General features: G+C 42.7%; 2 protein-coding genes across 6 annotated transcripts; one reads left to right on the forward strand and one right to left on the reverse strand.

The window, feature by feature from the left end:
* The first annotated feature begins 27,339 nt into the window (after positions 1-27,339).
* Positions 27,340-90,170, forward strand: ELK3 (ETS transcription factor ELK3). Of its 5 annotated transcripts, XM_038756896.1 has the most exons (6): positions 52,207-52,248; positions 53,543-53,851; positions 59,311-59,519; positions 73,681-74,475; positions 84,705-84,827; positions 89,318-90,170. In XM_038756896.1, the coding sequence occupies exons 2-6, from the start codon at positions 53,677-53,679 to the stop codon at positions 89,414-89,416; spliced, it is 1,401 nt and encodes a 466-aa protein (XP_038612824.1). In that variant the 5' UTR covers positions 52,207-52,248; positions 53,543-53,676; the 3' UTR covers positions 89,417-90,170. The 5 variants fall into 5 exon arrangements, with proteins under 5 accessions (XP_038612826.1, XP_038612827.1, XP_038612824.1 ...); XM_038756898.1 differs by lacking the exons at positions 52,207-52,248; positions 53,543-53,851 and adding an exon at positions 27,340-27,805; XM_038756899.1 differs by lacking the exons at positions 52,207-52,248; positions 53,543-53,851 and adding an exon at positions 49,659-49,738.
* Positions 90,171-95,386: 5,216 nt separating this feature from the next.
* On the reverse strand, positions 95,387-228,249 carry CDK17 (cyclin dependent kinase 17). The gene is made up of 17 exons (XM_038756188.1): positions 228,140-228,249; positions 179,001-179,148; positions 154,409-154,573; positions 140,519-140,652; positions 125,747-125,872; positions 112,877-112,933; positions 111,558-111,672; positions 110,361-110,455; positions 109,301-109,363; positions 107,599-107,722; positions 106,376-106,496; positions 104,795-104,892; positions 104,048-104,153; positions 100,974-101,016; positions 98,461-98,551; positions 97,855-97,932; positions 95,387-97,374 (listed from the first exon to the last, which is right to left on the reverse strand). Exons 2-17 carry the CDS (start codon positions 179,116-179,118, stop codon positions 97,337-97,339), a joined length of 1,572 nt encoding a protein of 523 aa, XP_038612116.1. The 5' UTR covers positions 179,119-179,148; positions 228,140-228,249; the 3' UTR covers positions 95,387-97,336.
* Positions 228,250-242,863: the final 14,614 nt, after the last annotated feature.

The following is a 242,863-nucleotide window of genomic DNA, read 5'->3' on the forward strand; positions in this document are numbered from 1 at the left end:
GGTGGCATTTATTAAGCGCTTACTATGTGCCAAGCACTGTTCTAAGCATTGGAGTAGATACAAGGTGATGAGGTTGTCCCATGTGAGGCTCACAGTCATCATCCCCATTTTACAGATGAGGTAACTGAGGCACAGAGAAGTTAAGTGACTTGCCCAAAGTCACACAGCTGACAATTGGTGGTCGACATTTGAACCCATGACCTCTGACTCCAAAGCCAATGCTCTTTCTACTGAGCCACGCTGCTTCTCAATGCAAGTATTGAATCAAAACAATAATTTTTTCACTGAATCAGTCCTTGTCCCAATCCCAAATCCTTTTTATTAGATGGAATAAAAATTCAACAGATTATCGCCTCTCTGGAATGACAAAGGTGTGAACCTGCTTGAAGTCAGGAGGATGGTCTAATTAACTCCTTGAGGTTTCTTTCAAATGCACGCCCTGGAAGGCCATCAGAGGATCTGGGTTCTAATCCCAGCCCCATCACTTGCCTGCTGCATGACCTTGGACAAGTCACTTAACTTCTCTGTGCCTTGGTTTCCTTGACTGTAAAATGGGAATCCAGTACCTGTTCTCCATCCTATGTAGACTGTGAGTCCCAGGTGGGACAGGGATTGTGTCCAATCCTGATTGATTTGTCTCTATTCCACTGCTTAGAACAGTGCCTGACACATTGTAAGACGCTTAATAAATACCATAAAAACACAAACAAACCCTATGAGTAAGCTATTGGGTGGGGCCTCACCACTTGGGACAGTGCCATACCTGACAAGCATTGTGGTTAATTTGTGCAAACCTGCAACAACTTGATTCCAAAAAGACCTTTTGTCATCAGGTACAGTTTTCTGCTCAACACCTAGAAACTAATGAAGTTGAATACTGGCACAGAAATAGTGTTCCATGCCTCATTGTATCTGAGGGAATTAACACTGAATTTTCAGTCCCCAGAATTATTAACAAATCCTAAGTATTATCTTTAGCAATATTAACAAATAATACATTTGCTAGTATAAATTGAATATATGCTACTAATAAAAGAATCCACAGAGAGCAGTTGCACCCCATACTGTGTGTAAGAAAGAATTGGAAAGTAACGGTTTCTCATTGGAAAACCACTTTCCTTAGGCAATATATCCTCTGAAAAGTGGAATTTTACGCTGAAAGTACTTTCTCTTTCCAATTTTTTCAAACACTTAGGGAGAAGAAGGAATCCACTTCATTCAGTTGATAATGTTAAGAGTTTCATATTCACCCCATCTTGCAAGGCCGCACTTCCTTAAACAATGGCCAGCTTGGAGGCCCATCATTCCACCATACTGTTTCCAAACCAACACAGGATTCCCCAGCCAAAACGAGCCTTAGATATGGAAAATTTGATCTACGTTAAAGCTCCCTCTTTCCTTTCTCTCCAAGTTCTGGGGCCATCCAAGATTCCACACCGGGAGTCAGTCACATGCCAACTACTGCTAAAGCACCACACTCTCCATTAGGACTTTTGCTAGGCTTTGCTGCTGCACTCAACATGTACCTCTGTGGGTTTCCTTCTTCTTACGCCCATCACCTCCCCGCTGCAATTTCAATGGCCATTTCACATCCTGGAAAATGGGCCTCTCTGAAGCTTTGTGCTTCATTTCAAGTGAATGACCCAAGTTCTTTGGAAGAGTAGGGTTTGCTTCATCTTCCCACAGATACAACAGATGTCTGAATCCCCATTCACGCCATCCATATATTTCATCACTTCAAATACCCACACAGAGTATTCGGGTCCGCAGAGCTATTGCATTTCCTCATTCATGCACATTTACAAATAGCACAGAATGTTTTATTTTCAATTAAAGATGCTTTGGATCAGCCTTTGAAGGAATTCAGCCACAGAATTTGCCCCTCCTCTTTCTGTGGGTCCTTAGTAGGTCAGTGACCATCAATGTCGCTGGCCTGAAGAAGAAAGGCATATAGGACTTCAACATAAAATACATTAATCCACCTAGAAAAATCTTTGCAGATGAATTTTTTTCAGTGATGTCTTTCAGAGAAGGGAGGAATTTTTTATACTACGTAGAACTCTTGAGGAATTTAAGAATTCACTGTGGATACAGCACTTCCACTAAGGTGACATTAGAATTAAGTCCTAATACAAATGCAGCATCAGAGAAAGTGTGAATCAGTGGACACAATACAAAACTGGGCTTCAGGACATTTGAGTCTCACTTTGAGCTCTGCTTCTGATTTGCAGTGCTGTGATGAATCATTTGTGCTGGAAAATAATCTACAAAATAGTCTCTTTATCTCTGATTTATTCTAGTGTTCATCTCTTCTACTTGGTTGTAAGTTCTTTGAGGATAGGTACCTGGTCTTCTAACTCTTTTGTACTCTCCCAGGATTTTAGTGTAGTGCTCTGCACATGTTAGATGCTCAATAAATACTATTGACTGTTTGCTTGCTTGCTGGATTGATAATAACGCTTCACTACTTATTTCCCCAGGTACAGGAGGATGAAGGTGAAAACTGTGAAAATAACCGCAGAGTGTAAAGTATTCCAGATGTAAAGTACTATAAACCCCCATTTGAGACAGGGATTGTGCCCAACCTTACTAACTCACACCTATCCCAGAACTATGCTTGACACATAGTAAACACTTAACAAATATAATGATAATAATAGGAATAATAAGAAGAATGAGAATATTATGTCTGAGTGTGATCACATATCACTGAATTCTGAAGATGCAAAACTCAATCAAGAATTCTTTGGGCATTTCCATTGTATTGTGCATCTGCTATTTATGATGCTGAGCCCTTATACCCATGTCAAGCATTTTCAACTCATATGAGGAATATGCCATTACATATTATAAAACTATCCACTAGTCTGACCTGCCATATGCATGCTTTCGACACTTGCACTAAACTTTTTTTTTTTTTTAGTGGTCACGCAAAATCCCACTCTAACCCTTCTACAGTTTCACAGAGTAAAACTTTTCAGCATGCATTTGTTTCCAAGTAGAAACTCTTGAAATGTTCTCATACATTAAAAAGAGTTAATATTTTACTTGTACATATCTATTCTATTTGTTTTATTTTGTTAGTATGTTTGGTTTTGTTCTCTGTCTCCCCCTTTTAGACTGTGAGCCCACTGTTGGTAGGGACTGTCTCTATATGTTGCCAACTTGTACTTCCCAAGCGCTTAGTACAGTGCTCTGCACACAGTAAGCGCTCAATATATACGACTGATTGATTGATTGATTGATACTTCATCCCAAGTCTGCGCACCAGCCCCAGCCTGGGGCCTGAGCTGAGTCCTCCCTGATCCTGGTATGTGAATTAAGCAGAGACTGATGCTGCAGTTTTTGAAATGATGAATTTCCAGCCTTTCAAAGGCAAAACCAATCTTTTTGACCTTTGCCAAATAAAGATCTTAATTTTGGACACAATTCAATATTCTAAGGAGTCTGGCAAATGATAGATTTATCGGAGGGATTACTTCTTTACTTCTTAATGATCTCCTCCTGTTTGTCATTTTCTGCTTTTTGTTTCTCATTTCATCCACTCCCTTTCTCTGGTCCATTCACTGAGCCATGCAGTCTTCCATTTGCCCACCTGATTTCTCTTGCCCTAACTATCCATGCCCAGTTTCTTCCACCCCATGCTTCCTTCCCTGTGGTCAACCTCTCCGTCCCTCATGGTAAACTATTAATCGAGAATGATAATGGTATTTGTTAAGTGAGCCAGGCACTGTTCTAAGTGCTGGAATAGATACAAGACAATCAGGTTGAGCACAGTCCCTGTCCCACATAGGGTTCACATTCTTATCCCCATTTTACAGATGAGGGGAACTGAGGCCCAGAGAAGTGAAGTGAGTTGCCCATGGTCACACAGCAGACAAGTGGCAGAGCCCCGATTAGAACCCAGGTCCTTCTGAGTTCCAGGCCTGTGCCCTAGCCACCAGGCCATTCTGCTTCTCTGATGGCGAGGCTCACCCTGGCTTTCTCTCAGTGAACCTGTGGCCACTGGGCTGCTCTTTGATGACGATGATGATGGCATTTATTATGTGTTTACTATGTGCAAAAAGCTCTGGGGAGGTTACAAGGCGATCAGGTTGTCCCACAGGGCACAGTCTTAATCCCCATTTTACAGATGAGGTCACTGAGGCACAGAGAAGTTAAGTGACTTGCCCAAAGTCACACAGCTGACAGTTGGCCAAGCCGGGATTTGAACCCCTGACCTTTGACTCCAAAGCCCGGGCTCTTTCCACTGAGCCACACTGCTTCTTTGCCCCCTCCACCCCACCCCTTCTGGTCTGAGAGGTGCGTGCGGGCTGAATCGCATGGCATTCGGGGTATTCATTCATTCATTCATTCAGTTGTATTTTTTGAGCACTTACTGTGTGCAGAGCACTGTACTAAGAGCTTGGGAAGTACAAGTTGGCAACATAAGGTAGGGCGGGGACAGGAAGGAGTATTTCTGCTTCCTTCAGGCTTGCTGAGGGGGGACGGGGGAGGAGGCTGGGTGCTTCCCTCCTGGAGCTGCAAGTGGAACTCCACTGATATCTCTGAAGTAGGCAGGAGTGGCTCGCCATTAGGAAGGGTCGAGGAGCAAGACAGGCATTTAAGAAATTTGTGAATCCACCAGCTCCAGACTTCTCCCTACCAGTAGAGAAACCTCAGCTAGTAACCTTTCCTGTTTGTAGAGCCCGCCCTCCCCCAGGCTTTCCTGACGGTAGAGCAGCTGGCCAAGAAGCTAGACTCTTCCTCAGAAGGGAGACAGAGCTGTTGGCTAAGAAACATGGCCGAAGGAACTTCTTGCTTGCAAGGTCAATGTTCCTAATAAAGGAAATCCCCAGTAGGCAGAACTCAGGAGTGATTTGACCCGGAGAGAGAGCTTCCCCTGTTTTGCAGTGTGGCAATCTGTCCTGACCATATTGTGAACCCCACTGAGTAAGGTGGTTGTCTGTCCAGTTTTCAACTGGACAGTCCAGTTTTCAGCTGAATGGGAAATGTGTCTGGTCCTGAGGGGGAGGCGGAGGGAGTGGGCTCAGTAGACAGGTGACAGGCATTCTTGAGGGCAGTCGGTGGACACCTTTGCCGCTGACATCACCCTTTCTTTGGGTGTGACTCCATAGGCACCTAGCTGCGGTGTGATCTAGACACTGCCTTCTGATCTAGTACAGTGCTCTGCACACAGTAAGCACTCAATAAATACGATTGAATGAATGAATCTTGTCGATTGAATATCATGCAGGACAGAATCAAAGGTCTCACTGAAGTTCAGAATCCTTCTCTTCTAGTTATACTGCTTCTCTCTCTCTCTCTCTCTCTCTCTCTCTCTCTCTCTTTCTCTCTGGAATTAAATTGTTCTGGCACAAGTTCCTCTTCTCAAAGCCAGGTTCGTTGTTACCTAGTACTTTAATCTAATTGCTTGGCGATTTGTTCTAACTTCAGAAATTAACTGGATGAAACAGGTTTTTAATTAAAGACAGATACTTTTAAAGGTAAAGCAACAGATTCTATGAGCCATAAAATTATTTCTTTTGCCTTAGTGGTGCAAATGTTGCCAAAGCCTTAGAGAACTCTGGATTCTGTCTCTGGCTTTCTATCAAACCTTTGGAAAATCACTGCATTATCTCTCTGTGTAGTTTGCTCTCCGGGCAAGTAAAATTCCCCATTTAACGTAGCAGGATTTGTGAAGAGCAGTTAATAATGATTTTCAGGAGAGGGTAGCCAGCATTAAGGAAGCAAGACAATTGGTTCTCTATAAATACAAACTGAATTGCTTTCTGCAATTTGCTTTTGTTTATCTTTCTACAATTCTCACATATGTTGTTTTCATTAACTGTGGAAAGAATGACAGATAATTATGACAGTTGATGAAAGCAAAACCTCTTGTTTTTGCCTGAGTGTTGGTATAACAGCACACTGGCATTACTGCAAACAAATGTTCTTCAGCAAAAATTATTTACATCTCATCCCACCAGAGGTAATCCTGCCAAATGGTCTCATGAGGAACACAAAAGACCTCTAAAGTCCAAGAAGAAGAGCATGAAAATGTTTATGTCATTCGGAACCTAAATACTGATTATTAAATGGCTCTAGAGTTTGTGCCTGCTTCTATCCACATGCAGGGACCTTCTGCATTGACTCTTCAAGCACTGTACCGAGGGCTTCAACTGTCAAACCGATTCTTCCTCTCCTCATAATAATAACAATAGTTGTGGTATTTGTTAAATGCTTACTATGTGCCAGACACAGCTCTAAGTGCTGGGGTGGATACAAACAAATCAGGTCGGACACAGTTTCTGTCCCACATGGGGCTCACAATCTTAACACCCTGCCAGCTGGAGCTGCCAAGATACCCTAATGCCCACACTCTTCTGAAAAACACTTTTTCAAAGGAGCAGTGTGGCCTAGTGGGTACAGCACGGTCATGGGAGTCAGAAGGACCTGAGTTCTAATTCCGGCCCCATCAGTTGTCTGCTGTGTGACCTTGGGCAAGTCACCTCACTACTCTGGGCCTCAGTTAACTCTCTGTAAAAAGGGGATTAAGGTTGCAAACCCCACGTGGGACATGGACTGTATCCAACCTGATGAGTTTGTATCTACCTCTGCTTACAACAGTGCTTGGCACAAAGTAAGCACTTAAGAAATACTACGTTTTTTTTAAAAGGTTCCAAACCTGAAGCCCTTTAAGATCTCACTGGATTTAAGCCTTAACTCTGAACTAAAAGTTTCTGACATTTATTCACGCCTGAACTTGAGAGATATTTTCTTATGAGAATGTAAAGCGGGTTTGTGTGGCAACCACCTTTGAGTGAGAGGAAGAGTCACCAAACCTTTGGATGTGACGGACATAAGTGAGAAATGGAAGCTAATCAATTTTGCTCCAGAGAGAGACAGGTAAAGGACTCCCATTTCCTGTCAGTTTTGTTGGAAACAATGAGGGGAGAAAAAAAAATGGAGCCCACCCTTCTCTTTCTGGCCTTAGACCTGAACTCTTGATAAGATCCTGAAAAACAAGAAGCTTTTTAATGACGTTTACCCTCTTTGGCTGAGAAAATAGCCTGCATCAAACCAAAAAAGCAAACTAGCCTTTCAATCGGCCTCTGAGTGTAAGTTTATTGTAGCCTGGTGTATTGTAGCAAAATGGCAAATTACCCAATGACTGAGATAAGAAATATAATAACATTTTCACATGAACATTACATTCTTCGCTCTTCTACATGGAAAGGATATCCCTACAGGAAGGAGAAAGGTGGAGTACTGCCCGTGTACTGTAGCATTTCTGGTGCTGCATTGTGCAGACCTTTGTAGGGACACAGGAAGAGGATACGGAAGTTTCTACAGGAAAACAGAGAAAAGTTCGAACATAAACAGCATCCAAAAAATTTACCAACAATTTACTAAGTTTCCTCTTTGGCTTTATGCATTTGAATATATCACTGGGGTCACGGACTTTAACCTAGGACTCTACCTCAGTAACTTAAAGCGGGGGTGCTGACCTCGCCATCTTTTCCATTTGTAATGACATCAGTGCTTTCCTTAGTTTTCCTTAGTTTTCAGTGGGCCACAGTGGGTCCCTTCTAACCACCCAGGTCCAGATTTATAGTAGCTGAAATTGGCAAATCTGTAAGCATTTCAGAGTACGGCACTGCTGCTGAATACCAATCCTAAATGCCTATTTTATTGCTCGCTCCCAAGCACTTAGTATAGTGCTCTGCCCATAGAAATCCCTCAGGAAATACCATTGATTGATTGATCTGAAAGGCCTTAAAACTTCACCTGATTAAAGCAAACTATGTAGAGGAAAGGTTAATTGCCAGGTCTCTGTCTACTCATGCCTGAATCAGTAACAATAATAATAATAATAGGATTTGTTAAGTACTTACTAGGTGCCAAGCACTGTACTAAGCTCTGGAGTAGGTACAAGATAATCAGGTTGGACACAGCCCCTATCTCACACGGGGCTCACAGTCTAAGGTGGAGAGAGAACAGGTATTGCATCCCCATTTTACAGGTAAGGAAACTGAAGCACAGTGAAGTTAAGTGACTTGCCCCAGGTCACACAGCAGGCAAGTGGAAGAGCCAGGATTACAACCTAGGTCCTCTAACTAGTTTGTGCTGTTCCCACTAGGCCACACTGCTTCTTACAGAACTTGCAGAATGAGCCAAAGCTTCTTTCTTGAAAAGAAAAAAGAAACCTGGTTCTGCCTACGTGTACACTCTGCTATTTTGTGTTCAAGTCTGAGAAGGAAAGGAGGACTAAGGAAAGAGGGAGGCAAATGCTCCGAGCAAAATTCCAGAAAAAGGTGAGGAGAAACATGAGTCTCTAGAGGGGATTATTATCTTTGTTTCCAATGAAGTCTTCATATGTTGGACCCAGTGCTCTGCCATTTCCCTGAAGGTGAAGAGCTGAGTGAACAGGAGAACAAGGTGAGGTGCAGCAATACTACAAGTTTCCCTCCTGGAGGTCAACTAAAACTGTCCCGAGAAAGCATCGTTAAGCAATAAACCGTGTCTTTCCACTTTGTTCTCTCTCCGAAAAGTCCTACAGCTGTCTGAAATTGTTTCAGTTGCTGCTAAACTGGGCAGAATGGTTGCCAAGGCAGACCAAGGAAAGACACCACACTCTCCTTCTGAAGTGGGTGAGTTCTACTTGTAGTACTGTACTGTGGACAGTCGGCTCAGGGAGCAGAGTGCTGACATCTTGGTCAGAGTGGGCCCAAAGATGCTGTGATTTTGCTTGGAGGTGAGAGGTGATGAAAACTCATTCATCCTGCCTTTACTGCCTTTTAAATGAATGTATTTCAACCCCCAGGAATCAGTGTAGGGCTCAGGACTTCAGGAGTAACCTTCAGTTTCTATTAAATTGGCCAAGCTACGATCGAGGAGGAGGTTGGTATATGTTGCCAACTTGTACTTCCCAAGCACTTAGTACAGTGCTCTGCACACAGTAAGCGCTCAATAAATATGATTGATTGATTTAAGGACAGTAATCTGGTACAAAGTGAAACAGATTGAAGCTTTCATTTTGGTGCAACTTCATTTAACAGAGCAACTTGTGTTCTCTATGTCTAATTGATATCATGTTTTAGTAACACTTGCTTCTATGCATTCGAGTGGATTTGACTCTAGTTAAAAAAAAAAAAAAACTTGGGGAAGAAATGCTGGAGGATGAAGCTGGAAGTCAGCCCTGAGGTAGTTAGTCAAGGCTGAGGCCACAGCTCACACACCATCCCAACTGCCAAGCGCTGCAGACAGCTTTTCTTTCAGGCATTCCTGTGTACCAGCCAGTCGTTTTGATCCACAGAAGGACCAACAAAGAGACACATTCTCCTCTCCCTAGGGATGAAACTAGAGAGAAAGGCATAGATGAGATACTTATATCACGTGTGTAGTGGATAAACTGTACAGAACATAATATCAATCAATCAATGGTTTTTATTGAGCACGTACTGTGCTGAGCACTGTACTAAGCACTTAGGAGAGGACACTACAACAGAATTAGCAGACATGTTCCCTGCCCATAACAACCTTACAGTCTAGGGGGGGCAGACAGGTGTTAACATCAATGAATAAGTAACTCTGTGTATCAGTGGAAAGAGCACGGGTTTTGGAGTCAGAGGTCATGGGTTCGAATCCCAGCTCTGCCACATGTCTGCTGTGTGACCTTGGGCAAGTCACTTAGCTTCTCTGAGCCTCAGTTACCTCATCTGTAAAAATAGGGATTAAGACTATGAGCCCCATTTGGGACAACTTGATCACATTGTATCCCCCCAGTGCTTAGGACAATGCTTTGCACACAGTAAGCGTTTAACAAATGCCATCATTACTATTATAATTTTAAGATATGTACATAAGGGGTGTGGGACTATGGGTGGGGTAAGTATCAAATGTTCAAAGGTCACAATAATAGTATTAATGAATGCTATTAATTAATAATTCTGAATAATTATTGATAATAATTGTGTTAGTTCTTAAGTGCTTCTTGTGTGCCAAGCACTGTACTAAGTTCTGGGTTGAATTCAGGTCAGACACAGTCACTGTTCCAACCAGGGTTCACATTCTGTGTAGGAGGGAGAATGGATATTAAATTCCCATTTTGCAGATGAAGAAACTGAGACTCAGAGAAGTTAAATGACTTCCTGGGGTCATACAGGAAGCAAATGGCAGAGCTGGGACTAGAACCCAGGTCCTCTGACTCCCAGGCGAATGCTCTTTCTACTAGGCCCCGCTGCTTCTCTAAAGAAATAGATTCAAACAGGAGTCCACACAGTTTAGCAGTCCAAGCACTGACAGTTGCCTCTTCAGACCAGTGCTCTAGGGATAGATAACCATAATATTTTCAGCAGTAAAGTCTGGTTTGTCTTAAGAGAGCTTGTCTGGGTTCAAAGAGATGAGGCAGATTTAACCTCTTTGTTCCAGGCTTTTTGATTGGTTTTGGAGGATACATGATTGGCAACTGATGCCCACACATGCTGGTGTCCAGCCACATTGTTCCTTCCCTCTACACTCTGCCATCTGCCTTTTTGGATTACGGGAACTCCCTGGAGCCCACCCTTCCTTGTCTTTCGTTGTGGGCAGGCAATGTGTTTACCAACTCTGTTATATTGTACTCTCCCAAGCGCTTAGTACTGTACTCTGCACATGGTAAGTGCTCAGTGAACACAATTGATTGATCGTAGGGTTGAATCCCAGGGATGGGGGAGGAAAGGCAGAGCCAGAGATGCTCTCGGTCAAGTGTTTGGTTAATTAATCAAGCTTTATTTACATATTTATTTATTTAGATGAGCAATTTCAGGGACACTTTTTCTAGCCGCCTTCCCTGTTTGGAGTCAGTGTGAAAGAAGTCAGTCTTCTGGCATCGATGCTATGTTAACCCCAACACCACTACTCTTGGTGCAATATGGGAGGAAAATGAGTAACAGTAGGATATCCAAACAACTGCTGTCTGGAAGCTGAGATTGGGAAACTAAACATAAGAAAGACAGAGGAAATGTTTTCAGGACACAGGCAAACAATGCTGCATCCAGGTGAAAACTGGAAGTCAATCTCCAAGGGTAGATCGCCTGGAGTAATGCGATCACAGAAAGAGCAGGGTGTCTTTTTTTGAGCAAAGTCTTTTGAGGAATCAATCAATAATATTTATTGATCACTTATTACGTGCAGAGCATTGTACTAAGTACGTGTGAGAGTACAATACAATGGATTTGACAGGCACAATTCCTGCCCTCAAGGATCCTACAGTTTTGTTAGGAAACAGACATTAAAATATATTACAGATAATGGTAGAGTATAAGAATATGAACCTAAGTGATGTGGGGCTGGAGTGGTGAGAGAATCAAAGTGCTTTACGGGTACAGACCTGAATGAACAGGCGGTGCAGAAGGGAGAGTATATGTGGGGAAATGAGGGGTTAGTCAGGGAAGGCCTCTTGGGGGAGATGTGATTTTAGTGCAGTTTTGAAAATGGGGAGAGTAGTGGTCTACCAATTATGAAAGGATAAGGGGGTCCAGGCCAGAAGAAGGATATGGGTTGGCAGCGAGATAGATGAGATCGAGGTATAATGAGTACGTTGACATTAGAGGAGCAGAGTGGGTGGGCTGAGTTGTAGTAGAAGATCAGCGAGGTAAAGTAGGAGGAGGAGAACTGACTGAGTGCCTTAAAGTCAGTGGTGAGGAGTTTCTGTTAGATGGAGAGATTATTGGGCAACCAACCACTGGTGGTTTATGAGGAGTGGGGAAACGTGGAATGACAGACAAGGAGGGAAGAGAGAAACCAGCACTAAGTGCTGCAAACATCAAACATAACAACACAAACAAGGGGCAACGTTTCTGTGTGTGCAACGAGGCCAGGACTGTGGGTCCCACGTTGACCTTTTCAGTCACACGGGCACTCATAATCCACCATTAGTTATGTCTTCTTTGAGTACAAAGGATACCTATGTACGCTTATTTGTTTATTACGGTATTTACTGAGCACTTATAATTCTACACGCAAAGCACTGTTAAGCACTGAGATAGATCAAGATAACCAGATTCAAGACAGTGCCCATCCCTTACAGTAAGGCGTGTCTCTTCCGCACTGAAAGTCTCTGGTAGGTACCAGGTGTGAGGACTGTCCCATAGGGAATTGTGACAGAAACAGGGGACAGAATTGAAAAAATTCATATAGGAAAAGAATCCCGGTGCCAACTATATTAGACTTAAGATCCTATATCTCTACTCTGTACAGTAGATCTTAAATAATGCCACATAATAAGGTGCAACCTGTACTCTCATCCTGCCAAGTTTGTTGTACTGTATACTCCCAAATGCTTAATACAATGCTCTGCACATAGTAAATGCCCAATAAATACAATTGAATGAATAAATGAATGGGGTCCAGGTGATGTGGTACTGCATTCTGGTTACTTAAGTCTGGTTCTCCTGGAAATGAGAGTGCATTAACAGACCTACTATATTATTGAGTAGGTGATTACAAGCCCTTAAGATCCCCTTCTTTCCCTATGATTCTGTGATTGGATCAATCAGTCAATCAATCAATCATATATATCGAGTGCTTAAGGTGTGCAGGGCACTGTACTAAGAGCTTGGGAAAGAACAATATGGCAGACACATTCCCTGCCCACATTCAATGGGCTTAGGGGCCTGTTTCCAGAACAGTGAGAAGCAACATGGCCTAGTGGAAAGAGAACGGGCCTGGGAATCAGAGGACTAGGGTTCTAATCCCAGCTCTGCCACTTGTCTGCTGTGTGACCTTCGGCAGGTCACTTCACTTCTCTGTGCCTCAGTTCTCTCATTTGCAAAATGGGGATTAAGACTGTGGGCCCCATGCGGGACACTGACTGCATCCAACCTGATTATCCTTTACCTACCCCAGTGCTTAGCACAATGCCTGGAACATAGTAAGGGCTTAAAAAGTACCATTAAAAAAAATTCAGTGGTGATTTCCCAGTAAACCCTGTCGGCTCTGATCTAGGGTGGCAAAACTTGGTGAGAAAAGGGGTACTGTAACAATTAAAAAAAATACAAATTCAAAGGTGGTGAGCTGGCCCAAAGCTGAGTTTGTAGCCCCTGGACCTCCAGAGTCCATAGGGGCAGTGTCAGTGTGGGTAGAAACCAGCATGGCATCGTGGATAGACCATGGGCCTGCGGGTCAGAAGGTCACGGGTTCTAATACCAACTCTGCCACTTGTCTGCTGTGGGACCCTGGGTGAGTCACTTCACTTCTCTGTGCCTCAGTAACCTTATCTGTAAAATGGGGATTGAGACTGTGAGCCCCACATGGGACAGGGACCGTGACCAACATGATTTGCTTGCATCCACCCCACAGCTTAGTATAGGGCCTGGCACATAGTAAGGGCTTAATAAATACCATCATCATCATCATCATCATCATCATCATCATCATCATCATCATCATCATCATCATCATCATCATCATCATCTCAGGAGTGGGGTGGGTTGTTCCAGTGGTGAGAGCATCATGGCTGTTAGAACCCTTGAGGTCTCACTGGGGGCAGTGGGAAGGCCAAGGCACGGCAAATGGCATTTCAAAGGCAGTTCATGGTATAAAACACACATTTTAATAACAAACAACAAACCATTTTATCATTATCTAAAATGGGTGCCAAAATGATAACTCCGTCCCTGAGAACAGCTGTTGCTGATAAAATGGCACAGGACATAAATAAAATGGGACTTTGTCAAAGTGCTTAAATATTGTGGCGTTAGACACTTCTGAAAGATAGATAAATGGATCTCTGATGACCGAAGGAAGACCTCTACTAGGTCAGACCAGTATCTACCCAATCTAGTATTCTGTCGCCTACAAGCCTTGGCAAGATTCTCTCCCCGACAAAGAGGGTCTGCGGCACAGAAGTGCTCCCAGTTGCCATTCAGCAGGGCTGGGCCGCACTAAGGAGAGAAATAGATGACAGTACCTGCTCAAAGGTGACCTGAACTAGGAGTATTGATATCCAAAGAGGGCAGAAGAAATATTTTAAAGATACAGAGAAACATGACTTTCCACTAACATAGCAGAGCCAAAGACGGAATAACCTGGAGGCAGCAATCACCATTACTAATTGTGACATCTATTAAGTACTTACTACGAGTAAGATACTAGAAAGATACCAGTAAGGCTGGTATCTCACTGTTCTGGGAAAGATATTCATTCATTCATTCAATCGTATTTATTGAGCGCTTACTGTGTGCAGAGCACTGTACTAAGCACTTGGGAAGTACAAGTTGGCAACATACAGAGACGGTCCCTACCCAACAACGGGTTCACAGTCTAGAAGGGGGAGACAAACAACAAAACAAAACATGTAGACAGGTGTCAAAACAGTCTGAACAAATAGAATTAAAGCTATATGCATATCATTAACAATATAAATAGAACAGTGGATATGTACAGGTAAAATAAATAGAGTAATAAATCTGTACAAATATATATACAAGTGCTTTGGGGAGGGGAAGGACGTAGGGCGGAGGGGATGGGGAGGAGAGGAATACGGGGGCTCAGTCTGGGAAGGCCTCCTGGAGGAGGTGAGCTCTCAGTAGGGCTTTGAAGGGAGGAAGAGAGTTAGCTTGGTGGATGTGTGGAGGGAGGGCATTCCATGCCAGGGGAAGGACGTGGGACGGGGGTCTACGGCGGGACAGGCGAGAACGAGGTACATTGAGGAGGTTAGCGGCAGAGGAGCGGAGGGTGCGGGCTGGGCGGAAGAACACACATATGTGAGAGGTGCCACGGACAGAACTTGGAAACCACGTAAACCACTCAAGAAGCCTCGTCTTCTTGGCCTTTTTGGAGCCTCAGAACTCCCTCTCTGTTCTGTACTGCCTTCTGGGAGGACTCATTCTTTTAGCTTAGAGCCTGCTCCTCTTCTCCCACACCACACCCTGATAGCCGGGCATCTGTTCTGCATGCTTGGGCCTGAAGCCAATGTTGGAATATAAGCTATCCACTGACTCTAGACTTAAACTCTGGAACAGGTAATCCGACAGAATGGACTGAATCACCAAATCTTACCAGGATCTCTCTCCTACCTCCTCCGATATTTGTCTTTCTCCATCTCTACCAGGCTGCAAAGGGCCATGGGAGCACCCATCGCTGTAACACGCTAATCTCAGTAGGATGCAACAGAAACAAGTAGTAATAAGAATAATTATTTAAAAATGGTACTGTTTGTTAAGTGCTTACTCTGTGCTAAAAACTGGTGTAGATACAACACAGTCAGATCAGACACTCTGTCCCTAACGGGGTCTCACAGTCTATGGGGGAGGGAGAGCAGTAATTTAAAATTCATTTTCTACGAGGAAGCTGAGGCCCAGAGAAGTTAAGTGGCTTGCCCAAAGCAATTTCAAGCTGGATTTCCTCCATTGAAACTCCACATTTGGCCATCGTTCCAGAAAGGGACGGCTTCACCCAGGGCATTAGAATAATCAGTGTAATTTTTGTCTCTGGGTTTTTCATTTTGTTTTGTTTTTTGGTATTTGTTAAGTGCTTACTATATGCCAGATAGATATAAGCTGATCAAGTTGGACACAGTCCACATCCTACGTGGGGCTCACAGTTTTAACCCCCATTTTACAGATGAGGTAACTGAGGCACAGAGAAATGAGGTGACTTGACTAAGGTCACACAGCAGACATGTGGCAGAGCCGGGATTAGAACCCAGGTCCTTCTGACTCCTAGGCCTGGGCTCTATCCACTAGGCCACACTGCTTCTCAAAAGAACATGGAATTCAGAGACAGGTGGGATGCCAGGATGGAACCAATGGAATGACTTGATGGGCCCAGGGTTGGGGAAGAGCAAAGTGCCTGATAAAAGGGAGGGAAATGGCTCTTGTGAGGAATCAGGCAAAGATGTGGGTTGCTTAGCCTGGTAAAGACAAGGCTAAGGAGTGATTGCATTTGTATTTTCAAGTCGACGAAATGTTATTCAAGACGGATCAGTTGTACCTCACCTGGTCAGAGGACTACACAACTCATGATAATTGCAACAAGAAAAAATTGTCCTTGGTTATAATGAGAAATTTCTTGATTTAGGGGGCTGAAAACTTGAAGCTGACTGCTGAGCGAAGGTGAACAAGTGGGCCTGATTATCTCCAGGATTCACCCAGAAATTTTATGGGGTGTCCTGAGCTGCAAGTGAGAAACTTGAACCAAAATTTTGTATGGTGACACAGGCTACTTCCATGGCCTCAAATTTGGAAATCCCAAGATTTCCAATACCCTTGATGCCTGAGCTGAACTGGTATCCGCCCCCCACAACCAATTTTCCCAGTCTGTTCTGAAGAGACCGTCTCATCCTCTCTTCAACTCAGGATCTCTGGTTGGTGCCCAAGAGCATGGGCGTAGAGAGTTCAGGAGCCTCGTTTGGGCATGTGCTGACTTGGTCATAGTAGCCGCATCCTCCGGCAACACATCCCTGTGAGACAAGCCCTTTGGATAGGACTGACAAAAAAAATGTCCTGTTGCAGCATCAAGAAGATTTTAGTTGTGCAAGAATCCAGGACAGGGTTTGCCCGTAAGGTTTCTGGGCAAGAGACTTTCTGGATGGTGACGGCCAAACGATCTTTATTTTTTGGTCCAGAAATTTTGCTCCTGAAATACCACCTGGGGGCCCTCCAAGAACCTGCCCAAACCTTAGCCCTTAACCAGCATGGTCCAGTCCTGGCCTGGACTTTGCTCAGAGAGTTTTATGGAAAGTCAAAGTCCAACAGGAAGTGCTCTCGGTGACTCAGTGGCACTCCTTCATCTGAGTCACAGACAAACCAGTTTCCCTCTTCTGAGTTAGCAATAGGGTTCAGTTTTCTGGGAGGAGGTTCCAACTTCTGAATCAAGGGGATGACTAAGGTCCTGAAAATCTAGGATCAGCATGGTGTCTTCCATAAGAGGAGGAACATCGTCCCTGGTAGACATTCAAAACTTTAGAAAAACCCAGTTTGAGTTAAATGACTTCCTGGGCTGATAGGAAAAATCACAGATTAGAGGAGAGAAGTTTCCCTACAGCAACAGGAGTGAAGGTGCCACCCTCTCCAGGGGTGATTTTGCTGATTTCCAAGCTCCTATTTCAATGCCCCTTTCTAAAACATCATTCAAAATCTCTCCACTCCTCAAAACCTTTGAGTGCTACTCATTTCATTCTGCATCGGGCCAAAACTCCTGATGAGTGACTTTAAAAGTCTCCATCTTATGTTCAGCTCTGTTTACCTGCCACAGCGCTCTTTGCTTCTCAAAAGCCAGCCTTCTAACTGAAATTTGACTCCCCTACTTCTGACTGGGCACTCTTCCCTGTCTGCAACTCCCTCCCCCTCCAAATGCACCAGACCATAGCTGTCAGTCAATCAATCTATCAATCACTGGCATTTACTGAACACTTCCTGTGTGCAGATCACTGTACTAAACACTTGGGAGAGTACAAGAAGGCGTTTCTGAGCCCATAGGGAAAACCAACCCGAGCCAAGGCAACTCCCAGACCAGGGCTCGGGAAAAGGCCTTGTGGGCCAACTCCCGCTTGCCAACAGGAAGTGCCGACGGTGACCACTCTGAAACCTTCTTGTTGAAAGCAGGTTTATCCTGATGGCATACTGTTTTTTAGTCTAGCTTGGGGCAGGCGATGACCGCGTCCTGCAGACACCTAGAAGAGACAGGACCAAATCAGGATAAGTGACTGAGATCCTACCCCCAGCCTTCTGGCTGAGCATCTTTCCATAGCTCCTGGGCAGAGGAACCTCTCTGATTTTCTTCAGATCCCAAGACTCCGACCGCTTCCCCCTGCCATGCACCTCCCTTCCCTGATCAATTTGAACTTCTCCATGCCAACCCCATGGCCACCATTTCCATTTAAGAAGTAATCTTGAGAATTTGGGAATTAAGTCACTTAATACTACTCGTATGTCATTTATTACTGATCTTTCTATGCTTCTGCTACAGCTACATCTAGTTTTGTTCTCTCCTCTTCTCTCATGATTTGTAAATATTTTGTGTCTGCTTGTTTCCTCCTTAAATTATAAACTCTTGGAGGGCAGGATCTCAAAGAGTTGGATTGAAGGTCTTTAATAAAGATGATTATGTTGATCTCTCTTCCCTCCCTCCTCCCACCCCTCCGGGTCCTTGATTGCTGCCCTACTGACTATAAAACTAGTATGTTCAAAAGAGGAAAGGTGAGGACATTTTTCTTCTTGCCCACCAATCAACAGAGTGTAGTGCCGAATGGATAGGTAAGATTTCCTTGCAGTATCTGCCTGCCTGTTCTTTCTATGGTTTCTAAATCTTCAAAACCATGTAACTAAGACAAATTATGTTAATTCAGTGAAAAATAAAATAGTGATGTCCAAAAGCATTTTGGAAACATTGCTCACTGCTAAAATGTATACCTGGATGTCCCTCTGGACTGTAAATTCATTCTGGGCAAGGAATGTCTGCCAATTCCATTGTACTGTACTCTTCCAAATGCTTAGTACAGTGCTCTGCATATAGTAAGTGCTCAATAAATACCATTGATTGATTAAGGTTACTTGTCAGTAAATAATAAGAGACTTTTGAAAATGCAGATTTTTTTACCTTCAATTGAAATCAGAGTTTGTATTTATCTTTGGCTTCCCTGTTGCACCTAATCATAAAAGCATCTCAAGGCTCCAAATGAAAATGCCCAGTAGAGTGCTGTGTACCTAGAAGGACATCTGTAAATATTATTTGATTCTGTAAAATGTAAAACAGAGGAGTGTTGGGGCTTATTCTGCCTTACTCTATAACTGGTCCTCTTAGCTCTCCTTGGTAGTTACATTAGCAGTGGCTTTCTTACCTTAAAACTTTCTCAGCTTATGCCCCAGAGTTACATCTGGAACAACTAAGTCTCTCCTAAAAGCGGCAGAAAACATCCCATTTACTTGACTTTACCCTGTAATATGTCTTTTAGTTCTACTTGGCTCAGAGTTGCTCACTCCAAGGGGGCAAGGGAGGCAAGGCTAGACCCCAAGCCTTGCTCATCCCAGGACTCTAACAAGACCTGAGAGTTTTTAATCGAGGTTGAGAAGACCCCAGATAGCAGATTTCTGGCTTATCAGAAACATCCCAGAAACAAACAGAAACTCCTTACCATTGGCTTCAAAGCACTCAATCACTTCGACCCCACTATCTTACCCCACTGATTTCCTACTATAATGCGGCACGTTCACTTCGCTCCTTTAAAGTCAACCTAGGCACTGTACCTTGATCTCGTCCATCTCTCCACTGACTCCTTGTCGATATCCTGACTCTGGCCTGGAACACCTTCCCCCTTCAAATCCAACAGACCGATACTCTCTCCACCTTCAAAGCCTTATTAAAATCACAGCTCCTCCAAGAGACCTTCCCCAACTAAATCTTCATTTCCCCTAACTGCCTCTCCTTTCTTCATCACCCTTGCACTTGGATTTGGATTGATTCACCCCACCCTCAGCCCCACAGCACTTAAGTACATATCTATAAATTATTTATATATATATTATATATATATATATTTGTCTCCCTTTTAGACTGAAAGCTCACTGTGGGCGGGGAACTTGTCTACCAACTCTCTTGTGCTGCCAAGTGTGTAATACAGTGCCCTGCACACAGTAAGCACTCAATGAATAAAACTGACTGATGGATTATCAGGCTCTTTGAAGTCCGTCCCCTCCCTGTACTCATTACCTCCTAACATCCCTGCCGCCTTGATCAAAAGGAAAAGTTGGCCCTTAGCCTTATGTGTTAAGTGAAGAGTGGCTCTCACACCCATACCCCATTTTCAAACTGGACACCTTCTTTTTCTTCTCTGAAGCTTAGCAGGTACAATGACTTCCATTGTCCAATATTTCCTCCTGTATCTAACAACACCTGGCTCTGCCGGGTGATCCCGGGGCCTATATTTGTTTAGGTACCTGATTCCCACTCAATTTCCACCCAGGGGTGAAAGCCTGAGACCCTAGAGATGTCACTGGAATTCTCATTTGGGAGCGAGAATGCATTGCAGAAAGGCTTCCTCCTACCTATCTTCCATCTTATGTTCCACTCATCTGTATCATGGCATGCTCAGCTCTGGGACTTTCTCCATGATCTCAAAATCTGCTCAAAATGCTCTGCTGAAATGAACAACAACAAATTTTCATCTATAACCTCCAACTTTCAAACTGTTTTTCCGAATCCTCAACACATTTACTCTCTTCTCTGTTTCCTCTCCTCCCTTCTCTGCTTAGCTCCCTTCCTCCCTCATCTCTTTCCATGCGCGCTCCTCCCATCTCTCATATTCTTTCCCCCCACCCCTCATTCTCTCCTCTTCCTCCCCTCTCTTTCCCTCTTTCCCCTCCCCCACACCGTATCCTGCACTGTCAGGGCTCTCTCTTAGTTTCCTGTAACTGTTCTGTGGATGATAAAACGACTTCAGTTTCCAGTGCCTTTTTGTCTGGCACCTTTCATAAGCACTAAGATGGGACAACAAAATGAAACACACAACCCCAAGTTATTTTAACGCTCCCTATTTCAAACTAAAAATGAATACGATAAACAAAATCCCAGAAAATTATTTAGAAAGAGGATAGTAGTTCACTTGCTGGTTAGAAAACACTCATTTGTCACCCACAACCCCCGCCCCGCTTCCATCCCCTTCCCACACCCCCTCCCCCTTCCCACCTCCCCATATCACCCAGTCAGACTGAATTTGGTCCACAACAGGAAATGGTTTAGGACAGGAAACTGTTCAGGATCACTCCTTTAGCATTTTCATCCCATGAATTACCTGTCCAGATAATTGTTTCAGTAGGATATTCACAAACATTTTTCTGCCTGAGATTTAAGTGAGTATTGCTTCCAACTCTTGGAGAACAAAGGAAGAAGGGACAAATTGCAGCATAGGAATTTAGTTTGGGTATAGGGAAGAATTTCCTGAGAGCAGAGAGTTGTTTAACATAGGAATGGAGGCCTTATTTGGGTTGTGGAATCCCCTTTTCTGTAAAAATAAAATGTTTCTTTTGCTTGAGATGGTTTAGGTGTGTCCTCGTTGTGGGCAGGGAATGTTTCCGTTATATTGTTATATTGCACTCTCCCAAGAGCTTTGTACAGTGCTCTACACACAGTGAGCGTTCAATAAATATGATTGACTGACATATTGACTGACTGACTGTCTAGAAACAAGGGAGACCAGATGATTTCTCAAGGTCTCTTTCAATTGATTATTCGAAGGACTCATCTGCCTGGGGCCACACACATGTTTTGAAAGAGATTTTCAAGTGAAAAACTCCTATTTTGACCCTCTTTTGCCTGAGGAAACTAGTACATCATGGGTAAGGATCGTGCCATGGGTAGACAAGGAGTAGTGTTTCTGGAGCCACATACCTCTAGGCCTCATTCAGAACCTCTCCAGGAATGCCAACACACAGTCCTGATGACCAGCACTCTCTCAGGTCCATTTCATCCCCTGACTGCCATATCCCTGTGTGGCTCAGAGTCCACGGCCCAAGCATCCCAGGGGCTTGACTTCATGAGTACGTCTCAAGGCACTCCTGGGCCACCCTCTCTCAAAACACATTCCTCAAACTTTGTTTAGAAATAACTTGTCTCTTGTTTTCAGGAGGAGGCGGTGGCTAGGTGGCCATGTGTCCAGTTTCACATTGGACAGCGTGATTTTCAGTTACTGTGTGGAGTGTGGAGTGGCAAAGTTATGGCCAGTTCACCTTGAGTATTTTTTCTGGCCATCTTTGTGATGGTATTTTACTGACTGACACAGATAAGCAGAACATTCGTCCCTATTTACCGGTCCTGACTTTCCTGGAAAATTTTTGAAAAATATATAAGCATCCTGGAATTGGGACTACCTTGTCTAAACTGGTCAGTTTACCTGAATGATCCTTATCTGTTCTGGTTCACTTGATATGCTTAGACTTCAAATATAGGTGTGAGCATGGTCATTACATGCTAGGTTTAAGATGTACAAGCTTTTTGAGACATATTATGATTCTTTATGTCCTCAGACTAAGCCCCACTTTTCCTCATCTTCCACTCCCTTCTGCATTGCCCTGACTTGCTCTTTTTGCTCCGCCCAGCACCCATGCCTCCCAGCCCCACAGCACTTATGCATATATCTGTAATTTTATTTATTTTTATTGTCATCTGTCTCCCCCCGTCTAGACTGTGAGCTCGTTGTGGGCAGGGATTGTCACTATTTATTGTTGCAGTGTACTTTCCCAAGCACTTAATACAGTACTGTGCGCACACCGAACACTTAATAAATATGACTGAATGAATGAATATGATTGAATGAATGGATGAATGAATGAATGAATAGGCCCAGATCCCAAAAGCAGTATTAGGAAGGAAATCAGGCTTCCATGTTAGGTCAAGCGATGCTGATTTAGTTGGATCATTCTGCACAGCTCTGAGCCGATGAATCTTTGCGCACTGTAAGTTCTCAATAAATAAGATTGAATTGAATTGAATCGAATCAATGCTATTTTTTTGAGTACCTGCATTGTACGGAGTACTAAGCTAAGCATTCGGGAGAATGCACCCACCAGACGCAAAATGCACGATTTCTAACCTTGTGGAGATTACAATCTAATGGTGGGGCGGGGAGCAGGCCGATATCCATTAATTACAACTACAGGGAGCAGGAGAAAGAACAAGGGCACAGCAGAGAGTACTATGAGTATGTCAGGGTGAAAGTGCGAAACAACGAATTAATTGTACAATTAGTTATACACCTATTCCTAAGTGGTGAGGATGGGAGGAAGCAATGGTGATGCTGATGGAGTTACCCTTCAAGCATGATGGATGAGCATTTGGCCCTGAGGCTTCAGGGCCGAGAGCCAGTTTAGAGTTAAAGGGTGGTTTGCGTGGTGCCATTCATACCCTCTCATCCCTGCCAGTCTTGTTCTCACTGGGGCAAAACGTAAGTGCCAAGGGAACCCGTTGGGTTTGCAGGCCCAAGAGAGTTCAGGGGTGAGGGTTTCAATGGGTCGGGTACCAAAGGATGGTGGGAAGTGGAGGTATGCTGGCTCGGTACGGCATATATCTGTAGTAGGCAATTATGACTCCCTGTCCTGGTTGATGGGCTGGCCTTGGAGAATCCTGGTCCAAAAGTTCAGCAAGAGGAAATAATGTTTTTTTTAAAGTTTCAAACCCAACAATCTAATTTGAGATTGCTTTGTCATATCATGCGGCTGGTGCAAGGGTAGAGTAGCTCCCCTAGTGCCCACCATTGGCAAATAAGAATACTTTCAGAAAGTTTGTGCCATTTTAGGCTCGTAATTGGAAAGAGTAGGTTCAGCATTTTGAAGTTTGTGGGTTTGACAGTGCATTACTAACCAGCCCAGAGCGCTTGCCACCGAGGGCTGGCAGGATGAGCAGACCGCAGTGAGGAGGTCAAAAGGCCCATGGGTGGGGCTGGAGAGAGAGGGGCTCAAGGGGTTCACCCCAGGGCTTCGGTTTCCCCAGTTGGGGACTAGTCTGACCTAGGGAGTTGTACGGGAGTATCGAGTCCCCACGTTCTTTCCAGGCCACATTGACCCTCGTGTTTTGAGCCCTGGTCTCTGGACTTGTTGTCCTTCCTGACAATCTGCACTACAATCTCTCCGACAAGTCTGTCATGGCGCTTTTAAAGGCTGGAGAAATGTAGGACCCTACTCTCAGTCAGGTGACAACTCGACCAACTGACAGCAGGTCCCTCCTCAACATGGTCAAAGGCTAATCAGGAGACTCATAGGAGCACACAAACTCGTGGCCTAAAGCCAGGTCTTTGTGAGTTCAACCTAAGGCTTCAGGGCTGAATTGTGACTGATACCCCTATAATTAGAGGGCTAATGGGGCAAATCTAGGGACAAATTTTCTTGAGGTCATTAAGAAAAGTGCTGATATTTGTTCTATCCCAAGCCCCTCTCCTGGTTCTACGGCTTACTGCCCATAACACAGGCATTGGTATCTGTTTTCCTGATGCAGCACCTCAGAAAGGAGTCCTTCTCTTCTACCATGAAGGGCAAAGGGCACCGATATCTATATGTACCGAGAATGTTTCTGGGTGCTTTCTGCATTTGTTTCTCCCGCCCCCACCCCTAAACCACTCCCAAGTTTCCACTAAAAATCCCCTAGCAGATGGCCGTCTAACATATTGCCCTGCTACTATTTATAAAATGCTTTCATCTTCTCTCTTTTCCACTCCTTTTCTTCCCCTTTCTGTTTTTGCTCTATCCTGCTCCCTCTCCACTTCCCAACTCTCTTTCCATTTCTTTTTCCCTTCCCTCTGCCTCCCTTTTTCCTTTGCTCCTCCCTCATCTTTCAGTTGTTTTTTCATTTCTTACCTAAACCTTACAATTATTTTGCTACATATTCACGAATAAGCTCCAAGCTACCAAGTCCGGAGTAAAACCCCACCAGGTAGGCAGTAGGAGCAGTTTATTCATCCAAACATCCAACGAAAGTGAGCGAAGTTGCAATCTGCTGATCTATAGAACACACAAAAATCTCAGTAGTCAAAAGACTGAACTCTGTTAGTCATTTTTGCATGTGCTGGGCTGCAGAGTCACAGGAAAGGGAGTGTCAATAGTGCAATTCAAGCGGACACCAAAACTGCAAATAATTTCATGTGAATTTATCAGTGGTTGTTCTTCCTATTCAAAGAAGATGCCACTGACAGTGAAATTCACCAATGTGTGCATGTGTGACTGAAAAGGCTAGTGTGGGACATATAGTCAATCAATCAATAGTATTTATGGAGCATTCAAATACAGAGCTGTTAGACATGTTCCCTGTCCACAATGAGTTTACAGTCTCGAGTCTCACCCGATCTGTGAACACGCAAGGCTATCCTTTGTTTTGCTGTCACGCTTGATGTTTTCAGGGTCTGCTGCTGTTTTTTTTTTTTTGCTTTTGCTCCCTTGTCTCTCCTTACTTATGAAGTTTCTTCTCAAAAAGACCCGCTCTATTCTTGATTGAAGTAGGTCATGTTGCCTGTCAGGCCCCTCCAGGCTAAGCTCCCTTTATATGATAAGCTCCTTGTGGGCAGGGAAAGTATCTACCAAGCGCTTAGTACAGTGCTCTGCACACATTAAGCACTCCATAAATATCATTGATTGATTGATTGATCGAATGTACTTTTCCAAGGTACCACTGACAAATCCCCAGTTTTCAGCTAGGACGCAGCACTGCCTGAGGCTTTGTTTGTCTGCATCCTCAAAACATTTCCCTGCTTTCCATTTTCCAGTTTCAGCTCAGCATCCAGTAGCTGTTTGGGTGTCCAGTTGTCAAATATTTTCCTCACATGTCTTACCCAGCACAGTGGTGTTGAGGTGAGCACAGTTTCAGTGCAAAATGGGGAAGGGGACTAGAAAACATGTCCTTAAAATTTGACTGCCTAACCCAAACTCAGCTCACCAGTAGACTACGACTGGTGAGCTGTTTATCTGCTGTGCAAAAACACATTCAAGCGTATGTCCTTCTGACTGGAATTTTGCATGAAAAGTAATACTAACTACAGACTTACCTTCACATATGAAGGATGAAACTGCCAATGGCTCAATGCAGAATCGTGTCCCCATTTGCTCTCTTGGCTTCATCAAAATACATTCTTTTCTATAATCCAGGACACATTTTATTCTATCCCCATATCTCCATTCTCCATGCCATTCCAAATGCCTAAATAACTTCCCAATAGCCTATACAGGCTCCCTCTCCTCCAAAACTCTCCTCTAGGCAGGGAATGCTCTCCTAAACCACTGAAAGATCCTGAAGATGCCTGGAAGATTCTTGGTTGCTAAATTGTAAGCTCCTTGAGGGCGGGGATAGTGTCCAGAAGCAGCGTGGCTCAGTGGAAAGAGCCCGGGTTTTGGAGTCAGAGGTCGTGGGTTCAAATCCCGGCTCTGCCAATTGTCACTGTGTGACTTTGGGCAAGTCACTTAACTTCTCTGTGTCTCAGTTCCCTCATCTGTAAAATGGGGATTGAGACTGTGAGCCCATGTGGGACAACCTGATCACTCTGTATCCCCCAGCACTTAGAACAGTGCTTTGCACATAGTAAGTGCTTAACAAATACCATTATTATTATTACCTACACTTTGGAACTCTCCCAAGAGATTAATACAACTCACTGCATATGGTAAGCGCTCAATAAAAAACACACTGATTGACTGGCTGCCACTTTCTGTTTTACTGGCTTTCTCAGGGCCAGGGTGGGTAAGGCTGGGTACCGCTACGCCTAGGCAAGTAGCTCTGTGGAGGACAGGATCGATGTCTTTTTTTAACAGCCTCAAAACACCAGACTGGGGAAAATCTTTTTTTTTTTTTTCCTCCAGGGCCTCGCTGTACAGCTAGCCAGAGCTGCTGCTGTTCCACTATCAAGTCACCCGAGCTTACTTGTAGCTCCATCCCTGGGTGGTAGAACAGGAAGAGATGGAGGGTAGAAAGGAGCTGTGGGAGTTCCCTTTATCGCCGATGGCAGTGATGATGGCAACGAGGATTTAGGGGGTGGCTGTCATTACAGTGCCACCACTGGCTTGTGGCCTGTAGCGACTCCTTCAGCCACCACAACCTTGGCACATCGCTTTTTGCCTGTCTTCTCCAAGTTGTAAACCTCTTTGCCTATCTTTTTCAAGTCGTAAACCTCCTGGGCAGGGAAGGTGCCTAACGCTAGGATCCAGCTAAGGCTCTAAGACGCTGCCGGCCCATCGGAAGCATTAACTAAAATGACAATAACAGTAACAATAAAAATAATGATGAGAATAAGAATAAAAGCGTACTTTACTATTAGATGAGACATCTAGGTGTGGTTCCTCGCGGCTGGGACAGGTCTCTGAGTGTTCTGGGACGAAAAAAAATCCCTTCCTCCAGAAGCAGCTTCCTTCGGAGGAACACTTTAATCGGGGCCACATGGTAGAAAAGAGCAAGCAAAAGTGACCGTTACTAATGCACTCCTTTTGGACAAAAGGTATCACACCTTAGAACAGTGCTTGGCGTAGTAAGCGCTTAACAAATAGCATCCTTATTACCCTCTCACCACCCTCCTGGTCCTGTCCCATCTTCTGCTGACTGATTGTACTTTCCCAGTGCTTAGTACAGTGCTCTGCACAAGGTAAGCACTCAGTAAATACGATTGAATGACTGATCTTGCTCTTGAAGAAGAAATGATGATGAGAATAATAACCACACACACTCTGGGCAGTCTCAGAGCACCAGCCTGGGCAAAGTTGATTTTTTTTTTCCTTTTTTTTCCCCCTCAAAAAGCCAGCCACCTTCTGCAGTTCGCAACAGGGGGGGGGCCGTGGCACTCCAAATTGGTGGAGCCTGTTGGATGCTCCTCCCCTGGGTGGTAGAACAGGAAGAGGTGGAGGGTCAGAGGGAACGGCCGGAGCTGCCTGGGTGTCTCTGTCTGTATGTGTCTCTGGGTGTCTCTGTGTGTAGTTACCGTTACCATTTTATTACGTGTGTGTCTTATGTTACAGCCATGCTGCACATCAGCGGCCAGGGAGAGAGGAGCGGGGAGGAAAAGCCTGTTTACACAGACTGCAAACCGCCTGGGGAATAATGCAGTAAAGGAAGTGAGCCGGCTCTCTGTCTGACTGCTCCAACTTCCTGCTCTCACACACACCAAAAAAAAAAGAGAGAGAGAAAAAAAAGAGAGCGAGCTAGAGAGAAAGAGAGAGAGCGAGAGAGAGAAAGAAAAAAGAGGAAAAATATCAGGATCTCATTACAAGAGAAACAGACCGCTTGCAGACGCCTGTCAGCATGGAAAACCAGGGGATTTTACCCAGTTCCTCTTAAAAATCACCCAGAAGAAGACTTTAAAAGCTCAGCAGACATCTGGGTACGTAAAAGCGTTTTGTTCCTGCGGCTGCGAGAATCGACAAGTTTAGTTGGGGGAATTTTTGGGGGGGGCGGAGGGGGTTGTTGTTGGGTTTTGGGGGTTTTTTTTCTTTCTTTCTTTCTGGGTTGTCTTACGTGGTTGCGAGGGGGGTGGACGGGTGAGCCGGGGTCTTGGGGGATGAGCATCGGTGACCGGGGTTGGGAGGCCCGGGACTTCGCTCTCCCAACGCTTAGGACAAAGTTCCGCACCTCGTCGAAGCTCAGTCGGTCGCCCGGGGGTGGGGAAGGGCGGGAGCAGGCCGCTCGGGGCTCAGAAAGGGCTGAAAGGTGAAAGGTCACGGTGGGGAGGCCTCTCTGGGTGTTTGGAAGGCGGGTTTTTATCTTTTCGGGGGGCTGGGCGCCCCCTCCCCCAGCAGCCAGGCCTGCCCCCAGGTCCAAAAAGTTGGGGGGCCCCTGGAGAAGGAGCAGATCGGGGTGGGGGGACCAAAGGGGGTCTCCAGGCCCGCCCCCCGGGACCCCCAAACCGGCCCCCAATTGGGGGGCTGGAAGGGGGTGGGGGGCGGCCGCAGGACTGTGCCTTCGCAAACTGCCAAGGCGGGGGGCTTGAAAGAAAAAAAAGAAGAAGGAGGAAAAAAAAAAAAGGGTGTCGGGAGAGTTTCTGGCTTGTCTGGAAACAGCAAGACTAATTGCCATGCGCTTCCGCTTTGAAACTGGCAGCAGACAACATCTTGAAAATGAGTCACTGGAGCAGCTCACAAAGAAACTCTGTGGTTTGCTCCCTCTCAGGTTTATGTATTTGCGCTTTTTTTTACAGTTTCCTTTGTAGTCTTCAAGAGCCCCCTCCCCTCTCCCGCCGACACCCCCTGACTCCCAGCCTGCCGTCTTTTTTTTCTTTTTTTTTTTTTTTAAAGCCCCTGGCCCGTTTTTCGACTTTCCACCCTCAGCCGAAGGGGAGAAAGTAGAGAGTTGTTTTTGGATCTGGCTTTGCAGAAGGTTAGAGGGACTCTGATGCTGCAGGGGGAAAAAGTTCCCTGAATTTTCCACTGGCTGCTGCAGGAAGAGAGCCCCTTTAGTCATTGCTAAGTAATGTCTGCATACACACCAACTAATCTCATTAGGAGTTTCCGTTCCCTAACACAGGAGGGTTTTGTGAAACCCCTGTCAGCCTTTCTAGACCAGCAATTGAAAAGGAGACAAGTTACATCTTTATTTACTTAGGGGTGGAGGAATCAAACAGTCCTTTGGAAGGAAGCATCATTTGAAGAAAGTGGCACCCAACTTTTTTTTTGGGTGGGGGGAGTGTTTTTCCTTCGCCTTTCTAACATAAAGGCCCTCCTCAGCTAATATTCTGTATGTGCTAAAACTCTGTGGGTTCTTTCAAATACTTTTCAGTGCTCGATGTAGTCTTTTGAGGGAAGGAGCTTTTATTTTCTATTTTTTTCCAGTGGGCTGGGGTGGGAAGGCCAAAAGGAGGAGGCCAAAGACTCCACAGAATCTTTTAATGACATAAATATATTGGTTTGAAATCAAAATGCGTTCTGATTTGGCCTCCTTCCGTCGCATACATTTCTTTCTTTAGGGTCCTCTCAATTTGAGGAAAATAGAATTAGAAATTGTACCAGAAAAAACAAAAGTCAGACAGACTTTTGGTAAATATGGTACATAAACCATATTTAGACTTTCAAGTAGTAAACCTGCAAGTGCAAATTGTGTTCAAAACAATGGTGGCATTTATGTAGAATGATGACTTCTTCTTACCTGGTACTTTCTGACCTAGAAATGCTTGACCGAAATGTGGTAATTCACTGAAAAGGTATTAAACGACAGTTATAGGTGCGGTGTGGGGAAGGACCTTTTTGTAATATGGCAGGTTCCAGTTTTGATGGTGATTAATAGTAGTCTTTACTCTCGATGTATGCCCTTTTCCAAAGCTTTCAGCAAAACCCTGTAGCCAGGCGGTTTCATCACTGCGGCGGTGGTCTTTTCAGCGACGCGTAGACATGTATATACTTTCATGAAGTTATAGTATCAGGATGGTCTCGGTGGTACCTAAGTATTGAGAAATCTTGCAAATTGAACTGATGTACTGTGTCTAATGTAAGGATGAAACATGGCCACATTTCCATTTTCGGGGAAGATCCTCCTGAAATTAAAATACGAGACCGTCAAAATGCAAAAGGTTTATCCAACATGCCTAATTTTCGCATTAATTCCATCAATGGGAATTTTGATGTTGAGGGATTTCTCAGAAGATCAAGTAGTTGTTGATCAGGGAACTACTAACATCGACTAAAAAGTATCTTTATTTAACTTACATAAAGGTGACATTGTAACGTCTCACATTTGTCAGTCCTTGCATCTGCAGTGTGCATTGTATGAACTTCATTTTTCTCAGTATAATGACTGGCCTTCGGGGCAATCCTGTTGAACAGAAATAGACATTATACGTGTTCCGTAATTTCAGTAACGTCAACAAAGTTATTGTTCCTTTACTTCATAGTGTTTACCAAAGAAAAGAAAAAGAAAGTCAAAAGCTTTGAACGGAAATCCTTGCCTTCTACATAATTTGTATTCCTCAGCTGATGAATGTTTGCCATGCTTTCTTGGAGCGGGTAGAAATTATTTACATCTTTTCCTGAACTCATTTGAAAGCACTGAACAGAAATCCTTGCTCCCTATGTAATTTGTATTCCTGAACTGAAGAATATTTGCCATATTTTCTGGAGTGGGTAAAAATTATTTATGTCTTTTCCTGAACTCATTTGAAAAATAGAATGACTTCTAGATAGGTATAAAATGAGGTATTTACTTAGATTTCACGTATTCTGTTTCAAACCCACTTAGGTGTATTCCGTTGAGGTAGCAGTCAAATTAGAAATGTGCAAAATGTGGATTTTGTTTCAAAATCCACCTTTAATGCCTTTTTTTTCTTCAGGTGAAAGATTTATTTTCACAGTGTATTATTGCTTGCTAACTTGTGGCTCTGTTTTCCTCCAGTCTCTTGAAGGGACTCCATCATCATGACGAAAAGCTCCCTAAGACCTGGTGTTTCCCTTTCATCTGTTTGTTTACACTGCACCCTTCTTATAATTCTATCTAGGCTATTCTGGGTGTGAAGCAAAGGAAGGTTGCAATGTGTTTATTTAATATATCTGAATCTCAAGGTGACAAAAGATTTTACTAGGGTATACGAAAATAAAAATGCAGAGAATGTTTCATTGTTGCCTAACAGATAGACAGAATCCCATTTCCATGTGAATCGTCTAGCTGTTTATTGCTCTGTGGCTTTTTTAGTGCATCAGCTAACATTCCAAGAATGTTGAGGACTCTTGAAAGATAGACTATATCTGCTGTGATATTCAAGTATTTTGTTGAGTTCTCAGTGATTTACAAATGAGTCATGTTTTGCAGTCAAATATCAAGATGTAGTAACAGGAAGTCCAGCTTACTCCACATCAAAATAAAGTGCTAAATGGATGGTGACAGGAAAGCAACCAGATGAAATCTGAAACACACCTTGTATCTTATGTATATAGTTCTCTCAAAAATGAAAATAACGTCATTGCATTCACAATTATTCAGTCATTGCCTTCCCCCAAATGATTATCTTTTCAAACCCTCTGCCATGATTACCACCTTGGGCGTTTTGATGCGCCAAGATTTGAAACTTGATTTTACGTTTTTAACTCCAAATTACTATTGATTGAATGTTCCTTAAAAGAAGCCCTGGAAGATTGAAAAATTATCGGTCAACTCAATCTTTTAACAACTGCCCAGGATTTGAATTCTGACTACCTCCACCAACAATCAAAAGAAACATATTAGCAAGCTTCCATCCTTTGTATACCCACCCAAATCATCAGTTTTATAAATCTCATAAATTTGAGTCCATGGTAGTTCTTTTGATGCTATTGCACTGTTGCTAATGACCTAGCTATTGCCACCTTTAGAAGTGCATGCTAATGGAATTTAGTTGTGTATTTTTACAGTGAGTTATATATGATTACAGATATTCTGTGAGGAAATAATAATAATAACAATAATGTTGGTATTTGTTAAGCACTTACTATTTGCCAAGCACTGAAGACACTTGGTAAATGTGAAAAAAAATGGAAGAAGGGGGGAGAAGCTACTGCTGTTAATGTAGAGAAAGAAAAGCTGCAAAGCAAAGAAATTTTCATAGCGTATATTTGTACGAGCAATCGTATTGCTATTTAGGATGACTTGAGCAAACCTTGAGGTCGAAATGGTTGGAAATCTCTGTTCTGACTGATTGTAAATTTATGGTTCAGAGTAGTGATAAGGATCAGAGTATCAATTCAGGCCATGCAGACATGGCCAGTGTGCTATTTTGATGAGTGCTCACTTGAATTAGACATTAGGCAAAATATAATTAATTTTAACAGGGTTCTAGAACACAGGGTAGCATTTCTGATCCAAGGAAAGTCCTATGTTGGGTAAATACACTAATGGATATCAGAGTGTAAGCTCGTAATGGGCAGGGTCTGCTAATTTTGTTGTCTTGTGTTCTTCCAAGCGCTTAGTACAGTGTTCTGCACACAGTAAGCGCTCAATAAATATCATCGATTGATGTGTCCTATAATATTTGCAATATTTCGTGCAATACTGCTAGGAAAAAGAGAATCAAAATAGCATCTTCTCATTACTGACACAGTTAACTATTGAAAAGTAGCACCAAGTAAATCCAAATTCTGTATGTAAACAGAGGTGTATAAAATAGAAAACATCCATAATTTTCACTAATGTTTACAGTTTCTTCCTCAGGTAACTTCAAGATCTAATTCTTCCTTACAACACTTTCCAAGGTCTATTAGATAGAAGAATGAATTTTTGCCACTTCCCTGAAACTGATAAAGGAGTGCTGCATAATTCTAAAATGTGTGCCAATCTTTATGTAGCTTTCTAAACAAATAGAATGATATTACCAAATATATAGAAGCAGTTGGTAATACAAATTTTTTTCTCCAAGTACCTACCAATAAATAGTTAGTTCCTTAGAATGCCCCCTCCTCCCCTGATTTTTCTTCTGTGGGAAAAAAAATAATCCATTTGGTATATTTCATCTGTTTTCATTTACGTATATGATTTTGTTCTGCTGCACTGAAACCCTGGGTTATGGTAATATACTTATAGTTGAGATTCTCCTCAGAAAATGCATAAAAATGACAACTTTCCAAATGTATATGTCTGGATTTGTTCTGAGCAAACCTGGATAGTAAACAGACTTAAATCACGGGCATTTAAGTCTGGCTTTTCCAAGAAAGGCTCTGATAAGCATCTCCATCATCAACTTAATTAAATCTACATCTGATGCTCTGAGAACTGGAAAAAAAATGTAGACGCCAAATGGCTTCAGTAAATATGCTTAAACCAAACACATAACAACCCATTCTGGACAAAGTAGCATCCATAATGCAAGCACAAATCAAACTCTTTTCTAAGACATAGTTCGTGTCGAAAGACACGTGGCTTAATTCATTTGTGATCTTTAGTTAAGTTGGAATCGTTGCCATCCTTCTCTAAGTATAGTTATGTCTGAAAGATAAGTAAGCACCATTAGTGTCTATAGGAAACACACAAACCAGACTTTCTTGTTTGCACCTAAAGGGCTGAGCTTAAATTGGTTTAGAAAAATTCCTACCGGATGACAATTATTGACTCTCAGGGTTAGAATGTTGGAACAGTGTAAACTAGATGATAGGCCCACAATCGATAAGAAATTAATCCGAATAAAAGAGTTCAAGGGGACATCGCTACATTCATTCATTCATTCATTCAGTTGTATTTATTGAGCACTTACTGTGTGCAGAGCACTGTACTAAGTGCTTGGGAAAATACAATACAATAAATAGTGATAGTCCGAGCCCACAACGAGCTACGATTAAATCATCTTGGGTTGAAGAGAATTTAGACATCAGAGAAGGAGAGTAGTAGTGATATTAACAAGGATTAAGTGCGTACTAAGCACCGTAGTAAACGCTGGATCAGATAGAGAAGCAGCGTGGCCCAGTGGGAAGACCACGGGGCTTGGGAGTCAGAGGTCGTGGGTTCCAATCTCGGCTCTGCCACTCTCAGCTGTGTGACGTTGGGCAAGTCACTTAACTTCTCTGTGCCTCAGTTACCTCATCTGTCAAATGGGGATTAAGACTGTGAGCCCCACGTGGGACAACCTGATTACCTTGTATCTTCCCCAGCACACTTAGATCAGTGCTTGGCACATAGAGAAGCAGCGTGGCTCAGTGGAAAGAGCAAGGTCTTTGGAGTCAGAGGTCATGGGTTCAAATCCCGGCTCCGTCAATTGTCAGCTGTGTGACTTTGGGCAAGTCACCTAACTTCTCTGTGCCTCAATTCCCTCATTTGTAAAATGGAGATTAAGACTGTGAGCACCACGTGGGACAACCTGATCACCCTGTATCCCCCAGCGCTTAGAACAGTGCTTTGTACATAGTGAGCACTTAACAAATACCATTATTATTATTATTATTATATATATGGATGAAGTATAGGCACCGTCCCTAGTCCCCGAGGAGCCCCCAAGAAAGTACATGGCCTTTCTTGGTATAATACATGGTAGGCCACAATCCCCACCTTACCAAAGCCCCCTTCTCTACAGATGAAATTCTTTGGTTATTTGGCCATTGCTAGCACCCTGGCGGCTGATGGAGCTGAACCACTGGCATTTTGGGAAGGAGGAGCATGGATTTTTTTGTGTCTCCATCCCCCAAATAGCAACAACAGCCAGGGGCTGTCTCTAAGCCAGTCCAGGGGCAGCCAATCCAGCAGCTGGCTTTAGGGGAATAGAAGGAGTGGCCCCTCCTTCCCCAAATGACAAGCAATTGCACAGCCTGGTGGAGCACATCTCTATGGGACATGGGGTAGGTATCTCAGAGCCAAGTCTGGTAGCAGAGCTGTGGGTCAATCACTACTTTGGCCACCGTGCAGAGGCTGCTCAGGGGTGAGGAGAACTCAGTCTCTTCTGAAGTGCCACGCAATATGGTCGCAACAGTATTTGGCACAAGCCCCTGCTTCCACCTCTCCCCTTCCCCCCACTACCCCCCGCCCCCTGCCATAGCCCTACTGGCTTAGCTGGCCCTCTGTTCAACTGTGGCTCCAGGCCTTGTCAAGACTCCCTTCTCCCTGCAGAACTGGATATTTCTCTGCTCTGAGAGGTCTGGAGCAAAATCAGCTCCCCGTGCCTCTGCTGTCCTTGGGGGCCTGAACCCTCTGGACTGTCGACTCTGTGCTAGGCAGTCTCTGGGAAGTTGTGGGGAGGAGTGGAATAGGTGTGTGCGGAGCTGAAACGGAGTTTGCAGGAGAGGGAAGATTCCCCTTTCTCTGGGTGATTGGAAGGCACAAATCCACACTCATTCCTCTCTCCAGCTTTTCTCATCCCCTGCCCACCCATCCATACCTTCTTACCATCCTCAAATATATATATATATATATATATATATATATATATTTGAGGATGGTAAGAAGGTATGGATGGGTGGATATGGATATATATATAGACCCACATCTCAAAAAATATACCTCCCTCTCTGTCCCACACTTACCTCAACTGTATGTAAATTAAGTCATACGTACATAGATCCACTCTAGACAATGTGTATATACACACATATTCACAAACCTTGACGCATACAGCCCTTCTCCATGCTCATCATACATGAGATTACTCACAAACACATACTAATACCCTCCCACAATCACCACATCCATACCTATATAGCTACATACGCAGACATATACGGACCCACATAAACCTAAGCAGATACCCCTTCCCACCATTCATGCATGCATGCACACACATACACGTATACATATGAACAACATATTCATAAATAAGGAGTCACTGAAACATTTACTTACACTAGGTCTCAAGTTGGGGTACGTAGAGGTGGGGACACACAGAAACATAGCAATAAACATAGAGACAGATGCAAACATTTGCACAATCCAAGAGACGGGAGTGTAAGGCAGTAGGTAGCAGCAAATAACGAATTTTAGGAGAGAAATGAAGAAGGTAGTATGATAAAGAAGAAAGAAGGGGCTGCATCCTCTAACCTGGCTCAAGACTGGTTATTTCTGGTAGTTATAGTTAAGCTAAATCCCACATGCTGAATTTGAAGTCCATTTTTGTCAGTGTTAAAATGAGGTTAGTGTAAATTGCTTGAAAATAAAAGGCTTTACCTTGATAGGTTATTTCCTGGATGGTTATGAAAAGGAAATGAAAACATACTTAAATGATGGTACCAAAGTGGGTTGATGAGTGGGTATTACGTGATAAACACGAGAAAATGGAAGTGCAGACTCAAAGCTCACACCTCATGCCATTTTCACTCATGCAGGTTTGTTACTTTGTCATGGGGTGGATGTTGAGCATATGGAATTCGTTACCACAAGAGTTGTGTGGGTCAAATGGCACTATATTCAAGAAGAGTTCGGGTAAGTTCATAGGCAAGAGGTTCATAATGGACAACAAGAGATGAAGGATGGAAAGTTTTGGATGTAGAGGAGAAAGTTTGGGATATTGGTGACCATGATAGATTTCTAGACTGTGAGCCCATTGTTGGGTAGGGACCGTCTCTATATGTTGCCGACTTGTACTTCCGAAGCGCTTAGTACAGTGCTCTGCACACAGTAAGCGCTCAATAAATACGATTGAGTGAATGAATGAATGTCAGAAGCCAACCATCACATAGCTAATAGTAATAAAAATAATTGTGGTAATTCATAAATGCTTACTATGTGCCAGGCACTGTACTAAGCGCTGGGATAGGTACACAGTCATCAGGTCGCACATGGAGCTCATGGCCTAAGTAGAAGGGAGAACAGATATTGAATGGCCATTTTGCAGATAAGGGAACGGAGGCACATAGAAGTGAAGTGACTTACCCAAGGTCATGCAGCTGACAAGTGGCAGATCTGGGATTAGAATCCGGGTCCACTGACCCCCAGGTTCTGGCTCTTTCCACTAGTTCGAGCTGAGTTCCTCTAGGTCCAGGCAGTTCGGTGTTCGGAAACAATTGAAACAGTGCCCAGCTTTTGTCACACCTGGTGAAATTCGAGGTTATTGAAAGCAAAAATAGCTCCTTTCAAGAAGCCTCCTCCATTGCCTGACACTTTCTCTGCACTTCATTAGCATGACACTGGGAACTCAGACAATAGTCCATGTTTTTCTGTGCTGGGTGGCTAAAATGTTAGGGAATTGGGGAATGTTCATCCAGCAGTGCAGCCTATTAGGATCCAGCATGTTGCATTGTTGAGAGAAATGCCTTGTGCACATTTGTGCGAATTCATTGGGTCAGACAGGATGAGCACTAAAATGTGAGTTTTCCTTATCCTTAGGTTTTATAGTGCCAGTGAGCCGATTACAACAGAAGAGACTGGAGAAGCAGCGTGGCTCAGTGGAAAGAGCACGGGCTTGGAAGCCAGAGGTCATGTGTTCTAATCCCGGCTCCGCCACTTATCAGCTGTGTGACTTTGGACAAGGCACTTAACTTCTCTGTGCCTCAGTAACCTCATCTGTAGAATGGGGATTAAGACTGTGAGCTCCAGGTGGGACAACCTGATCACCTTGTATACCCCCAGTGCTTAGAACAGTGCTTCACACACAGTAAGCACTTAACAAATGCCATTATTATTGTTATTACAACATTGCCAAGTGACCCTTTGATGTGCTTTAAACAAGCACTCTTAACTAGTCATCCCATGTTATGTACAACCTTAAGGCACTGAATTCTCCTATGGTTTGATTGTGCTCTATCCAAATAGAGCTTCAGAATGTGATGTTCTGACAGGACTGTGAGCCCACTGTTGGGTAGGGACTGTCTGTATATGTTGCCAACTTGTACTTCCCAAGCGCTTAAGTACAGTGCTCTGCACACAGTAAGCGCTCAATAAATACGATTGATTGATTGATTGATTGATTGACTGTCTGGATCCTGTTACTGTTGTTGGAGGTGGAATCTTAGGCTGGTAATGGTGTTTCTTATACTGTTATCATAGATGGAGAAAGAGATACCTTCAGTATCCCAAAGTGCTTGCAAGATGCTTGATCCCTGACTAAGATAATAATTAATAATAATAATAATAATAACAATGGCATTTGTTAAGCGCTTACTATGTGCAAAGTACTGTTCTAAGTGCTGGGGGAGGATACAAGGTGATCAGGTTGGCTGGGGAGGATACAAGGTGATCAGGTTGTCCCACGTGGGGTTCACAGTCTTAATCCCCATTTTACAGATGAGGTAACTGAGGCACAGAGAAGTTAAGTGACCTGCCCAAAGTCACACAGCTGACAGTGGCGGAGCTGGGATTTGAACCCATGACTTCTGACTCCCAAACCCGGGCTCTTTCCACTGAGCCACGCTGCTGAATTTCAAGCAACCAACTCTGGTTGGGAATAGACTCTGTTCTGACTACACTCCAAGGGGGGCACACCTCCAAGTGCAGAGAGATAAACACCCCTCTCCCCCAGTCCTGTCTTGAATTTGCACGGTTGGTTGGGTTGTTTTGGTAAATCAATGGCTAATATTTTTTCAGTTTAATTATATGAGCTAAAATCGCCTGTGATTCAGAATGCATGAGAGTTCACAGGGAGCCTGCCTGAGTTATTGTTCATTTTTTCCTCACACCCAGAAAATACATATTTTGATTGGATATGTGTGAAATAGTTTTTTTTTTTAAATTTCCCTTTCTGTTCAGAAAAGAATGCCCTAAAGTGTCTTGACTCTGCAGTGGGTGATGTTAGAACAGATTTAGACCCCAAGTAGAGTGTGAGTAGAGGGGGGAGACTTGGAGAAGAGAACACTGCTTGGGATATAACATTATACCTCTTTCCTTACTCCTGTTACAATACTGAATTTTTAAGGGGCTGTTGTCCCACTTTGTTTTAATCCAAACCGAACCACAGAAGCAACATCTCCTTTCCTTTTTGCCACATCCTTTTTCCCAGTAATTTGGTCAAGTTTCCATTTCAGAGGGAAATAACCCTGTAAGGTAGAAGGAAAAAAATACATAATACTTTTTAAGGCTAAATGATTCTTTGGCTATGGAAAGGAAGATGTGTTCTGCAGCCCATGGACATCACAAAATACATGCTTATTGGCTGGCTGGCTGAATTGAATTCCAACCAACAATTCCCCTATTCATGGAGTAAGAGGTTAGGTATCAGAACTTTTGGGATAGAGGATCTTGTTGGTCTGGAAAATGATTTCATTTGGTTTGTTCAAGCAATTTCATTTTAAGACCCATGACAGAGCACTAAGGGCAAAGCTTTGACCTGGAGAGAATTAGTGAATATGATTAAAATAAGTGTAAAACAATTATACTCATAAACAAACACCCGAATGCATGCTTCTCTCATTTTAAATGGTATAGGAAGAGGAACTTATTTTACAGTTGGCCCTACTTTCCCCTCTCCTCTGTGGAGTGGACAAAAATAGTTTAAATGCTATTTTCATTCATTTCTTAATTTTAAACTTGAAGTTTTAGAAAAAAGTATTCCATTCAGTTTGGGTAGGATCGTAGGTGAGCTCAAAATCCATCAATCAGTCAATCATTTATTGAGTGCTTTTTGTGGGAGGGCACTGTACTAAGCGCTTGAAAAAGTACGATATAATAGAGTTAGGAGACCTGGTCCCTGCCCTCAAAGACCTTGCAGTCAGGGACCGTGTCTACTAACTCTATTATTACTGTAGACCTTGAAGTCTAGAGCACCAAAAATGTGAAAAACCCAAGTAATTATATCTTGGTTCATTCGTTCATTCAACCAATCGTATTTATTGAGCACTTATTGTCTGCAGAGCATTGTACTAAGCACTTGGGAAGTGCAAATTGGCAACATGTAGAGACGGTCCCTACTCAACAACGATGAAAGGCCCAAGTGGGCTAGTCCAGAGTACCCTAAGTATAAACCACCTCAGTGGATGAAGACATTTTCAAAACTGACAGCATTTTTTACGCACCCCTTCCAAAATGCAACATTATCAACCCGGATTTGTATACTTAGGCTTCAGCTGGAAATTTCCAAGTAATAAAACGTCTTCCAGGGAACAAGGGATGCCGGAAATTTGGGGACTACTGTGTGGGAGCGAACTTCCAGGCAGTCAGAGCCTCGCCGGCACACCTTAAGAATAATAATAATAATAATAATAATGACATTTATTAAGCACTTACTATGTGCAAAGCACTGTTCTAAGCACTGGGGAGGTTACAAGGTGATCAGGTTGTCCCACAGGGGGCTCACAGTATTAATCCCCATTTTACAGTTGAGGTAACTGAGGCACAGAGAAGTTAAGTGACTTGCCCAAAGTCACACAGCTGAAAATTGGCAGACCCAGGATTTGAACCCATGACCTCTGACTCCAGAGCCCAGGCTCTTTCCACTGAGCCACGCTGCTTCTCAAATCAGCAAAGGGGAGCAGCCTGGCCTAGTGGAGAAAGCGCAAGCAGAGGACCTGTGTTCTAATTTTGGTCATGCCACTTATCTGCTGTGTGACTTCGGGCAAATCACTTAACCTCTCTGTTACCCTTTCTGTACAGTGGATTAAATCCTCCCTGATTGCGAGCCCCTTTGGAACAGGGATTGTAGCCAACCTGATTATCTTGTATAAGCGCTCAGTACAGTGTCTGGCACAGGGTAAATACTTTAACAAATACTATTAAAAAAAGGGTCCTCTTTTGTATAGATTGTGAGCCCCCCTAGGGACAGGGACTGTGTCTAATTCCCACCAGGGTATTCTCTCTCAGGTCTCAGTTCAGTACTCTGCACACAGTAAGTGCTTAGTAAATGGTGCTTGACACATAGTAAGTGCCTAAAAATTCCATAAAAATATTAGAGATAATAATATTATACTTATTATACACACACACACACACACACACATATATATATATATATTATAGAAGTAATCTTGAGCATCTCCTTCCTATTGACCAGGCTCTACCTGATCCTTCCCACAAGAGTCTCCTTCTAGAGAGTGATATTCTCCAATCTCCCTTCGTAACATTTCACCTGCATAGTTTGGAACTTTCAGTATAAAAGTGCACACATGTCCTTTAAAAACAACAGAAAATGAATTCTTGAATGAGTCTCTTCTTGTCACCAATCACATTAACAAAATGTCTTTTTAGAAATGTAATAAAAATATTGTTTCCCGAAGTGAGACATGATTTTGGTGTCAAAGGAAAGCAGAAAAGGGCTGCAATGATTTGTCCAAAAATATGCATTTTTGGCGCAATGAGGAGGAGGACTGGGTGAAAGTATGGGTGTGCATGTGGATGTGTGTGTGTGTGTGTGTTGGGGAGGAGAGAAAAGAAATAATTGAAGTCCCCTGGGGGAAGAAAGCCTGCTTTTCCAACCTAAATAAATCAGTAGCTGCCATTATTTGCAAACAACAACAACAACAAAACCAGGAAATTAAAAATGTGAGATAGGGGGAATAGCAGCTTTTTTTCCTTTTCCTTAGAAAAACACACTAAAAGACAAAAAAAACCTTAAAACACAAAAGACACAACTTTTTCTGATGTTTCCACTGGGTGGTGCTGCAGGAATTCCTACCTTTTGCCTTGAAACTGCACTTCCCAGAAAGACGCCACTAAAATATAATAGGAGGAAGTCCTGATTTAGAAAGTTTTTACAGTTTCAACACAATAGAAAAACTTAGAGGATGCTCTGGCAGGAAATGTTTCTGTTTCTGGTTGTGGAAAAATCACCATCATTTTGTACCCTGCAAAATGTGCTCTCGACGGTAAATGCACTGGGTATGGAACTCTTGCTATTGTTATTTAACAGAAAAAAAGTTTAGGTTTGCTTGAAAAACTGTTTTCAATTTCACCTAGTGTTTTCTTGGTTTACTTAGTAAATGAAACGAGGGCTTCCAGGGTTAAAACACTACCTACTACAGATATTGTGTATCAGTCCTTGTAACATTTTTGGTGAGGAATAAACCTGAGATAGTAAGATTCTTCTTCCTGTAGTCTCAATTTAAAGAAAAATCCCACTTTTTGGAGGTGATAAATGTTGGGTTGTTATTTTACGACGCAGGGGTTCTGCAGTGCTTCGCTGAAGGACCACGATAACCCTGCTCTCTGTCACCAGCAGTCTTGCATCACTGCAGTCTTGGTTCATTCATTTATTCAATCATATTTATTGAGCGGTTACTGGGTGCAGAGCACTGTACTAAGCACTTGGGAAGTACAAATGGGCAGGTTTTGTCCCTTCCCTTTCGGTAGATACTACCACCCATTTGTTGGAGCAAGAACGGGCCGGAATTTACTGCCTTGAATCGGAATCATACTGGACCAACTCAGTCACAGATGAAGTAGGCTAAATTCCAGTGAGAAAAGGTTTATTTTTAAACAAATTACAACGAGAGATTTCTCAAATAGCGACTCTACACAAGTCAGCAAGTATTTTGAAAAGTTATTAACTGGTGCGTAGATGCTAATTACTTAACATGGGAGCCTGTTTATTTTGTAAAACACATTCCATCGAATTGTGCTTAGGGGGAAGTATCCCATCAAAAGCTTCCTGTCTGCCTAATAGTGGGGCTCAACCCTCAAGCGTATACAGATAGAAATTTTAGGGCCCAATTCTGTCCCTCTCAGGGTCTGACCTCTTTGCCAGGCCCGACTTCAATCACCTCCCCCACCTTTCTTTCTCTTTCTCTTAAAAGTATTGGTTAAGCACTTACTATGTACCAGGCACTGTATAAAGCACTGGGGTGGATACAAGAAAATTAGGTTGGACACAGTCCATGTCTCTCTTGGGACTAACAGTCTTAATCCCCATTTTGCAGATGAAGTCACTGAGGCACAGGGAAGTGAAGTGACTTGCCCAAGGTCACACAACAGATAAGTGGCAGAGCTGGCATTAGAACCTCTGACTCCCAGGCGTATACTCTTTCCACTAGACCATGGTGGTTCTCAATTGGCCTTCTGGCCACATTTGCGAGAAGCTAATCTGTCAACGGGTTGAAACTATGCCAACTTGTACTTCCCAAGCGCTCAGTACAGTGCTCTGCACACAGCAAGCGCTCAATAAATACGATTGAATGAATGAATGAATGAATGTTATAGTGGCGCAGTGGAAAGAGCCCGGGCTTTGGAGTTCAAATCCCGGCTCCGCCACTTGTCAGCCGGGTGACTTGGGGCAAGTCACTTCACTTCTCTGTGCCTCAGTTGCCTCATCTGGAAAATGGGGATTAAAACCGTGAGCCCCCCGTGGGACAATCTGCTCACCTTTAACCTCTCCGGCGCTTAGAACAGTGCTTGGCACATAGTAAGCGCTTAATAAATGCCATCATTATTATTATTATTGTTCTACTGATGTTCCAAGAATGGTGCACTTGCCATGTAAGTCAGCCTGGCCGGGAGTCAGTTGGCCTTCTGGCCACATTCATGAGAATAATAATAATGGCATTTATTAAGCGCTTACTGTGTGCAGAGCACTGTTCTAAGCACTGGGGAGGTTACAAGGTGATCAGGTTGTCCCTCGTGGGGCTCACAGATTTAATCCCCATTTTCCAGATGAGGTAACTGAGGCACAGAGAAGTTAAGTGACTTGCCCAAAGTCACACAGCTGACAATTGGCGGAGCTGGGATTTGAACCCATGACCTCTGACTCCAAAGTGCATGCTCTTTCCTACTGAGCCACGCTGCTTCTCTAAGCACTGTTCTAAGCGCTGGGCATGATACAAGGTGATCAGGTTGTCCCACGTGGGGCTCACAGTCTTAATCCCCATTTTACAGATGAGGTCGCAGAGGCACAGAGAAGTTAAGTGACTTGCCCAAGGTCACACAGCTGACAAGTGGCGGAGTCGGGATTTGAACCCATGGCCTCTGACTCCCAAGCCCCTGCTCTTTCCAGTGTGCCACGCTAGTGAGAAGCTAATCTGTCAACGGGGTTGAAACTATTCCACGTATAGTGGCGCAGTGGAAAGAGCCCGGGCTTTGGAGTTCAAATCCCGGCTCCGCCACTTGTCAGCCGGGTGACTTGGGGCAAGTCACTTCACTTCTCTAGGCCTCAGTTCCTTCATCAGGAAAATGGGGATGAAGACTGTGAGCCCCCCATGGGACAACCTGATCACCTTGTAATCTCCCCAGCGCTTAGAACAGTGCTTTGCACATAGTAAGCGCTTAATAAATGCCATCATTACTATTACTATTACTCCCCCAGCCCTTCCTCTGACAGTCCCTCTTCCACCATTAGGTAGGACACAAGGCATAAGAGGAGATTCCTTCATTCACTGAGAGTCTGGAAGGGAGACTAGGAAAAGGGATGTGGGGGCCTTATCCTTCCTGTTGTCGCTTCCGTCACCAGTGAGCCCCAGCAAGCTCACATTTCTCTTTCCTGTCCTCTTCCTGCAGGTGTGTGCAGATGACCTGAGGGGTTTTAGGACCTTCTGAAATAAGTCAAACGCGTTCAGTTGTTTATTTCTCAGGGAAGAGCCCAGGTCCCTAAAAGATCTCCATTCCACTGTGCCTTATCTTTTAACATCTCTTGCTTGGAGGAAGGAAGAGAAATACACTTTTGGGGTCCAACGATATAACGTTGTTAGAAAATACTTGGCTAATTCAAACTCGAGAAGCGACAGATTTCCCAATTAAATAACGAAGCTTCCATTTAAAAAAGAAAAGTCTTTGAGCTGGTAAAAGCGGGATCCTTAAAAAGTGTAGTCTACTACTGCAGAAAAGCTATAAAATTAAACTGAAAGGATTGAAGACCTGTCAGTTGTTAATTTGTCTTGACCCAAAATAATCTTTGCCATAAAACTTACTGTTGGTTTTTTTTTATCATGCTTAATGAATTAATATTTCATTGTCATTTCAGCTTTCACAGAATGAGAATCTTTGGCTGAATCTATTCATCATTCTCTCTCTATATCTCTCTTGTTGATGATAGTAAATGTAGAGTTGTTAGGACAAAAGATTCCAAACCATCCTGCCTAAAGGGGATTCATTTATTCATTCAATTTTATTTATTGAGCGCTTACTGTGTGCAGAGCACTGTCATAAGCGCTTGGGAAGCACAAGTTGGCAACATATGGTAGTGTTCGTTTGTGTGCTACTGTCCGTGTCATGTTGGGAGTTTAAACAAACCTGAGATATGAGGCAAAATAGAACCAGATCTGTTAAGTACAAACTGGGACAGATGGAGGAGGCCAGGTTTCCTGTGGCCCATTTTCCAGTTTCCTGCCTGCAACCTGCAGAAATAGAGGAAGCCAAATGTTAACGAGAAGGAGAACTTAACAATGTACAGGATCTTTCTGCTCAGAGCAACATGATTTTTAGCCACAGTTAGAGCCCAAAAGCAGAAAATGGACAACATCAACAATAACAATAATAAAGAAAGTACACATGGTGTTTCCAGACTGCGTCGTCTGGAAAGGAGAAAGACATCTGTTAAAGGAGAAAAGTCTCTGGCCTGTGGAGCAAGTACTTTACTGTAACTGAGTCTTTGGGGAGACTGAAGGAAATCAGGCTGGTTTCATAGTGTGAAACTTTTATAGCTGTCTTGTTCACAAAAGAACTTATGCTTTATTTTGAATTGAAAAATCTGCCCTCTTTGGCCAGGATTTTCTGTGCTTGGTGACAATTTATTTGCTTTTGATCAATCCTGCCCGTTTTCTTGTAGCCTTCCAATAACAGTTTTGCCCAAGAATTTTCAAAATCCAGATGGAGTGATTGAAGAGCTGGGTATTTTGTGATGACTCCAGCCAGGATACAGTGCTCTCCTGGTCCTAATCTCTCCCTCTTCTACTCTGTTTGGGAACCGAGCTGGAGGATTAGTCACATAGGCTCAGTTTGGTGGACCTGGGGCCTTCCTGTCTGTGCTTAGAGTGATCCTGAAGTAAAAGGAGACAAATAAATCCTTAATGAGGTCATATTGAAGGCACATCTCCTCCAAGAGGACTTCCCTGACTGAGCCCCCCTTTTCTCTTCTCCCACTCCCTTCTGCACCACCCTGACTTGCTCCTTTTGTATTTTCCCTCTCCCAGCCCCACAGCATTTACATGCATATGTGTAATTCATTTATTTATATTAATGTCTGTCTCCCCCTGCTCTAGACTTTAAGCTCGTTGTGGGCAGAGAATATTCATTCAATATGTCTGCCATTATATTGTACCCTCCCAAGCATGTAGTACAGTGCTCTGTACCCAGTAAGCGCTCAATAAATATGACTAAATGAATGAATGAATGAATGAATCCTGCCCCCATGTCCTCAGTAACCTGCTGCTGCTGCCTTAAATTTGGGCAGTTAGCTTAATTGTCATTTAGAACGGATGGTGCGCTTTGAATTCCTAGTTTTCCTCATGGTCATCCATTCCTTATCTCTCCCCATGGCATTGAAGTCAAGCAGTCTCTTTTCCAGTTTGCAGATGGGGAAACTGAGTTCTAGGAATATCTTGATTTGTTTGCAGGCACCCTGTGACTGAGCTGTAGAGCAAGATCAAGGTTCAGAGACTTTGTCATTGCAATAATTCTAACTTGTCACTTTGGGTAAGAGTCTGCTGAGCAAAGCCAATCATTTCCAAATGTGTTTTTCTTTAAAGCAGGGTGACACGAGTTTATAATAATAATAACAATAATGGCATTTATTAAGCACTTACTTTGTACAAAGCACTGTCCTAAGTGCCAGGGAGGTTACAAGGTGATCAGGTTGTCCCACATGGGGCTCACAGTCTTCATCCCCATTTTACAGATGAGGGAACTGAGGCCCAGAGAAGTGAAGTGACTTGCCCCAAGTCAGCTGAAAAGTGGCAGAGCTGGGATTTGAACCCATGACCTCTGACTCCAAAGCCTGTGCTCTTTCCACTCAGCCACGCTGCTGGAATATGCTGGACTACAGAACCATTAGCGTTCTGTGGAGGAGCCCCTCGCAGTCTTTGTCATGGCATAAACCACTCACCTGCCACCTTCAGAGCGGGTCTTCACTCCCAGTGGGGGCAGGGAAAATATTCCTTTCAGGAAAGTGGTCAATTCCCTGACTCTAGTTCCCAGAATCTAGGAGCCATGAGAGGAATGAATAGTGGGAGAGACAAAAGGAGCCTTCTCTGCCAGAGTTGCTATTGGGATCGGGGTCCTGGATTATTGCTGTCTCTTCCCAATCCCCATGGCTCTTAAGGGCAAGATGTTGATCCATGACTTAATTACAGGTGAAATCTGGGCTTTCTGAGGGCCTATGTTTTAGAACAGTGAACTAGGAAGTGGGAGAAGAAACAGAATAAATCCAAGACATAGTCTCTGGCTTTAAGAAGCTCACAGTTTAATTCTGGTAATTAGTCAAATCAGTCCTCATAGCCTGTTCCTCTAGGCTTAGCCAAAGTAAATCTTTCTCCTATCGCTTCCATCGATGTTGATTCCACCACTATTGTCCATCCCCATCTCTCAACTTTGGCGTAATCCCTTGTCTTCTCTCTCTCTGTCTCTGTCTCTCCCACTCTCTCTTTCTCTCTGTGTCTCAATCCCCATATTCAGTCACCAAATCATGTCAGTTCTATCTTCACAATACCTCTTCCTCTTCATCCAAACTGTCACTACACTGGCCCACAAACCTGTAATATCCTGTCTTGTCTGCTGCATCAGCCTCCTCACAGACCTCTGTGCTTCCAGTCTCTCCTCTCTCCAGTCTGAACTTCACGCTCCTGCTCAGATCATTTGCACATAGCTTCCCACTCCTCAAAAACCTTCAGTGATTGTCTATTCCTCTCCACATCAAGCAGAAACTCCAGACCGTTGGCTCCAACTAGTCAGTCAGTGGCTGTGTATTGAGCACTTACTGTGTACTAAGTGTTTGGGAAGATAGTAATATTAAAATAATAATGGTATTTGTTAAGTGCTTACTATGTGCCAAGCACTGTTCCAAGCGCCACCGTATAATAGAGTTGGTAAAAGCGATTCCTGCCCACGAGGAGCTTGAAGTCTACAATTCAAAATAAATTTCAGAAAGGGGAAATAGTATAGGGATATTTACATAAATGCTGTGGGCATGGATATCAAAGTACTTGAGGGGTACATAGCCAAGTGCATAGTCAACAGCGAGAGAACGGTGGATAGGGAAAATGATGGCTTAGTCAGGGGTGGCCTCATGGTGGAGATGTGATTTTAGGAGGGTTTTGAAAGTGAGGAGAATGGTGGACTGTCAGTTATAGAGGAGGGAGTGCCAGGCCTGAGGAAGGATGTGGGTAAAGGGTCGTTAGTGGCATAGATGAGATCGAGGTACAGAGAGTAGGTTGGCGTTAGAGGAGCAGAGTGAAGTATACAATCGGTTCTCTCCCCGCCACTTATCCGCCCTTTTCTTTCTACACCCCAGCTTGTGCCCTTTACTTTCTTGGTCCACACTACTCAGTCTGCTTTGTTCTTGTCTCTCTCCCTGCTTGCCTCTTGCTCATGACTTCCCCTCTGCCTGGAACTCTCTCACTCTTCATGCCTAGCAGTCTTCTGCTCTTCCCATCTTCAAAACCCTCATGACATGACCTCTCCAGGCGGCTTTCTCTAATTAATCTCATATCCTCACCCTATTCAATCAATCAATCAATCAATCGTATTTATTGAATGCTTACTGTGTGCAGAGCACTGTACTAAGCGCTTGGTAAGTACAAGTTGGCAACATATAGAGACAGTCCCTACCCAACAGTGGGCTCGCAGTCTAAAAAGGGGGAGACAGAGAACAAAATCAATCAATCAATCAATCAATCAATCAGTCATATTTATTGAGCGCTTACTATGTGCAGAGCACTGTACTAAGCGCTTGGGAAGTACAAATTGGCATCACATAGAGACAGTCCCTACCCAACAGTGGGCTCACAGTCTAAAAGGGGGAGACAGAGAACAGAACCAAACATACCAACAAAATAAAATAAGTAGGATAGAAATGTACAAGTAAAATAAATAAATGAATAAATAAATAGAGTAATAAATATGTACAACCATATATACATATATACAGGTGCTGTGGGGAAGGGAAGGAGGTAAGACGGGGGGATGGAGAGGGGGACGAGGGGGAGAGGAAAGAAGGGGCTCAGTCTGGGAAGGCCTCCTGGAGGAGGTGAGCTCTCAGCAGGGCCTTGAAGGGAGGAAGAGAGCTAGCTTGGCGGATGGGCAGAGGGAGGGCATTCCAGGCCCGGGGGATGACGTGGGCCGGGGGTCGATGGCGGGACAGGCGAGAGCGAGGTACAGTGAGGAGATTAGTGGTGGAGGAGCGGAGGGTGCGGGCTGGGCAGTAGAAGGAGAGAAGGGACCAAACCAAACATACTAACAAAATAAAATAAATAGAATAGATATGTACAAGTAAAACAAATAAATAAATAGAGTAATAAATATGTACAAACATATATACATATATACAGGTGCTGTGGGGAAGGGAAGGAGGTAAGATGGTGGGGGGATGGAGAGGAGAGGAAGGAAGGGGCTCAGTCTGGGAAGGCTCCAGACTGAGGCCATTCCCCACCGGCCCCTCCATTACTGCCTGTTCAGCACTTCTGCATCACCTCAGGACTTGGGTACTCACTCCTCTTCCCACGGTAGTGTATATGGCTTTAAACTCTGTTGCTTTCCTCCACCTGTATTCTATTTTAGCGTTTGTCTTCCTTGCTAGATTTTAAGCTCCTTGAGGGCAGGCATAATGTGTACTGGCTCTATTGTTTTCAAACAAGTGCTTAATATTGTGGTCTGTACAGAGTAAGCGTTAAATAAATACTGTTGGTTGACTGACCGAAGTGGATTCTCCTCATCTGTGACGCGTACCTACGCAATAGCATTATGAGGCGAAGGGGAGAGAGGTGGCAGGAGGGGCCAGCATCCATGGTTGATGTTCTAAGGGGGAAAGCATTTTGGCTCATTCCAACAGCTGCCCACAGCTGAAACTAGCCCATCCCTAGCCTGCTTCATCCAGCTAGTTGTGGTAAGTTGTGGTAGCAGTTTCTGGGGTAACACTGACCGCTCATAAGAAAGATTTGATAGATAATTTTGGTGACGGTTAATTGGCCAGCCATGTACGCTTCCAAAATCAAACCACCAACACAGACGTTGATGACGATCCCAGGAAACTTCCTGTTTCAAACTGTTAATGAATCGGAGAAAATGTATACTCGAAAAAGATGTATCTGTGCTTTTGGTAAAAACAGATTCATTGCTAGAAGCATAGGCGTTGTCATTGCAGAAGCTGTCAGTATTGTATAAAAAGCAGTTCAGTTTTTCCTCCAGTGGAACTTGCTTTCAAGCATTAGCTCTAGAAAATTTTGGAGCCGAATTTCTAAAAACAAAAGGTTTAAGAGTTCTGAAGTGTTTTTGCGCTTTTAATGTTTCCACTCCAAAGAGACTTTCTTTTCTGAAGTGTACTACTGTGTCTAAAATATCCATCAGTGTATTGGCCTGAGCCAATAAAATGCTAATGATTATTTTGTTTAAAAAATGTAAAAGATAATTTGGGGTTAGAAACGTGGATGATTAGGCAGTGGTTAGCCACACAAATCAGTGACTGGGATTCAGATTAATTTTCATTTATGAATGGCCATACAGCTATTCCCAGTCGACTCTACCTGAACAAGCCCCCTTCTCAATTGTCTGACCTTAAATTTTCATATATTCAAATATGAATTTGTTTTATAGTTTAGGATGGCTTCTTTTCTCTAGGATGATAGTACCACTGGAGTGAAGAAACTCAGGGTAGATGAATTCAAATTTCAAAGTATAAAGTAAGAATGAATACCAGCATGTCCTCCCAAAATTGCTTAGTACAGTGCACTGCACACAATAAGCGCTCAATAAATACAATTGAATGAACGATTGACTGTGTCTTCTAGACTGATTGTCTAGATTGATTGTCTTCTAGACTGTGAGCCCACTGTTGGGTAGGGATTGTCTCTATATGTTGCCAACTTGTACTTCCCAAGTGCTTAGTACAGTGCTCTGCACACAGTAAGCGCTCAATAAATACGATCGATTGATTGAATGAATGAATTCTCAGGAATCAAATGAGGAACATATCCATGCAGCCCACTGTTGGGTAGGGACTGTCTCTATATGTTGCCAACTTGTACTTCCCAAGCGATTAGTACAGTGCTTTGCACACAGTAAGCACTCAATAAGTAAGATTGATTGATTGATTGATTGCAGGTTTCTAGGCCAATCAGTTATTTTCATGGAGCACTTACTGTGTGGGGAGAGTTGGTAGACATAATTCCTGCCCTCAAGGAGTTAATGGTCGATTAGGGGAGGCTCTAGGTATGTGGGAAGAGCGAAATGAAAGTGTGGTCCTTTTTCCATAAACACCATTCATTGCTAACTACACACTGAATTAAGGCAGTTTCTTTTGTAGCCACAAATCGCCTTTAGAAAAGGTTATGCAACGTCACATAGTAAAATCACAGGGAGGAATATTTTACTTCCTCAGAAGAGGAACCCCCCCCCCCACCCCCCAAAATTGATACAGGTCCTTAAAATCCTGAGAAATGGGAATTAGAGAAGCAGCGTGGCTCAATGGAAAGAGCCTGGGCTTTGGAGTCAGAGGTCATGGGTTCAAATCCCGACTCCGCCAATGGTCAGCTGTGTGACTTGGACACGTCACTTAACTTCTCTGTGCCTCAGTTACCTCATCTGTAAAATGGGGGTTAAGACTGTGAGCCCCATGTGGGACAACCTGATCACCTTGTAACCTCCCCAGTGCTTAGAAGCGTGCTTTGCACATAGTAAGCGCTTAATAAATGCCATTATTATTATTATTATTATTATTAATAAAAGAAATGCTGAAACCTAATTATGTGGCAGTATTGAGGCACAACTTTGTTGATAAGAAGCTTTGTGCCATCTTGTGGTAGACGCCAAACAAGACACCCTGACAGTCCCCATGGAAGTAATTCCATGATGCAAGTGGCATTCCTCCCGCCTTAACCAGCCCTCTTTTAGGATTTCCCAAGGATTATGACCAAGTACCATCAGCTAAAACTTATAATCTGAGTGGAGGAATGCATAAGGGAGTGGGAGACTGAAGACTGGACTTTAGTCCTGGCTCTGCCACGGATCTGTTATGTGATCTGGGGCAAATCACCTAGCTGATTCTGTGCTTCGGTTTTCTCAGCTGAAAAAGGAGGATAATAATACCCGCCCCTCCCAACTCACAGGGATTTTGCGAGGATAAAGTAAAACAATGTGACAGTGCTTGGGTAAAAAAAAAAAATGAAAGTGCTGTACGAATAAAAAGTATTATTTATTGGAAGAAAAGGAGTGTGGGTTAATCTAGAGAAAATTATTTAATGACCAAACAGGGAGCTACACGTTTTTGGTAGATTCCCCCTTAAGATTTTTTGTCATGTCAAGTGGAGAGGTTTTTTTTATCGCCCTAACTCACCTGTTTTGTCCTTTTAATTCCAGGTAAAAACCTGGTTTTGTGACTCAAATGGGATGAAGCAAGAGGTGAACAACTCACATCTAGTGCTCTCTCCTCTCTCCTTTGGCAAACTTTCCCTCCCTAGGGGCTTCTCCCATTCACCTGAGTGCAGAACAGGGAGTGATTGGATGGAGGAGGAGCTGTGCGTGGGAATGTTCACAGCTTTCCTCCTTGATAATGTGCAGCTCCTAATGCAGGGCAACAGTGTGTGGTTGTTTTATTTTAAAAGTTTGAGACGAGAGGTGTCAGTGGATCAAAGGTGACCAGTTGTAGAGAAGCAGCATAGTACAGTGGATATAGCACAGGCTTGGGAGTCAGAAGGCCATGGATTCTAATCGCGGCTCTGCCACATATCTACTGTGTGACCTTAGCAAGTCACTTCACTTCTCTGGGCCTCAGTTACCTCATCTGTAAAATGGGGATTGAAACTGTGAGCTCCACGTGGGACAGGGACTCTCTTCAACCCGATTTGCTTGTATCCATTTCAGCACTTTAATAAAGTGCTTGGCACGTAGTAAGCACTTAACAAATACCATTATTATTATTGTTAGTTGTTATCTTGGTGCCACTCCAGCAATGACTTGGGTTATCTGGGGAATAGACTGGCCATGGCTATGTATCGTGAATGGATATTTGTCCATGACCCCAACAGCGAGGCGATGAGTAGAATGAATTTCATGTCTTACAAGCAATTTGGCAGAGTTAGTGGGTAATAATGATAATACTAATAATAATGGTATTTGTAAAGCACTTACTATGTTTAAAACACTGTTCTAAGCGCTGGGGGGGTTACAAGGTGATCAGGTTGTCCCACGTGGGGCTCACAGTCTTCTTCCCCATTTTACAGATGAGGTAACTGAGGCACAAGGAAGGCAAGTGGCTTGCCCAAGGTCACACAGCTGACAAGTGGCAGAGCAGGGATTCGAACCCATGACCTCTGACTCCCAAGCCCTTGCTTTTTCCACTGAGCCACGCTGTTTAGTGAACAGAGGAAGCAGGATCTAGGGGAGTTGTGGTTGTGGGGGGATCTGATCATATGTGGGTACTCCAAGGCCCGGTGGAATCCGTATGTACTTTCCCAAGCGCTTAGTACAGTGCTCTGCACACAGTAAGCACTCAATAAATACGACTGACTGACTGAATGAATGAATCAACCAAAATGGGAGCAGCACACTAATCCTGGGCTACTATGGGCGGGTGGTCCCACATTTCCTTGTGGTAGCTCCATCTCCATTCACTCTTGGTCCTCAGGCTTGCTTGTTAGCCTGTCATTAGGTTTAATCCTCATTAGGTCTAATCCACACCTCCCTGCCTTTTCAGGGAATGAAACAGCCAGCAGTAGGAGAATGCCTGCCGGACTAGGCCATCAGTGGTGATGGTTTCTGATTAGAGAGCGACCTAGAGTTTTTTGCGCAGTGGATGGGCTCAGCAAGGATCCTGCAAATATCTGGCTAATGTGGGCAGCCAAGACCAAAGCGGCTACCTTGGCAACTTTCTGCTGGAATATGATGCTACGGCACTGCATTGGCACTGTGTTGTGCTCACTTGGTCCGGAAATGGATACTGCTCACTTGTTTCTTTCACGGTCCCAGCGGGAACACCACTGGCAGAGACAAGAGAGAGCAAGAGGTGCTACATGAATCACTTTTACTGTTCCAGGAGCCGTTTTGTCCTGCACATTCCCAGACCTGAAATCTTTGGTCTGGACTGAGGTCTCATCCATCATCATCATCACTGTCATCATTTTTTTAATGGCATAATCATCATTAGGCTGATTATTACTGCCAATTGGGGTGATGGTTAGGTCACTCCCCTTGTCTCCCTCATTTCCTCCCCAGACTCAGAACCCGTTTCACTTCAGTCCTCCAACCCACTTATCTAAACAGGGACTACCTCATTCTCTGAGCCATTTGCTCTTGAACTCTGCGGATGGCATTGTTCAATAGCATTTGAAAGCTCATGGACAATCTTGTTCGTAGCAACGAAATAACGAGCGACTGTTAGCATGCTCGGTGACAATCTAGGGAAAGACACATTTGCAATGCATTTTCTGTGTAATGGAAACAGCTAGTTTTAGGGGAGGGCAAGGTGGGTGGTCTCCTGGAGCCTCCAGATGGAAGGGGCTGCTGTTTCCATGTCCCGCCCCTGTTGGCGAGGGGCACAGCCCCCCAGAGCAGAGCTCCCTGGTGGATCTTCCTGCCTCCCTTCCTTCTCTCCTGTTTCCAACAATGAGGGAGTGGGGCAGCTTTGAGCAAGCTGGCTTCTTGTGGCCTGAAGGACTCAGGGGTTCAAGAGTGGATCTGCCTTTCTTCTTTGGTAGATTCCCTGTCTCCCATAGTAGATCATAACCTCCTCAAGGACAGGGTTGGCAGCGATAGGGTCTATTCTGTTGCTTTTTCCTCAAGGTTTTAGTGCACACAGTAAGTGCTCGATAAAGCTACTGATGATGATGATGGCGAGGATGATACTCCTTAAGGACTCCGTTACTCACCCCACCCCCAGCCCCATAACACTTCTGTACATATATATCCGTATTCTCTGCTGCTTCCCTTACCTCTATTTCAGTGTCTGTCTCCCCCATTAGATTGTAAGCTCCCTGAGGGCAGGGATGATGTCCATCAACTCAAATGTACTCTCCCAAGTGCTTAGTAGAGTGCTCTGCACACAGGAAATTCCATTGATTGAATCTAGTTCTGCTCATTAACCTGTTCGACTTCCTTAAACTCTCAGGTTAGAGGGGGCGGTTTAAGGAGCGGAACTGTTCAAGGAGTGGAACTGTTCATTTAACTTCTCTGTGCTTCAGTTGCCTCATCTATAAAATGGGGATTGAGACTGTGGGCCCCCCGTGGGACAGGGACTGTGTCCTACCCAATTTGCTCGTGTCCACCCCAGAGCTTAGTACAGTGCCTGCCACCTAGTAAGTGCTTAACAAACACCATAATTATCATTATTATAAACTACTAAAGCAGCAGGTAATTCTGGTCTTTTAACCTTCTCTCTGCCCCCATGAATGAACTGCCAACTGCCCCCTGGAGCTCCCACAATACCTACTCCAGCGTGGCTTTTGTTGATACTGGGCAGTCCTAGCTTTATATTTACACCACCAGTGGAATGGCAGGCATTTTGGGCCCTGTCCTGAAAAGCTTTTCTTGTAACTGGGTGAGCATTTGTGAGTGAGTGATTACTGTACACAAGTTCCAGAGAGTACAGCCCACTCAGGAGACACAAATAAAATACTCTACAGATGATAAACAGCACTTTCCCATTAGCTTGTGAAACTCCCGTCATTCAAGAAGAGAACACCGGACCCATTTTCTTTAGGTATCACCAAAATCTCGCACACTTTAAGATGAAGATCAAGCCAGGTACTTTAAGACCAACTTTCCAGAAGACAACGGGTTCTTGGTGGGAAGCAATTTTGGTTAAGATGAATGTCATGTACAAATGTTCAGCTTTACAGGACATTGGTTTTAACTTTCCAGTATTAGCCTCCTTTATGGCCCAGGCTTCAGTGTTTGGGCAGGGGAGCATAGGAGTTTCAGGGAGATGGGGAGACAAGTTGAAAAGCCATGATGGGAAAAAAGGAAGGAAGTTTGAAAAGGGCATAGGGGGTATGAGTGGGAAAAACCAAGGGTTTCGGAGGTTGGGGTTGGGGGGGTTATCCGATCGCCCGATGGGGATACCGGTGAGAGCTGGCATATCCATTTTATTTCTGCTGAAGTAAAAGTTGGCTACCCTATCATACACACTCACTCACTCAACACAGATACATCACTCTAGTGGTATTAGCAGACGTAAGAGAGCAAGCGAGGAAGCTGTTGCTTTAGTCAGCTCGAGGGTGCCCTGTCACATTCAAGGTGGTCACCGTTGGGGACATCCTTAAGATGGCACCCCAGACTAGGCTGTATTGTAGATGGCCCCACACATGCACAGCTTTCCCTTTGATATTCAGCACATTTGGCGGGTGTCTTTGTTCCCTTTCTTAGTTGTTCTCCATCCCCCTCATCTCTCTTGCTGCCTCCCAAAATAAAAAACATCCATCCCTGAGATCTGGGCTGGGATGTGTATATGGGGGTGTAATGGCACAGGCCAGATGGGTGGGCAGTGGTGGTGGGGGCATTGTTTGGCTTGGGAGGAAACTATAGAGTCAGTGCACTTCTGTCCTCAGGCTAGGGATGAGAGGAGCCAGAAGTGAGATGACCCAGCTATGCTGAGGGGAGAAAGTGGCACAGCCCCCTCAATCAGTGGTATTTATTGAGTGCTTACTGTGTGCAGAGCACTGTACGAAGCACTTGGGAGAGTATAGAGTACAATAGAGGTGGTAGACACAGTACCTGCTTCTATCCACTCCAGTGCTTAGAACAGTGCCTGGCACATAGCAAGCGCATAACAAGTACCACAGTTATTATCATTAAGGCCCTTAGAATCTATCAAAGGAGGCCAAATCAGCCTGATGGCTGAGCAGAATTTTCTGCCACCCGTGGGGGTTTTCAAAGTGTGAGTTGTCTGGCGTCCCCCTCCACTGAGCTTGGTGGGCACAGCAGGGGTTGGGCTGGGAAGTTGGGTTGCCCTGCCATCTCCATCGCCACGCCTGGGGGGTATCTGCATCCACTCTGGATGCCCTCAGAGTCCAAGCCCCCTAAGCCCACTCTCCCAGGGCCACCAGAGGCTACCCAGGCCCAGGGTGAGTGGCCCTGAGTGGCTGGGTGAACTATCAGGGGGCCCTTAGATGCCCCTTGCTGTGGCTCTTGGCTGGCACTGTGCGGTGACGTGAGCCACCTCATCCCACACACTGCTGTCTGGTCATGTGAGAAGTGGGGGTACCTCAGCTCTTGCCTCCCAGCATATGGCCCCCTGAAATTTCCACTGAGCACACCATTCTGGGTAATTTTGGTAATATAGGGTTGTCAATCCCCATTTGTAACTTTGCTCCTCATGGAAAAATTGGTTCCGAAATGGAACATTTTGATTTAAGACGGTTTACAGGAACCTATTGTGTTTTCTATCCAGGGACTGCTAAATCCAGCTTTTTTTTTTTAAACCACTAAAATTCAAAGTTAAAACACTCAATCTAATACCTCTTTTCTAATTTAGCATCCTGCATGGATTGGGGGCTGAGTGACAGGAAGCAGTGATTTCCTTGGGTAAACTGCTGGAAAAACCATCAGACGCCTGACATTGGGAAGGGTCTTGCCTGGCCTTTTAAGTGTGGCATTTCTGTTTGAGAATACGCCTCAGATTTATTGCAGCTAGGGAAACTATTGTTCCAGTCTGGAGTTTCTCAAAGTGGGGTTCCCGAGGGACTTGTGAGAGGATTGCATTCCCCTCTCCTATAACGCCTGGTGGCCTCCCAAGCCACTCCTTCCATCGCTGCCCCCTGCCCAGAGTGGGGTGGGGGGCCGTCACTCAGACTGGGTCTCCTCTGGCATAAGGGATCTGAGATCGGCCCCTCATCCTCCAAACTGCTCCGTGCCACAAGCCCCCTCTCTTCCTCCCTAGGGTTCCCTCTTTTTCTCACTTCTGCCCCCTCCTTTCCTCCCTCACCACTCTCCGCTGATGCTGCCCCCTCCCTCTCTTCCTCACTCCTGCCCCGTCTCTACCACCCCCTCCCTTTCTCACTACTACTACTACTACTAGTACTACTACTACTAATTATGGTATTTGTTAAGCACTTAACTATGTGACAGGCATTGTACTAAGCACCGGGGAGGATACAAGCAGAGCGGGTTGGACACAGTCCCTGTCCCAAATGGGGCTCACAGTCTCAAGCCCCATTTTACAGAGAGGTAATCGAGGCCCAGAGAAGTGAGTTGACCTGCCCAAGATCACACAGCAGACAAGTGGCAGAGCCGGAATAAGAACCCATGACCTTCTGATTCCCAGGCTTGTGCTCTATTCACTACGCCATGCTGCTTCTCACTTCTGCTCCCTCCCTTCCTCCTGTCTCTTCACCTCCTTTCTCACTACTGTTCCCTCCATCCCTGTCACCAGCTCTGGGGAGGAGCCTCACCCCACCTCAGGACTGGAGTGCATCCCGAGCCCCGGGATCTGAGCCCCGGGATCTGCAGCCTGCTTTCCAGATCTCAGAACATGAACAGCTTGGGTTAGTTTTCCACACAGATCTGTGTGTCCGGAACTCTGAGTTGCCTGAGGACCATATAGCAAGGCACCGTTACAGTTTTTGTTGCTATAACAGTTTGATGATTCCTCTTTATCCATTATAATTCACTATTCTGATTCATTTTCACTGTGAACATTTTCCAGTGTGCCTGTCACCCCCAAACCCCTACACCCCCACACCCTCTCCAGCGTCAGGAATGCCTCTTTCAGAGACACTGTCTGTGTACTTTCTAGTTCCTTGCAGTAGAACATTGTAAGCATTTGAGTGTGATTACAATTTTTATTTTTATTTTGGTAAAGGAGTGATAATCAGCATTGAAAGTCAGGTTAATCCTTTAGATGGTCAAGGGCTTGGAAGCATTTGAGATCTCAGGACAATAATCTAATTAAAACTTCAATTTTGGATGTCCTAATAGCTTAGAATGGAAACTAATGAAAGTAAACATTTTCTCAGCAATTACTAGGTTGCCTTTGTGTAAGTCTTACCTTTGTTGTATTTATTCGTAATAGTTAACTTTTGCCAGGTGATGCTTGCACATTCTTCCAGGTTCCCAGGGAAGGCCTGCATGACCTAGTGAAAAGAACATACAACTGGGAGTCAGACCAGGATTCTAGTCCTAGCTCTGCCACTCGCTTACAGTGTGTGACCTTGGGCAAGTCACTTAACTTCTCTGAGCCAGTTTCCTCATCTGTAAAATAGGGTTAAAATACCTGATCTCCCCTCTCCCTTAAGCTGTGTGTGGGACAGGGGCTGTGTCCGATGTTATGATCTTGCATTCACCCCAGTAGTACATCAATCGTATTTATTGAGCGCTTACTATGTACGGTGCTTGGCACATAGTACCTTGCTCAATAAATACCGCTACCACCATCATCAACATCAAGGCTGTATCCGAGAGCGTTGTTGGAGCCTGAGGGTGCTGGGGTTTGGCTGCTGTCGCTCACCTGAGCTTTCTCGTCCCTTGCAGGTATGGAGAGTGCAATCACACTGTGGCAGTTCCTGTTGCAGTTACTGCTCGATCAGAAACATGAGCACTTGATCTGTTGGACATCAAATGATGGCGAGTTCAAGCTACTCAAAGCGGAAGAGGTGGCCAAGCTGTGGGGACTACGAAAAAATAAAACAAATATGAATTACGACAAACTGAGCAGAGCCCTCAGATACTATTATGACAAGGTAAACCTTTTGCCGTGACTGAGACGGGCCGGGAAGATACAGTGCTGTCTTCTGAGTTAGCTGCTGGTTGTGTGTTTTGAGCCAAGTTGGGAAAATAAAATGAAGAAAAATGTTTCTAATGATGGGAGTTTTCTGGGGATAGCTGGGCCCCAAATCCATCAATCAGTGGTTATTTGTTGAGTGCTTAATGTGTGGAGATTACTAAACGCTTGGGAGAGTACAGTACAACTGTTGGTAGACCCATTCTTTCCTGTTCACAACAAGTTAACAGCCTAGAGGGGGAGAAAGACATTAGATCATTAACGTCATCATCGGTGGTATTTATTGGCATTTATTTATAATTCACTGCAAAGTGATACTGAAGCAGTAATAATAACGGTATTTGTTAAGCGCTTACTATGTACCAGGCACTTTACTAAGCACTGGGGTAGACACAAGCAAATCAGGTTGTGCACAGTCCCTGTCTAACGTAGGGCTCACAGTCACAATCCCCATTTTACTGAAGAGGGAACTGAGGCCCACGGAAGTAAAGTGACTTATCCAAGGTCACACAGCAGAGAGTTGGCCGAGCCGAGATTAGAACCCATGCCCTTTTGACTTCTAGGCTTATGTTGTCTCAACTACGCCGTGCTGCTTCTCCTGTTAAGGTACAGGACCGGGTCACTTTTAATGTGATTCCCTGCATTCCAAGTTACCCAGTGAGGACGGGGACCTGGGGTCTCAGGAGGTAAGATTGCCTGCTGGGACAGGGGCCACAAATTCTGATCCAGAGATGACAGTAGCTTTTTGCTTCAGTTTCTATTATTTTATTCTCTTAATCAGTGTACCAAAAGTAGGAAACTTCTCTTTGTGTCAGGACCCAGCTGGTTACATTTCCTCCATAAGCAGATACCCACCAAGTCTTGTGAGGGTTCTTGCGTGTGGTGAGCCCAACACAGATGTTAATCCTGGGCTGGAGGGAACCTTGGAGAGTCATCTGGTCCACGGCTGTCACAGTCTTGATGCCATCATGATGAGGTTGATGTCAACATGATGATTTTGGCACCAGTGTTGGTTTCACATTGGCCCTCCCTTCCCTTATTTGTCTCTTATTTGTTAACAGTTACAACAACAAAAACCGTAACACCGTCTTACTGTACGGTCCTCAGGATAGAACCGTATCCCCCAACAAAAGCATGAGGCAATGAAAATGGCTTTGAGGCTTTGGAACTGACTGTGTTCCAACATCCCCATAGATGTGTCCCTGTCATTTTTGCCTTTGGTGATTCTTCATGGTCTGTAGGTGGCCCAGATGGAATTGCCAGAGAAGTCAAATCCGGCCTTTGGGAAATTCAAGTCTTATAGACAGAAAAGACTGGATGCTTCAGGTGTCCTGAAGACTTTCAGTTGGGTTGGAAGGTTGATGCAACTTTGGTGCCACGTTGTCCTCCCTAAGGTCATGCTAGCCTTCTTAATTCAATTTTCGCTATTTTTGTCTATCCTTGAGAAACTGGACAATGTATTGAATACTAACTGAATACAATTACTACTCCAACTATACATATGCCTGGGTAGTAGAACCTGGGAACGGCTTTTGTCCCTGGAATGCTGATGGAGATCCTTGACCGTGGGGTGAATTTGCCACTTGTGGGCTGGCAAATGATCTTTGCAGTTCAACCCACAGCGCTCTACTGATGCTGACTCCTTAGTAGTGCTTTTCTACCGCTGCTTTCCTTACTGCCACAGCTCTAGCAGTTCAGTTTCTTATAGAGATGGGATGTGGGTGGAGCCGGGTGGGAAGATTGTAAGTTTGTGGGCGGGGATTGTATCTTCCAACTCCATTGTGCATTCCCATTCATTCATTCATTCATTCAGTCATATTTATTGAGCACTTACTGTGTGCAGAGCACTGTACTAAGCGCTTGGAAAGTACAATTCGTAAACAGATAGAGACAGTCCCTACCCGTCATTGGGCTCACAGTCTAGAAGGGGGAGACAGACAACAAAACAAAACAAATAGACAGGGGTCAATTCGATCAGAAGCACTTAGTAAAGACTCTGCCCTCATTAAGTGCTCAATAAATACTATTGATTGATTGATCGATCATCAGGGACCTCCTAGCCTCTTTGAACACCTTGAGGATCAGCTTGGCCTAATGGATAGAGTACGGGCTTGGGTGTCAGAAGGACCCAGGTTCTAATCCGGGTTCCTCCACTTGTCTGCTGTGTGACCTCGGGCAAGTCACTTCACTTCTTTGGGCCTGAGTTATCTCATCTGTAAAATGGGGATTAAGACTGTCAGCCCCGTGTGGGTCCAACCTGATTAACTCGTGTCTACCCCCATGCATAGAACTGGTCTTAGCACATAATAAGAGCTCAACAAATACTATCAAAAATACAAAACAGATGCCAGGGTTTTCTGTCCAGCACATTTACTGAACCCATCTCTGTGAATGGCAAAGTGACATCCCTGGTTTCTGAATCCTGCTAACCAAGTTGTTCTGTTTGTGGGGTTTTCCTTCGTTTTTGTTCTTTGTCAGAGTTTTATTCGTTAAGTCTTGGGTGACATTGCAGTCAGGGCTGGGCTTGATAGGGAAATGTACCCAACTGATTGATCTGGTGGGCAGGCACAGAGAATATTATGCCTATCATATTATATTTCAAACACACAGTGCCATAAATCATGCATATAAAAAACTACAAGCCTATGGCCAACTTTTATGCAGTAGAAAGAAAAAAAGTAACAGGACGGTTTATTTAATTATATTGGCAGCTTTTAGATGTGTATATTGTGGTTTTGGAGTGTGTATACTTTATTACTACAGTGCTTAGTTACTGCCCATGTCAACAAGTTATAAATACTTAAGAGGTTGCAATAATACCTGTAGATAATGATGGTAGGTTGCGAAGTTCAGCTACTTAAGTGGTGTTCGATATTAATTTTACTGTTGGGCTTCAGGATTTATAAAGTGCTAGGGGAATTATCCACATGGCTGTCGTAAGAGCAGCTAAAGAGCTATTTCGGTAAAGGTGAAATACAAATCATAGTTACTAACAGACTTTCATTTGAATTGTCAAGTTATTTTAAGAGATGGGAGTAAACGTGTATGGATTAAAGTTTGATCCATTGAAATTGGAGAGAACAATGCATTCCATAATGCATATAGCAACACCCACTGACGATGGAGTGTCCTGTCAAAGGGTGTGTTTCGGAGGGGAGGTGATGCAGGCCTGAGAAGCTGCACAGAGGAATTGATTGAAGTGCTGGTGGGCTTGTAAGGGACTATTCACACTCCCGCTATCCCTGTTGGTCATTGAGGCACGGAGTGAAACGAGTGGGATAGATATGCAGCCCATTGCCTAGTGCACGTGAAGTTTTTAGTGAAGAAAACGCCCAAGTGACCCGCAACCTAGTGCCAATACTTAATGCCACAGTACCATAAACCTAAAGGCACTTTGGTCTTTGCCTTCCTCATTAGCCAACTATTTTTCAGGATTTCATCTTCAGTGGTATTTTTCAAGTGCTTACAGTGTGCAGAGCACTGTACTAAGTAGTTGGGAAAGTACAATATAACAATATAACAGACACATTCCCTGTCCACAGTGAGTTTACAGTCTTGAACCACTGTCCACTTGGCAAATGGCCTAGGTGGCTCTGCTTCTAAGTGCTGTGTTCTTTCCCCTGGACCACCATCAACTACATGTAATAAGAGTTGAAGGCAAACTAAAAAATCAGTATTTACCTACAAGTTTGCAAGAGGGGAAGGTGATAGGAAATCTGAGCAAATTTTTCAGATCCAAAAATATCTTGATTGCCCTAATCCATTGTCATGTTAGCCCACTTTTAAAAGTGCTGAGTGTTTTGGAGAACAGGGCTCGGTTAAAACAAACCTGAAGACTGATCATTTTCTTCCAGAGGGCAGAAAGCTTCACTTGCTAGTAGCTTTGTCAAATCATTTCATTTAAATTGTATGTGTTGACAAATATTTGAATCTGAGTTGTTTTTTTTTGCCAGTAGTTGTGCATATTATCCTGGACAGGTGCAGTTTTTTTAGTTAAAAAAATGTAATAAAATCAAATATTTTCATTTTGGCACTTAGGACAAAAAAACAATTCCTCAGTATCAACAAAAAGTACTTATTAAATTTAACAACATGCCCTTGGTGTTGTGTTGGGGCAAGAATAAAATCAGTTAAATAGAACTGGTCCCTATCACATCCTCACTGGCAACCTGAGACAGGCGGCGCAGGTGTAGAAACAGATAAAGACCGAACGGAGTCCTGTCCTTAGATTACGATAGGCTTCTGACCCAAGAAATGTCGAGAAGGGCTGGAATGTCATGAGCTGGTGTCAGCCCTCAGAAGCATCACCCCCGCCAAAATTCAGACAGGCCCATGCCAGCATAAAGATGATGCTCACCTAACTTCGGGGAGCCGGTCTTCTCCCCAAGTGGGACTGGAGTCTGCACAGCCCAGAAACCTGCATTTGAAGCCCCAGCCTGAGGCTCTCAAGCTACACTTTGTTTGGCCAATATTATCAAAACAAGAGTCCAGGCTTCCTCCTGGGAAGCACTACATCACCCATCCTCTAAAATACTATAAGGTCTAAGCAGCATGAGAAACAGTGTGGCCTAGTGGATACAGCACGGGCCTGGGATTCAGAAGGACCCGAATTCTAATTCTGCCTCTGCCACTTAATAATAATAATAACAGCATTTGTTAAGCACTTACTATTTGCAAAACGCTGTTCTAAGCGCTGGGGAAGATTCAAGGTGATCAGGTTGTTCCACGTGTGGCTCACAGTCTTAATTCCCGTTTTACAGATGAGGTAACTGAGGCACAGAGAAGTCAAGTGACTTGCCCAAAGTCACACAGCTGACAATTGGCAGAGCTGGGATTTGAACCCATGACCTCTGACTCCCAAGCCCGTGCTCTTTCCACTGAACCACGCTGCTTCTCTAGCGTGCTTCTTACTCTAGACCGAGTGACCTTAGGCAAACCACTTCACTTCTCTGTGCCGTAGTGATCTCTTATGTAAAATGAGGATTAAGACTGTGAGCCCTATGTGGGACATGGACTGTGTCCAACCTGATAGTCTTTTATCTAAGACGATCCATAGTCCTTAGTGCAACATCTGGCACATACTAAGCACTTAACAAATACCATTAAAAAAAAAAAAGCAGCTCCTGGCCCCAAATGCAAGTTTAGCATCTGTGGTGTTTAGGGGCGGGGATAGGCAGCCCATCTCATAAAATACCCAAGCTACCAGAACAGCTTCCTCTGGCATTTGCTTTTCTTTAAAATTGTATTTTAGCGCTTACTATGTACCAGGCACTATAATAAGGCCACCTAGTGAAGATAGGAAGTTTTGTGCTTCTGTTGCCTCAGACACGTCCCATGCCCCAAATGCAAGTTTAGCATCTGTGCTGTTTAGAGGCGGGGATGGGCAGCCTATCTCATAAAATACCCAAGCTACCAGAACGGCTTCCTCTGGCATTTGCTTTTTTTAAAAAATTGTATTTCAGCGCTTACTATGCGCCAGGCACTATAGTAAGGCCACCTAGCAGGGATTTAGAAGCTGGAGTGGCCCCAAGACTAGGGTGTCCTCCCCACTCGCCCCACAATTAAAGCAAATGTCTGAGGAAAGCCCAAGTGTCAACCAGCTTCGATTTGGCAACAATACGGTGCCCCTGTCTATAGCAGCCCGGGCGCCATTGGGCCTGGGTTGAGTGCTCTTGCTTCCAACGTTTTCTTTGCCAGAAAATCCAGAGAAGTCCCTTCAACTTTCACTTCTCATCATTTCCCACCCTCTGACCGCAGCTGGGCAAATTCACGCAGTTTTCTTTGCTTCTCGATTTCACTCTGAATACTAGGTTTTTGTCATGAACTTATGAAACGTAATGGCCCTTCCCCAAAGCAACCGGCTTTGACGCCAGGGTCCAGATTGGAAAACGAGATAGGTGGATGAAGATGACATTTGGTGGGCCCAAGGCGGAACTGAATCACTGTACTAAAAATGAGGAGGGACTGGCGAAAGGCCGAGTCTCTCCTCAGCAGATCGCGTTCGGCTTCGAAATTGGTCTGGACAAACTTTTCCCTGGTTTTTCCTGACTAGACTGGAACTGGCACAAAGTGGGGTTGTGGCAAAGAATCCTGGTCCCCAATTTCTTTGGTTTGGTTTCCACTCCCCTTCTCTGCAGATGGTCTTCCATTGTGGACTTTTCCTTATATTGTTATATTGTACTCTCCTGGGTACTTAATTCAGTGCTCTGCACACAGTAAGTGCTCAATAAATACGAACGATCGATTGCTGGCATGGGGCTGGAGCAGAGGAAAGGAGATATTACTCACTTCAGGGGTCAATTGTGTCCAGTGCATTAGCAGTCAGTCACCTCCTCCTTGTCAGAGAAAACGACAACCTCTGGCAAAAGGGTTAATAAGTGTAGCATGGGGGGGTCCTGTATTTCTGGACTGTTGTAGGCAAATTAAGGAGGACGAAGCCCTGTTTCAAGTACCTGTGCTCAGTAGGAAAAATATGGAGATATTTTATTTGGGGAGGAGTCTTTATTTCACAGTACTTTCACTTCAGAGGAATGTAAATGAAAAGAGCTGTGAGTGTTTATGGAGAGTCCCAGGCAGACAGAGCTCCTGGTTCAGTGCAAGTCAGCAGCTATGCCAAGGAAAATGGCTATTATTTTTGGTGAGTGCTCAATTCTAGTATAAGAGCTATGAAAACACTGCACTTGCCCTTTCATAAAAAAATCTGGGCCGGGACCAGGCAATCCAGAAGGGATTTCTGCGTTGGCTGTGTTCTCGGCTTACGTCATTTCAGAAGTCGACGAGTGTCGGGAGCAAACTTCATTTTCTGGAAAGGTGATTTTTGGTTTGACTAGTCACCCTGCAGTTCACCGAAACTGCTCATCCCTTTCCTCCTCTGCCCTCCCCCCTACAACACTTGAAAAAATCCCCATAAATCATGTGATATTCCCTGGTAACAATAATAATAATAACTGTGGTATTCGTTAAGCACTTTATATATGGCAGGCACTATACCTAGCCATGGGGTAGATATAAGCAAATCAGGTTGGATACAGACCCTGTGCCACATGGGGCTCACAGTCTCAATCGCATTTTATAGATGAGAAAACTGAGGCACAGAGAAGTGAATTGACTTGTCCAAGGCCACACAGCAGATGATAGCCAGAGCCAAGCAAGGCTGTCCATGAGGTGCGTGTGTGTGTGTGTGTGTGATATAATGGGAGTCATCTCCCTGTCGTGTATTCCAGTGAAAGAATGAATATTCCAGAATGGGAGCCTGCCTTTCAGCCTGTGAAGAATTGGGGGTGATTGCTCTCGAGCCGGAGCCCTTCTTTAGAGAGGCTTTCAAAGGCTCTTGGGGTCCCCTGGATCCTGATATTGGTTCTGCATACAGGGACGCTTCACCATCGTAGGGCAGGGTTGTGGAAAGCAGTTGTGTCTGTTTATTGTTATATTGCACTCTCCCAAGCGCTTAGTACAGTGCTTTGCACACAGTAAGCGTTCCATAAGTACGAATGAATGGATGAATGGATGAATGAATGCTCAGCTCGGCCCTTGGATAAATAACACGTGCCTCTGTTAGGTGAGCAGACAGACACCAGTTGCTTTAGTAATAGGGTGCGGCTCTGCTTTCCAGCATCTGTACATCTTCCCTCCACCCCAAAGCAGACACACGGGCTGTGGCATCCACCACCAAGCTTGGCTCCGCTCCAGGTAGCCCTTTAACGATACACATGTGCGGCTAGAAACAGTGGAGATCAGCTGGAGGGTCTGGTTAATGTCTGAATCACCTTATGGGCTTATGTCATATGGCTTCTTCTTGCAGACAATGTTAGCAATTCCCCCCAAAAGTACCCCTTGGCTCTGGAATCGCTCACATCTGTCTCTCCCCTCACCCTTCCCCTTCCCTCGCCCCCTCCCAACTAATTTGGTTGTGGGGAGTTTTCTTAGCAATGAATGTCAATTGATGACCATTTTAGGCCCGATATGCAAGTTTTGCCTCCAACTAAATAAAAACATGATGTTTCCCCAAAGCATTGGAGCTATATAAACCAGATGTAATTCTGCCTACTCTCTGACAGAACGTATTCTTCAAAAACATTTGTTGAAGCAGTGAAAAATATTCATGCCCGTAAGTGAATTCTTTTTGCCACTTCATTATGGTTATGTCCTGTTGTTGCCCCCTGAGAGGATGCAGGGCCTGATGTACCAGAGGCATACTGGAGATGTGGATGACCTAGGCTGCTTTTTCCCCTCAGGCCTCCTTATGAGTTGCCGGGATTGGTGCCCTGAAAACACCGTTTGAAAATTACCTCTGTGGCATGTTCAGCACCTTACCTGCATCATCATCAATCATCAGTTGTATTTATTGAGCGCTTACTGTGTGCAGAGCACTGTACTAAGCGCTTGGGAAGTACAAGTTGGCAACATATAGAGACAGTCGCTACCCAACAGTGGGCTCACAGTCTAAAAGGGGGAGACAGAGAACAAAACCAAACATACTAACAAAATAAAATAAATAGAATAGATATGTACAATTAAAATAAATAAATAAATAGAGTAATAAATATGTACAAACATATATACATATATACAGGTGCTGTGGGGAAGGTAAGGAGGTAAGATGGGGGGATGGAGAGGGGGACGAGGGGGAGAGGAAGGAAGGGGCTCAGTCTGGGAAGGCCTCCTGGAGGAGGTGAGCTCTCAGTAGGGCCTCGAAGGGAGGAAGAGAGCTAGCTTGGCGGATGGGCAGAGGGAGGGCATTCCAGGCCCGGGGGATGACATGGGCCAGGGATCGATGGCGGGACAGGCGAGAACGAGGTACGGTGAGGAGATTAGTGGCGGAGGAGCAGAGGGTGTGGGGTGGACTGTAGAAGGAGAGAAGGGAGGTGAGGTAGGAGGGGGTGAGGTGATGGACAGCCTTGAAGCCCAGGGTGAGGAGTTTCTGCCTGATCTTACCTGCATCTTACCTGCATCTGCCTAAGGCATTCATTCATTCATTCAGACTGATGTTTCACCCTCCAATTGTGACCACTGGCTGGCAACTGTGTTTGTGGCCAGCAGCTGTCAGCCGGACTCAGTGGTGGAGGCAGCGGGGAAAGCCCAGGCCATCCGGCAACCCTCCCCAGAAATAACCTCTCACGCCAGCTTTAGTCCCAGAGAAGACCGCCGCGGACACGAAAGCAGCGGGGATGTCTGCACCACGCTGGCTGCGGTTTCCCCGACCACCGCCCCCGCGGCCCGTTCCCCAAACTGGGCTACCAGCAGGGTGTTCCCCTCCCGTCAGCACACTGAAAGAGGTAGCCAGCAGGGAGGTTTTTATTTTACATTCCCAAATTTGGGAGGGAGACCTGCAGTTACATTGGTGAGACCGTAAACTGGAGGTCTCCATGGAGGGGCAGCCGGACAGAGGTGTTCTGGCCGGACGGGTGGGCAGGATTAGGGCTGGGAGAGGAGGCATTTCTGACCCCTGCCTCCAGCGAATGCTGGTGCCAGTGACAGGTGCAGCCAGTGACCTTCTCCATTCATTCATTCTTTCAATGCAGAACCCACTGACCTCCACAAGACTGTAAGCCCCCTCAGTCCACCATCAATCATAGTTATTGAGTGCTTATTAGGGGCAGAGCACTGTACTAAGCACTTGGGAGAGTACAGCAATAAACAGACACTTTCCTTGCCTGCAACAAGCTTACAGTCTAGAGAGGCAGGGATTGAGTCTCTCTCAAGCACTTAACTACAGTACCCTGCACCTAGTAAGCGCTTAATAAATACCATCAATTGATTACCCACACCCAATAACAACAGTAGAATTAATTGCGTACCTAGTGAGGGTAAAGCTTGAACTAAGTGTTTGGGAGAGTACAAGAGAAGCAGAAATCTGCTCCAATCAATCAATCAATCAATCGTATTTATTGAGCGCTTACTGTGTGCAGAGCACTGTACTAAGCGCTTGGGAAGTACAAGTTGGCAACATATAGAGACAGTCCCTACTTACAATCTAGTGGGAAGCAGTGTGGCCTGGTGGATAGAGCAGATACCTGGGAGTCAGAAGGACCTGGGTTCTACTCCTGGCTTCACCATTTGTCTGCTGTGTGACCTTGAGCAAGTCACTTCACTTCTCTGTGCCGTTGTTACCTCATCTGGAAAATGAGGATTAGTACTGTGAGCCCCATGTGGGGCATAGACTGGTTCGAACCTGATTAGCTTGTATCTATCCCAGCACTTGTATATACTGTGTGCAAAGTAGAACAAACAGGGTCAATAGCCGCGTGGTGCAGTGGAAAGAGCAAGGGCTTGGGAGTCAGAGGTCAGGGGTTCGAATCCCGGCTCCACCACTTGTCAGCTGTGTGACCTTGGGCAAGCCACTTAGCTTCTCTGTGCCTCAGTTACCTCATCTGTAAAATGGGGATTAAGACTGTGAGCCCCAAGTGGGACAACCTGATCACCTTGTAGTGCTCAGCGCTTAGAACAGTGCTTTGCACATAGTAAGCGCTTAATAAATGCCATCATTATTATTCCCCTTTTAGGACCGTGAGCCCACTGTTGGGTAGGGACTGTCTCTGTATGTTGCCGATTTGTACTTCCCAAGCGCTTAGTACACTGCTCTGCACATAGTAAGCGCTCAATAAATATGATTGATGGTGATGATGATGATACCCCAGCCTGACACTCAGTAAGCACTTAATAAATACCATTTAAAAATGTAAAGGAGAGATCCATGCCTGCAACCTGACAATCAATCTGACCCACAACTTTGTGGCAGGTATTTAGGGGTCAGGTCGGGTCGCGGGTGGATGAGCAAGTCTCTGGCTGTGTGTGGGTTCCCTGGTCCCCATCTTCTGGGTTTAGCAGGCCCATCATCATCATCATCAATCATATTTATTGAGCGCTTACTATGTACAGAGCACTGTACTAAGCGCTTGGGAAGTACAAATTGGCAACATATAGAGACAGTCCCTACCTAACAGTGGGCTCACAGTCTAAAAGGGGCCCATGGGAGCAGTGACAGGATTTAGGCAGTGGTATTTATTGAGCACTGACCATGTACAGAGCACTCTACTAAGCGCGTGGGAGACTACAATACAACAGAGTTGGTAGACATGTTTCCTGCCCACAAGGAGCTCACAGTCTAGAGGATAGAGGTCAGAAGCTACTAGATCACTGACTCTGGCCACAGCTTGCTTTCTGTTTTACTAATACCATGATGATCAGTCACTAAGCTGGACTGCAGTCAGAATCCTTGGAAGTGTAATTTGTTTTTGTTTTGTTTTTAATGGTACTTGTTAAGTGCTTACTCTGTGTCAAACACTATTCTAAATGCTGGAGCAGGTACAAGTCAATTAGTCGGACACAGTCCCCGTCCCGCCTGGGGCTCACCGTCTCAGTAGGCGGGAGAACTGGTTTTGAATCCCCATTTTACAGTTGAGGAAGCTGAGGCATGGAGAAGTTAAGTGACTTGCCCAAGGTCACACAGCAAGCAATCAGCAGAGCAATTGGCAAAGCTGGGGTTAGAACCCAGGCCCTCTGACTCTTCTTGAGGTAGGATGCTTGGTGTTGGGAGAAATCCCCATACTGTGGTTTGCTTTCTGAAGTGAAGAACTCATTTATGGCCCCTGCTCCCACTTTCCCCTTCTTTTTTCCACTATTCAGTTTCCTTGGTTTCCAAAATTCAGATGAGCCTCCAACCTAGCTCAAGATGAAATAAAGCAAACTTTTTAGCATGTACCCAAGGGAGAAAAATGCCATTAAATAAAAACAAAAATATACTTGAATTTTTAGCAAAGGAAGCATTATCACACCAGCCAAGCACATTTTCTTTTTATAGGAGTTGACTGTATTTCAGGTTTGCTTAATATAAAAAAGCCTCTCTAACATTTATTGAATTTGTCCCTTCTGGGAAGCAGATTTTCCAAGTACAATATCTAGGGCTAGTGTTGTAAGTAATAAACGTTTGGGCAGCGAGGTGCTACTGGGGGTTTTGAAGTTTTCTTCAGTGTCCTGACCACATTTTAGCCTGAGGTGAAAGAGGGAAGCCAGGTGGTTCACCAAAACCCCCTCCAAATTAAAGAAAATAATGCTCTTGAAAGAGAATGATGGCCCCAAACACAGGTTTTCTATTTGCAAACTGAACTTGCTTTTGAGCTCTAGGACTAAAAGAGCATTTAGAAACCTTTTTTAGGCTGCAAACTCCTTATGGGCAGGGAATGTGTTTTCCAACTCTGTTACATTATACAATGCTCTGCACACCGTAAGTGCTCAGTAAATACCAGTGATTGATTGATTCATACATCTGTCTAAAATACTTTACAGTCACTTCTGCTATAATGCAGGATTGTGTTTTTGAAGGTCCACATATTAAGTGAAAACCAGCAGCGAGGGAAGCAGTGTGGCCTAGTGGATAGAGCACAGCCTGGGAGCCAGAAGGACCTGGGCTTTAATCCTGGCTCTGCCACTCATCTGCTGGGTGACCTTGAGCAAATCATTCCAGCGCTAAGAAAGTCCAGCGCTTAGAACAGTGCTGAGCACATAGTAAGTGCTTAACAAATGCCATCATTATTATTATTATTCACTTTTCTGTGCCTCAGTTACCTCTTCTGCAAAATGGGGATGAAGACTGTGAGCCCCTCATGGCACAGAGATTGCATCCAATCTGATAACCTTGTATTTACCCCAGTGCTTAGAACAGTACTTGGCACATGGCACTTAAATACCATCATCATTATTATTATTTATTAGCTTGTATCTGACCCAGCACTTACTACAGTTCCTGGTACAGAGTAAGCGCTTAACAAATACCATGAGAAAACAAACAAACAAGCAAAATGTTATAGGAACCTTGATCCAGTGGAAGGTAATGGGGTGGCATTGTCCTCGTGACTGACATTTTGTGATCCCCATTTATATATCCTTGTTATGACCACCACTAACAGAATGTTTTACGTCTGTGCCACATCGTTTGGTTTTTTGGTGTCCCTTAAAATACTGTAAAGTGGCAAAGCATAAAGAAACACCAGGTACTTTACAGTCGAGTAGGGTGAAGCTGAGGCAGAGACGGATATCACGCCTTGCCCGACGCCTCTGTTCCTTCCTACACCAAGTCCACTTGTGCCAAATTGTGGATTGGGGTATATCAGAACAGACTCACATTGTGGAAGGACATTCCCTCATTCTGCCATCATGTTAGGTCCCGACTGTGGAATGAAAGCTTGTATTATAACAGAAATGACTATTTCATTTCATTTTTTAAAAAACCTCTGAAGCCCTATTATTTCCCCAAGCTATTTTCACTCTCTGATCTGCAACTCAGGGGCTGGGTGTTTGAGCCCAGTGACGTTTTAGAGTCAAAAGGCACCATTGGCCTAGGCCTGCGCTGGATCTGTGGGCCAACTTTGAGAAAACAAAGGACTCGAACCCATCCCTAGCCTGCTTATTTGCTGAACAGTCCACAAGGCCAGGAACTGCCTTGGGAACTGGTGGTTCCTTCCAAACACCTGAGGAGGATATAGCAGTGATCATTGATGCCCTCACTTGGCCATGGACCCAAGCTAAGATGCTGGGTACTGGACGCCAGAGACTTCGAACCAAAGTCTGCCCCTTCCCAGAGATGAGGGTGGCCCTCACTTTGACAGGGGTGATGAGTCGGGGGAGTGGAGGGAGAGGGAGCTGCTTTTGAGGGGGCACTTTACCAGCCCCTCTGTGGCGGTGAGGGGATTTTAGGAAATACCCAATTAACAGATGGATAAAGAGCTCCTAGCTGCACCATCATAGGAAAGAATTGGTGTTGTCAATTAATGAGAGTTAGAGAGAGAGAGAGAGAGAGAGAGAGAGAGACATACCTCACATTTTAGCAAAGGTAACACTCTAGCACCATCAAAGCACATTTTCCTTTTTGTGGGATTTGACAGTACCTCACCCCCACATGGGCTGCAGATCTTCCATATTGTTTGAATTTCATCCAAAATGTATTCAGCAGTTCTTTAGCAATGATTTTTCCCTGTCGTGGAAGTTGTTCTTTAAGTGGAGAAAATGGAAATACACCGGCAAACAATTTTGGACCAGCTCTCCATCGGGCCCTTCCTTCATCGTCCTTGAGTCAGCGTCTTTAAACACACTAACATTTTTAACGTTTATGTTTATGTTTGCAGAACATCATCAAGAAAGTGATCGGGCAGAAGTTCGTGTACAAGTTTGTCTCTTTTCCTGAGATTTTGAAAATGGATCCCCATGCAGTGGAAATCAGCAGAGAAAGCCTTTTGCTGCAGGACAGCGATTGCAAGGTGCCTCCCGAGGGAAGAGAACAGCCCAAACACAGCCTGTCCGCCCTCAAAAGCGCAAGCCGAAATGAATACATCCATTCTGGCCTGTATTCGTCCTTCACCATTAACTCCCTACAAAACCAACCGGATACTTTCAAGCCAATTAAGACGGAGAAACTGGAGGAGAAATCCGAAGGAAGCACTCCAGTGGAAGAAGTTAGGACTGTTATCAGGTTTGTGACAAACAAAACAGACAAGCAAGCCATGCGGCCCCTGGTGTCGCTACCTTCCACGTCCGAGGCTGCGGCCGCCTCCGCCTTCTTGGCTTCGTCCGTCTCGGCCAAAATATCTTCTTTAATGTTGCCTAATGCTGCCAGCATTTCTTCGCCTTCGTCGTCCTCGTCTCGCTCCCCCTCCCTGTCCCCCAACTCCCCGCTCCCTTCTGAACACAGAAGCCTCTTCCTTGAGTCCAGTTGTCATGACTCAGATTCTCTAGAGCCCCTGAACCTGTCCTCAGGCTCCAAGACAAAATCTCCGTCTCTTCCCCCAAAGGCTAAGAAACCCAAAGGCCTGGAAATCTCAGCACCCCCGCTGGTCCTTTCCAGCACGGATATCGGCTCGATTGCGCTCAACAGTCCAGCCCTGCCCTCGGGATCCCTCACTCCAGCCTTCTTCACCGCACAGGTAAGACCCAGCCAGCTCCTCTCACAGACCCCTCCTCCTCCTCCTCTGCCCTGCCCGCAGTAATCGCTCAGTAAATACGACAGACTGAGTGACTGACTCGCGTGGGTCACGGTATCCAGAAATTTCACGTTCGTAAGGCAGCAGTTCCCGAGGAAGACCCCGTAGCGAGGTGTGGAAAATCCCATACGATGACTTGAGCGGGGTAATCTTAGGTCCTCAGAGTGTACTGCCGGTGAAAGGTGACGGAATTGGCCAGGGACGCTTGTGGGGAAGTGTTCCGGAAATCGTGCGCTGGGCATAATCAATCAATCGTATTTATTGAGCGCTTACTGTGTGCAGAGCACTGTACTAAGTGCTTGGGAAGTACAAGTTGGCAACATATAGAGACAGTCCCTACCCAACAGTGGGCTCACAGTCTAAAAGGGGGAGACAGAGAACAAAACCAAACATACTAACAAAATAAAATAAATAGAATAGATATGTACAAGTAAAATAAATAAATAAATAGAGTAATAAATATGTACAAACATATAAATATATACAGGTGCTGTGGGGAAGGGAAGGAGGTAAGATGGGATGGAGAGGGGGACGAGGGGGAGAGGAAGGAAGGGGCTCAGTCTGGGAAGGCCTCCTGGAGGAGGTGAGCTCTCAGTAGGGCCTTGAAGGGAGGAAGAGAGCTAGCTTGGCGGATGGGCAGAGGGACGGCATTCCAGGCCCGGGGGATGAAGTGGGCCGGGGGTTGATGGCTGTAGAAGGAGAGAAGGAAGGTGAGGTAGGAGAGGGCGAGGTGATGGACAGCCTTGAAGCCCAGGGTGAGGAGTTTCTGCCTGATGCACAGATTGATTAGTAGCCACTGGAGATTTTTGAGGAGGGGAGTAACATGCCCAGAGCATTTCTGGGCATGTTACTCCCCTCCTCAAAAATCTCCGATGATAGCGATATTTGTTAAACGCTGGCCAAAGAGCTGGGATAGGGACAAGTTAATCAGTTTGGACACAGTTCCAATCCTACGTGGGGCATCACAGTCCAAGGGGAGGAAGCACAGTATTTAATCCCCATTTTATAGATGCGGATACTGAGACATCGAATAGTTGTCATGTGCCCAAGCAGTTACAGGGTATACAAATGGCAGAGCCAGGATTAGGTCTTGCGCTTTCCTCTTGGCTAAGCCTTCTTCTTGGGGCAAATGCCAAAGAAATTGCCAAAATTTGGCAAAGAAAGCCAAATGCCTAATTAAATTTCTGTTTTTCAAGCCCTACCAGCTGAACTTTCTCATAAAATGGGAAATAAACATTAGTTAAATGTTGATGATGACGACAAAAGCTAATAATCCCTGTGCTTTGTGGAATGCTGTTCTAAGTGCTTGGGAGCATCCACAAAGTTGAATGAGTTAGTTACTGCCCACAGAAAAGATGCAATTGACTTATTAGTTTCTAAGAACGGCCAGTTTCAAAATCAGAAAACCTTGGAGCATGAACAGAGATGTTTGTCTTCTGTAAGAAGAAAATGAAAATTAACAAAAGTGGCCATGGTAAATGCCAGTGGCTTTGCCTGCCTTGGCAGGGAGTGAGCCAAAGCCTGGCCACAGCAGAGCCCAGCTAGAGGAAGGATGGGGATTATTTGGGCTTCGGGGCATAGAGAAGCATCATGGCTCAGTGGAAAGAGCATGGACTTTGGAGTCAGTGGTCATGGGTTCAAATCCCGGCTCCGCCACCGATCAGCTGTGTGACTCTGGGAAAGTCACTTAACTTCTCTGTGCCTCAGTTACCTCATCTGTAAAATGGGGATTGACTGTGAAGCCCCCCGTGGGACAACCTGATCACCTTGTAACCTCCCCAGCGCTTAGAACAGTGCTTTGCACATAGTAATCGCTTAATAAATGCCATCATTATTGTTATTATTGTGTGTCCGGTGCTGGAGGGTAACTGTGAGAGCAGGCTGAGAGCCTTGTCCTCTGTCTGCTGCTGCTGCTCTTGTTGCTTCTCCGGCTTTGAAGCATTCCTGGGGCCTTGGCCACTCGGGAGCGTCCTGGAGGAGCGTGATAAGGGGTCGCTGCTTACCTGCCCGCTGGCTAAGCTATAGCACGATAAGTACAAAGCTACTTCCAATAAGGTATTTTCACTTAAAGCAGCCCTTTGGCAGAAATGGCTCATTAGTAGCTCAGGAATTGGGGTCGACCTTTGACTGTTTTAGACTGTGAGCCCACTGTTGGGTAGGGACTGTCTCTATATGTTGCCAAACTTGTACTTCCCAAGCGCTTAGTACAGTGCTCTGCACACAGTAAGCGCTCAATAAATACGATCGATTGATTGATTGATTGACTTCCAGCGTTACACTCCCCTTACTTCTTTCCAGTGTCCTTAACTTTTAGGGCCCAGACTTGGCAGTTAATGTTTTGAGGTCAAAAGCTAGGCCAGAAGCAATGTTGTGCCCTATATGATTGGAGAGCTGGGGACCAGGAAGGGAAGTTAAACAGCCCGGACTTTACAAGGTTTTTTTTTTAAAATTTTTAATGGCATTTATCAAGTGTTTGCTTTGGGTCAAGCACTGTTCTAAGTGTTGGGGTAGATACAAGCTTATCAGGTTGGACCCAGTCCTTGTCCCACATGGGGTTCGCAGTCTAAATTGGAGGGAGGAGGATTTAATCCGCATTTTATAGTTGAGGTAACTGAGGCACAGAGAAGTTAAATGATGTGCCCAAGGTCACACGGCAAGCAAGGGCTGGAGCTGGGATTAGAACCCAGGTCCTCTGAGTCCCAAGCCCGTGCTCTTTCTACTAGGCCATGCTGCTTCCGAATCAGGTAAAGTGAAATTGGACGTGGCTGCCAGCATAATTTTCTAATTATTGGCCTCATTTTGGAAAAAGAAGTATTTTATGGAAATTACGTCCGAGCTTCTGTGTCCATGGGTGGAAAGTAAACTCAGAGCGGTGGGCTGCTACTTGGCAGTTTCTCTTTTCATGTCTCGAGGCGTGTTCATCGCACAGTGAGCCTACTGTTGGGTAGGGACCGTCTCTATATGTTGCCAGCTTGTATTTTCCAAGCGCTTAGTACAGTGCTCTGCACACAGTAAGCGCTCAATAAATACGATTGATTGATTGATTGATCCAAGTTCTGGGCATTTGGTTTTAAATGAATGCTCTGGGCATTCATGCTAAGGGGTGATTGATTATTGATTGTTACTTAGACTCTAAACTGCCCGTGGGAAGGAATAATGTCTACCAACTCTGTTGTGTTGTACTCTGTCAATCGCTTAGTATAGTGCTCTGCATGCAGTAAGCACTCAATAAATAGCATTAATTGATTAGCAGGGACAGACGTAATGTGTGCGTTGATTTGTCATCGCACATATTTTGGTAAGCACAGATGCCTGTTTCTCTAAAAAAATGAAAAGAATGGAAATAATGTGGTAGACTGACTAGAGAACTTCAGCTCACACAATCCTTTGACATCGTATAAGCTGATGGACTTTAAACACCCTTATTCAGGTCCAAACTAAACCATTTTATGTAACAGACGTCTTTTATTGCATCGTTCTGAACCAAGGCTACAGCCTTTAGAGAACATCATTCTTCAGGTGAAACTAAGTCTTTATTGTAATGGGATTTCTCACTGGATGTTAAATTCTGAAGTTTGAAACATTCAGTGCATTTTCTCCAAGGTGGAGAGAGTGGGATTCGAGCTGGTACATGCGTGTAGAGAAGCAGAATGGCCTAGGGGATAGAGCATGGGCCTGGGAATCAGAAGGACTTGGGTTCTAATTCCGGCTCCGCCACTTTTCTGCCGTGTGACGTTGGGCAAGTCACTTCACTTCTCTGTGCCTCAGCTACCTCTTCTGTTAAATGGGGATAGAAATTGTGAGCCCAGATGGGACGTGGACTGTGACCAGTCTGATTAGCTTTTTATCTACGCCAGTGCTTAGAACAGTGCCTAGTAATTATAATAATAATAATAATGATGGTATTTGTTAAGCGCTTACAATGTGGAAAGCACTGTTCTAAGCACTGGGGTAGATACAAGGTTATCAGGTTGTCCCACGTGGGGCTCACAGTCTTAGTCCCCATTTTACAGGTGGGGTAACTGAGGCACAGAGAAGTTAAGTGACTTGCCCAAAGTCACACAGCTGACAATCAATCGTATTTATTGAGCGCTTACTGTGTGCAGAGCACTGTACTAAACGCTTGGCAGAGCAGGGATTCAAACCCATGACCCCTGCCTCCAAAGCCCGTGCTCTTTCTACTAAGCCACAGCTCCTTCTCTAGTATATAGTAAGTGCTTAACAAATACCATAAACCCCCCACAATGTTCTAATTTCTCCCTTTTACCAAAGCTTATTTATGGGATTGATAAATGATTATCTAGGCCTCACTGTGGTGGTGGAATTCTGCATGCCGTCAGGGTGAGCTTGGTGATTGAGCCCAGAGATCTGAGGTGGGAGTGACTTAGACTCACCCAATCCGGCCTTTGCTGTCAACTCCTGAGTTTTCAGTCTGTGAGTTTTGTCAGTTTCCCTGAGTGATTGATGCCCAGAACCTTCTTAGCTCTCAGTATTAACAGGTTATTAGTGTGGCTGGATGTAGGCTCCAGGGGTCTGTAGATAGAAGCTTTCAAAGGAGGTGAACTCTTGCTTAGAGTAGGCGCCTCAAGGCATCTACTGACCGGATTGGCCTAGAGGTCTATTTCAGAATTGCCTTGTTCCTGTGAGCGGTAATCACTGTGGCATGATCTCCCACGGGTGGAAAAAATATGCAGAAATGATTGTGTCTTTTTAGCACTGACTGCTTACCTTTAAGAAGTTGCTTTGAAATAGAATGAGATTTATACACCAGTGACCTTGAAGGCACTAGAACTGATCCGACAGACTTCATGAGCCTAAGTGCTTAGTACAATGCTTAAGCGCGTAATCAATCAATCAATCGTATTTATTGAGCGCTTACTGTGTGCAGAGCACTGTACTAAGCGCTTGGGAAGTACAAGTTGGCAACAAATAGAGACAGTCCCTACCCAACAGTGGGCTCACAGTCTAAAAGGGGGAGACGGAGAACAAAACCAAACATACTAACAAAATAAAATAAATAGAATAGCTGTGTACAAGTAAAATAAATAAATAAATAAATAGAGTAATAAATATGTACAAACATATATACATATATACAGGCTCCAGGGGTCTGTAAATAGAAGATTTCAAAGGAGGTGAACTCTTGCTTAGAGTAGGCGCCTCAAGGCATCTACTGACCGGATTGGCCTAGAAGTCTATTTCAGAATTGCCTTGTTCCTGTGAGCGGTAATCACTGTGGCATGATCTCCCGCGGGTGGAAAAAATATGCAGAAATGATCGTGTCTTTTCAGCACTGACTGCTTACCTTTAAGAAGTTGCTTTGAAATAGAATGAGATTTATACACCAGTGACCTTGAGGGCACTAGAACTGATCCGACAGACTTCATGAGCCTAAGTGCTTAGTACAATGCTTAAGCGCGTAATCAATCAATCAATCAATCAATCAATCGTATTTATTGAGCGCTTACTGTGTGCAGAGCACTGTACTAAGCGCTTGGGAAGTACAAGTTGGCAACATATAGAGACAGTCCCTACCCAACAGTGGGCTCACAGTCTAAAAGGGGGAGACAGAGAACAAAACCAAACATACTAACAAAATAAAATAAATAGAATAGCTATGCACAAGCAAAATAAATAAATAAATAAATAATTAGAGTAATAAATGTGTACAAACATATATACATATAGACAGGCTCCAGGGGTCTGTAAATTGAAGATTTCAAAGGAGGTGAACTCTTGCTTAGAGTAGGCGCCTCAAGGCATCTACTGACCGGATTGGCCTAGAAGTCTATTTCAAAATTGCCTTGTTCCTGTGAGTGGTGATCACTGTGGCATGATCTCCCGCGGGTGGAAAAAATATGCAGAAATAATCGTGTCTTTTCAGCACTGACTGCTTACCTTTAAGAAGCTGCTTTGAAACAGAATGAGATTTATATACCAGTGACCTTGAAGGCACTAGAACTGATCCAACAGACTTCCTGAGCCTAAATGCTTAGTACGATGCTTAAGCGCGTAATCAATCAATCTACCCTGGCACAATGCTTGGCACATAGTGAACACTTAACAAATGCCATTATTATTATTGAGACCTATTATTAATATTAATAGTGACATTAATTAATCAATCAATCAATCAATCGTATTTATTGAGCGCTTACTGTGTGCAGAGCACTGTACTAAGCTCTTGGGAAGTCCAAGTTGGCAACATATAGAGACAGTCCCTACCCAACAGTGGGCTCACAGTCTAAAAGGGGGAGACAGAGAACAAAACCAAACATACTAACAAAATAAAATAAATAGAACAGATATGTACAAGTAAAATAAATAGAGTAATAAATATGTACAAACATATATACATATATACAGGTGCTGTAGGGAAGGGAAGGAGGTAAGATGGGGGGGATGGAGAGGGGGACGAGGGGGAGAGGAAGGAAGGGGATCAGTCTGGGAGGGCCTCCTGGAGCAGGTGAGCTCTCAGTAGGGCCCAAAAGTTAAAAACAAGAAAGTTAAAGTATGATCTTTTGCATAAATTAAAATCATTTTTTAAAAATGTTGGAAAGCAAACTATTAACATTGTTTTAGAGCAGGAAGGGGGTCATCAGATCAAGCCAGACAACAAAATCTGAATATAATACAAATATTTGTATGTACAATATATAAAAAGCAGAGCGACAGTCTCCGTCACTGGGCTGGCAGGGCTGGAGTCAGGTGCATGCTGGGAGAAGGGTAATACAGTGTAATAAGCGTAATACAGTGCTTTGCGCACATTTAGTGCTCGATAAGTACGATTGAATGAGTAGCCTAATCAAACAGTGCTATTTATTGGGCATTTACTGTGTGCAGAGCACTGTACCAAGTATTTGGGAGAGTACAACAGAGTTGGTAGTCATGTTTCCTGCCCATAGTGAGCTTCCAGGTTAATGCACTCACACTCCATCCTAATTTCTTCCCACTCCCATGGCTTGAATAGCCAGTGATGGAATTTGCAGATGGCAGACACCCAGACACCCAGAACGCTACCTGCACTCTGATGAGCGTGCAGCCGCCTGAATGATGTCATACGAAACATTTTGCGGAAGGTTCGCTTAAACCCAGAGCATTTTCTAGGGGGACCCCCGACTCCCGCGTTTCGCTCCAGAGCTCTTGTGTTTCCCTTCTGGGTCTCTAAACACAGGAGCTGTTTCCAAGTCATGGGACTCAGAAGCAAGACTCGAAGCGGAGGGAAACTGGGTATTTAAAGTAAGAAACTGGGTACTTAAAGTAAAAATGCCAGCCATAAAGGCATCCAGGGCTCTATCCAAGGCATCCTACTCCAACCCAGCACACTTGCTTCGCTCCTCTAACGTCAATTTATTCAACTCCTCTAACGTCAATTTATTCACTCTATCTCATCTATCTCACCCCCAGCCCCTCTCCCATATCCTGTGTCTGGTCTGGAACTCCCTCCTTATCATTTCTGATAGACCATCACTCTCCCCGCTTTAAAGCCACAACTCCTCCAAGAGGCCTTCCCTAAGTCCTAATTTCCCCAATTCCCTTGCCCTTCTGTGCCATCCTCATACTTGGATCTGTACCCTTTAACCACTTGAAAACAATAATAATAATAATAATGGCATTTATTAAGCACTTACTATATGCAAAGCACTGTTCTAAGCACTGGGGAGGTTACAAGGTGATCAGGCTGTCCCACGGGGGGGGCTCACGGTCTTAATCCCCATTTTTTTTTTTACAGATGAGGTAACTGGGGCACAAAGAAGTTAAGTGACTTGCCTAAAGTCACACAGCTGACAAGTGGCGGTGCCGGGATTTGAACCCGTGACCTCTGACTCCAAAGCCCATGCTCTTTCCATGGAGCCAGTCACCCCACTCCACCCCACCGTAACCCCACAGCACATATCTGTAGTTTATTTTACTGTTTCTGTCTCCCCCTCTAGACGGAAGGGTCCTGTGGGCAGGGAATGGTGTCTTCCGACTCTGTTACATTATCATCATCATCATCATCATCATCAATCGTATTTATTGAGCGCTTACTGTGTGCAGAGCACTGGACTAAGCGCTTGGGAAGTCCAAGTTGGCAACATATAGAGACAGTCCCTACCCAACAGTGGGCTCACGGTCTAAAAGGGGGAGACAGAGAACAAAACCAAACATACATTGTACTCTTCCAAGTGCTTAGTATTGTGCCTGGCAATAAATTCTGGGACGAGACAGGCCAGATGAAACTACAATGTCTAGTAGGAAATCGGACAAATGGCCACTCTCCATTCCAGTCCAGAGTAACACCAAATCCAGGTAGGGCCTACCTTCCTAGCCTCTTCCAGAAGCAGCATGGCGTGGTGGATAGAGCAAAGGCCTGGAAGTTAGAAGGTCATGGGTTCTAGTCCCCGCTCCGCCACTTGTCTGCTGTGTGACCTTGGGCAAAAAACTTCACTTCTCTGTGCCTCAGTTACTCTTCTGTAAAATGGGAATTGAGACTGTGAACCCTATGTGGGACAGGGACTGTGCCCAACCCGATTGGCTTGTATCCACCCCAGCACTTAGTAGAGCAAAGCAGCGTGGCTCGGTGCATAGAGCCCGGGCTTTGGAGTCAGAGGTCATGGGTTCAAATCCCGGCTCCGCCAATTGTCAACTGTGTGACTTTGGGCAGGTCACTTCACTTCTCTGGGCCTCAGTTACTCCAGCTGTAAAATGGGGATTAAGACTATGAGCCCCACATGGGACAACCTGATCATCTTGTAACCTCCCCAGCTTTAGAACAGTGCTTTGCACATAGTAAGCGCTTAATAACTGCCATCATTATTATTCTTTTAGACTGTGAGCCCACTGTTGGGTAGGGACTTTATATGTTGCCAACTTGTACTTCCCAAGCGCTTAGTACAGTGCTCTGCACACAGTAAGCGCTCAATAAATACGATTGATGATGATGGCACATAGTAAGTGCTTAACAGATACCATTATTATCATTATTATCATCCCTTTCTCAGAGCTCTCACTTCCTCCGCAACCCCACCAGCTATACCATCTATAGAATTTTCTTACCAGGATGTCTAAGTCGCTGGAAGCATAGAAAGTGGAGCCTCGAGATTTTAATTTTGACTCTTGTGAAAAGAGGGGAAAAGTTCTTGTCTAGCGTACTGCCTGAAGCTGCAGTGACCCAGGTCATAATCTGCCAGCAAAGCCCAAGGAAGGGAGAAGCCAGAGAAAAAGGGGGATTTATGGATCTTGGTTCAGTGGAGCCGGAGGCTGTTAGGAATCTGAAATGTCATTTAAAGATCAGCAAAGTACACGGTTTCAACCAAATGCTGCAGCTTCTTTAGAACCCGTAGACTTGATGCATCGAAAGCAGCTGGAGCAGGACTGGGGGCAGGGCAGTTTAATTTTAATAGAATTGAATTTAGACCCCAAACACGTTAGTCAGTCACTATCCTGGTATTTATTAGACTGTGAGCCCACTGTTGGGTAGGGACTGTCTCTATATGTTGCCACCTTGTACTTCCCAAGCGCTTAGTACAGTGCTCTGCACACAGTAAGCGCTCAATAAATACGATTGATTGATTGATTAAGACCGCCTCCACCCTTCCTTCTCCCCGTCCACCCCCCCAACCCCCAAACACACATGTTGCTACATTATAGATTTTTCCTGCTTTTCATATACTTTCAGGTCATTGGTCTTCATTTTCACTGAAACATACTGGTATTCGTGAACTATTTTTACAAAGCGAAGTGGGATAATGGGAGCAGATTAGGGAACGTGCCCCAGATAAAGGAGAAAGAAGCCTCACCGGATTTCCTAGGCATATAAGAAATTTCAGTGTAAATCGGTCAGACCCTAGCACTGGGGGCTTGATATCGGGGCTTCCAGGACTTGCCAGTTTTTAGCCCCGGCATCTCTGCAACGTGTTTCCCCTGCTGAACTGGCAAGTCCTAAAAGCCCCGATATCAAGCCCCAAATGCTAGGGTCTGACCGATTTACACTGAAATTTCTTATATGCCTAGGAAATCCGGTGAGGCTTCTTTCTCCTTCATCTGGAGCACGTTCCCTAATCTGCTGCCATTATCCCACTTCACACAGCAGAGCCTTTAGCGGAGCTCTTGTTTATTCAGTGACTGAACAGTATGAAACAAGGTAAGCCCTGTGTAAAAAGCTATGTATCTGATCGTTTATCTTGCAGACTCCAAATGGCTTACTATTGACGCCAAGCCCACTGCTGTCTAGCATTCACTTCTGGAGCAGCCTTAGTCCTGTAGCTCCGTTGAGTCCTGCCAGGCTGCAAGGACCAAATACCTTGTTTCAGGTGAGTTTCCCCTCAAGCGATTCCCCCCGTCCCTCCTGGTGATCGAAAGTTACAAGGTGGGGACTTCCAAGATAGCATTGCGTCATCTCCCGTTGTGTGTTGGACTTGAGATTCAAGTTGTTCAGAAACTGGTTCCAGAGTGTGAAGGTCGAGTGACCTGGTGGCCCTTCTCTTTTGGAGACATGACTTCTTGTCACGTGGCTATCAGATGCTAATATTCTAATAGCCGCAGTTGGTGCCTGGATGGAGCCCAGCTTGGGTGGGCTCAGAGGATGTGGATGGTGAGCCTTCTAGACTGTGAGCCCACTGTTGGGTAGGGACCGTCTCTATATGTTGCCAACTTGGACTTCCCAAGCGCTTAGTACAGTGCTCTGCACACAGTAAGCACTCAAATACGATTGATTGAATGAATGAATGAATGAATGAGAAGCAGCGTGGCTTAGTGGATAGAGCACAGGCCTGGGCCTCAGGAGGACCTGAGTTCTTGTCCTGGCTCTGCCACATCTCTGCTGTGTGACCATGGGCAAGTCACTTAACTTCTCTGGGCCTCAGTTACCTCATCTAGAAGTTGGGGAGAAGAGTGTGAGCCCCGTGTGGGACAGGGAATGTGTCCAACATGCTTAACTTGTAACTACCCATGTCCACGTCCTCCCCATGGCCTGGAATGCCCTCCCTCGGCACATCTGCCAAGCTAGCCCTCTTCCTTCCTTCAAAGCCCTACTGAGAGCTCACCTCCTCCAGGAGGCCTTCCCAGACTGAGTCCCCTCCTTCCTCCCCCCCTCCTCCCCGCCTTACCTCCTTCCCCTCCCCACAGCACCTGTATATATGTTTGTACATATTCATTACTCTATTTATTTTACTTGTACACATTTATTCTATTTATTTTATTTGGTTTATATGTTTTGTTTTGTTGTCTGTCTCCCCCTTCTAGACTGTGAGCCCGCTGTTGGGTAGGGACCGTCTCTATATGTTGCCAACTTGTACTTCCCAAGCGCTTAGTACAGTGCTCTGCACACAGTAAGCGCTCAATAAATACGATTGAATGAATGAATGAACTACCCCAGTGCTTAGAAGAGTGGTTGGCACATAGTAAGCGCTTAACAGGTACTGTTGTTATTATTATTGACCAGCTTTATGCCCAAGATAGGCCCACATCAGGGAGTTGAGGTCAAGTGCCAGCTCAGTCTTTTTGAACAGAGTCGGTGTGAGTGATAATAACAAGAATTGTGGTGTTTGTTAAGCACTTATTATGTGCTAAGCACTGGGGTAGGTACAATACAATCAGAGCACATGTGGGGCAGAGGTGGGCTCTTGGTAAAGGGGGAAATTCTTAAGAAGTACTAAATGGGATGCTGTTTTCAGCAAACAGTGCTAGTTTCAAGTTTTTGAATGGGAATTTGATGAGGGACTTCTTAAGATTTTAAAATATGATAATAGAAGATAGTGTGCTGCTTCAAAGAACATTCTCTTTTGTTCATTTTAATTAGCCTAGACAAATGCTTGAGTTAGAATTGATCCCTGTTGACTTAAAATTTGTCCCAAGTGAAACTGGTAACTTTCCTGGGAGGACAAGGGGAAGAGAAAACCATGTGCAGTGTGCAAATCTCTCATAAATTTTGATGGGAAACCAAAGGGGTGAGAATCATGCCAGTTGTAAAAAGTGCTAGTGCTCTGCACATAGTAAGCGCTCAATAAATACGATTGATGATAAAAAGGATAAAATAAGAGGTGAGGACAGAGACAAGGGAACAAACCCTCCCCCTAAGTGTTTTGAAACGACAAGAATGGTCTTTTTTGTCTTTTTATGCATAATAATCCTGCACACCGAGCCGCAATAGTCAAACCTTGTCTAGAGCCAACTTATATAAATTCAACCAACTTTTCTCACACATGAATTGTATAATTGAACCCAAAGAACATTCTCAACCCATCAGAAATCATTATTTGGTCACGTCAAAGTTTTTGGGCAACAGTTTCCTCTGGGGCCAGAGAGGATGGGGTCCTTCCTTAATTGGCATCATCTCTGAGATGATCGAATACATCAGTTGCCTTCTAATGCCCTCCATCTGCTGTATTCCAGAGAGCTGTTTTCAACTGAAAACTATTGTATTTCAGCCGCCTCCCGGCTCTCCCAACTTCCAGCTTTTCCAAACTCTACTTCAGGCTGCTGCACAGATTTTCCTGAAGGATTACTCAGCCCACACTTCTCCTGAAAACTCACCATTGACAGCTGGTGTCTCCACATCACACAAAAACTCATCTCATGGCTTTTCACTATCTGGCTCTCGCTTCTCTCCCTGTCCCTCCTCCCCACCTTAAGTGGTACTTGTTAAGCACTTAGTACATACCAGGGGTTTTAATAATAATAACTGTGATATTTAAGTGCTTATTATGTGTGAGGCACTATACTAATCAATGGGGTAGAGTACAGTGCTCTGCACACAGTAAGTGCTCAATAAATACGATTGAATGAATACAAGCTAATAATAATAATAATGATGGCATTTATTAAGCGCTTACTATGTGCAAAGCACTGTTCTAAGCGCTGGGGAGGTTACAGTGTGATCAGGTTGTCCCTCGTGGGGCTCACAGATTTAATCCCCATTTTCCAGATGAGGTAACTGAGGCACAGAGAAGTGGTTGTACACAGTCCCTGTCCCTGTCCGATGAGAAATTGCAAAAATGGCTGGCTATTGTAGGCAACTCCCAAGGCTACCGTCTGCTGGATAATTAGTCTGTGGCCCAGCTTTGGCACCGAACTGCAGTCACTGCGGCTGTAAATAGGTTCACTTGATTTATGTGCCTTTAAGCATTTGCAATGCAACTCCTTCGATTTACAGATTTAAGAAGTAAATCTTTTAGGTGCAAAAATGCTGTGTGACCATGGGCAAGTCACTTCACTTCTGCGTGACCCAGTTACCTCATCTGTAAAATGAGGATTAAGACTGTGAGCCCCATGTGGGACTTGGACTGTGTCCACCCTGATTAGCTTGTTTCTACCCCAGCGCTTAATACAATGCCTGTCACATAGTAAGTGCTTAACAAATACCGTAAAAAAAATGGATTGAGGACAACTGAAATAATGTAAGGTGGCCATACATCACCGACCATTAAGAGCTCCCTAAACACACACAGAGTAAAGCAATTCACAGCCCCCGCATTTTTTAAGGCTTCTTTTCTTTCCCAAGGAAGTGCCCAGGTGCAGACTGAAAAAATCTCCAGTTATTTCATATTCATTGTGCTGCCACCATAAAGCCAGGGAATGGACCCAAAGAGCCATTTAATTCAGTCCTTTGCTTGTGACAGTTACATTTAAGACATGCTAGAGAGGAATGAAAATCTAGCCATAGTGCCGTAAATACTAAAATGGAGATTTTAACCATTTTTGGAGTGGGTTGACCAATATATACCTGCATTCAAGCCTGAAAGTGATTACAAAAGCATTGCTATCCCCCTTATCTTATGGCATTTGTGCCAGGTACTGTTCTAAGTGTTTTGGGGGTAGATATAAAATAATCAGATTGGACAACAGTCCCTTGTCCTCCAAGGGGTTCATAGTCTTAATACCCATTTTCCAGATGAGGTAACTGAGGCCCAGAGAAGTGACTTGCCCAAGGTCACATAGCGGACAAGTGGCAGAGCTGGGACTAAGTCCTCCCGACTCCCAGACGTGTATCTATCCACTATTGATGGATGGTCAATGGCTTCCCCATTTCTCTTCATCACTGTGGTTATTAACATTTTAAAAGTGCTTGTCATTATTTGTATCTGCCCTGGGCTTAGAACAGTGCTTGGCACATAGTAAGTGCTCAACAAATACCAGAATAGTAATAATTATTATTTTGTAGTTTTTTCCCTAGATATCTACAGCAAATCAAGGTAACTTCAGGGTGCTTGAAAACGATTGATTTAGGCAGGTGGAAAAAGTCTGAATTCATATATGTGTATTCATGGCATAGTGGACAGAGCAGGGACCTGGGATTCAGAAGGTCATGGGTTCTAATGCCGATTCCACCACTTGTTCGCTGTATGACCTTGGGCAAGTCATTTCACTTCTCTGGGCCTCAGTTCCATCACCTGTAAAATGAGGATTGCGACTGTGAGCCCCATGTGGGACAGGGATTACGTCCAACCTGATCTGCTTGTATCCTCTCCAGGGCTAAGTACAGTGCCTGGCACATAGTAAGCACTTAACCCATACCAGAGTCAGTATGATTATTATTTTTAGAGCGAACACACTCTCTAGAAAAGGAAAATCAATTTTGATATGCTGGTTTGGAGGGGGACCAGGATACGTTTCTATAAATTCTGCCTCCAACTCAGCCATGTGACAATAGGAATAAGCCAAAACAGCTTTTTAAAGCCCCGTTGGAGCCCATCCCATAACCTCGAGTTGCAAACGCACCGCAGCCAGGGATGCCGGGGGCCGGGTCTGCCCAGTTACTATGGCCGTGAGGTAATGGAAGTTTTTCTTTCTTGTCTCCTTGCAGTTCCCAACTCTGCTAAATGGTCACATACCAATGCCGATCTCCAGTCTGGATAGGGCCTCTTCTCCAGGACTGCTGTCTTCAAATGCTCAGAAATCCTGATGACGTCTCGCCCCATTAAGGACTCATTAACTGATATAATAAACTCACCCCCATGGGCTAGTATTTCCTGTGTTATGAGAAGGACTTTGTGAAACCCCATATTATCTTGGTTTGCACTTTTCATCACACGGATAGTCTGGTATTACTTTAGCATTCTTAAACAGTGTTTATATGTGGACATATATAAGATCTGTTTTGCAGTAAATGAATTTTAATGTTTTTATAAGAACATAGCCCACAAGTGTTGAACACTGTTGACAGTGAAGAACTTTTCTTAATGGATTTCAGTGTATCTAATAAGGATGTGAAGCTTTTCCCCTTTTAATTCTGCATACTCTGCATTGTGCTTATGTACACTTATAACCGGCTGTGCCTTCTTTTGCATAATGTTTAATGTTATGTAAATGATTTATATATTTTCTAGTATTAAGAGAAAAGGGTTGAAAGACAAAGCTAGTATCAAACTGCTACGGTAGTTTTCATTATTTTTCACAGACAGGCAATACGAAAGCACGGTCCTATAACTTTGTATTTAGTGCTTTCAAATTGTATACAAATTGCCTTATTTTTTCTTTGCTGAACTGAAAAAACATTAAGCGTAATGTGTTTTTTAAAGGAGTAAATGAAGCCATATTTAGACAAGGGATATCCATAAAATGAAGCGTTCCGTGACGTTTCGGATAGAAGAAAAGGTATTCAGCAAAAACAACCGGGAATTACCAGTACCTTTTAGTGTCATTGGAACCAGAGACTGGCGATAGGAAAACTGTACCAGGTCCTTCCTGCCACTTCTGCCGGTGCTGACTGGTCCCTAGCCTCGAGCATCCTCCAATTCCTGGAAGCGGCAGGAGTCCCCTCTCCGCTTTCTTACAGATTTGAGGTAAAAAAAAATCACACCGAGAGTTTTTCCAAAACTCTGAACTTTCATCCGAACCTTTAAAACCCACAGCTCAGTTTATGAAGAAGGCAAGCAGATAACATGAAAGAATTGAGGCTAGATAAGCAATGCTGTATCTTTATATGTAAATATGTGTGCTGCCCCTTCAGATGAAACGGCTGCCATTTTGCAGTTAAATACACTGCCTAATGAGCCTTAAATTAAAAATCACCTTGTGGGGGGAGGGAGGAGAGAGAGGGGAGAGGAGAAAGGCTAAGGAGAAAGGAAATGACATGGAAGAATGGAAAGGCCGGGAAGCTGAGTTCAACTGGGTTACAGTAATTTGGGATGTCACAGTTAACGTTCTGATTCGCAGTCTGGAGAAGTGATGGTGGAAATCTGGCCGCCCTGGATAAAGCAAAAGGGAATCCATCTTCTAGCAATTTGCCGGATTCCACCTCTTGAGAAGAACCAGGAGCAGCGCTCTCCAGTCACGCAGGCATTCGACCAAGTTAAATGCAGTCTTCAGTTACGGGCATTGCAAAGCAAACCCGAAACTGGCTGCAAAATTAACGGACCCAAACCACCCATCAGAGACCAAAAGAAAACTGGCAGGAAGCCGCTCAAATAAACCTTCAGTAATATACAATTCAAATTCTTAGAAATAAGCAGCTTCGGCCTCCTGTTCTAGGATTTCTGGGCAAGTTGTGATTGGCTCCTCATCGAGTAAGTTTGCAGAACCATCACTGATGGAAGCCGCAGGAAACCAGCTTGTGTGCAAAAAAGATTAGTTAGCTGTTTTAAATAAGGGAGGTAGCAGAGGTTCAGATGTTTCCTTCTCTAATAATAATAATGGCATTTATTAAGCGCTTACTACGTGCAAAGCACTGTTCTAAGCGCTGGGGAGGCTACAAGGTGATCAGGTTGTCCCACGTGGGGCTCACAGTCTTAATCCCCATTTTACAGATGAGGTAACGGAGGCCCAGAGAAGTTGAAGTGACTTGCCCAAAGTCACACAGCTGACAATTGGTGGAGTCGGCATTCGAACCCATGACCTCTGACTCCAAAGCCCGGGCTCTTTCCACTGAGCCACGCTGTTCACCGCTTGGAATAAAGTCCGGGACTCAAAATCACAGGAGAGTTCTTCCCAGGGAAGAGAAGGAATCAAAGGATCATGTTGTTGGTGTGAACGTTTCACAAAAGAAAACCAAGGTGTTAATTAGTACAGATTTTCCTTCAGTTTAACGCTTTGAAGGAATGGCTTGTAATATAAATATATATATATATATATAAAATACATGTATTTTAATCGTATCTACTAGGCGCTTACTAGGTGTCGAGCACTGTTCTAAGCGCTAGGGTAGATACAAAATAACCAGGTTGGACAAAGCCCCTGTCCCACATAGGGGTCATAGTCCGAATTGAAGGAAGGAGGATTTAACTCCCATTTTACAAATAAGGTAACTGAGGCAAAGAGAAATGAAGTGATTTGCCCAAGGACGCTCAGCAGACAAGTGGCGCAGCCGGGATTAGCACTCAGCTCCGCTGACTCCCAAGCTCGTGCTCTCTCCTTTAGGCCACGCTGCTTCCGTTCGAATCTGATTGCACGTTCATTTTGCAGAGTAATCAAAATATTCAAGTCCAAACATTGACCATGAGATCTATATTAATTAGATATAAAGAGACACCATATATGTCATCAGATGGTTTAGAATTAAAAGCAAATTAAGTTGTGACGCCAAGAAGTATAAATTAAAAATAGGTTGTAAGTACCACAGGGGTCCCATTCTGTACCTCACGGAAGATCCTGCGTGTTCCCCCTGCCTCCCCTCCTTTCCCCACCAAATTTAATCAAAAGTTAGACTTTCTACACCATACTAGGCTAGCCAGGCTCTGCAACTTCAAGCTTGCTTCGTCTTAAAAGAGTTCAGGCTACAATGTCACACGCCATGGCCTAGACGTTGGTTATTTTTGTACAAACCTCACCAAATTGGTATGACTGCAGACTGCATTCACTTTCAATTATGTATGTATAATTTTTACTATGTTTTTGTTCAATAAACATTTTAAAACCTTTGTATAAAGTACTTTACAGTAAAAGTGTGCTAAACAGAAGTTATTTTGTTAGTATGTTTGGTTTTGTTCTCTGTCTCCCCCTTTTAGACTGTGAGCCCGCTGTTGGGTTGGGACTGTCTCTATATGTTGGCAGCTTGTACTTCCCAAGCACTTAGTCCAGTGCTCTGCACACAGTAAGCGCTCAATAAATACGATTGATTGATTGAAAGAAAAAGCAGAAAAATCATCCACGCTATCTGTTGTGTGCAAAGAGCGCAGAAGCAGTGTGGCTCAGTGGAAAGAGCCCAGGCTTTGGGGTCAGAGGTCATGGGTTCGAATCCCAGCTCCACCACATGTCTGCTGTGTGACCTCGGGCAAGTCACTTAACTTCTCTGAGCCTCAGTTACCTCAGCTGGAAAATGGGGATTAAGACTGTGAGCCCCACGTGGGACAACCTGATCACTTTGTATCCCCTCCAGCGCTTAGAACAGTGCTTTGCACATAGTGAGCGCTTAGCAAATGCCAATATTATTATTATTATTATTACTAAGGCAGTCTAGATTGCCTTGACTTCCATTCCAATTTGGAGGGCTTGGGTTGACATTTTTAACCCGTGACTGTAGCCTAGTACAGGGCTCTAATTTTGGCCCCAGCTTCCTGAAGAAGGGCCCCTGGATTGGCTCCAGCGGGGTGCTTAGTACAGTGCCCGCAACACAGAAAGCAATTAACAAATACCACTATTATTAAGAACAGTTCTGTCCCTGGAGAAGCTGCAACAAAGTCAACCAGCTCACTAAACAAAAACAAAGGCAATCTGGCAAGCCATTATTACTAGCCAGGTTTGGAAAGCCCACTCTGGACAGAGCAATCAATCAAATTTATTGAGCGCTTACTGTGTGCAGAGCACTGTACTAAGCATTTGGGAAGTACAAGTTGGCAACACATAGAGACAGTCCCTACCCAACAGCGGGCTCACAGCCTAGAAGGGGGAGACAGAGAACAAAACCAAACATACTAACAAAATAAAATAAATAGAATAGATATGTACAAGTAAGATAAATAAATAGATAGATAAATAAATAGATAAATAAATAAATAGAGCTTGGGAGCAGGCATCGCTGGTTGGATCTCCTCCACAATGGGAGTTGTTGGAAAGTGCTGCTTTCACATGCTTTCCAAATAGCTTGAATGAGTGACAAAACTGACGTCTTTTGTTATCCCTCCGCTAGAAACCATTTTTCACCCACCTCAACTCCCCTTACATTTTAAAAACCTAGGTTTTTCTTAATATTTACAACTGCCAACGGCTCAATATGAATTTTTCATAATTTCCCCCGCTCAACTTGTCAGTTTATCACATTTGAGAAATGAATTGTCACCACCCCTACTGTCCTTAATAGAATCAAGATGTATTTGGGAATGTTGTATCTAAAGGGTTGGTCACCTTTATCTGTGCCAAACATTTTTTCTGAGAATTTCCCCGTCTTTCACCTATAAAGAATTTGGAGTTTCCTTGGGTAACTGGCCTCTAGGGTGAGTTTATTCTTATTTCTTTCGTGAGTGCTACTACAGAATCCTTGCCCGCCCAAAACGAGATTGGGACTGAAGCCCAAAACAGATCAAGATGGCCAAAGGGTGACTGTGTTTTAGAGCATCCGTTTAGTCATTTGTCAACACCAAAAAGAAGCAATATTATCGGAAAAATGTTTGCCTAATAGATTTTTTTTTGAATTGAAAAATTGTTTTTCACTTATAAGTCCATACATGACTTTTGCTTGGAATTAAAAAAAAAGCCCACTCTCCCTTGGGATTATTCTTTACAGCAAAAAGACCCAATTACAACGTCAACACCACAAACTACATTAAATAGCATTATTTATATTTAATATTTCAGGAGAGTAGGTATCATTGAGTTGACTCTGCAGTTTGGTGCCAAAGCTAGGTGGCAATTTGGGATTTCTGCATCTCTTTTGACCTGGGAATTTTGCCTTCTTTCTCTTGTCTTCTGCTGTCGTGTTGTCTCCTTTAGTCTACTCGGATTCCCTAAAAGAGCTCACCGAACCACTCACAAAATGTCCTCCCCCGGGTGGAGTTCTTAGCATCCGACAGAATAATAATAATAGTGATAATGATGACATTTGTTAAGCACTTACTATGTGCAAAGCACTGTTCGAAGCGCTGGGGAGGATACAAGGTGATCGGATGGTCCCACGTGGGGCTCACAGTCTTCATCCCTATTTTACCCATTGGAGAAGCAGCGTGGCTCAGTGGAAAGAGCCCGGGCTTTGGAGTCAGAAGTCGTGGGTTCAAATCCCAGCTCCGCCACTTGTCAGCTGTGTGACTTTGGGCAAGTCACTTCACTTCTCCGGGCCTCAGTTCCCTCATCTGTAAAATGGGGATGAAGCCTGTGAGCCCCCCGTGGGGCAACCTGATTACCTTGTATCCCCCAGCGCTTAGAACAGGGCTTTGCACATAGTAAGCGCTTAATAAATGCTATTATTATTATTATTATTATTATTTTACAGATGAGGTAACTGAGGCCCAGAGAAGTTAAGTGACTTGCCCGAAGTCCCACAGCTGGCAAGTGGCAGAGCCACGATTTGAACCCATGACCGCGGGCTCCAAAGCCCGGGCTCTTTCCATGGAGCCACGCTGCTTCTCTAAACAGAATGCAGCTTCTCTAAGCGACCAGCATAAGTTACCGGTTTTGCTCGCTAACATGGTCAAAAATACATAAACGCATGCTCTCATTTTTAGACTCTTTACTAGAGCCAGATGAAGTGAAATCATGACGGCCCAGTCTGACTGGGCTTGAGTGTTCTTCACTGCGCAGTTTGAAACTCTGACTGTTGGTCAAGTGCCCCCGAGCAATAGTGAACAGAGAGAAAAGCATCTCCGAGAGTTTCCAGGCAGAGTTTTTAGGAGGCGATCAGTGTAACGGCTTCATCACCTGTCGCGAGGTGTCATCACGCACTGCTGGCACCCGTGTTCAAAACGTGACAAGCGCGTTTTGCACAAAAACCCACCAGATGTCCGTACAAAAGGCAAAATTAGCTACTTTATTAGAACGTGACTGCCACTCCTTATAAAACCACAGCATCAAAGGTGACGCGCAAAAGGGCTTCGCTGACATAGCCCGGTTCTTCCGGAGAAGTAAGTGACCACCATCCCAAGACAGGACTTCCGGAGCACCCAGAAGGGCTGCCGAAACGAGACGGTCCCACTACAAATAGCCGCTGGGCCCGAGGAAGAACGGCAGTTCAACAGATCCGTATTTTTTTTTTTTATCAACAGGGAGCTTTCGTTATTATAAACTTCAAAACAAAACCAAGGAATTCCATGTAATATTTATACTTTCAAAAGTACAATATTAATATTGTGTCGGTCAGTTAGAAATAACAGCAGTTTGTTAGGCCTACGAGGTTTAACTTAAAACCGGATTACAAATGCTGAAAAGCAGTAGTGGTCCAATATTCACCATTACACTTGAATCTTTCCCCCTTTCCCCGCCCCCCCAGAAAAAAAATCCCAATTAAGTTTACCATTATCATGAAATATTAATAAAACACCCCCAACATGCCACAATCACTATTCACAAATAAAGTTAAAAGGAAATATACAAAAATTCACTTAATACTGTTAAATAACAATAAACTACGAGATTTCCTGAACAGAAATGGTAGGACCCCTGAATGTTTTACAGTGAATGTCAGGAAAGAAATTTAAGTTATCTATGACTATTTTCATGATATACCAGCCAAAGATTTACAAGACCATTTCAAAATATACCAATAAAGATTTACAGTCTCTGTAAGATGCACAAAACAAATAATCCTAAATGCTGAAAAATACTGTCACCATCACTAAGGTGTACTTCTGATGCTCACTGAGATGCCTAAGCAGAGTTGAAACATTTGCTATCTCTGGTAAACAGATAACACGTAAGATCTCAAAAAAAAAAAAAACCCCACACCTCTAAGTTCTCATTTTTGAAAGGCCTGCGTTTTTTCCCCCATTGTTCTTCACAAAAACCACATCGTATCTTTCCAGTTGATTCCAAGTGAGTTTCATAGTCACGGTAGCATAAAAAAGGATATTTGCTCCCCAATGTAAATAACTGTCTAGCTAGATTGTAAAACAAAAGAGCCAGACCAGAAAACTGGAAATTACAGTAACCTTTTTTAAACCACTTATCTCTAACAGGCTGGACTGGACCCAATGTCAAACAAGGTCAGTGCATTTCTACAGATACCCAGTAGCACGCACGAGGAACGGGCCAAATCATTAACTTGTGTGCTACACATTTATCGGGGTCTAAAGCGGAATAAAAAAAAAGATGAAGTATTCACTTGGTTGAATCAACTTTAACTTCATTTACTTCCCAAAACAAAATGTGCTTAGAAATCATTCAAGTACTATATTGCCCATGTTAAAAAGGTATTATGCATCGTGAACTTAGAGCGTTAAAGGTCACCTACATTACTGTCAAGCAAGGCTAAGTTTACATTCCAGGGAGACATTGCAGTTTAATTGAAAAAAAAAATACAAAACTGCAGCAGTAAAACAGTTTATGAGGAGAAACAGATGCATTCACATATTATAAAGCCATTGCAACTTCTTCAGGCATTCAACTGTTGTGTTAAATATACAGACAGTAGTTATTTAGCAGCAATGATTCCGCAATAAATAATGCACTGTGTTTCTCAGTCCTGCACAAAAATTGCAGCTACAGTTACATCAAGAGCTGTAACCTACTGGCTCTAACGGCGGAGGAGACCTTAAAACCAACTGTACAAAAAATTGTCACACTGTGACAACAAATATAAAAACATAATCTGCAAGTCTGAAATAAAAAGACTCCACTGGGAGGAGGACAGTGTAGACAAACGGGAGATTCCAAGTCGGCCAAAAGAAATAACAGCCTTCAGGTCTGAGTCCTTGATGGATAAGAGAGGCTGAGGCTGGGCTTGAAACCATGTTATCAAGATTTAAAAGAGCATGCTCTGTCTTCTGTTCTTCCCATGTCCTAAAATATAAATTCATTTTGTGAGGCAATTCAAGGTTCACGCTTACCCCATACACACTAGCTGACCAAGGGTCCCTCCGTCAAGTGATTATTTCCAGGACACGGTCTTAAATCGACCCGTCGGTGGCCGGGATCGGTCTACGGCTTCTGGGCTCCGAAGCGACGAGCCTGACGACCGGGCAAGCACCAGATGTGTCTCTTCCGCCTCGGGGACCAGGTGTGGTGTCAGTGGTCAGAGCCAGATTCCTTGGACAACTTCTCAGGGCCTTTGGCAGCTTGCAGGGCCCCTGACTCAGCTACCCACACCGAATCGTTTAGCAAAGGGAGGATGAACAATTCTGAAACGGTTACATTCTTGGCAGGCTCTGCACAGGGACTAACACTTTAAAAAATTTCACTGACTGATTTTTTTTAAACAGAAAGCTGATTCCATTTGAAAAATTCAAGATCGACACGTGAAATGGTTTATGACAAACACACCTGTCTCTGGATAAGAGGAATTTCGAAAACCCGGGTCCTTTTGTAACTGAATCTCTTTCAGACTGAATATCGAGACACCTGGAAGGAGATTGAAAAGGATCAGGCACGTGGACACGAGTTCAGCTTTCTAGATTCAACTACCCGATTATGAAGCCAATCGGCCGACCGTTACCTGTCTCCCCGGGCGACACGCCGATTTTTAAATGATTCTGATCCCGTAAGTGGGAAGCATTTTAGACATTTTGTCGTGGTGGGGCCCATTTCGCAAGGCAGCAATCTTGCCTGTTGCTGCAGGACACTTCCCCAGGCTTCTGTCTACTGAATACTAGGCCGAGACCCCGTTTCATAGGCCTTTCACGTGACAAAATTGTGTCGACACTGGTTCTTGCATTACCAAGAACCTCAAAACAATACGAGGTCTTGACACTATTCCAACAAGGGCAATGATCTACTGTTCCCTTGCTTGTTCTCATCCTTTATTCAATTCTAAGATTTCACTGGAAGGTCTGGACAATGGCCCTAACCCTCTGGAGCCCAGACTAGCTAGTGTCAACCAAACAGGAGTCAGTTGCGTGTAAAACAAATACCCCTCGGAATTCCTCTTACTTTCAGGCAAAGTGTGTATCCTTGCTCCGAGACTTCGAAAGTAGGCGTGCTTCATGGCTTCTTCTGCAGAAACTCTTTTCTTGGATTCATACTGCGAAAAAACAAAGGGTTGCCCTAATTAGGTTCCTTCTCTTCCTGAATTCTTGGCTTTGATACTTTCTCCTGAGGAATGATTCTAGTTCAAATAAAAGGATCAGGGAATGTCCAAGGTTACTGTTTTTCCTCCTCCCCAGCAGGTAACTCGCTGCCTTTATTTCAAAGCACAGGTTCCAAAGTCTAAAAATTAGGTGTCATTCTGAACAGAGTGGGTGATAATGTTCCATTTAGTTGCTGAGAATGGCTTCATCTAAAATATAGTTTAGTTTTCCTCTCACTTTGGAGACAGAAGACTAAAGGCAGTAACCAGCTGACCCTGAATCACTCTAAAAATATTATTCATAATAATTACCAATAATAATAATTATAATGATATTTTTTACATGCTCATTATGTGCCAAGCGCTGGATTAAGTGCTGGGGTAAATAAAAGGTATTCAAGTTGGAAACAGTCCTTGTTCCAACCAGGGCTCACATTTTAAGTAAGAGGCCGATGGGGAAACTGGGGCCCAGGGAAGTTAAGTGACTTGTCCAGGCACACACCAGACAAGAGGCAGACCTGGGATTACATCCAAGGTCTCCTGATTCTTGGGCCTGTGCAATTTCCATTATGTCACACTTCTTCTCACTGCTGAACAATGATGAGGGGTTCAGAAGTAGGTCACAAGGTAAAAAAAAAAGTGCTGAGGAGGCAGGAACCAGCACCCTGGACAGGCACCAAGGAAATCCGCATTGTAGCACTGCAAACCACTCTAAATCAGCACCTTAAAAATGATCTTTCCATCAGAGACCATCTAAATAGCTAGCCCAGCTCTACTCAGTCCTTAAATCAGGTCAGAAGAAGTGAACTTCTACGCTGTCATTCTCTGTTCTCTGTATGCTCTTGCTACCCTAAGGAAGGCATCTTGGGGTCAGAACATCAAGTGGTATAAATACACCCATCCCTATGATCTAGTCTCCTGTTTAAAGGATAATAATAGTGGTAATTCAGGTATTTGTTAAGCGCTTACTATGTGCCAGGCATTGTACTAAGTGCTGGGGTGAACAGAAGCAAATCAGGTTGGACGCAGTCCCTGTCCCACATGGGGCTCACAGTCTTAATCCCCATTTTACAGATGAGCTAACTGAAGCCCAGAGAATTTAAGTGACTTGCCCAAGGTCATACACCAGAGAAGTGGTTGGAGCTGGGATCAGAACCCATGACCTTCTTTCTGACTCCCAAGCCCATGCTCTAACCACTACACCACAGTTCTCTCATTTTACTCATCAACAATTTAGGTCTCCCGAACTCTCAGAGAGGGATGACTCTCTACAAGGGTTGGTGGGCTCACCTGAGTCTGTGAGATAAACATTCTCAGCTTGTGCTGAACCATTTATACCTCACCGCTACTACGAAATCATATGATAAACACCTAAGGCACACATATATAGCTCTCCCCTGGATTTGGAAACAGCGAAGACAGCGAGATATGCTGCCGGTGACAGCGATGTGGTTGAAAAGACAAGTATACTCCCAGAAAACTCTTCCGCATGGTATGCAGATAAAGTCCGTCTTTTTTATGCTATCATATTTGCTGCTGCACTGCCAGGTGCTGTTTTTCATTCTACCTCAAGGCACATGAAAACCCTTGCATTAGGGCCTGGTTTTGTTTTCCTGTGACTGATGGTACCTGTGAGACAGAGATGGCCAGGACCTGAGGAACACTTTCTTGCCACATGCTCATCCATTTTATAAGTAATTGTTCAGAATGGTATTCACTTCTGCCATCAAAAAAATTTGGGTCTTTTCTACTTAGTGCAGTGCAGTTGAGTCACTTAAAAGCACAGGGCAGTTACATCATGTAACAACACAAAGTGATCAAATGCTCTAGACAATCGAAATAACTATCTGGGGGAAATTGAGTTATGTGAAAAAAACCTTTCGTATCATCCTTTACCCCAAGTAGGAGTAAAGTATCTCTTGTTGAAACACTAACTACATCATGGGAGATCTCCCCTTCATCTGGTAGAGGGACCCAACAGCAACCACAAAACCCGAGGAGTAACCGCACTCAGAAAACTCAGAGCTGAAGACTCACACTCTGCAATATAAGACAACTAGTTCACTCAAGTCCATTGATGGGCTCTCCAGAAACCCCTGAGGGAAAAGTGGAACTGTGCATTTTTCACATTGTTTTATATGGGCAGGGAACATATCTGCCAACTCTGTGGAACTATATTCTCCCAAGAGCTTTGTACATACAGTGCCCCGCACATAGTAAGTGCTTAATACATACCACTGACTGACTGAAGTTGTACTTCACATACATTTATTGGTGTCCAAATTCTGGGGAAGACTTTGCGCACAATCACATGGCCTTTTGGTTTAGACCAATTCAACGGGGGTCTCGCAAAATTAAAACATGAGGTGCAACTTACCTGAAGAAATTTGGTTATCAGTTCAATTCCTTCAGAGTCTAGCCTAGAAACATGACAAATAAAGGGTAAATGTTTAGGCACAATTTATGCTAAAAATGCACCCTCATTTTATACGACACTGAAATACTATATTAAGCTACCTCTTTTCACCAGACAGCATAGAAAATTAAACAAATTAACTTAATGGAGCTCGGCATTCTACTGATACAGCTAGAATCAGTATCTTCAGGTACCAAGGGGGCAGATATGTAGGAGGCAGATGTCCAGTATTTGGCGGTCAGGAGCTGATCCAGACCAGACAGTCAATCGGGTATTTGCTGAATTCCCTTGAACCATGGATCTACACTAACAACTGATTCAAAAGACTTGGTGCAATACCCAAGTTCAGAGGAGGCAAGTTAGACCATCCAAAAGCCAACATAAATACTTAGATTTGTATATACCTACAAATGTACGTATACACACACACACACACACACACACACACACACACAAAGTTATCAACTGTTCTGTGCAGAATAACGAAATCAGACGGAGCTGAATGATTTTCTGAACATAAATCAGATAATTATCCCCTACACTCACACTTTTCTACCTTTCTTTTGTTAATATGTTTGGTTTTGTTCTCTGTCTCCCCCTTCTAGACCGTGAGCCCACTGTTGGGTAGGGACTGTCTCTATATGTTGCCACCTTGTACTTCCCAAGCGCTTAGTACGGTGCTCTGCACACAGCAAGTGCTCAATAATATGACTGATTGATTGATTGATTCTTTTGAAAGTCACACTTGTAGGGATCTTGCCTCTGAACTAATAGATCCAAAGAGAATTAAAATCCTATTTAAAAGGTTACAGTGAACTTTCAGGGAAAACAGCTGCTTTATTTTAAAGAGATCCAACAATTACCTACCACAAATGTGTAGAGATTACCCTAATCTTTCCTAGAAAAGCAGAACTTAAGTGTTTTCTTCAAGTCCTTGGGCTGAGTATTACTGGAGCAGTGGCACTAACATTAATAATAATAAGAGCAGTAATAATAATAAGAGTAATTGCGGTATTTGTTAAGTGTCTACCATGTGTCAAGCACTGGGGTTGATACAAGATAATTAGGTCCTAGCTCACAGTTTCAATAGGAGGGAGAACAGGTATTGAATTCCCCATCTGAAAGGTACTGTTCTAGATGGATAAGTCTTTTAAAGTCTCTGGGAAGCAGTGAGTAGAAAGATCACCACGGGCTTGGGAGTCAGAGGACCGGGGTTCTAATCCTGCCTCTGTCATTGGTCTATTGTGTGTCCTTGGGCAAATCACTTAACTTCTCTGCGCCTCAGTTTCCTCAGCTGTAAAATAAGGATTAAATCTTATTCCCTCCTTCCTAGGCTGTGAGTCCCATGTTGGACTCTTGGTGCCAGCGTTTTGCTAAAGGGGTAATAATAATAATAATAATAATGATGGCATTTATTAAGCGCTATGTGCAAAGCACTGTTCTAAGCGCTGACATTTGTTCAGGGTATGCGGGGTCTCTTGGTCTTTGGGCAGAGTGGGTAATCTTCCAGGAGACAAGGGTCTAGGGGGGACCCAGGCAATGAACTCAGCTCTCCTCATGTACAAGTGTCACTTGCTACTGGCTTCACTTGTGGACAGGGAACAGGGACAGCATTGCTTGGGGACCTGGCTAACAACAAGCAAATGCTTTTAAGGATGGGCTAACATCATGGTACAATTCTTTAATTAGCATGAAATAAATTTTGGCAATAGCATATATATATATTTACGCATATCAATTCAAATAATTTTAAAAGAGTTGGGTATCAGAAACTAATTCATTGTTGCTCTAGGGTTTTGAAAATGCACAGGAGAACTTGTTTTGGTACCCTCCCAAATGCTTAGTACAGTGCCCTGCACACAGTAAGAGCTCAATAAATACCACTGGGTGATTGATTGACTGATTTATGGCTGAGCTTGGGAGACTGGGGAAGGCCTCCTTTTGAGTCAGATGACTGTTGGGAACTCTTGAATTTGGAACACTGCTCATGCCTAGCTCAGAGGTTTCTGGCTGTGGCATTTCATAGGATGGTAAAGGCCATATATCCTTCTTCTAGGATGGTGGCCATTTGTGAAAACTGTAAAGGAATCCAGCAGAGGACAATCCTGAATGGAGGCTCCAAAGTTCTGATTTAATGTCCCTTATTACTGTGAGTTGCAATAGGGGTGGCTGACTTAGTGATGGGTAGAAAAAGTCATGCTATCTCCACAGTCACCTTGGCATCCAGATCATATTTTCCTGAACCTAATCAACTTTGACAATTATTTATTTCTGTTTCCCATACTTAACAGCAGACCGTTTGTCAATGTATGCCTACAACTTCTTTTTTATAGTATTTGTTAAATGTTTATTATGTACAAGGCTATGTACTAAGCACTGGGGTAGATCAAGTGACAAAAATTCCTCAAATGAAACAAACATTGACTGGGATACTCTCTTGGATGAGATCTGGATTCCAATTCAGTCCCTTAGCCTGGAATTCAGAAGCAGCCATCACTGAGCCAAAGGGGACAGAGATACATTTTTCTTGGCCTTTCTTTAAGGGCTATTCTTTTGTGGGCTGAAACACTTCGTCTGTTGTTCTTTAGAAACACCTTGTAAATAGCTTGCTGATTTGCCAACGTTATGCAAGCAAAGTTCATTCTATTCATTTACTGTTCTGAGAATCAATAATGCCATCTCTAAACAATTCCTCTTTTCAATTCCCAGGAAATGGTCCTATTTTAGGAGAAGAAATTAGTTAGCATGGTAACTTGGAACAATCTCAAATATTTTCTCCCTTCCCTACTCTCTTCTGGCTACTTCAGTGTTGTTACCTTCTAATTAAATGTCTTCCAGTAGTGTAAGCAACATTCCCATTCTAGGTCTCTGGGACTAGAAGTTATTTTCTGGCAACAGTGGAGTTGCCACACGACAACGGACATATCCCATGTCTTTTTATGTATAATGTAGTCACCTACATCTCAAAAGAATTACTTTTAGCTGGAAAAACACAGGCATTTTTCTTTTTCTACAGATGACACATAAAACTGTACCTTGGTGCATGATTGATTAAAGGTTGAGGCTTATATTTCGGAAAGTTGTAATTCTTGAAGTCATCATTGGAAGAAACACCCGGCCAAGTTTCTTGAGAAGGAGTTCCTAGATTTTAGGAAAGAACAACCCCCCAACACATACGGGTTTAGACCCTAGAAATTAAATTAGCTAAAAACAAGCCTTAGAAGCCAATGAGTGAATTTCACACCTACATCTTGTTTTACTAAAATGGAAAGAGCAGTATAAAGGAGTCACACGGATGTGACTGCAGGTTTGTCTGTAGCAAGCACCATCTGGAGGTGGGTGATTTCTCCATCCAGTTATTCTCAGACCTCACAGCCATTTTCAGCAGTAGGGAACGAAATAATGACCACAGTGACGCCCTTTCTTGCCTCCACTCATAATTCTAGACCTACGCTTGCAAGTCCTCTGAAGATGATTCAACAAATAATAAGGGAGGGGATGTACTTTTCTGTAAATTTTTTTTCAAACCCCTCACAAAAATCTAGACCTATTCCTGCAGCCCTCCAAAGATGACTGAACAAACAAGGGAGGGAATGTATTTTTCAATAAATTGCTTCTCAATCTGCTCACAAAAATATTTATATAGAGTAATATATTTATACAGAATGTACCCACTTGGTGCAATGTAGTGTATTTTTGTTTTTGGAATGGTGAATATGTTCACCTATTTATCTGACCAAGAAACTTGCAAGCACAGTATGCAAGTAAGAAGTTCACATTACCTAGAAGTCGGAAAATTAAATGGAGTTCATCTTCTACTGTTGAACCAGGGAACAGAGGCCTTCCAGATGCCATTTCAAAAAAGATGCATCCAACGCCCCTTAAAACAGAGTAGAAGAAAAAATATGTTAAGCTAGTCATTGACAAATAACAAATTGTTACAACATACCCTTGGTATTTTCTTTTACTGAGATGAAGTTTTGGGCTTTTTGCATTAGTCTTCTATAAAGTATAATCACTATTTCCATTGTGGACAGGGAATGCTCTATCATCTCTGTTGTACTGTACTCTCCCAAATGCTTAGTACAGTGTTCTGCACATGGTAAGTGTTCAATAAATACTGTTGATTGATTGATTTCTAGGAGCAGCCAAATTGTCACCCATCTCGCCCTCCATCCTGGAATGCCAGCTCACTGTGATTTTTTTTTCCCCTTCTGTGTCTCTTGGCCACATTTTGGCTTTGGTCTGTGGCTCCTCCTCAGCAATTAGGTTTGGCCACCTCTTCACTAGTATTAAGTTCATCCATAAAGATGAATTTCCACTATGGTTACAGACAGAAGTGAGGAGAAGAATATCCCAAACCAATCCCCCTTTGATAAAATGTGGCCCAATAGGTTATACTGCCAGATTGGGCACAAAAAGATAAATCCCTTAGGTCTTACGTGCAAATTGCCACTAACTACCCAAGCAAATGAGAGTCTTCTCTAAATAACTTATAAAGGAAAAACATTTTGATAATCAGTCAATCAATGGTGTTTGAGTGCTTACTGTACAAGAACACTGTACTAAGGCTTGGGAGAGTACAATATCATAAAGTGCATAGAAGCATTTCCTGTCCACAAGGAGCTGAGAGTCTAAAGGGGAAGGCATTAAAATACATTATGGATGATATCATGGGGAGCCATATGCCTTTGCAAAAATGGGGGCAAGGGGATTAATGGTGGGATAGATGACCCTGAGGTACCTCCAATCTGTAAGAAAAAACTTCAACCTTTCGTTATTGATTCAAGCTTTTTGTAATAACTAAAGCAGGCAAACAATGAAGCACTATGGGTTTAGTAAACAGCTCCAAGATGTACTTTAGATGATGATGATGATGGCATTTATTAAGTGCTTACTATGTGCAAAGCACTGTTCTAAGCACTGGGGAGGTTACAAAGCGATCAGGTTGTCCCATGTGGGGGCTCACAGTCTTCATCCCCATTTTACAGATGAGAGAACTGAGGCCCAGAGAAGTGAAGTGACTTGCCCAAAGTCACACAGCTGACAATTGGCGGAGCCAGGATTTGAACCCATGACCTCTGACTCCAAAGCCCGGGCTCTTTCCACTGAGCCACCCTGCTTCTCTAGCAGCGTGGATCATCCTGACCCCATAATTCTGAGCCCGCTTCTTCGGATGCATATCCCTTCTACACATGGAAAGGTCCTTTTTAAGGCAAAGAAGTTCTTAACTACGCCAAGGAATCTGACACTTTGGAGGCCAGAACAAATGAGCCTGTTTTGAGACTTAAAAGGCCAATTACTCAAGCCAAACAGACTATGCACAACTAATGCAAAATGAAACCAGCCAAGTACATCCTTACCACATGTCAATCTGGGTTGAGTACTCAGAAGAACCCAGGAGAACGTCGGGTGGCCGGTACCACAGTGTGACCACTTCGTTGGAGTACGTCTTTGTAGGAACTGACTTGGCTCGAGCTAGCCCTTCAAGGAGAAAAAGTGAGGATACTTTTAAATGCATCATTTGGGACCTTCTGGGTGGAAAGGATCTGAGTTAACACAGTGAGTGAGCAAAGGAAGAGGCAATTTGAACACTGCACTGCACAATACATAGTGAATGTAAGCAAATGCAAAAAGAGGCTCATGTTTACACAAAGGCATATGTATCCCACCGTAAATAGTTTAATTAAATGCCACCTAAATCCTGGTGGAAACCACTGTACTATAAGTTAGCAATACTTCCTCCTAAAGAGAGGTGAGGCTCATAGCAACACTGCCATTCAAACAAACAGGAAACTGCTAGGATGCCAGGAATGGGTAGGGAATAGAATTAATTCAATAGCTCCACTATTTGCCAACAATGAATTCTTATCAGTTGAGAGCCTAAAGGAAAACTAGGAGAGTCCCTGCCACTCTTGCTTATCAAAGTACTTAAACACTCAAGAGATTGAAAAAACACCCTTAATAATAAGAAAAAATGACAAAAGAGGGAAAACTACTAAAGCACATGCTTTCTTCCATTTGGATTAGCTCAGTCACCCAAATCACCTCCAATTTACACACTGCAAAATTAATAATATGAGGTTTTCTTTTGCTTATTTTGGACACTCAGAGCAGACGTCTTGAAAAAGAATGCAAACTTCGGGGATCTAAACGATCTACACAAAAATGTTGATTTATGATAGCTATTAAATACATCTAATGTTAAACAATGTAGATTAACATATGTCCCAAAGATGACAAATAATCTATTTTATCATATCACAGATAAAATTATATTGGTCTATATAATTCAGAATTTTCCCCCAAATTAATACTACTACTACTACTAATAATGATGGGATTTATTAAGTGCTTACTATGTGCAATGCACTGTTCTTCATTCATAATTCTATATAACAAGGTCAGGCAGCGGTTTCCTTACCAGATTTCTATCTGAAATTCAATTTCTAATGCCAGAGATGTTCTTCGGGGATATGGGGTACAAAGAGGGGTAATTTTATGTGGTTTAATTTTCATGGTTTTTCTTTCAAATGCAAAGATGAATTGGCCTAAAGACTATATGGATATTTCATAGCTTACATACCAAAATCTGCCAACTTCAACTCTCCTTTTTCATTAATGAGTAGGTTCTGTGGCTTTAGGTCTCGGTGAAGCACCTTTCTCCTGTGACAGTACGCCAAACCACGCAGAATCTGGTATAAAAAGAGCTACCCCCAAAAGAGGAAAAAAAAGGTTAGAAACAAGTCTTGCTGCTAATTCCCCCCATCTCTGAGTACTCTGAAGCCTAATGGTATGAATAGAGTGTGAAAACAAGAAAAACAACACCCAAAAACCGCCAACTGCAACAGATATCCAAAGTGAAACTCACATCACATTTTTCAGAGAAAAGTTCACAATAAAACTCTAGGAAGACAATTTTGTTGACTTAGGGATGTGTGTATATATATATATATATTTATACACACACACTACAACCCACACACTAATAAACCCACAGACACTAACAAGCTATTTCAATATGACTAGAGATACCTCTCATAAAAAAAAGACACTGCACCCTCCACTAAGGTTTTAGAGGCAAAGGTCAGGTTAAAAACAACTTATAAATTAGAAAACTAGATGAGACTTTTTCATTTTTTGCATTATTTTTTGATTAAAAATCATTCAAATTATATTCTATTCCTCGGATGTGCCTTTAATTTAAATATTACTTATATCCCCATTTCTATGGCTCTGTAGTAATTATGCTGAAACAAGATAATGTCTGTCTCCACCTTCAGATTGTGGGGAGGGAACGAGTCTACCAACTATTCTACATTGTACTCTCCCAAGCGATTAGTAGAGTGCTCTGAACACACTAAGAGCTCAGTAAATATGCTTGATTGATTGATTGATAGTGAAATTGTAACTGTTGAATCCTAAAGATCATAAGAAACATCAATATGGGTCAACTCATCCAGCCCAGTAATATGTCTTCAACAGTAACAATAGGATGCTTGAATGAAAAATCTGCTAGTGGCTCTCTTTTATGCCCAATCAAACGTCTACAGATGTTAAATCCCAGATAATTTTCCTCCTACATCATTAACTTTTCCTCTATAACTCTTTATGGATATCTTGAATATGAAGTTACCCTAACTTTTTGAACTTACTGATATTTTTGGACTGCACTATTTTCAGTGGCAATGAAGAACATGTTTATCAACCTCTGGGTCTAGAAGCATTTCCTTTTCTGTTTCACTGCTTACCCCTTTGAGCCGTTGTAATGGGAATTGGTGAATGACAGGATCCCCTGCCTTTCACACCCTTCACTGTTTTGTAAACTTTAATCGGGTCCCTTCTCAGGCTCTGTTCTTCCAGACTGATGTCTTGTCCTCAGGAGAAATCTCCAGATCAATTCTCAGTTTTCTAAAGTGCAGCAACCTAAACTGCATGCAACGTTATGGCTGCGGCATATCATAGTTTTATATGCTGCAGAAATTCATGCCTTTTCCTTCCTAGATTTTGGGGATTTCAAATGTATTTTTAGAGCACTGCACCATTCACCCTTTAATATGTTCTTTGTGATTGTTACAGCTTTCAGTACAAAATCTAAAGGCTGGAGAATTTCTACTCCTAGCTTTGTAAGAAAATGGTTTTAAAATATTCATGTGCAAAAACCTAAAAGGAATATTTTAGCATTAAGAAATGGCAACAGCAAATGGCTCATGAATTGACTTCATTTCCCAATACCCTCCTGCTTCTGAAGCAAAAGAAATCTAGATGGTAAATATACTAAAACTCACCTTTACATTGTGCATACTCATGATGTTTCCACAGTCATCCATGTATTGTTTTAAGTCTTTGTCCTGAGGGAATGCACCATAAAATATATTAACAATTTCCTACATGTGAGGTCCACTTATTTCATCGCATTCAGTTTTTTAATTAACTGTTGGCTGCTGATTTTGCAAGCTTGAGTCTACAATTTCTCTAGATTTCCTTTACCATATCTCCATTATGCCGTGAAGGAGAGTGAAAACGGCATGCCCAATGGAAAACACATTTCATTCAGGAGCAGTTATGATCCCATACCAGAGTTTCTGATGTTAGTTAAAGTGGCATTTCATTATGTGATTAGTTCCCCTGTAATTTCTAAGACAGCCAGCCCATGTCAAAAACATGTCTGGACCTTAATGGTGCTAACAAGTGACATATCAGCTTGCTAAAATGGCATTTTTTATTGACCTTTTTTCTTGAATTGCTGCACGGCAGCAGAGAAAACGTTATGTTGGGCTTCTCTTGACAGGCTCTTTTTGTGATGTGTTTGCATCGCTAAATGCCTCTGCTTGAATGACAGTTGCTGGTTACCCTGTGCTTCAAGAAACAGCACCACAGAGCAGGGGTAAAGTAGAAAAAGTTTTTCTCAACCAGGGTGGTTGGAGTACCTCTAATAGCCTGGGGCCCCCCGCAATATTCATCTTGCCTATATGGGACAGTTCCTGTATCCATGTAGATTAACTGGAAGCAGATTTTTCTAATGGAAACTATGTCCAAAAAATACTCTTGTCCAAATGCCAGTAATAGAGCCCGCAGAGGGCTGGGGGGGTGGCGGGGGAGAAAGAGAGAGAGAGAGAGGGCGAGAGATCCCAATAAAATACAAAAGTGTTTCCCTCATGGAATGACACTTCTGAAACAATTATATTCACTGAGCAGTTACTGTGTGCAGAGTTCTGTATTAGCACTTGGGAGAGTAAAATACAACAGAGTTGGCAGACACATTCCCACAAGGAGTTTAAAATGACGGTTTCTGCAACAGACTTTTAATAGTAAAATAAAGATATGGATTATCGGATCAATGCTTACCAGATACTCAAAGACGAGAGTCAGTGATTTTTCCGTATGAACAATATCATGTAATGTAACAATATTTGCATGTTTTAGGTCCTTCAGTAATGAAACTGAAAATAGAGAAACAGATAATTAAAATTGGTATGGGGCAAAAACCACCTGAAATCAGATGATAAAAACAAAATAAATGAATTTTAAGATTTCCTCTCAAAAGTGTAATATTTACTCAATTATGGCATTCAATCGATCAATCAACAGTATTTATTGTGTGTTTACTGTGCGCAGAGCAATGTACTGACTACAAGGAAAGTAACAGGTAACAGTTGGTAAACACATTTACTTCCAGTTATCTAGCTTTCAGTCTAGATAAAGAGGAAGACATTAAGATACTTTATCAGTATGTACTTAATTGCTACAGGACTGAGGGTAGAGTGAATATCAAGTGCTAAGAGGGTACAAATCCAAGTGCATAAGCAACACAGAAGGGAAAGGGACTAAGAAAAAGAGGGCTTAGATGGGAGTTGTGATTTTAATAAGGCTTTGAAGGGGCAGAGAGTGGTGGTTTGTTGAATATGAAGGGGGAGGGAGTTTCTGAATGAGGGAGTATCTGGGCAAGGGGTCAGTGGCAAGTTGACCTTAGAAAAACCAGGAGGGACTGGGATGTAGTAGGAAATCAGCAAGGTAAGGTAGGAAGGGGGAAACTGATTTAGTGCTTTAAAGACACTGGTAAGGAATTTCTGTTTGATCATCACCAATGGTATTGAGCACTTACTTTAATGAGGAGATGAATGGGCAACTCCTGGAGGTACTGAGGAGTGGGAAGCTATGGACTGAACAGTTTTTTGGAAAAATGATCTAGGCAAAACAGTGAAGTATGGACTGGAGTGAGGAGAGACAGGAGTCAGGGAAGCCAGCAAGGAAGTTGATGCTGTAATCCAAGGGAGATAGGTTAAAAGCTTGGATTAACGTGGTAGCAGTTTGGACGGAGAGGAAAGGGTGGATTTTAGCAACGTTGTGAAGGTTGAATTATACAACTTTCCTATGCTCAAACTTTTGGGTGCTTTTTATTTGCAAAATATTTACCGTTTATTACTTCGCATTTGTGTGGCACCTGAAGCAAAGTATAAAGACCACTGAACATGCTATTCCTCCATCATGTAACAATTCATTCCTAAACACCGTACAAATTGTAACCAACTGATTATTTCTCACCTTCTCTTATGGCTGTGCATGGTGCTCCTTCTTCATGTTCTAATCGGATCTCCTTTAATGCCACCAAATTCTCTGTCAGCTTACTCCTTCCTTTATACACGGTTGCATAAGTTCCCTTAAAAGAAAAAAACACACATTAAAACTACTCCCACCCAAATCTGAAAGTATGTACATTCAATGAAAAAGCACCTTAACTGGAAATTTTACAGTCAAAAATCTGGCAAAGAAAATCCCTGTATGAATTCCTTTGGTGGTTTTTGAACCAAAGAGAACACCCACCATATTATCTAACTTTCTATATTCATAGTTTGTGAGCATCTCAAGGAGATCTTATTCCTCCTGCTTGTATACTCTTTCTCAGTGCTTAATAAAGCACACACTAAGCTTAATAAATACAATTGCAATTACTTCAAGAGTCACTCAACACACATCACTTCTCTTCTTAATAGTATCCACTGGCTTATGGTGTCTCCCCACATCAAAAACCTGTCACAAATTAGCTTTTTATAGGCAGGGTACAGTATACCATGTACAGGGTATGTTCCCAAACACTGAGTTCAGTGCATTACCAGTGCCCAGTAAATGTCCTTACTACTTCTGAATGCACTGATTTAAGTGCTTGGGAAAGTATAATAGAACTGTCTGTGAAGAGCTTACACTCTAAAAGTGGAGACAGAAACATTCATGCAGGAGAATCAAAATACAAAAATGTAATAATCAATTGGAAATATATATATGTGTATATATATATATGCATTCATTCATTTAATCATATTTATTGAGCGCTTTCTGTGTGCTGTACTAAGCACTTGGGAAGTACAAGTTGGTAACATATAGAGACAGTCCCTACCCAACAACGGGCTCACACTCTAGAAGGGGGAGACAGACAACAAAACAAAACATGTAGACGGGTATATATCACATCTGGTGAATTTCCAGTACTTTATCAATCTTGGCTATGGGAGGGAGAGTCAAGCAGAGGCATACCAATTCCATTGCTAGCTTAGACAACTAACGAGTGGAGGGCAATCTGCTACAGATCAAATCTCACCTGTACTGGGCAGCGGCGACATGGGAAAGAGTTGAGGGCAGAGACTCAAGTTGACTGCATGGAAGAAGGCAATAGGAAACCACTTCCATATTTTTACCAAGAAAACTCTACGGACACACTACAAGAATGACTGCAGAGGGAGGTGGGGTGTTCTGGGAGAGATGTGTCCATGGAGTCGCTATGGGTAGGAAGTGACTTGACAGCATAAGACAAGACACACACATAGACTGCATGCAATGCAATATTTATCCACATATTTATTACTCACCTCTCCAAGCTTTTCCAATTTGATGTAAGTTTCCATTTTCCCAAACCCGATTTCCGACTATAATGAAAGGAATGAAGTGTGGGGGGGAACAAATCAGTAATTCCTTCTGAATATAGACACTTTATCCTCCACATTTTTACCTTTAACACTGACAAGTTATATTTTGGTCAAATCTGTCACACAGCCTACTTAAATGATTAAATGAGAGCATTTCAGAGTTCAACTGCATGTTAAGTTTGAGAAGACAATCCCCTACAAATATGTAATACCACAACCCTGGCTCCAAGCAGAAAGCCCACCACCTCCAACCTATTATTGCTTCCTCTAACAACTGATCTCTTAGCATTTTGAGGTATTAATATTCATTCATAGTTCACTTATTTTTTTCTATTCTGTTTTTCCTATGTTTTTCCTCCTGTTTTCCACCAAGTATATACATTTTTTAAAATGGTATTTGTTAAGGGCTTACTCTGTGCCTGAACTAAGCAAAGAGGTAGATACAAGATAATCCCGTTGGACACCATCCCAAGTCCCACGTGGGGCTCACAAGTATTAATATCCATTTTACAGCTGAGGTAACTGAGGCAAAGAGAAGCTAAGTGACTTGCCAAGGTCACACGGCAAACATGCAGTGGAGCCAGAATTAGAACCCAGATTCTCTGATTCCCAGACCCATACTCTTTCCCCCAGCCCAAGCTGATTCTTGCAATTTCTATCTGCCTATCTCCAAATGTAAGCTCCTATAAGGTAAGGACTTTTTAAAAAAACTTATATTGTTCTCTCCGGTCCTCAAAACAGTACTCTTGTCCTCAGAAGATCATCAATAAATATTAATAAATGCATGAATGAATGAATGACCCCCAAATCAAATGCTGTTCTATGATCCTGCAATTCAGAACACTCTAAATGAGCTTAAAATAGTAATGTAGTCTTTGCAAAAGCATTTTCCAATTTTAATTCAAACAGTGGCAGAATATGAAACGTGTTATTTTCACTATTCCAAGCAGTCCCCTGAAAGGGACTGTCCATAGGAGAAAGGGTTGCACCATCACTGCTGTATTTACGTGTCACTCTTCACTTTTACCCAGTGCAGCCGTGAAAAAAACCTTCAAAGATCATTCTCACCTACTGTTCAGAAAATGGTACTCACAAAAGGAGAAAAGAGGAGTTCTCAAAAACCCCCAAATGAAGTACCTTTCCCTAAACTGCATTTTAAAAAATTGAATATTTGAAAGCTGTTTGCAGTGGGCAGGAAAAAGGGGTAGGTTGTTGAGTCAGTACCTTTTAAATGGAAAAAAAAACCCTAGATGAAAGATTTGGGAACAGGATGGGAAGGGTTTACAAACAGTAGGAGAGACTTGGAAGGTAGGGAGAGAAAGAAAAGGCAGAAGAGTAATTACATTTTTAAAGAGGTCATAGAAGGGCTCTGGGATTACAGTGACAAGATAACACTGTCATTACTAATATTATTGTTATTGAATTGCCAAGATCCGCCCTTTCCTCTCCATCCAAACCGCTACCCTGCTAATTCAAGCTCTCATCCTATCCCGTCTGGACTACTGCACTAGCCTTCTCTCTGATCTCCCATCCTCGTGTCTCTCTCCACTTCAATCCATACTTCATGCTGCTGCCCGGATTATCTTTGTCCAGAAACGCTCTGGACATATTACTCCCCTCCTCAAAAACCTCCAATGGCTACCGATCAATCTGCGCATCAAGCAGAAACTCCTCACCCTGGGCTTCAAGGCTGTCCATCCCCTCGCCCCCTCCTACCTCACCTCCCTTCTCTCCTTCTACTGCCCAGCCCGCACCCTCCGCTCCTCCACCACTAATCTCCTCACTGTACCTCGCTCTCGCCTGTCCCGCCATCGACCCCCGGCCCACGTCATCCCCCGGGCCTGGAATGCCCTCCCTCTGCCCATCCGCCAAGCTAGCTCTCTTCCTCCCTTCAAGGCCCTGCTGAGAGCTCACCTCCTCCAGGAGGCCTTCCCAGACTGAGCCCCTTCTTTCCTCTCCCCCTCGTCCCCCTCTCCATCCCCCCGTCTTACCTCCTTCCCTTCCCCACAGCACCTGTATATATGTATATATGGTTGTACATATTTATTACTCTATTTATTTATTTATTTATTTTACTTGTACATTTCTATCCTACTTATTTTATTTTGTTGGTATGTTTGGTTCTGTTCTCTGTCTCCCCCTTTTAGACTGTGAGCCCACTGTTGGGTAGGGACTGTCTCTATGTGATGCCAATTTGTACTTCCCAAGCGCTTAGTACAGTGCTCTGCACATAGTAAGCGCTCAATAAATACGATTGATTGATTGATTGATTGATTGATTAAACACTTTACTATGTACCAAGCAGGGCCATACACAACCAACTGCAACAGGGAATTTCACTGTGAGGGAGCCATCGGCTAATGAACAGAAGAGCAGTTACTTAAATTGCCTTTAATAAACTCTTCTGGATGACGTAGGAAAGAAAGGTATAGCCTATTTTTGGAGGGAGCCATTTTCAGTACGAGCATTATTCTTAGAATAAAAACGCCAGAGCTCAGTGGTTAAACACAAGGAATGAAGGGAATGGTTTAGTTCAGTTAAATAGTGAATACGTTACTAGCAGTGGTAACCAATTAGCCACAACAATGCATTTTTTCATCCCCATTCTTAATTCACATTAATCAAGTGGTAGGAAAAGACATCTGGACAGTGACATAACACAATTAACATCCCCATTTGGGTAAACAAACAGTGAATTGAAGACGCACAGCTGGTGTTTGGGGTCTTCTACTCTTTGCCTTCAAAAGTCAATCAATCAATCAATCAGTCGTATTTATTGAGCGCTTACTGTGTGCAGAGCACTGTACTATGCACTTGGGAAGTACAAGTTGGCAACATATAGAGACGGTCCCTATCCAACAGCGGGCTCACAGTCTAGAAGTCCACTCCCAAACTCAGAGGATCAAGTATCAATCATATTTACTGAGCGCATACTGTGTGCAGAGCACTGCACTAAGTGCTTGGGAGAATACAACACAACAATATAATAATAATAATAATAATAATGATAGCATTTATTAAGCACTTACTATGTGCAAAGCACTGTTCTAAGTGCAGGGAAGAATACAAGGTGATCAGGTTGTCCCATGTGGGGCTCACAGTCTTAATCCACATTTTACAGATGAGGGAACTGTGGCCCAGAGAAGTTAAGTGACTTGACCAAAGTCACACAGCTGACAAGTGGTGGAGCCGGGATTTGAACACATGACCTCTGACTCCAAAGCCCGGGCTCTTTCCACCGAGCCACGCTACATTCCCTGCCAAGTATGCTCTTGTATCAGCCTCACACTCCTGATTCAACACAACTGTTTTGTAGACTGACATCCTGTGGACTGATTCTCTCCGCTCTCAGGTGCACCAAGCCAGGGCCAACCACCTTAGTGAAATCCAGATTTCTTAGACTTGGTAACTGCTAAAGTTAGACGGACAACTTTTTTTCACAGGACTCAAATTAGATGTACTAAATTGAAGGATCTAGTTTTGGTAAAAAGTCCAAAATCTGTTTGCTCTGAAGTCCTGGCAGGGCCGGATGGAGCTCGGAGCGAGGTCTAGGGTGACACCGTATCATCACCAGGTTGTGCAATTATGCACACTCGCAGGCCGGTGCCCCACGTTGGGTCCCCAGAGACGACCGCTACCCATGATTCCAATTAGGTTGCTGTGTGACACTGGGAAAGTCCCTGCACTTCTCTGTGCCTCAGTGACCTCATCTGTAAAATGGGGATTGAGACCGTGAACCCCATGTGGGACAGGGGACTGTGTCCAACGGGATTTGCTTCCATCCACCCCAGTGCTTAGTACAGTGCCTGGCACATAGTAAGCACTTAGCAAATGCCATAAACATTATTAATGATTAATTAGGAAGCAGTTCTGCCCCAGGGTTGAGGGGGTAAGGATTAGCCAGGCAAAGACCCAGCTCATAACTGCATGGAGAAGAATACAGGCTGAATCAATAGAGGTGCCAAATGAATGGACTTTTAAAGGTCATAGTTTCTGAAGTACTAGGTTTCAATAGTACAGATTTAAAGCTGGTTGAATGAGTATGCTCTGCTATGCTATGGGTAGAGGGAAATCAACAATAGGCTTGGATAGGAAAAAAAAACCAGTACTAGCAGTTGGTTAACTGGTCAGAAGCACCAAGATGAAATGAGGGCTAAGGAGCACATCAAAATATTACCGTGGCTCAGTGGAAAGAGCACGGGCTTTGGAGTCCGAGGTCCTGGGTTCGAATCCCGGCTCCGCCAACTGTCAGCTGTGTGACTTTGGGCAAGTCACTTAACTTCTCTGTGCCTCAGTTGCCTCATCTAGAAAATGCGGATTAAGACTGTAAGCCCCCGTGGGACAACCTGATCACCTTGTAACCTCCCCAGTGCTTAGAACAGTGCTTTGCACATAGTAAGCGCTTAATAAATGCCATTATTATTATTACTGTGAGAGGAAAAAGCAGTATGGGGTCGCATATCTAAGCAACAGCTATGGGGCATTTAAGGCCTTTGAGAGAAAGTAAGGCCATGTCACTACTTGGCTTCTGAAACTCTTAAAATGCTACATCTTCATTTCAACATGCTACATGTTCATCTTCAATAGTCTCACTGACAATATTTTGGCCAGCAGGGATCATATTACTGTTCAAAGCAAACAATTCAAAAACTGGCTTTGTCTTTGTTCACTCCTACTTTACTTCCTCTTGAGATTAGAGTATATAGTATATATTGTTCCGGTTCATATGGAGCTACTCTTTAGCAATGGTCATATCCTTAAAGTTTAACCAAGGAGGAAACACCCTAAGTGTTACCTTGGCCTACATTCAATTTTAATCCAACTGTAAACAATTTATTGACACCCTGTCAATTTCCTTCTCTGATAAAAGCTGTCAAATTGCCATTGGCTTTAATTCACATTAAAATGTTATGCCTTATATAAAACTGACCGTGGGTGCAATGAAAAACAAACAAAAAGATGATTTTTGAAACAAAAAATAATCTGAACAGACTGTGACAAAGTACATGCTTGGGGCCTTTTCGAGGTGAGTTTCTCTGCTCCTCTGGACTACAAGCATCAAATGCACTGGAGGTGGAAACGATGTGCCCTTTTTTTAAATATTCATTTAAAAATATTTTCACTCTTTATTTGGAGGCTTTCCAGCACCCCATCCTGATCACTGTAAAGCATTCCTGCCCTTTTTCAAATGAAGAGCTGATATAATCTTCTTACTAGCATGTAGCGTGGAAAGGGGAAGGCTGATGGACTGCATAGTGCCCTTTCCCAAACACCTATTTAAGTCCTACTATGCAGGGTGGATGGAAAGCAGGGAAGACCTTTTTTTTTTAAGTCTCGATCCCCATCTTATAGATGAGGTGACTGAGAAAGTGAAATGACTTGTCACACAGCAGACAAGTGGTAGAACAGGGATTAGAACCCATTACCTTCTGATTCCCAGGCCCATGTTCTATTCATTATGCCATGCTGCTTCTCTTATGACAATAAAGCTTAGAACAGTGCTTTGCACGTAGTAAGCGCTTAATAAATGCCATCATTATTAATAAAGCTCTGTGTAATATAAGGACCACACGGAGAAAGTAAAAGCCAGGGTGCTTGGGCAGTGAATGTGTCTACCTACTCTGTTACGTTGTATTGTATTCTCTCAAGCGCTTTGTACAGTGCTCTGCACACAGTAAGTGCTCAGTAAATACGACTGACTGATTGCTTGTCCAGGTGAATTTTCTGCTGCTTTAAGACTGCACACCAAATACACCTGGGCCAATGCAATGTCTTTCAGAATCAGGGGTATGATTTTCAAGGAATGTGACTCATTATTAGTTCAGGTCTATTAAGATAAAAATGCCATGCATTTTAGTGACTTCACTATTGGACTGGATAAGCAGTGGCTGTAATAAAGTCATGAAAGCTGCATCCATCACTTACATTTACAAAGAATAGTCGCTCAGTCCATTTCCCACCTCCTCTTAGGTTGGAATTCAGTGACATCATTAAAATTTGCTGACAGAAAGTAAATACTGTTCTGTAATCACAATGTGGAATTTAGATCTGAACAGTGTAGCTATAAAATGAAGTGGCTCAACTACATTCTATCATATCAAGGCGAGAGGAACAAACAGTTCAGATAAAGGGCATGGACTTTTAGATCCAGGCAGTCCACAGGAGTACCTGCCTATCTACATCTGAAACAAACCAAAACTCCTTAACATCGGTTTTAAAGCACTCAATCAGTTCTCCTCCTCCTATCTTATCTCTCTAATTTCCTTCTACAACACAGTCTGCATATTTTGCTCCTCTAACACCAAACTACTCACTATACCTTGATCGCTCATCTCATCTATCTCTCTGTCAATCCCTCTCCCTCAGGCCTGGAACTGCCTTTCTATCTATCATCTATCTATATATTAATGATATTTGTTAAGTGTCTACTATGGGTCAGGCAGTGCACAAAGCGCTGGGGTAGATAAAAGGTTGGACACAGCCCATGACCCATATGGACACTAGTATTTAATCCCCATTTCACAAATGAGGTAACTGGGGCACAGAGAAGTTAAGTGCCTTGTGCAAGGTCACACAGCAGAGAAGAGGTGGAGCTGGGATTAAAACCCAGGTCCTCTGACTCCCAGGATTGTGCTCTTTTCAATAGGCCATGGTGCTTCGTATTTGATAGACCACCTCTCTCCCCACCTTCAAAGCCTTATTAAAATCACTTCTCATCTGTTTCAAGAAGCCTTCCCTGATTAAGTCCTCATTTTCCCTACTCCTCCCATCTGAACTGTCAATGCACTTGGACCCGTACCCTTTAAGCACTTGATGTTCACCCTCCCCTCAGCCCCACAGCACTTATGTAGTGTAAAGACTTTGGGGCTGGGAGTCAGAGGACCTGGGTTCTAGTCCTGGCTCCACCAATCAATCATATTTATTGAGCAGTCACTGTGTGCAGAACACTGAACTAAGTGCCCAGGAGAGTAAAACACAATAGAATAAACAGACATGTTCCCTGCCCACAATGAGCTTACAGTCTAGAGGGGGAGACAGACACACTTGCTCAATAAATACCTTTAATTGATTGACTGATGCCCTAAAAAAATACCTAGAAAATAAAATACCACTTAGGAAAAACAAAACACTTCTGTACTCAAGAACTTAATAATATAATTAGGTCCTTGTTTTGAAGGCTTAATCACATTCTTCACAAAACCTCCTCTTTGTACTCTCATCAGCTCACTCTGACAGAACTGACAATAGAGATGGAATGACTGGCTTAATGACAATCTTCTACAGAAAATATTCAATAGGCAGAGGAGAAGGTTGAAGAAATTGTGGGTTCCACAACTGCTCTGCCAACAAGAAAGAAAACAAAGGCCAACTTTATTTAGACTCTAGTTAGGATTACATTACCTACCCATCTGGTTGGAATTACAGTCCCCGTACCATGGAGCTGGAAAAAGATTTATTCAGTGCTGAATATTTTATAAAGTTAACTGGAGAAACGGCATGAACTTCAAAGTACATTGTGACATAAAGAGCCACTCATTCCTGCCTAACTCAGTCTCCCAGCCCCTGGACCTGACTCATTGAAGCTTCTCCTTGTTTCAGCAGAGCTGTTCAAAATTTGCCAGCAGCAAGTAAATTCGGGTACACACAGCTGCTTGGGGGCGGGGGCTAGGGAGGGTGGCAGAGAGCTGAAGCTCTGCCCAGCCAGATAGAAGTACCTGTGTGTTCATTCCCGATGACGTTTGTCTTCAATAGTCTAACAGTCTCAGAGCAAAACCTCAAGATAATTGAGGAGGAGGAAGAAGAGAATGTTCCCAAAGTTCTGGAACTTCCTCAAAGTCAGAAGAATCACGGGACATTTCCTGGTCCTGCACTTTAACACGCACAGAGCCGTGTGGAGAAGCAGCATGACCTAATGGACAGAGCACAGGCCTGAAAGTCAGAAGGACCCGGGTTCTAATTTCGGCCTCGCCACTTGTCTGCTGTGTGACTTTAGGCAAATCACTTCTCTTCTTTGTGCCTCGGTTACCTCACCTGGAAAATGGGATTAAGAATGTCAGCCCCACTGTGTCCAACCTTGTATCTACCTCAGCACTCAACAATAATAATAATAATGGCATTTATTAAGCGCTTACTATGTGCAAAGCACTGTTCTAAGCGCTGGGGAGGTTACAAGGTGATCAGGTTGTCCCACAGGGGGCTCACAGTCTTAATCCCCATTTTCCAGATGAGGTAATGAGGCACACAGAAGTTAAGTGACTTGCCCAAAGTCACAGAGCTGACAGTTGGCGGAGCGTGATTTGAACCCATGACCTCCGACTCCAAAGCCCGTGCTCTTTCCACTGAGCCATGCTGCTTCTCTAATACAGTGTCTGGCACATAGTAAGCCCTTAAAAAATACCATAAATTTTTTTTAAAAGCCAAAATTGTATGGCCACCATGCCATAGTTGAGGAACCTAGGAGTTATGATTGCCAAGCTATATGAAATTAAAGCGAATCTTCCCCAAAACATCTTAACTCTAGTCAGAGTCTTTCTGTGGTTACTCAGCTGCTGTAACTTCTTCTTCTTCCTTGATTCTGGCCGGGATCATGAGGTGAAGTATTCTAAGCAGTTGTCGTGACTGGAACTTTGCTTCAAAATCCACAAATCCACAAGGGGATGAATGTTCTTTGAATTGTGGGAAGTATCAGAGCTCAAGGATGACACTGCCACATCTATCATGGGACTGGGGAGCTAATGGAGGTGTTTGTTATAGTGAAGGAGACAAGAGGCTTATACAACTCTTCTTTACCTACAGGATGCACTGCTCTCTGCATGACACTCCCCACACCCCAGAAAAACCTCCTAATCTGTTCATCTCCTTAGTATATATTGAGCATTAATATATATTCTGGGAATGTTTCAGCTACTTTCTAAACTTATTTTTGCACTAGTCTTAATTAGCTCCTTCAAGACTATAAAGCAGTATGTATTTTTTTCCACTGTGTCATTTTACTTTCATTTCATTTTTTTTTGGCAGAAAATAGGTCTGGTTTTTTAAATGTATTCTTTTTGCCTACCCAAGCATTGAAAGCCAATGTAGAAACAAGACTTCAGTTAATGCTATAAATCTATATCATTTACATGTTAGTGTTGCTAACAGAAAATAGAGAATAAGGAAAGATTAACACTTTTAGAGGGATTGACAATCTTAGTCCATTTTAAAATCTGAACCTACTTACCTACCTACCTATCTTTACACAAAAGATTCATTCATTCATTCAATCGTATTTATTGAGCGCTTACTGTGTGCAGAGCACTGCACTAAGCGCTTGGGAAATACAAGTCGGCAACATATAGAGACGGTATCTACCCAACAGCAGGCTCACAGTCTAGACGGGAGAGACAGACAACAAAACAAAACATATTAACAAAATAAATAGAATAAATATGTACAAATAAAATAGAGTAATAAATACGTACAAACATTTATACATATCTACAGGTGCTGTGAGGAGGGGAAGGAAACGGTGAGCCCGCTGTCGGGCTCACAGTCTAGAAGGGGGGAGACAGAGAACAAAACAAAACATATTAACAAAATAAAATAAATAGAATAAATATGTACAAATAAAATAAATGGAGTAATATGTACAAACATCTATACGTATCTACAGGTGCTGTGGGGAGGGGAAGGAGACTGTGGGCCCGCTGTCGGGTTCACAGTCTAGAAGGGGGAGACAGAGAACAAAACAAAACATATTAACAAAATAAAATAAATAGAATAAATATGTACAAATAAAAGAGAGTAATAAATACATGCAAACATCTATACATATCTACAGGTGCTGTGGGGAGGGGAAGGAGACAAAACATATTAACAAAATAAATAGAATAAATATGTACAAATAAAATAAATAGAGTAATAAATACATACAAACATTTATACATATCTACAGGTGCTGTGGGGAGGGGAAGGAAATGGTGAGCCCGCTGTTGGGCTCACAGTCTGGAAGGGGGAGACAGAGAACAAAACAAAACATATTAACAAAATAAAATAAATAGAATAAATATGTACAACTAAATTAAATGGAGTAATAAATACGTACAAACATCTATACATATTTACAGGTGCTGTGGGGAGGGGAAGGAGACTGTGAGCCTGCTGTCGGGCTCACAGTCTAGAAGGGGGAGACAGAGAACAAAACAAAACAGATTAACAAAATAAAATAAATAGAATAAATATGTACAAATAAAATAGAGTAATAAATACATGCAAACACCTATACATATCTACAGGTGCTGTGGGGAGGGGAAGGAGACTGTGAGCCCGCTGTCGGGCTCACAGTCTGGAAGGTAGAGACAGAGAGCAAAACAAAACATATTAACAAAAGATATACTTATCCCCCAGAATAAGAGTTCTAGGCTACGCAAATAACAATTCCTCTACATGCAATGCCTCCATTCTAAAACTGGGCTCTGGCTGCATAGTATTCTAGACTGTGAGCCTGCTGTTGGGTAGGGACTGTCTCTATATGTTGCCAACTTGTACTTCCCAAGCGCTTAGTACAGTGCCTGCACACAGTAAGCGCTCAATAAATACGACTGAATGAATAATCTAATGCATTTCTAAAGAACTAAGCAGTTCTGAAGGTGGCCAGGAATGAAACATGACTGCATCCATAAACTAGAACAGAGCTGCCAGGTTTCATTTCAGGCCTACAAGTCGCGGCAGAATCTCTTTAAAGAAGGCAGGGGGAGAAAAAACAATCATGCTCAAGGCAAATCAAACTTCCACTCTCTATGCACTAAAAAGGCTTTAGAGGGTGCTGTTTTACTTCACTTCATTTTAGGCTGCAAAATAGCAATAAAGCTGGGCTTCAGGTCCTATAAAGTGCATGCAGGCATCCCCATTCTAGTACTCAACTCTCTGGTTGATGGAGGCAGCGTGTCTGAGCCATCCTGCCAGCTTGCAGAGCAGCAGCATCAATCGTATTTATTGAGCACTTACTGTGTGCAGAGCACTGTACTAAGCGCTTGGGAAGTACAAGTTGGCAACATATAGAGACAGTCCCTACCCAACAGTGGGCTCACAGTCTAAAGCAGCATGGCTCGGTGGAAGGAGGCCAGGGCTTGGGAGTCAGAGGTCATGGGTTCTAATTCCGGCTCTGCCACTTATCAGCTGTGTGAATGACTTTGGGCAAACTATCATCATCATCATCATCATCAATCGTATTTATTGAGCGCTTACTGTGGGCAGAGCGCTGTACTAAGCGCTTGGGAAGTACAAGTTGGCAACATAGAGAGACGGTCCCTACCCAACAGTGGGCTCACAGTCTAAAAGGGGGAGACGGAGAACAAAACCAAACATACTAACAAAATAAAATAAATAGAATAGATACGTACAAGTAAAATAGAGTAATAAATATGTACAAACATATATACATATATACAGTAATTTACAGAGAAGTAAATTACTTCTCTGTGCCTCAGTTACCTCATCTGTAAAATGGGAACTAAGACTTTGAGCCCCACGTGGGACAACCTGATCACCTTGTATCCTCTTAGTGCTTAGAACAGTGCTTTGCACATAGTAAGTGCTTAACAAATACCATTACTATTATTATTCTGTTTAGAGATTTACTGTTGATCCTGAATGGGCAGGGAGCTAGAAATGGCTCTCTACTGTATTTCCAAGAAATAAAATGTGGAGGAATTATTTCTCAAACACACATACACACTCACCAAAACAGTGCCATCTTCACATATGAATGACCTTCATATTTATAAACACAAATGCACACCTGCATTTTTTACACAAATGCATTTTTTGAGCCACAATGTAGCATGAATGACTCAGCTGATGGTGATCATGCCATGTCAACTCTATCCAATACTAATGGGGATATTTCTCAGCATTTCATATTGAGATTCCCTAGTGAGAGTATAGCTCAGATTGAGTGACAGCACAGTTAATACAAGATAGCTAAGTGGCTGCTAATTAACTTTTACGAATAAAGAGATGTTTCAGGTCTTTCATAGAAACACAAGTTCATGGAAATATACTTCTGATTATTTACATATGCTTTTAATGAAAAGGCCATTGAATGCGAACCAGAAAATAGCTGCTAACAAATTTCCCGAGTTTGTTTATACAGAGAAATAAGAAGTGATTCTGGATATATCTAGGTGTAGGAGAAAGGATGATATCATTTCCAGAAAATGGAAACGATTTGAAGTGACAAATTTCCAAAACACCTAGAAAGCTAAGGCATATTTTCAAATACACCTTTTCAATAACAATGGTGGCTTTAACAGTTATGGATTTAACAGTTACTAATTCACTAACAAGAGGGTCCAAATTTAAAGATCAACAGTATAAATTTAATCAAAATAAGTATGGCAGAATTTAAGTACAGAAGGATTACAAAATAACCTTTCACTTCCCATTTTAAGGGAGCTTTCCAAAAATCTCAGGTAATAGTATTACCCAACAAAGCCCCTGCATTCAGCCACAACAAGAAAAAACTCTTAGAAATGGAAATGACAAAACCCAGAAAGGAATATTTTAACTAGTATAGCGCTCCGCACATAGTAAGCACTCAATAAATACCATTGATAAATGACTGATTAGACTGTGAGTGCCGTGGGGGACAGGGACTGTGTCCGATGTGATTAACTTGTATCCACCCCAGAGCTTAGAACAGTGCTTAACATAAAGTGCTAAACAAGTGCAACAATAATAATAATACTGCTTATACCTGAAAGGTTAATTAAGCTGATTTGAAAAAGTGTGAGAGAGAGAGAGAGAGAGCGAGAGAGACCCATAAAACCTTACTAGAGAAGCTCGACGAGACCTTCGACTCATTGGCTGATCAAATGGTGGACTGTTTATCTGGAGTTTTTCCAGATATCCATCAGGTATCCTGATATCTGCAGGTAGTGACAGGCGCTTGTTTAAGTCCTGAAAAGACAGGAGATAAATATCTATAAAGAGGAGGTAAAGGCACTGTGCTTTTAGATTGATAGCACCTAGTGTATTTTATTTGACTGACATGTGACAAAAATATAGAAATGACAATATTGTAGTTTAAGGGGAAAATAGTGAATTGTTCAGAAGGTGATGCATAAAGTCTACGTGCTAACATACTTATATGACATTTATTGACTAAATTTTCCCTGGGTGATTTTAGCTAGGTTTATTTTCCATTTGCTTATCTTCCCTCATTAGACTGTACATTCCTCAAGGGCATAAATGATGTCACTTACTTGGGCAGGAAATGTGTCTACCAACTGCTATGTTGTACTCTCCCAAGCGCTTAGTAGAGTGTACACACAGTGAGTTCTCAATAAATACCATTGATTGAATACTTCTGAATCCCCAAGCTTACATTAGGTGCTTAAGAAACACTTCTTAGAATGACAAAGATGGTGTGACCTAAAGACTGATATTTGATCAACAATCCCTTTTACATTTGGCCTAAATAAAGAATGCTCTTTGAAGGACCCCATTCACTTGGCATTTTCACTTTTTGGTGGAGTTTTCATTTGGCTAACAGGGTCCTCCAAAAGCCTTTGCTCTCTGAGGACCACACCATTCCCAACCAGCCACAGTTTCTAACATTTTACGGTCAGTGTCCTCTCCGATATAGTTTCAAACGAGGTAGGAAATTTTTGAAACATTTTTCCCATTTAGATAAGCAGGAATAATTAAGGCTTCCCAGACATCTTGGATGCTGCTCTCAATGATGATTCTGCCTCTTCACAACAGAGCAACTATTTACATTAGGATGCCCACTGCAGTCGGTCATTGGCATTTATTCAGTACTTTAGTGTATGCAGAGTAACAACAACAATAATAATAATCATTAAGAAGAATAATAATAATTATAATAATAATGGTATGTGTCAAGCACTTAACCAAGCGTTGGGGTAGATACAAGATAATCAAGTCTCACTTGGGGCTCACAGTCTAATAGGAGGGAGCACAGGCATCAAATCCCTATTTTGTAGATGAGGGGACTGAGGCACAGAGAAGTTAAGTGACTTGTCCAAGGTCACACAGTAGACAAGTGGTGGGGTCAGAATAAGAACCCAGGACCTCTGACTCTCAGGCCCGTACTCTTTCCACTAGGCCACGCTGCTGCACTAAATCCTTGGAAGAGTTCAGCAGACACAAAAGGCACATACCCATTCTGAAGAAACTTACAATGCAGGAGGCTCTGTTCAGGAAAAGTGGTAGTCCACAATGGACACAGTCCCTGTCCCACTTGGGGCTCACAGTCTAAGTAGGAGGGGGCAGGATTTAATCTCATTTTATAGTTGAGGAAACTGAAGCACAGAGAACTTAAATGACTTGTGCAAGGTCAAACAGCAAGCAATCAGCAGAGCTAGGATTAGAACCCAGGTCCCCTGACTCCCAAGCTCATGCTCTTTCCGCGAGGCTTTGCTGCTTCTCTCTCTAACGTTTCTCTCCCCTGCTAGAGTGTGAGAGCTACCTGAGGACAGGGACTTTGCCTACTTACTCTATTGTAATGCTCCAGTGTTCTGCACCTATTAAGTGTTCAATAAATACCTTGGTTTGAGGAAGTGGAGGAAGTGAATGGAAGTGAATGTAATTAGCACTTCAAACTTAACATGTCCCTAAAAGAACTCCTCATCACCCCCTCCCAAAACACACACACAACCCCCCCCACCCCCACCAAGAAATTGCAACTTCAGTTTTCCACTGGTAGTTCACATCTGTCTCTTCAAAGTAATAATACATGGAATTTTGTGTTGGAACAGCAGAAGTGGAAAACAAAATCGGTCCAGTAGGTGTTTTGTTTTGTTTTTTTGCCAGAAGGCAGAAAGTGCAGGGAGAAATGAAATGACACTACAAACCATCTGGTCTCAAATGAAATATGTCATTTCTGGATTTGATTTATTTGGATTTAAAGGCCTCATTTTTTGGCACACCAGGCAGCCTGGCCTCAGTACAGCAAGGAGCTGGTAGCCTCTGGGTTTTGCTTCTAACTAGTTCCTGTTAGTCTTTTGCAGGAGCAGTGTGGTTGTGCTAAAAACAATTATTGAAAATGCCATTTCACATCTATGCATGAACTTTAGAGGTGGCTATGTTAACACCACCACAGAGAGAAGTAACTGTGCTTTCAAGCCAATAAATGTCCATCTGATTGCCCAGATAATCCATAATAGGTCAGACAAAACTTAATTGTGCTTTTTGGAGAATAAGTATCGTGCTAAATCAGCCACCTCACCCTGCTTAGCTCACATCAGTAAGACAATGTATCAGCTTCAGCCATCAGTTGTTCACCAATAAGATTTATACAGTCTCTTTTGTTCACTGGAGAACACTTAATAAGACCAAACCACAGAATGACATTGTCTATCCAGTTCAAATAGGATGAATGGTACATTAGTACATGCACACACTAGCTTCAAAGGAGACAAGCACGAGTTGCCAAATTATTTAATTTTTAAAATTTTTACCCAAGTAAAATACTTGACTCTAAATTAACATTCATGAACACACGACAAATCAATCTAGCTCATGAATTCTATCTTGCCTTGGGCTATTTTTTAAAATCTGCTTTCATGAATAACTCTGTTTTTGTTTTATGACAGACATATAATGGGAAATTTAGCTAAAGTAGTCTCTGAAGAACCCAAATTCAAATATAACAGATTAAAAGGCATGTAATGACCAAAGCACTGAAGGAATGGGCAGTAGACTTATTTTTTTTAAGCGGTGTTTAAGTGCTTACCATATGTCAGCAATCAATTAATGGTATTTATTGAGCATTAACTGCTTGCAGAGCACTGTACTAAGCGCTTGGGAGAGTACAACACAATATAACAGACACTAGTGAGGGTGCAACTTTTTATGAAATGAATATTTTTGAACAAAGCGGAAAGGTTTGCAATTGTTGGGATTATGGAGAAGATGGTACTGAACTTACAAACTTCCTCCTCTGCATAACTGCTTCAGCCCAATTTTTGCGGAGGAAAAAAAGATTATTTTTTTGTGCCACATAATTGTAAGCAGAGATAGTGACGCAAAAATACCACAGAGACGAGCTCATTTTGGTGAACAGGCAGATTCTCTTTTGAAAAAGGCACGTTTCAGGGAAGGAAAAGAATAAGACGGGTTAATTCATTGAACACTTCCATACTTGGACGAGTGTAAAAGTAGTAAGAAATGTAGTCTTAAGGGCCTTTTACCTTCCTCTTCCTTTGCTTCCCTTTTAAAAAATTATCCTTTTTTTCCTCTTCCTTTTACCTCTAGACCCATGTAATAGCCCTTACCCTATGCTAATATTACAAGAATGACACGAAAAGTGGGCCAAGTATGCAAGTAAATATGGTATGTGTCAACAAAAATTTGGAAGGAATCAATAGGCTATGAACACCACTTCATCCAAAAATGAGATGGAAAGTAGCAGGAAGAAGCATTTGGTAATGACTTACTGAAAGAAAGAAAAAATGCCTGTTTTGCAACTCTAAAATACTTATCTAACACAAGTACATAGCTTCAGACAGCGTTGAAACTCTGAATCACGTTATATGATTAACTGACTCATGACAGTATCATCCTATATCATGTTCACGCCTTGAAATGCTGAATGACTGTACTTCCAAACAGGAAGTGAGTGGCTCCCTTGACATTTAACCCTTTGGCGGGGCTTATTTCTGATTCTTTAAATCATGGCAGATAACTTCATCACAGCAATGTGCACACTGCTTCATTCATTTATGTATTTGCTATTAAAATATCTATTGAAAACAAGAAGTCTTAGCCTTTTTCAATTCACATCCAAGTTACCTATTCCTGGGTTAATACCTATCGAGGAAGTGACACTGTAATCACTACTTCTAAAGATTTAATGAGATAGCTGTGGTCACTAATTACTGTCCAGGTAGCAGAAAAGACAAAATCTGCTTTTGATTTTACTCATCAAGTGAGGAAAACAGCCTTCCATAAAAGAGACTTAACTTCCTTTATTATCCCAGTCTATACGCCTTCCCAAACCCACCCATGATGTTTAAATTATCTTTTCTATTCAATTTTAAAATGGCATTTAAGTGCTTACTATGTGCCAGGCATTGTAATAAGTGCTGGGGTAGATACAGGCTAATCAAGTTGGACCCCGTATTACATATGAGGTAACTGAGGCACAGGGAAGGTGACTTGCCCAAAGTCATAAAGCAGATAAGTGGCAGAGCTGGGATTAGAACCTGGGTCCTTTGATTCCCAGGCCTATGCTCTGTTGGCTAGGCCAGGCTGCTTCCCTTCAAGTGAATAGCCATTTCACGTGTGCAGGAAAGTTTAAGTGATTCTAAACTTCAGTTAGAAAAAGGACTTGAATGATGAGGATGCTAACACCACAGTTTTATTTACAAACCCAAAAATTTAGATATTTTTGAAGGGGTGGGCTTGGAGGGAGTAAAGCAGAGACTTATCTGCACGCCCCAGAAATCATATCGACAGAGACATATTTTCAAACAAACTGGCATTTTGCTGGAGCAGCCTACAGCCATTTCAGTCATTCAGAAACTGGATTCCTAATGTAAATGGTCACTCAGCTTCTCTAATGACTTACACAGCCTGTGGAAAAAAAAAAAAAGGAAAAGGTCCACCACAAGTTCTTGCCAAAGACAGCTTTACACACTTCGGTGAGGCACCATCCTCCCTGCTGCGCTAGTGTGAATCGTGAGTCGTGACTGCCGGCCCAAGATGACGTGGAGGTGGAAGGGGGCATAGGTTATTTGGGGTGCAGTTTGGCAGCACAGCGGGGTGGCAGGGGAAGGTTTGGGTGGGGAGGGGTGAGGGCCCCCCTCCGTGTTGCACTGGGGCCTTGATCTTGACCTTCCTTGCACCAAAGCAGCAGAAAGGACCCAAGCAGCACAGGACCTAGCCTCCACACGAGACTGACAACTCTGGGAAGGCTGAGCATTTGCGGTGGCACTTGTGGCTGCTCAACTCTGAACCACGAGCAGCCTGACATTTCTGTTGTTCTAGCCACAGGGCCCTACTGCTCCTTTTCTTTTTATTTTCTGCATTTACCCCTGTCTTTCTCTTTTACATTGCTTTGGCATCTTCACTGCTTCAACTTTCTTTATGAGTCTGTCGCTAGCCCCGCCACATTCTTAGACTGTGAGCTCGTTAAGGGCCGGTGACTATACCTAATTCTTCCCCATATATTCTTACCCGGTATGTGCTCAATAAACACTATTAATATGACTAGACTAGACTGTCAGCCCGCTGTTCGGTAGGGACTGTCTCTATGTGTTGCCGACTTGTACTTCCCAAGCGCTTAGTACAGTGCTCTGCACACAGTAAGCGCTCAATAAATACGATTGATTGATTGATTGATTGACTACTTTTGCCACTTGTCCCCATTTTAAAATTGACTTTAGGATAAACAATTGTTACGAAAGAACAGAAAAACTGCTGACTATTATGTTTTAAGCAGAAGTTCTCTGACTTCCGGTAACCCTATAGTCACAGAGAAAGTGGTGAAGTAGAGAACTCTTTGTTTTACATCATTTTAATGAGGGGACAACTCATTATCTCAAATATTTCACACTCGGTTTTGATTTTCTCAATAAAAAATTCTACCGCTGATTCTCTGATAACAGAGGTCTGATATAAACTGCAAATCACTATGTCTACACCGTACACAGATGCATTGTTGGATAGAGAAGCAGCGTGGCTCAGTGGAAAGAGCACGGGCTTTGGAGTCAGGGGTCATGGGTTCAAATCCCAGCTCCGCCAATTGTCAGCTGTGTGACTTTGAGCAAGTCACTTAACTTCTCTGTGCCTCAGTTACCTCATCTGTAAAATGGGGATTAAGACTGTGAGCCCCTAGTAGGACAACCTAATCTCCTTGTAACCTCCCCAGGATTTAGAACAGTGCTTTGCACATAGTAAGTGCTTAATAAATGCCATCATTATTATTATTAGGCTGGTAAAATCTTTGCTGCACTGTTTTTGAAAACATTTTTTAACTGCCCCAAACCAGAAGGTTACCGCAGAGCATCTGCTCAATTCCCAAGTTGAGAGAGAACCGAAATTATGGAGTTAAGACTTAAGGCTGAAGCCATGTATGGAGAGGAGAAAAACAGGAGCTGTCGTAAAAGCAAAACTAGAAATGGCTAACTGATGAAATTCAAATGCCAGAATTCCTAGTCACACATTTTACAGTCATGGCCATCAAACTAAGACATGACACTAGGCAATCAATATTAATCAACATTGGCAATGATGATAACTGTTACTAGCACTTGGATTTCACACTTTGCTGCTCTCCCAGAAAGGGGGCAATTTAGTTTAGAAGTGTTGACAAACAATCACTCTGCAAAGTGGCCCCAGGATAAGCCTCGGCCAAAGGTCCAAGAGCTGCTAGGAAACTCGATAAGTCTGTCTGAATTAAGCAGGCCCTATCTCTAGAGAAGCAGTTGTTCTAAGTAGATACAGCAGGGGCCTGGGCTTCAGAAGGACTTGGGTTCCAATCTCGGCTACACCACTTCTTTGTTACGTGAACTTGGGCAAGTCACTTCAATTCTCTGTGCCTCAGTTACCTCATTTGTAAAATGGGGATTAACACTGTGAGCTTCATGTGGGACAGAGATTGTGTCTAACTCAATTACCTTGTATCTACCCCAGGGTTTAGTACAGGGCCTGGCACATAGTAAGTGCTTAAAAAAATACCAACCCTACAGGTTTCAGCTTGAGAAGCTTCTTCCCGCTTATGGCAGGAGGTCAGTGTTCTCAACAGAAAAAGAAATACGAATGCAACACCTTCATGAGTGGGGCAAGACAATAGGTGGGATCATATGGGATGCCCTCATATATTCTCTACATTGTAAATTCCTTATGGGCAGGGAATGTGTCTACCAACTCAAACTGTACTCTCCCAAGCGCTTAGTGTGCACTCTCCACACAGTAAATGCTCAATAAATATGACTGATGGAGTGATTGACATCTTCCGAGAACTCAGACATGCCAAATGTCTACTCTAAAGGATCCCGCAGCCGGCCTTGAAAGAGAGAAGGGTGCTGGGCTGTGGAAAGTATTTCTGTAGATGGACTGATCACAACCCACTTTCAGAAGGAGGCGGTGCACAGAAGAATAGCCTAGTGGCCATGAAAGATTGGCTGCTCCTCAGATTTCTTCTCTAACACTGTTTCTGGAGGTGTTACAGAATATACCCGCCCCACACCCCGAAATACTGAGTCGTGACATATCTACCAACTCTGTTTTATTGTACTCTCCCAAACGGTTAGTACAGTGCTCTGCAAATACTGAACAGAGCTTGGCCAAAGAGGACATCGTCAGAGGGAAGAAATGTTTGCTCGCCTCGTGTCTTTATAACAAGCCCAGGACAAATTTCACTTACAGCTGAGTCTCTGATTGGATGTGAAAGGGGTCTAGTGAGCTGAGTTGGAGTAACATATGTGAGCTGCGATAAGGAGAGGGGAGGAAAATAGGGTTTAAGTTTGAAAAGACCTCTCGTGAACCTGGAGTAGAAAGAGGTTTCTTCAGACTCACCCTCAAAGAAGGCCATTTGCCAATCTGATTGAACCAGGCAGAGTAAGTCTGTCTACGATAATTAAGATTCTGCTAAATAACATCCTTGATCTTTGAGGAGACATGCCCAGGCTGGCTAGGTTTATGTGTCTAGATGCTAGGCCAAGAAATGGGGAGTTTGTGAATTGTGATTCGGCAACTGGAATTATGAGGTGGAGATTGTCAAGTACTTCTGTGAGCTGAAACACTGGCCCTAATTCCTGTTAGGATAAGGGAGGATCTATCAGAATTCTTTTTATCTTTAAAATCTGCTGGCCTCCATGGATAGCAGAAAGCGGAGTGGAACAGCATATTTAAGTATTCTTACGAAACCAAGTGACAGTGTGTTAATGACCACCTGTTTGGTACAAGGAGTTAGTTTGGGGTATTCTCAACAAACTGTGATTGGTTGTTTTCTCTAACAAGAATAAGACAATTCCACGCTTAATGGCATTAAGGACATTTAAAGATGTTATTTATATTCCAGATTCTTGAGATTTAACTTGCCTGCTACTTAGATTTCCCAATTTACTAAATAAGGAGCTGAACACTACGCAGTTCCAGGGTTTGGTAGATTTCCAACTGAAGAGTTTAGAGGGGGTTCCCTCTGATTTTCTTGAACAGTCCAAGCAAGTTGGTGATTCATCCGGTCAAGATCTGACGTGCCTTAAGACTTCTCAGAATGACTTTAGTGAACTCTGCATTGGCCACAATGGTTTCACAACCTGTTAGGTGCCCTTTATTGGAACTACTTACTAAAGATGAGATGTGGAATGGGGAGTCCCTTTCCTAAACTGAATCTCTGAACCAGCAGTGCATAGAAGTGTGTCTCTCTAGGGCCTTTCTCACCAAGGGAATAGCTGTTACTTGGGTTAAAGGGTTACCTGTCTATAACAGTTCATTCATTCAATCATATTTATTGAGCGCTGTATGCAAAGTACTATGCTAAGTGCTTGGGAGAGTACAGTGTAACAATAATCAGACACAGTTTCCACAAAGTACACTGTAAATATTGCTAGCAGTAGGTTGGTGACCGGGAAGGAATGAGGGAAGGAAGGAAGGATATGCACTGAGTTTTGCCATAACCATGTTTTCGATCTATATTTGACTAGAACATGATTAAGGAATTAGAATGCACTTTTCGACCAATGAAGCCTGTTGGTATTTGATATCCTGTGCTATTGAAACTGCGTGGTGCTCATGCATGATGCTCTGGAAAGGGTGAACACCACAGCATGAGTTTTCCTTAATGCAAGGTTGTGCAAAATGTAACCTCCAGAGGGCTGGGTGTATTGTACCTTGGACTCAGAGTCAGGTTTAAATTCTAATCAGATGTGATATACATCTGTGATATACATATATAGAAAAAGAGAGAGAGAGAGAGAGAGAGAGAGAGAGAGAGAGAGAGAGAGAGAGAGTGTATATGTGTGTGTGGGCAGGGGGGAATGCATCAAAGCGATTTTTGGTTAACCAATATATCAATGGCAGCTACGGTATTTATACTACTTACTATGTGCAGAGCACTGTACTAAGCACTTGGCAGAGAACAATAAAGTAAGTAGACAGGATCCTGACCCTCAAAGATCTTTCAATCTAGTGAGGGAAACAGATAATAAAATAAATTACAGGTAGGGAGGCAACCTAGTACAAGGATATGCACATAAGTGCTGAAGTGAACCATTGGGATTGTGGGGTAAGTTTTCCCATTGACTTAAATGTAACCTGCTAGTTCCTGCTCCCGACTTGGAGCCCGATCCCTACCAGTAGTTAAAAAGAACAGTGTAAATGACTTTCCACCACCGTCTCCTCTCCTCTTTTGTCTATTCCTCCCTCCTCTCTTTCGTTCATTCAGTTGTATTTATTGAGCGCTTACTGTATGCAGAGCACTTTACGGAGCACTTGGGAGAGTATGATATAACAATAAACAGATGCATTCCCTGCCGGGGCCTCTGTCAGAAAGGAGAACCCCAGACTGCAAGTTATGGTTTGGGAAGTGGCAAGGTGGAGGCAGGGAGAAGGAAGGAAAGGTCAGCGAAGGGGACTGCCTTCCCGCCAGTGACTGAACGTAATGTCGAGCAGGGCTTATGGTTTCTGGCCTGTGTCAGCAGCTGGTGCGGGACCAGGCTCCATGTTTTAAGCACTTAGGTTGCTCAGAACTGAGGGTACGTGTATATAACTGCATCCTTATGAAAAATCTTTCACATTCCTCAAAATAATTTACACAAGAACTCATTGTCCCTCTCCTTCAAGGAAGACACCAAGTATCACTCATTTCAGCAAATTGGGAATACTGAGGAATGGAGACGTCAGTGTACTTCTGTATAAAGACAGTCAGTCAAAAGAGTCAAGACCTGGACTTCTCACTCTGGCACTGACTCAGTATTATTACACACTCTAATTAGATTTGACTGCCCATCTTTTAGAGATTCTTCCGTGCAATAAGGAGGAACAATGTTAAATTGTCCAACTGAAAGGGTCTATGAGCTAAAAAAGATGAAGGACATGTGAAGAAGTGAAGGAATGGTCTGCTTTCAAAAGGGTAAATTGTTTCACTACTCTAGCAGAACCTAACAACGATCAGGGCAAGTAGTGACTAAATATGCCAGGAGGATGTGGTAAGTTCTGACACTCTGTGTCCACACATCACCCTCCCCTACACTGTTTTCTTTGCTTCCTACTGCCTCACTGAAATGGGGACCTGGTGATTAAGGAGAAATGCATCATATGTGGCCACAAAACACACAGACCTTAGCCCAAGCCATGCAAAAGACTGATTTCAAATTGCTGGTGAAACATTTGGAATTTCTGCAGAAGTTCAAAGTTATGTTTATTAGGGAAGCAGCACAGTCTAGTGGAAAGACCACAGGCCTGGGTGTCAGAGGACTTGGGTTCTAATCCCGGCTCTGCTACGTTTGCTGTGTGACTTGGGCAAGTCACTTTACTTCTCTGTGACTCAGTTACTTCATCACTAAAATGGGGACTAGGACTATGAGCCCTATGTGGGACAGGGATTGTGTCCTACCTGATTTGCTTGTATCTATTCCAGCACTTAGAACAGTGCTTGGCCCACAGTAAGTGCTTAACAAATACCATGATTATCATTATTATTAGAAATATGAGGATGATAATGATCACAAAAGGAGAAAACAATTAGGTCCTGACATATTCAAAAGACATATTAATGCAACAATAAAAGAGGAGTATTAAGTTCAAGAGAAACATAGGGGAGATTTTAGGCACTCAGTACAGTGCTCTGCACATAGTAAGCACTCAAATACGACTACTGCAATGATTCATCCACCTCAGTATTCTGCATAATACTGGCAACTGGTCACTCAATCGATCAATCTATGGTATTTATTGCTCACTTAGCTTGTACAGTCAATTAACTGTATTAACTGAGCACTTACTGTGTGCAAAGCACTGTACTAAGGACTTGGGAGAATACAACAGAGTTGTTGATATGATCCCCACCCTCAAGGAGCTTAAAATCTAGTGGGGGAAGACAGATATTAAAATAAATTACAGATTAGGAAAATGGCACAGTATAAAATATAAGTGCTTTGGTGCTATGAGTGGGGTCAATAACAAGTGATTAAGGGGTACAGCTCCAAATGCGCAGGTGATGTAGAAGGGGGTGAATAGAGTGAGGAAATGAGAGGTTAGTCAGGGAAGGCTTCTTGGAGGAAATGTTATTTAAATACAGGCTTTGAAAAGTGGTGGTTTGTATGATACTCTGGGGATCTGTGCAATATCCTGCCTTCCTTAACATCAATTCTCATAATTAGGGATGTACCATTTAACATCCCAAACTTTTCCCACTAGATCCCTAATTTTCCCCTTTGGGCATTTATTTCAGATCCCTTGCCCATGGGTCTGGCCAATCCCTGAATATATTTCTGTAGCCTATATAGCCCATCTTTCCCATTTTATATGTGAACAAGTGCTTCCTCTTGTCTGTGGAACCAATCACCTTCAAGCTTCAAGAGACACTTGAATACTCCCTTCAGTCCACATGGAGCAGATCTGGGAAAAGCCAGCGGTATAACACAACTATGGCATCAAACATGACATTTTAGAATTTGGTTTCTTTGAATTTCAGTTCCTAAAGTAGTAATATAATTACTCAATAAAACAAATGTCTTTAAACAATAACATGCCCCTTTGGGGAACTGTTCTGAGAAACCAGTTTTTAAGAACTATTTATAGAAGGGGATTTAAATCCAATGTATTGTTACATACACCGAAAAAGCACTTTCATTTTTTACCCTGCAATGAATATAGGTCAACTTCTACTAAATTTTCTGAATATCTTAAAGACCTTTATTTTCTAAAAGTCAGGGTTTAAGGCTCTCTCGAGATTTTGTTTTTATAGAGTTTCATCATTCACAGGTAATTTGAAGGAAAAGTTGAAAATACACACAAGCACATCCATTCTTACCAGTTTTTGAAATTTTTGGGAATCCCAGAAATGATCTGACACCCAATGCAACAACTGAGAGTGCTTATGTAAATATTTTTATAGTCTTCTATTTCCCCTCTCTGTAATCAAATTTAATGTTTGTCACCTCGAGTAGACAGCAAACTCCTTGTGGTCAGGGAACGGGTCTCCCAAATCTATTGTGCTGTACTCTCCCATGTGCTCAGTACAGTGCTCTACAAACAGTAAGTGCTCAATAAATAGCACTGATTGACAGAGACATTTTCACAGTTGCCTGATTGGAAACCATAGTCAAGATGCTCTTTATTTTATTTAAAAAAATGCACGAGACAAAAGAAACAGTCAAGGAAGAAAACGCCTATTGATCTGAAACAAATGGTTCAATTTTATGGCACATTCCATGTGTTCTATGTTTTTCTCCAAACACTCTATATTTTATCCATTTTTCAAAATCCATATCGCCATATGATCGATTCACTATGGTAAGATTGGCGGAGAAATACAGATTCTCCTAATGATCTAACTGCTTTTTAAAAGACTTTTATGGTATTTGTTAAGAGACTTACTATGTGTTAGCCCCTGAAATAAGAGCTGGGCAGATAAAAGATAATCGGGTTGGACACAGTCCCTGTCCCACACAGGGCTCACAGTCTTAATTCCCATTTTACAGATGAGGAACTGAAGCACAGAAGTGAAATGACTTGCCCAAGGTCACACAGTGGAGGAGCTGGAATTCGAACCCAGGTCCTTGTCAGAGTACTAACGTATTTATACTAATCATAGGTTGATCAAGGACAATTTTTTTTTTCTAGGTAAATGCCTTATTTTGAACTAAGGACACCAGATTGCTTAACTGTAGAGCCACTCTCTATTCAAGGCCTCTGCATAAATTACATTTATTTTCAGATGGACTAAATTTATTACTTAAAAGGAAAAGTACCATAACAAGCTAAATAGAACTCTGCCATCTGAGAGTGGGAAGAGACAGATACTAAAGGTGCACATTTTTCCCCATACTTATTAGTAGAAAAATCACCTTTTGCATGTTAGGATTATTTATTCACTCCCTGTTCATTTAAAAAAAAATTTTGTCAAGCTGAAAAATGGAGTTTGCATGGAGAAAAAAACCTTGCCTCTTAAGAGTGATTTCTAATGTTTTTGTTACTAATAGGGTAAAAATAAGGCACAGTCTGTCCACCTTTTAGTTTAAACTCAGAAACAGGATGATGTGGTCCTGATGTAGAAAGGAGCGAGGTAAACAGGGCAGCAGTCACACTCTATGGGGGTAGGTCGGGAAGGGGAGGTGGCAGAAGAAGTAAAGCAGAGTGTGTGTTTGGAGTGTGTACAGAGAGCGTACAAAGGTGTACAAACACAGAGGCTTTCCACGGACACTGGTGGCAGAGTCACTACCACAGGATCTAACTTGGAGTCCACAGGTACTGAGAGGCAGGGTCACTTTTCAACTTACCCCTGTCCTGTTAAAGCTGGGTTTTTTTTTTTTAAAGCATCAATAGTTTTCTGTGTACCTTCTGACTCAAGGAAAACTGTAGGTATAATATCCAAGTAGCTCTTTTTAGAAAAAGGTGTAATCAATATGGGAACATTTTTATAGAGCTCAACTTAGAGGAACCAAGAAAAAGCTCTGTTTTTGATACAACAATTCCAGACAAATTCAACTGATTTTTCATGAAAAGAAAATCTACTGTGTTCCACAGTTAAGCCTCAAAGGAAGTATGAAGGGACCATATTACAGGCTGCATCCTCCTCAACCAAAGTAGAACTCTGATAAAGAAAAGGAAATGCATACCTCATTCTTTTGCATGGGGAAATGACAGGACATGTGCATTAGAGGCTAGCATTCAATAGCCAGTTGCACGCATAAAGGAAATTATGTCCCTGTTTATTCATAACATATCTGTTCTTCCTTTTGTTTACTGTCCTAGAGGGTTCCATTCATCAAAACAGGAAGAAAAAGGCTCGAATTGTTAAGGCCAATCACCATTTTGTTTGTTTTACATAGGAGAAAGTCTGCCCAAGTGCCTGAAAGACTTGTAAAATCAAATGTTCAGATTTTCCTCACATAGTTTCTGAAACAAGGGGTCAGGAGAAAATTCTGAAAGGGCCACGGAGATAAAACCTTTCAAAAGTTGCTTGATTGGAAAAGCCAAAACAGAGGACCATTGCTTTCTCTTCTTTTTCTAGCTACTGTCTTCTGATAATTGGCCTGGTATTCCTTTTTGTTACCCCAGCCCGTTTTATCACCATTGCCCTTAGTTACCTCCTTGTCTTCTCAATTATTCTGCCTTATCTTATAGTCTTTCCACGCAGTTTATTTTTTCATGGAAGCAAGATGGAGAATAGAGAATCACGGGAAAATTCGTGGACTTAAAGGAGGTGGTTACTTGCTGATAAAAGTTGAAGAAACAAAAGGACGTGCTCTTATTAGAACGCTGAACTTACCGTTGATAAATTGTGTCTTCGAATGAAAGAAACAAACATCCATTTTGAAATCACCTACCAGGCATTTAGAAGCAAACGAATAATAATATGGCATTCAAGTCCCAAGTTAATTTGATACATTTGAAACACAAACCAATTACCTCCATAGATATACGTCTGTGAATCCGGTTCCTGAGACAAACACCTGTGGGCGACTGGACTTCATCAGATGAGGTCCCTGAAGCTTGATCGCTTTCGCCGTCAGATCCCATTTTTAAATTTTCATGAACAATATCTAAACCACAGAAAATATATCAGTTTAGAATGCATACTTAAACCCTTTCATATTTTGCCTTTTACTGCTAAAGATGAGAAAGCAGCTAGACTGCTTGGTCTAAAATAATGTTGTGGCTTTCCTTTAAATGTGGAAGAGGAAGTCACTAGTCTACTCTACTTGCTTCATTACACCATGTCATATCAATACATTTGAATGCCATAATCACTATTAAATATTCTCGATGGTCACAACATGTTGAACATTAATAAATTCTCTTTTGGAGACAGTTACAATATGTAGTTCAAACATGCAATTTATATGTGAAAGTCTTCTTTTAATGGTATTTGTTAAACAGTTATGTGCTAGGCACTGTACTAAGCACTTGGTTTGATAAAAAATAATCAGGTTGGACACAGTCCGTGTCCCACATGGAACTTACATTCTTAATCCCCCATTTTACAGATGGGGTACCTGAGGCACAGAGAAGTTAAGTGACTTGTCCAGGGTCACAGTAGACAAGTAGTGGAGCCAGAATTAGAACCCTGGTCCTCCTTAATCCCAGACCCGTGTTCTATCCCCTAGGTGACACTGCTTTTCAAGTCACTATACTGCATTATAAAAAAAGTGTTGAGATAGCTTTCCTCAAAAGAAATCATGAATAAATGAGGAAAAATGAATCGTGAAAATTGTGTAAGTGGTCCATTTGCTAATGCATTTTCAACTAGTTTTGCTCAATGCTGAAAAATTGATTCTGGAGCTGGCCAGTTCAGGTCAGAGGTGCTGTTCTTTCTGTCTTAAACTGTTTTTATCATCACGAAGCCCTGTGAAGTACCACCGCATGACTCTTAGTATTACAATGAGTTTGGTAGTGCAAGAATAAAGCTCACTAGTTGCAATCATCTGATTTAGTTTGGTACAGCAGGCGAGTTTTAGGGTAACATCTAATTCTCTATTCAGAGGGAGAAGTACATTCATGTGAAGCAATTCACACACACAAGGACATCCAAAGAGCTGCTGCTGTTCCTTTCCAGCAATCCGATGGCCACGTGTGATGGGACATGCTGCATCGGTGTCTTCTTGGGGAATCTCACTGACCAAAGGGAACCCCCAACACTAGTTCTTAGCTGTTTTGCAAAAGAAGTTATGAGTTCTGTTGCACCATCCATACTCTCTCTACTGGCTCCCATAAGGAACAGCCCACATCGCAACAGAGTACAGGTGCAGCACTGAGTGAATCTAGGCTCTCTAATAAAGGACCGTTCACAGAGATGTGGACTCAATACACTTCCTTCCCTCTCTATGGCTCTAGCATGTCTGAATCACAATCTGTAGATCTCTAGACCTACAATTTTCCTAGGGCCCATTATTTTGATTGTGGGATCAAAATAAACCGGTTTTAACCCTGCCCTCCTCAGCCACCTGGCTCCATGTCTACTTTTTCCCAAGACCCTGCCCCTTGCAATTCCTACTCTCCTAGGGACCCTAACTCAACTTACCCATGGGCACAGAATGTCACTGTTTATTGTTGTGTTGTACTTTCTCAAATGCTTAGTACAGTGCTCTGCATACAGTAAGCAGTCAATAAATATGACTGACTGAATGAATCGATTAAAAAGTTGGCCACCCTGTCCAGAGGCACACATAAATGTTTGATGACCCTAATAGTGCTTTTGAAATAAAAGCTCTTGCCACCATTATTAATCAATCAATCAATCAATCGCATTTATTGAGCGCTTACTGTGTGCAGAGCACTGAACTAAGCACTTGGGAAGTACAAGTTGGGTACAAGTACAAGTTATTAGTACACATATGTGATAGCAAATGGAGAGGAAGTTGAATAATTTTACCATAAAGATTTACATAGATTCATCTCATCAGGAACAAATGAGAAGTAGACATTCTATAGACACCTGAGATTGATTAATAATAATGACGGTATTTATTTGTTAAGCGCTTACTATGTGCAAAGCACTGTTCTAAACACTGGGGAGGTTACAAGGTGATCAGGCTGTCCCACGGGGGGCTCACAGTTTTCTAATCCCCATTTTACAGATGAGGTAACTGAGGCACAGAGAAGTTAAGTGACTTTCCCAACGTCACACAGCTGACAGTTGGCGGAGCCGGAATTTGAACCCATGACCTCTGACTCCAAGGCTCTTTCCACTGAGCCACACTGCTTCTCATTAATAGCGCCTCATTCATTAGATCATTGTGGCAGAGAAATCTAATAGCTGCATAGACCTAAATAACGACTAGATCACAGTAAATAGACTCAAATGCTAAAATGACAATCAATTAGGTATATTCCAAACTCTCCACACTTGCTGTCAATGTCAATGCAACCAATGTATCAAAAGTATCCTAACGTTATGAAGCTCAATCCTAGCCTCTTGAAAAACCAAAGAAACCCATCTAGAGCTGAATTAGAAGAACGAACGTCAACAGCAGATAGGCATTTTCTCCTGACCTATTTACTGTAAGGCTCAAGACTGTGTTTAACGTAAACTGACGTACTTAAGGCTGATCTGATGCACTCAGATTAAGGGATGATTTGCAGCAGAACGTACCTGGCTGCTATCAACAACCTAAAGCCCCTTGTGACGCTGACTAGAGCTTTAAAGAAGCCTTCATGCAGCTCAAGTTAAGGAACATGCATTACAGTAAGTGGATGCCAGAGCTGAGAAAAAGCCAAAAGCTATGCAGATGGCCATCAAACGAGATCTTGCATAAATCCCTGAAGAAGCTACTGGATCCCAACCTACCACAGAGCATCCCTGAGGAGTTCAGGTGGGTCCGCCGGCATCAGAGACAAGTAGAACAACATCCTGCAGAAATGGCAATAACTCTTAGACACTTTCTTTAGCACGTGTTCTTCTGTTGAAAGCAAAGCCCTTCAAAGCCTGGATACTCTGTCACCATGTGAAAACCTGTCCTTCCGTCCCTCTATTGAGGAAACTGTCAGCGGTCAGAGCCATGAAAAATGGTAGTACACCTGCACTGGAAGGCATCCGATCAATTAAGGGTATTTATTGAGGGCTTATGATGTACAGAACACAGTACTAAGTGCTTAGGGATAGTTGGCAGACATGTTCCCTGCCCATAAAGAGCTAACAGTTTGGAATGATGAGGCAATGGAAAGGCTGACATTACTGCTGATGACTACAATACTGTTCCCTTTTAAGGATTCTGTGGAAAGAATATGTATCTCTATCAAGAGGACCCTGCAGAAAAATCTACCAACAAGGGTGTGGGGGAGAGCATTCTCTGATCAAGCAACTTCCACAGATCTTTACCAATGACAGCCAGGGCACGGGTCCTCTAAATACTCTATTATCAGCCTCAGGAACAAATGTGAGAAAAGGGATTACAGAAACAAATGGGATTCATTCATTCATTCAATCGTATTTATTGAGCGCTTACTGTGTGCAGAGCACTGTACTAAGCGCTTGGGAAGTACAAGTTGGCAACATATAGAGATGGTCCCTACCCAACAGTGGGCTCACAGTCTAGAAGGGGGAGACAGACAACAAAACAAAACATATTAACAAAATAAAATAAATAGAATAAATTAGTACAAATAAAATAGAGTAATAAATATGTACAAATATATATACATACATACATATATCCTAGTTACTTCCGTTAACTAGGATGACCAAGAGGACAAGGTGAATTAATTAATAATTAATTATAATTAATTAATAAGCCATTGGGGGCATTTGGGAAGTGAAGGGGCACCTTTTCGAGTTCAGAATAAACATGATATTTTGCCTTGAGAGAATTAGATACCTTTGTCTATTGCTCATCCTTGGCTACATTTTAACAGAACAAAATCTGTTTAAAGAGTCCATTAAAATGTATATTATTGCAGAAAATTGTGGCCTTTTATATCCTTAGAACAGCATAAGGTAAACACAACGATCAACTGTTTGAGTATTTTGCAAAGTTCCTATTTCAACCAAACGGATATAATGCACATCTCAGTGGCTCGGTGGAGAGAGCCCGGCTTTGGAGTCAGAGGTCATGGGTTCAAATCCTGGCTCCGCCACTTGTTAGCTGTGTGACTTTGGGCAAGTCACTTAACCTCTCTGGGCCCCAGCTACCTCATCTGTAAAATGGGGATTAAGACTGTGAGCCCCCTGTGGGACAACCTCATCATCTTGTGGTATTCACCAATAACCATTTTTAGCCAGATGCTAGTTGGTCCTTCTGGGCCCACTACGACAGAATATATTCCTTGAAACCATGAGTTGCTCCCATCACAATATAGTTTGACAGCACAGGGCAGCAGAGTAGAGCAGATACCATCTTTGCTCCACATCCGAAACAGGAGAACTACAAGAAAATAACCTTAGTAAAATCACTCTCTAGGCTGCTTTCATAGATCTTACAAAAATATCTGACCACATTAGTACACTTAGGATCTGGCAACTACTACTTTGGTTATATGTCCTAAATCTAACTGCTACCGCCTAAACTTCTGCAAACAATTTTTGGCAATATTAAATTACCACTGATTGCATTCAGGAAGCTATAAGGTTTATAACATATTTCTGCTTCATGTTGCACAATATCTTATCATTAGACATTGGAATCCCTATTTCCTCTATATCTTCTGGAGAAAAAAAAATGACCAGGTACCAACATCCAAGCTTGGGCTTTGAAACTTGTAATCTTTCACCACCCATTACGGTGGAAATATTACTGTAAAGAGTTACTGTTGACAGTTGTAAGGGCATACTTAAATATTATCTACCATGTACCAGCTGATCTAAGAATTTTGCTTGATTGGGCTAAGAATTATGATTAGACAAGAGCACATTCAGTTTCTTGGTCTTTTTGCAAACACAGAACCTTCTGTAATGGCATCCATTTTGGCACTTGGAGCAGCAGAGTTTTAGATTCAGCAGAATTTAAGTAAAATGCCTGCTGTTGTTCACTACACTGATTTTGCTTGTGTTTGCTGAATTGCCTTTACCGATTCATAATTTTCTTTTGTTCTACTTTATTACACTTTTTTTTCTAAAATTGAAAGAAAAACGCATACAGTACGTGCTAATTTTATTCCTAAAGGAAATAATTGATAATGATAATAATAATAATAATAATAATGGCATTTGTTAAGCGCTTACTATGTGCAAAGCACTGTTCTAAGCACTGGGCCTATTAACAAAAAAACCCTATAATTTCAATAATATACAGTGAGTTTGTTTTGAGGGAAATAAGATTTGTGGTGTTTAATAAGCACTTACTATGTATCAAGCACTGTACCAAGAGCTGGGGTAGATACAAGATAATCAGGTCCCACATGGGACTCACAGTCTAAGTAGGAGGGAAAACAGGTATTGAACACTCATTTTGCAGATAAGGAAACTGAAGCACAGATAAGTTCACTGACCTTACCATGGTCACACAAAGCAGGGGCATGGGATTAGAACCAAGGTTGTTTAACTCCCATGTGGTTTTTTGGAGAGGGCATTCAGTTTGCATAACAACTTTTATGTATTAAAAGCTGCCTCTTCTAAAATAACACCAGGGAGAGCTGCAATTCACATTTGCCCTCTGCCCTATAAAAAAGATGTGAGTCTAACAACTCATTTCCTACAAACAGGAAAAAACTGTTCATAAATATTTAAATGACATTCTAGGATTCTGGTGATATAAAACTAATGAATTTAGAACAGTCAACAAAATAATTGCAAAAAGGCATGGATTCACATGAGCCTGAGGAAAAATAACAAGAAAATATGTGATTGGAATTTTGTTTTCAGCACTCTAAACCCTGTATTTCATAAATTATATTAATCTAATGAACAACTCTTTCTGTTATTTTCTATTTTTACAGCTACTTGGTATTCTTTTCTGTTTGGAACATTCTAATTGGGCTCACACTACCACTGGAATTTAAAGGCTAATAGCATAAACATATTTATTCATTTTGTTAAAATAACCGCCTATTAAAATGATAAAAATGCAAAAACAAAATGTAACAGTACAAAAAAGTCCATTTTTTAAAAACTCAATTTCCACAGGTAGCGGTATTCTTTGATATGAGATTTGAGTACCCACAATACGAAGACATAGATTAGCAAAGTCACAATGCCTCCCTACACTGCTGCCCCTGAAAAGCTGAATAAATCCTTAGCTGCCTTATATCCTTATCACCTACACCAGGCAAAATGACATCAGGAAACTTGATTTTCCAGTGAACAATTAGCTCGCCTCAGACGTGGATATCTGGAGTGTTTGCGGGGGTGAAAACTTCCATGCAGTCTCAGGAGAACTCTGTTTTAAGTGCTATTAAGCACAAGCCTAAAAACAAGTTCATCAAAATCAGAGGAAGGATAATGCCCATTTAAACTTTTATGTGAGATAGCAAGTCTGACGGAAATATCAAAATAAGGGCCTTTGGTGCTTAAAATATTGGGAGCTGTACCCACACATCTAACAATGATGAGTAATTATGGACTTTCTATAGTCATTGAGTCAAAATGCACAATTATTATATCTACTAAATAAGAATCCATACAGCCAAGAGTCCAAAATGTTTCCTAATAATTTTATTTATGTAATTCCTATGTCTGTACTGAATGAAAACAGCATTCTCTTCTAAAAAGGCTGCATGGAAGAACATAATTAACCCCATTGTTGATTTCAAAAGGGAACCCCATTTTCTGTGAATAAAATTAAAGTTACTACATTCGTCAATAGTCCACCCCAGCATGAAAAAGCAATGAAAAAAATATAGTCGCCATTTATGCTATCCCAGTAACTACAAGACCATATTTCAGATATTTCTCCATCTGTAATATCAATCAAATTTAGCTACTGAGCATTAACTCTCTGCAGAACACTAAACTAAGTGCTTAGGAAAGAATGAGAGCTCATTCATTCATTCAATTGTATTTATTGAGCGCTTACTGTGTGCAGACCACTGTACTAAGCGCTTGGGAAGTACAAGTTGGCAACATATAGAGAGGGTCCCTACCCAACAACGGGCTCACAGTCTCTGCCTTCAAGAAGCTTACAATCTTGCAGGGGAGACAGACACGGAAGTAAATTACAGGTAGAGGGAAGCAAAAAAGGTTAAGGATATGTACATAAATGCTATGTACGGAGGGGCGGGGTTAAGTGGAGATGAAGACCCACATTATCAGGAGCAGTGGAAGTGCAGGAGTGGTAATAGATGGGGAAATGGGTTAGGAAGATGAGAAATGAATCAGGGCTAGCCTTCGGGAGGAGGTGTGATTTTAGAAGTGTTTTGTACATGGGGAAAGTAGTGGTTTGTTGGACATGAAGGGGTAGGAAATCCCAGACAGGAGGGAGAGTGTGAGAAGAGATCAAGAGTGAGACACAGAATAAGCAGACTGGTTTTTAGAGGAGCAAGGTGTGTGAGCTTGATTTATTGTGGGAGACGAAGGAACGAGGGTAAAATGCAGCGAGAGAGCTGATGGAGGGTCTTAAAGTGAATGGTCTGGAGTGCTTGATGGACAGAGGTTTGGAAGTTTTTGAGGAGCGGGACGGTGTGCACAAAACAATGTTTTGGAAAGATAATCTGGGCAAAAGATTGAAGCTGATTAAAGCCAAGAGATACAGCAGATGGAGAGAAACATTATGTTTGGTTTTTTTTTAACAGTGAGAGGACAAAGCAGAGGGAATTATGAAAGGACAATAAATTCTGATTACACCTCAATTTCAATGTTTGTGTCCCAATACTGCCACATTTTTCAAAATAGTTTATTTTAGTGCAAAAAAATTATGGAAAACATCCAAACCTGACTCCACTTAACTGACGTTTAATAATGCTAGCATTTAGTTGTGACTACACTCTCACTCTTTCGAAGAGGCGTTTCATAGAGACTAATATCCACAGCAGTTTTTGCCATTCTCTCAGCTCGAAATTTTATTTCTACTGATATATGAGGTGAAGTAGTGGAATGAGGCTTGCCTTAAACCAAAGAATGAAATGTAGAATTCCACTTATTTCCCTGAGGGTATACACATTTGCACGAATACCATTCACTTCAGAATAAATATGCACAGCTATGTCAGCTAATAATAATCTCATGAGCTAAGACAAGTCCCATAATATCTACTTTACCCTTCAATATTTTGGAACTTGGAACGGACATAAATGTCCATTTGGTTCAGTTGTCCGTGAAGCACACTGGTTTTCAGTTAGTGGGTGTTTTGTTCGGGGCAGGACGAGCATGTTTCAGGAGTTGGGTCCTACAGTGAAGCCCATTAGACCAGAATGTTCGTTCAGTGCACGAAATTCTGCTGCCTTGAGCAAGCTATCATTTTCACTGTCCTACCTTCTTGAGAAGAAAAGAGGTGGTTTGGTCTCCCCTGGGGCTCTATACTTGCATGGAGGGGTGGGGGCTGAAAACGGTGACCCTTTCAAACTGGAGACCTTTTCACATCACCCACTTCACCTGCCCCTAGAGCTGGGCTGGCCAGAGTGGCAAGAGAATATGACTTCGGGGCATTAGCAGAACGGCAGCTCTGATAGCCACTGTCGCCACTGACATAGCTGAACTGGCCTGGCCTGTCCAAGAATACAAGTGACCAGTGAGACTGCATGATGTGTTAGGGAAGCAGCATGCTGTAGCGGACAGCACGGGCGGGGCAGTCAGAAGGCTGTGGGTTCTAATCCTGGCTCCTCCATTTGTCTGCTGTGTGGCCCTGGGCAAGACACTTCGCTTCTCTGTGTCTCAGTTACCTCATCTGTAAAATGGGGGTTAAGACTGTGAGCCCTGAGCGGACTGTGTCCAACCCGATTTGCTTGTATCCACCCCAGAGCTTACTGTGGCACATAGTAAGCGCTTAACAAATATCATTATTACTATTATGTGTTTCCAGCCTTGCCATAAATGACTGTGCTCAACAAGGAAAAGCCAGTTTTGAGGCAACTTAAGCACCCCAGACCACTGCGCCCTGGCAGAATGAGAAGGCTATGGCAGCAGTAGCAGTACGACTGACGTCTCCCTCCTGCCCTCTCATCCCCAACTTTCCCTTTCTTCTTCATTCCCTTTCTTCTTTCTCTCCTTTCCTTCTTCTCAGTCCTTTCTTCTTCTCCTCTCCCTGACCCTGGCCCTTTCCCATTCTCTGAAGACATTCCTTCTTTAGGCTCGTTCTTTTATCCACACTAAGATCACCTTCACTGCTAGCTCATTTCATCGGAATGACTGAAGAGAAAATGTATTAAGGAAGAAGGCAAGCAGAGGAGAGAGTGGGAACAATTAAATTGAAATTCAATATACCACAACAGGTTTTAACAAGACACCAACAGCTGTAGGAGGGAAAGATAATGAGAGGTAATAGCTCAGCTGGGTATAATGTATATGTGTTTCTGCTTGCCTATGTGTACATATGCTCTATTACAAGTAATCTTCGAATGTAGTGAGTCCTAGGTATAATATTTTTCCAACCACAAGCCCTAGTTCATATTGAGATTTTAGTAGGAGTCTATTTAGTCTATAAAACTGTTTCAGACCATACAAATTTGCATTTATAAGTGATTTCACTCTCTTTTAAAATTTTCTAGTGTTTTCAAGTTTACATTCAATGAACAGGGCACTTGTCTTCAATCAACCATATTTACTGAGAGCTTACTGTGTGCTAACCTACTCACCCCCCTACAGAGGCAACAGCTACTCAGGCCTGGCGTCAGGTGGCAGGGGATGTAATCGGGAAGCAAGTGGCAAGGGGGTTGGCGTGTCTACTGGCCAACTCTAGACGACCACTGCACCTGGCATAGTACCTAGGAGATCGGGAGGCCAGCAGAAGCCCCGTTCTTTCCCATCTGGCCATGCCCTGGGTACCAACTCCTGAGTGCCTGGAGCCTGAAGCAGACCTCAGCTGACGCTATGTCCGCACTACTTTGGGTGCAGCCTGCTATCGGGCAGAATCAGAGGTGAGGGGATTCAGTGCTGTGCCTTGCAAACCCAAAACACCCACCCCGACACAGGGAGTGGCTGGAGTGCTAATTACATCGTTGACTTCTGGTTCTGGAGCTGATAAAGTGGTAAAGGGAACAAGAAAAGGGCTCACGGCCTTTGGAGCTTGGAGAATGGGGACAGGCAGCTGCACTGAGAGGGGAGAAAGGAGAATTTTGGTACTGTCCCTCCCAATGGCTAAATTATGTTTCACATTGCCTGGAGTGTTTTCTGGGAGCTGGGTGACTGGTGCTTTCCTCCCCTGGGCACAGAGGAGGCTGAGCCCGGAACCTGGATCACAGTGGGGACAAAGGTTGGGGGAGATCAGCTTCCTGGCATCGCCCCCGCTTTCTGTTCCTGGGACCTTGGCAGGCAGCTCGTCCTCTCAGGGCCCAGGGTAGTAATAATGATAGTAATGGTGTTTGTTAAGGGCTAAATATGTGTCAAACATTGTTCTAAGCACTGGGATAGATACAAACTAATCAGATTGGACAAGGTCCATGTCCCACATGGGGCTCACAGTCTTAATTCCCATTTTAATGATGAGGTAACCGAGGCCCAAAGAAGTTGTGACTTGCCCAAGGCCACACAGCCGACAAGTGCGAGAGACAAGATACGAACTCAGGTTGTTCTGACTCCCAAGCCCATGTTCTGTCCACTGGGCCTCACTGCTCTCTAGCAAGTTGCCCAGATTCACTATCGGGGCCACAGAGACTACTCCATGGTTGCCGTGTGCATGTTGTCACACAACATGACGCCCCGGTACTGTGACTGGAGGGTGGGGAGAGAGGGAACAGCCAACTGGACTTTTGCCAATGGTGGCTAAAGATCTGAATTTGGCCTTATGGCAATTGAGATGGGAGAGCCCAAAGAAGATGGTTCTCATAATGAGACTGTCATAACTGAAGGTCTGCAATCCCAAAGCTACAGCAGTAACGAAGAATCATTTTCAACTTCTATTTATTAAGCAGCTCCCTGGGCTGCTGCAAACATTTGGAGGCAAAGCAGCCTTGCAAAATAGGCTGCAAGACGCTTAAATTTAATAAAATCTGAAAATATTCTGAGCTCAAGTATTTCTTCAAGCCTAATACAAGAAAAATGTATCAGGCTAGGTGGAAGCAGAGAAGCAGCATGCTCTAGTGGATAGGGCACAGACTTGGGAGTTGGAGAACCTGGGTTCTAATCTCAGTTGCACCACTTGTCTGCTGTGTGACTTGAACAAGTCACTTAAATTCTCTGTACCTCAGTTACCTCTTCTGTAAAATGGGGATTAAGACTGTGAGCCCCATGTGGGACATGGAGTGTGTCCAACCTAAGTATCTTCTACCTAGCCTTGGGCTTAGTACAGTGTCTGGCAAATAGTAAATGCTTTACAAATACCAGTAAAAAAAGGGGGTGAGAGACACTGAAATATGTGTCTATTAACTTCATTATCAAAGGGCCTCTTAATGGACCAATCATTAAAAAAACCTCCTAAAATCTCTTCCCTTCCTGCTCCCTTTCTCAAACATTTCTCCCACAAACCTCACTCTCTCCTTCAGTGTGTGTACACACACATTGACACACACACACAAACACATACACTAAACTATCCTTCAGTTTCTGAAGATGATGCTACCATCAGTGAGATTTAAATTGATAGTAGACAAGAGTGTAAACTGACAAACTAGATAAAGAATGAGGCAGGGCATAAAGTGTACTGAATAACTATTTACGTTAGAATCACACATATGTCAGTAAAATGTAACAAATTAGGTCATTAACTTGTAAGCTTCTCAGGGACAGAGACTGGATTCATTCACTCATTCAATCATATTTACTGAGTGCTTATTGTGTGCACAGCACTGTACTAAGAGCCTGGGAAGAACAAGTCGGCAACATATAGAGACGGTCCCTAGCCAACAACAGGACTAGATCTTCCACTTTTATATTGTGTACTCCCAAACACCTAGCACAGTGCTTTGACATAAGTAGGTGCTCAATGAAAACTGACGATGAACTAAAAAAAATGCTTTAAAACAAACAACATATTCTGTAGGGATTATACTACAGATGAATTTCTAACAATATTTTTTTTAAAGCCTCTTAAATACACAAATAACAAATTTCTAAAAATGAGGAGTGATACAAGCGCTTTCTGTATAAATGTTTTCCTACAGCCATGGACCTTGGAAGGAGGCAGTCAATAAAAAAAGGAAGTCTGAATTGGACACAGTTTGGGGCACCCTTCCGGACAACGCTCTGGCCTTGAAATGGACAGAGGTTCCCCTGCTGCTCAGCTGTCCGGGAAACATCATCATCCAAAAGAGATTTGGTTACCATAATTGGTCTATAAATCTAAATAAGCAAAACCTACAAACAACCTGAATCATCAACATTACTTCATTTACTCAAACAGTTTGACAGGTTTAAATAACTTCTGTTTCGAAGAGAATACGAGAACTCAGCACTTTCTTTAAACTGCTGCTATTGAAATGGTCTTTTCGATAAAATGTTAGGTTAGGTTAAGTGAGTTATAAAAAGTAATTATGTGTTCTTGAATCCTTACCCTGGACAAATCTGAATTTCATCTTAAAAAGGAAGCTGACTTTTTCAGGAATAAAATCGTCAATGCATTTTTCTTTCGGGGGACTATTCCAACTTCTTAAGGGATAGAACTTACTTAAAAGCAACTTTGAAATCTTACAAATACAAAGGTCTGTATAAATTAATATGAAGAAATCTAATATTTACATGAGAGTTGAAGGCATTCTTTTCTTTAAGTTCAAAACAAGGCATGTGTTACAGCACATACAACTGTCAGAAGCTAAGAACAGATTTTCAAAATGCAAAACAATATTGCATAATTCACAGATATACTATTTCAAGAGGTATAGATCATGACACAGACATATCCATTTTGGTTCTTTGCTCTCCAGTTAAGGTAATGCATTTCACATCTCAGATTAGGAATTCATTTCCTGATTTCGCAGAGGTATAAAATTTACAGAATAGAAACAGTAACTGTTGAAACAGCACATGAAGAAATGTTCATAATTAATATCTGGTTCTGGCCTCTTTATAGCATATTAGAAATTACTACTTTACACTTACTAGTAACAGAAACTGTTACAATATCACACGAGCATTTAATTCATCCAACAGTGGCCGAAACAGATGACTCATCTTGTCACCTAGTTCTTTCTTACCCTGAGACTAGATCACCTACTTTTGAGAGACTAATTAAATTAGTCCTTTAAATAAGATGGATTTACAAAGTTGGAAAGAACTCCCAAATCTTTTCAGATTCTCATCACCCTTCCATTCAACAGAATTGCCTGAACTCAACATTAATAGAAAGGTAAAAAGATTGGACTCAATATAGAAATTAATAAGATTAGTTTAAGCACACAATTTAGTTGAACTCAGGCCTTCTTAACAAATATGAAAAGAACAATCATACCCAAGCCGCTAAAATGCTGGCAAAAGCCTTATTTTAAGGTACTTGTTTCCTATTGGGTATTCCTTTAAAATTATACTTTCAATGATCTGCAGACCTCTCATTAAGAGCCTTTAAAAATGTCTTTGTTAAGTGCCCCCATATCATCAAATGGGTACGTGGGCTATTTCCATGAAATTATGAAATGACACTCAGCACTCTCATTTCTTTTGGTTCCCCTTCACAGCCTTTAACATGAGGCACAATCTTTTCTCTAATTGTTTCTATGGCTACCTGAGCTCAGTTGTTGTATTCCCAAAGCAAATTTAGGAATGAAGAATTAAAATGGATCATATTCATGTTGTGCCACAAATATCGATATCACCTGAAATAAAATCTTAAAAACAAATCGAGTTACCGAGTCGGCTTCCATTCCTGGGCATTGCCATGAAGGACCCAAGGCTTCCTCCAATAACGCTGTGTGGTCTCCGCAATGGGGGCTTCTTGAAGGATCCTGTGTACTGGTGGAGGAAGGAGTGCATACTGTGAGATGTTGGAGGCCTGCCATTCTTCACAATAGGCTCTAGCAGGGGCCAAAAAATCCATTCCAAGAGCAGCACGGGATCCAGGACATCACAGGATTTGAGAAAACACAAAAACAAACCAAAGCATTAGCGTATAGATCATTTCTTCACATCACAATTTTTTTTCATCATTCAATATATATTTTCCAGCAGTTGAACCTCAACTGAAGTTCCAAAGGAAAATGAATATTCTAGAATCATTAAGTTTCAGTTCATAGTTGGGCCAACAGCTTGATGATTAATCCACAGCACACCTACTGGGGAAGTAAAAGACAAGAAGCCAAACAAAATGCCTTCTGAAATTTCCTAAAGTTTGTTCTTCCTATTTGCTTTAAATTTTGTCTTGTATTACATATTGTTCAATTGTCTATCATTTTAAGACATCGTCATCCAAAGAGCAGTGACTCGCATATGTCATACTGGAAGATAGCGAAATAGGAGTTGATGAGGCGGAGATGGGGGATTTCTGTGCAGAGTAGGGGTGGGAGATGAAGAAAGGAAGAGTTCCACAACTCCTCGCTCTTGAGCTCTATATTTAACAATTCTTCCCGGGAGGATTTTCCACATATGGTAGATTTCTTCAGAGGAAGTCCCTGAGAAGTAATTTGAATTATATAAGGAAAATTACAGGAAGCTACCCGTCACCCCTCCATTTTGAAGTGTCTTCTGTTCTCTCTGGCAGCCACTGGTGCTCCTTACCAAAAATGATAGCTATCAAATAGATGCCAATCCTATTAAAGAGCAACTGAATAAGGAACTAGATGTATTCAGAACAAACACAGTTTCTGGATGTTCTTTCTATTACTTCTCTTGACCACCTCACATTACCTGTCTCCCCCATCTTTGCCCATATTCACTGACATTTAGTCACTTGGGAAAACTGGATCCCAATTTTTCAGTAGTTCTGTCGGATAGTTCAAAAAATGCTTCAAAAGGGACAGTAACGATCGATATTAAGTGGTATTTGTTGAGTGCTTGCTGTTATGCATTGCACTGTAGTAGGCCCAAGGTCACCCAGCAGACAAATGGTGGAGCGGAATTAGAACCCACGTCCTCTGACTCCCAAAACCATGCTCTTTCCAATAAGCCACGCTGCTTCTCCCAGTATAGGTACCTATGGCAGTGTAACTACTGTGGGGTTCTACTTGTTAAAATTATTTTGGGGTTTTGGGGGTTCACTCATTCAACTGTATTTATTGAGCACTTACTGTGTGCAGAGCACTGTACTAAGCTCTTGGGAAGGGCAAGTCGGCAACATATAGAGACGGTCCCTACCCAACAACGGGCTCACAGTCTAGAAGGGGGAGACAAACAACAAAACAAAACATGTAGACAGGAGTTAAAATCGTCAGAACAAACAGAATTAAAGCTATAAATTTTATAGCTTTAGATCTTTGATAATCTAATAATAAAGGGTTATTTTTTGACGAAGTTTTTTGGAATCCAAGTCGGTGCAGCAAAAACTCATTCATCTTAAATGCGCAGGACAAACACCAGTCCAGATACAGTGGGTCTAGGTAACTAAATTTATTTTTACTTCAGAATTCCCCAATCTTAGGGAACCAGGATCCAAGGCATGTCCCCTGGAGTTCTTCCATCAGTTGGATCACAAACATCAGATGAATGTGAGTTTCCAGAATATCTGATAATGGGATTATATTTAAGTAATCTTTACTATTCCAATCAAGGTGAAATAGTTTGGGATAGCTGAGCTATGGGGACTGAAGGAGCCTGAATTTGGAAGTTTTTTACTACATGATTAATGGTTTGGTTAACCAAATTACCTAAGGATTTAGAACATGGCTAAGCCTACACTGCCTTCCCCACTCTCCATGGAGACACGAATCCTGAGTTTTATTTCCACCTTAACCACTGACTCATCGAGAGTCTTTGGGGAATTACTGCTTTGATCTGCATTACCTCATTTGATTTCTTCGTCTGCAAAAGGAAACTTTGCTTTCTACATTCCTACCTCAAACTGATTTGTGATTGTTAGTAAAGCATTTGAAGTCTTCAAAAGAAAAGTATGTAAATATAAAATATAATGATATGCCCTATTTTGGTTTCCTCTAAATTGCTAGGAATGACACTTTTAGATGAACAACTGCAGGCCCAGCTTCTTTTTCTGTCTGTGAAATTGCTTTCAAATTTTGTGTTTAAAAATAAACAGCTGAAGTGCCTTTTGCCAGAGTATTGTTTGCTGGTGGGACATTTAAAAACATCGTATTCAAGCAGATGGTTCAGGATATTGGTTGCTTGGTTATTAAAGTGGTGGCAGTGGCACCATTCGGCAATAACCTGTATTATGAGTAGTCCTATTTAGGAAAGCACTGGTTCCCAAATTGGGGACTAGAAAAGGAGATCTTAAACATCATCAGAATACATGCCTCACAATGGTGGATGAACTATAACTCTAGACTATAAGCTCATGGTGAGAAGAGGTGTCTGTTGTTATACTGTACTTTCCCAAGCCCTTAGTAGAGCACTCTGCAAACAGTAGGCACTCAGATATGACTGAATGAATATAATGAACAATGAATAGAACAATGAACAATGAATATAATGAAGAGAATGTCTGTTCAAAGATTGCAAGCGAACTAATCATAGTGGGCAATTTTAGCGTTGAGTTGGGGGTGATGGTGCACCCCTGGAAGAAAGTCTCTAGGCTACATGGATGGGCAAAATCAAGAGGAATGGTCTAGTTTAGTTGGCAGAAGGAGCCAAACCACCATCTCATGTTCACCAGCACCATCGTACAAAAGAAAAATATCCTGGATGCAACCTAGATCCAAACTATGGCATCCTACTGACTATATTATAGAATATTATCAAAGCTCTAAAGAGCCAACCATCCAGGCATGGAGAAAAGAGACAACCAGATCACTTTTTAATACCCTCCAAGCTCACACTGACGATAGACAGCCAATGAATCAAAAAGTGTCCTCTAACCACCCAAACAGGCAAATATTAAGCTCCGAAAGAGCGAAAACATCTGCCTGAATCTCTGCAGCAAAATTACAATGGCCTCTTGGAACAGGAAACTCTAACCACAATGCGTAGCACAAGCAACAATGAGCATTTCTCCATGATGCTGTCTTTCACACAGCCACCAGGAAACTGGGTGTGGCCAGGCAGTTACCAGTTTTACTTTTGACATGAATTGCTCAGAGAAAATTTCTCAAATAACTGCTGCACCAACAACACTTTGCAGTACCTCGTGATTCAGACAAAAATCAATCAGACTAAACTGCACACTAACTCTGTGAAGAGCCCTGCACTAAGCACTTGGAAAAGTACAATAACAGAATTGGCAGATATATTCCCTTCCACAAGGAGTTTACAGTCGTGACAACAGAAGAATGTTGCCAACTTCCCAAGCGCTTAGTACAGTGCTCTGCACACGGTAAGAGCTCAATAAATACGATTGAACGATTGAATAATAAGCAGAATGCAGTAGTGAATAAAGCACGGGCCTGAGAGTCAAAAGGTCCTAATCCCGGCTCTGCCACTTGTCTGCTGGGTGACCTCGGGCAAGTCACTTCGCTTCTCTGTGCCTCACTTACCTCATCTGTAAAATGGGGACTTGACACCGAGCCCCACGTGGGACAGGGACTGTGTCCAAACCGATTTGCTTGTACCTACCCCAGCGTTTAGTACAGTGCCTGGCGCATTGTAAGTGCTTACCAAATACCATAATTATCATTATTATAAGCCTGCATTATGGCAGACGAATCAAATAAATGGGCATTCTTGATAGGCAGTGGATGCAGAAGAAAATTCAAGTCTCTGAAGACCACCATAAAACCAAGAACTTCTCCCTCCACAATGTTCCAGGTGTTATGCCTGAACATGCCACCTCAACGACTTCAAGAGTAAAGATGGCTCCAGCCTCATCATCATCATCATCAATCGTATTTATTGAGCGCTTACTATGTGCAGAGCACTGTACTAAGCGCTTGTCACAGATAAGGAGGGAATTAGGACCTTGGAATTTATTTAATAATAATTGCATTTATTAAGCGCTTACTATGTGCAAAGCACTGTTATAAGCGCTGGGGAGGTTACAAGTTGATCAGGTTGTCCCACGGTGGGGGGCTCACAGTCTTCATCCCCATTTCACAGATGAGGTAACTGAGGCACTGAGAACTTAAGTGACTTGCCCAAAGTCACACAGCTGACAATCGGCAGAGCTGGGGTTTGAACCCATGACCTCTGACTCCAAAGCCCGTGCTCTTTCCACTGAGCCATGCTGCTTCTCTATTTAATTCATATGGCCTTTTTCTCTCTGGAGACTTAAATATTCCTTCTTTGTGTATAACCAGTTAGGTAGGTAAAGTAACTAAAATCAACATTTTGTAAGACCCAATGCAGCACAAGTCACCTTTATTAATTTTACTCCCTTCAGACATTATGGTTAAAGACTACAAACACATGATTGTTTGACAACATGACAACTCCACCAATTGTCAGCTGTGTGACTCTGGGCATGTCACAACTTCTCTGTGCCTCAGTTACCTCATCTGTAAAAGGGGGATTAAGACTGTGAGCCCCACGTGGGACAACCTGATCACCTTGTATCCCCCCAGTGTTTAGAACAGTGCTTTGCACATAGTAAGCGCTCAACAAATACCATAATTATTATTATTATGATTGGCCCTATCCTGCTTGTACAATTCTTCCCTGCCCAAATCTGGGAATCAAATTTGGAAATTTCGGCACACAAGTTGTATACCAAAGCTTTTCAACTAATGAATCGTATCACACCTGAAGAGCTTCCCGTTGTGTGACAAGAATTTTGGAATAATTAGAACAACGTGGTGGTGTGTCTTGCATAAGCTGAGTGGATAAGGTGTTTGCGAAAACAACATGTGTTGGCTGTGGGGGAGAGAGAGAGAGAGAAAACCAGCTGAGAGAAGGAAATGACACAGGCTAAATTAGAGCAATTTAATTTCCACTTCATTGCACAGTAGGAGGAAATGCATCTACTGAGCATGTGTTAGCTGCTGAGAGGCAAACAGCTCAGGAGCCAACTGGCTTTGAGTTCACACCATATAATGGAAAAGGTTAAAACACAGCACCCGCCTACAGCATCCCCAGCTAAGTAGGCAATTGGAATCATCTCTTTTGTTTTTCATAATGATTGTTTTTGTTGCTTCTATTCAAGGCCGATTTGGGAGGATCAGTGATTTTATTTTTTAAAACTGGTTCTTTTATCTTTTAAAAATCACACGCTGAACTTCACTGGTTACTTATGCAGCTGTCATCTATTAATGCTAACCCTTAAAACCGATTGGAAAGCTGCCCCAAATGAGCCCACCAGGTCTAAATTTCCAACAAACTAGGGAGGTGGCATTGGGAAGGATAGCTGTACAGGCCTAGGGTGGGGAGAGACTTTTAGACTGATTTTTAGACTTTTAGACTGTGAGCCCACTGTTGGGTAGGGACTGTCTCTATATGTTGCCAACTTGTACTTCCCAAGCGCTTAGTACAGTGCTCTGCACACAGTAAGCGCTCAATACGATTGATGATGATGATGATGAGAGACACAGTCATTCTCTCCCACACTACCTGGAGGTCCTCATCTGCCTTACCAGGCTAGAGCATCATCATCATCAGTGGTATTTATTGAGTGCCTACTGTGTGCAGAGCACTGGACTAGCACTTGGGAGAGAACAACACAACCCAGTTAGAAGATGCATTTCCTGCCCATAATGGAACACACAGAAAAGAAAGGGAGAGAGACACTAGTATAAATAAATAATTTATAACATTAAATTTAGTCACTGAAGCGGCAGCACCCCCTTCACACATTTTAGAATGCTGGTAAAACTTCAGGCCTGGCCTGAACTTTCCTTGGAAGATGAGCAGGAAACAGAGGATAGCCAGCAACTGCAATCAGCTCAGATTGTTCCTTTTCCTCCTCCTCCAAAATCCTGATAAACTTCGGCTCCCAATCCTTTAGGTTCAGCCCTACACCACTGGTCCATAGTGTGTTGTCTATGATTATCAAGTGGGCACGTGGCAGAGCTGAGATTGGAACTCAGGTCCCCTGACTCCCAGTCTCGTGCTCTTCCCACTAGGCCACCACGGCTTCCCCTGATTGGAACCTGGATTCTAGTTTCAGCTCTGCCACTTGCCTGCTGGGTGATCCTGGGCAAATCACTTCGTTTCTCTGTGACTCAGTTTCCTCATCTGTTAAATAGGAACCAAATACTCGTCCTGCCTCCTACTTCAACTGTGAGCATAATGTCCGGCAGGGACTGTATTATTATAAGGTCGCATCTCCTCCAAGAGGCGTTCCTCAATTAAGTTCTCTTTTCCCCGGCTCCCTGTCCCTTCTGCACTGCCTGTGATCTTGGACCTGTGACCTCTGGCATCTAATATTTGCCCCACAGCACTGATGTACATATAAACCTATAATTATATATCAGCAATTATTTAATATTAACAAATTATAAGCTCACTATGGGCAGGGAATGTGTCTACCTGCGCTGATGTTTTGTACTCTCCCAAGTGCTTAGTAACGTGTTCTACACACACTAAGCGCTCGATAAATACCATTGATGATGATAATCAGCAATATTACCATGAAAATCTCATATTAATACTGCCATTTACAGCTCCTTGAAGATACGAAGACTTACTCCCACCCTCAATTTTTTTAATTCTACATTTTGTCCCCAGGTCTGGACTCAGTCACCTATGATCTTTCCCCTCTATCCCCATCAGTCCAGCTTGAATGTTCAGAAGTTAAGGCGGGCCTCTCTCCAATCCAGGATGGGCTGGCATTTCTGAACTGCAGCACAGTTGGGGGGATGTGACATAATCAGACGTCAAAAAGTTCCCAAGGGATAGCATCAGTGGCACACTTTTAGAATACCATATATCTGTAATGTATTCATTTATAATAATATTAATGTCTGCCTCCCCTCTAGATGTTGTGGGTAGAGAACATGTCTGTTTATTGTTATACTGTATTCTCTCACGCACTTACTACAGTGCTCTGCACATAGCAAGTGCTATATAAATATAATTGAATGAATAAATGAGTTGAGAGAGTTTGAGAGAAAAGTACTATATTGCTTTCTGCTCATTTGCTTTATTCATATTAATGTCTGCCTCCAGCTCTAGACTGGGCAGGGAATGGGTCTGCTAATTCTGTTATACTGTACTCTCCCAAGCGCTTAGTACAGTGGTCTGCACATAGTAAGTGCTTAATAAATATGATCGATTGATTGCTCAAGGATTGGGTTATTGGATGTAGTTGCTGGGTCTTTTCTCTGGGAGAGCCTTATTACAGAGCAAGGAAGGATCCTGTCTGTGCTGTTCAGGGAACCACTATGGCCACTACAACCAAACTTTCCATATGCCACACTCCAAAATCTGAATCGATTTTATTGACAACAAGGGAGATATTAAGAATTCATCACACAAACGCACTAAAAAAATTCAGGCTTATGATGAATTCAGAAATTGAGGTGCTTTGGCAGTGAAAACATCAAGAGAAAAATGATTTTTTAAATCCTTCTTAAAAAAATTCCTGGGGTAAAGACTGGGTTATATTGGGTAAAAGTCTTAAAAATCAAAACCCTATGAATAAGGTATTAATGTTTAAAAGGGGTGAACAGCTCAGAAGACTAAAGCAGAAGAGCTCTAGCCTGCCAATACCCTTGGAGGCTCGGGGAACTGTTTTTTAAGTAGTATTTGTTAAGCACCAGGCACTGTACTAACCATTGGGTAGATAACAAGCTAATGAGGTCGGACACAGTCCCTGCCGGACATGGGGCTCACAATCTTAATTCTTACTTTTACAGATTAGGGAACTGAACTGAGGGACAGGGAAGTCAAGTGATTTGCCTAAGGTCACACAACAGAATAGTTAAAGAGCCCGAATAAGCACCCAGGTCCTTTTGACTCCTAGATCCAAGCTCTTTCCGCTGCTTGTCATGCTGAGGTCATCCCCGGCCAATGCACATGTGACTTCCTCTTCACTGTAAACTCACTGTGGGCAGGAAATGTGTCTTCCTACTCTGTTATAGTGTTCTCTCCCAAGTGTTTAGTATAGTTCTACAGATAGTCAGTGCTCAATAAGTACACTACAAAGTACATTACACCTCCCCCACTTACTTGCTCAATGCCCTAACCCACAATGGGAACATGACTTCAGGGACAGTGTGAATGGCCCTGTGTTACCTTGCTAGCATTCACTGATTCAATCCTATTTATTGAGTGCTTACTGTGGGCACAGCACTGTACTGAGCACTTGGAAGAGTGCAATATAACAATAAGTGGACACATTCCCTGTCCACAACAAGCTTACAGTCTAGAGGGGAGACAGACACTAATATAAATAAATTGCACCATAAACCATGTCTTCAGGTTCCTGAAGTCTCAGGACTGCGGTGGTCTGTCATTCTCAATTGTTAACTACAATTCTCATCATCAATCACATATAAGGAAGCAAATTCAATCCAGTTTCCCACCACACAGTGCTCCTAAATAAAGCATAAAACTAACTAACAAGGGGAATGGTAGGGGGCAGTTTCCACATAAGGACAGACTGCAAAGAGTATGCCTCTTTTTTTATAAAAGAAATGAAGGTTGAAAGGGGGAAGTGATTGAAGTCTATGAAATTATGAAGAAGAGGAAGGTCTGTATCTGGATTACTATATGCAGTTTCAGTGACTGCATTTTAGAGGCAGCAAAGATGACAAGAGAATGGGATTGGGAAGATAAAGGCTAAGAGGACATATAATCAGTAGCTGCAGAATCATTGAGGGCATGGACAGAGCAAAGACAAGATTACTGTTCATCAAATTCCACAACAGGATGAAGGTCAACAAAGTGCTCTGCACACAGTAAGCGCTCAATAAATACGATTGAATAAATGAATGAAGTGAAGCCTGAAGGTGGGAGCTTCAAGTAAATGATATACAAAATGAATTACTACTGTACTAATATTAATGATAATAACAATAATAGTTATATTTGTTAAGCATGTATGTTCCAAGCTCTGCACTAACTGTACTAATTATCTTGACACAAGATAATCAGTTTAGCACAGCCCCATCCCACAAGGAGTTCATAGTCTAAGATAAAAAAAACAAGTACTGAATTCCTACTTTACAGATCAATCAATCATTCACACTTATTGAGCGCTTACTGTGTGTAGAGCACTTTCCTAAGCGGTTGGGAGAGTACAATAACAAAGTTGATAGTTGATAAACATGTTCCCTGCCCACAGTGAGCTTACGGATAAGAAAACTGAGGCAGAGAGAAGCTAAATGACTTGTCCAGGGCCACACTACAGAAAAGTGGCAGAGCCAGATGAAAAGCCAGTTGTATACGCTTTTCATTTGGCAATGCTTTAGACAGAAACTATCAGTAGGTTCAAGAGGAATTATAGTAATTTTTTTGTAAAAGGGTAGGTAAATGGGTAACTAGGAATAAAGACAGGGATGAAGAGGGGAAGATTAATGGTATGAGATGATTCAAAGGGGGCTAAATACCTTCTTAGACGGTAGATACAAGACCAAATTTCAGTGACAGTGCTCCCATTTAAAAGAAAAATTCCATGCCTTGGCCCTTCTTATTCCAACTGAAAACACTGGATAAGCTCTTGAAAGACATTTAGTGATTTTAGATGGTCCACCTCTACTTATGTAGTTAGAAATCATGTATTGCAACAATTACTTAACACTCTTGTAAGAAACACTGTTGCCACTGTAAGAGACAAAATATTGGGTTGGATGGAATTTCTATTAAAAAGCAACCTCCAAGCTAGTATGGCATGTCCTACAATTGCAGTTATTCACACACTGAATGATCACAGTAATCTTTTGGCTACTTTTCATCCTTAATATGTTTTTGTGCCCTCCTGAGCCAGTAAAATGTGTAAAAGGAACATTTCTCCAAGCCAAGAATGAATTCAGTTCATTCTAAACTTATATTCAGACCACTGTTTGTTTTTATATTTTCAGAGTACTTTCTAAAGCGCACTAATCACATATCCGATGTTTCCAAAATATAGCATCATTTTTACCACTGAATGGCTGATCAAATATCGTCCTTGGCTAAAATAAAGTAGTAGCTTTTGTAAGGATACTTTCTGCCTGTAGAAAATAACTAGCAACCTCTTCTCTTTCAGCAACAACTGAAAGAACAGCAATGAAAAGCTTCTCTATTGCTAGTATTTTCCGTTATTTCCTTTAATTTTACATTATCAGCTAGCTTTTGGTAAATTCTATAAAAACCATATGTCCTATTAGAATGTTTTATTTTTGTGGTTATGTTTGTTTGCACAAATAACACCATTCAAACCCTGAATATAGGTTATTTATGCTGCATCTGAATCTGTTTTAAAAGGATTAATCCTGGTTCCAACCTCCCCACCAAATGAGGAATTTTTCATAAGATGATCCTGCAAATTTGGAAACTGCCAGTAGAAGTTGAGATTGTTTGTTCTTCTTCTATCACATCATTACATCTTACATCACCTCTACCTAGCTGTCCATGTACCTAATTTAGTGGGTTCAGACTTCTAAAAAATCATACAGTCTGCATTTTTCATAAAACTATATGGTTTTGTGGGGAAAAGGTTCTGAGTTAGTGTCTGCATTTATAGTCAAATAAATTTTAACAGGTTCTTTCATGGACAAGTTGCCTTATTCAAAGAACACTTCATGATAATAATATAAATTGTACCACATGCTTTGAGAGCACCATCTATATACACTTTCACTGTAATATATTTTTAAGACCATTGTCTTTTTATACCGTCACCAAGCCAGTGGCAACACACTGTATATGAGCTACTGCACAAAGCGTACTTGCATGTCAGCCAAAAACTACACTCCTGCCTGAGCTTTTTTTTTCCAACACCCACATTTAACCCAGTCATCATGTCAAATTTTGTTCATTTCTATTGAATCCAGTACATTTCCTGGGCACACTTTGATAACTGATTACTTTTTCTATCTTCCCACCCAATGTCTATTTTTAAAAATGAGTAACCCATTAATGCCAATGCACATCAAAATAGCAAGAATCCAAAAGAATATTTTCCCACAAAGGGAATAAATACCCAGATAATTCCTCCAGTGTGTTAGGAGTAAAAATATTCATATGACTCTTCGAAGACGGTTTGTTGGCCAGATATGAAGTAAATGCACAGAAACTAGGTCTGAAAATATTAACTCAATGCTTCATCTTCGGGTTCAATTAGGTAGGCTGGGGTGATAGTTGTTGCCAATTCCTTCCCTGAGCTGGGAAACTTGCATCTTGATGATCAGCCTTGCTTTCCTGAAACACAGTTGCTGAAATGGTAATTGCTATAGCTTCTGGAGAGAAAAGCTTCAGTCTAAGTAACAAACTGGAGAGTAAAGCAGATTGTAGGGACTCCTGGATTTAAAGTTTGGATTTGGTGATACAGGTATTTTATTTTATTTACTTTATTTTATTTGTACATATTCTATTTATTTTATTTTGTTAATATGCTTTGTTTAGTTGTCTGTCTCCCCCTTCTAGACTGTGAGCCCGCTGTTGGGTAGGGACCGTATCTATATGTTGCCGACTTGTACTTCCCAAGCGCTTAGTACAGTGCTCTGCACACAGTAAGCGCTCAATAAATACGATTGAATGAATGAATGAACAGGTAGGGTAATGCATGAGTTCCTGGTCTTTGAAACTGGGTTTCTGGGGCAGTATGGCACTTCGGAAAAAACCTGGATGCAGAGGTCAATCTATCAAGATAAAGAGTTGATATGCCAAGGATAAGCTCCTCCTTCTAGACTGTGAGCCCTTTGTTGGGTAGGGCCTGTCTCTATATGTTGCCGACTTATACTTCCCAAGCGCTTAGTACAGTGCTCTGCACACAGTAAGTGCTCAATAAATGATTGAATGAATGAATGAATGAATAAGCTTCCAAGGTGTTGAGGGTCTACGATAAAGCTTACTCCTCCATCAAGGAAAAGACTTTTCAGAAAAATACCATTTTAAATTGGCCTCTGAAGATGGTTTGCATTACTCTTACCTCTTTAGGCATTAGAATGATGGTGAGTAAAGTCCCAGGCTCGTTTCCCCAGGGGAAACATAAGCCAATTACCTCAGGAAAGCCATGATTTCTGGCTAGGGTACATGGAGGCCCTGGTGTCTTCCTCAAAGAGAACTTTTGTAAAATTGTTAACAATAGCAGTAATAGCAATAACAATAATAATATTTGTTAAGCACTTATTATATGCCAAGTGCTGCACTAAGCACGGGGATAGATACAAGATAATCATGTCAGACACAGTCCCTGCCCTACATGGGACTGCCAGATTATGGGGGAAGGAGAACAGACATTTTACCCCACTTTACAGTTAAGGAAACTGAGGCACCAAGTTAAGTGGCTTGCCCAAGATTACATAGCAGGTAAGTGGCCCAGCTGGTATTATTCAATTGTATTTATTGAGGGCTTACTTTGTGCAGAGCACTGTACTAAGCACTTGGGAAAGTGCAATTTAATAGCAAACAGACACATTCCCTGCCCACAAAGAGCTTACAGTCTAGAGGGTCTGGTTTCCAAGACCTGTGTTCCTTCTATGATGTCAAACTGCTTTTCTAATGCCAGACCTGCTTGCCTTTCCTTAATCCTCTGCCATAGTCGGGTTGAATACTTGTGCCTTGGAAAAATTACTGTGTATATGCAAGGTATCATTTGCTTCTGGTTTTGGACAACGTATGATTGTTTAACATTACTTGGGAGAGGTCTCTACATGATACAAAGGGGAACAACATCTTTCTGGCCACATGCTCCAGAGTTGTATGCGTGGGGCGTTTCTTCATCTGGATATCTTTTGTTCTCGAATGAGGCCGGGCAATTTTTTTTGCTAATGCAGGAATGCATGAATTCCCTATATCCTTCAGCCGAACTGCACTGTGCAACCAAGTGACTCTTCCTACTTATCTAGAGCCCCCAGGAAACAAAAGTGATCATAAAATGAATCAGTCAACTGATAAGTAGCATATACTGATCGCTTACTTCGGGTGGTGCACTGTAGTAAGCATTTGGAAGAACACAATAGTGTTTGTAGACCCGAGCAAGCCCTGTAATTTTCTGCCAGTTATATTTAAGTCGATTTGTACGAAGCAGAATTCCCATTGGGAAAGGCAGGGTGACTGTGGTAATGGGACCCATCCAGAGTGCTTGAGCCCTGCTTGGAGACAGGGGTGGAGGAGGAGAGTACAGGATTCTGTAGCTCTAAAGGGGTCCTGTGTTTTCACAGCTGCTATGACGCGGAGAGGCACCAAAAGCACCAAACTTTCCTGTTTGAGCTTGACACCTTCACAGTGCACATATTTTATCCCAAACGGAAAGTGTCAGCAACATCTCAGAACTGAAACCCTCTTTCAATTCTGTCTTCTCTGAATTAATGAATTTTACACAAAGCAGTTTGTTCTAAATGCCTAGATGATAGAAGAATGTAATGCAGGTGCTTTTATTATTCACTATTTCACTAACCACACACGCACGTGCATACGCGTACCCTAGAAACAATCGAGAGCATATGGTATACACCTTCAGGCTGCACAACATGAGGGAGAAATCTAGCAGTGAAGTCAGGAACAACTGAGGAGTAGAAACACTGCCAGGCCATTCCTTGACATGGATGCATGGTGACATCCCCTACTGGGAAATGTACACGAAAAGAATAGGCACTTTTACCACTTCTGAATCCCACTTTGTTCCTGACAGAAGAGTACTTCTTGAGCCATTTCACTTTACAAGCCTTTTTCCTGGAAACTCCCAGGTGGAAACTGTTTCTAACCTTTTTCTTGCGTTAACAAAAATGATTTGGAGAATTAATTGTGAGAAGCAGCATGCCCTGGTGGAAAGAGCTCAGGGGCCGGGAGTCAGAAAGCCTGGGTTCTAATCCCAGCTCACCACCTGTCTGCTGTGTGACCTTGAGCAAGTCAATTCACTTCTCTGTGCCAGCAAGTCACTTAACCTCTCTGAGCCTTGGTTTCTCCACCTGTGAAACAGGGATTCAATATCTGTTCTTCCTCCTACTTAGTTCGTGAGCTCCCTGTGGGACAGGGGCTAAGTCCAACCTGATAATCTTCCATCTCATGCAGCACTTAGAAGAGTGTTTGGCATAAAGTAAGCGCTTAGCAAATACCAGAATTCTTCTTATTATTAATTTAAAGTATCTATCAGCCACTATCAAAGTAATTACACCCTAGATCAAACCAAACCCCTACTATATTTGATATTGGTCACACCACTATGAAACGCTGGACTCTCTTATCTTATCCCACAAAACGCTTCATTAAACTGGAAACTCCCTGGGTAGAGACCTTTCTAATTGTTACAGTGTACTCCAAACACAGCAATGAAAGCAAATTTGTGTGTTGTAGAGGCATACTGACCTGGCAAAATTGAAATGGGTAGACAGGAAGCTAAATGAAACAGCTGAAATATTTATGGGAATTAGGAGTCTTTGTATTGTAAAAGAGAAAACCGGAATAACAATGCCACAGAATGGAAGAGCTATCTCAAATGAACAAAATAACAAGAAGAAATAGCCTTAAATGATAGCAGGAAATTTAAGTAGGTCACAATGAAATATGACCAGGTAATAAAGATACTGAAACACACCTGATAAAAAAAATCGAAAGAAGATGGAGATTTTCTTTACAAATTGGATAGATAACATTATCTTTTATGGTCTTTCATGTGCTTTTCCTGGAAAAAGAATGAAAACAGAATTTGAGGACCTCTAAAGTTCTTTTCTACTTTCATGACTCCACAACTATTAAGAAAAGATGCACACCATTTTTGAAGAACAATGTGTAGATAATGAAAATTTAGGCACAATGCTGGTATAAGCCATTGGAACATTAACTTTTATGGCTATATTTTTTAACAGCCCCAACAGCATAAACATCAAAGCCAATCATCATTCATTAAAACTAATTAGTGTTCAAAACAGCTGATCATATGCTCAAGACATCTAACAAATATGCATGCATCAAACAGTATTTGCTATATTTGTGAGTACATAGGGGTGTGTGTGTGTGTGTGTGTGTGTGTGTGTGTCTTGCTTTAGAAGAAGACACAACTGAAATGCTCTCCATGCATTCAGGTGCAGCTGAAAAGACTCATTTATAGCCCAAATTGACATTGCATGTAAGAAGACACAAAGTCTTTTTTTTTTTTAAAAGGTATTTGTTAAGCACTTACTATGTGCCAGGCACTATATTAAGTACTGGGGTGGATACAAGCTAATTGACTTGGACATAGTCCATGTCCCATATGGGGATCACAGTCGTAATCCCCATTTTACAGATGAGGTAACTGAGGCACAGACAAATGAAGTGACTTCCCCAAGGTCACACAGGAGACACGGAGAACCCAGGTCTTCTGCTTCCCAGGTCTGTGCTCCAACCATTAGACCACATGGCTTCCCAAACTTATGAAAAAATCTGTAATTTATTTATTTATATTAATGCCTGTCTGCCCCTCTAGATTGTATGCTCGTTGTGGGCAGGGGATGTGTCTGTTTACTGTTATATTGTACTCTCCCAAGCACTTAATACCATTCTCTGCACATAGTAAGTGCTCAATAAATATGACTGACTGACTGAATGAATGAACTATGGCACTTTCAAACAGCTGTACAGCCATGAAATAAATCTAAGCACCTTCTTGGGGCACTCAAAAATGTTCAACAGTTCCTGAACCTTGATTGGTTGATGGTGCAAGTTCACAAGGTAAATAAACACAAAAAGAGGTTTAGGAGTTGCTCCTTGCATTTTTTCTCTATTTGTGGGGCTGCAAAAATCTATCTACTGGTTTCACATTTCCATCCAAGCAACAGTCTAACTCAGTGGTTCATGGCTGACAATATATTTCAGTAGACCAGTGGCATTTTTCACTGGTCCACAATCCAAGGAGTTAGTGCAGAAATCCACAGAGCAGATCCCTTTCAAGCTCGGAGTCTTTTGCAGTAATGTCATCAGATCCATGAGGATTACCATTTTTCATGGCATTGACTGAACAGGTTCTTTCCTCAAAAGTTGGAGGGGAGGTCAAGTCTTCACATACTGGCTGGCTTTGCTTCAAAGAGTCTCCTCAGTGTTGGAAGGCAAATTCAGAAGGTCATATGGGCAAAACTGATCTCTATTGTCTGTGATGAGGATGGTTATAATTGTATTCTAAATGTGGTAATGTAGACGGGGCCAGATAGCTTCTTCGGTGATTAGCCATGGTCCTTAACAATACTACTACTAATAATAATGGTATTTGTTAAGTGCTTACTATGTGCCAAGCACTGTTCTAAGCACTAGGGTAGATACAAGTTAATCAGGATGGACACAGTCCCTGTCCCCACATGGTGCTCAGTCTTAATCCCCCATTTTACAGATGAGGTGCCTAAGGCCCAGAGAAGTTAATTCATTCCATTCCATAATGACTTGTCCAAGGTCACACAGCAGATATGGGGCAAAACCGAGTTTAGAACCCAGGTCCTCCTGCCTCCCACGCCCGTGCTCTATCCACTAAGCCACGCTGCTTCTTTTGGCAGGGGTCTTAGGGTATCTTCCTTTGACCTGGTTATGCTTGTTTTCTACTTTGGGTGTGCTTTTGGTTACGATCATCAAGTACTACAAGGTATCCATGGCCCATTTCTTTCCTTGATCCATACAACTACTTAATCTCTACAGCATTTTCAGCAAACTGGTCTTGGGTGGGTGACCTTGGCATATCCACTGTGTCGATCGCTGCCTGATTGGCATTATTTCAGAAAAGCTCCAATTCTAAAACACCCATTGACTTTATTGCCCCAGCTTATAGGGCAGGCAGGCTGCTATCTAATATTTATGACACCATGACAACCAACATGCTTATGAATTTTCTAATAAAGGACAGTCTCTATATTGAAGAATGTAATATTAGAGGGTTTTTGATGTGCTACAGGTGCTTCTTCCAAGTGTGTCTATGTACAAAAGAACAAATGGCTTTAGAGGGACAAGGAAATGGTCATGAGACTGGGATGGCATCAACCCCTCTAACCCACATGACAACATCCATAGCTGCTTATGCACAGATACTAATAATAATAATAATGATGGTATTTGTTAAGCACTTACTATGTACCAAGCACAGATCAGCACACATGTACACTGTGCCTTAGAACCCTTTCCCAGGGTACACACAAATGCCTGGCTAGGCACTGGGGAGTTTGCCAATACCCACACCACCTTTGCACCAAGCCATAATCAGGGCCTTATCCTATTTAAGTGCTTACTATGTACCAGGCACTGTACTAAGCGCTGCAGTAAATACAAGATAATCAATCCCTGTTTCACATGAAGCTCAGGGCCTTAGCAGGAGGAAGACTATATGATAATAATAATAATTATTATAGTATTTGTTAAGCGCTTACTATGTGCCAGCCACTGTACTAATCCCTGGGGTGGATCCAAGCAAATCAGGTGGGACAAAGTCCCTGTCCCACATCGGTCATGGGTTCTAATCCTGGCTCTGCCGCTTGTCAGCTGTGTGACCTTGGGCAAGTCACTTAACTTCTCTGGGCCTCAGTTACCTCATCTGTAAAATGGGGATGAAGACTGTGAGCCCCATGTGGGACAACCTGATTACCTTGTACCTACCCCAGTGCTTAGAACAGTGCTTGGCACATAGTAAGCGCTTAACAAATACCAACATTATTATTATAGGGCTCACAGTCTCAATCCCCATTTGACAGATGAGGTACCCGAAGCACAGAAAAGTCAAGTGACTTGCCTAAAGTCACATGGCAGGCAAGTGGAAGTGCTGAGATTAGAACCCAGGTCCCCTGACTCTCAGGCCCGAGCTGAGGAAGCAGCCGGCACCATCCACAACCCACAGAGGCTCCTCTCTGGGTCACTGGGTGCCCCGCACTATCTTGAAGGAAGAAACTGGGATTTCCCTGCGAGATGGAAGTTGCCTCCATGAATGGTGAAATGGGTGAAATGATCTGCATAGCCATGGTGCATTCTCCTGGCAGAATCAGGGCATTCCTCCAACATAAGCAAGAGAAAGCACTTTGGGAGATGCATCATTCGCTCTACTAGGGGACTGTAAGGCCTTTCCCCTATACGTGAAGTCTACACTGCTCCGATTTCCTATATACGGTTCACAAATGGCCCAAAGGAATTCACGCTTCACCTCTTAGTGTCCAATTTGCCACCAGGTTGACCTGAGCTCATAAAAGCCATGTCTGAAACCAAAATACCTTTAATGACTACATATTGTACACATTGTACATACTGTACAGGGTCAACATGAAAGCACTCAAAATTTGTACCATATGCATTAAAAGCTTCTGAGGCCTCTAGGCTCTTTGTGGACAGGGAACATACCCACCAACTCTGTTATATTCTACTCTCCCAAGTGCTTAGTTCTGTTCTCGGCACACAGTATGCACTCAACTAAAAAAAAAAAAAAATCGACTGGTTAATTCTCACATGTGCACTACAGTTTCTGGTCCAAGATTCATTTCTGAATTGCTAACAATCAGATTTCTAAGAAGGAACCCTAGTATTTTCCAAGTCCAGTGACCTTTTATGGAGCTTTGATTATACCTATATTTGACAACACTTCTCCTGCTCTTAGCTGCATTCAACAAGCGTTCTATTCAAAATTTGCACAATAACAATAATAATAACAATTCTGGTATTTGTTAAGGGCTTTCTATGTGCCATGCCCTGCACTACTTGATAGGGTAGATATAAGATAATCAAGTCGAAGAGAGGCCCTATACAACAAGAGGCTTACAGTCGCAGGAGGGAGGGGAAGACAGATATAGAATCCCTTTATACAGATGAGGAAACTGAGGAACAGAGAAGTTCAGTGACTTACCCAAGGTCACAGAGCAGGCAAATGTGCGGCAGGGATTAGAGAACCCAGGTTCTCTAACTAGGTCTATGGTCTTTCCATGAGGCTACTCTGCTTCTTCGAAACATACAGAGGGACGCACAATTCAGACAGTATCCAATTTTTCATGATTCATCTAATTCACTCATAGTAGACGCTACTTCAGATTGTCTCAAAAGTCCCCATGCACCCACGATAGATTCTAAGTGAGATTAATTATATGCCAAAAAGTAATTTATGATATTTTCTGGTGGTTGTTTTTATATTAATACTAGGAAGAGCAGGTTCAGGTTGCAGAAGAGGAACAGACAGAGGAACTCCTCTAGGTCCACTATTTCTTTAAGAATCTCATCCTTCTGGGCTCCACTGCCCCTAATTTCCTAGCTAGTGGAGAATGAAAAATTATCTCTGTGTTCACAATGGAAAGTAGATGAATCTGGCTTCTCATAAAACAGAGGGCTGGGTTTTTTGTTTGCTCTTTAATGGTATTTGTTAAGTGTTTACTATACGGCGGGCACTGTACTAAGCACCGGGCTAGATGCAAGCTAATCAGATTGGACATAGTCCATGTCCCACATAGAGCTCACAGTCTTAATCTGCATTTTACAGATGAGGTAACTGAGGTACAGAGAACTAAAGTGACTTGCCCAAGGTCAAGACAGCAGACAAGTGACAGAGCTGGGATTAGAACGCAGGTTATTCTGACTCCCAAGCTCAAGTTTTATCCAGTAAGCCATGCTGCTTCTCTTAATTCCAAATTTAGGAGAGCAGTGAGGGAAGCTGTCTCTCTTTAGGTTCAGCATTTCTTCACCTTCCATGTTCTTCTGCTAGCCTGGCTGAGAAAAGGGGGTTTCTGGGGCGGTTCGGTTCCCCCTGTTAGCATTGATGCTACGCCCACTTCAACATGACTTGTCTGGGTTGAATCTGTGAGGTGAACAGATGACAGGAGGATACTCGCCTGGCTCCTGAATGCTGAACTGAAAAGAGGCAGATGAAAACAAGAGGAACTGAGGAAATGTTTTAAGGATTCAATAAAGGAAAGCCTCGGGCAATATGGCATCACAGTTGAAAGCTGGGAGACGACTGTGGCAGACAGTGAGGTGCACTGCAATTAAAAAGGAGTAGTTCTGAATGAGCTGGGGCGGAGAGGATTTTTAAGACAAAGAGGCAAGAGCAAAAACGGTGACAGGCACCGCGGATGCCGCACACAAGAGCCCAACAAAGGACGAGCTTTGAGCAAAGTGTGGACAGGGCCGTTGGTTTCACATTGGCCTTTTCAGCAACACACGCTCCCTTACTGGCACCATCGGTGGCGTCATCTTGAAATATGAAGGACACCTAAACATAATACTAAGAATGGGGTTCTTTATCATTTGAGACTTGGATGCACAGAAACTCTTGAAATACCCTCAATTCACCAAATGAATAATGCGGGCTGTATAAGTTTGACAAAGAATGAAGGTTTTCTTTTAATGATGTGCAAGTTATGTGCGATATCAAGCTTCAATTAAGAACTTGAAATTGCATTCTTCCATAAGTAATTCATTTCTTGAATTTGAAAGACTATTTTTAAAAAGAGCTTGGAAAAGTTCAAGGCAATTAAATTTGTTTTACCCAATAAATAATAAGCTACAAAATCAGTTTTTAAAGTACAAAAAAAGTAGCCTAATGGTCTAGCTTTGCATTTGTTTCCTTTCCCTTCTCCATTTTCTTTGTTTAAAAATAGGAATGACCTGAGACTTCAATGTCCATTTCAGACCACCTCCTAGACATCATCAGAAATTCATACATCTAAATTTCAGGGAAGAATTATCAGTGTCTAGCATGTATATTTGGTCTACTTCCTAAATAAACATCAATAGGAAAAGCACTGACAGCTCTCTTTCTGGCTAATGTCAGCAATAGGCTTGCCTGACATTCAGTAAGCAAAGAGTCTAACCCTGAATTAAGGATTCTGCAGAGTATGCCAGTGGAGTTCTCATAGTGGGAGAAAGGAGCAGAAAAGACTTGGCTAATACTGCTAGCAGTAGACTGGAAAATCTGGAATAACAATCAAATAGCAATCAAATAAAGGATTTCCTTCCGTCTCTCACCTGCTTCCACCAACAAAAACTCAATGTTGAAATTAGATTTGTGACCAGGCAAGGTAAAAAAAAAAAAAGTTCCACCATAGCCCAATTTCTAGTATACCTAGAACTTGGGGTGTACCATATTTTTCCTGGACTTGCTCTCTTTGTTCATTCCCCCACCCCCCACAGCACTTAATTTAGATACCTGTAATTTATTTATTTATATTAATGTCTGTCTCCCCATCTCTAGACTATAAGCTCATTGTGGGCAATGTGTCTGTTTATTGTTGTACTGCACTCTCCCAAGCACTTAGTACAGTGCTCTGCACACAGCAAGTACTCAATACAGCTGAATGAATGAATGAACGAACTTTTTCAGGTCAAAACGTCAAATCCTATTCTAGGAAATTTCACCAGTATCCTAAAGGTCTGAGATTTTCAGCAACGCTTGCACTTTACTCAAACCCAACCCTGTACTAACCAACTCTGAAATTACCCAAACCCCATTCCTCTGGCACCCTGCCCTCCCTGGTTGGTCTTATAAAGATGACTGGCCTATTACTCCATCCTTAACAAACTTGAATCATTTTGCTTTCACCAATCCCCCGCAAAAAGACAAGAATAGAAGATAAAGTCTGTCTCATAAGAGAACAATTTCTACTCATACTTGTCTAGTCACTGTTTAAAAGAACAGTCTAACTTGCTAAAGCCCACAAAATTGTTGTGGGCAACCTATGATCTTGACTCTCATCTTTCCAGCCACCCATTTTGCAACCCGCTGTTTTCCCTCTTTGGCTCTTTTCTTTGTGGTTCTTACCCCTCCCACAGGAAGCTCTCTGCCCCTTCCTCCCTGCCCCCCTCCCCAGGTCCCACATACACCACTCCGGCCCTCCCCTCCATCTCTTATTCTCTCTGGTCCCCTCCCAATTCAACCATTCGTGACTATGTGGAGTTCTGCAGGCCCTCTGTTTTTCTTGGCAACTCTCAGCATTACCTTGGCTCCATCTGAAAATCTATAATTCAGTACTACAACTGGATTGTCTTGGTTTTTGGGACACATACTTCAAAATGTTGTTTAAAGTGAAGTTTATTGTTAGAGTGTGAAAAGCAAAGTGGACTGTGCCATTCATTGGCCCTAAATGCCATGGGTCTAATCTTAGAACTGAAACTCGGGTTTAGAAATAGCTCCATGAACTTACTGGGATCTCATATTCATTGGGAGGGAAAGGACAAAGGCTAAAGGTGAGAGGTGGGAAAAGAAGATCTTCAGGTACATGGGTTCCAGCCCAGTCTCAGGTCACCCTCATCTGTAAGACTCTAGAACAAACTCGAGGTCATTTCTGGACCCACTACAGCAAAGACCTCATTCCTGCATGGGCCCAGAGGTTTCCGTAGACAAAGAAACTATCTAGGACTTGACCAAATTAGTAAGTAGCCTGAAATAAAATTGGCCGTGAAAATCCTCAAGGCCGGGTGCTTTTTCTTCTGAATTCACACTATCAGGAAATAGTTTAGATTTTCAGACTGATGTTGATAGACTATGGAAGCTGTAATGACCACAATTCCTCTTCACGTGGAAAGCAATCCTGACACCTTTGAAGAAAATTTTTTGGAAAATAACCATGACAGACCTGATTGTCTTGTACTGACCCCAGAGCTTAGGACAGTGATTGGAACATAATATGCACCTAAAAACTATCACAATTATGACCATTAAACTGAACTCCAATTTTAATAGGGTCAGCATATTTTATACCAGGATCCCAACAGAGAAAATCATAGGATTTACTCTGAACAGGCTTGAGTATTTTACATCAGCTCATATTTTCTACTACATAAAATAAATCACAAATTAATTTATATATAGCCCCTTATTACAGTAACTACAGTTTTGACAGCATCTAGAAATTTGGCAACCAATGTTGCATTACTAAATTGACAGGTTTGGTTTTTAGAAATTACCAAATTAAAACCTAATAGAGTATGCAATACTTATGAAATCAATTTTACTAGCAAAGGATACATTCTAATGCTAGGATGGTTATGTTATTGATCCAAATATCCTCTAATAGTTTGTCAACACTGAAGTATTTTAAGGGCATTATTAATCATACACACAACAGTACATTTTGATCCAAATATTCTCTAATAGTTTGTCAACTCTGAAGTATTTTAAGGGCATTATTAATCATACACACAAAGTACAATTATTCATCTTCTATGAAACTTAATGAATGCAAGCAGTTCCACAAAAAGTTTAGATTTCAGTAGATGCAGATAAATTTAGCCTAACAAGTGACCTTAGGTTTCAGAGAAATAATGGTTTCTTTATGACCATATCTAGCCTCATGGGTTTTATTCTAAGTCGCACAGAAGATAGTTTATGGCATACTTTACTGCATACTTGCTCATTCATTGTATTTTTTCCCCAAATTAAAAGGGCTCCCCAGAGCAAATTTTATGAAGAATAATCAAAGTGTGGAGCCTTTGTAAATAGATTTTCTCCTTTTTATAGATCTGATAATTATGACAGGAAATTCTATATTATTCATTCCACTGGAGAATAAGAACACATATATATTCAGTTCCCCTATGAAATGGGGGTTACATTCTTGCTGAAGCCCAGACTCAAGAAAACTCAACTACGGTATGGCACACTTTCTGACCTGTGCCACGTGTATGCAGGCAATAATTTCTTCCAGCATCTCATCACTTTCTATCCAGACAGAGGAGTGTTGGCTGGAAGAACATTTTATAATTCCTTAGCAATATTCTGTCCCAACTAAGTCAAAACACAGGCATTATAGAAGAACAGAATGTATTCTGTTCAAATGCCAGGAAGACTACAAACAAGTCAGGAGCAGAAACCACATTAGTTCACAAAGTGGACACCTAACTGATGAGTTGAAAAGTCTTTTATAGGAGGATACTGCCAGAATACACTTTATCTGGCATAGTCAAAATATCTATTATCATCATATAGTAAAAATGAATACGCTTACACATAAGCAATAAAGGGAATAAGTCACAAATCCCTGAGGAAACGAAATTTTTTGAACTAGGGTAAAGCCTCTAAGACTATCAATCACATTCCTCTGTATATAGAAGTTACTTAAAGCATTGGTGCTAGTTTTCCCAAAAGCCAATAAGACTTTCCAGGGGTCAAGATTTTTTTTTAAGTAATTCAAGCAGATTGATTGAGTGATCCATCCCCATTTTGGCCTATCTTTCACAGACTTCAAAAGGCAGAGCTACCAGTTTAGGAAAAACCAACTGCACTGTCCACTGAAAAATAAGGATTTGGGGATGGGGAAAATACATGAAATATGGAAATGTGACAACCCAGAGAGGAAAATGACATTCATAAGGTGCTAAAACAACAAAGCAGTACAGTACCATTTTTTTTGAAAAAAGCACCAAATTATTTTTAATTAAACGAATAATAAATGAGTATTTTACCATTATCCTTGCTACTGTTCTCTTCAACAGTCATTTGTTCAGCCAATTCGGACAGCGATTCATCAATAGTCTGGCTTCCACGCAGGGTAAGAGACAATCTTCGTTTAAACTTTTTCATTCTATCAATTTAAAGTCTGGCTTGGAGAGCCTGAAAAGCAAGCAAGAAAAAAAGCACATTAATTTTATAATTACACAAGGGCTTAGTTTATAGGACAGGGAGAGAGGGAGAGGAGGAGGAGGAGAGACTGACTCTCAGCCACATCCTGATTTCCCTGAATTCTCCAACAAGATTACTGGATTGATTCTTTCACTCCTAACCAAACACTCCCAACACTCCCATTGTCATCCCTGTGAAAAGCAACTGGCTCATTAAATAGCCATTTAAGAATTCTAATTTGTTCATAGAGGAAAAAATTAATATCAATCAATTAGTTGTATTTATTGAGTGCTTACTGTGTGTAGGGCATTACACTGAGCGATTGGGAGAGTTCAACACATCAATGTAACAGGCACATTCCCTGCCCACACTGCTAAAGTCTACAGGTAAATATAACATTAAAGTAACCTTTTCAATTCTAATCATCATTATCTGAATATAAAAAATTACCACAAAATTGTAAACAGAATTGCAATATCTCATTGTCCAATAGGACATCAGGAAAATATCAGTATCAATAGCATATACATTAAGCGACTCCTGTATACAGCGCACTGTACTAAATGCTCGTGTAGTCTACAAAGACAACATAATCCCTTCCCTCAGAGAGTAAATCCAAGGAGAGATGACGGGTCTGAATTGATAACTATACCATAACTAAAAGTGAGAAGATAAATAATGCACAGCTAAATAAATAGCAAGCACACAAGGGGTGCCTGGAAGGATGGCATCAAAAAGAAGGGAGAAAGGTGGGGAGATTAATCTAAAATCTTGCACTCCAAAGCCACCGATGGTTTTCTCTGACACCACTCAGTCATCTTGCAATATCTTCTGTTACTTCCTGGGACTGAAGAAACAGTAGTCCTGGACTTGACTGGACTCCACAAGCAAGAAGCTGCTTGTCGCCTCAGAAAGAGGGAGCAGCAGGAGACCAAGAATCCTAGAAATCCTTCCACTAGATGGTAAACTACTTGAGCACAGGAATTGGGTCTACCTACTCTACTGTACTCTCCCAAGTGCTTAGTAGAGTGCTCTGCACACAATAAGCGCTCGGTCATCATCGTCAATCGTATTTATTGAGCGCTTACTGTGTGCAGAGCACTGTACTAAGCGCTTGGGAAGTACAAGTTGGCAACATAAAGAGACAGTCCCTACCCAACAGTGGGCTCACAGTCTAAAAGGGGGAGACAGAGAACAAAACCAAACATACTAACAAAATAAAATCAATAGAATAGATATGTACAAGGAAAATAAATAAATAAATAGAGTAATAAATATGTACAAACATATATACATGGACTGATTAACTGAAGGAAAGCTGTGTGATGGTTTCGGCAGGGTGTCCCCTCCAAGCTCACAGATCTGAGGAGGTATGTCGTCCAATCCATGTCCTTTTCCACTTTACATCTTTCTCCCCTGCTGTTGCTAACTTCCTCAAAAGTTGGGGTTATTGGGTATCCTTTGGTTTGCAGGGCCTCTTATCCAACAGCAAGTGGTGGGATCAGGAGAATACAGAAAAACTGCAGCTACCACCTGACGGCTGTTGCCATTTCTGGGAGTTGGGACTCTACTGGATCTTCAGAAGTTGCTCGAATAGTGTACAGGTGGTCTCCTCAATCAAAAATTCTTTGACTTCCTTCAATGCCATCAATGTTCTATTACTTAAAATTGTGGGTTTGCAGGGCTTGGACTTAACAAGCTAATACATAATTGTGTTGCCAGGGGAAGCCCCACAGCACTTACGTACATATCTGTAATTTATTTATATTAATATAATAATAATAATAATAATTGGCATTTATTAAGCGCTTACTATGTGCAAAGCACTGTTCTAAATGCTGGGAAGGATACAGGGTGATCAGGTTGTCCCACGTGGGGCTCACAGTCTTAATCCCCATTTTACAGATGAGGTAACTGAGGCCCAGAGAAGTTAGGTGACTTGCCCAAGATCACACAGCAGACATGTGGCGGAGTCAGGACTCGAACCCATGACCTCTGACTCCAAAGCCCGTGCTCTTTCCACTGAGCCACGCTGCTTCTCTATATTTTATATTAATATCTGTCTCCCTGCCTCTACACTGTAAGGTCATTGTGGGCAGGGAATGTGTCTATTTACTGTTGTACTCTCTGCACACAGTAAGTACTCAATAAATAGATATGATTGAATGAATAATTAAACAGGCTGTTTTCTAAGCAAGAATATTGTCACAAAATTGGGGGAAAATGCTGATTTTAAAATTTCTGGCAGATTTACAAGTTGAAAGCTTATTCAGTCAGGCAACAGATGAAGTAGCAAAGGAAAATTCATTTACAGAAGAACTGAAAATGTTATTTAAAGTTCACACTCAGATGAGTGGCTAATATTTTCCAAGCAGAATATATTAGTTGGGCCTCACCAGATTTTAGATTAATGATTTTACGGGGAGCACCATTACATCTCAATTTTTAATTTTATCCAATCTTATCTGATTTTTCCAAAGCAGCCTGGTCTTAATTGGGCACATATTTAACATAACATTTTCTACAACCGTTATCTGAAATGATTGGTTTCTGTGCAACTTTCATGTCATTTTTTGTAATGATTGAATCATGTTATGCATAGACACTTTTATATTTGCATATTAGCGTTAGTGGTATACATTATGCACTTACTATGTGCAGATCACTATACTATTCAAATCCCAGTTCAAATCCCGGGTCCACCAATTGTCAGCTGTGTGACTTTGGGCAAGTCACTTCACTTCTCTGTGCCTCAGTTCCCTCATCTGTAAAATGGGGATGAAGACTGTGAGCCCCCCCAGGGGGCAACCTGATCACCTTGTAACCTCCCCAACGCTTAGAACAGTGCTTTGCACATAATAAATGCTTAATAAATGCCATTATTATTATTACTAAGCACTTAGTAATAATAATAAGTACAAGCCTCATGACATAGTGGCAAAAGCACAGGCCTGGGAGTCAGAAGGTCATGAATTCTAATCCCGGATTCACCACTTGTCTGCTGTGTGATCTTGGGCAAGTCATTTCACTTCTCTGTGCCTCAGTTCCCTCATCTGTAAAATGGGGGCTACGACTGTGAGCCCCACATGGGACAGGGACTGTGTCCAACCTGATTTTCATGTATCCACCCCAGTGCTCAGCACAGTGCCTGACATGTAGTAAGCACTTAAATCCCATAATTATTATTATGATTATTATAAGACAACAGTTGGCAGACATATTCACTGTCTACAACAAGCTTACAGTCTAGAGGTGTTCACACTGTCCTTCCTAATTATGGTCACTCTGATCCATGAATTTAAGATATTTTGCAAGTGCAAATTCAGTTTGAAAGAGACTGAAAAAGATTTCCTTTGGTTTTCAAGTCTACATTGAAGCATTTTATAACGCAGTGCCAACTAGATTCCCCATTTCCTATTCATTTGGCTTGAACACTGATGCTCTATTATCCCTTCCTGGCTGCATTCCAATTTGGTCAACACCTAAACTTCGGGCAATATGTTTCGGTTTAGGGCACTTCTCTGCCTCTCTTAGGCAAGGATTATATGACAAAATCAGAAAGGATAAAGGCAAGGTGAACAATGGAGAATTGTTCATCAAATCCACAAAACTAGGATAAGAGACACTTATTCTAGAGTGACACTGGAGTGGAAGATTCAAAACAAACACAAGGAAACACTTATTCAGAACTGGTTGATAAATTAGGACTTCTTTACCAAAGGAAACTCTGCAAGTCTCAAATATCTGCTGGTTTAAAAAGGGTTTGAATATTTTTTTGAGACAAAGATCCACATGGGGCCACTAAAGAAAAAATGACATTAAAAAGGGAAAGTTAGGGAGGTGACATCATTTACTTCTAATCATTTGGGTGGGTGTCCAAGAGAATAATCATCTCACCATTCCTCCAACTTCCTACTGTCACACCCAAAGCAAACCAACATCTGGGTGTGTATCACTGAACTGCCCCTTTGTGGCTTTTTAAATGTTCTTTTATTATTCTTTTTTACAGTACCCAGCACATTATCAGCAGTGTGAGCATTTGGGAACTTAAAAACCATTATATAATGAAATAGCAAGGGGGTCCTGGGAATCAGAGGACCTGTGTTCTAATCCCAGCTCTGCCATTTACCAACTGTGTGACCTTGGGCCAGTCAATTTCTCTATTCCTCAATTTCCACATCTATAAAATGGTGATTAAACACCTGTTCTCTCTCCCTGTTAGCCACACTGGGAGAGGGACTGTGTCTGATCTGACTGTATCTACTCTGGTGCTTAGTACTAGAGCCTAAGTGCTTAAAAATACTAATTATTATTATTATTATGTGGAGAAACTTCCATATGACTATAGACTCGTGTGGAAAGGTGAAGGTTGAGGAGGTAAGAATGAAAGGCACAAAATCAGAAGGGCCCTGAGTACTAAATCCCTCTATACTAGATTGAAGATGCATGTAATGAATGAAGCATTAAAATGGTATAGGTATTAATGAACAAAGAAAACCTATCTTCACATACTGGGTGGCTAGCATATGGAATACATAGAAAAATGTGTAGGACAAAACTTGAAAAGTGTTTGAATATCAATATATTTAGATATGAGTGGTCTGCAATTGGTTATTAAAAACCCGGTTAAGTTAGAGAGATAAGTTAGACCGTTAAATAGTTTGCCCTTAACTATTAGAATAGATATTAGAAGCAGCAAAGACCACGTAAGTCCTCTAATTATCCTGTTGCTGCTGTTGGTAGTAGGCTGGATGAGCTTCTGGTCTGACAAGGTAATGGAATTTCTTACACCTTTATGTATGAATTGTTCCATTTCTAGAGGGCAACTGCAATGAAATGATGTTGATGTTTCTAGTTGTTTTTCTGTTTTTGCCTTATCTCTTTGCAGTCAAATAAAATTAACAGTTGCTGGAGCCAAACTCAAATAACATGTCAATTTTTTTTCCATTACTCATCTAACAGAAATGCTACCTTCAAATTCAAAGTTTGTCTACATTCTACATAAACAAAGGAAGTAGAAGAGAGGGCAAAGAGCAATGGATACTATTGGCCCCCAATAACCAGCTTATTTCCACTTGAGCTTTCATTTACTTGATAAACTGTCTTCTATGAACACATTTAAATCCTACATACTACTGCATGTTATTTAATTGATAGACAAACGAATCAAGCTACATTTATTTCCTGCCTAACAGACACTGAAACCACATACAAGTATGCCTCTGCAGACTACTTCTGAAGGGCTTAAAATCAATTCTAAAACAATGCAACAATGCATGCCATAGAAAATTGCCTTTCTCCAGTTCCATCCACCACTTTATCAAATGTGAAATGATTTGTACCTCTTATAAAAAGGAAGGGGAGGGGCACTATTAGAATTCAACCATTTGGTATATATGGTGCTTTAAATACCATGTTCACAAACCAGAATGATGCTGCAAAAAGGGGTACACTGTCAGTTGGAAAAAGATTTGATTTATTTACTTGACAGCTTTTTTTCTTCTTCAGCATACTGAAGGCACAGTAAGTGATCTGGAGGCAGAGCCAGATTGTGACACTAGCCTTCCATCAGAGGTGGAGATGAGGTCAAAGAACTGGAAGGTGAAATTGAAATTTTACCTCTTGCTGCTTGGGGACTGCACTTCCCAGAAGACAGAGCCTACATTTCCTACAATCAATTGGCAGGCCGGGCAGAGCCTTTTCAAATCAGGAGGAGCTACCTAAGAAGCAGTGTGGCCTAATGGATAGAGCACAGGACTGGGAATCAGAGGCCCTGGGTTCTAATCCTCACTCTGCAACTTGCCTACTGCCTTAGGCAAGACACAACTTCTCCATGCCCAGTTTCCTCATCTGTAAAATGGGGGTTCACCATCTGTTCTCCCTCCTACTTATACTGTGAGTCCTGTGTGGGGCAGGGACAGTGTCTGACCTATCTTGCTTCCTACAGCGCTTGACATATAGTAAGTGCTAAATATCGCAATTGTTATCATTACCTCTCACCCTTTTTCCGCCTGCTGGAAAATGAACAGAGAACCCATGTGCTGACCTGTGAGTTTGCCCCCTCAGAACTTTGTATCTAAGAAAGTTTGTAAATGTAAAATAACGAATATACTGAAGTCAGATATTCACTCGTCATTCACCCCGCCTATGGCAAAGCTTGTGCTGACTGGTTCTTTCAGGTTTGATTCACTTGTGTGCCCTGACTTTTCCAGCCATCTGACAAGATTACCGTGGCGCAAATTCGTCACCCTTATCACCTGGACTGAATCATCTAACAGAATTTATGGGTTTGTAGGGCACCCGACTGAGTCCAATGATACTAATGGCTCAGCATGGAACAGTTAATGGAAGGTTGGCTCAGCATTTAGGGAATCTCTAACACACTACAAAGGTATATGGGTGGTCTATGCTATTCCCCAGGGTGAGATATGCAAATGCATCCCCTGCCCCTGATATCACCAATAGTCTACCCCAGGTTCAAATAAGCAAGTGTATCTTTATGGTAATGGCACAGCCCTACAAGGACCCAAGTAAACCCACTCATGTCAAAGGCCAATTCAAGCCAGAGCAAAGGACACAATCCAGCTAGGCTTGGTTCACATTCCCTGCCACACCCTCATCCTTTGGATTTCTGAGGGCTCCCATCCCATGATGCAGGGAAGAGAACGATTCTTTGAATCCAAAGCAATATGGCAACCTTGCAGTTGTTCCCATGGAAGCATGAGCGACAGGTACCAATCTATGTGGCCATGACTCAGATGGAGACCGGCTCCTCCAGGCCTTTGAAAGGCAGCCTTGTGGAAAGAACAAAGAATTGAGGAATCCAAGAAGCCCAGGTTCTAGTCCTAGCTCCACCACTTGCCCACTGGGTTTCCATGAATAAGTCATTTCCTCAGTTTCCTTATCTGAAAAATGGGATAACAGACCTGTTTTGCCTACTTCCGAGACGGAGCGCCCCATGTGGGGCAAGGACTGTGTCTGATCTACCCCAGCACTTGGTAAAAAGCTTGCCAAACATACATCCAGGACAGAAGCTACCCCCCAGCTCGTCCGTCCCATGCCATGCCATATGGACTCCTTGCTCCAGGCCAGGACAAATTCAAACACAAGCAAGCAGGCCTTCTCAACTTTTAGAACTTTCAGAAGACTATGGTCGTGGCTGAGGCTGTGACTTTGTGACTGTTGGACCGGGATGCAAGTGGAAACGCTGCACTTCTAGCCACAATGCCCTACTGTTTTGTTTCTTCTTTATCATCATCCTTGTCCCTTATTTTTTGTTTCCATTTTTCCTTATGAGTCTGTCACTAACCCCCACTTGCTCTGGTCCCTGGACCACGTCTACATTACATTTGTATACATTTTCCCTCCAGTGCTTAATAAAGTAGGTGCTTAATACTATAATACTACTACTACTTTGTAAATATCATTACTGTTATCATTATTATCAAGTTTGAGCAGGAGACAGATGGATAAAAAGTACAGAAAAAATGTTTGACAGCTATGTCCTTCTGCGTTTCATAATAATAATAATGATGGCACTTGTTAAGCACTTACTACGTGCCAAGCACTGTTCCAAATGCTGCGGTAAATACAAGCTAATCAGACCAAAGTCCCTGTCCCACATGTGGCTCACACTCTATTCCCCATTTTATAGATAAGGTAACAGGCCCAGAGAAGTGAAATAACTTCTCCAAGGTCACAAGGCAGAAAAGTGGCGGAGCCGGGGTTAGAACCCAGGTCCTTCTGATTTCCAGGCCCGTGTGCTATCCACTAGGCCACAGTGCTTTCTTTTTCCATTATTCAGTCATTCCGGTGACACAGAGTTGCCAGTTACTACAGAAGTGGAAGCAATGCTTGATGCATATCAGGCCCTTACAAGGCCCAAATTTAAACTAGGAAATTGTAATTTGTCCTCAGGCTTGATGGAAGTGGAGCTCTAGGCATCTGGACTCTGTTGCACATGAGGTTTTCAACAAGTGTTTTTTTTTGTAAATTACATTCCACTGGAGTAAAACTGCAGTTTGTCATCAGAGCCCCACCTGTCACCTCAGCTACCACATATCCAAGCAACTGTGACCTGAGTCCCAGAATCAGAGGGCCATGAAGAACTTAAATCTGGCTCCAAAATAGCCATGGCATCTCAGGTGCTCAACAGGCAGAAAGCTCCAAAATTACCTTTCTGCTGGTGTAGAAGCTGGAAAACAGAAGTTGCTCTATATTTAATTTTACATTTTTAATAATGATTAATGTTTAAAGATGGAGAAATTAAGACTATTTAGCTGATTACTCACTTAAAAAAAGGCCTGGTAATATATAAGCTAACAGTCTCATTCCCTTGCTATTTTCCTATTATGGCCATAGCATAGGAATTAAATAAAAGAGCTGAGCAGCTAAATAGTGCAAAAAGGCTTAAACAGTTATATTACAGGAGCTGAAGATTTAAATAAAACTGGATGAGTTGCCCCATATTATCATACCTAATCCAAAAGTATTAGATTTGCAAAGAGTTTAATGACATGCCATTTCAGAAAAGGTATGGAACAAACATTTACTCAACATAAAATGAGATTACTCAACTTAAAATATTTACTTGGCCACCAGCCCTTTAAACTTGATAATCTTATGGTGAAACAATCCATGTGAGCTGGGAGCAAACACAAACTACTCACCAAAATAAAAATCCAAGAGCAGCTGGAAAACCAACCCCTCCCCATTCTTCTCCACCCTAAGCACCTGACTGACAAAGGGCTGGTTCTTTAAAAAAAAATCTAGTCACCAAGCAACGACAATTTTAATACAACTATAAACTCAGCAAAGCTCATGAAGTAGCACAAAGAAATGAACTTTCCCACCCACAACTGGACTGTGATAACAGTGACTGCCTGAAGTGAAGTAATGCCAGGACTGGAGGGTTGACATTTTGCCTGCCTAATTTTAGAAGTATGTCGAACTGGGACTTTGCCCCCCGCCTTACAATCAAAATGGAAAAGTCTTAAGCGGTGAACCCTGGCTTCTTCCCTTCTCATTCTACCTACAATCCTGCATAATCTTAGGTAAACCAGAGACATTTGCACAAACATTTTAGACCACCATATTGAGGACCTGCTTCATGAAACTGGCTCACCTAGGTAATTGGGCAGAAAAATTGCTCCCTAAATATGGAAGCTCGGCTGTTAGCAACTGCAATCACAAGAGCTTAGTACAGTGCTCTGCACAAAGTGCTCAATAAATACGACTGAATGAATGAATGAAAGAACAAGAAATGCTACATTTCGGGGGCTCCTTTGACTACAAGCTCCATAAGATCTATTGAATATTTAAACTTTACATGAATATGCAAACCTTTTTAATAGTATCATATCAAATTTCACCATGCATTTTTAAAGCAGAGATAGATAAATTCAGCATGCACAACAGGGAATAATACACCAAGCTATTTTTTTTGGCAGGTCAACCTAAGACCTCTTGGTTGGAAACTCCTGCACTAGTGCCTCATTCTCTCCCTCCCACACCTCCCGTCTGCTCTGTCTCTCAAGAGCAAGGCAGGCAAAAACACTCATTCCCAACTGTTAAAATGCCAGGAAAGTCATGACTGTTGGTCTCTGGGACTTCCCTACTATGGGGACTGGTAACTAATATGGGGAGCTATTCTGTAGGCACTCAATCCCTGAAGTGCAGAAGAATCCATAGTTTTCATATTTACGAGGGGACAAGCTCAGGTTGACTTGTCAGTAGGGGCCTCGATTTCTTTTGCAGTTTTTCTGACCACATGGAAACCCCTGGGTACATGTGACAGGCTTAAGAAATAGTAACTGTGGCATTTACGCCCTTACTATGTGCCAACCACTATCTTAAGCCCTGAGGTAGATAGGCACAAGATAATGAAGTCAGACACAATCCCTGTTCCACATGGGGTTCACAGTCTAACTGAGGCACAGAGAAGCTAAGTAATTTGCCCCAGGTCACATAGAAGGCAAGTGCCAGAGCCAGAATTAGCACCCAGTTCCTCTTGACACCCAGACTCGTGCTCTTTTCACTAAGCCATGCTGCTTCTCATAAAAAGCTTTGGTGGCTACAAAATGTTGTTTTTTGTAGTCACCAAAATTTACTTGTCAGTATATGGAAGCGTATTTATGAAGACACCATAATTTCTTTCACCCTTTGTGCTTCAAACTGAATTTATTTGTCTAAAATTCCTGTGGTGACTTAATAACAATGAAGTCAACCACAGAATTCTCCCTGCTACCTCTACCAGGAGTGAGGCACAGTTAGGAGGTTAGCTTGGGAAGAGGAGGTATATAAGCTGGGATGTAGCAGGAGAAGAGGCAAATAGGTTGACGGCTACTGACTTCAATATACGGTCAACGAATCAACTGGGAAAGATTCTCCTGTGTTTTACTGCTTAACCAGTTTCTGAATCTTACACAATATATGTGGGGTAACGACCTTCCAAAGGGCTTTTGTCTATATTTACAGTGGATGACTGTGATACAGTATTAATTGTGGTATTAAGTATGTACTATGTGCTAAGTGCTAGGATGGGTATAATTCAAACAGATCGGACACAATCCCACACTGGACTTGCAGTCTAAGAGGGAGGACAGATACTGCATCATCATTTTACAGATGAACAAACTGAGGCCCAGAGAAGTTAAGTGACTTCCCTAAGGTCATCCACCAGGCAACTGGGGGAGGTAAGCATCTAGTGTTCAGTGTTCAGTCTACTGAATCTACTGTCTTATACTCTCCCAAGCCCTTAGCATATGGCCCAGCACATAGCGCTCAATAAACAGCATTGACTCGATTGATATATCCGATTGTTTAAAATCTACCTTATTTCAGACAGTGGCTGGCACTCAAATTACCAACAAGCTCCCTCCAATCTCAGAAAAAGCTTCTCCCCACAACAGTTCCAGCTCTAAAGCCACAATTTATAGAGTACGTTGTTACACACCAAAGAACTCCCTTTCATTAAATGCTGGTGAATGTGTAACCGGCAGAGTATGCAGAAGCTGCTCAGAGACTTAGGAACCTTGGGTCAGGATGCAGCCTTGAAGAACCCTGAGTTCCCTAGAATCTCTACACACAACTCCTACATATTCTTAGAGGAAAATTATAAATGAGGAAATATAGTCAAAAGATTGACCTGTGTGAATTATATCTCTTTATCAAGTTCGTGATAAGTATCTTTCAAAAAAGTTAATTCAATTTAACTGAATATTATATTATTACACTCATGACATATACATAATTATCTGAATAGGACATGCAAAAATCAGAGCAGGTGTGTGTTTCAGTTCCCTCCAAAATTTCTGGTTTCCTCTGCCTTCCAGGGTAGCCATCTCTATAACTTAAGAGTGTCTGATTGAGAATCATAGTGGAAGAGTCTTTAATACTCTAGGGTTTCCAGGGCTCCAACAGCATGTGAATACAAACTATTTGCTCGATCCAATTCAAAGCACCTAACTGCAAAAGGCTCTTTGTGGTCTGAAGGAAAATCAAGTGAAAAGTCTGAACACAACACACAATAATACTAAGAAATAGTTCACTGAATTAATAAGAACAGTAACATAATAAAGATGCAGCTTATTTGAAATGACTGTACAAATACCATAGTCAGCGCTTAATAAATGCCATCATCATCATAGTCAGATTTCTGATGCACAGAGCTGGGTTATTCAGGTTCTACTATTCTTGCTCTTCATGAACACATCCTACATGGTCACTGGTCCATTCCAATTTTTAGTCATGATTCAACTTTTAAATCTATTGCTGATCTCACTTTTGAATATCTCATAACTAAAATTAATAAAGGTTTCAAAGGTTTCCGAATGTCTCAAATGGAGAGACTATACGTATTACCACATAGCTTCAAAGAGGCACTTCAAATATTTTAATTTGGGTGGTCACTGACAGCTCTCACACATTCCAGACAAAGAGAGGCCTATGACATCACACACATAACTGTGGAAACACAGTGTAATGTAATGATATCATAAATGCCACTGAGAATAATAATAATATTAAAGATGGTATTTAAATGCTTACCATGTGCCAAGCACTGTTCTAAGCGCTAGGGTAGATACAAGGTAATCAGGTTGTCCTACATGGGGCTCACAGTCTTAATCCCCATTTTACAGATGAGGTAACTGAGTCACAGAGAAGTTAAGTGGCTTGCCCAGCAGACAAGCAGCAGAGCCAGGATTAGAACCCAGATCCTTCTGACTCCAAAGCCCGGGCTCTTTCCACTAAGCCATGCTGATTCCCTCCTGGGCAGAGAGAAACTGAGAGCTTAAAATAAAAATACCAGAAATCATGACATAAAGTTTCATATCCTAACAGCCCAGTATAATGTCAGATGAATAGCCTCCCTTATCTTAAACTAGTTATTACCCATGAAAAATAATCTACATATGATTTACATATTGCATTTCACTGCAGCCCTTTTTCCTCATATTGTAGATTTTGTCAGTTTCCCCCACCATATTAACTCTTTTCCTTCTGTCGCACTCTCCCCAGTGCTTAGTACAGTGTTTGGCACCCAGTAGGCACTCAAATATTACTGATTTTAAAAATGATCATGGTCATCTTGCCTCTCTGATTTCAGAACTAGAGAGCATTCTTCGACGTTCAGATTGGGAATAAAGGATCACCCAGGGCACTCATCATTTACTGTGTGCCATGCCATGTGCTAAATCCCGGGATAGATACAAGATAAACTATAATAATAAATTTATGTAAGAATATCCTCTTTGCAAGACAAACTATGTACTACTTAAACTGAAGGAAACTGAAGACAGTATGGTAGAGAGAAGTTTTAGCGTTTTCAGAAAGACTGCATTTAAAGAATGGATCAGACTCACATCGCAGTCTCTTCTTTAGCATTCTTTCATAACTGGATAATTGAAGTGTTTAAATTAACACAAAAGCTAAAAGCCAACTACCACTTCCTGTTTTGGTTTCCACCCTGTATGGCATACTGTCACATACTTGTTCAGGAAACTGAAACAACAAAACATCCCCTGAGAGTCCAACGTAAATCTTTATCACCAACACATTTTTTTGCATGAACCTATTTCCATAGAGGAGCGAGACTTCTTTGGATCCAAAACTCTTTCTTCTCTGTTGATTTTGGAATGTTTATTCCCTGATATCCAGGCTGTAAAGCTTTTAGAAGTAAATAGGCTCCTAAAGATAAGGAAGCTGAAGGCCATTCACAAATATACAGGTCAACTTTCCTACTGATTTAATGTGAACGATTACCAGAAAAAAAAAAAAAATGGACATCCTCTTCTACCCTCTCCCTGCAGAAAAAGTCAGAGGACATTCACACACTATGCTGAAGAGGTGCAGTAATAATAATCTATTAAATGCTTACTTTGTGCAAAATAGTGTACTAAGCACTGGAAAATCAATCAATCACAGGCCTGGGAGTGAGAGGACCTGCAATTTAATCCTGGCTCTAACACATGTCCTGCAGTGTGACCTTGGGCAAACTACTTAACAGAACATATGTTTATTATTACATTGTACTCTCCCAAGCTCTTGGTAGAGAGCTCTGCACACAGTAAGCACTTAATTAATATGACTGACTGCCTTCTCTGGGACTCAGCTGCCTCATCTGTAAAATGGGGATGAAGACTGAGAGCCCCATATGGGACATGGACTGCATCCAACCTGATTAGCTTGTATCTACCTCAGCACTTAGTACAGTGCCTGGCACATATTAAGTACGTAACAAATACCATTAAAAAATAATCAATGGCATCTCGAGTACTTACTGATGGAAAGTATATTAGGGGCTTAGAAGAAAACAAATGGGAATTAGAGATGGTTCCTAGACCTCAGAGGGTACGCAATCTAAGAACTATTTCCACTCTTAATAGTACTGAAAAACATTATATAATTATATACTCTCACAATAATCTAAGCATTTATTTTCTTCCAGTCATCATCTCCTTTCTTCTTTATCACGTTCTCTTCTTATTCCCACACTCTTCCCTTCAGTATTGAATTATTTGCAACATACCTTACACATATTTCTCATACCTTCCCTGTTCCTTTTTATAATTTTTAATGGAATTTGATACATCCATTTACTATTATTGGATACATACACACTCTTATGCTATTTTAGTTTAGGATCATGGGAGTTAGTTGGTGAGGTAATAGATTCTTTGACTATACCTGCAAGCCTGGATTTCGGTCTTTATGGTGGACTACAACCTAATTAATAAATCATATGCTCTGTGTTGGTCATATTTACATAACATTTTCTCTTATCAACTGTGGGGGTTTGGTTCCTGAAAGTATTTGTAATTGGCGAAACCAAGATTGATATGAACAAAGGCTTATGAACGGAGGCTTAGAGAAGCCAGTGGAAAGAGCACAGGCTTTGGAGTCAGAGGTCAGGGGTTCAAATCCTGGCTCTGCCAATTGTTAGCTGTGTGACTATGGGCAAGTCACAACTTCTCTGTGCCTCAGTTACCTCATCTGTAAAATGGGGATTAAGACTGTGAGCCCCCTGTGGGACAACCTGATCACCTTGTAACTGCCCAGCGCTTAGAACAGTGCTTTGCACATAGTAAGCGCTTAACAAATGCCATTATTATTATTATTATTATTATTATTATTATTGTTATTATTATTAAGGAACAAGGGGTTTTAGGCTTTGCTCAGCATATTATGTCTGGTGAAATCCAAGTTTGACGGGGCCGGGGGATAGGGGTAGGTGTGTGTGTGTACGCCTTGTAAATGGTGGGATGGGGAGGGATTAAGAGATTCTAAATTGTGTCCTTCTACGTTTTAATTGATAAAAGTGACTTCCTGTGTGGAACCTGCTGCTGAATATACTTAAGGGAAGGTAGGGCCAAGAAGTGGAAGTTGGGAAATCTACTTAGGGTTTTCTGGTTTTAATCTTAGTGGGGTGGTTTCAAATCTTCAACTGAATTTCCTTTTTGCATTCTTTCCAGCTGTATAATTGATTAAAAATCCTATTGTCTGGCCGGCATATTTAATCACAGCTTCAGAGATCTCAGACACAGTTCCTTTTGGGTTTAGACCAGATTTCACATCATCTTTATTCCTACTGAATGCAGGGACTGGAGAAGGGTTTCATTTTTTGACTCACTTTCTAGGTACTTCACCAAAGTGGTCCTGGCCCCAGTCTAACAATATAAGTGAATCTGACACACCTAAAGAAAAACTCTTCCTTCCAGGACCTGGACTGTAGGCTGCCATTTCCAAATTCCTCCAAAATTATCGCAGCTAGCAATAAAATTGAAGGCTTTTTTTTGTACGTGACAATCATCCTGAAAAGTCCAAAATCAACTTTTTATGTAGTTGTTCTTAATTTGCAAAGATGACAGTGACTGGCATGCGAGTGTGTCTGAAAAGACACACACTGTTTGCACGTAAAGGTAGATGGCTGCTATATAAATGGGTTGTCCTACACAGACCCAGACTCTATTTTGAGACTGCCTCTTAGTATCTGGATTTCTGGAAGCTTCTGCTCAAAGAAAATAAGCCTCTTCTCAATTTCTGCCTGTCAGGTTGGTCGGTCTATTGTAGTAATCTAACAGCCCACGGCTTTCCTCCTTTATTTGTCCCCTTGTTTCATTATGTTGCCAACTTGTACTTCCCAAGCACTTAGTACAGTGCTCTACACACAGTAGGTGCTCAATAAATACGACTGAATGAATGAATGATGTCTTTACATTGTTTGCTCTGCTCTTCTGTGCCTATCATCCATTCTTCCCACGTTTCATTAAACAGAGATTTGTTGCTGTCAGCATTGCTTCAATGCTGGTGAGGAGATAAAAATAATGATGGTATTTGTTAAACGCTTACTATGTGCCAGGCACCGTTCTGCGCACGGCATTACCAGACCTTACTATTGATAATTTTGTCCTGCCATTTGATGCTGACTATGGGTTATAGGTAATACTGGTGAAATTGTTCCAGAAGATGCGAGTGTCTTTTGTCATAGATCCAGGTTTCACTGCCAAATAGAGGATGGGAGACCACAACAACCTTCTTGACAATAATTTGAAATGGGGCCTGATGCATGATTGTCACCACACACTTTTTTATTGCTTTCTGCCTTTGTCTATGCACTGCGTGAGAGTACTGCCTTGTCTTGTCCTATGCTGTCGAGTTGTTTCCCACCCGTAGCAACTAGGTAGCAGAATTTGGAGACTGCACTAAGCTTTGGGTTGCTGTGTGCAAGGTTTCCAGGGAGTAGGATAGTGCACACTTTGGGTTTACTTCACACATATTTTCATAACCATTTGCATATCATCTTGTGCATGAGCTTCAAGGACAGAATCATCTGCATATGACAGTTCCTGGATCATCACAGGCTTTTGAGAGTTGAGGTGGAAGAGTTTCCTGATGGCTTAGAAACCTTCTCTAACTCAAGCTGTCTGGTAAAGCAATTCAACAAAAAGCAAGCCACATGTGATATATTAAAAAAAAAGATTATTTCTATATGAACAACTAGGTGGATGATTAACTGCTCATATTCAAAAGTGACTATTCATTGTGATGCTTGCTGATTTGGCTGAAAGTGGGAAAGCATGACTGACTCTCTCAAAAGGTTCTGCTCAAGTCTGACATTTGAGCTGACGTTTGCTATGCCTGCACTTCTTTCCAGTTCTGCCTTGAACTTCTTCCAAAAGGAGCCATTACTGCCAACTATAAACCTAAACTTTCATACTAGATCCAACTGAATATTTCAAATATCATCACTATATGCAAGCCCAGTATAGTGATTAAGATGAGCATTAAGTAAGGTTTTTCTCCATCCTAAGGAGGGTCCTACCAGAAAATAGCTGAATGGCAATAGTGAGAATGAGAGTCTCCATAATAAAGGTCACTTTTAAGTTACTATTAAAGATTTGTACAATTCTTAGCAGCCTATTACATTATCAGCTAGAACAAAATGAAAAATAAGAGAATAGAATTCTATTTTCTCACAGGTGCGATATTAGTGGAGGGGACTTCTAGTAGTAGAAGGACATTCATCCTAGATTGAGAAGAGAAAAGGGCAGGAAAGTGGAATACGAGGCAAGAGTCAGAGACAAATGTAGACAAAAACAGATCTATAGTCAGGCATAGATAAGAGAAATCAAGAAAGACACACAGTCCTTACGCTTCTCACCCACATTTACCCAGAATGGAACCTTATTTATTTATATTTATTTAATACTATGTGAAAAGCACTCTTCTAAGCACTGGGGTGGATACAAATTAATCTGGTTGAACAATGTCACTGCCCCTCATGGGGCTCACTGCCTAAACTGGAGGGATGTTCACAGTTAGGAGGTGGGAGGCAGAAGAGGAGCCTGTGAAAGAGACCAAGAAGGAGTGGCCAGACACCTATTTTGTCAATCATTTATTGAGTGCTTATTGTGTGCAGAACACTGTACTAAGTGCTTGGGAGAGTACAGTATAACAGAGTTGGTAATTTGTGCATAAGAAATACACTGATGCCTGGGAAGATGCAAAAATATTATATACACATTGAAGACTGATCCTGCTCACCAAGAGTTTATAACTGGGTAGAGGAGAATGGGACGACAAACACGATAATGACTAATTTTAAACAGTAAAACTAGTTTATTCTTCTATCCTACCCCCCCCAATGCAGAAAGCAGCCCATTTCCAACATTCTAAATATTGTAGAAAACTCTTCCTTTCCCCCTGACTCCTTGAGCAGCTGATTGGGGTTTTTTACACAATTCTGTGAGCTAGTCAAAAATTCTGCGCTTGGTTTTCCTTAAAAAATTTCTTTAAATTCAGTACTTGCTACTTAGAATTCCTCACTTTTTAAGGAATTTAAAAATGGACCCAAATCTTTTGGCAGGACCTGAATGACTCCACCTGCCACCCATAACCTGTATGATATTTCAAGAATGACACCAGGATCACACTTCTTTATATAAAAACATAGAGGGACAAGTGGGATAATATGTAAAATCACCTTTATGCTTCATATAATAGTAGTAGCTTATAGGACAGATGCTTCTGAGAGATTTCATCCCATTTGGCAAAGTTAACCTTCCAAATTTAGAATTCCCACTAGATACCAATGTAAAGTGAAACCAAGGCTTCCACCAGTGTTTTATTGAGCAAGCATCTTATGGAGAAAGACTTCGATTTTACAGTCCATTTTCTTTGTAGTCCACTTTAGAAACCCATTTTAAGAAGCACAACAAACACTGCCAAAAATGGCAGATGTCCTTTCGGTAACCTTCTTGCAATTGCTTTCAAGCATGTAAAGAGAGCTTGTAGGCAGCTCAATAGGAAAAATAAGTCAAACTCTCTAGTTACATTAAGCTCCTAATATACAAGTGCCCAACAAAGTTCACACTACTATTCAATAAGTTATCCGTAGGTATTGTAAACCTAGCACCTGATAGCAAAACTCATTTTCGCAAACACGTCCAGGGATGTTAGGCTTGATGTTCTGATTAAAAAAAATTGAAATTCAAAAATAGTAACTAAAGAGGAAGATGTGATTGAAAGGATTTTTCTGAAACAAATTGTAGACCTTGGAAATAATAATATTGGAAAACTGTCAACAGTTCTGTTACATCTGTACCCCACAGTTTTTCTTTCAAACAGAAGAATGAGATTTGTTATTCCCTTAAGTGTCTCAAATGCGTAATTGGAAAGTGTGGTTACACCTTCATTTATAATTTGACAAAACCCTGGTTCAATAAATGACTATTAGAGGATTTTTCAGGCATATGATTTATTATTTCAGAAAACATGCAGTCCAAATGAAGCCTTCAGGACAGACAATATTAATGAGGAGAACAATGCTAATGACAGTAGTTGGGATTGTAGGGGATTCACTTCCTTCCTCAAGAGCTGCCAGAAAATTCAGGGCAATGAGCAGTGAAAATGCTGAATAAAATATTTATGGCTTAGGCAGCATAAATTACCCACTGTTACACTGGACATGTCTTAATACTGTATGTAACATGTCAACTTCAAAGAGGAGGTGTACCTTTAAAGTAATTAGAGAAATGACTTACAGAAACAAATCTTGTACATGACAAGAAATACCAAGTGGAAAACAAATTTGTCCTATATCCAGAGACTATATTTCCCAACTTTCATCCTAGGAAATATGATGTACATTTTCCTTTTTACTTAGCTTCCCTTTCGACAAAGCAGACTGCTAAAGAACTAAATGGTGAAAGTGTTATCTGAATGAATTTCCCTGGAAAATATTCATAAACGATGATCAGTATTGAGAGATTAAAATTTATGCGGGAAAAATACCTGTTTTCCAAGCTGACTTTTCAAAAGCCCAGCAGAAATGCATACGAAAAAGGAATACAACAATTTCTTTCAGCTGTCGTACTTCAGAGAATTATTTAACCAACTACCATTGTCTTAGGGTTGAAAAACTTTCATTAATTTAAAAGACAGTAAACAGGAAAGTTTACTGGGGATTTCAACAGCTTAGCTGTAAAATTGAGTACCACCCCAAAGAGTTATTGTTTAATATCGTTCTACCTTGCCACCAACCTCTTGTCCATGACGTCCCGCTGAGCTGGAACTCCCTCCCTCTCCCCATTCAAAAGACCACCCCTCTCCTCAACTTAAAAGCCTTATGAAAATCACATCTCGTCCAAGAGGCATTCCGCAATTAGGCCCTCTTTTCCCCTACTTCTCCCTTCTGCGTCTTGGATCTGTACCCTTTGAGCACTTGACATTTATTCCACCTTCAGCCCCACAGCACTTTTGTACATATCCATAATTGATTTATATTAATGTCTGTCTCCCCCTCTGGACTGTAGGCTCCCCGTGGGCACGGAACACATCTACCAACTTTGTTGTACTGTACCTTCCCAAGTGCTTACTACAGTGCTCTGAACAAAATAAGTACTCAGTGAAATCCCCTGACTAATTAATGAATCTATTCAAACAGGGTGCCACCACGAGTGAGGGACTGGCTAGCCAACCTTATATTGGTAGCGTGGTTTAGTGGACAGAGTACGGAATCTGGAAATCAAAACAACCTGTGTTCTAATCCTGCCTCCACAACTTGACTGCTGTGTGACCTGGGGCAAGTCACTTCACTGTGCCTCAGTTACCTCATCTGTAAAAACAGGGATTATGACAGTGAGCCCCATGTGGGACAGGGACTGTGATCAACCTGATAAGCTTGTATCTGTCCCAGTGCTTAGAACAATGACTGGCACATAGAAGGCACTAACAAATACCATCAAAAATGCCCCGGAAAACACGAGTGGGCAAGTAACAATTGCTTCCACACGTAAAAGACTGTCTTTTGTACCTCTGATGTATTTGTCCCATTCAGCACCTTCTGTTCTTTCCAAACCTGCTTCTTAGTACCCAGATCTAACGGCTGAGATATTGCAGGGGTAAAGCCATGGTCCTCTGATGAGCCTGATGTGAGTCAGGGGGGGAATTTTTAGGTCATTTCCCACTCAGGGAGCACAGTGCATTCCTCAATAGAGCTGGTCATTGTGACGGTATTAAACACTGCTCTTCCTTGTTAGTGATCAAATAACCAGACCTCTATTCTTACTGGCATAGGATTTTTGCTCAGAAGCAAGAGAGAGGTAGCTAACAGTCAGCAAGAGAAATGATTAATTTGTTTTTTTCCAGTAGAGGTAATAGGTTGGCTGAATCATCAATCCTCCCCTCTTTAAATCACATGTGGCCAACAGCACGCAGCAAGATGGTTGGTTGGGATCACGTATGCAGTCTGTGGCCATGGAGCAACAATTTCTCTATGCTTTCCACAACAGCAGTAACAGTTGTGCTCATCTTTTTTTTATTTACCACTGCTGAGTATATTGCTCATTTTCAATGCACGGACCTTGGGGCCATCACTATTTACTTACCAAAGTGGAATTCTTGACCCAGGATATTTAGGTGTGAATGCTATTCCACTCAAACAGCCAATTTTAGATAGCTTAGAAATTTGGGGATGGTGAGCAAGAAAACATTTGAGAAAAAATGTTGTCATATTAAAAAAAATCACTACATATTTCTGAGTATTCACTGAGGCAGCGTGCCCTAGTAGAAAGGGCCTGCGAGTCAGAGGACCTGGGTTCTAATCCCAGCTTCGCCATTTGTCTGCTCTGCGAACCTGGGCAACTCATTAACTGTGCCTCAGTTTCCTCACCTGCAAAATGGGAATTCAATATCTGTTCTCCCTCCTACTTAGATTGTGAGCCCCATGTGGGACTTGATTATCTTGTACCTAGCTTAGAACAGTGCTTGACACCTAGTAAGCAGTTAACAAATACCACAATTACTAGTAGTAGTGGTAGTATTACTACTACTACTAGTAATATGTCTCCATCTCTCTTTGTTGAGTCTATACAGGCAACTCCACCTTAGTTTCCACATCTGTGCAGCTGAGTCAAATTGTCACCACAGACTCCCACTAGCTGGAAGCCTCATTTCCTGCAGGAATTGGAGGTAAGCAAAGACTGAGACTCACAGAAACGGGATCCCCCATAAGATCAGGAGCTGCAGAGTCCTCAATTACCATGTAGCTAATTACTAAGCGCTTAGTACAGTGCTCTGCACATAGTAAGCGCTCAATAAATACGATTGATGATGCAGCTGCCTAAGCCCAGCCTTTAGAACCGTGGGCCACTGGGACACGCTGTAGGAGACTGCTGCCAGAAGTAGTGAGAGACCAGACAATCCCCCTTAATGAATTTTATTAACACTAATTTCCTTTACAAAATAATGTCACCAGAGATACCTTCATAGAAACCACGCTAGAATTTCTCAGAAAAAAAGAATCCTCTAGACCTCACCATATTTCACTTGTCCCTATGGGATTTTACCAAGAAGGGTTTGCGTTAAGCAGTTGATAGTCATGTTAACATCTAGCTATCTAGATCAAGAAATGAATGATCTGCTTGAGCAATCTTCTATCCATAATTTAATTTCGTTTATGCAAAATGTTGTAGTTACAGAGGTGTCTAAATTCCTCATTTTAACACTGACACCTTTGTTGAGTTGGTAACTTGGTGTTCCTTAGCAGTTCACTTGAACTGTGAGCCCCATTTGGAGCAAGGACTGTGTCTGATCTAATTATTCTTATTTACCTAGCACTGAGCACATAGTAAGTGCTTAATAAAAGCCAATACTAACTAAGTGGTAAAAAAACTGAGTTTGGTTAGGCTCAAATATCCTCTGAAGCTTACTCTGTAGAGTCATTTCATGTCATGGGGATAGAGACCCACTGTCCCTCGACTGAGGTACTATTACCTATGCTTAGCTTTAAATATATGCCTAAAGGAACCAGAGGCCTGCCTTCTAACAGTGCATATGTAGTAGTACACCAGCTCCAGAAGGGAACTCTGCGATATATTCCAGGCCCACTTCTAGGTGAGCCCTAGGTGTGATGGACTGGAGGCCTGGGTCACAAGATTCACTCAGAAAGGCTGGGCAGTGGCCAAGACTCAGGCCAGGGAAAATCCTTTCCTTCTTTAAAGCAGATTCATAACCCCTAAATGGCAGGCGTTTTCAGTAAGAATTCTCTAGACGAGGCTTTGTCTGTAACCTGTTCTAACCATTTCAATTCAAATACTAGACAGGTACGTGGCCCATAACTTGAGATTCAAAAGTCTCTACAAGCAAAGAAAAAACGTTAAATTGTGAATAAGTGAGTCTGTGGAGTCCCACCCGTGGAAACTTACGTAAACAACATTCCTGTCACTGAATAGCATTTGTGGTACTAAATATTACCAATTCTAGCAGAGACAAGTTGCTATTAATGTGGGGTTTCTTTTCTATCGGAGGCACTTACCACATTGAGACAATGATTTGCCCTTCTCAATCAGAAAACAGTCAAAAATCAAGAGTAAAGTTAAAAACAGAATGAAAATCAAGGAGACCAAATTATTTTGCTATTATTATTAAAAACAAAAACTAGATCCCCTTTTCCACAGGCTAAGTTTATTTCTAATGCAACTTCTACGCAGGCCTGAGGGCCCAGTTCAATTTATTGAAAACTCTGCCGCTGGCTCTGGCATAGGTCCCTGCTCAACTGGCAAATCTTGGGAAATATTGCCATGTAGCTAAAACATGAACAAATCATAATTATGCTATTTGTTAAGCGCTTACTTTGTGCCAGGCATCATTCTAAGAGATAGGGTAGATACAAGATAATCAGGCTGGACATAGTCCCTGTTCCACGTAGGACTCACACTGTTAAGCTTGTAGGAGAAGCAGAGTGGCTTAGTGGAATAAGTATGGGCTTGGGAGTCAAAGGTCATGGGTTCTAATTCCAGCTCAGCCACTTGTCAGCTGTGTGACTATGGGGAAGTCACAACTTCTCTGTGCCTCAGTTACCTCATCTGTAAAATGGGGATTAACACTGTGAGCCCCATGTGAGACAACCTGATTACTTTGAATCTACCCCAGCACTTAGAACAGTGCTTGATACACAGTAAGCACTTAAATATTATCATCATTGATAATAATCACCATTTTACAGAAGAGGAAACTGAGGCACAGAGAAGTGAAGTGGCTTGCCTAAGGTCATACAGCAGACAAGTGACAGTAGCAATCCCTGCTACTACTGAAATTCTGGAATAAGCAGCCCTAGAATTGGCTCCTCCTGAGTGGTACTACCACTAGGATTTGGGTGGAAGTGCTGGAGATGGCAGTAATGGATACATATTTGTGATTTATTTATTCATATTAATGTCCATCTCCCCGTACAGACTGTAAGCTTGTTGTGGGCAGGGAATGTGTCTGTATATTGTTATACTGTACCCTCTGTAGCACTTACTACAGTGCTTTGCACACAGTAAAGGCTCAAGAAATACGATTGCCTTAATGAATAAGTGCTTCTTCACTCCTTTTCCTCTTCCTTCTTCCTCCCCCTCCCCATCCTTTTTAGCTTCCTCTTTAAGCCTTATCTCTCTGTGACCATGTTCCTTCTGGCCCATCCACCTTTTGACCCTGTCCCATCCCACATAAGATGACCAATAACCTGGCAATTTAATTAATAATAACAATAATAATAATAATGGTAATAGTGGTACTTGTTAAGAACTTACTATGTACCCAACAGTGAACTAAACGCTGGACTAGTTACAAGACAGTAAGATAGGATACAGTTCTCTCCCACATGGGACTCACAGACTAAGACGAAGGGAGAACAGCAACTTAGCCCCATTCTGCATATGAGGAAACTGAGGCACACAAAAGTTAAGTGACTTTCCAAAGTCATAGAGAAGCCGAATAGCAGAGTCACTATCCACTAAAAATAATCTCAAAAAATGTTACCAAAACTGACAGGCTCAGAGAATTTATCCACATACACTCTAGAAAACATTGCATTCATTTAGAAAAACAAATGTAAAACCACAAATAGAAATGCTTGAAGGGATGGCAACCCATATACTTGAAGAAGGTGGTTTATGTGAAATGGAAAAATCAGGCATTAGTGGCATGAAGTAGTTGGTCTGAAAGAAAATCGGAGAGGGAGACCACGGGAGGCACGCAAGCCCACAAAAGCATTTATTCAAGATTAAAATAGATTTACTTGGACCTAACTTGATTTAAAAGCTGAGCACTTATGACAGAGCTATTTCTTAATGGTAACACTGGAGTTCTATGAGAACTGCTGAACTTTTAATGTAAGTGACTTTATTCAGGGTAATTGAATAACAAAATTTCACAAAAAGAAAACTGTCTGGGTTCTGTGCGATATCAAAGTTCACACACTTGTAGAAAACAAATTCAATTTTAGGTTTAGAAGAACTTTGAAAGTCAAGAGGAACACTGAGAAAAGTGTCAGAGTATTGTTTTAAATGACTCCACTACTTTTATTCAAAAAAATTCAACTATAGATAACTGCTGGGAGAAACCCAAGGAATTTAGAATTCCATGTGGGAGAAATACTGGGAAACAATGCAAGAAGGATGGAGGTAAGGGATTGATTGTTCATCTGACAGCATTGGCCTACTGAATTAGTAAATTTCTTGAGAGCAGATATTCTGTCTTCTACTTCCTTTATGTATCTCTGAGCACTTAGTTCAGTGCACCGCAGAGAGAAAGCATTGTATCTGCATTAATTTTGTTAGAATGATGACAATTTTTCGTCTGGGAAAACTTTTCATCTGTTCTCCCACAAACCAAAAATAATTGCCAATCTTACAACTATCTACACCACATTTAAGGAAGTCACTTTCACTTTTCCCCAAGCAGTAGTAATAATAGTATTAATTAAGCATTTACTAAATGCAAAGCACTGCAGTAAACACTGGGAATTAGGTCTATGGATACAATACAGACATCTCCTTTGACTCTAAGGGGCTCACTATCTAGAGGAATAAGGGGAGGGGGAAAGGTTAGCACTGACACATAAGGAAAGATGAAACAAAAAGGCAAGGACATGATAAAAACAAGAGCAGCGGGACTTAAGATGCCTCAAGGTTCAGGCCAACAGTCATTAGGGGGAAAGGTTAGCAACTGACACATAAGGAAAGATGAAACAAAAAAGCAAGGACATGATAAAAACAAGAGCAGCGGGACTTAAGATGCCTCAAGGTTCAGGCCAACAGTCATTAAGCCGTAGTTATGGCCCAGGAAATGTTTTTTGTAATTTTGTAAGAGTTCAGAAGGCATACTGGAATCCTTCCTAGGCTGAAGCAGGGGCCAAGATCCCAGGCAGCATGGCAGTAGTGGCAGCTTCTCTCCCATGCAGTGGGCCTGGAGTCCTGCAATTTGGAGAGCGTTGGAGGGCTCATGCTATTGCCCCTAATGGACAGCGACAGCTGATGGAAGTGTCAGTGACAAGGGGTATGGTGGCTCTTTCCTTGGGGGTGGCCCACGGAAGTCAGGTTTAGAGGAGTGGCGGATGGCCGTAGTGCCCGTAGTTCTTTATAAGATTAACCAATTAGCCAAAGTACAGAAGTTTGGACTGATGAGGAAAAAAAAAGTATATGAACGCTTCCTCTTCCACCCCCCCCCCCCCCCCCCCCAAATTAAACTTTTGCTCATTCTCAGAAGTGGACACAACCATCTTTTCTAAAAGTTTTAGTCTGTTTCAAAACAAGGATTCTATAGAAGCACAACAGGGCATCTGAAAGGGTACAATATGTTACAATAGGGAAATAAAGCGCAATATGGTAAATGCCACACTTGCCAAAAGAATCCTGGAAGAGCTCTGCCCAGTCTGAACCCAACCAATTGATCCCAACTACAATGGCCCTGCTAGACTGCAAGCTCCTTGAGAGCATCTATTGCTACTGTACCCTCCCATGCTCTTATCTCAGTACTCTGTACAGAGTTAGTGCCCAAATTATATTGATTCAGAAGAATCAATAACAGCTTCTCGTTTCAAGCCAGGGGTTGCGATGAAGCACAGAAACCTAGCTAGGAAGTTTTGTCTGGATCAGGGATGTGCCTAGGCCAAACCAGAATAGCCTGGGTTTCACCTTTTGAAAGCAAGCTGGGCCCCAGTGGGATTCAATTGTTCAACATCATCCCCCTGCAATGAGGCTCAGGTCACTCCAGTTTGGCTCTATATGCCTTCTGGCCCGGCTTGGACACCACAAATGTAAGCAGGATCAGGCAGGGCATTCCCTGCCCAAAGGCATTCACAATCTAGAGATTCATCATTATTATTATTATTATTATTATCATTATTATTTATTATATTCTGTGCTGAGTCATTTCCGACTCATAGAGACCCCATGGATATACTTTCTCCAGAACATCCTGTCCTCTGTCTTAATCCACAACCTTTTTAGAGGTTCTTCCGTTATCAGCAATTATGTACTCATTCTTATATACTGTCATTTTCTCTACCTGTAACTTATTTCAATGTCTGTGTCCCTCTCTAGACTGTAAATTCCTTGTGGTCAGGAATATGTCTATTATGTCTACCGCATTGCTCTCTCCCAAGTGCTCAGTACAGTGCTTGGCACAAAGTAAGCAATCCAATACCATTAATAGATTGACAGATAATCCGTTCTTCTGTTCAGGATCTTGGTCCTGAAGTCTCAACAGCCTTAAGAATAATCTTCTTAAAGGAAGATTCATCAGCAGTAAATTCCAGTGTGATGCATAATACATGTTGAAAAGGGGAGCAAAACACTTGCCCAGGAAAGAGGGGGGATATGGACAGGTTATGCGATAGGGATCATGCCACACATGCAAAAATGTACAGATCTTTCCATAAGAGAAGTGGAAAGTGAGAGGAAATATCTACACAAAAAGGCTTGTGGTTTTTTTTATTCTGACAGATATTTTCAGCTTTAAAATACTGAGCAAACTGAAATGATTTTCGATTTCAGTGAGGGTTTCGGAGCCCCAATATTTTCACAAAAACCAGAAGAGATTTTGAAGAATTTTATACAGAGACTAGCATTCATTTCGATTGCTTAGTTCATTTCCTTACTTCTTCCTTTTCCTTTCCCCTAGGAGTTTTTCTCTATTCTGTTTCAGGGGCTCCCAGTAAAAGGAAAAAAAAAACCCAACATGACCATATTCAAGTTCCAATATGCTGCATTGTTCCTTTGGCACCACAAAACCTATGTGACTCTAGCCTAGCAGAGTCTCCCAAGTTGCTTCCAAGACTGTGAGGAAGTAGCTACTGTCTGGAGTTACTATGAAACCATTCTCTGACGGGCCCCACTTCAGTGCCTAAACAATGCAGTAAGGGCATTGTTCAAAGCAGGATTTCCACACATCAGGATATTCGATATATATATCAGGATATATGACTGGAGAAGGGAAAATGCATTTTACATTACAAAAAAAATGTATTCACAACATGCTAACTACTAAGTGCATACCCTTAAAAGTTGAGGATGGGGAAGTGAGGAGACTGCCCATTTTAAAAGCAAAGCAGTATTCTATTGTGTAGTACATACCTGACACAAGCCACCACAAAATGAACTGCCAGACTGATATGAACTGCTTACTACAGCAGCTCTCAAGCCCCTTTACCAACCCTTAATATTGTGGAATCAACTGCATCTCTGAAGACTTACAATCTGTTTCTTAGAGATTACCTCGATAGTTGGTTGTCTCATCTGTAGTGGGGATGTGGTGTGTATTAGCTAATTAATGATGTAAAACATGATGCATTATTACAAAATAAGAATTCTGTAGAAGTCCTATGCCTCAGTGAAGTCTACCCTCCCTAGACAGTTAACGAAACATAAAGACAGTCTGAAATTTCCTAAGGTATATTAAGGGACTAATTCTGTCTTTATAAATTATGAAACGGTATTTTCCAGATTCAATTGTTAAAAATTATTCAGAGTCCGCCAGTCCTTTCACATTTCAAATGTAATTCTTGAAATTAAAGCTATTCAACAAGGCAGATGAGACCACAGAACTCAATACCATGCAATAAAACAAACCATATTTGTCTACATTTCTGTACATGCAGTGCCTGGAAAACTATATGTGTTGAATAAGTGATAAACAAGAACTATAACTGGACAGTGACTTGACAGTATAATTTTCTAAGGAGCTCTTACATGCTATAATAAATCTTCAAATAAAAGCATAATAAAAATATCTAGGCACAGGTGCAATAACATGACACCTTATTTAAATATTGACCCAGTTGCCCTTCATAAATACATAAATACATCCCTTGGAGATTATTTCATTTTGTTTCCACAATGAGCATGCCATTACTTCCCCTTTTCAACAACTACAACAACTATGACAATTACAATACAACAAAAATAAACTGTGGTTGAATACCCACCTAAGTGACTCGGCCCCCCAAACCCAGACAGGGTTATAGATTAGTTCTAATTAGTGAGTAATTAAATGGATAAAGACATACAGTACACTGAGCATCCTGAGGCTGTTTTACGCATCAGAAAGGTAACCATCATTACAGTACATAAAGGCAAAACTTATTTTCTCCCACCCAACTCAGGAGGGCCAGAAGATTTTGTCCTGTACATGTCACACATAATCTTCCACCTTCCCTTTATAATGGCACCTTCTGAATAGGAAAAGATTGGGAAATCCCTCCTCCAATGAATTAATCTAAATGAGAAAGAGAACGGGAAATCAGGGTTCACCTCTGAACTATGTGAGACCCACCCACTATTATAGAGAGCTTTATAAGCTCCTTTGTGAGGCTGTACAAAGATGGGTGAGCTCATTATGAGTAGGAACTAGTGGACCTGCATGTAAAATGTGAGTTTGCAATAGCTTTCATTATTTTCAGGGAAAACTACCAATCAGAAACCAGGGCCTTCCCTTGGTATGGAAAGCTGTATTATAATATTCCAAGTCTCACTGAGGGGCCTGCTGTCATTATGAAAGGGGTTCAAAGAGACGCTTTTTAGGGGGGAAAAGTTTTTGTTTTATGAGATTGATTCTGTATGATTTCCTTCTGATATTTTAAAATTACCTTTGAATTATGAAAGCAACCTGAATTAACAATTTGTAAAATCTCGAACCTAGTGGGGATTGACCCATAATGGCACTACCGGAGAAATAATCCTTCCCCACATGAAATTGGACCAAATGCAATGACTCAGTTGTCCAGTCACTCTATATTAAAATTAAGCTTTAATTTGATTTTTGTAACAACGAACGTAATTCCTTCTTTTTTAAAAAATGGCACTTGTTCCGTGCTTACTCTACGCCAAACACTGTACCAAGCACTGAAGTTGATACAAGATGATCTGGTTGGACACAGTCCCTGTCCCACATACGTACAGTCTTAATTCCGATTTTACTGATGAGATAGCTAATGCTCAGGCAAGTTAAAGGACTTGCCCAAGATCACACAGCAAACAAGCAGCAGAGCTAGAACCCAGGTCCTCTGTCTTCCATACTCGTGCTCTTTCCACTAGACCATACTGCTGCTTCTCGTGGATCAGTGGAAAGATACTCTATCTTCAGGAATAATGGCAATTTTTTGAAGGCTAAACACTGAATATTCTATATCATGCTACTGAAATAAATCCCCATTAATAAGCACCTTAATCAGTGTGTCCTAATGTATGGCGATTAAATTACAATAAGAACACATCAACTCCACATTTTAAATAGGCATTATCTGTTTGGTTATTGTTCCTAGACTGCAGAAGGATACATAATATGGAAAGGTGGTTGTTATATGGCCTAGAGGATAGAGCATGGGCCTCGGAGTCAGAAAAACCTGGCTTCTAATCCCAGTTCTGCCACCAGTCTGCTGTGTGGCCTGGGCAAGTCACTTAGCTCCTCTGGGCCTCAGTTACCTCATCTGGGGATTCATCATTCATTCATTCAATCGTATTTACTGAGCACTTACTGTGTGCAGAGCACTGTACTAAGCACTTGGGAAGTACAATTCAGCAACCAATGGAGACAATCGCTGCCCACAACAGGCTCACAGTCATGGAACAGTGACTGTGTCCAACTCCATTTGCTTGTATCCACCCCAGCACTTACTGTAGTGCCTGGCACATAGTAAGAGCTTAACTAATACCACAATTATTATTTTATTGTTTAGTACAGGCAGAAAAAAAATCAATTAATACGTGATCGTCTTTTCAGAGTTCCCTAACCTGATGTCTTAGGGGATTTTTATTTTGAGGTATGATTTAAGAATTAAGAAATCCTTTTTAGGATCACCTCTCTTGCTTTCTCCCACAAATCAAAGAAAAATTAGCTCAATTTAGTAGCAATGCCAAAGAAAAATAAGCAACCCACAAAATATCTAACATTCTCAGTGTGCAATGGTGGATTGAAACCAGGTTTAAAAAATGTCAAGCTTCTGCAAATGGGAACATTGTAAGCTGTTTATCTTGCTTAATCCTAAAGGTAAATAGCATAAGCTTCAAATATTTGACTTCACTGCCAAAGCAGATATAGCAGCTAAATCAAATAAATGAAATGACTCACTCAAAACTCCAATTTGCTACATAAGCAAAAATGGGAAATGTTTTGATAAAACTAGATAGAAAATAAACATTAAGATTCATATGCACTGAGTTTTAGTTATAGAAACTTTTTCACTTACAAAAGCCATTTGGCTCCAAACCTGAACTACTTTTTTATAAACCTGACAGTATCCACACAAGCTAAGTTTATTTCTCAGCTGCTGGCTTTGATAGCCCATTCCATATATAAATTGCTATTGCTTAGAAAAATTCCTCTTGAACGTCAGTTATGCCCAGTCCTTTTTTAGTTTCAGTTTGAAGACTTTTATTTCAAGACCATTCCTTCCAAAAACATTTTTGCTACATTGCCAACTGTCCTCAGTGTTTATACATTTTCATACTTATTGAACGCTGTTGTCTTACGTGCACAATCAAACCCAGAACTATAAATGGTCCTGTTAGGCTGCAGCCTGGGAATAAAGAAGCTTTCATCACAGACTCCAATCTCCTCCTTATTTGCAGAATGGCACTATCAATGTTTTCCTTGCACATACTCTTTCAGGGAGGGCGTAACATGCCAGCCAATGGCATAGGCCTATCGCCCCGGTGCTTTAAAAACCACATAACAAGACTCGTGTGAGAATGCACAAAAGCAGCAGGTGCTCAATAAATGTACTGCTGCTGAAGCCACTCCTTGCCTTGCCCCATCACTCCTTCTGTCAGGACAACATACAAGTTTCCCAGGACTGTGCAGTACCATTGTGTAGCTAGGTGAGAGGAGAGAATTCAAATAAAAATATCAATCCCACCTAATCATTCAAATACTGCTTTAACAGGTACAACTGTAGATATTGCAGCCACACATTTTTTATGCTATTTTATAGTTTTTAAAAATGTAATTCAATATGTAACTAGGTAAAGTGCCATATTTCTTAACGATTGATTGATATTTCAAAATAGAGAAGTTGCAGCATTGGCTGGGTGGGGGGGCACGAAGCAGACAAGAGAGAACTCAGGTTAAAAAGCAGCAAGGGCTAATGGATAGAAGATGGGCCTCGGAGTCAGAAGGACAGCACTCAGTACACTGCTTGGCATCTAGGAAGTGCTTAACAAATGCCTTTTTAAAAAAAAGAAAAGCACTTGGGTTCTAATCCCACTTCACGACTTGTCTGCTGTGTAATCTTGGGTAACTCATTTAACTTCTCTGTGCCTCAGTTACCTCATCCATAAAATGGGGATTAATCAATCAATCAATCATATTTATTGAGCACTTACTGTGTGCAGAGCACTGTAATAAGCCCTTGGGATTAAGACTGTGAACCCTTTGTAGGACAGGCACTATGTCCAACCTGATTATCTTGAATCTATCCCAGAACTTTGTTCAGTGTCTGGCACATAGTAAGTGCTTAACAAATATCATTAAAAAAAGGAACAGAGAGACACCACGGGAATAGTGGAGAAGGGAAAGGAACCTCATCTCCACAACTCCCCTTAGCCATTTCTCCCAGGCCTTCTCATTAGATTGTAATCTCCTTGAGGGAAAGGACCGTATCTTCTAGTTTTATTGGACTCTCCCAAGTATGGTGGTCTGCAATAGTAGGTGCTCTATAAATGCCACAGATTGATCAACTGACACTGATTATAATAAACCAATATCTATTCTAAGCTAGTGGAGTAAATATATAAAAGTGAATGTATTTAAGCTTTGTGAAAACCCAATTTGAATCAATAAATAGTATATACTGAGAGTCCTATGCTTGGAGAGCACTTGATAAATACCATTCACTGACTCATTACAATTAGTAGAGAAGAGTCCAACTCGAGGTGTTTACAATCTAGCAGGGGAGATTGTAAACAGGCACTACAGTTGAAGTTGGAGGAAGTAATAGAGTATAGAAGATAAGTGGAAAAGTGCTGCAGGGGAAATGTGACTACAAAAGTGCAGACATGGGAGTTGACAGTTATAAAGAGGGGAGATAAGAAATTGATCCAGGAGGGCTTTCAGGAGGAGATGTGATTTTAGGAGTACCTTCAAGATGGTAGAGTTGTGGTGTGCAGATATGAAGGGGGTGGCGAGCCAGATCAAGGGAGGGCATGAGTAACAAGAACAAGGAGGGGACCTCTTCTCAAGTAGTAGGTAGGCATTTCTTAGGGAAAGTAGCATCCCTTCAAGTTATGGGGATGCTACTCTTTTTAAAAAGAGTTCTCATTCATAGATTTCATTTTAGCAATGTAATTCTAGATGTCAAAAAGGACTTGATTGGCAACCCACCGTTTGGAGACTTCCCTACATATTGATATTCAAGAAAGTACTAGCAAATGGTGACATTTAGAAAACATGAAAACAATTTTTCAAAGTTTCAAATGAAGATATACATTCATAAACCATCTGACTTCTTTATAAAGCTATCCAACTAGCCTAACAGGTTCATACAGCAACGCACAGCATGTGATACATCAACTTCTGGCTAATGCACTGCGTAGAACTACGGAGAGGAATTCTTGCAGACTCTTCTGGGATTATCCATACACAAGAATTCCGGGCCTGGTTCCCAAAGAACTGACACGTACAGAAAATCCTTTCTCCATAGAGAGGGAGTTGACTGTTAGAGACCAACATTGGTAAAACTTCTCAATGTCTGCCAAACAGCAGCCACTGTTACACAGGCTACATGTGCTAATCAGAATCCTTAAAAGGAAAAAAAAAACCCTACTCACAATGATTAACAGTGGAGGGGGCATTTTGTCTGACATGTTAGCCTGACCTACTTCTTGGGTTAAAAAAAAAATTACACTTCATAGAAAACATTTTTAAAAGTTTTGAGAGGCAGTGTGGCCTAGTGAAAAGACCACAGGCCTGGAAGTCAAAGGACCTGGGTTCTAATCCCTGTTGCCATTTGTCTGCAGAAGGACCTTGGGCAAGTCATAATTTTTCTGTGCCTCAATTTCCTCATATATAGAATGGGGATGAAATACCTGTCCTTCCTCTATTTAGACTGAGAGCCCCATGTGGGAAAGGGATTGTACCCAACCTGACTATCTTATATCTACCTCATTGCTTAGTAAAGTGCTTGGCAGACATTAAGTGCTCAACAGAAGCCACAATTACTATTACTATGGGAAAATTACAGAATGAGTTATCGTAATTCCTCTCTATACACAAAAGACAGTATCAGAAAATAAGCACTGGGTTTTAAGTTTTTTTAAAAAAAAATTACATTTGTTTATGATATATAAAACAAACCACTTAGTAGAAACTTATTTGAAGTGTATGAAATTATCTTTCGAAAAAGGAAACAAGGCTCCTTATCTGACACCTAGCAGATGTTTTCCTATTCCTATAATAAGCCTGATAGTTTATTAGTCCAGGTTTTTGACTTACTTCAGGCCTAGCTGAGCTTGTCTACAGCTATGGAAGTTTTCTTCCTTGACTGCTTGTGAAACGCATCAACTGATCCTCAGTTACCCCAATTTCACTTGCGATAACGAGGAATGGATGCATCCTCCAGAAGTGCAGAAAGATCAGATTCAACAGTGAACACAGACGTCTCCTGATGTTCGAAGGTTCTGTTTAAATGGGTCAGCCGCATAACTCGGGCTGCTAATTTTTACTTCTAACTCATTCTTCTCTGAGTTCTGATGAAATCTTCCCTTTAAGTATACTATTAGGCTGCAAAGCCTGACTCTCCCTTGAAGTATGAATGCACAGCTGCTTCAGGAATCCACAGCCATCAGCAGCTGCTTCTCCACCAAAGTTCGATCCCTTGGAATATGAGCCCCACGTGGGATAGGGACTGGTTCTGATCTGGTTGTACTGTATCTGCCCTAGTGCTTGGCACAGTGTTTGGCACATACTGTGTGCTTAATAAATGCTGTTATTTAATAAAGAATGCTTATCCTTATATTTCTGCTGCTGCTTACATATATTGGTATCTACAACTCAGGTTTGGTGGGGGAGTGGGCAAAAATAGCAAATGGAGCATGTGACACCACATTATTCACTGCTCTTTTTAAATTTCCTTTAAAAAGTTACAGTTATTTTTGTCATCCACCCTTTCAAGAGTACCTCAGAGTACCTTCCAAATTGCTTTTAAAAAAAAATCATAAAAATTAAATCTTTCTTTCAGATTATGAAGTTTAATTTACACAAACATATTTGTACCTTTGAGGAACTGGTGTCTTATCTGCTGTCACTGTACATAGCTCACCTCTTTTTTGCACCAAAGAGTTTGCTTGCAACTGGAGGCAAAGCAATCTATCTGCTAACATCCATTTCTTCAAATACATAACCTGACTGTTACCCGGATGCCCTTACATCCAATTTTGATAGTGTGATTGAGCAAAACTATTCTTTCCAAATAACTAATTTCAAATAGCCTACATTTTCAGTTTCAGTATTAAATTTGCTTTTCTTTTTGAACAAAAATTAAGCACGTGACTAGTCACCAGTTTGAAGTAACTTGCATTACTACCTTTCAACCACCTATGTGCCAGTAGTTCTAAGCTATTTCCCCCTGGTCAATTACTTGAACATCAGAAACTCATCACTGGAAAGAAGCTATACCTCAAAAACCTCAGGCAGCTTGCCATTTCTCTCCACATCAACTAAAAACTCCTCAAGATCAGCATCCAGGTTCTCCAGCTTTCCCTGTCTTCTATCTTGATTCAATGGAGAGAGCGCTGCTCTGGCTATCAGCACACCTGGGTTCTTGTCTTCAGTTCTGCCCTGCAACAAGCTGAAGTGGGAAAGACCAAACACGCACCGCGCAATGTGCTGTGCCCCTGCTGATCTATTCACCTGTTGTAGTCTGATCTCCGGCAGGAAGCAGACTGGCAGGGACAGGATATTGTGTCTGAGCGGCACCGGGCAAGCCACTAGCACTTTCATCGCTTCCTCTGTGCAAGATCTTCTTCGATCCGAGGCCCATCCTCCGTTATCATCACATCGGCTCTTTACCCCAACAATCGAACTCACTGACTTTGTTCCTCCCAACCTAACCTTCTGACTGTAGCTCCCCCAACTCTTCCACCTCTGTCCACTTGCTCACACAGTTCTCCCAGCCCAGGCTTCCTTCCCCTAAAAATCCAACAGACCACAGCTCTCCCCACAATTCAGATCCTTCCTAAAATCCCACTTCCATCCACAGGCCATTCCTGATCGATGAATCAGCCAACAGTATTACTGAGCGCTTACTCTGTGTGGAGCAAGTGAGAGACTGCATTAGAGTCAGTAGACAGAACTCCTCAAGATTAGTTCCAAACTCCCCAAATCTTATCAGCCCAACTGCCATCTCTAGCACATGTATCTACTTGCACTCAATTTCAGCATTTGGCCATGCATACTCAATTGTGCACTCTATTCTGTAAGCTCATTGTGGGCAGGGAATATGTCTGTGATATTGTGTTCTCCCAAGCACTTAGTGCAGTGCTCTGCACACAATAAGTACTAAATAAACACGATTGATTACTCATTTATCAATATTTTATACAACTCCTCCATTAGCATACATTTACGTATTTAACGTACTGCACTGCACCCAGTGGGCGCTGAATAAATGCCATTAGTATTTTTGGAACCGTCTTGTCATTCTCCAAAATCACACCCAGGAATGGGATGGCACAGGGGCAACCACCATTGAACTAGTTATGTAGGGAGAGTTCCAGCCTTTAACAGAAACAAATTCACATCTGAATATCTATTTTGTAAATAAATCTCCAATTCATTGAAAGCAAAATTTTCTTACTCCATTTTGGAAGAAGTTACAGCACCAACTGCTTTAGGATTTTTATTAATTCTAATAAGGGTTTTAATAACAGAAAAAAGGTGGTAGTTTTTAGATTTACGAAAAGCTAAGGAACCTTATTCTTCTTCCAACAAATGACTGAATTCTGGGGTGTACACAGCCACATCATGTGAAATTTACTTATTTCTCAATTACTCCAAACCTTTTGCATTGTTTTTGACTTGTTCTCACAAAACACAAGTTCCTGAACCTCCTTCCTAAATGATCTGTACAGTGTTGTAAAAAACATGCTTTTAGCATGTTTAGCAGAAGATAAATAAGGATTTGCTCTTGATGTTTAAGTGTGTAAGTTAATAACCACCCCTTCTTTCTGGGGGACTTCAGAATGAAACAATTGAGAAGATGGCTGTTTCTTCATTCGGTGATTTTATGACAGCATAATTGTTTACTAAATAAAAAACCTCTTACCCTTTAAATCCTTTACAAAACAAATTCTTCTGAACAGCAGCCAAGCTTTCCTCAGCAAAACTGGCAGGCTTGCTGACACAAAAGCTATGCCAACAATCCTTAGCCTCCCTGAACACATTGTTTTTAGCCACACAAGAAAAGAATCATCTACTTTTGGCTTCTGGGGCTAAAAGAACTCATTCCATGAAACTAGACTTATTAAATCAGACCAGATCAAAAAATTTTAAAGCACATCAAATTCCCATTTTCCTAAAAACTAGGAAATTAACATCAGAAACCCTCTTGGATCCCTTAAGCATCCAGGAAAAAAAATAAACCTCAATCCTCCATCTTACTACCTGCTAAATGCAAAATCGGGAATTGCTCATATTCCAACTGTAATAAGGAAGGGACCACTAGGGAAAATAATTGGCATGAATGCTGTATCCTGGTAGAATCTTTAGCTGAAGCGTGGAATGGTGAACTTTTGAGTAACAAAATCTGCTACTTCAACTAACTACTTGACAATACTTCTGTCAGTTAAAATTTTCTATTATTCTAATGCTTAAAAGAAAATAAATTAACAATGCAGTTTACACATCTCTCTCCCCTCTCAGGTCCGTACTTCACTCCATTGCCTAGATGACTTCTGAAAAACCATTCAGTCCATATCTCGCCAATCTTCCAAGACCTCCTCCTATGGTTGCTCGCCTACTTCCACATTAAATAGAAACTCCTTTCCATCAGCTTTAAGGCCCTCAATCTTCTCTCTCCCTCCTACCTAACCTCGCTGATCTCTTACTACAACCCAACCTGCACATTCCACTCCTCCAACATCGACCTACTCACGGTACCTGGATCTTGTCTATCCCACCACTGATCCCTTGCCCGGTTCTTCCTCAGGCCTGGACCCCCCTTCCTCTTCATATCCAACAGTTCACCACTTTCCCCAACTTCAAAAATCTCCTAAAAATCACATCTCCTCTTGGCCTTCCCTGATTAAGCCCTCTACTTTCCCTATCTGCCTTCCCCTCTGTACTAACTATGAACTTGGCTGTGCATTGCTTACACTTTGATAGTCACACCAGTTCCACAATATTTCTGCAAATATTCTTATACTTGTTCCCCATCCCTAATCTTCTTTACTACCTGTCTTCCCCTGTGCTCTGTAAGCTCCTTATGGGCAAGGAACATGTCTACCAATCAATCAATCGTATTTATTGAGCGCTTACTGTGTGCAGAGCACTGTACTAAGCACTTGGGAAGTACAAGTTGGCAACATATAGAGACAGTCCCTACCCAACAACGGGCTCACAGGCTAGACACTGTCACACAATTTAAGTAGGAGGAAAACAGGTACTGAATCCCTATTTCACATATGAAGAAACTGAGCCACAGAGAATTAAAGTGATTTGTCCAAAGATACACAGCAGGAAAGTGGCAGAGTCAGGACTAGAATCCAGGTCCTCTGACCGCCCAGGCTCACACTCTTTACAAAAGGCCACACTGAAGGCATTCCCGAAGATGAGAACAGATGACTCATTGGCAAGGAACAAATGATCTGATTGTTTAGAACAGAGTGGATGGAGAGATGAAGAAAGTTAAATAACAGAGGCCCAGTTGGGAAAGACGGGCAGTAATGAGAGATGATGATGATGGTATTTGTTAAGTGCTTACTATGTGCCAAGCACTGTTCTAAGTTGTAGGGTAAATACAAGGTAATCAGGTTGCTCCACGTGGGGCTCACAGTCTTAATTCCCATTTTACAGATGAGGTAACTAAGGCACAGAGAAGCTAAGTGACTTGCCAAAAGTCACACAGCTGACAAGTGGAAGAGCCGGGATTAGAACCCACAACCTCTGACTCCCAAGCCCGTGCTCTTTCCACTAAGCCACACTGCTTCTCATACAAAGATACTGCTGAAATAGTCCAAATACAGAGGGATGAGGGGATGGATGAAGACTTGGACAATGGAGAGAAAGGATCTGATCCAGGAAATATTTGGGAATAATCACCACGACATGGCAATGGGTCAGACCGGGAATTTCCAACATTTTGGAAACCGTACCTCTGTGGTTTCAATGTTTTAACTGAATGCCTTCCCAAGCTCCCTCTCCACTTCCTCCTGGCCTCCACAGGCTAGCACGCACATGCACGCACGCGCGCACACACACACATACATATAGTATGTATATCAATCAATCAATCGTATTTATTGAGCGCTTACTGTGTGCAGAGCACTGTACTAAGCGTTTGGGAAGTACAAGTTGGAAACATATAGACACAGTCCCTACCCAACAGTGGGCTCACAGTCTAGAAGATGGGCTCAAAGTCTAGAGTTTCTGTGGGTGGGTGTGGTGGGGGGGGGGGATGATACCGTATCATCCCTGCAGACAAACTCTAGTGCTTGTGAATTTATTTATACCTATCCTCAGCACTTCAGGATATTTACACACGAATACTCCACTATTTATTTGGACCACTATATTAGTAAATATGCCTATCTTGTTTCCCTGTTAGAGTGTAAGCTGGAACACCCTCGTTCTTCATACTCGACAGCCAAATACTCTCCCCACCTTCAAAGCCTTATTAAAAACACACTTCCAAGAGGTCTTCCCCCATTAAGTCCTTATTTCCTCTTCTCCTACTCCCTTGAGACACCCCTGTCCCGCCATCAACCCCCGGCCCATGTCCTCCCCCTGGCCTGGAATGCCCTCCCTCCACACTTCCATCAACCTAGCTCTCTTCCTCCCTTCAAAGCCCTACTGAGAGCTCACCTCCTCCAGGAGACTTTCCCAGACTGATTCCCGTTTTTCCTCTCCCCCTCCCCATCCCCCCTGCCCTACCTTCTTCCCCTCCCCACAGCACCTGTATATATGCTTGTACAGATTTATTACTCTATTTATTTTACTTGTACATATCTACTCTTCTATTTATTTTATTAATGATGTGCATCTAGCTTTATCTCTATTCTGATGACTTGACACCTGACCACATGTTTTGTTTTGTTGTCTGTCTCCCCCTTCTAGACTGTGAGCCCGTTGTTGGGTAGGGACTGTCTCTATATGTTGCCAACTTGTACTTCCCAAGCGCTTAGTACAGTGCTCGGCACACAGTAAGTGCTCAGTAAATACGACTGAATGAATGAATGAATGCACTCACATTCGCACCCTTTATTCACCGCTCCCTCATACCCACGGCACTTATGTACATATCTGCAATTTACATTAATGTTTGTATACGGTCTCTAGACTCATTTTGGGCAGGGAACGTGTCTACCAACTCTGTTATATTGTACTCGCCCACACACTAGTACAGTGCTCTGCATACAGCAGGCACTCAATAAATATGATTGATGGATCAGAACTTGTTAAATACCCACATCCACACAGTCTGAAGCCTAACCATATAAAAATCAAGTTAAATAGCATTCGTGCCCTCCTGGGATTAAATCCTGAAACAAAAGGAAGTTGCCTCATGTCAAAGGAGTGTCTTTAAGTTTTCCCTACAAGAATATTTACACGCACACAGAACCCAAGAAACCCAGATGAAACCTAAGATTAAAAACAAGGACGTGGGTAAGGAACCGAATAACAAGAAATCGCATAACAGATGGAGATTGGAAGCAGACTCTCCCTTCTTCGTAACAAGTCCTCAAAAACCTTTAAGGAAGCTATGCACACAAAATTGATTTCACATAGTTGAAACTGAAAGCATTTTCAAGTTTACAGATTGCACGAGAAACAATTAAATGTCAATCTGTTTGGCAGCACTGAGGAGTTTCAGGGTCATCCAAACAAGTATTCTTTGGAATTAAGAATACTAACTCCACTCTACAGAATGTGGCAAACTGGATAACAAAATGTCACACTACATCAAAGGCACTTTAGTATACATTAGGCAGTATCCACCAGTTAAGTATATGGGGCCAACTTTCCACTTCTTAATCACCCTTGAATTTCATTAGTGAACTAAGAATCCAAAGTCCAGCTCATTGAATCTGTACATTTAGTGAGTGGGCAAGCTTTTGAGAAGATGTTTCTACTAACGCTGAGTTACTGAAAAAAGGGAAAGAGTGGAAAAAAACCTTACAGATAGCTTTAGGAATCTTTACAAGAAAGATGCTGAAAATTAAACAAAAACCAAAAACCCCGCTTTACCAATGAAATCTTAGCTGCAATAATATTTTACTTGAACACGTAAATTTTTATTTTCTTTGTAATTCTCAACTGCTAGAGATACCAATAAATGAGACACTGGATGAAGACAAAACTGAGGTGTCGCTTGAAAAAAAAACTTAAATTCAAAAACAGTATTGCTACGGAAGGAAAGGAAATTGCCTTTCATAGGATAGAAAAGATGCATGTGACCAAGTGATCGTAATTATTTCAGAAGGGACATATTTGAGCAACGGAGAAAGTGAAATAAAAATGAAAAGGGAAAGTTTATACCAAAAATCAGGTGTAAGCAATAAAATGAGGTATATTTTGCTATATCAAATAAATGAACTTAGAAGATAGACCAGGCTGATTCTAACAGAAACTCCTTACCATATATTGGCTTAAAGCCACTCAGTCGGCTCTCCCCCTTTTATCTTGTTTAGCTGATCTACTGCAACCCAACCCTACACTTCTTCCTCCAACACCAACATTCTCACTACACCTCCATCTCGTCTTTCTCGCCGACTTGGAACTCCCTCCCACTTCATATCCTACAGACCACCTCTCCTCACCTTCAAAGCCCTTCTTAAAAACTCATCTCCTCCAAGAGGCCCTCCCGACTAAGCCCTCCCTTCTGCATTGCCAAGCACTTGGACCTGTTCCCCTTGGGCACTTTGATATTCACTTCATCCCCAAACCACAACACTTAAGTACATATCCATCTGTCATTTATTTTAATTTCTGCCTCACCCTCTAGACTGTAAGCTGCTTGTGGGCAGGGAACATATCTGCCACTTCTGTTGTACTGTACCCTCCCAAAGGCTTAGTACAGTGTTCTGCGCACGGTAAGCGCTGAATAAATACCACCAACTGATCTCTCAGCCCCTTCACCCCTTACCAATTTTCAACAGGAAAACACATCCCCCAGATCCTGCAGTCCAAGTTTAAATAATGGGGTCCATAGACTAAGTGGGTCCTTCTCCCTTCTTCCACACTGGGCACAGGAAAAGAAACCATTTTTTAATTGGTATATCATCATCAATCGTATTTATTGAGCGCTATGTGCAGAGCACTGTACTAAGCGCTTGGGAAGTACAAATTGGCAACATATAGAGACAGTCCCTACCCAACAGTGGGCTCACAGTCTAAGGTATATGAATTGGAGCTAGGAGTAGAAAGAGACCAGTTTCCTCCAGTGGTGCGAAAAGGGTGAGGGAAGGAGGACCTAGGAGTAGAAAGAGACCAGTTTCCTCCGGTGGTGCGAAAAGGGTGAGGGAAGAAGGAATAGAAAAGGAGAAGGGGAAAAGAAGAAAAGCCAGTGGAGGGAAAATAAGACAAACAGCCAAGAGTGGCTTTGCTCAAAGCAGCTGTTCTTTTCTTGACTGCAGTACGCCACACTGGTCTATCTCCCACAGTTTCACCCACGATTCCATATTGTCTAAAGCTTTGTTTTCATGCATCCTTAAAATGTTCCTTTTGCCCCTGTTGTTTTCAGTTACCCCTTTCAGCAACCGTGTGGGTAAACTACCGTTATCCATTTCTCTTCGCTACTCCCTCTCTGCAGCCAAGCTCTGTTGCCACAGATTGACTTTTCGGCCCTATGAGATTCTCTTCTCCAACTGAACATTTTCCTTATCTTTGACCCACTTTCAAAGCTATTTAAGCTATTTTCAAGAAGCATAACTGGAACTGTATTTCTATACCATGTAAAAACACAAGAACGTTGGAAGCCCCAGAAAGGCTCGTTGAACTTGTCGGGACCCAGATTGAAATCCTTTAAACCTAGACTAAAGAAATAATAGCCAGTGTTCCTCAGACCATCTTTTCAAAAGATTCTATAAAACCAAAATATTTTACTAAGCAATAAAAATATTTCTATTTATTGGTACTTGAACAGAAACAGGAACGATATCTTCAAGATTAAATTGAAAAGATACCATATAGGCATTTTTAAAGCACAGTACTCAAGAGCAAATAGAAAAATTGACAGACCTTCCTAATGCACTTTGAGTTTAATTACGAATAATAAAATTGACTGATAATTTTCTTCTACATCTTGTTCATAAACATATGCCTTCCGATCACCAAACTACTGGTGACAAGCAACATTTTATTGTTGTTCAGACGCAACAGAGCAACTAGTGCCATTCAGAAAAGCAGTGTGGCCTAATGGAAAGAGCAGGGCTCAGAGTCAGAGGACATGGGTTCTAATCCCAGCTCTGCCATTTTGCTGCTGTGTGAGTATTGGCAAGTCACTTAATCTCTCTGTGCCTCAGTTTCCTCGACTGTATATTGGGGATTCAATATCCATTCTCCCTCCTAATTAAACTGTAAGCCCCATGAGGGACCTGATTATCTACCCCAGCGCTTAGCTTGGCACTTAGTAAGTGCTTAACAAATACCATCCTAATTATTATTATTAAAATGCTTGGCACTTGGAAAGCACTTACAATTATTATTTATTATTATTCAAAAAGTCAGAATCCAGTTACTGCCATTGAATGCTTTCAACATTTTCCACCAAATACATACAAAAACAAGTCTCCTTACCATTGTTGGAGGCAGAATAATCAATCGATGGCACTTACTGAGCGTTTACTGTGTGTGGAGCACTGTACTAAGTGCCTGGGAGAGTACAATACACCAGAGGTGTTAGATAAGTTTGCTCCCACAATGAACTTACTGTCGAGAGGACTCGGCTGGATGAACCCCTAGTCTGATCCAGCACTGGAATTTATGTTCTTACACAAACCGATATTAAACGCTTCAAGTCTATTTCCAAACTTCTCAATTAAACGTAAATGGCATTACAGAAGCATAAGAAACTGAATAAATAATAATGATAATTGTGAAATTTGTTAAGCATTCACTATGTGCCAGGCACTGTACTAAGTACTGGGGTGGGTACGAGCAAATCGGATTGTACATGGTCCCTGTCCCACAAGGGGCTCACAGTCTCAGCCACAAACACTTTAGCTGCAAACACTGATATGAATTTTTGGAAAGACAATCCTACAATAAATTGATCACATCTCAATACACAGGTTTAAGTTTTTTAAAATATCAATATCTACTACTATCGCATCATGCAGGTTATAATTGAATGAAATGTTAACGAAGCTAGAGCTGAGAGTTTTTTCAAGGGCCGGATACGCTCAATAAATACCACTGATTGACTGCATAATAACCGTGGATAACTTTATAAGGATGCCGGCTCAAGCTTTTACCGGCTATAACTGACATGAATTCATAATGTTTAAATTTAAGGTTTAATTTTTTTAAAAAACTCAACATCTCCTAGGAATTTTTTGTTCTTATAAGTTTCTCTGAGAAGGCAGAGGGTGAACAGGGCAATTTAACAAATCTTTCCCATATTTTATTTTTGAATAAATGAATAAAATGTACCTAGTGACTTTTAGGGAACTTCGCTAAGGCAATATGGACCAGCTGCAGTAGAAACACTGAGAATGTTCTGAAACTGAAGTTGTCATTCATCATTTTAAAAGTCCCTAGTCACTGAAAAAAAAACTATATTCAAATTGCCATTGCCTACTAAAAACAAGCTAACTAAAGATTATCCATTAGCAGTTTGCTAACCCAGCTCCCTCTTCCCAGTTTAAGAATAATAAAAATTAAAAAGAATGCTCAGGTAGATGCATTTCACTTACGTGACTGGTTATGAGATATTTTATAGGAAAGCTGGAGGTCCTGAAATAGGGTTTTATAATGGAAATAACACCTTTGAGTGAACGCCTACTGACTGGACCAAGATTTGGGGGCAGGGGATATATACCTAAGGGCTCAAGATTCAGCTGGCTGATAAACATTGAAGCTTTGCCATTGAAAACTAAGAAAAAGCTTTAGTAGAGAAAATGCCATTAATTTACCCTGCAGTGAAAAGAGAAAGCATTTTAAGGATTACCTTCTCTCATCACTTTCATTATCTATTCCAATTTTGGGAATCATTTCTAATGTCCATTCTTCAGGGTAAAATGTGCATGAAGTTTTCCAGATAATAGTCTCGGTAATAATGGTGAAGAACAAGAAGAAGAATAAAAAAGAAAAGAAAACTGGCAGAGAACATAATTAAAATGCCATCACGTATCAGAAATTGGCATTAAGATATTTGGAACAGAATATGTCTATGTATTAATGAGCTACTTAGTCAAATTGGTGGCACTTTAGTTGCTCTCATTTAAAATTCAAATTTTCATACATTCTGTATTTGCTATCAAAAACAAAGAAATGCCTTTGGAGACTAAGAGATCTTGAAACAACTAATTGACTGAATCCTCCAATTTAACCTTCACTGAATGCATCTTCCCTTATTTTACTGAAAATGAAAAGGTGCATTTTTCAGGCTTGCCTGTTTCACAAATCCAAAGTTGCTAAAGCTGAGAATAAATTAAGAGCGTCTACTAAAGAACATAACTGCTCTTTCTGGAAGTAGGTAATTTAAGAAATTAACATAATTTTAATTTCAGTGATCCATCAAACAGAACACAGTACCACTCTACCTTCAAACTACCACCTTTCAGGACAAACGAGTCACACGGAACATTCCTCCTTAAAGCCGATATTCTAGTTCTCAGAATTAATTGTTCAAATTCTTACACTTTTTGTGGAAAACTCACCAGGATTAAAAAAAAAATCACTGCATTAAAAAGCAAAACAGTTTACAAAGGAACAGTCCTAAAATGTGCTCCAAACACTGAATGTTGATAAAAATGTTTGTGATTTGTTTCATTTGATTGACAGAAGCAAGCAGTTGTAGAACAGTTTCTAGCAATAGTAGAGCCTCTGTCTGAAATAGGCCTCTATTTCAATTTTTTTAATCACGGCTCGCCCAGAAATACCAAACTGTTCATTGCTTTGTCTTCATTATACACTTGAACACTACTGGCTTGAAAAATACAATTTAAAACACTGCTCCCAAAATGTGTATGTTTCTGACCCAAGAGGTCATTTGGGTGACCACTGATCTAAGCTTTTGTATTCATGTTCTATTTATTTGGTCTAGGACAAAACAAAAAACCCAGAAAAACATGATGGAGAGCATTGTTCTACAATTCAGTCCCATCTTCTTTGTGTCTTTTGTCCAATCAGGATCTATTTATAAGAGGTATGCAAATGTTTTGAATTACCAAGAGGGCAGAATATTCACATCAAAGCAGCATCCCTAGACTTTAGTGTGGTACCACTCTTTAGGGCTTTCAATAGAGAGAATACAAAACTACCTAGTTTTCTTATTTAAAAAATCACATATTTCTTCCCAATCTTACCTCCAATAAAGGTTTTCTTTGTTAAATTACTACAAAGCACCAAAAACCTTATTCTGCTCAGATATTTTCCCCACCCAATGGATACAAACACAAAAATAAAATCCCCCATACCTAAGCAGCACAGTCCTTGGCCACAGCTCTCTATTCTTTGGGGCTTTCCATTAAATCTCTTTTGTTTTTATCCTTTTAAAAAGATTAGTGGAGAGAAGTTGCAAAGTTTGGGGGAGGAAAGACTGTTCTACCTCGAAGGCCGGCATTTCCTAACAACAATGTCAATGCCGTTGGCTGCCAGGACCGATTCCCTTCATCCTTCAAGACTCCCTAAGATTTCCAACATTTCCACTTTTGCAATTGCTAAGTTATTTGGGGCGAGTGGGGAAGCAGAATGGCAGAGCTGAAGAGTTTCTTGACAATGACCATATAAATTTAGATTTTAGACTTTTAGACTGTGAGCCCACTGTTGGGTAGGGACTGTCTCTATATGTTGCCAACTTGTACTTCCCAAGTGCTTAGTACAGTGCTCTGCCACAGTAAGCGCTCAATAAATATGATTGATTGATTGATTGACTGAAATCAGGAGGAGGGCTGATGCAGGCCAAGTGGTTTTTCTGTTTCTGAGCAAACAGCTGATGTGGCCCGTCACATTATTGAGAGCAGGAAGGAAGGGAAGGGGTGGAAAGAAGAATGTTCACAGGCGATTGGGGTCAAGATGGGCCTGCACATCCTGTCATTATCCCAAAACTGAGAGCAAAAAAGGATGACTGACCAAAAGGAGGGGTGACAAGTAGGGAAGCGGGGGGGACAAAAACCCAACAACCTATGTGCAGGCATTTGTCAGACAGGGTGGGAGATTCATTCATGCCATTGTATTTATTGGGCGCTTACAGGATTGGGTGCACTATACTAAGACCTTAGGAAAGTACAATGCGGCAACAAAGGGGGGCCAGCCCTCTTGGCACCAAATTCACCATCTAGGGGGCAGGGAGACAGACATCCCGAGAAACGGATCTTAATCTAAAGACAGAAAATGGCATTATCTAAGATGAAGGGGAGGCGGAGAGCAGGGAGCTATCCAGCCCAGCTGGGGAGGTCCAGGCGCCCTCCAGAAGCCCGAATGGCCGCCCTGCAGATGAGTGGTTCTCGCCAAAACCCGGTCTAAATTGTCCTTTTTTTCCATTCATTCCATCGTATTTATTGAGCGCTTACTGGGTGCTGTAGTGGGCGCTTGGGAGAAGCCAATGCGACCCCCATCCGACCGGGCTGGCTGCGGGCCCTGGGGCGGTTTTGGGGGGTCTCCGGGAGGGGGTTCTGTCCCCCCCACCCCACCCCGCCCCGGACTGTGAGCTCGGGGGCTGGGCCTGTCCGTTGTCTTGTCCTCTCCCGAGCGCTCAGTACACTGCTCCGCCCACGGTAAGCGCTCAATAAAGACGCCGGACCGAGTGAGCGACCCCCGGCAGGGAGGCCGCTGTCCCTCTCCTCGTTCATTCCTTCCATCCATCGTATTTCCTGAGCGCTTACTGGGTGCGGAGCGCTGCACTAAGCGCTCGGAATCCCTGCCCACCCGGGGCTTCCTCCCTAGGGACCCAGGCCCCCCCGCTCCGAGGGCAGGGAAGGAGGGAGGGGAAAGGAGGAGAGGAAAGGAGGGAGGGAAAGGAGAAGGGAGGGAGGGAGGAAGGGAGGAAAGGGAGGGGGAAAAGGAGGAGGGAGGGAAGGAGGGAGGGAGAGAGAGAGGGAAAGAAGGTGGGAGGGAGGGAGAGAGGGAAAGAAGGTGGGAGGGAAGGAGAGAGGCAAAGAAGGTGGGAGGGAAGGAGGAAAGGAAGGAGAGAGGGAGAGAGGAAGGAAAGGAGGGAGGGAGGAAAGGAGAGAGGGAGGAGGGAGAGAGGAAAGGAAGGAGAGAGGGAAAGGTGAAAGGAAGGAAGGCGAGAAGAAGGAAAGGAGGGAGGGAGGAAGGAGAGAGGGAGAAAGGAGAGAGGGAGAGAGGAAAGGAAGGAAGGAGAGAGGAAAAGAGAAAAAAGGAAGGAAGGAGAGAGGAAAGGAAGGAAGGAGAGAGGAAAAGAGAAAAAAGGAAGGAAGGAGAGAGGAAAGGAAGGAAAGAGAGAGGAAAGGAAGGAAAGAGAGAGGAAAGGAAGGAAGGAGAGAGGAAAGGAAGGAAGGAGAGAGAGGAAGGAGAGAGGAAAAGAGGAAAGGAAGGAAGGAGAGAGGAAAGGAAGGAGAGAGGAGAAGAGGAATGGAAGGAAGAAGAGAGGAAAGGAAGGAGAGAGGAGAAGAGGAAAGGAAGGAAGGAGAGAGGAAAGGAAGGAGAGAGGAGAAGAGGAAAGGAAGGAAGGAGAGAGAGGAAAGGAAGGAGAGAGGAGAAGAGGAAAGGAAGGAAGGAGAGAGGAGAAGAGGAAAGGAAGGAAGGAGAGAGGAGAAGAGGAAAGGAAGGAGAGAAGGAAGGAAGGAAGGGGGGAAAGGTCCGAGCGGTGGGCGGGGGAACTCACCAGTCAAGCTGTGTGGTTCGGGGTGGATGGTGCCGGGCCCGGAGATTCCGCCGCCTCCGCCGGGCCCTCGGATCCGCTCCTCGAGCCGCCGGGCCTGCCCCCGGGCCCCGGGCCCCGGGCCCTGCCCCCGGCCGGCCGGCTGCAAGCGGGGCCGGCGGGGGCGTCGCCCTCCGCTGCGCTCGGAGCCCCGGGGGGCGGCTGCGGGCAGACGGGCGGGCGGACGGGCGGGCGGGCGGAGGGGCCTGGGGCCGGGGCCGGGGCTCAGGCGGAGCCGAGGTCCCGCTCCAACATGGCTCCCGGGCCCGGCGCGGAAGCGGCCCGAAGCCCCGCGGGGCGCCGAAGGCGGCGGGCGAAGGCGGCGGCGGCGGCGGCTGCGGCCTGGGCCTCCTCCCTCCGTCCCTCCCGGGGCTCCCGCTGCGGCGGGGAGGGGGAAGGTAGCGCGGCGTCAGCGCAGCCCCACCGGGCTCCGAGCCTGCGGCGGCGGCGGCGTTGGCGGGGGCTGCCGCTCGTCCGGGTCCTCCCCCGGCTGCGGACAGCCCCGGACGGCGGGAGGGAGGGACGGAGGGACGGAGGGCGAGCCCGAGCCCGAGCCTGCCAACGGGCAGCGGCAGTCCGCCCCGCCCCGCCTCCCCAGCGGGCGAGGCAGGGAGGGAGGGAGGGAGGGGGAGGAAAAGAAACAAACGAGCGAAACAGTCCCAGCAGCGGCCGCCGAACCGAACCGAGCCGAGCCGAGCCGAGCCGAGCCCGCCCCGCTGCCGGTCCGGGGGCGGGGCCCGGGGGCTCCGGCTCTCGGCCCGCCTCTCGCCGGGGACAGCGCGACCCCTGTCGGCCGACGTCATCATCGTCATCATCAACCGTATTTATTGAGCGCTTACCGTGCGCGGAGCGCTGGACTAAGCGCTTGGGAAGCCCAAGTTGGCAACATCGAGAGACGGTCCCTACCCCACAGGGGGCTCACAGTCTAAGAGGGGGAGACGGAGAACAAAACCAAACATACTAACAAAATAAAATAAATAGAATGGATATGGACAAGTAAAATAAATAAATAAATAGAGTAATAAATATGTACAAACATATATACATATATACGGGTGCCGTGGGGAAGGGAAGGAGGTAAGATCGGGGGATGGAGAGGGGGACGAGGGGAAGAGGAAGGAAGGGGACCGGGACCGGAGCCGGGACGAGGATTGGGATTGGGGCTGGGCCTGGGGTGGGAGCAGGGCATGGACTGAGGCTGGGGCCGGGGCTGTCCTGGGACCACGGCTGGGATGGATGGGGATGGGCCCGGGACCACGGCTGGGATTGGGGGTGGGGCCGGGGCTGTCCTGGGACTCCAGCTGGGATGAATGGGGATGGGCCCCGGACCACGGCTGGGATGGATGGGGATGGGCCCGGGACGATGGATGGGGATGGGCCTGGGACCACGGCTGGGATTGGGGCTGGGGCTGTCCTGGGACCACGGCTGGGATGGATGGGGATGGGCCCCGGACCACGGCTGGGATGGATGGGGATGGGCCCGGGACGATGGATGGGGATGGGCCTGGGACCACGGCTGGGATTGGGGGGTGGGGCCGGGGCTGTCCTGGGACCACGGCTGGGATGGATGGGGATGGGCCCCGGACCACGGCTGGGATGGATGGGGATGGGCCCGGGACGATGGATGGGGATGGGCCTGGGACCACGGCTGGGATTGGGGGTGGGGCCGGGGCTGTCCTGGGACCACGGCTGGGATGGATGGGGATGGGCCCCGGACCACGGCTGGGATGGATGGGGATGGGCCTGGGACCACGGCTGGGATTGGGGGTGGGGCTGTCCTGGGACCCCAGCTGGGATGAATGGGGATGGGCCCCGGACCACGGCTGGGATGGATGGGGATGGGCCTGGGACCACGGCTGGGATTGGGGGTGGGGCTGGGGCTGGCCTGGGACCCCAGCTGGGATGAATGGGGATGGGCCCGGGACCACGGCTGGGATGGATGGGGATGGGCCTGGGACCACGGCTGGAATTGGGGGTGGGGCTGGGGCTGTCCTGGGACCCCAGCTGGGATGAATGGGGATGGGCCCCGGACCACGGCTGGGATGGATGGGGATGGGCCTGGGACCACGGCTGGGATTGGGGGTGGGGCTGTCCTGGGACCCCAGCTGGGATGAATGGGGATGGGCCCCGGACCACGGCTGGGATGGATGGGGATGGGCCTGGGACCACGGCTGGGATGGATGGGGATGGGCCTGGGACCACGGCTGGGATTGGGGGCGGGGCCGGGGCTGGCCTGGGACCACGGCTGGGATGAATGGGGATGGGCCCGGGACCACGGCTGGGATGAATGGGAATGGGCCTGGGGCCGGGGCTGGGGCAGGAACTAGAGCTGGAATTGGGGCTGGATCTGGGCTTGGGGCTGGGGCTGCGGCTGGAACTAGGGTGGGACTGGGGCTGGAGTTGGGATTGGGGCCCCGGCTGGGGTTAGGGACCAGAACTGGGGCTGGGCCCGGGCTGGGACCTGGACCGGACCTGGGGCTGGGCCTCAGGTGGGACCAGGGCCAGGACTGAGGCTGCGGCTGGGCCTGGGATTGGGACCAGGGCTGGGATTGGGGCTGGGACTGGGGTGGGACCAGGGCCGGGACTGGGGTGGGACCAGGGCCAGAACTGGGGCTGGGACTGGGGTGGGACCAAGGCCGGGACTGGGGTGGGACCAGGGCCGGAACTGGGGCTGGGATTGGGACTGGAGCTGGGATTGGGACTGGAGCTGGGATTGGGGCCGGGGCTGGGATTGGGGCCGGGGCTGGGGCTGGGATTGGGGCTGGGACTGGGGTGGGACCAGGGCCGGGGACTGGGGTGGGACCAGGGCCAGAACTGGGGCTGGGATTGGGACTGGAGCTGGGATTGGGGCCGGGGCTGGGGCTGGGATTGGGGCTGGGACTGGGGTGAGACCAGGGCCAGAACTGGGGCTGGGATTGGGGCTGGGACTGGGGTGAGACCAGGGCCAGAACTGGGGCTGGGATTGGGGCTGGGACTGGGGTGGGACCAGGGCCAGAACTGGGGCTGGGATTGGGGCTGGGACTGGGGTGGGACCAGGGCCAGAACTGGGGCTGGGATTGGGGCTGGGACTGGGACTGGAGCTGGGATTGGGGCCGGGGCTGGGGCTGGGGCTGGGATTGGGGCTGGGACTGGGGTGAGACCAGGGCCAGGGCTGGGGCTGGGATTGGGGCTGGGACTGGGGTGAGACCAGGGCCAGAACTGGGGCTGGGATTGGGGCTGGGACTGGAGTGAGACCAGGGCCAGAACTGGGGCTGGGATTGGGGCTGGGACTGGGGTGGGACCAGGGCCAGAACTGGGGCTGGGATTGGGGCTGGGACTGGGGTGGGACCAGGGCCAGAACTGGGGCTGGGATTGGGGCTCGGATTGGGGCCGGGGCTGGGATTGGGGCTGGGGCTGGGACTGGGGTGGGACCAGGGCCAGAACTGGGGCTGGGGCTGGGACTGGGGTGGGATCGGGTCAGGGACTGGAGCTGAGACCAGGATTGGGCCTGGGGGCGGAGGCCGGGCCGATACCAGCCCCTCTCCCCAGGCCGCACTCCTCAACCCGGGGGGCTGGAAGCGAAGAGAAGTTGCCTGTCCGCATCAGGTCCCCCGCTGGACGATGGAGTTGGGGGAGAAAGGTAAATCCTGTTCAGCGAGAGCCGCTGCGGCTCTCATTATCTTCGTCAATTTTAAGAACTGTATTTGTCAAGTGCTGACCGTGTGCCAGGCACCATACTAAGTGCTGAAATGGATACAAGCAAATCAGATTGGAAGGAGTCCCTGTCCTACATAGGGCTCAGAGGCCCAGAGAAGTGAAGGGACTAACCCAAGTCCACACAGCAGACAAGTGGCAGAGCTGGAATTAGAACCCACTACCTTCCGACTCCCAGCCCTGTGCTGTAGCCACTAGACCATGCTGCTCGTTAATGGTATCTGTTACATGCTTAGTGTGTGCCAGGCACTGTTCTAAGCGCTGGGATGGATACGAGATCGTTGGGTTGGACGCGGTCCCTGTCCCACATAGTGCTCGCAGCCTTAATCCCCGTTTTGCAGATGAGGGAACCGAGGCACACACAAGTGAAGTGGCTTGCCCAAGATCACACAGCAGACAAGTGGCAGAGCTGAGATTAGAACCCAGGCCCTTCTGACACCCCAGCTTCTCTTTTGAGCCTCCAACTTTCCCCTCTCCCTCTCATTTCAGCGGGACTGTAGTATAGTGTGGGGAAAATAAGGTGACATCGAACAGCTTAGTTTGGACAGCATGGCCTAGTGAAAAGATCGTGTGCCTGGGAGTCGGAGGACCTAGGTTTTCATCCTAGTTCTTTGATCTCAGTATGGACAGGGAATATGTCTACCAACTCTGTTGTATTGTAATCACTCAATCAGTCAATCGTACTTACTGAGCACTTACTGTGTGCAGTGCACTGTACTATAGTCTTGGGAGAGCACAACATAACAGAGTTGGTAGACACATTCCCTGCCCACAGTGAGTTTACAGTGTAGAGAGGGCGACAGACAGTCATGAATATAAATAGATAAATTGCAGAAGCGTTCATAATAATAATAATAATGATAATGATGGCATTTGTTAAGCTCTTACTATGTGCGATGCACTGTTCTAAGCGCTGGGAGGGATACAAGGTGATCAGGTTGTCCCATGTGGGGCTTACAGTCTTAATCCCCACTTTACAGATGAGGTGAGTGAGGCACAGAGAAGTTGTGACTTGCCCAAAGTCGCACAGCTGACAAATGACGGAGGCGGGATTAGAACCCATGACCTCTGACTCACAAGCCCAGGCTCTTTCCACTGAGCCATGCTGCTTCTCAAGTTCATAAATTCATAAGTGCTGTAGGGCTGAGGGAGGGGTGAATAAAGGGTGCAAATCCAAGTGCAAGGGCGATGCAGAAGGAAGTGATTAGAGGAAATGAGGGCTTTGTTGGAAAAGGCTTCTTGGAAGAGATATGCTCTTCATAAGGCTTTGAAGGTAGGGAAAGGGATCACCTGTGGGATGAAGAGGGAGAACGTTCCCGAGCAAAATGTCTAAGCATTCTGTAATCTCTCAAGCACTTAGTACAGTGCTCTGTTATAGTGCTCAATGGTTGATGATAATAATAATAATAATAATGGCATTTGTTAAGTGCTTACTATGTGCAAAGCACTGTTCTAAGCACTGGGGGAGATACAAGGTGATCAGGTTGTCCACGTGGGGCTCACAGTCTTAATCTCCATTTTACAAAATGAGGTGACTGAGCACAGAGAATTTAAGTGACTTGCCCAAAGACACACAGCTGGCAAGCGACAGAGCAAGATTTGAATCCATGACCCCTGATTCCCAAGCCTGTGCTCTCTCCACTGAGCCACGCTGCATCTCATGATGATGATGATGCAACTTGCTGCTGCGTGAACTTGGACAATCTGTCCTTTCTATTTCCCGTAAAATAATGGTTCTGTTATAAGAAATTAGATGGAATTCATTTGATATGCTTAAAGAATCCACCCCATCCTTACACAGCTTTAAACATATAAACTCGATAAAATGCTAGAAAAGTTTCCCATACTTAAAAAGTGTCAATCGTATGTTGTCCCTTATCATTTTGGTGTAATAGTTTCATACTTTCCATGTTAAATTTTTGACGTGGCTATTTTTACTTAGGAAATTAATAAGACAATTTAATTTTATTGTTGGAGGAAATTATTTTTAACAGATTTCTTCGTAAATCTTGATGGGCTTAAAACATATTTGTGATCATAAATGTGTGTAGTTTATAATTTAGAGAATTTTTTTTAAATCAGGGAGCAACACAGGAAGACAGCTTTATTACTTTAAGTTGGCATTTTCATGTTAGTTTCTTCTACATGCACTATCGATGCATATTGATGTACTTTACGCATGCATTTCACCCAACGAAATCCATTCTAGTCTGTCAGATATTTGGGATAGCTGCCAATCATGCACTAATAAAAATTCTTTTCAAATAAATAAAAAATTACCAAGTCAAGAGCTGGTCATCTCACAAAGATTCAGTACATTTTTGAAAAAGAGTAAATTGGGTAAATCTTCTTTTGATAGGCTGAATCACACAATCGTAGCATTCTTTAAGCCAACCAGAAAGCAGCAGGGCCAAAAATAGTACAATGAACAACTGTCGCCACATCAACACCGCTTGGATGAAATTATTAAAGCTGTACTTTCCATTCGTACCATAAAATTGTGATATGCTGAACATTCTAGCAGGATCACGGGAGCCCATTTTGAAAACAAATGTCTGGTTTCACTGTATTATTTATTTTCTAAGGTTTCTCAGCATTTGCAGAACAGCAGGAAATAATTATTCTGTGAGAGCATTGCTTTCCATAGATCATCTCATAAAGATTAACCACAGGATTTATGTTTTGCAGGAATATTAAGAAATCAATGATAAAATATATCTATGATTTTAAAAGTTACATTTTATGACCAAATATTAGAAAAGGAATTTATTGCTCCTTCATTCATCATCAAATCCCAGATCAGAGACACTGGGGTTTTAATCTGCAGAGATCTGATAACATCTTTAAGGGACAAAAGAACACTGAAAATCCCTGAATGTTCCCTGGGAAAAATACCATCCAGACATGTGAGAGAAATGAATCCAGGGATCCAACTCAGTCTTGGCAATTAGGAAGAAACAGTTTTCAAATGTTTTGTTTTAAAATGTGATTGTTCTCTACTTGATGATGAAGCTCGAAGGGAATTTTTACAACCTCTTAACATTTCAGTGGGGCTGCCTGCTTGCTGAATCTGAGGAGGCTAGTGGTGCGCTCAGCAAGAGCTATTTATATTCTGAGCAACCCTGTCTTCCCTGATGTTCTTAAGTCCAACTCTGTCTTGAAGGTTTGGAGGCCAATTTTTGACATAATATATGTGTGTGAGAGTGAATGTGAGATTGGAGTGCAGAAGATGACAGTCCTCATGTAGCTGCAGTGAGCAAAATGATCATTGAGGGCCCTGTGCCATACTCTCTGCTAGACTGTAAGCCTCTTTCGTCATTCATTCAATTGTATTTATTGAGCACTTACTATGTGCAGAACACTGCGCTTGGGGGAGTATGATACAGCAATAAATAGACGCATTTCCTGCATACGATGAGCTTACAGGGATCATGTCTATCTACTCCATTGTGTTTTCCCAAGCGGTTATTGCAATGCTCTGTACACCCAGGAAGGGCTTAATAAATACCACCGATTAATGGCTGATAGTCGAGGAGATGCCCCTGTAGACTGTGGATACACCCGGGGTGTTTTTCTTTTGGTTGGCAGCCAGACGATATTTGTGATAATAAGATGGAGTCGATAGGCACGGCCACTCGGCAAACGTAGGCCACCACACTGGAGTCGGACTATCCCGCGTGACCCGATGTGTAGGCATCGCCAGCCACTCCAACATGAAAATCTCCCTTTATAAATGAGTTTATCCAGTGTCGGCACTCCTGCCGTGAGTCTGTCCAAATTGTGGTAAAAGCGTTTTGAAGAAAAGAACAGGCATCCATCTGTCCCAGATGGTTTAGTTATTCCCTTGCCTGGGAAACGGGACATCTCTCGATGTCCTTTCAGGCGCTACGGTTCTATGATTCCAAGAACAGCTGAAGGGGGCCAAGCGAAAAGAAGTGCTGAGAAGCAGGAGCGGATGGGGCTTGGGCTGAGAGGATTATGGAGCAGCTGACTCCAGGTGAAGGCACCTTCTAGGGAGAGTTTGTTGCTTATAGTCAGCCAGTCAATCGTATTTACTGAGCGCTAGCTGTGTGCGGGGAGCTGTACTAAGCTCTTGGGAGAGGAAAATGCAATGATATAACAGACGAGTTTCCCGCCCACAGTGAGCTAACAGTCTACAAGGAGAAGCTGGCCCCCAAATCAAATCCCCTTTTATGTCACCCCCTGGTGAGGATGGTCAGACCACAAAGCCAGATCTTCTCAGAAAAGGGAGGCCCTATAAAGAATCACTTCAGGCCATCTTCGAGCAGGGTGGACTGCTCCAAACAAGGATGAGTATGTGGGTGTTTTTGGGTGAGCTTGGAGGAGCCGGGTTTTTCCTTCATGGTGCGGAAGAGGAGAAAACTGTTGATGACCCAGGGACGATGCCAAAACTGGACAGAAGGGTGAAGTATGGTCTGATATGGTGAGAGACAGGGGGCAAAGAGGTCAGCAAGGAGGCTGATGCTGTAATTAAGGCGGGATAGGATAAGTGCTTGAATTAATGTGGTAGCAGTTTGGATGGAGACAAAAGAGAGGATGGAGAAGAAAGTTCCACTGTGACTCAAGCTATTTGCAGGTAACCATTCATTCAGTTGTATTTATTAAGCGCTTAAGGTGTGCAAAGCACTATTCTAAGCGCTTGACTGTACAAAGCGCTATCCCAGAAACCTCTAGGGAGATATGTGTGGTCGCAGGAGCAGGGACAGAAGCTGTAATGATGGTGACCCCGTGGTAGAGGTGTCAAGGAAGAGAAAGCATTGGCTACCTACACTCCGCACTTACCTCTTGCTGCCTTGCTGGCTGCCCCATTCCAAAGGCATCATCTACAAGTATGTGTTTGTGTGCATGTGTGTGCACTTGTGTACTTGTCAGTGTATTTTTGTGGGTGTGTGTTGCCCCATCTCTGTATCCTTCTGCCTCTCTCCTTTGGTTTAGTACTCTGAGTGTCTTTATCTCTCTGTATGTTCTCTGTTTCTATTCTGACACCCTTTGCTTTTTCCTCCCAGTATATTTTTGGGCCATTGGCTCTGACCCTAGAATTTCTGACTCCATAGAAACCCAACCCCATCCCTTTTCGAATGCCAGAAATTGTGGTTCTTTTATGACAAGCAAGATGTGGGCAAGAGAGAAATGAAAAGATCATTTAATTGCAATATTTTGGGCAGATTAAAGTGCACTGGGGCTATGGCAGGTAAGACTGATGAGAAGATTACAGTCAAAATGGTATGATCAGGATGGAGAGGAAAGGTTGACTCAGAGAGCTAACGTGAAATGGAAGAAAACATGGCACAGGTGTGACTATGTGAAGCCAAATGGCCTAGAGTCTGAAGGCAGGAAAATCTCCAGAAATGCATTATGAAATATTCTTTAGAATTTTGCTTCGCCCACAGTACATATCACTCTTTGGTAATCTCTTCTAGATTAAAACCACTTAAACCCATGCATCTATTTGATTACCAATGAGGATCTTCACTAGTTTGAAACAGATATTCAAGCTTTTCAATCAATCGGTTACATTAAAATGAATTCCTAAGTGATTAATGTCATATTACATGACTGCAGTGTCACATTAAATCGAGATCTAGTGTTCAAGCACTGAGAGATGCAGATGCATCTTTGTAATAGAAATTCCAGTGCTTGATCATACTCCAGAGGACATTATACTTCAGCTGATTTATTGAAAACTCTCTGGAGAAATATTTGGATGTTTTGTTTAGATTATAAGCGTGTCATGTGGGGATTGTGTCTGCCTAGCCACAGCTTCAGATTTCTGATTTTTCTTGGATCACCTTGCAGCGAGTTTAAATTCTCGTTTCCTCGTCTCAAGTTATTCTAATTTCTGAAACTCTTTTGAAGATTGATCATTAGCTGTGTGAGACCACTTAAGCCAGTTATTTGTTACACTTCAGTGTAGACATATGCCATGATACTTTGGGGTTACGGTCCTTGAAAACCGACCGATCAATCAATCATATTTATTGAGCACTTACTGTGTGCAGAGCACCGCACTTAGCACTTGGAAGGATATAGTATAACAGACCTGGTAGACACGTTCCGTGCCCACTAGGAGCTTATAATCTAGAGGGACTGAAAGGTGGCTGAACCATGAATTGTGTATTGTAGGACACATTTTTTCCTCGACTTGTATGCTATAAACTGGGTTCTGTTCCAGAACTTTTGGAAAAAAAAATATGAACTTCCTTTATGTGCTTTATTGTTCCCTCAAACATCATTACAGTATTGTCTAATCTTTATAAGAGTAATTTAACTCTTATACATCACGGTATTAACTAAATGAGTTGTACGATTATGATGAGTCTTTGTAGAAGGCTACAAAAGGAGAAGTTTGTTTTACTGACTGTGGTAGTGTTTTTTTCCATTTCAATGAAGAATTTGTCCAATTTAGCTTTCCTTGCAGTCTTTTTCCTGCTTTTATAAAATACCTTTTTTATCAGACCCACACCTTCTGGACACCACTTCACATCTCCCAACACCTCTCGTATCAGGATTTTCAAACACATTTCTCCCTTGCACCAAAGTTAAGGAATAGTTCTCCTTTGGCTGTAAATTCACTCCTGTATGAACAGGAGATGATTAGGCAGGTAGGCAATTACTTCCGTGATGTCTGTAAACTCACTGTGGGCAGGGAACTTGTCTACCAATTTGGTTGTATTGTACTCTCCCAGGGGTTTAGTACAGAATTCTAGTCTGTGAGCCTGCTGTGGGCAGGGATTGTCTCTTTGTTGCTCAATTGTACTTTCCAAGTGCTTAATACAGTGCTCTACACACAGTAAGCGCTCAGTAAATACGATTGAATGAATACAGTGATTTGCATACAGTAAGCACTTAATAAATATGTTTGATTGATTGAATGAACTAGGATGGTGCAAAAAAACGTGGTCCAGAAAGCAGTACAGACTCCAGGCCAGTAGTTACGTTGGAGTTCCTCTGGACGCAGTTGCATCCACTCCAACTCAGCCACCTCCATGCTGAAGAAACCAAACTGCAGTGTACTGAACAGAGGTGTTATTTGGGCAAAAGATCATTTTTCTTATGAGACAGTATGGAAATCTTTCATGTTTAAGCATAACAGGCAGGGCCTATTGGATTTCATAGCTCATTTGAAAAACTTCACCTGTGAATGTCTATTGATAACATCTTGATGTAAGTTGTGTAAGTATTCAAACTCCGGCCAGACTTTAAATAACCTCGGTTCCGTTCAACAATAAAGGGCTTGACTTTTCACCTAAGCCCAAGGGTAACATCATTGGAAATAAAGTTAATTTCTTCTAATGTTTTTTTTACCCAAATGGAATCTTGCTGGTTGCAATGCTAAGAAAATGTCATCAAGCAGCATGACCTAGTGGATAGACCACGGGCCTGGGTGTCAGGAGGACCTGGGTTCTAATCCCAGCTCTGCCACTTGTCTGCTGGGTGACCTGGGGCAAGTCACTTAACTTCTCTGTGCCCCAGTTCCTTCATCTGTAAAATGGGGATTTAGACTGTAAGCCCTATGTGGAACAGGGGCTGTGTCCAACCTGATTACTCTGTACCTAACCCATCACTTAGACCAGTGCCTCGCACACAGTAAGTGCTTAACAAATGCCTTTTTTAAATAAAAAGTCCTTTTCCTTAGTCATTTTGATTCATTGCTGTGTGAGCCATTGTGGTGTACATTTAGCTTTAATTCTATTTGTTCTGACGACTTGACACCTGTCCACAGGTTTTGTTTTGTTGTCTGTCTCCCCCTTCTAGACTGTAAGCCTGTTGTTAGGTAGGGACCGTCTCAATATGTTGCCAACCTGTATGTCCCAAGTGCTTAGTGCAGTGCTCTGCATGCAGTTAAGCGCTCAATAAATACGATCGAATGATGAACGAATGAATGGTCAGGCCAGAACACAATCCACCATCTTCAGCTTCTAGCATGGGATGGTATACCTGACACTTTCCTCTCATCTTCCCTCTCCTTGTCCACCTGTCCCGCTGTTAAAGGTGGCAATAGTAGGAATTATGCTAACTAGGCATTTACAATATTCTGAGCGCTTTATTGAATTTTGGAGGAAAAATTGGTATTGATTCAGACACGATCCCTTTCCCCCAAGAAGCTTGTAATGTAGGGGGGAGAGCGTGCCTCTGCAGCACGACCTAGTGGAAAGAGTATGGGCCTGGGTTCAAATTCTGACTCCACCACTTGCTGACTGTGTGACCTTAGGCAAGTCGCTGAACTTCTCTGTGCCTAAGTTACCTCATCTGTAAAATGGAGATTAGACTGTGAGCCTCATGGGGGACAGAGACCGCGTCCAACCTGATTTACCCAGCACTTAGAACCGTGTTTGACCCAAAGTCAGCGCTTAACAAATACCTTTAAAAATAAATAGGAATGATTTCCAGCTCTGCTTAGGAACAGTCTTATTTTAGCCTGGGGTATCTTCTAAAAGTAATTAGGTATCCTATTTAGGCAGCCTGATCATGAATTTAAGTGTCCCAGTTTACCACAGGAAAGACCTCCTGTGGAAATGCCTAAAGCCTGGTTTTTGACCGGCTACTTCCTGAGCTGTTCCCTGGAAATTGACTGTGTGGCTTCACTGACGTAACTCCATCTTGGGTTGAAATCTCCGGAAGAGCTCTCAATGGCTTAGCCTGTTTCTTTAGACAGGCTCACTGTGAGGCTCCCCTCACCGTGCCTCGTTCTCGCCAGTCCCGCCATCGACCCCCGGCCCACATCATCCCCCTGGCCTGGAATGCCCTCCCTCTGCCCATCCGCCAAGCTAGCTCTCTTCCTCCCTTCAAGGCCCTACTGAGAGCTCACCTCCTCCAGGAGGCCTTCCCACGCTGAGCCCCTTCCTTCCTCTCCCCCTCGTCCCCCTCTCCATCCCCCCATCTTACCTCCTTCCCTTCCCCACAGCACCTGTATATATGTATATATGTTTGTACATATTTATTACTCTATTTTACTTGTACGTATCTATTCTATTTATTTTATTTTGTTAATATGTTTGGTTTTGTTCTCTGTCTTCCCCTTCTAGACTGTGAGCCCACTGTTGGGTAGGGACTGTCTCTATATGTTGCCAACTTATACTTCCCAAGTGCTTAGTACAGTGCTCTGCACACAGTAAGCGCTCAATAAATATGATTGATTGATAGAGTGAACAGCAGTGGCTGCTACACTTGCTGCTTGTTGCCACAGACCAAGCAGGGCAAAGGAACCTTGGCAATGAGTGGGTGAGGGCTGTGTGTGTGTGCGCGCATGTGTGTGTGCATGTATGTGCGTGTGTGTGTATCATCCTGCCTCTTCTAACCCATATGTCTTCCCTTATAATTTTCATCTTCTCAACTCCCACCCTGTCCCATCTTTATCTTTTTTCTCTCCTACCCTGTCCCCCTTTCTCTTTCCCTCTGCCTTTTTTTAAACGGGATTTGTTAAGTGTTTACTATGTGCCAGGCACTATACTAAGTGCTGGAGTAGATAGAAGACAGGATGGACACAGTCTATGCCCCACATGGAGCTCACAATCAATCCCCATTTTGCAGATGATGTAACTGAGGCACAGAGAAGTGAAGAGACTTCCCCAAGGTCACCCAGCAGACAAGCGGCAGAGCCGGGATTAAAATCTAGATCCTTCTATCTGCTAGGCCATGTTGCTTGGCCTTTGAGTCTCCTACACACAGGATGGCCAGGATTGATCCTGATTTATGCGTGTATAATAACACAGCCCCAAAATCTATCCAGAGGGGGCCCAAATTCTTCTCCAGATTCTAATACTCATTCCCTGTCTCTTGAAGGCAGTTTGTTCCACTCTAAAAATATTTTGCAAATGTACCTACTAAAATTCATTTTCTCAATTTCTGACTATTGTATTCCTCCAATTTGTATAATTTATTACGCACTGATTGAATCATTTTATTAATCTCAAACATGAATAGGAGGAACCTAAAACAAATTAAAAAAAAAAAACCTCCCAGAGAAGAGACCTGGGAAAGTAAGGTGTGCATTTTCTCTGACAAAAAAAAAAAACAAAACCCATTGAGTAAACGGGATAGGGGTTAAGCAAATTTTACTTTGCAGCAAATGTGGGCGTGTCTGCCCTCACCCTGGAAGCAGGTTCAGTGAGCCAGTTTTGCTGTTTCCTGGTATGTGTGTTGGCTTGCCGAAGTGGCCATTCTGCATATTTCTTCTAAGGAAACACCTGTTCTTCCTGTGAACGAAAAAAATGTTGCCCTCACTGAAACGGCCCGAATACCATGGAAAGAGTTCCCTCCCTCTGGGCTCCTGAAATGCAGGTCTGCATCTCACTCACAATAGTCTCCTCGGTGCATTCTCACCTATGCAATTTGGGGGGAAATAAAATAAATGTTGCAGTGACTCTCAAACTTTTCTCTAGGCTGTAAACCTGCTGTGGGCAGGGAATGTGTCTGTTTATTGTTATATTGTATTCTCCCGAATGCTCTGCGCACAGTAAGTGCTCAATAAGTATGATTGAATGGCCGACTTTTAAAATTTACTCTTATTGTTGTGCCATGTTAACTCGTGGGTGGGAGAGGTTTCTTACCAGGTACCTAAATTGAAGCTTGGGAGTTTTAATCTGTGGCTCACCCCACGGTGCGGAGGGGGAAGAGCGGTATAAGATTATGCCGGGAAGATGGCTCTCGTGAAGCCACACGTAGCGGGATGTCATGGCATAATGACATTACATAATGACATCCCTGGAGCTAATGGGAGACAGTCTGGCAATGATTTCTAAAGAGCATCTGCTGAGTGCAATGCATTGTACTAAGTGCTTGGGATGGTACATCAGAAGCACAAGACACTCCTTTGCCCACAGGGAGCTTAGCATCTTACTGAGGAGAAGCATGAGCCAACTGCAAAGTGAGTTTTTCAATTTTGGCTCTGCACTCATACTCTTTCCACTTGGCCACTCTGCTTGTCTTGCTCTGTGAGTCTTTCCCTTCCCTTCCCCTCTACAGTGCAAGCTC

This window comes from Tachyglossus aculeatus, chromosome 14 (genome assembly GCF_015852505.1).
Source record: "Tachyglossus aculeatus isolate mTacAcu1 chromosome 14, mTacAcu1.pri, whole genome shotgun sequence".
Classification (NCBI taxonomy): domain Eukaryota; kingdom Metazoa; phylum Chordata; class Mammalia; order Monotremata; family Tachyglossidae; genus Tachyglossus; species Tachyglossus aculeatus.

Bases quoted from the DNA above. Each gene is read 5' to 3' on its own strand.
- CDK17 (XM_038756188.1), bottom strand. From the start codon at position 179,118: ATGAAAAAGTTTAAACGAAGATTGTCTCTTACCCTGCGTGGAAGCCAG. The intron at 110,456-111,557 runs GTGAGAAATAAT...CTCTATTTTCAG, and splicing joins ATGCACAGCCATAAGAGAAG to TTTCATTACTGAAGGACCTA. The intron at 97,375-97,854 runs GTGTGTTTGTCA...TTTATATTTTAG, and splicing joins TTCCTCTTATCCAGAGACAG to GACATGGGAAGAACAGAAGA.
- ELK3 (XM_038756896.1), top strand. From the start codon at position 53,677: ATGTGGGCAGCCAAGACCAAAGCGGCTACCTTGGCAACTTTCTGCTGG. The intron at 74,476-84,704 runs GTAAGACCCAGC...TTTATCTTGCAG, and splicing joins CAGCCTTCTTCACCGCACAG to ACTCCAAATGGCTTACTATT. The intron at 84,828-89,317 runs GTGAGTTTCCCC...GTCTCCTTGCAG, and splicing joins GACCAAATACCTTGTTTCAG to TTCCCAACTCTGCTAAATGG.